Here is a 203,023-nt window from a genome sequence, read left to right on the forward strand (position 1 = left end):
GGAGTATAATTGCTTTATAATGTTGTGTTAGTTTCTGCTGTATAACAAAGTGAATCAGCTGTATGCATACGTATATCCCCACATCCCCTCCCTCTTGCGTCTCCCTCCCACCCTCCCTATCCCACCCCTCTAGGTGGTCGCAAAGCACTGAGCTGATCTCCCTGTGCTATGCAGCTGCTTCCCACTAGCTATCTATTTTACATTTGGTAGTGTATATATGTCAGTGCCACTCTCTCACTTCCTCCCAGCTTACCCTTCCCCCTCCCTGTATCCTCAAGTCCATTTAGAGGTTATCTTTTAAAATTTAATTTTCTGTTTGTAGTTGGTATATAGAAATATAATTGATTTTGTATATTGACTTAGTATTCAGCAAACTTGCAAAACTTTTATTAACTTTAATAATGTGTATATAGAATTTTTTGTAATTTCTATATAAACAATCATGTCATCTATAAACAATGTCATTAATTCGTTTTTTCTAATACTTAAACATTTCATTTTCCTTGTCTCATTGCAATTACTAGAACTTGATTTTTTTTTAATACTGCATAAAAGAATGTCGACTGAAAAAAAAATACACAACCTAAAAGTTGAGAGTTATGTTTTATTCGGCAGACATTCTTAGGACTTCAAGACCAGGAGACAGCATCTCAGATAAAGGCTGAGAAAACTGTTCCAAAGAGGAAAGGGGGAAGCCAGGACAGATAGGAGTTTTTGCAACACCACCAAGGTAGTCGGAACAAAAGGCTACTCTTAGTAAAAGAAAACTAGATATCTCAAGTTAAGGAATTTAGCACTTTCTATGTATGGGAAGATGCAAGAGTCTGGGCTCACTGAAATCATTCCTTTGATATGCACCTCAGCTATCTGGGTGCATATCCTGTGTCTTCTCATCCTGAGATTTCTCAAGCTGCACCGCTGGGAGTGGCTGCAGTCTGATGACTGCTAGATGGCAGGTATTCTTTGTTTCCTTCCTGAGTTCCCTCAGGGCTCACTGTCCTACAGGAGGCTGTAATGTAGTAGCTAGATCCTTTGTTTACTGATATGGCAGGCAGTATTTTATTTCTCAAGAACATACAGTGAAAATGTATTAGCTTACTCCCCCTGCCCCCTGCCGTCTCCCAAATCTCTTTCCAGAGTTCTTGTATGCATATGCCAGCTGTGTATGTATTACCTACCACTCCCCTTTTACCTGTTGTAGTGTTCCAACCACGTGGTGTTGTACATTGCTTATATCACAAAACTTATTCATTCATTCAAGAAATATTTACCAAGCTCTTACTATGTGCCAGGCACTGTTCCCAGTGATGAGAGAACAGCAGGGAACAGCGAAATGCTTGCCCTTAAAAGAGTTTATGCTGTAGTGAAAATGTTAGAGCAGGCAGGTAGCTAGGTATGAGCAGAGAAATAGGGGCAGGGGCCAGGTGGGAGGAAGTCACGCATCTTGTAAACAGCAGGAGTCCATGGTCAGACAGAGAAAAGCAGGAACCTCCAGACTAACAGGAAACCACACATTTTGGGTGATAAATGTCCTGGAAGAAGACAAAGAAAGGTGAGGAAAGGCAGGAATCTCCTGCGTCCGAATGTAACCTGTTGTTCATTATGCTCTCATTACAATAAAATTAGTGTTATTAAGTTAGCAGATTAGAAGTACCCATCATGCACCAACGCCATGACACTTCTGATCTAAACTAAATAAGGACAAAAATCCCTCCTCCCCTCGGGACGATGGAGTTGGGATGAAAATCAGGGAATACGACCCCCAAACTCCTCCTTCCCCAGTGACTATTTCCCCTCTGAGAGTGGATTCTTTTTTTTTTTTTTTTAATGAGGATCTTGAATCAGATGCGTATGTTTGATTGATTGATTGATTGATTGATTGATTTTGGCTGTGTTGGGTCTTCGTTTCTGTGCGAGGGCTTTCTCCAGTTGTGGCAAGCGGGGGCCACTCTTCATCGCGATGCGCGGGCCTCTCACCGTCGCGGCCTCTCTCGTTGCGGAGCACAGGCTCCAGACGCGCAGGCTCAGCAGTTGTGGCTCACGGGCCCAGCCGCTCTGCGGCATGTGGGATCTTCCCAGGCCAGGGCTCGAACCCGTGTCCCCTGCATTAGCAGGCAGATTCTCAACCACTGCGCCACCAGGGAAGCCCTGAGAGTGGATTCTTGCTTAAATAAATTCTCACTTTACTTTCTTAACCTCCCTGCTTTGTCTCCAAATTCTTTCACGACGAGGCAAGAACCTTAAACTCACTGGGAACAAAAAGAGACAGGCAACAAATAAATGTATAAAATTACATCAGATACTGACAAGAACTGCGAAGAAAAATAAAACAGAAGAGAAGAGAGTTGGTGGGGTCTGCTATTTTAAATAGTCAGGGCAGGTCTTTTTGAAGACTTGACATTTGAGCAGAGATTTGAAGGAAGTGAGGAAGTCATGGGGATATCTGGAGGAAGAGTGGTCCCAATGTGGAACAGCAAGAGGAAAGGCCCTGAGATAGAAGTATGCCTAACTTAAAAACCGCAAAGCCAGGGTGGCTGGAGCATGGACAAGAGGGAAAATGGTGAGAGATGGGATTGGACAGCTATCCAGGGAGGTAGTTCACTTGGGGGGGGGGCGGGGTCTGTTGATCATGGTAACTCTAGATTTTGTTCAGCACACTTAAAGGTTTTGAGCAGGGGAAGGATGTGATCATGTTCACATTTTAAAAGGATCGTTTTGGTTGCTGGGTGGAGAAGAGACTGGGGCAGGGTTGGAAGTTAGAATAGAAGCAAAGACAGGGCTAGTTAGGAGACTACCGCTGTGTGAAGTGAAAAATGTTGCCTGCCATATGTCGACTGAAAAAAAAATGCACAACGTGAGAGTTGTGAGTTAAGTTTTATTTGGGGCAAAATGAGGACTATAGCCTGGGAGACAGCATTTCAGATAGCTCTGAGAAACGGCTCCAAAGAGGTAGGGGTTAAGGTCACTATATATGTGATTTTGGTGAAGGGGGAGTACGTGCAATCAAGCACACATTTTTGCAGAAGGTTGCTGCTAGTCACGAGAAGCAGACATCACCATGAAAGATTTTAGTGCTTTTCTAAATAAGAGGAAATGTAAGAACTGGGCTCATAAAATCTTCTCTTAAAAATATCTAACCATCTAAAGACCTGTTCTGCCAGTTTTTCCTAGAGCACAGAGTGCCTCCTTCCTGATCTCCACCCTGAACTTTCACTGGGTGTTGAAGGTCAGCAGCTGCAGCAACTCATAATTTAATCCTTGTAGAGGTAGATGGCAAGTGCCAATTTGTAGGTGACACAAAACAGTAAACAAAGGATGTTGCAGCCATCAAACCACTACACCCACCCCAGATAGCGAGGCCTGAAGGAACTCAGGATGGAGACCAACGGGCTGCCAAACCCTCAGCCACTGCAGTCACCCCCAGCTGTGCACCTTGAGGGGATTCAGGATGGAGAAAAGCAGGATACTGGCCCTAGATAGTTAAGGTGCCTATCAAAGGAATGATTTCAGTGAGCCCAGACTCTTGCATCTTCCTGTACACAGAAAAGTGCTAAATTCCTCAACTTGAGATATGTTTTTCTTTAATTAACAGTAATCTTTGTTGCAAAAACTCAAATATATTCTGACTCCTCCCTCGTTTCTTTGGAGCAGTCTCTCAGAGCTGTCTGAGAGGCTGTGTCCAGCCAAATAAAACATAATTCTCAACTTTTAGGTTGTGCTTTTTTTTTTTTCAGTCAACAGCTATACGCATAGCTTGAAGCTAGGTCTATATGGAAACTGTATCTGTATCTACCTCAGTCCCTCTTAATTCTTTCTCTGGTAATCCATTTTACGGATGTACCATAATTAATCTGTTACTGATGGACGTTTAGACTGGTCTCAGACCTTTTGCTGTTACAAACAATGGAGCAATGAACATTCTTTATGCTCATGTTCCAAGATTATCTGCAGGATTATTCCAGGAAGTATAACTGCTGCTCACAAGTTAAAGTACATTATTTCTCATATTGAAATTAAATCTGGTGATCGCATTCTCACCACGAGCCCAAAGAAACAAGTTTTTTTGTTTCTTGTTCTGTTTTTTTTTAAAAAATTCTTTGTCCCACCACCGTTTTGGAAATTAAAGAGAGAGAGGCATGTGCCACCCTTCCCACATCAATTTTCACATCTTTAAATATTCCCAGTCTAGCAAGCTTCCGCCTGCGGCTCCGTCATCTCCCGGAATAGTCTCCATCTCAGGTGACAGAGAGAGAAACTGAGGCACAGGCAGGATATGAAGCCCAAGTCCTCCCCCGGCCTGGCTGTCCCCCTTTCCCCCAAAGTTTCCTTCCTTCTCCCGTCCCTCCGGGCCAAGTTTGAGGCTGCCAACCCCTACCCGGGTCCCCCTCCGCTCCGGACCCGGACTTCCGCCCGCTTTCCCCTCCTCCGCCCGCTAGGGGGCTGCGGAAGGGGCCGCGAGGCCTCCTGGTCCCCTCCGAGCCGCCGTAGCGCGAGCCGCGGGAGTTCGGCAGCTCCGGTCGCCAAGGCAACGGGCTCCGCTGCGCTCGGCGGGCGCCAGGCAGCCCGGGGGAGGCGCTGCGGGCCAGCGGCCCGGGCTCGGCTGGCGGCGGGACGGCAGGTGAGCAGGGGCCGGGCGGGCAGTCGCGGTCCTAACGCGCGGTTCCCGGCGTCGACTCGTGTCAGCGGGCGAGGGGCTGGGCCGCTGGGGACTCCCGGGAAGGAGACGGGGCCTGACCTTTATCCGCTCCCCCCACCCTTGGCGCCGGGGCTGCGCCCCCTCTTGCCCTTTAATCCCGTCTTGCGCTTTGGTCTGTTTATTATATTTGGGGGCCATTGGCCTGATTCGAAAGTTTTGTTTTTTTTTAAAGCTCTTCTTATTTGGGGTCGAGGAATAACTCAAAATTGCAGAAAATGTGCGTCTGTGCGACCCTTCTGGGGCCAGAGAGGATTAACTTCTTTGTCCATCAGTTTTCCCATCTGCAGAGTGGGGATAATGATAGCACCTATCTTAGAAGCTTATTACAAAGCAAATAATATATTTCAAATCCTTGCAGGTAAACCTTGGGAGCTTTCGTTGTTGTTACTACTACTACTCCAAGGAGGTCCATCATTGAGCATGTGTTGTGTATCAGGGCCTGGGCTAATTGCCAGGGGTAAAAAAGTGAATGAGACATCTTGTCCTCAGGGAACTCCACAGATTTAAGGTATAAATAGGAACTCATTGTGGTTCCAGCTATGATTTTGGACATACAGGGGACTGTGACTGCACAGAGAAGGCAGTTAACCCAGATTTCCGGAGATGAGGTTGGGGAGGGTGGTCAAAGAGAGTTTCCAAAAGAAGATGACTTCCAAAATGAGACATGAAGGCTGCCTCTGTATTGGCCGGAAGATGAAGCTGGTGGAGTGCATAGTGTTCTAGGCAGAGAGAATGGCCAGTGCAAGGTCCTGGGGAGAGAGTGCAGGCTTCTTGGGCATCTGCAGGGATTTCATAGCCTGTTAAGAGACAGATTCCGGGAAGTGGAAGTGATCTGGCTCGGTGTGTTTGAGAGATAAGCAGGTGCTCTTCTTATAGAAGAAAGACTTTACTTGTATCTCCTCCTAAGTTTGGACTTTGTCATGGCGGTTAGTGGGGAGCACCAAAGGATTTAAATCAGGCAGTGAGTGTGTGTTGCGTGATCAGAGGTATGGTTTTCAAAAGATCAGGGATTTTTTTGTTCTCTCTTGGTCTCATCACTTCTCCAGTCAGTTTTTCACATTGCAGCTATTCATTTATGGGGATTCAAAAAAAATATTAACTGAGCACCTGTTATGTGCCAGGCACTGTGTAAGTAGTAAGGAATCAGGTTCCTGCCCTCATGGCATGTATTCCAGACATTAAAGGTACATTCATGGAGATAAAAACAGTCTAGTACAACTGGAACTGAATCAGTATTGGAAGAGACCCATTCAGAGAGTTTTTTCTTTTTTCTTTTAAAGGCCCAGGTCATTCAGGGCCACTATCTTGTACACTCTAGGCAGAACCATTCACTTAGAACTACACCAAGAAGAAATGGCCAGAGAAGTGGGAGGAAAACTAGGAGAGTGTAGTAACGAAAGCCCAAGGAAGAGGTCCACTTTGCTGGATGCTGCTGAGATTTCAAGTAAAAGAAGTTAAACGTTAAAAATGTGCCTTTTGCATAAGTAAATATAGAGGTCACTGAAGACCCAGTTGAGCAGATTTGGTGAAATGTTGGGGGTGGAATCTATAATATCGGCAGCTTCCAAAGGTTCAATGTAATATGTCAGTGGGATGAGGAGAGAGTGGGATGTGAGAAAGTAAAGGCAAAGTGTAGGCAGCTCCAAGAAGTTTGGCTGTGAAGAGAAGCGAGAAAGCTGGAGAGCAATTGGGGAATCAGGTGAAGTCTTTTTAAGCAGGAGAGAGACACAAGCAGATTTAAATGCTGATGGCAAACAGCCAGTGGTGAGGGAGAGACAAAATACAGGAGATGAAGGGAAAAATCAGTGGCACAACTTTCCAGCTAATGTGAGAGTGGATGCGATCCACAGCACAGATCCTTTACAAAGAGTCTGATGACGGCTTTTTTGTTTTGTTTAGTTTAGTTTTGGAGACATGGGAAGCAAGGTAATTGCTGAAAAGGAGCACACCTGTGTAATGCAACCAGAAGAAATAAATAAAAAATGAAAGCATGGAGAGAAAGTTCTATTTTCTTTCTCAACAGACAGGAGACATTTATTGAACTAACATTGTGTTAAGGACTCTCGATGCACTAGTCTCAGTTGAAAACGTGATCTTTACATCAACCCTGGGAGATAGCCTCTAGTGTAATTCCCAGCTGATGGATGAGGAAATGGAGGTAAAAAATGCTTAGCCAAGGTCACACAGGATTTGAATCCAGGCCTGCCTGAGCCAGAGCTTTTGCTCTTAATCGCCATCTAAATGATACAATTGTCTGCCTATGATATGATTATCTGCTGAGAAAATTCAAGAGAATTGAGTTAAAACTAAGCAAGCTACAAGATAGACAAAAAGCAATAGTAAGAAAATGGAATTGTAGGTGAAATGACAATAGCAACATGAAAAATAAATACCTAGGAATAAACTTTAAAATAAATGTGCCTAGCTAGTCAGATAGAATAAGAGTTGGCTGGAGGTTTGGAGGTAGGGGTCAGGATGGGTGCTTGTGTGAAGAGGCGGTATTTTTGCCTTGGGAAAATCAGGGTATGGATACCAGAAAAAAAGGCCTGTAAAAAAACCAGGTGTCTGTTATGGACATGATGAGAAAATATGCAAAGATGCTGACTGCGATGTTTTTATAATATTGAAAAACTGACAACCGACTGGTTAAATCATGATGCAGTTATATGATGGGTACTATCAGCTGTTAAAAAAGGAGGTGGGAGCCATATATATGAGAAAGATGTTTACATCATATGGTTAGGTGTGAAAAACAGATTACAGTATGTTTCTATTTTTGTTTTCGTAAGTGTACACATACATATTTATAGGAAAAATGTCTAGAAAGATGAGTTGTTTAAAACAATTTTTTATTTTTAATTGTGGTAAAATACCCATAAATTTATCATAACCGTTTTTAAGTGTACAGTTTAGTAGTGTTAAGGATATTCACAGTGTTGTGCAGTCAACCTCCAGAACTTTTTCATCTTGCAGAACTGAAACTTTATACCCATTAAAACAACTCCACGTTTTCCCCTCTCCCTGGCTCCTGGCAACCACCATTCTACTTTCTGTTTCTATGGATATGTCTACTCTGGATACTTCATATAAGTGGAATCATACAATATTTGTCTCTTTGCGATTGGCTTTTTTCACTTAACATCATGTCCTCAAGGTTTGTGTATGTTGTAGCATGTGTCAGAATTTCCTTCCTTTTTAAGGCTAAATAATATTCCATTGTGTGGATATACACATTTTGTACATACATTGTATTTATGAACACATTTTGTTTATCCATTCCATAGATGGACATTTGGGTTGCTTCCCCCTTTTGGCTATTTTGAATAATGCTGCTACAAACATGAATGTGCCAGAAAGATAAGTTCTTTATGTCTGTGTCGTGAGATCATGGGGAGACTTTTATTCCTTTCCTTATTGCCTTATTTTTCTTTTTTATGAGCATGAATGGCTTTCATAATTGGAAAAAGCAATAAGGATATATCCTATTTGGGGAGATGGGAGAGTAAAGGTTAAAAAAAAAAAAGGGGGCCTGGTCTAGGGCAGTGGCAGCAGGAATGGAATGGAGTGGGCAGATTTGAGAGATGTTTCAGGAGAATCAACAGGACTTGAGAACTAAGAGGTAAGGCAGAAAGGAGTGGAGGATGAAGACTTGGGGGCCTGTGGGGAGAAGGGGCTTAGACTAGGGGAGGAGGGAGGAAATAAGGCTGGAGAGCCACCTGAGCCTTTTTGTTCAGGAGTTTGGACTCTTTCCTGAAAGCAGAGGGAAACCATTGAAAGGAAGGGAAATGACTTAATCAGATCCGCATTATAGAAAGATCACCCTGGCTCCCGCCAACCCGTTCTGCAAGCTGAAGCCAGATAGTGACAGATTTCCCTTTGTGTTACTTAGACTTGAACCTTTGTTAATTTCCTTTTATTTGAGATGAAGCATTAATGCTGGAAGATGCAAATCTATTCTTCTCAAAGCACCTGGAATATTTTAAACAAAGTCCTGTTTAGATTACCTTGATTCCTAATTGCATTCTGTTTTATCTTAACACAGTCTCCTGAAAATTACTTTCTACCTTTAGCAGGGGAAATATAATTGGGAAAGTAAAAAAGAAATATAAACAACTCAAGTTAGAGACTTTCAATTTTTTTAAAAATAGATTTTATTTATTTATTTATTTTTGGCTGCATTGGGTCTTCGGTGCTGTGCGCAGCCTTTCTCTAGTTGCGGCGAGCGGGGGCTAGTCTTCATTGCAGTGCAAGCGCTTCTCATTGCAATGGCTTCTCTTGTTGCGGAGCACAGGCTCTAGGCGCACAGGCTTCAGTAGTTGTGGCACGCGGGCTTCAGTAATTGTGGCTCGCGGGCTCTAGAGCGCAGGCTCAGTAGTTGTGGCGCCCGGGCTTAGTTGCTCCACGGCATGTGGGATCTTCCCGGACCAGGGCTCAAACCCGTGTCTCCTGCATTGGCAGGTGGATTCTTAACCACTGTGCCACCAGGGAAGCCGCAAGACCTGCAATTGATTGAAATATCTTTGACACTCTCCTTTGGGGAGAAAGGGGCCAGTGAAGTAAACAGTGTCTTATTAAAGGGTCACTACAAAACAAAAATTGTTGAGAGTTCAAATGGATTCAGCTTATTACCTATCTCTATTCCCACAAACCTATAATGTGTCTCTGCTTCCAGAGCATCGCAGAGAGGGAATTAACTATCGTGCTGATGTTTTTAAGCATTTTGCAGTTTATGAGAGGTGCATGTCCAAAAGATGTAAACCCATGATCTCATTTCATTCCTCCCAGTAACTCTTAAATACGGATTACCATTTCTGTTTTCAGATGAGGAAATTGAAGATCAAAGGATTTAAGAAACCTTCCAGCTCCTATATTTAATGAATTCTGGAGTTTGAATCCAGGTTTTCTTATTTTGTTTTTATATTATAGCTTCTTATTATGGAAAGTTTTAAACATATACAAAAGTACAAAAGATGGTATAATACCTTATACTCATACCCCAGCTTCAACAGATACCAACATATGGTCAGTTTTATTTGATCTGTACCCCCGACTCCCTCCCCACCTTAGATTATATTAAAGCAAATCCTAGACATCATATCATTTCATCTATAAATACTTTAATACACATCTAAGAGGTAAGGATTTTTTCACCCCCTTTTTCCCCCTATAATCACACCTAAGAAAATGAACATAATAATTCCTAAATATTACCTAGTATCCGTTTGGTATTCAGTTTCCTCAGTTATCTCATAAATGTCTATTTACAGTTGGTTTGTTTGAATTGGGATCCAAACAAGGACCACCTATTACATCTGGGTGATAGTCTCTTAAGTCTTTGAATCTATAGCAGTTTCGTCTCTTCTTCCCCGCCGCCCTTGCCTTTTATTTGTTGAAAAATCAGGTCATTTGTCCTGTACAACTACTCTGGATTTGGCTGGTTTTATCCCTTTAATGTGTTCCTCTATTCCCTTTATTTTTTTGTCCATTGCACTTTATGGGTGGTGCTGTGTATCATACCAGCAGGCAGTAAAGTCTGGCTCTCACCTTGTGTGATATTAAGATTGATCATTGGGTTCAGGTGTTTGTTGGCAGGATCCCTTCATTGTAAGTTTCTCGTTAGCCTTTCACAGAATGGTTTTAGCAGCTGTTAATTATCATTGCCAAGATCTACTATTTCATTAGGGGTTGCAAAATGAATCCAGGTTTTCTGATGCCAAGTCATGTGCTCTGTTAAATCCCACTGTCTCCTGATTAAAGGAAGCCTTTGCACAACTGTCATGTATTTTCCCTTCTGGTAGGTGGAGAAAATTCCCTCAGTTAATAATTCAGCTTAATATGTATTTTTTAAGAAAACAGAGCCTGTGTGTTCTGTTCAATACTGTTTACTTACAACATTGCTTTCCTGGGTTGGTCTTATGTGCTGGCAAAACCACACTGTGAAGGGCTGCTTGTACCAGTGCTTTTCAAACCGTAGGTTGTTACCTACAGTAGGTTGGGAATTAGTAGGTAGAGGAGTTATTTGGGAGAGGAGTTCCAGCATATTTTTTTTTTAGTGGAAAAAAAAAACCAATAGAAAGAACAGAAAAAAGATTATATCTCATATATTAAGAATAAGCTTTCTTTTGTAAAACTTTTTTTCAGCCCTTTTTATGTATGTGTAAGCCAGTGGTATAAAATGCATTCCATATTGAGGTCATGTTCAAAACCATATTGTTCCAGTGTTCAGATGACCACCCTGAGATGTAGCAAATTTCTCAGCCAAGGATTCAATTATGTTCAAATCTACTACTTACAAAATAGTGCAGTACATTGATCCATTTTAGAATGTCATTTAAAAGATTTTTTGGGTGACCTCCAGTTAACCAAAATTACATTACCCCCAATAGCCTAATCCTCTACTATTCCAGTTGGATTGAATACGTGGAGAAATGTGAACTCTCCAGGGATTTTCATATGTAGATATTTTCGATTCTCTGTTACTCTTGAGGTGGGGTAGATGATTTCATCCAGCACTGACATCATTGAAAGCACGCTGGAGTCTCATCAGTATGAGTTGGTTGGGAAGAGGAGAGAAGTCAGGACTGGGCCGGTGGAGAAACTGACTCAGCCTCTTGGCTGGCTTCTGGGGTGAGGGCAGCCATTCCTCCCAGGCTCACAGTGGTAACAAAAGTAGTCCTAATATTGTTCCTGCCCTGATTAGGATTGGCTAGGACATGAGTGGGTGGGGTATTTAGTGACACCAGCCAGGGAGGCCTAGGAGATGCAGATGTTGCACTACAGCGTGCAGTTAACATTTTAAAGCTATGGAGACTGGAATCCGAGAGTGTCTGTTGCTCAGAATCAACCAGTAAATGCGGGAGCAAAGTTTCAAGGCTTTACCATATTCTGAATATTGTAATATTCTGAATAAGTGTATGGCGTTGAGTAAGTTCTTTAATAATAGTACCTACTGCGTACAGTTGTTCTAAGGATTGACTATGTAGTTAAAGCACTTAACATAGTGCCTGTTCGTGGGAACCCTTCAGTAAATATTAGCTGCTATTATTATTTTTCTTCTTTCTTTTTTGATAATGAACTTAATTATGTATATTTTTAACCTCTCCTTATTGATCAAATGATTAAAACAGTATTAGAAGGATTTTTTAAATATGAGATATAATTGACATATAACATTGTATCAGTTTTAGGTGTGCAACATAACGATTTGATATATGTATATATTATGAAACGATTACCACAAGTTTAGTTAACAAACATCACCGCACATAGTTACAATTTTTTTTTGTTTTTCTTGTAATGAAAACTTTTAAGATTTACTCTCAGCAAATTTCAAATATACAAATACGTTATTTTTACTAGTCACCATGCTATACGTTATATCCCCAGGACTTAATAATCTTATAACTGGAAGTTTGTACCTTTTGATTACCTTCACCCATTTCACCTATCTACCCCTGCCCCGACCCCTGTCACCTGTCTCTGGCAACTGGCAACCACCAGTCTGTTCTCTGTATCTATGAGTTTGGTTTTCTTTTTGGATTCCACATATAAGTGAGATCATACAGTATTTGTCTTCTGTCTGACTTATTTCACTTAGCATAATGCCCTCAAGATTCATCCATGTTTTTTGTTTTGTTTTGTTTTTTTTGTTTTTCTAAAATTTATTTATTTATTTATCTTTGGCTGTGTTGGGTCTTTCATGCTGTGCGCAGGCTTTCTCTAGTTGTGGCGAGCGGGGGCTACTCTTTGTTGTGGTGCGCAGGCTTCTCATTGCGGTGGCTTCTCTTGTTGTGGAGCACGGACTCTAGGTGCGCAGGCTTCAGTAGTTGTGGCACGTGGGCTCAGTAGTTGTGGCTTGCGGGCTCTAGAGCACAGGCTCAGTAGTTGTGGCACACAGGCTTAGTTGCTCTGCGGCATGTGGGATCTTCCTGGGCCAGGGCTTGAACCTGTGTCCCTTGCATTGGCAGGCAGATTCTTAACCACTGCGCCACCAGGGAAGCCCTTGTTTTGTTTTTGTTTTCAGTTTTTGCTTTATAACAAAGTGAATCGGCTATACATATACATATATCCCCATATCTCCTTCCTCTTGCATCTCCCTCCCACCCTCCCTATCCCACCCCTCTAGGTGGTCACAAAGCACCGAGCTGATCTCCCTGTGCTATGCGGCTGCTTCCCACTAGCTATCTATTTTACATTTGGTAGTGTATATATGTCCATGCCACTCTCTCACTTCGTCCCAGCTTACCCTTCCCCCTCCCCATATCCTCAAGTCCATTCTCTACGTCTGCATCTTTATTCCTGTCCTGCCCCTAGGTTTTTCAGAACCTTTTTTTTTTAGAGTCCATATATATGTGTTAGCATACGGTATTTGTTTTTCTCTTTCTTACTTCACACTGTAATCCATGTTGTTTTAAATGACAGTATTGCCTTTTTATGGCTTGCTAGTATTTCATTGTGTGTGTGTATATATATATACACACCATATTTTCTTTATCCGTTCATCTGTCGATGGACACTTAGGTTGTTTCCATGTCTTGGCTATTGTAAATAATGCTGCCATGAACATGGGGATGCAGATCATTTTCCAAAATAGAGATTTCATTTCCTTTGGGCAAATACCCAGAAGTGGAATTGCTGGGTCATATGGTAGTTCTGTTTTTAATTTTTTGAGAAACTTCCACGCTGCTTTCCATAGTGGCTGCACTAATTTACCTTCCCACCAACAATGCCCAAGCGTTCCCATTTTTCCACGTCCTTGTCAGCACTTGTATTCTGTTGTCTTTTTGAGAAAAGCCTCTTAACAAGTGTGAGGTGATATCATTGTGGTTTTGATTTGCATTTCCCTGATGATTAGTGATGTTGAGCACCTTTTCAGGTACCTATTGGCCATTTGTATGCCTTCTTTGGAAAAATGTCTATTCAAGTCCTCTGACTGTTTTTTAGTCAGATTGTTTGTTTTTCTTTGCATTGCATGAGTTCTTTATATATCTTGGAAATTAACCCCTTATCAGGTATTGATTTGCAAATATTTTCTCCCATTCTGTAGGTTGCCTTTTCATTTTTTTGATGGTTTCTGTTGCTGTACAGAAGCTTTTCAGTTTGATGTAGTCCCACATGTTTATTTTTGCTTTTGTTGCCTTTGCATTTGGTGTCAGATCCAGTCTTTGCCAAGACTGATGTCAAGGAGTTTACCCCGCCTTGTTTTCTTCTAGGAGTTTTATGCTTTCAGGTCTTATGTTCAAGTCTTTAATCCATTTTGAGTTGATTTTTGTATATGGTGTAAGAAGTGGTCAAGGTTTATTCTTCTGCATGTGGCTGCCCAGTTTTCCCAACACTATTGAAGTCACGATCTTTTTTCTGTTGTATATTCTTGACTCCTTTGAATAAAATTAATTAACCATATATGTGTGGGTTTATTTCTGGGCAGTTCAACTCAATTCTCTTCCATTGATCTATGTGTCTATTATTTCTGAAATATGTTTCACAGTGTTGATTGGTTAAGCTTCCTGCTACCCCCTGCTCAGTTTCATTTTTCAGCTGCTGCCTTTGCTTCCATATGGACTGGTGGCACACGCCTCTCACTGAAAAAATGATTCCTTTGGTTTGAGACAGCTAATAGCTGCCAGTATTAGAGAGATTAGCACCTAGTTGAGTGGCTCTGAAAATGGTAGGATTTGGGGGAGATATATAGGCAGATGATACCTCGTAAACAAAGAAACAGAGCAAAATGTTTCTTTTTTGTTTTTAATTTAATTTTTACTTGTATCAGAGTAATTCTATGCTGTAACATTCTCTGTTTGGGCATCTCAACTGCCTGGAGAATGACGGTTTCATATACAAATGTCATTTAAAAATATAACTTCTAAGTTTTCATAAACAATTTATTATGAGAATGTTTAGTCGTATATGAGGCAGATTGGGGTGATTTTTTTAAAAAGTGATTCTCTGTAGCCAGTGTACTTCTAGGACTAGACTGTGTTTCTGTTTGAACACTTGTACCAAAGCCTAGCATTCTACTACTTACTGATTGTATTTTGCTGCCTAAGAAAATAAATACTATATATATTATAAGTTAGTTTATCTGAAACATAATACCTGTTTCCTTGTGGTTTTTAAGTTAAAATCTGAGGCATTAGATCTTTTCAGTTTAGGTTCTTTTCTTATGGATAATCTATTCAAGCTGAAGGCACTATGATTGAAAGTAACTGAAACTTAATTAAAATGATATTTCCAGAGAGGCTCCTAAAAATGGTGTAGCTTTCCTATGGCTTCAGAGCCATTGGTCTCTTTCAGCCAATATTTCGAAAATGCTAGAACTTGTAGGAATGCAGAGTTGTATAGCGGGAAGAACAAGACCTTGGATTTCAGGCAGATCAGGGTGACCTCGGGCAAGGTCTTGTAGTCTTGGTTTCCTTATCTGTGAAATATCGCATGAGGTCCTTTGAGAGTTAACCATTATAAAATGAGACCACTACAAGGGGCTTATTAAATGTGAGTTATCTTCTTTTCTTCCATTCCCAATTCCACAAGCCTACCTGCTACGTGCTTCTACTTACCACCCAAAGGAAACTTGAAAAAGAAGAGTTGGTTATCTAATCTGAATTTGCAACATAAATTAAACATATGTAATTATATTGCTTTCTTGTGTGCCTCGGGTTTAACAGTCAATGGTTCTTGATGATCTCTGCTTGTTGTATGTGGTACGTATGTCCATCTTTTCCAAGCCAAAAAGTTGGGACTTGTGTTCTGATGAGTATAGTATACTTAGAGGGTCAAGAGAACAGAATATTTTAAAAATAGTGCAGTCTCATGGAAATCATAGATGTGTTCTTATGTGTCCAAAGGAAACAGTACAAAGGCATGGTAGGAGGCATTGGAGTCCTTTGGACATGAGTTCAAATCTTGGCCCTTTCTACTTTCTTCTACAAGTTACTTAACCTTTCTTTCTTTTTTTTTTTTTAATGCTTGAAAAATGTTTATTTTGCTTGATAACTGTAGAAAAGCCCTTATTGTGATTAGCATGTGAATAGGAGGATCATCTTTTTTTAAATTTTTAACTTTTAATTTTTTTATTGAATGAGTTTCTAAAAATTCTATAGTGCTTTATAATTTTCAAAAGTTTCACAAACATTATTTAATATAATCTCATAATAACCCTTTTTCCCCCTACCCCTGTATTGCCTCTCCCCCTTCCCTCTCCCCACTAGTAACCACTAGTTTGTTCTCTGTATCTGTGAGTCTGCTTCTTTTTTTACTTAACCTTTCTTTCTAAGCTTCAGCATTTCCTCACTTGTAAAATGGATGTAATGAGAGTTCCTCGTCTCTTGTGAGGATTGCATGAGATAAAGGGCTCAGCACAAGGTCTGGCAGGTAGTAAGTACTTGACATTATCTGCCAATTGTTAGGATTATTATAAGACCTTTGAAACATGTACACTTATTCAGTAACCTTTTTTGGAAAAGCCTGTAGAAGAACAAAAAGTTCTCCTAAATAACTCAGTATTTGGTAACTTACTGTATAATAACTTCTTTATCAGGCCTGTATGGAAAAGGCACAGAAATATTAAAGACCCAGTGCCCAACTTTGCATGCCCCTTGGGAAGACCTCATTTATTTGCCTTTCTCACAATATTTGAATAACACTTAGCACCTAGTCCATTGCCTCTAAGATGATCTCTCTATAGTGTGGATATTTTTTGGCTCATGTAACTTGTACTTGCCCCAGAAGTAGGACAGAATTCAACATTAACATAATCCACTGTCTCAGGCTGCTTGCCCTGTGAATCTCTTGGTTGTGTCCTCCCTGGGGTGTTGGCTTCATCCTCAGGCCAGCAGCAAAATATGGGCAGCAGTTCTGGGCCCCAGATCCATGTACGGCACCTGCCAAAGCAGTAGAAAGATTCTTACTTCCTCTGTTCTCCTAAGAATGAGAATTTTCTCAGAACCCCCCCCCCCCATACTAATCCTACAATGTTATTGGCCTGAATTGGGTCATGTGCCCATTCCTGAACCACTTCCTGTCACCAGGGCAGCGCCATGCCTTATTGGCTTCCGCCTGGTTCTTAAACAAGTTATTTACGAGGGGGATGAAATTATCTTTAGGCCAATCAGCAACAAAATTGCGTGTCTGTTAGTTTTTCTGTGACTAGGAGGAATGGACACTGAGTAGATTGGTCAGCTAGGATTTGTGTTGGCTGCTGATAACAAGGCTTTAAATAAAACGAGTTATTTATTTTTCTTTCAAAAAACATTAAGTCCGAAATAGGCAATCTATTGCTGGCATGGCAGTGACACAGTGCCACAGTCTAGCCTTTTCTCTCTTTCTGCTTCACCATCCTTATCACACGGCTGGCACTCTCATGGTCACCTTGTGGTCACAAGTGGGCTTCTGGCTCTCCAACCAAACAGTCCTTCCTTGAAGCAGGAAGAAGTAGGAGAAGGGAGGGCAAAGGACACCCTTTCAAGTACTAGAAGTCCCAGCCAGCACGTACAGTTTACATCTCATTATCCATTTATATCTGTGAAGGAGGCTGGTGAATGTAGTTTCTTAGCTGGACACATCGCTGTTCCCAGCAGCAGAGGAATTCTCTTGCTATGGAAGAGAGGGAAAATGGCTATCGGTCTGGCAACGTGCAGTGCCCACCACGCGGCCAACCGTGTCCTCCATACCCTCCATTTGGAGGAAACCACAGTTTTGTATGTGTTTACTGTCTTTCTGTTCATGTTTTTTTGATCCAATATTGAGACATACTTGATACAGTGTTTTATAATTCATATTTTCCATTTAACCACATCGTGATATATATATATATATCACGATGTGGCCAATATAATTGCAACTAGCCACATGTTACTGTTTAAATTTTAGTTAATTAAAGTTAAATTAAAAATCCAGTTTCTCAATCTCAGTAGCCACATGTGACTGGTGATTACTGAATTCAGCAGCCCAGGTATAAAACATTTCCATCATTGCAGAAAATTCTGTTGGATGGCACTGCTCTAGAGCCCCAGGGCACTGCAGCTCTCTTCTATTTGGTTTTAGGGAGTTTTAGTGGTCCGAGTCGCTAACTTAGAACTGGGCTGCCTGGGTTTGAATTCTCAGTCTGCCATTTACTAGTTGTATGATCTAGAGCAAGTTACTTAACTTCCCCGTGCCTCAGTTTCCTTATTTGTAAAATGATGGTCACAGTAGTACTTAGACTGTTACTGCGTAGTAAAGGACTTAATGTACGTAGAGTACTTAGAACAGTGGCTGGCACATACTAAACACATTATAAGTATTTGCCATGATGATGATGATGAGAATCAACAAGAGCCAGTTGGCTTTGCCCCCAAGCCTGTTTATCCCAGTTTTACTTGTTATTGTAATTACAAAATAATTGTGAGGTAAACTAATGAAAAAAAATGAGGACAAAAAGGAAAAAAAAGACATTGCTTTTGTGAAAAATAAGTTGAATGTTCAAAAGACCTGGTAAAAGTGAATGAGTATAAAAAAGTTCTTGTCAATTTAGAGGTGGAAGAGACCTCTGTAAAGACTGAGAGAAAAAAATTCATCAAAATATAGGATTTTCGCCTTTGGACTACTTCACAAGTGGCTTTCCAGTAAAAACTGGAAATCATTTCCTGGGTGTGGTAATGCAGGAACTTTAATTGCTAGAACTTATTCTCAAAGAAAAAGCCTTGGTCCCTTATCAAGTATTTGGCAAATGAACATACAGTTTCAGTGATTCCTGTGTTCGGCTGTTTTTGTTTTTAATGGATTCTACCATTATTAATCCTGATCCCATCAGGGAGAGAGCTTCTATTTTATTTCTTTTTAAATTGTTACGTAGGGATTACTGTGCATCAGTTGAAATGAATGATATCGCCAAACCCTGTTGGTGGACATTTATATTATTTCTCAGTTTTTTGTGTTAGAGTTGGTGCGCCATTGAGCTTCTTTACAGCAAAACCTTCTCCAATCAGTGTGTTTTTTTTTTTTTTTTAAGCAAATTTTTTTTTTTTTAATTTATTTTATTTATGGCTGTGTTGGGTCTTCGTTTCTGTGCGAGGGCTCTCTCCAGTTGTGGCAAGCGGGGGCCACTCCTCATCGCGGTGCGCGGGCCTCTCGCTATCGCGGCCTCTCTTGTTGCGGAGCACAGGCTCCAGACGCGCATGCTCAGCAATTGTGGCTCACGGGCCCAGCCGCTCCGCGGCATGTGGGATCCTCCCAGACCAGGGCTCGAACCCGTGTCCCCTGCATTGGCAGGCGGACTCTCAACTACTGCGCCACCAGGGAAGCCCCAGTGTGTTTTAATCTAAGGACTTGGGAGGAATGCTAGCCCCTTTTTACTGAGAGGCATGGATTTTGGTCTAGAAATCATTATAATCCCATAAAAGAGGGCATGTGGACATTCCAGTCCTAATTTTGCTTTTGGATTTAGCTCCATTTCTTTTTGTGGGCCACTCGCAGATTTTAGATAATGTTTAGTGTTTAATACACCAAAAAGTTTGGACTGTCCTAGAAAAATCAGTGTAATGCAATTTGTCCTGATGCGACTTCTTTTTCCAATTCACGTAGCACTTTGTTTGAACTTTTATTTTTATAACGTTTATCACAAATAGTCCTCCTTTGTAATTACTTTTGCATTCGTTTTGCATCTGCTACTAAACCCTTAGCTTGTTGAGGACAGCAGTCCTTCATTGGACCTTTGCATGTCCTAACATACGGGCCCTCAATTTATGTTCATGGAATGAGTGAATGAATCTGTCACTTTCTATTATTACATAGCCATCTTTCATAATATTTCCTTTGAATTCATTGTTAGTAGATAGTGTTCTATCCTCTTCGATAGCTTAGATTCCATGTGAGAGCAAAAAAATGGTAAATGTTTATAAGGTGACTTTCAAACATAAAGGTAGAGAGAATAGTGTAAAGAAACCCCCATCACATTGTCATCTAGCTTCAACAATTAACATTTTAGAGCTAATTTTTGATTTGGGTAGAGAGAACATGAAGACTTTGTGGTGCCCATTTTGATTTTGTGGGGAAGGAAGCAGGGCATGTATGATGGGCAGCGTGGAGAAACAGGAGGCTGGTGGCCCAGAGACAAACCTGCCTGCCTCCCTCACAGGGTTGTTGTGAGGGTTTCATGAGCTGACACATGAACAGTGTCAAGAACAATGCCCAGCACATGGTGAGTGCAACTCAGGCGCTGCCCCTGCCGCCGCCATTACTGCCATTGCCATTACTGTCACTGCTGCATAGCTTGAGGGGGCTGAGTTTGGTGGCTGCGGCACTTACTAACTTAGTAACCTTGGACATCAGACTTTCTGAACTGCAGTTTCTTCATCTGAAAAGTAGGAATGCTAATAGCATCCTATGTACCACACAAGACAGTGGAATCATGCATGTAAATGTGTTCTGGATTAATGAACATTAATCACAATTTTCTGGAGTGGTGTTCTGATCTGGAGGAACTGTGCTCTTTGGAGCTTTTTGGGAGTCAAGCCTGTCCCTTGTATGGACACTTGTTTGGAGACTTCCTGATATTAGTGGGCCCCAGAGTCATTTGTCAGCCTAGCAAATAAACATTATAACACAATAAGCTTCATTTCCATTTGCAAAATGTTTGTTTCTAAAGCATGAAAACAATTTCGCTTTATATAGCTTGTCCATATTTGCACTGGAAATGAAATACTTATCAACCAAGTTGATAAAGGGATAAAAATAGTTTTCCTAAGAAACTGTTTGCTGGGGATTAATGTTGGAAAAATTTTGTAGCAGAATCTGTTTCACCATCTTTGAAATATAAACAGTATCTTCATTTGTCTATATTTTTCTTATAAAACTTTGCTCAACTCTTAATTAAAAATAGGGCTTCCCTGGTGGCGCAGTGGTTGAGAATCTGCCTGCTAATGCAGGGGACACGGGTTCGAGCCCTGGCCTGGGAAGATCCCACATGCCGCAGAGCGGCTGGGCCCGTGAGCCACAGCTGCTGAGCCTGCGCGTCTGGAGCCTGTGCTCCGCAACGAGAGAGGCCCGCGCATCGCGATGAAGAGTGGCCCCCGCTTGCCACAACTGGAGAAAGCCCTCGCACAGAAACGAAGACCCAACACAGCCAAAATCAATCAATCAATCAATCAATCAAACATACGCATCTGATTCAAGATCCTCATTAAAAAAAAAAAAAAAAATAGCTTTCCCAAAGCCAGAATTCCTCTAAAAAAACCAGTTTTCTTTTCTTTTAAATGAAGACTACGTTTTAAACACTCGGCTCTCTCCTCAGTACTGCAAAGAATTCGAATTATGCAGAGCATTCATCCAAACCACACACGCACATATCTGTCTGAGATAAGAATTAGTAGATACTGTGGGAAGAGAAATGGAATATCCCTGATGGTTGTAATAAATTTCTGCAGTGTTTGGACAGGGCAATTAACTGTCATGTCTCCTGGGTATGAGAGTTATATAAGTCCAGGTCAGAAAGTCAGTGCCCTAAACTTAAATTCTCAGGAAGACATTCTCTTTTCAAACTACCACTTGCCATTAGGTTTAACTTTTTAAAAGTTTGATTTTTGTTCTTTCAGTTAGTAAAAATTTGGCCTTCTTACCATTTGTAGTTTACAGCGTCTTGAACTTTTATAAACATCTTCATTCAAAGAAACTAACCCCCCATTCTGTATCTCCAAATAACAGAAACAAATAAATACAAAATGCAGTTTTAGCTCAAAAAGAGCAAGATCTTAATTCCACTCTTTGGCCCCAATGACATATGATCTCTTAGCTTTATTTCCCATAGACTGTTCTATTTAAATGTTTTATTACACAGGCTCTTTACTCGATTCTTTTTTCCGGGAATTCCAGTATATTTTGGTGATACTTCTTTTCAAAAGATCCTGCACAAATCACCTCTAGTAGTCATCTAGCCAGTGTTGTATTAGAAGATATGTCACTTCTAATTTAAATTTTAATTTAAATCTAATTGAAACTTCTAGATTGAGAGGGTTGACAGTAAAAACTTAGGATTTTTATAATTGTGGGAATCCTTTACTTCACTGTGATACATGTTTATGTTTCTTTGATTGAAAAGGACGTTAGAAAGGGGTCTGAATGTACTGCTTGGTCCTCCTTGTTAATCACTGAAAAAATGAAGTCGGGAACTAGTTTTAACTTCTGAAGGAACTGGGAGATTTTATCCAGTATCTGAAATGTACCTTAGTTCTTTATGTACTGAAACTTCAGGATTGAATTTTTTTCTTTCATTTTTGACATATATTGAGCATCTACTGTGTGCTTAGCGTTGTGTTGGGTGTCTTACACATATTAGCTCTTTTAATCTTACAGCAGCACTGGTAGGTGGATAGGACTCAAATACCCAGTTGCTTAGGCTACAAACCTTCTTCCTTGATCTCTTCCACTGTCCTGGCCACACCAGGTCCATTTGGTTACATTGCCATAACAGCAAATCACACACTGCTCCGGCTGCAAACTGTGAACTGTGACAGCAGTGGCGGCCTGCTTGCTGGTGTCTCTGATTCCCTTCTTGTCGCACTACAAGAGTTATGGTTGGACACCTAAAACTAATACAGTGTTATATGTCAGTTACATCTCAATAAAACTGGAGGGTGAGGAGCAAGTACAGAGAGAAAGGAGGGTGGAAGTTCAATGCTCATAATCAAAGACCTTCCATAGAACTCTGTAGTTGTGCTGTCTGATATGGTAGCTGTTAGCCATACACGTGGCTATTCACCTGAAATGTGGCTCATCCAACCTGAGATGTATTGTACGTAATGGACTTCAAAGACTTAGTACAAAGATCAAGAATATGTTGTTAATGATTTTTATGTTGATTACATGTTGAAATGATGATACTTTAAGAAATGCTGGGTTAAATAAAACAGATTATTAAAGTTATTGAAAAAGTTTCATGTATGTATACATATTATGTAGGTATGTACACAGTAACTACATAGTTGCCAGGGTGATTTTTTTTCAGCTTTTTGAGATAATTGTAGATTCATACGCTGTTGTAAGAAATAATACAGAGAGATCCCATGTACCCTTTACCCAGTTTCCCTCAATAATAGATCTCAGCTCAAATGTCACCTCCTCAAGGCAGTCTTCCCTGATCCCTTGAATCTAGCCTGCTCTATCCACTTTCATTCACCTGTCCTATTACTCTGTTTAATTTTATTCATAGAATTTGCTTCTGTTTGAAATTATTTTTTTATTTAATTGCCTTTGGTCCAGTAGAAGGTGAGCTAAAGAGAGTGGGAACCTTGTCTGTTCTATTCATTGCTTTATCTCCTGTGCCTAGAATAGGACACAAACGTAGTAGGCACTTGATAAGTACTTCCTGGATGAGGAAGCAGAGTTTCAAAGTAATTGAGTAGCTTGTCTGTGGTCACACAGTAATAAGTAGTAGAACTGTGACTTGAAGCCACAGGAACAAAGGACCTAGAATAGAGTTGAGTTTGTCCTGTTCAGAGAACAGATAGGACCATGATGCTGGAGGATAGGCAATGAGAGGGAGAGTGGTACAGCTTCAGTAGTCAGGGCTCGGGTCACCTCAGGCTTTGCAGACCAAGATGAGTGTGGATCTCATTCTAAGTACAGTGGGAGGTACTGGAAGTTTCTAAGCAAGGGATCCATATGAACAACATGGTCCAGCTTAGCTCACTGGAATTCTGCTCTGGTGCTGGGACCAAAGTCCTGGTCTGCAGTGATGCTTTTTTTCTCCCTTGCTTTGCCACCATGTGTGTGGTCTCTTGGAGACCACAGCAGGAAAAGGACTCTGGTCCTGTCACCTTCACAGCATCACCCATTAATCACATTAGTCCTCCCAATAGAGAATTCAGGCAGAATGATGGGTTTGCTGGGAGGAAAAAGAAGACACAGCTCATGCTAGGCTTTGGATATGTTCTGGGGGGGTACCAAGTGACACCCAATCAGTACTTCCGTGTGCCCTGGCCTCCGAATGCGCAGACATGCAGCTTGGAAGTTTGGGGACCACTCTCTGCTTTATGTGAGCACGAAAGATATTGTCAAGTGAAGTGTTCTGTATGGGGCAAAGCCTTTGGATCATGTTTATATCTGAGGCTGCATTAAAAACAAAGGCAGGTTCTTCAGAGAGCAGATGCAGCAGCCTGGGTCGAAGAAAGATTTCATTGTGCATCCACTGCAAGGGCCTGTGAGAAGCCTAAGAAAATATATAGCAAAGAAAGGTGTAGCCCTTGTTCTCAAGGAGGTTAAAAGTCGTTTAGATTTACAAATTGAAAGGTAGTTGACACTTCAAGGCAGTTTTATGCTAAGTGTCTGGGAGAAGGACCCCAGAGGAGGACAGCCAAGTGATGGCTGAGCCTGGCAAAGCTCACAGAGGAGTTGGTGCCTGGCCTTACATGTACACTGTTTACGGTATGTTTGCAGATATTTACCTTTCAAGTTTTATTCTCCGTGTCTATTCATAGCTGTTCAGAGCTAACTGCCTAAAGGACCACAATCCTGAAGGATGAGTGAGAATTAGGAGAGAGGAAGAAGAAAAGGCATTCAGGTGGGATGGGGAGAGAATAAGGTCAAGAGATGTCAGAAGAAAATGCACTGAGTGTCAGAGGCTAAGTAGTATCTATTTGGCTGGAGCCGATACAGGAATGGGGAGAGAGAGAGAGGATCTGATTGGAAGGAAATAGTGTGAAAATCACTCCTGGTCAAGAATCCCCAACCTTTCTGCTTGTACAGATAATCGGGCTGAAGCGATCAGCAGGTGTGTGGGTGGGTGGCTGTCCACCGTAGTAATAGCTGTAACTTCAGTAGTGCCTGCTCTGTTCCAGGCTCTGGTCTAAGCAGCTTCCATTTAACTTATTTAATCCTTTTTAACACTTCTGTGGGTAAGTACTATTATCATCGTCATGTTACAGATGGGGAAACTGAGGCACGAGAGGGAAAGCTCTAGAATCTGTGCTCCTTGCCTCTATTATGACCTCTCACTTAATGGGGGCTAGACGGATTTCCCCCCAGCTTTTTATTATGAAAAATTTCAAACATACAGAAAAATTTTGAGTACAATGAACATCTGTAGCAAATAACTAGATCAAACAGCGTTAACATTTTGCCGCATATGCTTTATCTGCATATGTGTGTGTTTTTCAATTTTTGCTGAACTATTTGAAAATATGGTGCAGACATGAGAATTCACCCCTGAATACAAAGCAGAGCATCATCTTCCTTTCACGTGGTATTTACATCCTTCCTTCCTGGTGCATTCTTGGAAAATACATTGCCTCCGTGTAAAATTACTTTGTTCCATGTGAAATGCAGTTGAGTTCTAGGCTCAGATAACTATAAACAGTTTTTCCACTTACATGAATATCTTGGTATTTGAAAGGTAGGCAGGGTAAGGGCAATTTGTGTTCCTGTAAGACTGCCTGCCAATTTGCTGGACTTTTAACATCCTGGTCCTCACCTACTAAAATACCCATTTGAGTGAGGAAGCAATCAAATATTGCGACAACCAAACACGCCCTCCCCTCCTCCCCCATTTCCAGAAGGCCCTGCAGTGATTGTGTGAGAGTCATTGACCTAACTAATCCCCTCAGGAAAGAGCTGTAGGTCAAATGAAAAGAAAATGTGCACTCGCAGAACCCGTACTGTAATAATTCAGTGTGGAGGGGATGGAGGCGGTCGAACGTATCTGTAGTGCTCCTTTTGTTATACAAGCATGTGTGTTCTAGATTTGTGTGCATATACTCATTTATTCAGTTCTATCCCCGCTACCACCGCCACCACTTTCTTCCAGAAAGGCTGTATGATAATTCTTGATTTATTTAACCGTTAGGTATGTCTTCTCATGTATTGATCTGAATCAACTAGGAAGTATTTGTAATTCTTGTGCTTGTCCGTAGAAAGGGACTTGGAGCAGACCCAGGGCCCTCTCAGCTTGCCTTGTTTCTCCCTGTTTTGCTGGTGCTGGAGGATATATCGCAACACTGCTGCTCCCCACACTCCATTGATCTCTTTACTTTTCACTGTTGCCTGTCAAAGTCCATTTGTCAGACTTGTCTCAAATGCCATGTTGTTGGTGGATCTTCCTTGGAGCCCTGCATCAAGATGTAGCCTAAACCCCCATAACACGTTCTTTCTCATGACACTAGCCACAGACTGCCTCGTGTTATGTTTGAGTTTGTGTTTCCCTTATCTCCCACATATATTTCAGTCGTAACTACCCGGGCAACTCCTATGTGATAGGCCTTGTTCAAGATTCTGGAAATAGAGATGAATCTTTCCTAGGCAGTCCCACTTTCTTCTTATTTTGCTTTCCTGATAATTGGAGTGACCTCTTGTTTCTTTGTATCCCCTGTGGTACCTGGTACAGCGCCTTGCATACGGTGCTTCGTATATATTTCTGAGTTGGGTCTGGGATCCAGGGAAATAAGCACTTCCAAATGAGATCTGAGCACTGCCAGTATGCAACCCTGGGTAAGTCACTTAACTTCTATAAGCTTCAGGTGCCTTATCTAGAAAACACTGATAATAATACCCACCTTACAGGATGGTTGTAAGTTTAAAGATGAATTTTATGAAGTGCCAGGCACCATTTTCAGCACATAGTAAGTGCTCATTCAGTGGTAGTTATTATAAGGGAAGCTCAGTCCTTCCTTTAGGTCATTTAAATGAGCAGTAGTATTTAGGATCTCAGTTGTCTTAAGGAAAACACTTACTTTGTCTTGGGGCCTCTCCAAGAAGAAACAGGCCCTGGGGAAGGTCTGGCCCATCACTGATTAACTGTTCCTTTTTCAGAGTCAATGATCTGAGTCTCTGTTTTCGAACTACTTATATAATATATACCACCTGTTATTTGTGTATTTTTAGCAGTGGGAGCCGGGTAATCCTAATCCTGTCTGTAAAAGAGCAAACTGTTTACCAGAAGCAGAGTTTTTTTTCTTAACACTGACTCACACTGACTCATCCTTCTCATTTTCCTTCCCACCTCTCATAACAACCTTGCAAGGGAGAGAATTTTTAGGGGATTTAGTCGGCTTACTTTTTTTTTCTTTACTTCCCAAAGTGGAAAGCTTAAAGCTGTCACATCCTTAATACCATCTCAGGAAAGGCTAAAGTCACTGCTGCCCTGGAGTGGCCAGAATGACCAGTGCCGTGTAGCCAAACATCTCGAGTAAAACCTTGTCTAGACAAACCAATTCTGTTGGCTGAGAGATTGGAGAAGTGCCTGAGATGTACACATTAATCTACTAAACACATGTTGTCAACTTAACTTCAATTCTGTTGAACGTAGAAAATGTCTTCTTCTGAGGTAGGAAACCTGAGCAGAATTAGAGCCAGAGCTATGATGCCTTAACAGTCGGATTTGAGATGACGGACACAGAATTCAGGCAGCATGTTAGAGTTAGTAAAATGGGGAAGGAAGGTTCTAGATCAGAATGACTAATACCTTATCCCTTCATTTGACATTCATTACATGAATATTGACTGATCATTTGTGAGTGCCAGGTGCTAGGGCTACAACAGTGAATAATAAAAACACAGTGCCTGCTGTCATGGACCTTTCTTTCTTTCTTTTTTTTTTAATATGTATTTTATTTAATTAATTAATTAATTAATTTGGTTGCGCCAGGTCTTAATTTTGGCAGGCAGGCTCCTCAGTTGCAGCTCGCTGGCTCCTTAGTTGCGGCATGTGTGTGGAATCTAGTTCCCTGACCAGGGATCGAACCCGGGCCCCCTGCCTTGGGAGTGTGGAGTCCCAACCACTGCGCCACCAAGGAAGTCCCCATGGACCTTTCTTTCTGATGTGTGTTTGTAATAAATGCTGTGGTGGTGGAGGTAGAGGATGCTAAGGGAGCAGAAAAGTGCCTTGGCCTGCACATGTGAGCACGTACTAGTACCTGAAGATGAAGGGACCAAGGAAGACTTCTTGGAGGAAAAGGCACCCAAGCTGAGACTGGCTGGATGAGGAGGACTTAACTGGAAGAAAGGCGATAGGACAGGGCAGGATGGCTGCAGAGATTCCAGACAGACAGAGCCACGTCTGTGAAGGCCTTGAGGTGGGAAAGAGTTTGCTCATGGAGGAACTAAAATAAGTTCCAGTGTGACCAAAGGACAGTTGAGCGAGGGGGAAGTTTGGCACGAGCTAAATTTGGATAAGCTGGCAGAGCCAGATCATGCAGAGCATTGTGGATCAATTTATTAATTAAAAACAATTTTTATTAATTGGGGCAAGATTTACATACAGTGAAATGTACATGACAAGTGCATACACCATTGTAACCAACACCCCATTGTGAGTAAGGACTTTTGATACTAAGAGCAATGGGAGGGATGGCCGTTGGGTAGGGCCCAGACTTGATGCTAACTGCTTGCTAGCTTAGAACACTCTGAGGGTGGGGAGGGGCACCAGCAGGACAGGACTGGAATAGGTGGTGGTTTGCAGGTGGGCAGGGAACCCAGATTGGGGATGGTCCAGGATCTCCGTTTTCCTAACATGATTTTAGCAGAGGACAAACCCCTACATGCTTTGTAAGATCTGAAGTGTCTACACAGAGTGCAGAAGACTGGTGTTTCAGGGTCTTCCTGGAAAGACTCTCAGGCCACCTACATTTTGAAGAAAGCCTCCCGAAAGCATGCCTGGCTACCGAGGCATTGTTTCTCCCAACTTCACTGACGAAACACAGGAAAATATTCACCTTACTGATTTTTTTCGTTGTTGTTGTTACCTACAGTACACGTGACATTTTCCTTTTCCTTTTCTAAGAGTAGGGTATTAAAAATATTGTTACAGTTTTGGGTTTTAGGGATTTACTGAGGCTTATATCATTTAAGTGTTCTATTTCAATATCTGGGTTTTTGACATGATGCCAGAAACCATTGAATGTGTTACTATCCTCTGGCTGGGATTTCCAGTACTATGTGAAATAGACATGGCAAGAGTGGGGCACCCTCGTCTCGTTCCTGATCTTAGAGGAAAAGCTTTCAAGTTATCACTGTTGAGTATGATGTTAGCTGTGGGCTTGTCATATACAGCTTTATTATGTTGAGGTACGTTTCTTCTATATCTAATTTTTTTTTTCCAGGTATAAACTCTTCATTCAACAAAAACTTTTCTGTACAGCAATCTAGCAATGATTTTTTCTTTATTTCTGAGATATGCATTTTAAAGTAATAACTAGAATTATGACTTATAACATTATACCAGAACATATAAGATTTTTAGAAATTTTTTGTAATGTCTGAAACATTTATATTAACATATTTCCATACAAATAACCCCGTGAAAGTTTAGTATTAGTTGTTCTGTTTGTTTTTTTTATACCGCAGGTTCTTCTTAGGCATCAATTTTATACACATCAGTGTATACATGTCAATCCAAATCGCCCAATTCAGCACACCACCATCCCCACCCCACCGCAGATTTCCCCCCTTGGTGTCCATATGTCTGTTCTCTACATCTGTGTCTCAACTTCTGCCCTGCAAACCGGCTCATCTGTACCATTTTTCTAGGTTCCACATACATGTGTTAATATACGATATTTGTTTTTCTCTTTCTGGCTTACTTCACTCTGTATGACAGTCTCTAGATCTATCCACGTCTCAGCAAATGACTCAATTTCGTTCCTTTTTATGGCTGAGTAATATTCCATTGTATATATGTACCACAACTTCTTTAACCATTCGTCTGTCGATGGACATTTAGGTTGCTTCCATGACCTGGCTATTGTAAATAGTGCTGCAGTGAACATTGGGGTGCCTGTGTCTTTTTGAATTATGGTTTTCTCTGGGTATACACCCAGTAGTGGGATTGCTGGATCATATGGTAAATCTATTTTTAGTTTTTTAAGGAACCTCCATACTGTTCTCCATAGTGGCTGTATCAATTTACATTCCCACCAACAGTGCAAGAGGGTTCCCTTTTCTCCACACCCTCTCCAGCCTTTGTTGTTTGTAGATTTTCTGATGATGCCCATTCTAACTGGTGTGAGGTGATACCTCACTGTAGTTTTGATTTGCATTTTTCTAATAAATAGTGATGTTGAGCATCTTTTCATGTGCTTCGTGGCCATCTGTATGTCTTCTTTGGAGAAATGTCTATTTAGGTCTTCTGCCCATTTTTGGATTGGGTTGTTTGTTTCTTTAATATTGAGCTGAATGAGCTGTTTATATATTTTGGAGATTAATCCTTTGTCTGTTGCTTCGTTTGCAAATATTTTCTCCCATTCTGAGGGTTGTCGTTTCGTCTTGTTTATGGTTTCCTTTGCTGTGCAAAAGCTTTGAAGTTTCATTAGGTCCCATTTGTTTATTTTTGTTTTTATTTCCATTACTCTAGGAGGTGGAGCAAAAAAGATCTTGCTGTGATTGATGTCAAAGAGTGTTCTTCCTATGTTTTTCACTAAGAGTTTTATAGTGTCTGGTCTTACATTTAGGTCTCGAATCCATTTTGAGTTTATTTTTGTGTATGGTGTTAGGGAGTGTTCTAATTTCATTCTTTTACATGTAGCTGTCCAGTTTTCCCAGCACCACTTATTGAAGAGACTGTCTTTTCTCCATTGTATATCTTTGCCTCCTTTGTCATAGATTAGTTGACCATAGGTGCGTGGGTTTATCTCTGGGCTTTCTATCCTGTTCCACTGATCTATGTTTCTCTTTTTGTGCCAGTACCATATTGTCTTGATTACTGTAGCTTATACTGTAGTATAGTCTGAAGTCAGGGAGTCTGATTCCTCCAGCTCCGTTTTTTTCCCTCAAGACTGCTTTGGCTATTTGGGGTCTTTTGTGTCTCCATACAAATTTTAAGATGATTTGTTCTAGTTCCGTAAAAAATGCCATTGGTAATTTGATAGGGATTGCATTGAATCTGTAGATTGCTTTGGGTAGTATAGTCATTTTCACAATATTGATTCTTCCAATCCAAGAACATGGTATATCTCTCCACCTGTTGGTATCATCTTTAATTTCTTTCATCAGTGTCTTATAGTTTTCTGCATACAGGTCTTTTGTCTCCCTAGGTAGGTTTATTCCTAGGTATTTTATTCTTTTTGTTGCAGTGGTAAATGGGAGTGTTTCCATAATTTCTCTTTCAGATTTTTCATCATTTGTGTATAGGAATGCAAGAGATTTCTGTGCATTAATTTTGTATCCTGCAACTTTACCAAATTCATTGATTAGCTCTAGTAGTTTTCTGGTGACATTTTTAGGATTCTCTATGTATAGTATCATGTCATCTGCAAACAGTGACAGTTTTACTTCTTCTTTTCCAATTTGTATTCCTTTTATTTCTTTTTCTTCTCTGATTGCCGTGGCTAGGACTTCCAAAACTATGTTGAATAATAGTGGTGAGAGTGGACATCCTTGTCTCGTTCCTGATCTTAGAGGAAATGTTTCCAGTTTTTCACCATTGAGAATGATGTTTGCTGTGGGTTTGTCGTATATGGCCTTTATTATGTTGAGGTAGGTTCCCTCTATGCCCACTTTCTGGAGAGTTTTTATCATAAATGGGTGTTGAATTTTGTCCAAAGCTTTTTCTGCATCTATTGAGATGATCATATGGTTTTTATTCTTCAATTTGTTAATATGGTGTATCACATTGATTGATTTGCGCATATTGAAGAATCCTTGCATCCCTGGGATAAATCCCACTTGATCGTGGTGTATGCTCCTTTTAATGTGTTGTTGGATTCTGTTTGCCAGTATTTTGTTGAGGATTTTTGCATCTATATTCATCAGTGATATTGGTTCGTAATTTTCTTTTTTTGTAGTGTCTTTGTCTGGTTTTGGTATCAGGGTGATGGTGGCCTCATAGAATGAGTTTGGGAGTGTTCCTTCCTCTGCAGTTTTTTGGAAGAGTTTGAGAAGGATGGGTGTTAGCTCTTCTCTAAATGTTTGATAGAATTCACCTGTGAAGCCATCTGGTCCTGGACTTTTGTTTGTTGGAAGATTTTTAATCACAGTTTCAATTTCCTTACTTGTGATTGGTCTGTTCATATTTCCTATTTCTTCCTGGTTCAGTCTTGGAAGGTTATACCTTTCTAAGAATTTGTCCATTTCTTCCAGGTTGTCCATTTTATTGGCATAGAGTTGCTTGTAGTAGTCTCTTAGGATGTTTTGTATTTCTGCGGTGTCTGTTGTAACTTTTCCTTTTTCATTTCTAATTTTATTGATTTGAGTCCTCTCCCTCTTTTTCTTGTTGAGTCTGGCTAATGGCTTATCAATTTTGTTTATCTTCTCAAAGAACCAGCTTTTAGTTTTATTGATCTTTGCTATTGTTTTCTTTGTTTCTATTTCATTTATTTCCGCTCTGATCTTTATGATTTCTTTCCTTCTGCTAACTTTGGGTTTTGTTTGTTCTTCTTTCTATAGTTCCTTTAGGTGTAAGGTTAGATTGTTTACTTGAGATTTTTCTTGTTTCTTGAGGTAGGCTTGTATAGCTATAAACTTCCCTCTTAGAACTGCTTTTGCTGCATCCCATAGGTTTTGGATCATCGTGTGTTCATTGTCATTTGTCTCTAGGTATTTTTTTATTTCCTCTTTGATTTCTTCAGTGATCTCTTGGTTATTTAGTAACGTATTGTTTAGCCTCCATGTGTTTGTGTTTTTTATGTTTTTTTCCCTGTAATTGATTTCTAATCTCATAGCGTTGTGGTCAGAAAAGATGCTTGATATGATTTCGATTTTCTTAAATTTACTGAGGCTTGATTTGTGACCCAAGATGTGATCTATCCTGGAGAATGTTCCGTGCGCACTTGAGAAGAAAGTGTAATCTGCTGTTTTTGGATGGAATGTCCTATAAATATCAATTAAATCTATCTGGTCTATTGTGTCATTTAAAGCTTCTGTTTCCTTATTTATTTTCATTTTGGATGATCTGTCCATTGGTGTAAGTGAGGTGTTAAAGTCCCCCACTATTATTGTGTTACTATCGATTTCCTCTTTTATAGCTGTTAGCAGTTGCCTTATGTATTGAGGTGCTCCTATGTTGGGTGCATATATATTTATAATTGTTATATTTTCTTCTTGGATTGATACCTTGATCATTATGTAGTGTCCTTCCTTGTCTCTTGTAACATTCTTTATTTTAAAGTCTATTTTATCTGATACGAGTATAGCTACTCCAGCTTTCTTTTGATTTCCATTTGCATGGAATATCTTTTTCCATCCCCTCACTTTCAGTCTGTATGTGTCCGTAGGTCTGAAGTGGGTCTCTTGTAGACAGCAAATATATATGGGTCTTGTCTTTGTATCCATTCAGCAAGCCTGTGTCTTTTGGTTGGGGCATTTAATCCATTCACGTTTAAGGTAATTATCAATATGTATGTTCCTGTGACCATTTTCTTAATTGTTTTGGGTTTGTTTTTGTAGGTCCTTTTCTTCTCTTGTGTTTCCCACTTAGAGAAGTTCCTTTAGCATTTGTTGTAGAGCTGGTTTTGTGGTGCTGAATTCTCTTAGCTTTTGCTTGTCTGTAAAGCTTTTGATTTCTCCATAAAATCTGAATGAGATCCTTGCCGGGTAGAGTGATCTTGGTTGTAGGTTCTTCCCTTTCATCACTTTAAGTATATCATGCCACTCCCTTCTGGCTTGTAGAGTTTCTGCTGAGAAATCATCTGTTAACCTTATGGGAGTTCCCTTGTATGTTATTTGTCGTTTTTCCCTTGCTGCTTTCAATAATTTTTCTTTGTCTTTAATTTTTGCCAATTTGATTACTATGTGTCTCGGCGTGTTTCTCCTTGGGTTTATCCTATATGAGACTCGCTGCGCTTCCTGGACTTGGGTGGCTATTTCCTTTCCCATGTTAGGGAAGTTTTCAATTATAATCTCTTCAAATATTTTCTCTGGTCCTTTCTCTCTTCTCCTTCTGGGACCCCTATAATGCGAATGTTGTTGCGTTTAATGTTGTCTCAGAGGTCTCTTAGGCTGTCTTCATTTCTTTTCATTCTTTTTTCTTTATCCTGTTCTGCAGCAGTGAATGCCACCATTCTGTCTTCCAGGTCAGTTATCCGTTCTTCTGGCTCAGTTATTCTCCTATTGATTCCTTCTAGTGTATTTTTCATTTCAGTTATTGAATTGTTCATCTCTATTTGTTTGTTCTTTAATTCTTCTAGGTCTTTGTTAAACATTTCTTGCATCTTCTCGATCTTTGCCTCCATTCTTATTCTGAGGTCCTGGATCATCTTCACTATCATTATTCTGAATTCTTTTTCTGGAAGGTTGCCTATCTCTACTTCATTTAGTTGTTTTTCTGGGGTTTTATCTTGTTCCTTCATCTGGTATGTAGCCCTCTGCCTTGTCATCTTGACTATCTTTCTGTGAATGTGGTTTTTGTTCCACAGGCTGCAGGATTATCTATTGTGATCAATGTGGTCAATCTTGTGACATCACTGTTGAGAAATTGGCGAGGGTAAACAGCCGTGGCAGGGCGAGCAGGTTGAGCAGGGCGGGCCTCTATATCTAATTTGTTGAGAGTTTTTATCAGGAAAGGATGTTGATTTTTGTCAAATGCTTTTTCTGTATCTATTAAGATGATCGTATGATTTTTATCCTTCATTTCTGTTAATGTGTATTGCATTTATTGATTTGCATATTGTGAACCATTCTTGCATCCTAGGGATAAATTCAACTTGATCACAGTATATGATCTTTTAAAGTGTTTTGAATTGTTTGCTAGTGTTTTGTTGAAGATTTTTGCATCTGTATTCAGCAAGAATATTGGCATGTAATTTTTCTTTTCTTGTAGTGTTCTTGTCTGGCTTTGGTATGACAGTAATGCTGGCTTGGTAAATGATTTGGAAATTTTCCCTTCTCTTTAGTTTGTTTTTTTTTTAAACAGTTTGAGAAAGATTGGTGTTAATCTTTAAATGTTTGTGGTGGAATTCACCAGTAAAGCCATCAAGTCCTGGGCTTTTCTTTGTTGGGAGGTTTTTGATTACTGATTTAATGTCCTTACTCATTATTGGTCTGTTCAGATTTTCTATTTTTTCATGATTCAGTTGTGGTAAATTGGATGTTTCTAGGAATCTATCCATTTCTTCTAGGTTATCCAAATTGTTGGCATACTGTTGTTCAGAGTAGTCTTTTGTATTTCTATGATATCAGTTGTAATGACTCCTCTTTCATTTCTGATTTTATTTATTTGAATCTTTTCTCTTTTTTTCTTGATTAGTCTAGCTAAAGGTTTGTTAATTTTGTTTTTCTGGTCTCTATTTCATTTATTTATGCTCTGATCTTTGTTATTTCCCTCCTGCTAACTTTGGGCTTAGTTGTTTGTTTGTTTTCTGGTTCCTTGAGGTGTAAAAATAGGTTACTTGAGATTTTTCTTTTTTCTTAATGTAGGCATTTATCACTTTGACTACATCATCCTACTCTTTCCTGACCTGTAAGGTTTCTTCTGAGAAATCCACTGATAGCCTTATGGGGATTCCCTTGTATGTGAAGAATTTTTTTTTTCTTGCTGCTTTTAAAGTTCTTTGTCTCTGATTTTACAGTTTTATTATTATGTAGCTTCAAGAAGATCTTTTTGTGTTAAATCTTTTTGGGGGCCTATGAGCTTCATGAACTTGGATTTCCAAAATCTCTCCCCAGATTTGAGAAGTTCTCAGCCATTATTTCTTCAACTAAGCTTTCTACTACTTTCTCCTTCTCATCTCCTTCTGGGACTTCAGTAATAAGTAGATTTTTTTCTTGATGGTACCCCATAATTCACATAGGTTTTCTTCACTCTTTTTCATTCTTTTTATCTTTCGTTTTCCTCTGAATGGATAGTTGCAAGTGTTCTTTTAATAGATTTTTCTTTTGCTGTATCAAGTCTGCTATAGATGCTTTCTGTATAACTGCATTTTGCATTTCACTCATTGTATCCTTCAGCTCCAGAACTTTTGTTGGGTTCTTTTCATGATTTCTCTCTCTTCATTGACCTTCTCATTTTGTTCATGTATTGTTTTCCTAATTTCATTGAATTGTCTTTCTGTGTTTTATTTTCCTTTTCCCCCCTCTTTTATTAAATTGTGGTAAAATACACATAACGTGAAATGAACCATTTTAACCATTTTCAGGTGTACAGTTAAGTGATATTAAGTACATCCATATTGTTCTGCAGCCATCACCACCATGCATCTCCAGAACTCTTTTATCGTCTGGCAAACTGAAACTCTATACCTATTAAACAATAACTCCTCATTTCTCACTTTCCCTAACCTGTGGCAACCACCTTTCTACTTTCTGTCTCTATGAGTTTACTAAGAACCACATATTAGTGGAATCAAACAGTATTTGTCTTTTTGTAACTGGCTTTTTTTTACCCACCATAATGTTCTCAAGGTTCATCTATATTGTAGGACATGTCAGAATTTCCTCCCTTTTTAAGGCTGAGTAGTATTTCTTTTTTTCTCTCTTCTTTTTTTAAAATTAATTAATTAATTAATTTTTGGCTGCGTTGGGTCTTCATTGCTGTGCATGGGCTTTCTCTAGTTGTGGCAAGCGGGGGCTACTCTTTGTTGCGGTGCCGGCGCGTGGGCTTCTCATTGTGGAGGCTTCTCTTGTTGCTGAGCACGGTCTCTAGGTGTGCGGGCTTCAGTAGTTGTGGCATGTGGGCTCAGTAGCTGTGGCTCGTGGGCTCTAGAGCACAGGCTAAGTAGTTGTGGCGCATGGGCTTAGTTGCTCCACGGCATGTGGGATCTTCCCAGGCCAGGGCTCAAACCCGTGTCCCCTGCATTGGCAAGTGGATTCTTAACCACTGTGCCACCAGGAAAGTCCAATAGTATTTCTTTGTATTTACCCACCACGTTTTGTTTATTTGTTCATTTGTCGTTGGATATATGGGTTGCTTCTGTCTCATGACTGTTGTGAATACTGCTGCTATGAACGTGGATGTCTAAGTATCTCTTTAAGATGTTGTTTTAATTCTTTTTTTTTTTAAAGTAGATCTTTTTTTAAAAAATTTATTTATTTTATTACTATTTTTAAGCTGGTGTTTTTTTTTTTTTTAACTTATTTATTTATTTACTTATTTTTGGCTGTGTTGGGTCTTCGTTTCCATGCAAGGGCTTTCTCGAGTTGCGACGAGTGGGGGCCACTCTTCATCGTGGTGCGCGGGCCTCTCACCGTTGCGGCCTCTCTTGTTGCGGAGCACAAGCACCAGACGCACAGGCTCAGTAGTTGTGGCTCACAGGCCTAGTTGCTCCACGGCATGTGGGATCTTCCCAGACCAGGGCTCGCACCCGTGTCCCCTGCATTGGCAGGCAGATTCTCAACCACTGTGCCACCACGGAAGCCCAAGATGTTGTTTTAACTCTTTTGTACATGTGCCCAGAAGTGAAATTGCTGGATCATAAAGTAACTCTTTAATTTTTTGAGGAAGCTCTATACTGTTTTCCATAGCAGTTACAGCATTTACAATGTCACTAACAGTGTACAAGTGTTCCAATTTCTCTGCATCCTCACCAACACTTTATATTTTCTTTCTTTCTTTCTTTTTTTGATATTAGCCATCCTGATTGATATGAGGTAGTATCTCCCTGTAGTTTCGCTTTGCATTTCTCTGATGATTAATGATTTTGAGCATTTTTTCATATGCTTATTGGCCATTTGTATGTCATATTTAAAGAAGTGTCTATTGAAGTCCCTTGCCCATTTTTCAATTAACTTACTTGATTTTCTGTTGTTGAACTGTAGAAGTTCTTTATATATTATGGATATTAACTGCTTATTAGATACATTATTTGTAAATATCTTCTCCCATTCTGTAGATTGCCTTTGTACTCTGTTAATTGTCTCCTTTGATGCACAGTTTTTAAGTTTGATGTAGTCACATTTGTCTATTTTTGCTTTTTTTTTTCCTGTTCTTTTAGTGCCAGAAATTATTGCCTAGTTCAGTGTCATGAAGATTTCTCCATGTTTTTTCTAAGAGTTTTATAGTTTTAAGTCCTATGTTTAGAGCTTTAATCCATTTTGAGTTAATTTTTTGTGTATGATGTGAGATAAGGGTCCAACTTCATTGTTTTGGATGTGGATATCCATTTTTCCCAGCATCATTCGTTGAAGAAAATGTCCTTCTCCATTGAGTGGTCCTGGCACCCTTGTCTAAGATCATTTGATTATATATTCAAGGGTTTATTTCTAGGCTCTCTATATTTTTCCATTGGTTTATATGTCTGATTATGCCAGCACCATACCATTTTGATTACTGTACCTTTGTAATGTTTTGAAATCAAGAAGTGTGAGTCCTCCAGTTTTGTTCTTCTTTTTCAAAAGTATTTTGGCTATTTGTGGTCCCTTGAGATTCCATATGAATTTTTGGATGAATTTTTCTAGTTCTGCAACAAAAAATGCCATTGGGATTTTGATGGGGATTGGACTAAATGATCTTCAAGGTTCCTTGAGATATTAAAATAATTTAAATATAGTAATATGTGTATCACTGAAGTAGAAGTTTAGCTTTGGGACTATTATTTGATGTTTTACCTCCAGAAGAGGAAAATACACAATTATTCTGCACCTACCACATGCCAGATGTTATTGCAGCAATCCTGGGAGAGACACCTTAGTGTTCTTGTTAGGTTGACTTATCCTGTTCTGCATGGAAAAGCCAGGATTCCAGCAGGGATGTGAGCCCACGTCTGTGTCCTTACAAAGCCTGTGCTTTCCTCACACTATCCTATCCAGCTTCCTCCTCCTCCATCTCCCGGCAGCTTCCTAAGAGTAGACAGAGTTTGTACCCATAACTGATGGATGTTTATCTTTTCATTGGCACCACAGCATTTGTGGGGGTACCACCTCCTATTGTGTTGAGGGGGTTGTCACACAATTTTTAAAAAATTAATTATTTATTTGGCTGTGTTGGGTCTTCATTGCTGCATGCAGGCTTTCTCTAGTTGCAGCGAGCAGGGGCTACTCTTTGTTGCGGTGCATGGGCTCTAGGCACGTGGGGGTCAGTAGTTGTGGCATGCGGGCTTCAGTAGTTGTGGCTTGTGGGCTCTAGAGCGTAGGCTCAGTAATTGTGGCACACAGCCTTAGTTGCTCCGCGGCATGTGGGATCTTCCCAGACCAGGGCTAGAACCTGTGTCGCCTGCATTGGCAGGTGGATTCTTAACCACTGTGCCACCAGGGAAGCCCTGTCACAGAATTTTAAATGAGCTGCTGTATATTTTAATATTTACAGTGTTGAGTGGATGAACATACCTAAGGGAATCATGATGTTTGAGTTTAATTTTATTTTTTAATTGAATAAAGTCCCACCTGGTACTTCTTTCTTATTCCTTTGTACATGATCAATTTTTTTCTTCCAGTTTTATTGAGGTATAATTGACATATAGCACTGTGTAAATTTAAGGTGTACAGCATAATGATTTGACTTGCATACATCATAAAATGATGACCACAGTAAGTTTAGTGAACATTCATCATCTCATGTAGATAGTACATTAATGAAATAGAAAACAATGTTTTTTCACTGTTGTGAGAACTCTTAGGATTTACTCTCAACAATTTTCATATATAACATACAGCAGTGTTGATTATAGTTATACATAGTTGTACATTACACCCCTACTACTTACTTATCTAATTTTTTATTGAGGTATAGTTGATTTATGATATTATATTAGTTTCAGATGTACAACATAGTGATTCAAAATTTTTATAGATTATACTCCATTTATAGTTATTATCAGATATTGACTATATTCCCTGTGCTGTACAACATATCTTTGTAGCTTATTTATTTTATACATAGTAGTTTGCACCTCTTAAATCCCTACCCCTATCTTGCCCCTCCCCTCTTCTTTCTCCCCCTGGTAAGCACTAGTTTGTTCTCTATGAATCTGTTTCTTTTTTGTTATATTCACTCATTTGTTTTACTTTTTAGATTCCACATATAATTGATAATATATAGTATCTGTCTCTCTCTATCTGACTTATTTCACTAAGCATAATAACCTCCAGGTCTATCTATGTTGTTGCCAATGGAAAAATTTTATTCCTTTTTATGGCTGAGTAGTAGCCCTGTGTGTGTGTGTGTGTGTGTGTGTGTGTATCTCACATCTTCTTTATCCATTCATCTGTTTATGGATACTTAGGTTGCTTCCATATCTTGGCTATTTTAAATAAAGCTGCTATGAACATTGAGTGCATGTATCTTTTCATTGGTGCTTTCATTTTCTTTGGCTATATACCCGGGAGTGGAATTGTTGGATAATATGATAGTTCTATTTTTAGTTGAGGAACCTCCATACTGTTTCCCACAGTGGCTGCACCAATTTACATTCCCACCAACAGTGTACAAGCGTTTCCTTTTCTCCACATCCTTGCCAACGTTTGTTATTTGTGGTCTTTTTGGTGATAACCATACTGATAGCTGTGAGGTGATATTTCATGGTGGTTTTGATTTGCATTTCTCTAGTGATTAGCCATGTTGAGCATCTATTCATGTGCCTGATGGCCATCTGTGTGTCTTCTTTGGAAAAATGTCTATTCAGGCCTTCTGCCCATTTTTAAATCAGGTTGTTTGGTTTGTTTGTTTGTTTGTTTTTTAATTTATTTATTTATGGCTGTGTTGGGTCTTCGTTTCTGTGCGAGGGCTTTCTCCAGTTGTGGCAAGCGGGGGCCACTCTTCATCGCGGTGCGTGGGCCTCTCACTACCGCAGCCTCTCTCGTTGCGGAGCACAGGCTCCAGACGCGTAGGCTCAGTAGTTGTGGCTCACGGGCCCAGTTGCTCCGCGGCATGTGGGATCTTCCCAGACCAGGGCTCGAACCCGTGTCCCCTGCATTGGCAGGCAGATTCTCAACCACTGCGCCACCAGGGAAGCCCCAAAAATATATATTTTTTAAGTACAGAATGTTATAAGTAAAATGTCTTCTCCCTCTTCCCCCAAGTCCCCATTCTCATTTCATAGAAGTAACCGTTATAAATAAACATTCCTGGATAATTTTTTTCAGAAATTGTGCATATCTAAGCAGAAATATTAGATCTATTGGTTGCTTTAAAATTATATGAATGAGATCATATTGTACGTATTGTCCTGCCACTAGTGTTCACATAGATCCATTTTATTCTTTTAAATGACTTCATAGTTGCATCAGTTACAAACCTTTATGCTTTGAGTAATAGAAGCAGGGAATGCACTGGAGGGATGTAGGACAAAAGTTTGAGAATGGTCAGGACCAAGGCGGGCCTAGAGGACCATGAAGTAGTAGACTTAGTGAGCCTCTCTTAGCTAAAGTAGCCAGGCCAGTATGTTGCCATCACTGCCTTAGGACACTGTCAGGAAAAAATTCCAACTGTCCCTTTATCTTTGTGTCACTTGCTTAAGATTCAAGTGAAGGAGTACCTCCAAATAGGAGGAGGCAGTTGCATGAGGGACAGCTTTTAAAAAATGATGAATTTCCATCACAGTGGTACTCTGCTATATAAATATGTCATAATTTATTTAACTTACTTCCTCTTGGTGAATATTCAAGTCGTCATATTCAGTTTTTCATTGGCAAAAACTGTTGCAAAGAACATTTTATGTGTATCTTTGTGAGTTTTTGTAAGTAGATCTGTGGAATCAATTACTAGTAGAAGACTGTGCTGTGACAAGGGTATGTACACTTTAAATTTTGTTGAATATTTCCAGTTTCATCCTTAGAAGTTTTCACTAGTTTACACTCTAATCTACAGAGTGAGCTGGCTTTCTTTTAACTTACAAGATAGAGAGTTACTTATAAGCAGATATTCCATGAAAGCCACAAAGTGTCAAACCAGGTGGAAAAGCAAGTTCAAATGGCTGGAGTATAGAATTTCAGCATTTACCAAGGAATAAGTGTATTAAGACATTTTGATTAGCTAATTATATTTTTCCATTAAAACGCTAACATGTCATCAACACCCATGATATTCCTGTAGATATTCTATGAAATTCTGAAAGGTAAATCAGCTTCCTTTTTCTTTTCTCCTTTCGATGTATACGTTTTCCTCAATATTGGATCCTTTCATCACTCTACTTCTTATCTTTTCAAAAATTCATTGTATTTAGTTATTTGAATAGACAATACTATTTTAAGGTGCAAAATTCACAAGTTACTCAAAGATAAATGGTTGGAATTCTACTTCCAGTCGTGGCAGTCTAGGTCATTTGGATCAGCCCTGCTGATGAATTTAGAAAGCTGGACAAAATATAAAGACATTTTCTTGAAAGCTTCAAAAAGTTTACATGATATTGAAGGATTACCATACCAGCATCTGGAAGAATGTAAAAATTAAGACAGGTAAACCTAGCTACCAAAATCATTTTTGCCCTGAAGGCATTTGCTTATCCTGAGAAAGCATCTGTGAGGTTAAGCTGTGCTTTTGGTAGCCTCATCCATGAGGGCAGAATTCATAGCTTATTGACTGTCAGAGACACAAATAAACTACCCCTCCAGTTTGAATGGAACCCCTAAGGACAAAAGGGGGATCTTGAACTAAATCAGCCCTCACATAGTCTTGCAACCAAGCTTTCAGGTCCAGGGAAGCTTTATCTTGATTGTCCTAAGCTAATAGCAACTGACAGAAGCAAGTGAAAATCCTCTCTAGAAGAAGATGTTATCATCCTGAGTATCAGAATCATCCTCTCAATAATTTTTTAATATAATGAGCAGCACATAAGAAGAAAACAGATTCATAAGGAAACAGGACACCCTTGAAAAGAACTAGAACATGAAAACCCCAAAAATATCCTCAGAGACTTCCTGGTGGAGCAGTGGTTAAGAATTTGCCTTCCAATTCTTCCCTGGTCTGGGAAGATCCCACATGCTGCAGAGCAACTAAGCCCATGTGCCACAACTGCTGAGCCCACGTGCTGAAACTACTGAAGCCCACGTGCCTAGAGCCCATGCTCCGCAACAAGAGAAGCCCGTGCACTGCAGTGAAGAGTAGCCCCCACTTGCAACTAGAGAAAGCCCGTGCACAGCAACGAAGACCCAACGCAGCCAAAAATAAATAAATTTTTTTAAAAAAGTATATAGCCTTAAATGCATGTATTATGAAAGAAGAAAGGCTAAAAACTGCGCAAACATTTATATAAAGAAGTCAGAAAAAGCCCAGCAAAACAAAATAAAGGGAAAGAAAGAATGAGAAGAAGAGAAATGAATGAAGTATAAAGCAAATGTATAATACAGAATACCAGTGAAGGCAAGGCTTGGTTCTTGGAAAAGATTAATGAAAATGACATACTGTAGTGAGGTTGATCAAGAAAAGGAAGGAGGTACTTCCCCGGTGGTCCAGTGGGTAAGACTCCGTGCTCCCAATGCAGGGTGCCTGGGTTCGATCCCTGGTCAGGGAACTAGATCCCACATGCATGCCGCAACTAAGAGTTAGCATGCTGCAACTAAGAGCCTGCATGCCACAACTAAGAAGTCCACATGCTGCAACTAAGAAGTCCACGTGTTGCAACTAAGAAGCCTGCATGCTGCAACTAAAGAGCCCGCACGCCGCAACAAAGATCCCGTGTGCCGCAACTAAGACCCAGTGCAGGCTAATGAATGAATGAATGAAAAATAAAAAGTTAAAAAAAAAGAAGAAAAAAGAAAAGGAAGGAAAGGTACAGATAACCACTGTCAAGAGTGAAAAGGGGGATCTTATAGTTATTAACAAGATAATAAGATATAATGAACAACTTTATGCCCAAAATTTTAGAAATTTAGGTGAATGGATACATTTATTAATAATATAACTATTATTAAGTCAGCAATTAAAAACCTTCCCACAAGGAAAACTCCAGCCCTATATGCCTTCACTAGGAAGTTATATCAAACATTTAAGAGAGAAAGAATATTATACAAACTTTTCCTGAGAATAGAAAAAAGGGTTAGCAAAACAAAGAAACCTGACAATAACATTATAAGAAAAGAAAATTCACAGCCCCTTTTACTTATGGATATGAAAAATCCTAAACTAAATATTAGCAAATCAAGTCCAATATTTCACTTACTATAGTGGTGTAAGAAACTAACCAAAATGCTGTGGCTTAAAACAGCCATTTTATTATTATAGGGATTCTGTGAGTCAGGAATTTGGACAGGGCAAAATGGTGACAGCTTGTCTCTGCTGCACATTTTCTGGGCCCCCTGATTGGAAGACTCAAAGAAAATGTTGGAATCATCTGGAGGCATTTTCATTTGCATGTCCTACAGTTGATGCTTGCTATTGTAAAGACCCTCAGCTGGCTGTTGTGTAGAACTTCAGCTCATCTCAACTGGAACGCCTGCATATGATCTCTCCTTGTGGTCTGTCTGAATGGACTAGTTCAAGCTTCCTCACAGCATGGCAGCTGGGTTTCAAGTGCAGAGTCCTAAGAGCAAATTGGAAGTGCTCAGCATTTTTATAATCTAGTCTTGAAATTCACATACCACCATATCCATAGTACTCTCTTGGTTGAGACAAAGGTCCATCCAGATTCCAGGGAAAGGATCATAGACCCCACCACTCAATGGGAGGAGTGTCAAGGTCACATTGTAAGAAAAACATGTGGTGCCGCGGAGCAACTAAGCCCATGCGCCACAACTACTGAGCCGGTGCTGTAGACCCGCAAGCCACAACTGCTGAAGCCTGCACATTCTGTGGTCCCGCGTGCTGCAACTACTGAAGCCTGCGTGCCTAGAGCCCATGCTCCACAACAAGAGAAGCCACTGCAATGAGAAGTCCGTGCACCACAAAGAAGAGTAGCCCCCGCTCGCCACAACTAGAGAAAGCCCGCGCTCAGCAGCAAAGACCCAAGGCAGCCAAAAAAAAAAAGAAAAACGAAAAGCATGTGGGATGGGGTAATATCGTTGAGGCTATCTTTGGAAAATACAATTTGCTCTAACAGTATATGAAAAGGATAATACATCATGACCAAGTTGGGTTTATACCAGAAATGCAAGATTGGTTTAATACCAAAGACTCAATTAGGATAGTTTGCTAACAGATTAAAAGGGAAAAATCATGATTGTATGATAAAATTCAACATCCGTTCCTGATTAAAACAACAACAACTTTTAGCCACCTAGGAATAGAAGGGAGCTTTCTTAATCTGGTAAAGAAGTAACTATAAAACATGTACAGCAAACATAATACTTAATGGTAAATTTTCACTTTCAGGAAATTTCCACTTTGAGGTCAGGAACCAGAGTTGCCCATTTTCATCTTGTCTATTCAACATTTGTTGGAAGTTCTAGTAATTGGAATGAGACAGGAAAAATGAAATGTTTAAGTATTGGAAAGAAAGAATAACTTATTGTTTATAGATGACACTGTTTATATAGAAATTACAAAAAATTCTATATATACATTATTAAAGTTAATAAAAGTTTTGCAAGTTTGCTGAATACTAAATCAATATGCAAAATCAATTATATTTCTATATACCAGCTACAAATAGAAAATTAAATTTTAAAAGATAACCTCTAAATGGACTTGAGGATACAGGGAAGGGGAAGGGTAAGCTGGGAGGAAGTGAGAGAGTAACATTGACATATATACACTACCAAATGTAAAATAGATAGCTAGTGGGAAGCAGCTGCATAGCACAGGGATATCAGCTCAGTGCTTTGCAACCACCTAGAGGGGTGGGATAAGGAGGGTGGGAGGGAGACGCAAGAGGGAATGGATATGGGGATATACGTATGCACATAGCTGATTCACTTTGTTATATGGCAGAAACTAACACAACATTGTAAAGCAATTATACTCCAATAAAGATGTTAAAAATAAAAAAGATAATCTCTGTCACAACATCAAAAATAGCAGGTCCCTATGGAGAAAATCATAAAACTATTGAGAGACATTAAAAAACCCAAATAAAAGTTGAGATAGATCATGTTGCAAATATTAGAATACTCACTACTGTAAAGATATCAGTTCTTTACAAGACATGGGGGCGCTATTCTAGAACAGAAGAGATTCAAGAAATAATAAGTTTCAAAGTGTGGTTCTTGATTGGATCGTGTATCTCTAAGAGAAAAAAGAAAAATCTTCATTTCATTCTTACTTTTTAGCTAGCCTGGGGAAACCTACCACTGTTTCCAGTTTCTCATGTATTTTTCTAGAGATATTTGATGCATATAAAAGTAAATATGGCTTCCCTGGTAGCGCAGTGGTTGGGAATCTGCCTGCCAATGCAGGGAACACGGGTTCGAGCCCTGGTGGGGGAGGATCCCACATGCCGCGGAGCAACTAAGCCCGTGCGCCACAACTGCTGAGCCTGTGCTCTAGAGCCTGCGAGCCACAACTACTGAGACCACGTGTCACAACTACTGAAGCCAGCGTGCCTAGAGCCTGTGCTCCGCAACAAGAGAAGCCACCGCAATGAGAAGCCCGCGCACTGCAATGAAGAGCCGCAACTAGAACAAAGACCCAACACAGCCAAAAATAAATAAAAAATTAAAAAAAAAAAAAAAAAAAAAGTAAATATGTATATTTTTTTCTTTCCTTAACTACAACTTCAGTAGTATACTGTTAATATTGTTCCACATCAGGCTTTTAAAAACATACATATTTTGGAAATATTTTTGTACCACTAAATAACTATCATTGTCTTTCTAAATTGTTATGGTTGCATAGGCTTCTTTTGCTTGAAAGTACCTTACTTTATTTAACCTATCCTTTATTGATGGGTATTTAGATTATTTCTAATCTTTTGCTGCAATGAATACATATTTCACACTTGTGAAAGTATGCTTTTGTGATAAATCCCTAAAAGTGATTTGCCAAGGCAGATGTGTGATTTTTTTTTTAAATTTTATTTATTTATTTATTTTTGGCTGCGTTGGGTCTTCGTTTCTGTGCGAGGGCTTTCTCTAGTTGCGGCGAGCGGGGGCCACTCTTCATCGCGGTGCGCGGGCCTCTCACTATCGCGGCCTCTCTTGTTGCGGAGCACAGGCTCCAGACGCGGAGGCTCAGTAATTCTGGCTCACGGGCCTAGTTGCTCTGCGGCATGTGGGATCTTCCCAGACCAGGGCTCAAACCCGTGTCCCCTGCATTGGCAGGCAGATTCTCAACCACTGCGCCACCAGGGAAGCCCAGATGTGTGAATTTTTTATATTGATTTCCTAAATGATGCTACACCAATGTATGACTGCATCAGCAATGGATGAGAATTCCTGTTTTCTAACACCAGTGTGTTGTCAGACTTTCTGATATTCTCCAATGGTAAGTGAAAAATAGAATAAGGTTGAGTTCTTTTCATATATTCAGAGCCATATGTATTTCCTTTACTGTAAATTCCCTGTTCATATTCTGAGCATATTTTCCCCTTGGGTCGTTGGTCTTTGTCCTTTCAATTCCTAGAAACTCTTTACAGGGTAAAGAGGCTATTCATGACATGAAATACAGTTTTTCCTGGTTTGACATTTGATTTTTACTTTGCTGATCATGATTTTTGCCATGCAGAATATTTTTATTTATATTCATAGTCACATTTATCAGTATTTTCTTTAATGACTTCTGGGTTTTATATCATACTTAGAAAGACCTCCCCCATTGTGAGGTTATAAAATGCTGTGCTGTGTATTTTTCTAGTACTTATATGGTTTGATATTTTGGCATTTAAATCTGTAGATCCACCAGGAGCTATTTTTGGTGTGAGGTATAAGACTCTACTTATGAACCTCACCTTTCTCAGACAGATGGAGAGATTAATTTTGACTGTGGGGTAGACTTGTAAAAAGAATCGTGATCATATTTTAGGGGATGGAATTCCTGTCACTCAAAGGAATTGGAATGAGCTGAGCATCTGAAGTCAAAGCTCCCTCTTCCCCATAGCAGGTAGGAAAAAAAGTCAGTTTTAAAATGAGTCCTTTTTCAATATTTCTGTTCATTTCCCTAAACTTCCTATTATCGCAGTACCATAGGTCTCATGACGTGTTGTGATTTTGATCTCATTTTTGTTCCATTTTGAAGTAACTGTTTTCTGATGTTATGAAAGGACGCAGCTTGATTTCATTTACAAGCAGTCTCTAAATTGTGATGTAGCATGAGTTACAGTGAATTCTAGCCATTATTTTTATGATCATCAGTTTCAGAGGGCTCTCTTTTCTGATTTTGTTTGCCTGATCCGAAGTCCATCTCATCCAGTGATCTTTCCTTAACTTTCTGTTTCCATTTATTACGTTATAAGACATGTTGTGAGCACAGGAGGGAACACATCTTCCTGATCATAATTTCACATTTCTGTCATTGTTCTGGATACAAATGTCCAAACCTTTCAACTGTATAGCACGGGGAACTATATTCAATATCCTGGGATAAACCATAATGTAAAAGAATATAAAAAAGAATGTATATATGTATATAACTGAGTCACTTTGCTGTATAGGAGAAATTTATACAACATTGTAAATCAACGATACTTTAAAAAAAAATGTTCAAACCTTTGAAACTCAGTTCAAACTTACCAATGGAAATAAAGAGAATTAGCAATCATTTTCCTTCATTAGGATTTGTGGTCCCTAATACGAATACTACTGTGCTACTTGGTCTTGAATGAATGACCTAGGCACTAAAGAAAATATATTAAAACATCATTTTAAAATTGCTTATCTCACCACTCTAACTAAAGCAGTAGTTTTCATGTGTTTGTGTTTTTTCTGATCTGTCTATTCATCTATACTAATTTATTAGGTGTCTTCTGTTTGCCAGGCATCGTGCTGGGTGCTGGGGCTACAGTGTTGAGTAAAACACATTCTCCATCTACTAAGGGAGACAGAAATATAACAAATAATCATAATGTACTATGCTGGGAACTCCAGTAGAGGTGCTTATTGGGGGCATGTATTGGTCAGGATTCTTAGTGGCAAACCACAAAATCTACTGTAGCTGTTTTAAGCAGAAGTAGTTTACAGTCTCCAGGAAGTTGATAGATCTGGGCTTAAATGTTACACAGATGGAAATAAAGCAGTCAGGGACAGTGTTTCCATAGAAATGCCCAGCCACACTAACGAGGACTGTTTTAGAGAAAACACTATTGCTGCCTTGACTCACTTCTTCAGCAGAAATGGCATTAGATGCTGGACATCAGAAACTCTGCCCCAGAACAGCCCTATAACCTGAGTTCATAATTTTCTTTAAGGTCTTCAGTGCAGTTAGATGCACTTAGCCCAGTTCATGACTTTTATATTCCTCATGCCTTTCATTGGTGTACAGCAGTGACGACTGAGTTTGAAATAGCTGTTTTCAGTATGGACTTCACTTGAGATGACCGTAGGTGATGACTTTTAAAACTCTTTCAACATTGCATGCCATTGACTACCAGTATCCTGTCCTCTAATGAGAAATCGGCAAACTCTAGCCTGCAGGTCAAATCTGGCCTGCCATTTGTTTTGGTAAATAAAGCCTTATCGTAATACAGCCACGCTCATTTGTTTACACATTCTCAGTGGCTGCTTTTGCACTACGGAGATTTGAGTAGTTGCAACAGGAGTTACTTGCTGTGCAAGTTCTTTAAGATTATTGGTTACTTGTTCAGGGAGATACTGTCTGTGCAAGAGGGTCCTAAGAGACTGAGACAGGCAGTCAGTGCTGCAACATTCATTCTGGGCCTCTTGGAGCTCCCTAAGTAGAGTATGATGTCCTCAACATGGTTCCCTTGGGACATCAGCCCCTTCGGCCAGAAACCTCACCTGGCGTGCCAGCGTTGCTTAGTGCGTTCAGTGTTGCGAGCCTGTCTTGATTGCTAGAGTCCAAAGGAACTATTCGCTCTATTTCTGTAATTGAAATGTGTTTTATTTTATTTTATATTTGCCTTTTGCTCTGTTAAGTGTCCCTTTTAGCTCTCAGCTTCAGATAAAAGTGTCTTCAGTTCATAGAGGATTCTATTGTTAGAAGTCCAGGAAACATATGGATAATCTTGGGATATGGCCAGAAACTAATGGATGCTGAAGAGTCCATAGAAGATCCGTCTTTCCTATCACTTAAGTCAATTAAATCAGAATCATTCTTGCTGATATTTGTAAACATGGAGTTAGTAGTTGGTGCATAAGAATTGTAGGGACCGTGGACTTTGTTCTTCTCTTCTTTGACCACATGTAACATATTCAGTCCACACTGAAGTCTTCTGGTTTTATTCCCCATCTTACAAGGCAGTAGCCTGGTTCTCCTATCATGGGGTCCATGGGATGGAGAAGTCTCAGTGTCATTGTCCCATCTAATTTTCTCAAATTCAAACTGACTGTTAATGGGCTTTTGGGTCAGCTTCCTCTAGTTTCTCACAGAAGCAGCCTGTCTGCTTTTGTTCCCTTTCTAATTTGTTGCCTTTAAATTTATCTTCAAGTGTATCATCTTTCTTTTTGTTTTCCTTATGGGACTTTAAAAAACTTCAACCTAAGTATCTACAGAGTCTTCTTATCTCTCGGCCAACAGCCTTTGTCCTCCCCAAGGATGAGAGGGGGATCCCTTTGATCTTTTGCAAGTCTGCTCTCTTTTAAAGACTGCACTGCTTCAGGCCTGGAATTTTTTCCTGGCTAAGAATTGTTATCTGTGGACACAATAGCCTCTTTGCAGCTCTTAAATAAACAGTCTCTGTTTGTTATAAATCATGGCAGTGGTGCACATTAGTTTGAAGTTACCTTTAGTTCTAAGGACTGATAGCCTTGTCCTTGATCTAATCTTTCATTGTACTAAAATCTACTGGATGTCTGAGCATCATCGAGCTGCCAGGAGCAATACGGTCAGTCGTGGGAAATGGGAAGAAAGCTCCGGGGTCCTTTCTCTGTGGTTGTCTCATCAAAGCTTTCGAATCAGGGCTCTGCCTAAGGATCTCAGAGGCCACTCAGGGCACTTCCATCTTACAGGTCCTGCCTCATACTCTGCCATCTGTCTCACTTTTCTAAAAATCCTCCTTTTTCTTCACCTATTTTATTTTCCTTTCCCAGGACCCGCTTCCCTCCAGTCTTTCTCCTTTTCCTTTCTCTATCCTTAGCGCGTCATGATCATTCCTGTCATCAAGTGACCTGGGTCATGGCTGAGGAACCTGGAAGGAGCTTGGAGACTTTCCCCCCACCTTCTGGTACAGCTTCAGTGCTCCTCTCCCTACTCCTTCTACAGGTCTTGGTCTGGCTTGTGTTTCTTGTGCATCTTCCACACGTGGAAGTGACCCCAGTGCCTGCCCCCTGTGCCAGGCCCAGGTTGGCAACTCACCTTCTGGGCCAGGCCAGGGGGGTAGAGGGCAGGAGAAGGGCCCTGACAGAGCGTGCCTCATGTCTCTCTCCATTATTTTTTAGTGGCCAGTGTGTTTGATATTTTGACTGTTTCCATTTTTTCACTGTTAGAAATAACTATAAATATCTCTTTCACTTATAGTCACAGTGTATGCATATTTGTAGCAGTTGATATGTATTGTCTAAGGAACTTAAAAATAACTTTTTACATTTTTTCTTTTTACAGAAATAATACTGTATTTTTATTACAAAAATAATGCATGGCAGAAAAAATTTTAAATGCCAATAAACTGACAGAAGAAAATAAAAATTACCTGCAGTGTTACTAATAGTTTCATCCATTTTTTATGCAAAATACTGTTTTCCCTTTTACAAACATGAGGCCCTACTATATATACACCTTAACATTAAAGTGAGACTTTTTTTCATGTTTTATTAGATATGCTTCTATAGCATCACTTATCACTGCATAGTATTCCATTCTATAGAATATTCTATACAACATTCTATAGATGTACCAAAGTTTATTTAGCTACTCCCTAATTGTGGACTTTTAGGGTTGTTTTCAGTTTTTCACTGTACTAAGCAGTGCTGCAGCGAACAACCTTGAGTCAGGTCTTTGCACACACCCATAATGCCTCCTCAAAGATAAATTCTCTTTTCTTTAAATTTATTTTTTTAAATTATTTTTGGCTGCGTTGGGTCTTCGTTGCTACGCGCGGGCTTTCTTTAGTTGCAGCGAACGGGGGCTACTCTTCATTGCGGTGTGCGGGCTTCTCATTGCAGTGGCTTCTCTTGTTGCAGAGCAGGGGCTCTAGGCGTGTGGGCTTCAGTAGTCGCAGCATACGGGCTCAGCAGTTGTGGCTCGCAGGCTCTAGAACTCAGGCTCAGTAGCTGTGATGCAAGGGCTTAGTTGCTCCGCGGCATGTGGGATCTTCCCAGACCAGGGCTTGAACCCCTGTCCCCTGCATTGGCAAGCAGATTCTTAACCACTGCGCCACCAGGGAAGTCCTTGAAGATAAATTCTTAGAAATGAAATGACCACCAGGTCAAAGGGCATGTACGTTTTTTTTAAATTAGTAAACATTATTTTTTAGACCAGCTTTAGGTTCAAGCAAAATTGAGCAGAAAGTATAGTTTCCATGTCCACCCCCCAACCCCACCCTGTGCATGTACAATTTTAAGGATTTCAGTACGTGTTGTCAAATTACCTTTTAGGAAAGTTTCCATCCTTACCTATTGATACATGTTCCCATAGCTCCACAACACTGGGTATTATCATTAAAAAGAAATCTTTGATAAGGCACATTTAAAGCAAAATACCTATTCCTGTCATCATAAGATTCAATTTTTTTTCTTCTGAAATTTATATTTATGTTATTTATACATTATTTATTATGGTTGGTAATGGCAGAATTCCACCAACCTTCCTTCCTTTGCCAGTTTAACAAAAATATAAAAGTAATACATGTACACAAAAATAAATACCCAGAAGGGACAGAAAGATACAAGGAAAACAGTTTAAAAACCTCCCTCCACACTTACCCAGGCTTTCTCCTGAAAGCCACTTGTTTTTTACTCTAATGGTTTTTAGTAATTGCGGGGTTACCTCTAAAATTCTCAATAAGATATATACACATACATCTGTATTTTTCTTCATTTGTCTTTTTAGACAGCTAACTTTGATAAGTAGCACTGTATTATTAGAATTGCAGATGTCTTTAAGGCCCTGGTGCTTGCTTGTCTCGCTGGATTTATGCTTCTTTGGCCTCAGAAAACTTCCCATGTTCACTTTTAAGCTCAGCCATGCATTTGACATATTTGCTAGGGTGATGGCACCCATCATTTGAGGTGTTTGGGAGGAAGGTTTCAGGATATTTGGTCCATCTTATTGGCTGAAATGTCTAGTGTCCTAATCCACTCATTCTGTATCCTTTAATTTCCTTCTGTGAAAGATGAAGAAATTATCACGCCTCCACATCACTCTACCTCCTGTTCTTCCTTTCACCTCCCTATATTCAGATGAGATAGACACTATTATTTTCTTTGTTTTACAAATGAGATACCAGAATTCAGAGAGGTTAAGTGATTTGCCTGAGGTCACACAGCTAGTAAGTAGGTGAAGGAGCCAGGATTTTCCCTCAAGTCCATCTGATTTCAACACCCATACTTAAAAGGTGCCACAGTAACATATTCTCTCTACTCTCTATCCCTCAAGGCTGCTGCCTCTCCTGACCTTCCTGTTTCTGTCATTACTGTCATTTCCCCTGAGTTTAGGAAAAGGTAGGTAGGTCTGTATTCTGATTTTGGCTGCAGAACTTAAAAACTATAAATGACCGTAGGCAAGTCACTCTGCCCTTCTTTGCCTCCATTTCTTCTTCTATTAAATGGGAATAACCTGTGACAAGATGTTTTGTAGAAAAAATGAGACAGTCTGTGTGAAAGTACCCATGTAATGCAAATATCAGGCATTATTATTATTATTTCAGAGCCCAAGAAATATTTGCTGATCTAACAAAGCAAACCAGCAATGTGGACCTAGGCTTCTCTTAGCATAGGTGACTTTTTCGGAAGAATCTTTGAATTTGTTAATTCCTTTTTCTTAAAGTAACATTGAAAAAAAAAATCCATGGTTACTGTTTATTAAGGAAAAGAGCTCTGATTTGGCAGGCGGGGGGCGGGGGGGCGGTGGTATTTTTATACAGACACAGAGGGAAATCCCAAGTCCACAGAGGAGCCAGCTGGCCATTTAAATGGCCCCAGTGTCCTGGCCCTGTGCTGCTTTCCTCTGCTTGTCCTCAGTATTCATGTCAGTCATTCTCACCTGTTGTTTCATTTGTAATTAGTAAATCCTGGAGCCAAAAAGGAAGTCGAGGGGGCGAGGTTAGTCTGAAACGTACCTACTGTCTGCCTCACCCCACCCTATTGTAGTGGTCTGTTTTCTTGTTTCCTCCCCTCAGTTGACCATAATTCAGTGAGTACAGGGATCGCATTGCATTTATCTTTATACCGTCAGGACCTGGGGTATTAGGTCTCCAACAAATGTTTATAAGTGAATGAATGTTGGCAGTGTTCTTATGCCTTCTGCAAACTGCAAGGTGGCTTTTGATCCCCATTGTCAACAACAAGCAATGTCCATCCACGTTGTTGTGGTTTCCCTAAAACAAGAATTCTTGAACTTGGTCTGTGGACCTGTCGTGGATCCAGAGAGGGCCTTCAGGGGTTCCCAAAAACCCCTTGAAATCGGATTCGTTTGAAGACAGGCATTTTCTGAAGAGCAGAATCTTAGCTTTCATCGCATTCTCAAAGGAGTATGTGACCAAAAATAAGTAGGAAACTGTGGAAAGCTTTTCAACTCTGTGGCATACTCTACCCTACTTATTTTCCTGCACACACACACATATCAATTTGTACATTGATCTCACTTGATAAATAAACCATGTATAACCTGGGTGTGTTAGCACTTTAAGATCTAGATCAGATTAGTGTGACCCCTTGTTTGATGCCCTGTAGAGGTCCAAAGTTTCCCCAAGATGGTGTAGATGCCTTAGGCGTGAAGGTGTGGCTTATGTTCTCCTGGTTATCTCTGCCTCCTCTTTCTGTTTCTCAACCTGTCAGCTCATAACTGAAACTCAGTCCCTTCCTGGATGCCATCAAGAGCAAAGAATACACCCACAAAGAGCATTTGTAAGCGTTACCATCTTTGCTAATGATCTGAGAGTCCCAGAAAGGGGTCACATGGCAGAAAATGCAGACCTCCGCCATCTTCCTGGCTCCTCCTCCTTCTGTTCCTCACAGACTTCCCTTAGAATTCCAGGTCACCTTTCATTACTGTGCAGAGCTACTTGGCAGCCTTCAGCTTTTATTTCTGTTATTTTTTTTGCATGGCTGAACCCAAAAAGATGATCAGCAGCCAAAGGGCCTTCCATTTGAAAGGAGTCTTTCTCTTTAGAAGGCAGGTGTGGTTATAAAGACTTTTTTTCTTTATATATAGATATATATTTCAACATCTTCTCAAATTTCCTGAGGCCATCTTAATCAATTCTGTAGGTCTGTACTCCTATTAAGGATCTCTTTCACGTCACTGTGAATGTAGGCCCTTGCAATGAGACAGGACCTGTAAGCACATTGAAGATCTTGTTCTTACATAGAACAAAAGAGCAGGAACATTTTTATTTTCAAATCTACTAAATTAGTTTCCCTTTCTGTCCCATAAACTGAGTTTCTTCCTCTGTTTAAGTTCCTCCAACTTTATTTTCTCCATCTTCTTCTTTTTTTTTTTTTTAATAAATTTATTTTTTGGCTGCGTTGGGTCTTCATTGCTGCGCACAGGCTTTCTCTAGTTGTGGCGAGTGGGGGCTTCTCATTGCGGTGGCTTCTCTTTTTGCCGAGCACGGGCTCTAGGTGCGCGGGCTCAGTAGTTGTGGCGCACGGGCTTAGTTGCTCCGCGGCATGTGGGATCTTCGTGGACCAGGGCTCGAACCCGTGTCCCCTGCACTGGCAGGCAGATTCCTAACCACTGTGCCACCAGGGAAGTCCCATCTCCATCTTCTTTTAAGAGGATAGTAATGTATTTATTTTTGAAGAGTATAACACTAATATGCATTTTATAAAAATTAGAACAATGCGGAAGTATACCATTTAGTTAATGAAATCTGTAATCCTGCTGTCCAGAGACAGCCTCTATTATAATATACACTTTGGTATATTGTATATCCTTTTAGAGATTTAAATGCATGTAATAACAACAACAAAACAGTAATTAGGAGCCAGGTACTGTGCATTGGCTCATTAAATCCTCACAGTGTCTCTGAGATGGGGCCCGTTTACCAAAAAGCAAACTTGAGGCTTACAGCTAACTGGTGACTTGCCTAAACTTATTTCCAATTTTTGCTACCATAAGCAATCTGTAATAAATAAAGATACATCTAACTATGTGTTCTTGTATGATTATCTCCACATGATAAATTTCCAAAACCGGAATTGCTTGGTCAAAAATTATGCACATTGAAACTTTGGTTCATTTGGAGAAAGACAGTTTAGAGCTTTGCAGTCAGGCACACCAGTGTTCACATTCCCACTGTGACTTGCTGGCCACTCACTAGACTTAACCTGTGTCTCAGTTTGTTCTTTTTTTTTTTTTATATCTGGCTACGTCAGGTCTTAGTTGCAGCACACGGGATCTTTTGTTGTGGCACGCTGGCTCTTCATTGTGGCTCACGGGCTGCTCTAGTTGTGGCGTTCGGGCTTCTCTCTAGTTGTGGTTCATGGGCTCCAGAGTGCACGGGCTCAGTAGTTGCGTCATGCTGGCTTAGTTGCCCCGCGGCATGTAGGATCTTAGTTCCCCGACCAGGGATCAAACCCACGTCCCCTGCATTAGAAGGCGGATTCTTAACCACTGGACCACTGAGAAAGTGTCTCAATTTGTTCTTATGTTAAGTGAGGCTGATAACAGAAACCTCTGGCTGTGAGCCAGAGGTTTGAATTGAATGAGATGATGCATGGAATGTCCCTGGCTAGTATCCAACACATAGGAAGAGCAGTATTTTAGACAGACTGGTCCCTGCTCTTACAAAGCTGGCATTTTAATGTGGGAGTAGGGGAGGGAACAATGAAAGGCTGGCAGTAAACAAATTAATGAACAGGAAAGAGGACAGTGCTGTGCAGACAGTTAAAAGAAGGTGATATGATAGGTAGGTGGGCGTTTCCTTAGGTTGGTTGGGTTGGGGAAGTCCTCAAGAAGTGACATTTTAGATAAGGTCTGAATGAGGAGGATAGTCTTTAAATTCCTCGGAGCAGAATCTTGGGATCAAAATTACATGCATTAAAATTTGGGGTCATACAAATGAACCTATCTATGAAACAGAAACAGAGTCACAGACATAAAGAACAGACTGGTGGTTTGCCAAGGGGGAGGGGGTTAGGGGAGGAGGGATGGAGTGGGAGGTTGGGGTGAGCCGCTGTAAGCTTTTACGTATAGGATGGATAAACAACAAGGTCCTGCTATATGGCACAGAGAACTACATTCACTATCCTGTGATAAACCATAATGGAAAAGAATATTTTTAAAAAAAGAATGTATTAATACATATATGTGTGTGTAACTGAATCACTTTGCTGTATAGCAGTAATTAACACAACATTGTAAATCAACTATACTTCAATTAAAAAAATTTTTTTAAATTGTGGGTCATATATTGACCAAATACTGACAAATTGGCCTGCAAAAAAATTCTAAAATAATTTACATTCCCTCTGTGTATAGACATGTTTCATTCCTCCACCCTCACCAGTACTTTTCTCCCGACCTTAAAAAGCGGAGTTAATCAAAAGATTATCCTAGAGACCTTTTTGTCAGTCTTCTAATGAGCTTCGTAGGCAGGGGGAAAAGATAAGAAAACAAGTTAGTCCCTTTGAGGAATCCCTTCTGTTCCCTCTCCCTAAATTAATTGTCCAGCATCACCCCATATCCTGTGAAGCTCTCTTCTTACTTCCTGCCCTTTTTCTCTGTGCTACTTCCTGCCTGCATTGTGTGATAGGACTGGAAGCCACCAATGTTTTAGCCAGTATATTTACATGTTGATTAACCTCCACTTTTCCCCTTGGGAATTAGGCAGTGCCTGGCTCAGAGGAGATGGCTGATCAAGCATTGCTTTTGCTATAAAAACAAGGCAGCTTTTAGAGATAAGCTGGTTTTTCCAGATGAATTTGTTGGCAAGGAATTTGTTGAATTTGTTGGAATTTGTTGGTTAACTTACCTTCTGTAAGTTAAAACTATGCAGAGGCCTCTGCACATCTTTCTGTTATAGTCAAACCCTCTCCTCTGTGGCATGCAGTCAGGGGAGGGGGCCTTGAGCTCTAGACCCTACAACTGCTTCTTCCCCAGAATTGGTGGATAATAAGACCTCTTTTGTTTGTTTGGAATGCCTATATGATTACATATTGTTTGTGGATCTGTTCTGTGAAGCCTTTTATCATGCTACGTAACCTGTGTTATAAGAAACGTTCTCTTTGTAGGTCTTGAGCTTAGTGCAGCAACAGTAAGTGATATAGCACCTGTTAAATTACAGACCTCATTCAGGTACTGTTTCTATTTCAGTTGTATTTGTTTATAGCATACACATGTATTAGAATTTAATGCCTGATTCAAGCCTTAAAGAAAATAATATTGTGTAGCTTAAACTCACAGACAAATGGATTAAAAGTCACTAGTTCTTAAAATGTGATTTCTTTTTATAATCTTTTTAAACTCAGCAACTTAAATAAAACATCCTGAGGGCAACATGTGTTAGCGAGGGGGGTCTGGGGGTGGCGTGGGGAGGGAATGTGTTTGGTGAAATTGTCCAGGAGCAAAGCACCGCTCACTTGAAGCCCAGAAATTTGTCATCCAAATATGTGCAGATTGCTGGTGCTATAAATAGTTTGAACTCAAGTAAACAGCTTCTTCCCCCTTGGAAGCTTGGCCATTGTTCAGATGCCAGAGCAGCCCGGGAGCAGCATCTCACACCACATGCTTGCGCCCTACTCTTAGGCTGCTGTCAGCGACCCCGGTCCCCAGGGCTTGAGATGACTGGGGGCCACATCCTCAGGCCCTTCCGTTCCCCACCTTCGGCTCCCACCCCGACCCAGCCCATCCAACAGCTTTACAGACCTGCCTCTGCTCTAGAGGAGCCCAGACCTAAGATCCCTGGCAGCTCTAAAAAGCCGTGGGGCCACCTGGCCATTGACTGAAGTCGATTTAGGAGACACAGACATTCTCTTTACAGGGCAGAAGCACACACAACTCATTCCTTTCTTGTGGAGCCAAGAAGAGCAGCACGGTGATCGGAACGGCCATGCCAAAAGCTGCCCTGTGCCAGCAGCTGCCCTGCTGTATGCCAGGCAGGCAGGCCACTGACGTTTCAAAAGCCCCGTTGAGGACTTGAGCAAAATGCTGACACTATAGCAACTGAGGACATTCCACAGTTTATTACTATATTTCCCTTGGAAAAAATAAGTCTCTTTCTCTGAAAATTCCTCCTTCAGCTGCATTCATCATGTCAAATGCCCGTGTGGAGGCTATGAAGATCTTGACATTTAGCTATTGAGAGGACAGAGGACACGGATGGTAGCAAGTAAAGGATTAGGGTCAGGAAACCTGGATTCTTGGGCAAGTTACCCAACTTTTCTTACCTTTAGTTTCTTCATCTGTCAAGTGAGGATAATCTTGTTTCGTGGAGTTGAAGAGAAAATGGATGTAACAGTACTTTCTGGATTGTACCAAACAGTAGACTGTAAAGGAGAGGTGGGAAAGTGGAAAGGGTCTTCCAAGCCTGGCCTTCTGTACTCTGTGGCCTCAAGCCGATGAGCCAATGCCTCTCAGCCTTAGTCTTTTTATCTGTAAAATGGAAATGTCAATACCTGCCTTGCAGGAGTGTTGTGAAGATTAGTGAAGATTAGAAATAACATATGTAAAGCTCTGGCAGATGGTAGATGATAGATAAACGGCAATAATAGTTATTGTTACATTTCATGTGGAGATACTCACTCTGGGTAGTTTAGGATTCTTCACCTGGAGAAACAGCTTCATTTTGTAGATGTCAGGATGGCCAAAAGGCCCTGCTAAACGCTCATGGCAATAACTGATAAAAACAGATAACATTTTTAAAAATTAAAGTAATCATGAAATCATTAAAAAAAAAAAAATCTACGAGTCCAGAAAGGCATCAGTCTGCTGCTTACCCCCTTACCTGAGGCAACCATTTAATTTTTCTGCTTTTAGCTCTTCTGGTGGTTATCTCCATTTCTCTAAGTAATATTACCTCTATTACTTTTTTTAAATTAAACTTGTTTTTGTTAAAACGGCACATGCACATAGGTTTGCTTTGTTCTTTTAAGGTCAAATATCATTATAAACTGACACTAGAAAACAGCTGTCCCCTGCCTCCACCCCATTTTCCCTTCCCTCCTGTCCTGCTCCCAAGAGCATCCACTTTTGATCCTGTTAGTTTTTTGTTCTAGTGTTTCTCTCTCCATATATCTAAGTAATATGCTTATGCAGCCATCTCTGTCTTTAAAAAATTTTTATTATGGAAATTTTCAAACATACAGTACTAGAGAGAATAGTATAACAGATCGTCATGTACCACCCATTACCCAGCTTCAAGAATCGTGACCAGACTTGTTTCATCTGTGCTTGTGGCCATTTTCCCCCTGCTCATAGATAATTTGGGGATAAATTCTAGACAACATTTCATCAATAATTACTTCAGCATGTATCTCTAAGAGAATAACTCCTTTTTTTAAAAAACGTAACTACACTCCCATTATTACACAATAAAATAATTAATAATCCCTTATTACTAGCAAAGGTCTCCAATTAACTCAAAATATTTATTTTTCAAATGAGATCCAATCAAGGACCACACAGAACCGTACCGCTCTTTATTCATCAGTTTTAAACATTGCCTGTTGACCTCCTAGGATGGCATATGAGGCCTTAGCCTTGTTATAAACACCACAGCCCCGCTCACTCTTTTCTCCCTTACCCTTTTCTCCCAGCACCACAGTTTTTTGGTTAAATTCGTATTCGCTGTTTTTCAGTGTTACGGCACTGTAAATATTATTTACCACTGAGCCAGTAACGTTCTAATTATTTTTCCTTTCTGTCTGATGGTTTTCCTGGACTTAACAATAGCTTCTTCTTTAACGTGCTCAGTTTCCCTTGTTCTGTCGTGCTGAATCTTTCCCGTAGACTTTCAGTACAGTTTTTGGCAGGCTTGTCAGAGTCCCGTCCTATTTTCCTGGAGCTTCCACCCTTCTGCTTGAGTCAGACTGACGCTCCATAGGCTCTCGAGTCAGCCAGGTCCCAAAGCTGCCTTCTTCTTCTCCCCCTCCCCCTCCCCCTCCCCTCCCCCACCCCTCCCCCTCCCCTCCCCCTCCCCCTCTCCCTCCCCCTCCCCCTCTCCCTCCCCCTCCTCCCCCTGTGCCTTTCACTTCTATTATTAGATCCTTGCTTTGCAAAATCTTACTTTTTGGGACTTTCCTGGTGACGCAGTGGTTAAGAATCCACCTGCCAATGCAGGGGACAGGGGTTCAAGCCCTGGTCCAAGAAGATCCCACATGCCGTGGAACAACTAAGCCCGTGCGCCACAACTACTGAGCCTGCACTCTAGAGCCCGTGAGCCACAACTACTGAAGCCTGTGCACCTAGAGCCCGTGCACTGCAACAAGAGAAGCCACCGCAATGAGAAGCCCGTGCACCGCAATGAAGAGTAGCCCCACTCGCTGCAACTAGAGAAAGGCCACCCACAGCAACAAAGATCCAACGCAGCCAAAAATAAATAAATTAATAATAAAAATAAATTAATTACAAAAATAAATTTTTTTTTAAATCTTATTTTTTAGTTTAAACGCTTGTTTAGGTAAACTTCTCCAGAAGTTTACTGAGAAAACAGTACATGAGTGATAAATTGTTCTAAGTCCTTGCAGTTCTGAAAATGTCTTTATATTGCCTTTCTGAGTATAAATTCTAGGCCCCAAATCATTTTCTTTTAGAACTTTTCCCTTGGAAAGCATTGCTCCTTTTCTTCAGGCACCCAGCATTGCTGGCAAGAGGTCTGATACCAGTCTGCTTCGTTTCTCTTGAAATAATCTGTCTCTCTAGAAACTTGTAGCATTTTTTCCTTATGAATTCTGAAAGTTCAGGACACTATGTCTGGGTGTGGTCTTTTCTCATACTCTCTGTGCATTTTAAGCTTTGCAGTTCGAAGATGCAGTCTTCCTTCGGCTCTGGGAATTTTCCTCTTGATTTCTTAGATAACTTCCTGTTGTACTTTCCTTTCTATTCTGTTCTTTTTATGGAATTCCTATTTAGTCTGACATTGAACTTCCTGGATTGTTGTTCTATATCAAGATCCTTTTGTATCCTTTGAATATTTTTTCCCTATATTTTGAAAGATTTCCTTTTCATATTTTCCAGTCCTTCTCCTGAATTGTTAATTTCAGTATTCATATTGTTAATTTCTAAGAGCCCAGTTTTGTCAGCTTATTTTATGCTTTATGGACGCAGTATCTTCAGAATCTCTCTGAAGATGTAAGAATTTTTCTGTAAAGCTTTTCATTTGCCTGAATCTTTTTTCCCATGATGGAGTCTATTTTCTCTTTATTTCAGTTTCTGTCACGCTGTTGGTTTTCCTCACATGCCCTATGATAGTTTTTTCTTTTTGCCATTGGTAATCAATAATAAAAGCCTCCTTTTAGGAGCGAAGCCTGGGGTTTGCCTGGGGTTCTGCAGAGCTTCCTGACCCTCTGTGTGCTGCGAGTGTGTTGTGGGCAGCTGACTGGCACAGGACCTTCAGTGGGTCCCCTAATTTTCAGCCCTCTTCCTAAACCCTCTTGATGCTTGCCGTCCCCAGGCCCAGAGCCTCCCTGGACTTCCACATTTCCAGGGGTGCTTTCCTGCCTCTATGCTCTAGACTTTGTCTTCTATCTGTCATCATGCGTCTATGAACTGTTTCTGCCTTTTAGAAATTATTTGGAATGAAATCTTTTGTTCTCTAATGATCCTACCCAACAAGAGGGAAATCCCGATTTGAAGTTTAGAAGACATGATACTTTTTTTTTTTTTATGGATTTAATTATTTAATTATTTATTTATTTATTTTTGGCTGTGTTGGGTCTTCGTTTCTGTGCGAGGGCTTTCTCTAGTTGTGGCAAGCGGAGGCCACTCTTCATCGCGGTGCGCAGGCCTCTCACTATCGCGGCCTCTCTTGTTGCGGAGCACAGGCTCCAGACGCTCAGGCTCAGTAGCTGTGGCTCACGGGCCTAGTTGCTCCGCGGCATGTGGGATCCTCGAACCCGTGTCCCCTGCATTAGCAGGCAGATTCTCAACCACTGCGCCACCAGGTAAGCCCCAACATGATACTTTTTTTTAAAGCATAAAACAGTTGCTTTAACCCAAGCTTGGACTATCCAGGGTATGTGTGTGTGTTTAGAAAATATTTGTTGAATTTCCTTTTCTGTACATTTGAACGAGGGAGACACGTTGTCGACCTTGTGGACCCTACAGGACATATAACATGTACTTACAATAACGTATGTTAAGGGTTATGAGAGGAGAGATGGAGGGTGCCGTGGGACCCATACACCTGGGGGAGCTCACTTGGCTCAGAGGGAAGGCCTCCAGAAGGAAGTGACGTTTCATCTGGGATCTGATGGCTGAGGAGGAGTTAACCAAAACAAGAGGGTGGGGCCAATCAGATGTGTGTTTCAAGTGCAGGGTCAGAGAGAGAGCCTCAAACCAATAGGCGGGCTTCCTACTGTTCGAGCACCAGGCTGTGCGGCCTCAGGAAATCCCCTGCCTTGTGGGGCCTGGAATTCCCCATCTCAAAAATGAGGAGACCCATGCTCTTTTCAGCTGTAAAGATCAACAAGTTTAAGATTGTTTAAAATTAACTCAAGCGTGGAGCTCCATCTCTCCCATAACTGCCCCAATCTGAAACCTATCTGTTGCTGGTTGGAAGCAGGTATTAAGAAGGCTGAAAAAAGGCAGGGGAGGGGCAGTGTGGTACCCTGCAAACCTCCCCATTTTCAAGGTGCATTCTCACAGGGACCAGGCTTCCCTTCCCCTGCCAGCTCTGCAGCGGGCACACAGCATCAGCAGCAGCCCGGGGGCACCAGGAGGTGGAGCCTCAGAACATCAAACCCTGTAGAGAAGGCAGCCAGATGTACTCCAAAACCAAAAAAATGTATCAAACATTTGTCGTCTTTTGTGGGGTTGACTCCTCCCCCACCCCCAAATGACTTAAGTTTCTGAATTCAAGCATTGTTTTGAGTGTAGGTGCGGTTCTTTCTGGGTCCATACCCCAGGAGGTTAACAGTCTGTTTCTGATGGTAGAATGATGGATGACCTTCCTCCCTTTTTTTCTGCTCTTTTCTATTTTCCTATTTTTTACAATAAGCAAGTATGATTCTAATTGGAAAGAAAACAAAATCTACTTTGATTTATTAAGTCCATATGTTTCTCAATTAGTTTCGTCTGGAAAAAATGGGGACCTTCCAGCAGTGTGGCGTAAGGAATAAGTAAGTGCATTTGAAATGGCATGACAGCTGAAACTCGACTTTGGTAGGGTGAAAAGTTAATTGTATTTTACAGCAGGTGTTTGGACTAGAGGGTGGGTAGTGGTGGCCAGAATTTATTCATTCACATACTCCTTTCAACAGATAGCCATCAGTTACCAGCTGAACAAGTTACTCAGGTGATCTGTGTCTGGAATTTCCTCTTGTGTCAAGTGGAAATAATAAATATACCTACCTCATAGGATCCTTGTCGAGATTAAATGAGGTAATTTATATAGGGCAGTTAGAACATTATCTGGCATGTGATAAACATTCAGTACAAGTTTTTGTTACTTTTGGATTTTCTTATTTTAATAAGTGTCTCATAATATGTACAGAATGCTCATAAATTAGATACGGAGCTTTTGCTTAAGAAGCTCAAATTCTAGCAGCAGAATAAGATCCGTCCAGAAATAAATATGCCTCGAAGGAGAAAAGTTAAGTTTATTAAGAGAAACAGATAAAGTACTAAGGAAATTCAGAGGGAGAGACCCCCTCTGGACTGGGAATGAGGGGGTGGGAATTAGCAGCTTTGGGGCAAAGGGGCTGTCTGAGCCCTTCAGACCAGCCCTGCAAGCTGAAGCTGCCAGAGTTTCCTTTATCCTCGAATGGAGCCAATCTTGCTGGCTGTGAAGATCTGCCAAGTTTCCTGCAGGGAAACATTTAAAAGGCAGTAGAGTAAGGGACTTAAAGGGACAGGCCTGGCCCCAGGCAGCCTGGCTTGGAGCACAGACTCCGTCACTTACTCCAGGGACCCTCTGAGCGGGCCAGTCAGCCTCCGCACGCATCGGTTTCCACAACTGTAGGATGAGACCGTGAATAACACTTCCTGTGGCTACTTCGGGTAAGGATGCCATCCAGTGGGGTTTACAGCACAGAGCGTGGCCCCAGGCCACAGAGTGTATCATCTGCCGTGGTCAGTAGTGGAGAAAGTGAGTGTGCCGGTGTTGTCACAGTTCTCTCTTCGTGGCTTCTGTCACAGATGGACACTTTACTCAGTCTGCAGGGCAAGTGTTACAAAATACATGTCGTCGAGGAAAACGCTATCTTTGTTTTTATGAATGGGCTCCTTACTAGTATTTTTGTTCAAGTAACAAAACGTGCTTCAGAGCACTGAGGGTGATGTCAGTAGGCTGACCTGTCAGGAAACGGGCTTCATTTCCTCACGCCCACTCAGACTTCTGGAATAAAGGCCCAGCCAAGCAATGCCCCACCTCCAGGCCCTCCACGCTGAGTGTCACTGCGAGCACACAAGAACACGCCTGACCGCGCCCCGAGGCTTTGTTCCTTACTCATCCTGACATTCTAGAGAAACACGGGGCCCTTCTCTGGCTTCCCGACATTTTTGACCTTATTCATTGTCACGTCATCCTCCGGGCAGAGGGTGGTGACAGTGAGTCAGAATTAGAAAATAATGTCTTTTCTCTAGGATGTGCCAGCTGAGTTTTACAAGTATTTTTGAACTTGTAGCCTGTGCCAGGCGCTTAAGCCACACAAGAACCTTGAAGAGTGAATGCGGTTGTTATTCTCATTTTACATTGGGAAACCAAGGCACAAAGAAGTTAACTTGCCCAAGGTCCTGCACAGGTAGAAGGTCCAGGGGCAGGTGTCTTCAGGCTGTTGACTGCTGCTCTCCGCGGGTGACCAGACTGGTGTTCTTTTTATTCCACTAGTGTCAGACCAACTTGTGGGAAAGCCTTCAGAATGGCATACTCCCTCCTAATATATAGCCTATTTGCTTGGACCTTTTCTGATTATCATCCGAGTTTTCTGAGAACTAATTAAAATTCTTGTTAAGTTACAAACTACCACAACCTTCCTCCCACCTATAAATAGCTTCTTTCCCAATAGGGCTCTAGTCCCAAGTAGCTTTAAGGCAAATCAGATCTGCACCATTGCGGGGAGGGGCGATTGAAACCCACACTTGTTTCAGGCCACACAGTATTTTGGTAGAAAAGCAGGTAAGCACCCCTCTTACCTAGTAGCCAGAAGTGTTTCCTATTAGCTAACAGATTGACTACCTTTCCCCATCTCAGGCCTGGTTGAACCCAGGAAAACTCTCCTTCCCACTCCTTCCCCACTCGTTTTAAGAAGCTTAGCCTGTTTTTCGAAGTGGAGATGATCCCACGTAGAACTAAGGGCCAGGCTTGGTGGAGTAACCATTTTGGGAAGTAGCACGGGCAGTTGTGGGCACGTGTGCTGGCCTCAGTAGGAGTTAAAAGACTCAGTTTCCAAGTCTGGCCTTTTCATCTTGAGCTGTGTGACCTCGGGCATGTCACTTAACTTCTCTGTGTTTCGTTTTCCTATTCAGGAAAAGGAGATTAATAATGCAGTTCCCTGGGGACCTGATTCTCCTCAAATGAGAATCAAAGGAGATTAGGTACAACAGTAAGAGCCACCATCTATCATCAGTCACGTGCCAAATACTTTCAGTTCCCTTACATGTGTTATTTCATTCTCACTGTCCTAAAATGGAGGCCCTAGTATCCCATTTTGTACTTAAAAAAGAAAGAAAAAGTTCAGAGGAGTTACGTCACATAGGATTCAGATCTACATCCCTGGCTCCCAAATTGATGCTCATAATCACTATACATGTCCCATTGCTTCCCACTATACACCAAAGCAGAGAGGCTGTGTCTTTCCTATCAAGTACTCTACAAATGCAAGAGATTAATTATTATCTCTAGTAACCACTGCTGTTCCATGTTAGTCCCTCAGGACAGTTAAATTCTCTTGCTGCTTTATCTTATCTAGTAGTTTATGCTCCCTCTTCCCATGTCCCCAGGACTTGTTCAGTGAATTCTTGGGGGTTTTCTCCCAGAGAAACAGTTCAGCTTCACCATAAAGGGCGTTGAAGGAGGCTGAGTGGAGCCCGGCATCTTGAGCAGAGGCCTTGGACCCCTCCAGGGTTCCTCCCTCCCTCAAGCGTGTGGTCAGCCAGCTTGTAGTAAACTTCCTTATGTTGCATTTGTTGATAAGCTCCTCCGTCACTGAATTTTAGAAGTGGAAGACACCGAAGCCCTCATTTCATTGATGGGGAAGCTGAGGTCCAGAGAGAGGGATGACTTGCTTGAGGTCATTCATTCAGTTAGGAGTGTGACCAGGACCAGAACCCCGTTCCCCAGGCAACAGACTAGTGCTCTTTCTGAGCCTTTGGAGTGGGCACGTGGCATCTCCCCCACTGAAGGACAGACTCGTGCACTCTGTCCAGCATGCACCTAGGAAACTTTAGGGAGAAATTCAACAACTTGGAAAATTGAGAAGGAAGAAGGAGATGGGGGGAGGGACAGAGTTGGGGTGCAGCTCCCCACCCTAACTAGTGGCTTATACACCAAAGTGAATTAGACCACAGCACAGCAAACTAGGTAAGCCCACGGTCAGCAGTGACTAAGAGGCGAAGGGATTTACACCGGGAGCCCTGGCCCAGGGAGTGGATAGGAAGCCTTTTGTCACTAAGCCTGCAGTGTTGAAAATGGAAGGAAGGATGTTAGGCAAATGTGCCGGCCCGGGATGCAGTTACAGCCCCCGCGGCTCATTGTCCAAAGGAAATGGATCTCTCCTGTGGACGGAGAGGTGGAAACTGAGCAAGGGAGCTGAGTGGTTGACATCATCAGGCTGAGCATTGGGTTACAACAAATGGGGACTTACTTGGCCCGAGACGTGGGAAACACCCACTAAAACCTTGAAGTACATTTCATTTAGGAGACGCGGAGAGAGGGAGAGAGAGAGGGCACGAGAGATCCTGCCTGCACCCCTGGCCCGCTCTGCTAATCTTGCTTACCCTCGGAAGGGAGGCGTTCTGAATGCTGGCTTCTTAAATTTGACCTTCCCTTCTGACTGAGGACCGCTGGACTTTGAAGGAGCTCTCTGCTCTTGTAAGTAGAACTTTCTTCTCTGTCGCCACCCCCAGGGAGAAGCAGCCTTGGAGGTAGGGCTCTCTGGAGAGCTTGCTTTCCAGCCTGTTGGTCACAAAGTGTCTATTTTTATATTATTGCTCTGAAAATTATGGCTTTGTCTGAAACTGCCTAGGGCTAGAGTCTGAGCCTCAAGGCTCGCAGATGGGCTCCAGTCAAATGCTGTTTTACTTTGTTACCCAAAGAACTTTGACAGAGTACCTAGAACTTCGAAAGCAGCTCCTTGCCCCAAATATAGGTGAGGAAATAAATCCTCCCTTAGAAATTGGTGTTTGGAAAATCTTTATTAATTTGTTTTTCTGATTACCAAGGTGGTACAAAAAAATCTTAAAACGTTGTAGAGAGAAATACCTCTGCAAATGAAAATTCCTTATAATCTTCCCCTCTTAAATGTAACATCGGTATTTTAAATTTAAGATACAGATACAATTAGATTTCATGCAGTTACCTCAGCACTTGTGCCCTGATGCCTCAGAGGCTGCATAGGAAACTCCAAGATCGAAATCTTTAACTTTGGCTTTGTGATCTTTTTATTGCTTCCTTTAAAAAATGTGCTGTTTATTCCTAGAAAATAAACAGAACATGTAAGTCTTTGGGCGTTTTATTTGTTGGGTTCTGTCTTCAGGATTTTAAACCGAGGGAGCCACTCTGTGCAGAGAGGAAGGGAGGGGGCGGTACCAGTGGGTGCCGGGCTGAGGGTTCTCAGGTGGCTTGAGATACAAGGCTTGCAGGTGCTGTGCGCTCCACCTAGCCTCCTAGCAGGTAAAAATAGTTGAAAAAAATCACAGTTAAAGAAGAAAGCCTTCAGCTTTAAAAAACAAGAGCCACCACATAATAGAAGGGCCACCCAAGGAAACCGTGGAAGCCTGGGCAAGTGTTCCACTCTCCGGGCCTCAGTTTCCTCATTTGTACCTAAATGAGGGGTGAAACTAGATGATCGCTTTACAGTTGACCCTTGAACAACATGGCTTTAACCTGCGAGGGTCTACTGTTCTGCGGATGTTTTCCAATAAATACGTGCTACGGAACTACATGATCTGCGGTTGGTTAAATCCGTGGATAAATCCATGCATGCGGACCCATGATCCAGGTGGCCGACCGTAAAGGTTATACTCGGATTTTCGACTGCATGGAGGATTGGTGCCCCTCACCCCTGTGTTGTTCAAGGGTCAACTTTGTTCCCAAGTTCAGTTTGAAGTGAACCACTGAAATCTCTTTCCCCTTTGAGGAGACCCCTTAGGGCTTGAGGAGCAAAATGCCCTTAGTTTTCAGTATCCCGGAGTGGGTGAATACTGGTGCCTCTAGGAGAATTAAGAGAGGTCATAAAACAGGCAATATTAAGTTACTTCTGAGTTGAACGTGTTGTCAGGTTTTGTGTTTCTGAAGGAGAAAACCTCAGTGTGGTGTGCACGTACACTGGGGAGGGAGGAGAAAAAAGAATTAACCGTGCTGAGCACGTGCTAAGGGCCAGGCCCCGTGTTACGCTCATCCTTTCACGTAACACCAGGTGGTCAGTATCATCATTCCCTAACTCCACCAACAGGGTAAATCTCCACTATACGTTCCCGTATTATTGCGAACTCCTTCCTAGTGTTCACCTGAGCTGTGAGAACACCGAATCCTAACCACTAGACCACCAGGGAGTGTCATACCTGAGCTGTGCTTACATGGTTATTGGCGTGACATCAGTTCACTGCTTCCACTAGACCACATGCACCGTCTCCTCTGTCACTATACCTCCTTGCCTGGTAGAGAACTTGGCACATAGGTACAGAGAAGACACATCATAGCCAAGTTTAACTTAAAGCCCACTGACCTTCTCCCTAGCTTGGCAAAAGAGAGGGAGAAGAGGAGGCAGAATCTCCTTTTTTGCCTCCCTCCCTCCTCCATCTCACCAAGACACAGCCTGCCCTGCTGCAGGGAAAGGGTGCCAGAGCCAAAGTACAAAGAAAAGCAAAAGAAGTTGTCAAATCTTGGACTCTGAGTTTCCAAGTTTCCAGATCTTGGCAATTTAAGGGATTTTTTTTCTCTTTAAGGCCATCAGAGACCCTAACCCTCAGGAAGATGCAGTATTTAAAACTATTTGTTTGGATTAAGATCGTGGTTAACTGGAGGGTTCGTGAAGCCCCTTGGCATACCTGAGAGCTGAAGCATAACTTCCGCAGCAGCTAAGCCCTTTGAAAGTGGACCATTGCTGCCAGGGCAGCACCCCTGGGCGTGGGCAGCAGGAGGGCCCGGGCCTCCGTCCCGGCCTCACCCAGGATCTTGAGCCCCCAGGATCTCAAGACTTTGGCTGATTAAAAAAGTCGTCCCTCTTCCTAAGGTGGTGGTGAGGAGGTGATATTCTGGAAGGAAGGTACCTGGTTTGGGTTTTTATTTTTGTTAAAATTCGAATGCTTATCCAGTCTGTCGCGCTCTCTAGTTTCCTGCCTGGCCTTTGGCCCCTGTGGGCACTTGCATTTGTGGCCCCCGGGCTGGTTGGTGTCCCCAGTCCCTGTCACTCTAGACAGTCTAGGGTTCGAGGAGAAGTTGAGCCATCTCAGACCAGATTACCCCCCTCACAGAGCGTGCTTCTCTTCTGAAAAGTGGGAGGTCACAATTATACCTACCTCAGATGCCATGAGGACAAAGCAGGATAAGGCTCGTAATGCACTTGGTTGGTCCAAAAATACATGCTCAGGATTAGCTGCGTTATGGTTTCCAGAAAGAGAAAGTTAGTTGACGTCACAGGCACCTGCCCCCTCAGTCACAGCATGGCATTTGCGTGAGGAGCCTGAAGTTATCTCTGAACTCCCCTGTTTCGACCCCCCATCCCCTACTGGGCCCTGGACCTGCCACACTGGCTCTTTAATCCAAGCCTCAGCAGTGTTTCCTGTCACCCACTTAAGTGATGAGGCCAAAAGCTGAAGTGGGCGCTGTTCTCTTGGGACCCAAGGTCCCTGGCCCAGCCACTGAAGGGAAAAGCTGGTGGCAGGTGTTACTTTCTGAGTGTGACAAGCGGCTGAGCTCACCCAGTTCAGTCTGCTGAGTGCTTTCAGGAGGGACCAGAAGTGATTCCTAAGTGGAGACAGACGTGGAAAATCTAAGGTTCTTGGAAACAAGTCATTAATCACGACCCAAGGCTGAGCTCACTGCCTCCTGGAAATCTTTCAGAAATGCCTCATGAAAACTTTGAAAACTGCCCCTTCAAAGAGTGGTTTCTTTGGAAGTTGCAGTCAGCTGCCGTGCTGAGCCATTCCAAATCACAGATGAAAACACATCCACCCTGACCGGAGGAGGCCAGCATTTCCTAACTTCAAAAGAAGTCTCTAATCTTCCAAGAAATTGCTAGTCTTCAACTTGGCTCTTCTGAACTGAATAATGGACCTTCAAGGCACTAAAGAAATGAAGTATTTGGTTGCTAATGCGTTCTTATTATGTCCCAGGGAGCTAGGTCAGTAATTACGTTTAGTACTTTATGGCTGTGGTCTCTGACGTTCAGTAAACCTGCTGAGGGCTGATGGGTACCGAGCATGAGGCTAGAGGAACAGGCTGATTAAGAGACAGCCTCTGGTCTGGTGCAGCTCGCAGGGCATCGCGAGGACAGGTGGGTGAGTGAATAATTACAGTGGGTCAGCAGCAGGTGGGCGGAGGTCGTGGTCTTGAGCTGGGTTGATTACACCCACGCTCCCCTCCATTTCCTGATGCCCAGAGCTTTGCCGGCACTCGCATTAGGGGGAAATGAGAGCCTCTCCTGCCGAAGCATTCACCCCCAGCACCTTCCTATCTCCCTCGGCTTCAGAGGAGAGAAAGGAGCTCATCACAAAATGCAGCAGCCCCACCTTAGAGGACCCGGAATCTGCGATCCTGTGTTCAGTAAGGAATTCTAGGGATGGGTGGTTCTGTCGTCTAAAATCACCACTAAGTTTTCTGTTGGTTTGTTTTTATAACATTTATATTGTGGCTTTTTTTTTTTCAGTTTACAAAATTGGAACATGTTCATGGAAGGGAAAGCGAGACAGTACAGAAAAACATACTTAAATCATCACCCAGTGATTTCACTTCTCTGATTTTCAAATAAGGCATGGCGAGGTCAAGGGGCATGACCGTTTTTAGATCTCTGATACACGTTCCTGGTTTGCCACTGGAAAGTTTCAGCCTGTATAAGCTCCCATGAGCATCCCCTCACCTGCACACTGGCTGCATCTGGAGTTTAGCTCGTTTTAATTTCTCCCTAGGCAGAGTCCCTGTTTGCATATCTCAGAGGTGCTCGTGTTCTGTGTTGTGGTCCCCGCGGGGGAAGAAACCACTATCTGCGCTTGGTTAGGGGCCCTGGCTTTCCTTTGTACTCTCCTGTATGTATGTGTGAATTCACCCATTGTAAAGAGCCCTTTGTGTTTTCGGTGTTATGCAAGGTGCTATGGGCAATACCAAGGTAAGTAAGACTTATAAGTAGCTCGCAGCCTGATAGGTAAAAAAAGACTCGATGACTCTTAACACGTGTGATTATGTGCCCCAAGAGAGGGACAGTGCTGTGGAAGGCCTGAGAGAGTAGCGATTAAGCCGAGGCTTCGGTTCACTTCAGTAAATCTTTCATGTATTCAGCCAGTTTGTTGAGCACCTCGTATCTGCTAGGCACTGGGCAAGGCGGTGGGTGGACACTGCTTCACAGAACACGCATGGTCCTTCCTCACATGAAGCTTCCAGGGACTAGTGGTGGTGTTATGAAATAAACAGGGTGAGTGATGGATGCGGAGGAGAGTGTAGTTGGGGCAGGTTTGCCTGAAGAGGTGGTGTTTAAACCAAGATAAGGAGTCAGTTATGCCTAGGAGTTGGGGGAGAGGGTGCTGGGGGTGGGAAAGAATACTCCAGGTAGGGAGAGGTACACAGGTGAAAGGCCCAAGGCGGGAAAGCCTGTGGAATGTTGGGGAAAGTGAAAGGAGGCAGTGTGGCTAAAGCCTAGAGGGGAAAGGGAGAGAGAAGAGGGTGAAGGTTAGGATCAGGGGAAGGTTAGGAAAATGATGGAGGGGCCTGGTGATGCAGGGGATTTTCCTTCCCTTATTCAGCAGCTGTATACCAGTATATGAGCAAAATTTCTCTCTGAGTTGGCATATAATAGTCCTCCTAGTCTGTAATTTTTTCATAAGGGGCAGGAAAGATCTGTTACTCCCAAGGGCCAATGTTTTTATTCATTGGCTTTCCTATAGTTCCCCTTTCTGATTTCACATGTGAGCTCCCTACTGGACTTGGGTTTGGAGACCTGAGTTTGTACTGCTGCTGTGTTACCAACTTGCTGTGTGACCTTAAAAGACCCTTAATTTCTCTGGGCCTCATTTTCATCCGTCAATGGGAATGATGCTGATCTGATCCCAGGGTCACTGTGAAGATCGAATAAGTATCTTAAACTGCTTTGTAAAATATGAAGTGCTGTAGACATATGAGCTATCATTATTATTTCAATGAAAGATTTCTTATCAGTGAAATAAAATAAGAGTTGAAAGTGAAGCATGCCACCAGGAAAGGGCAGAGTATACCTTCCAGGTAACCCCGAAATGGCAGATTCAGCATAGGTGGCTCTCCTTCAAGAGCTTGTTGTGAATGCTGTTCCTCTTTTCTCTTTCATTTCATCCACTGGGATAAACCATTTCCTTCCTTTCTCCTTCCAACAGAATGGGTTACAAAACAATCCATTTCACTTCTCTGGATTCCAGGACGCATTTGATATAGAAGCCAGAGCATCTGCTTGGAGGCCAAGAGAGCCTTGTGAGCAGAGATGCTGCGGTTTACTGGGCTTTGGTTCCCGGCAAACATAGATGCCCGGGTGTATATTTAATTGGGTTTGGGAAGAAAGGCAATTAAGGGCACAGAGCCACGAAAAACAGTCAACAACGCAGAACCAGCCCACTCAACCACCTAAGCAGGGCAGTTTCAAGCCAAAGCTTTAGGCTTGCTTTTGGATTTTTAAAGGGGAGCATTTTTTTTTAAGTAAAAAAAAAATTTTTCCCTTAAAAAGTGACATAAATGCTTTGGAAATAAAGTGCACTTTTTTTTCCTTTCATGAAGCTTTTTAAAAAATTTGTCTTCCAGCTATTAAAATGATAGGTTGGAAGACCTGTTCTATTTGTCCGAAAGAGAAAGTGACAGTAAGTGCAGTTAACTATCCCATGTAAAGATAAATGGGTAGTGTGTGACACAGTTTACCAGCATTCTTTCTCTGCTCTCATTAGTTTGTTCTTTTTTTTGTTTTCTTCATTAGTTTTCCCTAAAGTGATGCGTATGCTTGCTGTAGCTAGACAATTTGAAGATGTATAAAGAAAAAGTTTGTAATCTCTCCCCTCTCCCTGCTCCCCATTTCCATCCTTCTGAGATAACCACTGTAATCAGTTTGGTGTGTATCTTTCCATACCTTTCTCCAGGCTCCTACGTGAATGGATACTTTGTGTATGTATGTGGTTATTATGTTTTGTCACAAGTGGGATTGTACTTTATTATTTTGCAGTTTATTTTTCCCAGTAAATAATACATCATGGGTAGGTACAAATTTGATTCACTCTTAAATAACTTCAGGGCTGTAGATCTAGAGGTACCACAGTATATTCAACCATTTCTCCTTTGGCAGATACTCGAGTTATTACCATTTTTTTTTACTAAAACTATTGTTGCGTTAAATATCTATATGTACATATCTTTCTTCACTGGTCCTTTTATTTTTATAGATTATATTTTCAAAAAATAGTATTGCTGGGTTAAGGGGTATACGTACTTGACATTTTAATAGATAAAACTATCCTACTTTACAAAGAGTTCTAATAATTTACATTCTCCCCAGCAATATGTGAGTACTTCCATTTCCCTAAGTCTTTACCAGTATTAGATATTCTCTCTTCTTTCCTCCATCTCTCCCTCCTTCCATCTCTATTGTTTTATTTCTGACCAAGCTGATGGGGAAATGGTGTTTTATTTTTGTATATTCTTTACTACTAGTGAAACTGAACATTGTTTCATGTTAATTGACCGTTTCATTTTCCTCTTCTGTGAATTTCCTTTGCGCATTTTTCTTATGAATTATTTACCTTTTTCTCAACAAGTTGTAGGAGCTCTTTATGTGTTTATCTATTAAGGATTCCATACGTGTTGCAAATATTTTTCCTAATCTATTATGTTTATTAATTTGTTTCTGTATTTTTCTTCATAGTGTCTGGATTTCTTGCCTTGTTTAAGAATAACTTCCTCACCTCAAAGTTACATAAATATTTTCCTAAATGTTTTTCTAATACTTTTATGGTTTTAATTAATTTAATCCTGAATGTTTAATCCCTTTGGAATTTATGTTTATACATAGCAAGAGGTAGTGATCAAGCTTTTTTCTAGATGGCCAGCACCATTTATTAAATTAGCCATCTTTTCTATTTTGTGTTGAAACTCATCTTTGTCATAAATAATTTCCTTTATTGTATCTATTTCTGAACTTGCTATTCTAATCCACAACTTATTTGTCTATTCTTATGTTAATACTGTATCTTTTTATTATGATGTCTTTACAGTAAATTTTTCTTGTAAGACAGATCCCCTATTTATTTTTTATAATTATCTTTACTATTTCTTGGCTAATTTTCTTGAATACTGTTATTCCCTGTGAACTCTAAAGTAATTTTTTTAATAAATTTATTTATTTATTTATTTTTGGCTGTGTTGGGTCGTCGTTGCTGCACACAGGCTTTCTCTAGTTGCGGCTCACGGGGGCTACTCTTCGTTGCAATGAGCTGGCTTCTCATGGCGGTGGCTTCTCTTTGTTGCAGAGCACGGGCTCTAGGCGCACGGGCTTCAGTAGTTGTAGCACACCAGCTCAGTAGTTGTGGCTCGCGGGCTCTAGAGCGCAGGCTCAGTAGTTGTGGTGCACAGGCTTTGTTGCTCCGCGGTATGTGGGATCTTCCCGGACCAGGGCTTAAACCCATGTCCCCTGCACTGGTAGGTGGATTCTTAACCACTGCGCCACCAGGGAAGTCCTAAAGTAATTTTTTTTATTCACCCATCCAAAAACAACCTAATGGTATTCCTATTGGAATTTAATTAAAATTATGTAGTCACTTGAGAAGGATGGCATTTTTGGATAATTAGGCTTTTCTACCCAGGAGCACGCTAACTGGTTTGGAACTTATGCATTCTATTTCTGTATTTTGTTGCTTTTACCTTTAGAATTTCTATATGCATCATGGATGTATTATCTAAAATTAAACAGTATTTCTGTGTTTGCCCTGAATAATCAAAAACCTTACCACATTTAACTCTGATTTCTCTTTCATCTTCAATGTTATTATTGTCAAACATGTAATATTGTCAATATTGTCAAATACGTTTTTACCTCCTCATTTAGCTTTGTTTCACTCAATCAGTACTTCTTTAAATTTACCAATATACTTACTAATTTTGCTCACTGTTGATTCTAAAATCTCACTTATTTTCCGTGTTCAGCTTCTCTTCTGTTGGAGAATGTTTTTGGAGTTTGTCAATGGTAAACTTGCTCAGTCAGTTTTTGTCTGAAAATGTCTTTTGCCCGCACTGTTGGTATTTTAGAATTTTAGATAGCATGTATAATGATTATTGAAGTTATGTATGCCTCTGTAAAAGTTTTCAACTCAAACAGAAATAGTTAATGTGAAAAGTGAAGGTCTTTCATTCCTTTTTCTGAGTCCCAAAGAGAGCTGCTGTTCACAGTTTGCTGTTTGCCTTTTTCTATGTGGATACAAAAATTTAGTATGTACACAAATGGTGTACATTTTTCTAAGCATAAACAATCATGGTCGGTTATTTGTATTAACAAGCAATAATATATACAATTTTACACTACTTTTTAACAACAGAGCATGTACATTTTCCCATGTCAGTATGACAAAATCTCCCTCATTCTTTGTAATGGCTGTATAGTTTCTCATCACATTGATATACGATAATTTAACTCTTTTCCTATTAACAGACATTTAAGTTGTTTCCTCTCTTATTTTTTTTTTTTTTACTTTTACACAATATGTTTTACCGAACATTCTTTTACTTATGTGAGCACATTTATAGTATAAAGTCCTAGATATCTGACTGATCCAAAGGATGTGTGCAGTTAATATGTTAATAGATGTTGTTAACTTGTATTCCTAAAAGACCGTTTCAGTTTACAACCCTAGAGTATGTCTGGCTCTAATTTTTGTTTTTCTTCTGGTTCCTTAGAATTTCCATATTGATTAGTCAACAGTGGAAAATCTGAAGAGATGCGAGCTGGAAAAAGAAACTAAACCAGGTGGGTAGTCACATTATTCATACCACTACTGTAGCATCACGAATGTTTACCTAAATACCTTTATTTCCATTTGAAGAGGGAAAAGAAATAGATTCCAAATGAAATTAGAGAGGAATGTGGGCCCCATGAAGAGGCAGGATGGCCCTTTTCAGAAGTTATATAACATCACTCTGCAATTTGAATCATGATTCCATTTACATAGTTTCTCTATAGCAAAAGAAAGACAATTTACTTCTGGTGGCTTAAAAGAGAATGGGTTTCTTCAGCCATCTACTTAAGCAGATGGAATCATTCACAGGAGTTATTAGCAAACCTGGGCATGATGCCAACTTTCCTGTCCACCAATTGTTTGTTGTAAAGGTATTTTCATAAAGACTAGGGCACATTTTGGGAATTTTAATACTGTGACACAGGAGCAAAAGCAGGCAAAACCCAGCCCAAAGAAACAAGTACAGCCCAGTGATCTGATGAGGAGAGATGGTGCAGGTCCGTTCCAGTTGTAAGAAAAATGCAGTTCATACAACATAGAATGGCCTGCCTGGAAGTATGGCCACCTTGGGTTAGTGTTCATATTTTTATGGTATCCAAACATTTTCTAACAGCTTCTGACCCGTGGTCCACCCACCTCCCTTGCCCCCAACTCGCCTACCCCTTTCCAGCTCCATCCTCTTGCATTAGGGCAGAATCTCCAGCCTTTAATTCTCTGTCCAAGTCCTAGTAGTCCTGGGAATTTGGGGGGTTTCCAGCTCATTTGAATTCCCTCTCATGGCCTGGCCTGGCCTGGCCTGCCTCTAACACCTCTCCTAAGATTCCTCTTCTCTGTTGGCAGAGCAAGAATCTTATCTGGCAGGCAGCTGCCCTGGGTCTGGAACTCCCCAGCTGCTTATCAGCAAGGCTTTTGGGCCTTGCCCTACAGTAGCTTCTTGAGCCACCAGGTTTGTGTCCTGTTCTGACTCAGTGCCGCTGGGAATCCCCTGGATGCATGTATTTGCAGTGACTAGGATGCGGCAGTCAGCTCCCAGGACTGTTTATCTGGCCAAGATCAGAGGACCTTCTATTCCAATTGCTGTGGGAGCATTGGGTCCCAGGCACTGAACCTTGAGGGTGCTGGGGTTATATGAAGTTTAGAGCCTGGGTTTTTCAACAGGCTTCTGGGGTTCAAGATTTCCCTGTAAACATGGGTACAGTTTTGTATGCATACACACACACACACACTTTTCTAGGCAAAACGTCTGTAGCTTTCCTCAGATTCTCAAGTGTGTCTGTGACCTCTGAGTTGGAAGAATCATTGGTCTCGAGAGCGCCTCAAGTGATGTGGGGCACTGCGTCCCCTGGGGCAGCAGCCTCCCACGTGCCAGGATATCTTGGGCGACCTCACCAAGCCTCTAGGTTTTTCTGTTTAGGGGTGAACTGGGACAAATTAGCTAATATCACTGAAGCTCAGAGCCATCTGATGGGATGTCCCAAAGTCCAGTCATGGAATTGTACCCCCAGCCCCTGTTTCATCTCACTGAGCACACTCTGCGGGTTTTCTGGTTTCTGAGTCTGCAGCTCGGAAGGGCTGCTCCGGCAGCTACGCTGACGGCAGTGGGAATAGTGTTGATAGCTAAATTTCAGTCCGGCTTACCACTGCCAAGAACAGTGTCAGATACTTTGTACACCTTATCTTATTTGATCCTGACAACTCTCCACGGAGGTTGGAACTGTTATTTTACATATGGAGAAACTGAGGCACAGAGAGACCTTGTAACTCACCAGAGACCACACAGCCAATAAGTCAGTAAGTAATACATGACCCAAGCGCATGAGCTTAACCACCAAGCTTTATGGTGAAAGTAAAGGGCATTTTTAGAAAAATAAAGCAGAAAAAATATGGGGCTGTTTAGTGTAGGGCAAACTGCCCTGTATCTTATAATAATAGTAAGAACATTGCCATGTTATACCAGATATGAAAAACTATGCACACAGCACTGATCTTAAATCATTAAGAAAAGGTTAGTGGATAATACACTAATGCATTAGTGCAATACCTGAGAAGAATTTCTCTCCATTATAATTCAGATAAACGTTTTTTTTGTTTTTTTTTTTACAGCTTTATTGAGATATAATTCACATACCACACAGTTCACCCATTTAAAGTATACAATTCAGTGGCCTTCAGTATATTCACAGAGTTGTGAATCTATCACCATAATCAGTTTTAGAACATTTTCATTGCCCCCAAAAGAAACCCTACACCCTTAACTCATCACCCTCCCAAGCCCCCAACCCTCCCTAGTCCTAGGCAACCACTAATCTGCTTTCTGTCTCCACATAAGGTTTTGATACTTAAAAGAGTAACAGTGTGGGAATCTTGGTGATCTGGAGTGAGTCATTCCCTGAGGAATAATTAGACAAATGAAATTTGACTCTAATGTATTTTATAAATGGCTTTATTAGCTAAGAAGCTACAAGCATGTCTTTGATATGCCCAAATTTAGGGTTGACATAGGCAAGAGACAAGTTTGTTTCTGAGTAATTTCCACTTGTCAACGTCACCTGTCAAACGGGCTCTTCTCAGCGAGTGGCTGTAAAACAATGATGGTTTCGTGGGGCCACATTTCTCCACTGGTGGCAGAACCAGTGGTGGTTCAGCATGGGATCTTTTTTCTGTCATTGGAATCCCTGGCTTGCTTCTCTGTCTGCCTGGCTCTAGTTGTCAAAGTGAAGGGCACTCATGTAGTTGCCCATCACTCTGAAACTCAGGACAGGACCTCATCAGGCACTCAGAGGATGTACAACCACATGCTCTCTTGAACTCTTGTCACTTTAGCAGATCCACTGTGTATCTCTCCTGACTCATTCATTCATTCGTTCTTTTTGAAAACATTTATTAGGCTCTCTGCACCTGGCACTGTGGTGGGTGCTCAGTCAGTCACTCTGAAAGCTCCTCCTCCCCATTAGTACAGTACGTGGCCTTATTTGGCCCACGTGGGCAGAGCCATTTGCACTGAGACAAGCCAGAGGGGCAGGGAGTTTGGTAACAGAACAGTTCTCTGATGGGGATGAGACAGATGCAGTATCATCCACATCGAGATAGAGCCGTCCCCAGAATGCACCCATCCTGAAGAATGTGCGAGGAGTCAGGGATGAGGAAACCCAGGTTCAAGGCCTGATTTGGTCACTAACTGCTTAGAGGACCTTGGGTGATCCACACAACTTCTCTGAGCCATGGGCTGTCCATTATGAGGGTTAAATAATGCAGTGCCTCCCAAAGTACCTTCAGTACCAGTGCTGGGAAGAGTCTGTACTTAGTAAGTGTTGAATGAATGACTGAAGGAGTGAAGGAACATTCTGTGATTCTCAGAGCTGGAGCAGAACCCTAGCAGGTCAGGCGACCAGGTGGAGACAGGTATAAATGAAGACCAAGGAGAACCTCGCTTTCTTCTCCCAGTCAGCCCCTCCTGCCACTTTCGCCCCTTTAAGCTCGCCTTGTCCTCGGCTCCCACATCCTCTGCTTTCCTGAGCCAAAGAGAGCCTCTGCCTTTGAGGCCCTGGGCCTAGGAGCCAGCCAGGCCTGGGTGTGAATCGGGGGCTCCAGTACGTCTTCGCTGTGTGTAAAAGGGATCTAATTGTGCAGGGCTACAGGGAAGCGAAAATAGGATGATATGGAAAGCATTTCTTACCATAGCTGATGCATAGCATATACACCCATAATTGGTAGCCATTTTTATTTGATTATTATCATTGTTATTTGTTTGGTCAGGAGCCAGGGCTCGCATGGTGGTTTTCATCACTGGCTTGAGAGTGCAAATGTTCTTCAGTTCTTATTTTGTTTGTTCATTAACGCATTCATATGGATATATTTATTGTGCATCTTCCACGCATCATGAACTGTGCTGTTTGCTGGGGATACAGTGACAAGAGAGTCAGGGTGCCTGTCCTCCTAGAACCAGTTGGGAAGGCAGATATGGGACAAGTGTATCAGCACCTGTATGGTGGTAAAGCAGGGAGCCCTTATCTTTTTTTTTTTTTGTAATAAATTAATTTATTTATTTTTGGCTGCGTTGGGTCTTCGTTGCTGCGTGGGCTTTCTCTAGTTGCGGTGAGCAGGGGCTACTCTTCGTTGCGGTGCACGGGCTTCTCATTGCAGTGGCTTCTCTTGTTGGGGAGCACGGGCTACAGGCTCGCGGGCTTCAGTAGTTGTGGCACGCGGGCTCTAGAGCGCAGGTTCAGTAGTTGTGGCACACGGGCTTAGTTGCTCTGAGGCATGTGGGATCTTCCCGGACCAGGGCTCGAACCCATGTCCCCTGCATTGGCAGGCAAATTCTTAACCACTGCGCCACCAGGGAAGCCCGGGAGCCCTTATCTTTTCTGCTGGGTCAGGGAAGAGGACACTGGGCCTGGGGGCTGGCCGTCCCCTGAGGACCCAGTGCCTGGAGGTAGGGGGCAGAGGGCTGGAATACTAAATCGAGGGGCTGGAATCTTGTGCAGACTGTGGTTACGTGGGTCGAAGGCACAGGGGAATCTGTACTCTCTGCTCCAGTCGGATGGTTCCCGGCTTGCAGACATGTTGTTCTTCCCGGTTCCAAGGGAGGCTGTTACTTCATTAGTAGTCTTCTATGTTGTGTTGTGTGGATTGTGGGCTCTGCTTCTGTCCGGCGGCAGGAGGAATGGAAGGCGAACTTTGTTTCTCCTTTGGTTTAGGATGGGAGGGCCCCAACCCTGCTGGCCCTGCCTTTGGGCATACAGTGTCTGTGCCTGCCAGGGATGTGTGAAGAGACGCCCTTACTGCCCCCAGGCCTCACTCCCCATGCACTAGACGGAGGCTCTGAGAACTGGCGTGGAGGGAAAGCGTTACAGCATTCATTTGGAAATGCCACAGAAAGGGTAAAGTCAAATCAGAGCAAAACTCCGAGTCAACTCTTGTCCTCCAGGACCCTGGAAGGTCCTGGCCACCCTCAGCCTTATCTTTCCCCACTTGCTGCACCCCAGCCCTGTGGCCTCCTTGTCCTCTTTCTGGACACTAGGCAGGCCCCACCTCTTGCATGCTGTCCCCCCTGCCTGGCCCACTTTCCCAGGTATCTGCCTGCTCTCCTCCCTTCAGGTCCCTGCACCCGTGTCCCTCTCCCAGAGAGGCTCCCTGTTCGCTCCTAGAAAACCTCACTCCCTTTGCCCTTCTTCAGTTTTCTCCATAGCACTGTTGCCCCCTGATGTTTACTCTGTTTGTTCGTTAGTATGGGTCGCTCCAATAGAATTCGAGCTTCATGAGGGCAGAGAGTCTGTTTTATTCGTTGCTGAATCCCCGGTGCCCAGTGAGCAATAAATATGAAGGAGGGGAGGGAGTCATTTCCTTAAAGTTAGTGACTGGACTCCTGAGCCCCGCTCTGCCTTGTACATCTTACTGTTACAGCCCTTAATGACCAAGCTTTTTAAAGATCCTTAAAGTTTTAAAAGATTCATATACAGAAGTGGTCCCTAAACTCTTTTCGCTCTCATCACATGTGTGGGCCATGACAGTCTTCCATCAGTAACAGAGGCTGACAAGGGCAGTGATATTGGCTAGTAAGCACACACCGCATTCCCCGCCTGGCATTATTAGGATCCCTGAGGGAGGCAAGGGGTATAGTTTGAAGCTGTTCCCCAGTGATTCCAGAATTCTGATATGTGCGCCCCCGCCCCCAACGCCTGGTTAAGAATTATGGGTGTTTGGGTCGACCTCCCTAACTAGACCTTGAATGTCCCTCAGGGGCCCCTGCTGTCTCACTGTTTTTGTATCTGTAGCATCTAGTCCCAAGCCTGGTACACACTGAGTGATCAGTAAAAGTTCATTGCATGAATGGATGAATGAATTGATATTATAGAGATGATATCTTGCTTCTTTTCATTCTCCCCAGCGGCTTTGGGGCACGCTTTCTATAGACTTCTAAAGGAACTGTAGAGGGACCCCGAGCTGGAAGTAACGTTAGAGATCACTCTGTTTACCCACTGCTGCGTAACACATCACCCCCAATACTTAGTGGTTTAAAACGACAGCAGTAATGTATTATCTTTCGTGCTTTTTCCTGTGGGTCAGGAATTTGGGGACAGCCCAATTGGACAATTCTGGCTTGGATCTCCCATGCAATTGCAGATAGTGGCATGTGCTGGAACAGCTAGGGACCAGCGCAGCTAGGGGCTGCCTGCCGCATCTCTCTCCATGCCGTCTCAGGACCTTTCCATGTGGTCACTTCATGGGGCTGGTCTGGGCTTTCTCAAAGAATGGCAGCCTCAGGTATCCTACATGCAGCTCACAGCTCCAAGGACAGGTGTCCCGAGGGAGAGCCAGGTAGAAGCTGTGACACCTTTTCTAACTCCATCTTGGAAGTCATGTCTGTTGCAGTCTGTTAGTTAGAAGCAAGTCGCTATGGCCAGCTCATTCAAGAGGATACAAATTACACTTCACCTTTTGATGGGAGGAATGTCAAAGACTTTGCAGATGTGTTTCAAAAACACCACAGAGATGCCCAGCTTACCTCTTCATTCTACACTTGAGACCCCTGAGGTCTGAGGGGGAAGGACCTTGCCCAGAGCCACCTGGCCTGGCATCGACAGAGCTGGAGCTCAGTCCAGACCCTGGACCTTTGGCCAGCCTGCTTGGAAGTGATCTCACTTTCCCTTCCAGCCCTCCTTCCACATTATGACAGGGACTGCCATTCTCTGGGAACCTTGCATTTTATCTGAGCCCTCACCAAGTCTAGGTAATGTTTAAACAACAGAAGACCTGGGGAGACTCAGTAAGCCTGGTCCTCAAGCAGTAATTCTGTTGGAGTATTCTGCCTCTTTCCAGAGACCTCCATAGAAGCACAGACTTTCACAGATTGAAGAGTTTGTATCACTGTCCCAAATGCCCAGCCCCCAGCCCTACGTGAAGTGCTGACACTGCCCAGCCACAGGGGGAGATACAGCGGCTGAGTGGGTGAGGGTTTTAAAATGCGTACCCCCAAATACTTGTTTTTTCCAAGTTAAGAAAAATTAGAATTTGGTGGCAGAGCTCAGAGAATCAACCCAACATCACTGAAGAGATTCTTAAGATTTTAAAATTATAGCTGGAAATTCTAAACAGGATTTTGCTTAAGCTTGGGTAAAATGCATTTGGGTATATGCTTTAGCTAGCATTGTAGAATATTTTCTTAGGACTTTATTGCTTTCTTGTCCTTCCTTCAGAAATGCCTTATTATGAGGTTGGGGATAGAGGAGAAAAAAGGGGAGAAAAGGGAGTGGACAGGTTTTGTTTGTTTGTTTGTTTTGTAAATTTATTTATTTTATTTATTTATTTTTGTCTGTGTTGGGTCTTCATTGCTGTGCGCCAGCTTTCTCTAGTTGTGGTGAGCGGGGGCTACTCTTCATTGCAGTGCGTGGGCTTCTCATTGTGGTGGCTTCTCTTGTTGCGGAGCATGGGCTCTAGGCTCACGGGCTTCAGTAGTTATGGCGTGCGGGCTCAGTAGTTGTGGCTTGTGGGCTCTAGAGCGCAGGCTCAGTAGTTGTGGCGCACGGGCTTAGTTGCTCCACAGCATGTGGGATCTTCCTGGACCAGGGCTCGAACCTGTGTCCCCTGCATTGGCAGGCGGATTCTTAACCCCTGTGCCACCAGGGAGGCCCGAGTGGACAGTTTTTAACAAACCCTTACTGCCTGCTAGGCATGATGGTAATTCATTTCTACACTTCCTGGCCTAATAGTACAGGCTCACTCCTGCCCCATACTCAGTGGATAATATGACCTTGGGCAAGTACTTAGCCTCTCTATACCTCAGCTTCCTCCTCTGTAGGACAGAAATGATTAATGCTTTCTACCTCAGGGAATTGCTGTAAAATTAAATGAGATAAAGCCTGAAAGGTGCTTAGCAGTGGAACTTCCCTGGTGGCACAGTGGTTAAGAATCTGCCTACCAGTGCAGGGGACACAGGTTCGAGCCCTGGCCTGGGAAGATCCCACATGCTGCGGAGCAGTTAAACCTGTGAGCCACAACTACTGACCCCACATGCTGCAACTACTGAAGCCCGCGCAGCCTAGAGCCTATGCTCCGCAACAAGAGAAACCACCGCAATGAGAAGCCCGAACACCACAACGAAGAGTAGGCCCCGCTCGCCGCAACTAGACAAAGCCCTCTCGCAGCAATGAAGACCCAACGCAGCCAAAAAATTATTCAAAAAAGAGATGCTTAGTGTAGCATGCAGTCAGGACTCTGTAAATGCTGGCTCTGATTATTCCCCCAAACCACCTTTCCAGGCAGTTGTCACATCCCCATTTTGTAGACGAGGACTCTGTGGCTAGTGAGGTGCCCAGCTCCAGGGACAGAAGCTGAGCGACCCCAAGCCCTTGCTGTGTCACCGCACCATGCAAGACTCCAGTCGCTCAGTCGACATGCAGTAGCGGTGGGCACAGGGGCTCTGGAGGCCTCGCGACCTGTAGGGCCCCCGTGTCAGTGTCCCAGAGCAGGGCCATTTGAAAAGGCAGGGCCAGGAATCCACTTAAGAGGCTCTATAAAGAGCAGAGTGACAGAGAATGTTCCAGGCAGAATAAACAGTCCCATAAAGGCCCTGAGGTCAGGAAGAGCTGGTTTGAGGAATTAAAGACCAAAATGGGCCAAGAAGAAAATGGAAATGAGACAAAAGGTTCCAGAAGGAGGCAGGGCCAGATCAGTGCAGGATGTCAGGGGCTGGTGTAGAGTTTGGATTTTGCCAGATGTGGAATGGAAAAGCATCAAAGGTTGAATGAAGCAGGGGAACCACATGACCCAGTGTCTGATGTGCAAACATCACACTGGCCCTTGTGGAGAACACAGACTTGGGTCGAGGGCAAGAGGGGAGCAGGGAGGTGGTGAGGAGACGCTACTAGGGGTGCAGCTGAGAAATGATGGCGACCAGGTGGTGCACGTGGAGGGGAGAGGGGGCAAGTTCAGGCTCTCTTCTGCAAGTAGAAACGACAGGACCCGGTGACGGATTGGACGTGAGCGATGGCCCCAGGTTTCCAGCTTGAGCAGCCTGTACAGCGGGTGATGGCCCCAGGTTTCCAGCTTGAGCAGCCTGTACAGCGGGTGCCGGCCCCGAGCTCAGGGAGGCTGGGGGAAGCAGGCTGGTGACTGGACGTGTGAAGTTGGAAACGCGGGGGAGATGTCCAAGGGAAAGGCGAAGTAGGCTGTTAGGCTGCACATCTAGAGCTCTTAAGAGAGGCTTGGGGCTCTGTGGGAATCATCAACACAGACTATTAAGGCAAAGGGTGAGAACCCCCAGGGGGCAGATAGAGAAGAGGACAGCAGGCCTGGCCCTGGTGGGAGGGTGAGGGAGGCGTCACCAGGGTCCCTGACAGAGGTTAGGAAGTGGCCCCACAGGCCGGAGGAGGCGCAGCGGGGGTGGGGCCTGCAGGCCCTGGAGGAGAGTGGTCTGAGAAGAAGGGCGTCCATGGGGACCCTGCCGTTTCCTCCCACCTGGCGGCCTCCCAAAGCAGGACTCCCCGCCGCCTGCCCCCGGGGCCGCATGTCTCTGGCCCTGTGGGTGCAGAGGCCAAGACCCTGCCCGACTGCCTCTGAAGGAAGCCTCACTGGGGGGCCTCTCTCGGACATCAGGTCCTGCCCTGGCAGGAGACGGGTTCCTCTCTGGCGACTTTGCTCTGGGGGTGTCCCTAAGGGACTAGATAGAGCTTGGGCCGGTCCCCAGCAGGCCGCATGTAGCCAGGACCAGCTGCCCTGCCCTTTCCCAGCTTCTGGGAATGTGCTCAGTCCGGGGCCCTGACTTCTTTACCTGCCTCAGTGCCTCTGTGGGTCTGGCTGCCCATCGCAGAGAAAAGCCGCTTCCCTCTGAGTTTGAGGAATGCCAGCTCAGGAGGCCTTGGTATTTCCATCAGGTTTCCACGGCCCTTTCCTCCCTCGGAGAAGCCTTAGAAAGCATTTTCCCCACCCCTCGGGAGGCCTGTCCCAGGGCACCAAGTCCCACTCTGTGCTCTGTGTCCATTGCAAAATGGTCTGCTTTCTTATTTGTATGGTCTCTGCAAATATTTAATTTATAAAAAAGAAAAAAAAAACAACACAGGAAATGACCTTTCTGGTATATTTGGAAAGCAATTTGGTGCTGTCATGGAATCCGCCTGAGCGATGAGGACTAAAAGCTGCAGACTTGGAACAGACCATGTAGCTCTTGGCAGAGGTTGGGGCCTCTTCAGTTTACAGAGCTGGGGGGAGAATAAAAACAGAAGGGAGAAGACCGAGTCCCGTGGGGAAACCCGACAGCGCCCAGGGCAGGCACCTGCGAGAGCGCAGCCTCTGATCCTGGGCCACTGAGGGTCTGGGAAGCGGAACATAAGGGCTCTTCTTTTTCCTCCCAGGCATTCAGGGTCAAATACCTCACCCTGGGAAGGCCCCCAGACCTCCCGAAGATGAGGAAGGGCAAATGAGCGTCACTCTTGAGCATCGCATAGGACCCAAACTGAGATAGGAGGTGGTAGATCACTTAGACCCAGATGGGCTGTTGACTGCCTGGGTCACCCTCTATCCAGCTTTTCTGTAGATCTCAGCCCTAGGTCACATCCTTAAGGAGCCTTCCCTGACCATACAACCTTAACTGAACCGTCCACACACGGAGAAACCTGTTCTCTTCTTCCACAGCACTCATCACAATCCACGATGATAGATTCGTTTACCTGTTCAGTGCCTCTCTCTCGCTCTCTTTTTTTTTTAATTGAAGTATAGTTGAATTACAGTATTGCAGGTGTACAGCAGAGTGATTCAGTCACGTATATATATGTTCTTTTTCAGATTCTTTTCCATTATAGTATATTACAGGATACTGAATATAGTTCCCTGTGCTATACAGTAGGTCCTAGTTGGTTACCTATTTTATGTATAGTAGTGTGTACCTATTAATCCCAAATTCCAAATTTATTAATCCCAAATTCCAAATTTATTCCTCCCCCCCTTTTCCCTTTGGAAACCATAACTTTGTTTTCTATGTCTGTGCGTCTATTTCTGTTTCGTAAATAAGTTCATTTGTATCATTATTTTAGATTCCACATATAAGTGATATCATATGGTATTTTTCTCTGTCTGACTTACTTCTCTTAGTATGATAATCTCTGGGTTCATCCATGTTGCTGCCAGTGGCATTATTTCATTCTTTTTCATGGATGAGTAGTATTCCATTGTATATATGTACCACATCTTCTTTATCCATTCATCTGTCAGTGGACATTTAGGTTGATTCCATGTCTTGGCTATTGTGAATAGTGCTGCTATGAACATAAGGGTGCATGCATCTTTTTGAATTATAGTTTTATCTGGATATATGCCCAGGAGTGGGATTGCTGAATCATATGGTAGTTCTGTTTTTAGTTTTCTGAGGAACCTCCATACTGTTTTCCACAGTGGCTGCACCAACTTACATTCCTAGCAACAGTGTAAGAGGGTTCCCTTTTCTCCACACCGTCTCCAGCATTTATTATTTGTGGGCTTTTTGATGATGGCCATACTGACTAGTGTGAGGTGATACCTCATTGTAGTTTTGATTTCCAGTGCCTTTTTCTGTTATCACATTGTAAATGTCTTTTTAGTCTCCATTGTATACCCCGTACCTGGCATAGTGCCTGGCATATAAAAAGTGCTCAGTAAACAGTGAGCGAATGAATGAATGAATGAAAGAAATGTCAGGACTGGAAGAGATTTAGAGATCATATTTCAACCTTATTATTCCGATGGGGAAAAGGAAGCTGTGGGCTCACCCTGCTGTAAGGAGATTGAGCCAGACCTCTTGGCCACTGTTATAATGCAGGGCTGCACAGCCTTTGCTCTCCCCTGGAATCTAGACCATCTTCTATTATTTAGTCATTCATTAAATATTCATTGGGCTTCAACTCTGTGCTAGGCCTTTCGGATATAGCATTACACATGTCAGCCAGGGCGCCACTTTTGTGGAACTTATATTCACTCAGCACCGTAAAGCACAAAAGAAAGAAGTGTAAGTTTTGGCCTTCTATGCACCACTAAACAGAGTAAAAACAAAGAAGTTGAAAGAAAGTGTCAGTAGGACAGTTTTACTGATAAGTCACCCAGTGAGAATGGACCATAGTAATGACTTATTAATTGCGTGCCTCTTCCCTTCCACACATCTTGTCAGACTCTTTCCGAGCACATTGTCCCATTGCCTTTACAAGAGCCCCCTGAGCAGGAGGTGTTATTGTGAGCCCCACGTTGCTGAGGAGGAAACTGGGATCCAGAAAAATGAAAGCAGTTGTCCAAGGTCTCCAAGCTAGTAAACAGGGACGCCGGGCTGCACGCCGGCACTAGATGCCTCCTTCCAACCGCACACCCCCTGAGAGATTTGTCCTGTTGCTGGGGACTCCCGGGGGTGCAGTAAGGTGTGGGAGGAAGAGCCCTGGACCAGGAGGTCGGACTCCTGGATCAAGAACTTTGGGCAAGTCCCTCTCCCTTTCTGAACCTCACTTTCCCGAGCTATTAATGAGAGGCTTGTCTCCATGAGCTCGGGGAGCCCCTTCAGTTTGATGATTCCACAAATGGTTTTGAGATAAGTGGAAAAAATTAATTAAGGTCGATCTCTAACTCATGCCTCATAACAAATAAATTTCAGATCAATCAAAGTTTTACATATGAAAAATAAAGCCATGAAAGTACAAGAAATAAGCAAGGGAGGATTCTTTACTAATCTCAGAATGGGGAAGACATTTCCAAGTATGATCCAGAACCAGGAAACCAAAAAGTAAAATATGGATCAGTTTGACTACATGAACAGAAAAAATGTGCATGCGGAGAAATGTCAGAAATAAAGTCAGAGAATAAATAACAAGTAAAAAATACTTGTAACGCCTCTTAAGGCAAAAGACTAATTGTCTTAATATTGATATATAAATAACTCCTACAGATCAGTAAGAAAAAGGGCTACAATCTAATAGAAAAATGGGCAAAAGGATTTGGATAAACAATGCACAGAAAAGGAAATACACATGGAAAGCTGCTCGGTTGCACACACAGGAGCAGTACAAGCTGAAACAGCGGGGGACCGTTCTCACCTTTCGGGTTGGGGGGAAAAGACTGTTGATGAGAATGTGGTGCCGCCGAGTGCTCCTCACATACGTCCAATGGGAATTAACCGCTGTGTAGGAAAATTTGGCTCTAGTCAATTCTTTAAATTTACATATCCTTTAATGTGACAATTCTACTTTTTTGGCAACAACCCCAAAGTTTATCACTCAAGAAATCATTAAATTGGTCTACAGCAGTGAGACAGCAGACACCATGCAACCAATTAAAAAAAAAAAAAAGTTATCTTGTAGTATAAGGACTTTGGGTTTGTTTCTAGAGTTTTTATATAATCAGTGCTGCGGTGGCTTCAGGATGATCTGGAATTGTTTCCAGGATGTATTTTTGAATGAAAAAAGCGAGATGGAAAACAACTTTTTGTTTTAAATAAAAGAAGAAGGAAGGAAGGGAGGGCAGGAGGGAATATGTTTGTTGCCTGGATTATCTTGGGAGGACACAAGAAAGTGCTTGCCTGGTGGGGGGAAGGTGTCTGAGTCCAAGGAGGACACTGAGCTCTTACTCTTTTTCCTTTCATACTTTTTTTTTTTTTTTTTTGGCTGCGTTGGGTCTTTGTTGCTGCGCGCAGGCTTTCTCTAGTTGTGGTGAGCGGGGGCTACTCTTCATTGCGGTGCGCAGTCTTCTCATTGCGGTGGCTTCTCTCGTTGCGGAGCACAGGGTCTAGGCGCGCGGGCTTAGTAGTTGTGGCATGCGGGCTCAGTCATTGTGGCTCGCGGGCTCTAGAGCGCAGGCTCAGTAGTTGTGGCACGCGGGCTTAGCTGCTCCGCGGCATGTGGGATCTTCCCGGACCAGGGCTCAAACCCATGTCCTCTGCATTGGCAGGCGGATTCTTAACCACTGTGCCACGAGGGAAGTCCCTCCTTTCATACTTTTTGAGTTTCATACCATGCCCACACATACTCAAAAATGAAATAATTTAAAAATAAAGTGAATGCTTTCACTGAAAAAAAAATACAGAAAATTTAAAAATCATTCATAATTTAATTAAATAATATTGATATGTGATCATATCATTGAGATTCTTCATTTAACAATCTACGTGAACAATCTGTGAGAACAATCTATTTCCCCCTGTCTGTTAAAAACTTCACAAACATTTTAATACCCGAATGGTATTTCATTTGGATACAAATAGTTAAATATGTATATATTTCTCTATTGTCCATTTAGGACATGTGACATGCCCATTTAGGAGCTCATTTTGGTGTCTTTAGTTTTTGACTATTACAGGTAATACTGTGATGAACATCTTTGAACATTTATCCTCATGCACAACATGGATTACGTTCTTAGAAAAAAGTATTGTAAGCTGATTTAGTGGCTCAAGGATATGAAAAAAGGAGAGGTTTCTTGATGTATCATGTTAAGTCACTCAGAGAGGTCCTGGCATTTATACTCTCCTTAACAGAGTCTGAGAATGACCGTTTTCTGATGCAGCTTCCAACTCTGAGGATTCTTTCTTATATTTCCCCATTTGCTGTTGACTTTAAGAGCAGAGAGTGAGGGAAGAATACAAATGTTGAAGAAAAACGAAATCGTGTGCTTGTGCTGTGTGTCAGAGAGCTCCCCAGACGCACCCCACCCCCAGACCTGTCTTTGGAATTGGTCTTCCCTGGGGGGATGGGGATGGCAGCCCGAGCACACTGGCCACAGGTGGTGTTTTGCAGCATTGGCTTTTGAACTTGGTACGCTTCCTTCTCCGAGCCAGGAAAGTCAGCTTCCTACCCTGGGCAGCCTGTAAGGTCAGCCAGGCAAGGGCAGGAGCCAAAGCCCCAGGGTGTCAGTTCCAGCAGGAAGCTGGCCTTTTAGATGGAGCCTGTAACTCCATCCATCCCACAGTGTCAGATGCTAGAGATCCTGGACCAGAACATCAGCACAGCCATCTACAGTGGACAGAGGCCTTTCCCACTGGCCAAAGGAGTGCGTCATTTTATGGTTTCCACAGATAGGGAAAGAGGGATGGAGGGAAGATAGACAGACAGGTAGACAGAGAGATTCAGATTTAATTTGGCGAGTAATTATTTAGTACCTGCTCTTTGCCAGGCCCTGGTTGAGAATCTGAGGATGGAGCAGCCAGAAGCATATGGTTCAGCTGCCAGGATTAGGCCTTTCAGTCTGGCCTGGTGAAAATCCAGACAGGAATACCAGTTCTCATGGAGCCAACGGTCTAGTTGGAGGAAAAGGACTGAGGAGGAGGGGCTCGGGAGCTGGCGTGGCCTGCCCAGTGTCTCCTTCCCACCGGCAGGTATGGGTCCGCCTGAGACCTTCCCAAGTCGTGGTTATAAACTCACCTCGCAGACCTCAGAGGTTGTTGTGGCAATTTAGTAAGCGAGGTATGGAAAACATGATGACTTGATAAGTGTTACCTTTACGATTATTGTTAGAACCGTCATCATAATTTTTATTCTGTGTTACTGCCTGTTATTGCAACAGGCCACTGCCCTGTTCTCAAGCTTTGAGCAGTTTCCCCAGAGGGAGAGTGTAGAAGTGAAACTTCTGTGACCTACAGAAGAGCCACCTCTGGGACTTCAGAGAGTTCAGAGTTTTTTTTTGCTGAGAAAGAGCCAGAAACACAACTAGGGCAACTTCTTTCTCTCAAGGCAGCTTAGAAAAATAGGCTCGGTGTGCCCCCTGCTGGAGCTGGGGGGCTGCCTTAAACAGAATTCTGGGCCCGCCTTTATTCTATTTTACAGATCTGGTAACGGAGGCCCAGAGAGGGGCAGTCTTGCTCAAGGTCTGGTGGCAGAGCCAGGTTCATAGCACAAGGTCACGTCTCTTGTTTTTTTCTCTGTCTACTACAGGACGCCTCCCTGTCTCCCCTGTCTGATCTTTGAGTGCCCCTAATTTATTCTTTAGGTGTCTCTTCTGAGCTAGGTGTTGTGGGGAGATGTGGTCCAGCCCTCCATAGCGGCCAGCCCCTCTTTTCACACAGTGCGCGCGTGCACACACACGCGCACACACACACACACACACACACACACACACACACGCGCGCATGCACGCGCGCGCTAGTTACTGAGCCCCACCCTGGCTGCTTTCCAGCTGCTTCCTGCCAATGTCAGTTACTTTCTGAAAGCGTTGAACAATAACTTGGGCTTATAAAAACTCCTACCATTATAAAAATTTAGTCTTAGAAGTGAAAGTTCCCCTTAGACACAAAGTACCACACTTGGCAAGGTTTTTTTTCTTGTATCTGCTGTCTTTCCCCATAGAAACTGGGTTTTCTTTCTTTCTCTTTTTTTTTTAAATTGAAGTATAGACTTACAATGTTGTGTTAATTTCTGCTGTACAGCAAAGTGATTCAGTTATACGTATATACATTCTTTTTTCATATTCTTTTCCATTATGGTTTATCATAGGTTAATGAATATAGTTCTCTGTGCTATACAGTAGGACCTTGTTGTTTATCCATTCGGTACATAATAGTTTACATGTGCTCACCCCAACCTCCCACTCCATCCCTCCCCCAATTCCCTCCCCCTTGGCAACCACCAGTCTGTTCTCTATGCTTCTGTTTCATAGATAGGTTCATTTGTGTCATATTTTAGATTCTGCATATAAGTGATATCATATCGTATTTGTTCTTCTGACTTATTTCACTTAGTGTGATAATCTCTACTTGTATCCATGTTGCTGCAAATGGCATTATTTCATTCTTTTTTATGGATGAGGAGTATTCCATTGTATAAATGTATCACATCTTCTTTGTCCATTCATCTGTCAGTGGACATTTAGGTTGTTTCCATGTCTTGGCTATTGTGAATAGTGTTGCTATGAACATAAGGGTGCATGCATCTTTTTGAATTATAGTTTTGTCTGGATATATGCACAGGAGAGGGATTGCTGTATCATATGGATCATATTAGTTTTCTGAGGAACCTCCACACTGTTTTCCGTAGTGGCTGTACCAACTTACATTCCCACCAACAGCGTAGGTGGGTTCCCTTTTATCCACATCCTCTCCAGCATTTGTTATTTGTTGACTTTTTAATGATGGCCATTCTGACCGGTGTGAGGTGGTACCTCATTTTAGTTTTGATTTCCATTTCTCTAATAATTAGCAACGTTGAGCATCTTTTCACGTGCCTGTTGGCCATCTGTATGTCTTCTTTGTAGAAATGTCTATTTAGGTCTTCTGCCCGTTTTTCGATTGGGTTGTTTGTTTTTTTTGTTGTTGAGTTGTATGAGTTGAAACTGGGTTTTCTTTAAGGTGTTGTTTTGCAACCTGCATTTTGCAATTAACAGTTTATCTCAGACACTTTGCCATCAGTACAGGTCCATCTGGTGCAGGGTATTTTTTTGTGAATACTTTATAATTCGTTTAATGCCTAGCCTTTTGAGGGACATTTGGCAGCTTCCCTATCACTGACCTAGGATGTGCAGTAAACATCCTCATACTATAAAGAGCATTGGCATTTGCCTACGTGTGTCTAAAACTGGAATTGGCTGGGCCCATCTCACCTAGAGGACTGTGAGCTCCTGGTCAGGCCAGTGGCTTAGACCCCCCCGTCCCTCGCTAACTCAGGGTGTGCCAAGTGGCCAGAGTCCACGGCCTGACTTGTGTGATTTGATTGCCTTCAGGAAATCATAGGTGCTCAAAGAGAGATACTCGTATTCCCCTAGCAGATTAGCCTTTTAAAAATATATATATAATAGCAATACCCATTGTTGACAAGGGTGCAGATAAACGGGCAATCTTACAGGCTGCTGGTGGGAATATAAATAGGAACAGAACTGAATTTATGTTTTATTTCCTCATCTTTTTCTGTTATTATAAATACCATTATGTCATTCAGGAAAGCAACTTGGAAATGTATCAAAAAATGTGTCTTAAATATTATTTCACCCTTCCCTTTAGCTTAGCAATTCTACTTCTAGGAATATACTCTAAGAAAATAATTAGACATAGGCACAAATATTTACATAAAGACCTAGTGCTGTCCATAGTGATGGAAAATGGGAAAGTGCCTCCATGTTCATTTCTAGGGGACTCATCAAATATATCATGGTGCATATACAAAAATCATCTAGAGGGAAACTTCATGACATGTTTTAGGGAGTTTCAAACAGTAAGCTATAAAATACAGTGTACTATAGTATGATCTCACAAATCCTTTTTTACATGTATGTGGCTCTTCTTTATATATGTGGTTCTCTTCTTTTCTCTCTCAGCTGAAAAAATCAGCCAGCAGGGCTATTAACCACCATCTCTGTAGCAGTAACTCCTAATTTCCTGTCTTTCCTCCCAACCCATCCCCCATCTCATGAACCATCCTCCATCCACCTACTTATTCATGTCAGGAAGCTCACTTCCTCATCAGCCAAACACCAAGTCCTGGTGATTCATACTCCAGATTACATCTAGAATGTGTCTGTCCATCACCACCTCCTTCCTTCACCCACCATCTTTGGTTTTTTTTTAAACTTTTCGTTTTATATTGGAGTATAGTTGATTAACAATGTTGTGTTAGTTTTAGGTGTACAACAAAGTGATTCAGTTATACATATACATGTATCTGGTTTTTTTCAAATTCTTTTCCCAGTTAGGTTGTTAGAGAATATTGAGCAGAGTTCCCTGTGCTATACAGTAGGTCCTTGTTGGTTATCCATTTTCAGCACAATTCTTTTTTTTTTTTTTTTTTGGTAAGGTTTTATTTATTTATTAATTATTTATTGTTTAGGCTGCGTTGGGTCTTCGTTGCTGCGCATGGGCTTTTCTCTAGTTGCAGCAAGCCAGGGCTACTCTTTGTTGTGGTGTGCGGCCTTCTTATTGCGGTGGCTTCTTGTTGTGGAGCATGAGCTCTAGGCACGTGGGCTCAGTAGTTGTGGCTCGCAGGCTCTAGAACACAGGCTCAGTAGTTGTGGCGCACGGGCTTAGTTGCTCCGCGGCATGTGGGATCTTCCCGGACCAGGGCTCGAACCCGTGTCCCCTGCATTGGCAGGTGGATTCTTAACCACTGCGCCACCAGGGAAGTCCTATCCGTTTTAAATATAGCAGTGTGTACACATCAATCTCAAACACCCTAACTATCCCTCTTTCCCACCCTTACCCCTGGTAACCATAAGTTCGTTCTCTAAATCTGTGAGTCTGTTTCTGTTTTGTAAATAAGTTCATTTGTATCGTTTTTGATTCGCATGTAAGTGATATCATATGATATTTCTCTTTCTCTGTCTGACTTACTTCACTCAGTATGACAACCTCTAGGTCCATCCATGTTGCTGCAAATGGCATTATTTCATTCTTTTTAAAGGCTAAGTAGTATTCCATTGTATATATGTACCATATCTTCTTTATCCATTCTTCTGTCGATGGGCATTTAGGTTGCTTCCATGTCTTGGCTATCGTCAACAGTGCTGCAGTGAATACTGGGGTGCATGTATCCTTTCAGACCATGTCTTTCTCTGGGTATATGCCCAGGAGTGGGATTGCAGGATCATATGGTAGATCAATTTTTAGTTTCTTAAGGAACCTCCATACTGTTTTCCATAGTGGCTGCACTAATTTACATTCCCACCAACAGTGTAGGAGGGTTCCCTTCTCTCCACACCCTCTCCAGCATTTGCTGTTTGTGGATTTTTTGATGATAGCCGTTCTGACTGGTGTGAGGTGATATCTCATTATAGTTTTGATTTGCATTTCTCTAGTAATTAGCGATGTTGAACATCTTTTCATGTGCCTCTTCATCTGTATGTCTTCTTTGGAGAAATGTCTACTTAGGTCTTCTGCCCATTTTTTGATGAGGTTGTTTGTTTTGATGATATTAAGCCACATGAGCTGTTTGTAAATTTTGGAAACGAATCCCTTGTTGGTGACATCATTTGCAAATATTTTCTCCCATTCTGTGGGTTGTCTTTTCATTTTGTTTATGGTTTCCTTTGCTGTGCAAAAGCTTTTGAGTTTAATTAGGTCCCATTTATTTTTGTTTTTATTTCCATTACTCTGGGAGATGGATCAAAAAGGATCTTGCTGCGATTTATGTCAGAGAGTGTTCTGCCTATGTTTTCCTCTAAGAGTTTTACAGCATCTGGTCTCAAATTTAGGTCTTTAATCCATTTTGAGTTTATTTTTGTGTACAATGTTATAGAATGTTCTAATTTCATGTGTTTACATGTAGCTGTCCAGTTTTCCTAGCACCATTTATTGAAGAGATTGTCTTTCCTCCATTGTATAGTCTTGTCTCCTTTGTCGTAGATTAATTGACCACAGTTGCGTGGGTTTATTTCTGGGCTTTCTATCCTGTTCCATTGATCTGTATTTCTATTTTTTTTTTACCAGAAATTTGTATTTATTAATAAGAAACCCAGGTTTGGTATCTATCAATCTCATTTTTGCATTAAAAACAAACAAAAAACCGTACTGTTTTGATGCCTGTAGCTTTGTAGTATAGTCTGAAGTCAGGGTGCCTGATTTTTCTTTCTCACGATTGCCTTGGCTATTCGGGGTCTTTTGTGTCTCCATACAAATTTTAAGATTTTTTTGCTCTAGTTCTGTGAAAAATGCCATTGGTAATTTGATAGGGATTTCATTGAATCTGTAGATTGCCCTGGGTAGTATAGTCATTTTGATAGTATTGATTCTTCCAATCCAAGAATACGGTATTTCTTTCCATCTGTTTGTGTTGTCTTTGATTTCTTTCATCAGCATCTTATAGTTTTTGGAGTACAGGTCTTTTGTCTCCGTAGGTAGGTTTATATCTAGGTATTTTATTCTTTTTGATGCAGTGGTAAATGGGATTATTTCTTGAATTTCTCTTCCTGATCTTTCATTGTTAGTGTATAGAAATGCAACAGATTTCTGTGTATTAATTTTGTAACCTGCAACTTTACCAAATTCATTGGTGAGCTCTAGTAGTTTTCTGGTAGTGTCTTTAGGATTTTCTATGTATAGTATCATGTCATCTGCAAACAGTGACAGTTTTACCTCCTCTTTTCCAATTTGTATTCCTTTTATTTCTTTTTCTTCTCTGATTGCTGTAGCTTGGACTTCCAAAACTATGTTGAATAAAAGTGGCAAGAGTGGACATCCTTGTCTTGTTCCTGGTCTTAGAGGAAATGCTTTTAGCTTTTCACTGTTGAGTATGATGTTAGCTGTAGGTTTGTCGTATATGGCTTTATTATGTTGAGGTATGTTCCCTCTAAGCCCACTTTCTGTAGAGTTTTTATCATAAATGGGTGTTGAATTTTGTTAAAAGCTTTTTCTGCATCTATTGAGATGATCATATGGTTTTTATTCTTCAGTTTGTTGATGTGGTGTATCACATTGATCAATTTGCTGATATTGAAAAATCCTTGCATCCCTGGGATAAATCCCACTTGATCATGGTGTATGATCCTTTTAATGTATTGTTGGATTCAGATTGCTAGTATTTTGTTGAGGTGGTTGTTTTTTTTTTTGCTGCATTGGGTCTTCGTTGCTGCGTGCGAGCTTTCTCTAGTTGCGGCAAGCAGTGGCTTCTCTTTGTTGCAGAGCACGGGCTGTAGGCTCGTGGCTCATGGGCTTCAGTATTTGTGGCTCGTGGGCTCCAGAGTGAAGGCTCAGTAGTTGTGGCACATGGGCTTAGTTGCTCCGCAGCACGTGGGATCTCCCCGGACCAGGGCTCGAACCCATGTCCCCTGCGTTGGCAGGCGGATTCTTTTTTTTTTAATTTTATTTATTTATTGATTGATTGATTGATGGCTGTGTTGGGTCTTCGTTTCTGCGTGAGGGCTTTCTCCACTTGTGGCAAGTGGGGGCCACTCTTCATCGTGGTGCGCGGGCCTCTCATTATCGCGGCCTCTCCTGTTGCGGAGCACAGGCTCCACATGCGCAGGCTCAGCAATTGTGGCTCACGGGCCTAGTCGCTCCCTGGCATGTGGGATCTTCCCAGACCAGGGCTCGAACCCGTGTTCCCTGCATCGGCAGGCAGACTCTCAACCACTGCGCCACCAGGGAAGCCCGGCAGGTGGATTCTTAACCACTGTGCCACCAGGGAAGTCCCTGTTGAGGATTTTTATGTCTATGTTTTTCAGTGATATTGGCCTGTAATTTTTTTTTTGTGTGTGGTATCTTTGTCTGGTTTTGGTATCAGGCTGATAGTGGCCTCACAGAATGAGTTTGGGAGTTTTCCTTCCTCTGCAGTTTTGTGGAACAGTTTCAGAAGGACAGGTGTTAGCTCTTCTCTAAATGTTTGATAGAATTCATCTGTGAAGCCATTGGGTCCTGGACTTCTGTTTTTTGTAAGTTCTTTAATCACAATTTCAATTTCAGTACTTGTGATGGGTCTGTTCATATTTTCTATTTCTTCCTGGTTCAGTCTTGGGAGATTGTATCTTTCTAAGAATTTGTACATTTCTTGCAGGTTGTCTGTTTTATTGGCACACAGTTGCTTGTAATAGTCCTGTTTTTTTTAGGTTGCACTGGGTCTTAGTTGCAGCATGCGGGATCTTCGTTGTGGCATGTTTAGTTGCGGCATGCGGGCTTCTTTGTTGTGACATGCATGTGAGATCTAGTTCCCTGACCAAGGATAGAACCCGGGCCCCCTGCGTTGGGAACACGGAGTCTTACTCACTGGACCACCAGGGAAGTCCCTGTTAGTAGTCTCTTATGATCCTTTGTATTTCTGTGGTGTCGGTTGTAACTTCTCCTTTTTCATTTCTAATTTTATTGATTTGAGTCCTCTCCCTTTTCTTCTTGATGAGTCTGGCTAAAGGTTTATCAATTTTGTTTATCTTTTCAAAGGACCAGCTTTTAGTTTCATATTGTTTTCTTCGTCTCAGTTTCATTTATTTCTGCTCTGATCTTTATGATTTCTTTCCTTCTACTATAGGTTTTATTTGTTCTTCTTTTTCTAGTTGCTTTAGGTGTAAGGTTAGGTTGTTTATTTGAGATTTTTCTTGTTTCTTGAGGTAGGATTGTATTGCTATAAACTTCCCTCTTAGAACTACTTTTGCTGCATCCCATAGGTTTTGGATCATTGTGCTTTCGTTTTCATTTTTCTCTAGATATTTTTTGATTTCCTGTTTGATTTCTTCAGTGATCCATTGGTTGTTTAGTAGCATATTGTGTAGCCTCCATGTGTTTGTGTTTTTTACAGTTTTTTTCTTGTAGTTTATTTCTAATCTTATAGCATTGTGGTCAGAAAAGATGCTTGATATGATTTCACTTTTCTTAAATTTACCAAGGCTCACATTGTGGCCCAGCATGTGGTCAGTCCTGGAGAATGTTCCATGTGCACTTGAGAAGAATGTATATTCTGCTGCTTTTGGATGGAATGCTCTATAAATATCAATTAAGTCCATCTGGTCTAATGTGTCATTTAAGGCCTGTGTTTCTTTATTGATTTTCTGTCTGGATGATCTGTCCATTGATGGAAGTGGGGTGTTAAAGTCCCCCACTATCATGTTGCTGTTGATTTCTCCCTTTATGATTGTTAGTATTTGCCTTACATATTGAGGTGCTCCTATGTTGGGTGCATATATCTTTACAATTGTTATGTCTTCTTCTTGGACTGACCCCTTGATCATTATGTAATGTCCTTCCTTCTTTGTCTCTTATAACAGCCTTTATTTTAAAGTCTATTTTGTCTCATATGAGTGCTGCTACTCCCACTTTCTTTTGATTTCTATTTGCATGCAATACCTTCTTCCATCCCTGCTTCACCCACCATCTTCTTACACCTGAATTTTTGCAGGAGTCCCCTAGCTGGCCCCCATTCAGGTCTGCTCACCTTAGGTGCCAGAGTCATCTTTGAAAATGCTAATCTGAACATTCATGAGCCTCAACCCCTCAGGGACCAAATTGAAGATGTGATCGGGCCCCTGCCCAGCTCAGCAGCATCCTCGGTGTCTTGGCCCCTTTCCCACAGTTCCCCAGCCCACGGCTCTTACGTTTCTCCCATCCCACCGTGCCTTTGCTCCACAGAGCCTTCATACGTGCTCTTCCCCTCACTCCTTGTCTAGACTCCTTGTCTATCTCTTCCTCCTAGGATCTCGGCTAAAATGTCACTTCCTGACCCCCAAGCCTTGGTCAGGCCCTGGTAGTCACTCTGGTACCCTGCCTTCTCCCTGGAAGTCCGGAGCACTGTGGTAATTACTTAGGTATTAGGTAATTACACTGAATGACCCAGTAGACTCTAAGCTCCCTGAGGACAAGGACCACGGCTGACTTGTTCGTTGCTGCATCTGTGGCCCCTAGCCAGTGCCTGGTGCATGGTGTGGATAAATGTGTAGATCGTCATCGTGAACTCTACTTAGAGAAAACACAAAAGATGTTCTTTAAAACGGTGGTGGTGGCTTTTGGGGTATAAAATGATGCATGACTTATTTTGTTCTTTGTACTTTTCTGTGCTTTCTGTTTTGTTGTCAGCGAGCAAGGCAATAACTGTCAGTTTGTCAAAAGACATCAGTGCCGGGCCCCAAGCTGAGTCTTCTGTGCAGGATGCACCAGGGTTCACCTCTGCCCTCCTGCCCTTGTCCCCACAGGCCTGAAGAGCGATGCGACAGGCATGATGGAGGTCGAGTCCTCCTACTCGGACTTCATCTCCTGTGACCGGACGGGCCGCCGGAACGCAGTCCCTGACATCCAGGGAGACTCCGAGGCCGTAAGCGTACGGAAGCTGGCTGGCGACATGGGCGAGCTGGCCCTCGAGAACGCAGGTCAGAACCCACGGGCACTCTTGTGTTCAAGCACTCCTGGTGGGAGACCCTCTCCTGGGCTCCGGGACTGGCCTCTAAGTCCTAGCCTGCCCCCTCTTTCTCAGAGAAGAAACTGGATTTAAATCAGGCCCCAGGCCCACGGTCAGTGGCAGAGGGCAGCCACTCCCTAGGCTAGGGGGTGCCAACGTCTCAGGCCGTGAGGACCCTCTGGCCAGGCATCCCGGTGCTTCCCTTTCCCCTCAGCCTCCCCATCCACCCACAGGCCCTGTCAGTTCTCCTCCAAGGTCCCTCCCCAGTCCCTCCGCTTCTCTGTGTCCCCACAGCCACCACCTGGCTCAGGCCACTCCCAGCACCACAGCGGCCTCTGCCCGGGCCTCCCTGATCCACCCCCGCCCCAACCCTCCTGCTGGACAGCTGCCAGCAGGGTTCATTTAAACCCCCTGTCCCATCGTGCTTCTGCCCCTACGTCCACCCCCCTTCATCTCACGGTTTCCTCTGCTAGAACATTCCTCACCAGTCCTGGCTGCCCGAGGAACCCCACCCTCCCTCCCCGTGCCGTCCCATCAGCGGTCCGTCAGCCCTCCCTTGTCCTGCGGCCCGAAGTCCTCACCAGCCGTGGAAGCCTCCCCGGATCTGACCCTGCTCCCCTCCAGCCTCTGCTCCCATCTTTCTCCCCTGTGCCTCTGGTCCAGCCTGAGGAAGGGACTTCTGTTTCCTGAAAGTCCCTGATGGGCCTTGCACACTCTCCCTCTGTCTGGTCCTGCCTGCCCTCCCTTTGCTGGGCTGGCTTTTCCTCTTTCTTAGAGGCCCAGACTGCTCTGACCGCCTCCCCCTCTCTGGCAGCGGAGGCGCCTCTTCTCTTGGCCGCCTCCACAGCCCCCTGAGCACAGGGCCTCTCCTCTGGGATCCGCATCCTGGGCCCTCGGTGCCTGGTGGCATTTGGCACCCGGCAGAGGTGCCTGGTCAATGGCTGTTCACTGACCAGCACGCCCAGCTGCCACGCCAGGCCTGCTGCCAGGGCATCTGCGTCTGCTCTGGTGAACGGTTTTCTATCTCCTTCAACTCAGTGTAGCCGCTCATCCACCTGCCCAGGCCCTCTAATGCCGGCTCCCACCCCCGTCCGATTCGAGATCCCTGCGGTACCCGGTGTCCTGGCAGCTGTCTGCCAGGGTGACGGACAGTTGAAAGGGGGACCTGAGGAAGGAGTGGCCCTCAGCGCAAGGCAGTGAAGTGCGCCTGGTGCAGTGCAGGCCAGAGTGGCCGAGGCGCCTTCCAGCAGGCCCTGCAATGGGCAGCTTCCGCTGGCACGTCCGCGAGCCGAGCTCAGTCCAGCGGACTCACCAAGGGAGTGGGAGTACGGAGAACACAGGTTCTGCTCCTGCGGGCCCTGGAACATCTATTTGCCTAAAGCTCCCGGGAAACTGCTGCAGAGGCCGGGCGGGGGAGGAGGAGCCACAGCCTTTGCCGGTCCTGAGGGCTGGCCACCAGGCCTCCCCAGCTCCTGTGTGTTAACGCTCCCCAAGCCCTTTGTGTGCGAACCTTTGTCTTCTCTGATGTTTCCTTACGTGGGGAGCACAAACATTTCCTTACTTGGCCGAATAATGAAACATAAACAACCAGCAGGGCATGAAGGAATATGAACGCACTGCTTGGCAGCATGTGACCAGGAAACCTTCCGAATCATGCTGTGAAACTGCCCTGCGGGAGTCCCAGGGGTGCTGGTTGGAGAGGAAAATGCTTGGGGACCTCTCTGTGGGCCAGAAGAGAGCTGGGGCCTGCACAGAGGAAGCCTTGCCCCTGGCTGAGCTGTCCCATGTGCCAGGTGACCACAGAGGGGCAGGGATGTCACCCTCACTTCATAGAACAGGAAGCAGAGGCTTGGAGAGATTAAATAAATTGCTTGAGGTCCCACAGCGAGGAAATGGCAGAGTGGTAGTTACTGCGGAATTTAACGAAAATATTCTTGCTCGCCAGGGTGGGAGGCTTCGGACCAAATAGGGCATCACAAACTGGGAAATCTGCCTGAAGCGCAGTCTAATTTGTCAGGCTTCCAGTGGGCCAGAAGGACCCTCTGGGACCCGGCCTTTGCTGCCAGGACAACTGCCAGGACACCAGGTACCTCGTGCACAGGCCCTGGCCCATGATAGGAGGTGACCTGAGGCGCAGGTGTCCAAGTTCTCCCTGCACCGCTCACTACCACTAACCCCACCTCTGAAGCCAGCTGCCAGGGCAGAATGAGGCGGTGTCAGTGACGGGTCTTTACAAACCCTGGAGAGCGCTCCTTTAGGCGGCAGCCTCCTAGTTAGTGGAAGGGACACGGCTCCCTCCACTGTTTGGCTCTCAGGCAAGTCGGTTCACCTCTCTGAGCCTTGTTTTTCTCATCCGAGTCTTATCGTGACCCTCATCACACCTCCAGGCTGCTGTGTGACTGCACGGAAAGTACTTGTCAGTCTGCAGCCTCAGGATCTGGGTGCAGGGTAGTTTCTCCCTAGTCACGCGAAGGGCTTAGCCTAAGGATGCAAAGACAGAGGCCAGAGAGGGAGATGGGGGTGGTGTGGCGGGGACACAGCACAGTGAAACAGCCACGGGCTCCACCCCAGCCCCTGCTGCAGGCCACCCCTGGCGCTCCCCTGGGCTGGCATCTTCTGATGTCCTTCTCTGTCTTACAGGAACTACCGTTTGCCGAGCACATGCTGGGACTCTAGACACCCCACGCAAATATCCTGACCCTCACCAGCTACAAGTATCCATCCGTGATCCTGGCCTTTTCTTCACTTTAATTATACTAGTAACAGCGCATGCACATTTTCTTTGTAGAAATTAAAATGTTACAGACTAGGCTAAAGTTCCCTTTAGCTATCCCCCCCCCAATCCAGCTCCTGTCCTGCTCCCCAGGGCTTATCCACTGTTACTGCTGTGGCTGGGCCCCTCTAGACCTCCTTCTATGCATTACGTTTGTGTATATGCTCTTTTCTCTCTCCTCTGCAGAAGGACAGGCGGAGGTGGGCACCCCAGACAAGGAAGGCAGCAATCAGCCCAAGAGCAGCGATGGGACCACCTCATCTTGAACATGACCTTGCCCGAGGAGGCTGGAAGAGAGACGCGCCGTGGACGGAAAGCCCTGGCACTGGCCCGGCAGCCTTTCCGCTGAGCAACGTGTTCCAGGCAAGCCAGGCCAGACTGAAAGGCAGCCCCAGAGGCTCCCATGGCCCCTACCCTGGGAAGGCCCTCTGCCCACACCCCCAGGCTCCACGCTCCCACCACCTCCTCACTCGCCCGGGGTACACTTTCAAGACACTGTAACCACAGGATGTTATTTATTCAGCAGGTGCTGGGACTCGGGGGCTGGGTCCTGCCACCTGGGTGAACAGCCTGGGCAGGGACCGCATTCTAGCTCTGCCCCCTCTTCTCCAACCCAGCCAGCCTTCTGTGTCAGGACCTTCTTACCCCTTTTTTAAGAAGCACTTTTAAACTTTTTAGAAACTTTAAACCTTTTCTCAGCAGAGAGGGAGGGAGCTGACAATTTACCTTTTATTTTGGAAGCCATTGTAAGTTAAACTTTTTGACCATCTATGCAGCTCTGAGGTTCCCCTATGGAGCTTCACAGATCTATTTTTAGGGAAGGGATCTTGTGCTCAAAACTCTCTGATTAACTCTTTGCCCTTTCTACCAAGATAAGTGACACCTAGGACCCAGGAAATAAATGCTGATGATTTGTGTGATAGGTTTAGATGATTATTTCTCCTTTAAACAACAGCAAAAGCAGGGGCTGGGCCTTGTTTCCCCAAGGCCATGATTAGCTGGGACCCATCGCTGCCCCAGGCTTCCACGGAATGAAGTACCTGAGAAGATGCTGGGGCACCGCAGAGGCCAGCACCACTCCTCAGGCCAGTATCTGAAGAATCCTCTTCCATCTCACCCTCTCTCACCCCAGTTCACAGCTTTGGGAACCCAAAAAGAAGGTTTCTCCCCTTAGGACCTAGAGTAGGAGGGGGTTAAGAGTTCAGGGAGCATTTAAGCAGATAAGTCTTCCAAGAGAAGCCTGGTTTCTTCTGGACAGAGAGCAGGCTTTGGGCCCCGGTTTGCCCCCCCTTCCCATTCACAGACCCCACCGGGCTCTCGGGACCCTGCTGCTGGGCAGGCTGCCTGCTTCTGGGGGCCCCAGGGGCTCCTTCCGTTCTCCACAAACCCAAGTTGGCCCGCTCCGACCGCAGCGCCATACACCACATGCTGCACAACCCCAGCCGTTGGTTTCTTTATTAAGCACCAGATTTTCAGCACGAGTCACCATAGGAGGAGGGATTCAGATTCAACCAGCCACAGGCCCTGATCCTGGCCTGGGCACACAATCAGAGGAGAGACACGGCCAGGCGGAGGTGTATGTGTGTACAGAAACAGGCACGTGGGCTTCACGAGCGTCAGTAGCTGACTCTGGAAATCATAGTCTCCCTGGAAGGAGTAAAGGGAAGCCTGTCGATTAACCCCAGAGTTGTGAAGACTCCATCCACAGGGTGAGGACTCTGAGAGGTGGCCACGATGTCTTCAGGGACGCTGCCCTGCTTGCCAAGTAAAGGAAGCAGAAAGATTAGGCAACTTGTAGTACCCAGGACATTAAAAAAAAAAAAAAAATCACAGAACATCAGAGCCAGAGAGGAACCCCTTTCTACAGATGGGGAGACTGAGGCTTGGAACAAGGAAAGGCTCTGTCAAGGCCACACAGGAAGGAAGGAAGCAGAACCTGGCTGCACCCTGGGCTCAACTCCCTGCCCTTGGCTTTGGGCAGCCCTGGAGATGCCCCAAGTTGCCAAGACCTTGGGAGTGGGCTTGAGAAAGTCTCCTCCTCAGACCAGCCTCAAGACAGCATTATGCAGAAAGTGAGCCTGTCCAGTGAGGGAGGACCACCAGCCAGGGAGTCATCACGCATCCCTGGTGCTGCCCAGGAGAGGAAGGGAGGGCATCTTGCTAGAAGTCCCCGGAAAGCCAGGTGGGAGCCAGGGCAGGGCACCAGCCCAGCAGCTCAGTCAGAAACATACCTGCAGAGGCCAAAGGTGGCATCCCATAGGCTTTATAGAGCAGATCAAGAAGCTCCCTCTTCTCATCTTCTGGGAGGAAACTGGACTTCGCCGCATTGATGTTCTGGAAGGGCCAGCACGGCAGACAGCGTGAAGCCAGAGAGCATAGAAGGGAGTCCTTAGCAATCTAGTGACAGTCCGTCCTCTTCATCAAACATGGGCAATTCGTTCAGCTCAGAGTGGGGAGGACTTGTCCAAGGTCACGCGGCAGCAAGTGCCAGAGCAGAGACTATGAGCTTCTGCGTTCTTAAAGTGGCAGGACGTGATACACAGATGTGGGAAGGAGGTTGGAGAAACCTTTGAGAGACAGGGTGGGATGTGTGGCGCCAGAGAGACAGTCCTGCAGGGACAGACTTGGGACATCAGAACCACTGAAATCACGGGCTCATCCTGGGGTCTGTGAGTGGCCTGAAAAGTGTGTGCAGAATGTATAGCCGAGCACACCTTTCTGGGGAGATGGTTGACAGCTTTCAGAGTCTTTCAAGGCACTTGATGGAAGCAGAGGATAAAAAACCCAGTCCTAGGTCAGGATCTCAGCCGAAGATGTCTTCTCTGTGGAAGGCATCGAACTCCAGGTCTGCCTTGGCCTGGCCTGTTGCAGCAGACTCACCCCTCATTCTCCGGGGCTTCCGGGCCCTGGACAGGACCTGCAGGCCTCACACACTCCCAGGGCCCAGAGTCAAGGCACACAGCCACTCACCAGTCTTTTAAACTCCTCTTCAGTGAAGCCCATGTCCTGTTTGGTCATCTGGTAATCAGTGTCCAGGGTGGACTTGAAGATGAGTGGGTCATCCGTGTTGAGGGAGTAGTTAGCCTGGTCTTTTTTGAACCTGGACAATGCAGGGGGGTGGGGCGGGGGAGAAGCACCTCCCGTCACTGCTGTGTAAACAGTCACTGCTGTGTAAACAGTCACTGCACGTGGACGTCCACCCTCCTTTGAACCGCGCGGCACCCTTGGACAGGCCTGGAAGTTCTCATTGTACAGAGGAAGACACAAATTCAGGGAACTCAGGTGACTTGTCCAAGGCCACATTACTAGCAACTCAAGACTTAAAGCCGTCCAGCCAGGCCAGAGCCAGGCAAAGACAGGAGAGGGGCCGGCTTGGCGAGGCCAGAAAAGCAACAGCCCGCTCTAGCTACCCCCCTCTCTGGCCCTCCCCTTCACAGCTGCACTCTGGGAGAGTTGTCTGCCCCCTTCACCAACCGTCCTCAGCACCCCCTGGGATCTGACTCTTCAAATACGCCATGGGGACTGTTCTTAGCGTAATCCCTGACCACCATCTTATTAAATCCAATGGACTTTTCCTAGCTCTAACCTCACCCGACTTGTGGAGCAGAATTTTATACTGGTGACCTTTTCCCTAGATTTCTTGGACACCGCACTTGGGGCTTTCCTTCTGCCTGTGCCTTCAATGTCACTGTCCTTCTGGATTCTCTCCTAGGCCCTCTTTTTTTTGTTGTTGTTATTCAAACAGAAAGTCACAAAAATTATAACCATCCTCATCAGTTCACTCCGTCCCATGTAAGTAATTTTTTTTTATCTTGATCTTTTGTTAGCACTTTTATGAATTCATCAGTTTTCCATTAGAGTTCTGAAAATGCTTATTCATTCAGTTCAGCAGTACAGTCAGTTACCAGAATCCTAGGCCCTCTTGCTCCACCGTCTGCTGAGGCCATCACTTCTCCTTCAACCACCGAATCGCTTTAGGTGACTCTTTCTCCAGCCCACAGGCTGTATGCCCACATGCCTCCAAGGGCCTCCACGTGGGTGTCCTGTAGGTACTGCACACTCCACATTCCTAAAGCAGCTCAGGCCCGCCTTGTAATCAGAGTGTGAGCGAGCCCAAGCTCCTCTCCTTCTCGTAAGCTTGGCGGACAGACCATCAGTGCTGGCCTGACTATGGTCACCCGAGTTCTTAGTGAACTTCTGGGTCAGCTTTTCCCTCCTGAGGCCTCTCCCAGGGCTCAGTCCCAGGGCAACCTGAAGAAGGGCCAAAGCTTCTTAGTTAAGCCTATGGGGCAGGATCGGGGTGGGGTGGGATGGGACAGGCTCTCCTGGGGAAAGCTTCAAGATGTGCTGGGGGAATGCCCAGAGGGGCCAGGAGCAGAGACCACGTGAGCAAGAGAGACTCATCTTCCTAATTCCTAGGAGGTAGAATCTGGAGTGTGGAAGTTTCCCTTGGGGTAGCAGGGCATTCTGCTATAGCTGGATGAGCTACAGGGCCCCCAGCTGTGCTATGCAATAGCTGGGTGACCTCATCATCAAGTTACACCACATCCAAGCTTTGGATTCCTCACTTGTAAGACGAGGACAATAGCGCCTGCTTCCCAAGCATTTGAAGAGCTTTCACACCCAAGAGACCCCGCAGGGACCAGTGCCCCGTCCCTGCATCCCCTTCCCACCCTTGGCTTTCCTAGTACAAAAGTGAACGGACCCCGGGGGCCCAGGCCTCACCGAACGACTGCATGCTCCGTGCCTGGCTTCCAGGCGCCCGTGAGGTAGCTGGACCAGGGGCAGACCTGGAAGAGCAGGCGGGTGGCTGGCACGAACCCCCCGGGGCCACGCTGACCCCCGTCCCCAGGCCAGCTGGAACCACCTCCTCCGGCGCCGTCCTCGCCCTGATCACAGCGGCCCCCTCGCAGCCGAGTCCCAGGAGCCGTCAGTCCTGGTTTTCTCCCCCCACCCAGCAGCTCCAAGGCCTGCGGCCCACGCTCCCCGCGGCGGCTGGACCCTCCGCGCTTTCCACCGCCTCCCTGACCTCCCCCTCCCTGGCCCCTCACCTCGAAGTGCATGTTTTCCTGCCGCAGCCTGTTGTAAAGGACCGGGTCCTCCAGGGTGTGGTAGCCGTGCCCCAGCCTCTCGGTCTTGAGCGTGTCCACGGCCTGTTGACAAGCAGGGTGGAGCCCAGCGCAGGCCGCGGGGCGAGCGGGGAGAAGGGCCCCCGCCGCCAGCCCGGCCACTCACCTCTCTCACCACCTGGGCCGAGCCCACCTCCCCGGCGTGGACCGTGCGGTGGATGCCGCTCTTCATGGCCTCCTTTAAGGGCAAGGGCTTGGTCAGGGGCGGCCTGGGGCTCGGCCCCGCAGGCCCTGCCTTCACTACACTCTGGGGCTGAGTAATCATTTATGTGGTAGCCCTCCTTTATTAGACAGTTATTACGTGTCAGACACTGCAGGAAATGGTTTGGACACCTTACATTACATTCACAGCTGCTCTAATACCTGTCTTACAGGGAGCAGGGAGGGACTGAAACTCAGGAGAAATAGGTATCACGACCAAGGTCAGACCGCTAGGAAGAGATTCCAGAGCTCCTACTCTCGACCCCATGCTTCACCCCTTCCACGGGAAGCACAGCATGAGGCTTTGAGACGTCTGCTCCAACCCACTCATCCCAGCCGATGAAACAGGCCCAGAGAAGAGACAGTCTTGCCCAAGGTCACACAGCGAATCATTAGGCCAAAAGGCTCCAACACAGGACCCTCCAGCACCAAGTGGGTTTTTTTCTTTCATACCAGATTCCCAATTTCTAGAGCCCCTAGACCCAGTCCGACACACTTGGGAGCCCAGGAGGCCTCGTGATCCCCCGTCGGTGTGCCTTCCCCCTACTGGTATAGAGACCAGCTCCCCACGCGGCTCCCCCAGAGCCAGCCTCTCCTCTGCCTCCGTCCCCCAGGACCCACCGCATAGGCCTTCACGTGTTCAGGGAAGAGGCTGCTGCCTTGGATGGTCTCATCTCCGGCCAGGTCGATGGCCACCACGGTCTGCTGCCGGTACTTCTTACACAGCTCCACCACCTCGGGGGACCAGCCTGTGGGCGAGATGCCCGCCGGGCCTCTGGCAGCAGCACGGAGGAGAAAGACCCTCCCAGCCCTCCCACCCAAGGCCAGCACAAGGCAGAGGGCCCAGTGTCCCATCTTCAAGGCCTGACCCTGCGGCCTTCGGGGCCTCGGCATCCTCTCCTCGCAGAGGGGGGCCACGTGCTGCGGCACAAGGTCACAGCGAGGCTTTGCCGAGGCCCCATGTGTGACACACCGAGGTCAGGGCCTGGGCTCAGTAAACGACAAATGGCAATTCTCTCTCTCGATCCCCACACCCACCCTCAACTTAGCAGATGAGATGGAGGTCCACACAGTTTAACATTTAAACCTAAAACAATTCCCACTAGTGTTACTAAACACATTGCTAACGCTGGTCATTGTAAAGTGTTTTAAAAAGAATGACCAACCACAGGCTTTGGAACCAGATGGCCCTGGGTTCTGCTCCGGTTTGTGCCTTCCTGATTGAGCCTCTTTCTACCTCAGTTTCCTCATCTGTCAAACGGGGATAAACGATGGTGGTCCTGTCTCCTAGACCCCTGTGAGGATTAGAGAAAATACCCCAAGCCACTCTGCACAGGGAGGCCCTGCAGGTTGACACTAGCCCCTCGCTGTGGTCTCACTACTCCTTAGAGCAGAGAATGGGGTAAGTACGATCACCTCCTGTGACAAGGCATGTCTGAGATCCAGAGAGGTGATGTGACCTGGAGAGAGTCACACAGCGGGGCTCTGCCTTGGAAGCACAAGCCCTGGAGATGTGACCAGTGTCAGTCACAGGGAGACCCCGCAGGCCCTGGCGCTCAGACCTAGTCCCAGGTTCCGCAGCCCTGACAGGAGGGGGCCCGGCCCACAGGGTCTCAAGGGAGGACCGCGGCCTGACGGGAACCACGCTTAGGCTTTTCTCTATTGTTCAGCCTCCCTTGATTTTAAGCCTCCTGCAGGTCACGTGGCTCCCAGGCTCAGCCTCCCTGGGGAGAAAATTCTGTTGCAGGAAGTTCTGAGCTTGCCCAGGAGGAAGCCCCAAGGTTCAACTGATGGGCTCAAGACAGACCACGGGGACCGGTATGGCCCCTGTGCCCGGCCAGGAGGTTGTGGTGGCATCAGATGGGCAGCCAGGGATGGGGCCAAGGTCACACTCACTGGGCTGGTGGCGCATGCAGCACAGGATGGACCGCACCTTCACCCCGAAGTCTCGCTCTCCGTCTTGCAGGCCCTGGCCCACTAGGTGCACCACCTCATCCGGGGTGAGGTCCCCTCTGTGTGCAGAGAAAAGTAGGGGTGGGCCTGTGACAAAGGCAGACCTAAAGGACAGCCCTGGGACTGGGAGAGAGGAGGGAGGGGAGGCGGGGAGGAGGGGGAGTAAAGAGGGGAAGGAAAGGAGGAGAGAGAAAGGAGGAAGAGGGGTCTTCCAGGAGAATCCCTCACCCCCACTAACCCCACTGCCTCTGAGGAAAGGACGAGCGAGATAGCCCCAAGCCCTAGCGCACCCCCTTCCAGCTTCCTTGGAACTGCCTGGACGCTTCCAGACCTGCGAAGACTGTCCCAGTTCGGGGGGTTGTCAGACACAGCCCTCCTCCCACCCACGATGGAGAGCACTGCTAAGCTAAGCTCACCTGTGGTGATTCCCACTTGTCCACAAGTATCAGAGTCATGGCTAGAAGGGAGCAAGGTGGTTGAGTGGTACCGCTTAGACATCCCTGGGGTCCAGGCAGAGGGGCAGGAGTGGGCCAAACTCACTTTGGTTACAGGGTTAGGATAGGACCCCTAGAAGTCACTGGGTAAGCTGTGGGCCAGGTCAGGGAGCAAGACCAAAGTCTTGCTTGGGCCAGGGCCTCCCAGTCTGCCCCTCGCGGTCTTGGGTCTGGCCACCCTGCCACAGCAGCGGCACAGCCCTCCAGACGGTCACTCACTCAGCCTGGTTCCAGGGGATCGGCTCCACTTTGGAGTTGGCCAGCAGGTGCGGGCTGTAGCGCACCTCCACGTACACCACGCCCTCCTTGGCCTTCGTCTTCACAAACTCGTAGGCAGTCCTTTTGATGGCCTCCCGGCAGCCCCTGGGAAGGGCAGAGAGGGGCTGGGGACAAACTGCCCCAAGTCCCTTGGGAGCTCCAGGAATAACAAAGCTGTCCCCTGCCCATAGCAGATCAAACCCACGTGTGGCCCCCCAGTCTCTCATCACCCAGCCCAAAGCTCTGGGCATCTGCTGGAGAAAATCCTAGAGGCACAGCACATCCTGTCAGCTCTACTTCCAAACTGGATGCCAATTCTCGCCCCCTCCGCCCTGGTTCTAACCACCTCACCTCTCTAACTGGCCTCCTGGTCTCCACGCTTGCCCCTGTAGAGCAGCTAGCTCAATCTTTTCAAAATGGAAATCAAAGAGGGAATTCCCTGGCAGTCCAGTGGTTAGGACTTCACACTCTCACTGCTCAGGGCCCGGGTTCAGTCCCTGGTTGGGGCACTAAAATCCCACAAGCTGTGCAGTGTGGCCAAAAAAAAAAAAAAGAAGGAAATCAAAGAACATCACTCCTCCACTCTGAACCCTAGTGCCTCCCACCTCGTAGAGTAAGTCTCAACCCCACCCCCCAACCCCCCACAAGGCCTGCGTAATCCGGGCCCCTGCCAGTCTCCTGCTCCTTCCATGACTCCTCTGGGGTCTTCTTTCTGTCCAGCGAACAATCAAGCTTGTTCCCAGGTCAGGGCCTTCATGTTTGCAGTGCCCCAGCCTGCAGGCTTTTCACCCAGATCACCCTATGCTCCCTCCTCCCTCCATTCAGAGCCCAGCTCCAGCCTCACCTCCTCGGGGAAGCCTTCCCTGACCACCTTATTTTAAAACATCTCCTCACCCTTTTTCACCTCTTCTCCTGGGCTTCAGTTTTCTCCATGGCCCTTATCACCACTCGACATCACAGATCACATGGTTTCTTTATTAGCTGGTTTTCACCTCCCCAACTAGAATGTAGTCTCCATGAGACAAGGACCCCTCCATCTGTCTCATCGCGGCTACGATCCCTCAGCCAAGGACAGAGCCTAGGACATTGCAGCCACTGAAATATTTGTTGAGTGATAGATGTAGGCCAGCAGGAGGAGAAATAGGAGAAAAGGACACACACAGGCAACAAAAAGCAAAAATAGACAAGGGGGACTGCCCCAAACTAAAGAGCTTCTACACAGCAAAGGAAACCATCAACAGAGTGACAGGCAACCTACCAAATGAGAGAAAATATTTGCAAACCACACATCTGATAAGGGGCTAATACCCAAAATGTGGAAGGAACTCCTATAATTCAGTAGCAAAACAAACAACAAAAACTGATTAAAAAAATAGGCAAAGGACCTGAATAGACATTTCTCAAAAGACATACAAATGGCCAACAGGTCCATGAAATGGTGCCTGACATCACTAATCACCAAGGAAATGCAAATCAAAAGCGGCTTAAGCCTTCAGGAAGCTGGTCCTCTTCTGTCTTGCAGCCGAGAGACAGGAGCCGCCTGGGCAGTGGCGTGGGAGACGTTCCTCGTCCGGGGGAGAGGCAGTATGTATGCCAGAGCATCTGCTGACCCAGGCCAAGGATGGGGGCAGTCAATGCCTTCCAGGCAGAGCCCAAAAGCTTCCAGAAAGCAGCCACCAGCCTTGGCATACATCTTCCTTCCCCAGGACTCCTCATTCCTATCCTGCCACTTACCCAGCCAAAGGCCTCCACCGGCCTCACACATCTTCCTCACTGGTCCTCCAACAACCCATCCTCCAGACCGTTCCTTGGGTCCAGCCCTCTGGACAATATCACAGCCTTTCTCTCCCAAGGCCCAGTCCACACTTCCTCCTCCAGGCAGCCTTCCCTGACTCCCCCAGCCCCCTCTACGTCTTCCCCCTCCTGAGCTCTGGCAGCACTGACTGCCAAGGCTCCATTCTCGCCTGCCTTGGGAAACTCTGCCTCGTGCCAGGAAGCTCAAGGCGACATCAGGATGAGAATCTGGGCTTCACCCCTTGCCAACTGTGTGGTCCTGGGCAAGTTCCTTAACTTTCCTGAGCCTTCATTTCCTCCTCTGCAAATGAGGAGTGTGTCTAGCTTACAGGACTGTGGACAGCTACAAAGAGAATAGTTCTGTGAACTGTACACACATTATATCCTTCTATATCTAAGATATTCTGCTATCAAAAAATGGAATGAAAAGTAACATAAAAACAGCAGTGCCTGGCTATCAATAAAGGTAGCAATTGGGGCTTCCCTGGTGGCGCAGTGGTTGCGAGTCTGCCTGCCGGTGCAGGGGGCACGGGTTCGAGCCCTGGTCTGGGAGGATCCCGCATGCCGCGGAGCGACTGGGCCCGTGAGCCACGATTGCTGAGCCTGCGCATCTGGAGCCTGTGCTCCGCAACGAGAGAGGCCGTGATGGTGGGAGGCCTGCGCACCGCGATGAAGAGTGGCCCCCACTAGCCGCAGCTAGAGAAAGCCCTCGCACAGAAATGAAGACCCAACACAGCCATAAATTAATTAATTAATTAATTAATTTTAAAAAAAAAGAAAAAATAAATAAATAAATAAAGATAGCAATTGTCCTCCTAGTAAGAGGGGGCTTGCTGAGGACAGTGCTGTGTCCATTCCAAATCCCAGCCCTAGGAGGTAGAGAGGGTCATAAGCCCCATTGTCTAGATAAGGGAACTGAGGCCCAGAGGGGGCAAATTTGCCCAGCATCGAAGTTATTTCTTGAAAGAATCTGATACTAGGATCTATGTTCTTAACCCCCACATTCTGTCACTTTTCTATAGAAGTTGAAGGAGTTTCAGCCCATCATACCCATTTTCCAGAAGGAAAAACCGAGGCCCAAAAGCATGGAGAGATTCGCAGGAGTGCACACAATGGTGAGAGGCAGAGCGGGGTTGTACAGCGCCTTCTCCCGCCCCACAGGCTGAGGTGTGCAGGCAGCTTGACGTGGGCACAGGGACCGACGCTGCCCAGGGCCCGGCGGAGGGCGTGGGAAGTCTTACGCGATGGCGGGCATGTAGTAGTCGAACTTGGCCAGGAAGCCCGGGAGGCTGAGTGGCTTGTCCATGCCGATGATGTCCTGCAGCTCCTCTGGTGTGTTGGCAGGGAGGGCGATGCCCCGCTTCCTGGGGACAAAACAATGGGGGTGATAGACAACCCTGGGCAGGACCTTACCAACTCCTTGCGGGGGGCGGAGGTACATCTGACCCCTCTCATTGGACAGATGGGAAAACTGAGGCCCAAGGCATATAGAACCAGGACCTAAATCCTTCTAGGATCTTCTGTCTCCAAGGCCATGACCAGCCAGCAAATCTCAAGGGGGACAACTGGGGTTAAAGTCCATTTAAAGTGCACATGAACACACACACCCCCCCTGGTGCCTGGGGACAGGGAAGGTTCCAGGGCAAGCCCTTGGTAGAGCCGGCTGGTCGTGTGCCAGGTCAGGGGTTATCAGGGGCAGGAACTGCAGCACACAATGCCCGGGACAGGAGCAGGCGCCAGACTTCCCTCCGCCACCCTCCATCTGGCCAGCACATCAGAGAGGCTGGCCTGGCCCATTGTGCTGGGAGAGGGAAGCCAGCCCAGCCATCTACCCTGACCACAGCCTCCCACACACGGCTGGACCATGGCAACCACTCGGTAAGGGCTGGCTGAGAACAGCCCTTCTGGTCGAGGGCCTCCTCCTCTCCAGTGGCATCTCCGCCTCCCCGCAGCCAGGACCAGCAGGGTGCAAGGCTGGGCTGGCTTCCCCACTTCTCAAGCTCCAGCCCCCTCTGCTCCTCCTGGCTCTGCCCCAACTCACGGGTCACCCGTGGCCTCAGTTTTCCCACTTTTAAGATAAAAGGGACAGGCCAAGGACACCAGACATTCAAGAAATGCTTCTACCATGAGGGACAAAAGACCAAAGGCACTCTACAGAAACAGAGAAATGCAGAGAACAGAAAACTTAAAAACCCAAAATGAATAGCCTCAAAGAGAGGAGACGATGTTACATCCTTGAAACAAGAGCATCCCTTTTTAAAAAGAGGACATTCAGAAAGTAAGAAAGAGCTCTTGGAGATTTGGAAGAATATGGCAGTGCCCATCAGGATGTAATAAAAGGAATGGAAAATAAAGTTGAGAAAATCCTCCAGCAGGTAGAACAAAAGACAAGATAAAAAATAGGAGCAAATGATTAAGAAAATTAGGTGATTAAACCAGGAGGTTCAGCCTCCAGTTATCCACAAAGCAAGAACAGAAGATAGAAGGGAGGACATTGCCAAAGAAATGGAAATTCGACCCAAGTGTTGAAGTCCTTTAATAGCTTCTGTTATTAAAATGTTAAAATGTTTCCCTACATAAATACCTGTTCCCTAAACCTCCTAAATATGCCCTCTTCCCCTTCTGCATGACCCCAGGACCTATGAGTGACCAGTGGGTGTCACCAGGGGGTCACCCTGTTGCCCAGTTTGCCAGTCAGACTCCCATCCCTGCGAGATGTCCCCGGGGAAGATGAAGCCCCGGGTGCAGTCCTAGCACCGAGGTCAGGTGCTCAGCGCCCTTGGGCCTTCCCCTGCCGGTCAGTCTGCCCCAAGGTCACCCTCATGAGGCCATCCCCAGTCACCGTAGCCTCTGCAGAGCCCGTACCAGTTGTTAGATGCTATATTTTGGATATCCTTCTGGGAGCTGGTGGGTGGAAGGCAGAGGAGGTGAGGCTAAGGCTCCGACCCCCATATTCCCAAACACAATGGCCACATTTGCCCCAGGCCCCCTGGACCGATCCAGAGATCCAGAGCTTTCAGTCCTCTCCCTCCGCACATCAGCATCTGAGGGCCCACAATGTGCTGGGCACTGGATGGATAGCCGTGACCAAGGCAGACCTGTGTGTCTGATCGTCCCCTTTCCCCTCCCCCCAAACCCCTCCCTCTCCCAGGCTCCACATTTCCTAATACGGCTCCTCCATCCATCCAGCTACCTGAACCAGAGACAGGGGGCTCCCCCAGACTCCATCTCCCTTATCCATCAAGAGCCGGTCCCCAAGTCCTAATTATTTCTTCTTAAATATTTCTCCAACTAGTGTCTTCTCCAGCCTCTCTCCTCAACAGCCACCCAAGAGAGATCTTTTTACCCCACAGATAGAGTGGCCTTTCGGAGGAGGTGACCTTTAAGCAGAAGAGTGAGACTGTCCTTTTCCCCTGAGGGAGCGGGAGGAGAGATCCAGGCAGGCAGGGTCAGAGCCCTGCTGAGAGCCCCAGGCGGAAGCACTGAGGGAATTCCAGGGCAGGGAGGCTACAGTTCAGAGCAGGGTCAGTGGTAGATGAGCCACCTGCCAAATGGGGGCTTCGTAGGAGCTGGGACCTTATCCTGAAAGCACCGGGAAGCCACTGAAGGATTCTAAGCAGGGGAGTGACATGAAAAGATGTACTTTTTAAAGAGCTCCTCCTGGCTGTGGTGTGGGGAACAGACAGAGGGAAACCAGGGCAGAAACCAGAGCTGCCACAGCGGTCCCCTAGGAGACGATCCAGCACCTCACATGGGACTGGGCCTCCGGAAACTACTCAGACTGAGCTGTAAAGATCCTGTCTGGGACCCAAGGTTGAGGCAGGAAGGAGTTGTTCCTAGGTCCCCTGCTACCCCCAGCCACTAACCGCAGCCAAGGCTCCCTCCACCCAGGGCCAAGCTCAGTTCTTAGATGGCCCTGCTTCCCCAGTCAGCCACGGCCATGCCCCGGGTGCTACTCAGTTCTCTGCCCTCCACGGTGGGTGATACACTGAGAGCCCCGTAAGAAGGATGAACATGGGCTTTGGAGTTCAAAGTCCATCCTCCTCCTGTAGGTACCAGATCACCCTGGGCAGGAGCTGTCCCCTTGAGGACCTCCATATCCTTGTCAGTAAAACACAGATGGTACTTTGTTTTCAAGGTACAGGGAGGAACAAATGAGACTATTTGTGTGTCCAGGGAAAGATGGCAGACTCTGAAGCCCAATGGCCTGAGTTTAAATCCCAGCTCTTATTTAAAGGCTGTGTGGGACTCCCCTAGTGGCGCAATGGTTGAGAATCCGCCTGCCAATGCAGGGGACACGGGTTTGATCCCTGGTCCGGGAAGATCCCACATGCCGCGGAGCAACTAAGCCCGTGCGCCACAACTACTGAGCCTGCGCTCTAGAGCCCGCGTGCCACAACTACTGAGCCCACGTGCCTAGAGCCCGTGCTCCGCAACAAGAGAAGCCACCTCGATGAGAAGCCTGTGCACCGCAAGAAAGAGTTGTCCCAGCTCGACGCAACTAGAGAAAGTCCGCGCGCAGCAACGAAGACCCAAGGCAGCCAAAAATAAATAAATAAAATTTAAAATTAAAAAAAAAAAAAGGCTGTGTGACCTTGAGCAAATTACCCAAACTCTCTGTTTACGAGATCTGGCATGTTTGAGAAGCATCTGGCATGCACTAAGCAAGGAGAAGTAGAAGAGGTCAGAGAGGTTAACACAGGCTTTGTAGGACTTCAAGGAACGTGTGCAGGCTTTGGCTTTGACCCTGAGCAAGGCGGGAGGGTTTGAGCAAGGAAGTGATCTGATCACTCTATGTTTTAAGATGATTGTTCTGACTACAGTACTGTGGGGACAGTAGATGGGGGAGGCCAGGGTGGACACCTGGAGACCGGTCAGGAGGCCACTGCAATAGTCCAATGGCTCAGACCAGGGAGGAGACAGTGGCCAGATTCAGAATGTGGTTTGGAGAAGAGCTGGCAGCGTCAGGAAGGAGATTGAGAAAGAAGTTAAAGCCCCCGGAGAGAAGATGGAATAAGAAGAAACAGGTGAGGGAATTCCCTGGTGGTCCAGTGGTTAGGACTCTGTGCTCTCACTGCCGAGGGCCGGGGTTCGATACCTGGTCGGGGAACTAGGGTCCCACAAGCTGCACGGCACAGCCAAAAAAAAAAAAAAACGAAGAAGAAAAAGAAACAGGTGAGAACACATCAACTGAGGCCCAAGTCACAGAGGCAGAAAAGAGGCTACTGGATTTGGCCAGGGTGAGGGAGGGGTCACAGGCCAGATGCTCCCCTCCTTCCCCCTCTCAGGCCCAGCTCACTCACAGCTGGGAGTCCTCCAGCATGTTCTGTCCATATCCCAGTCTGACCAGCTCCCCGGTCCCCCTGCCTGCTGACCTCAAGATCAAACTCCAGCTGGATCAAACCCGCACCCACCTCTCTAGGGCCCACGTAGGTGCCTAGACAGTTCCCGAGATGCCAAGTGGATGTGGGAAACAGAAAATCCGACCAGTTGCCCCACAAGGGCTGCTCTTTTTCCTCCTCCCTCTACCCGGCCCTGGACAGTCTCACCTTCTTGCTCCGCTAATGAGCGCTATGTGACCCTTTAATGAGCACCCGCGATTAGATCCCATCTTGGTGCCCGGTTAACCCACCCTAATGGCCTCATTAAGGTCCCTGCATCAATAACTGGCACTTGACATGGGCAAAGGACAGGCAGAGATAATCCAAGGGGCTTAACCCCAGTTAGTCAGAGCCATAGGTTCCAATTAATAATGTCATCGTTAAGTGACATTTATGGAGCATTTAGTGTGCTCGCCCTCAACTAAGTGTTTTTTGTGCAATACTTTACCTAAACCTCCAGCTGGCAGGGGCAATGGTCAGGGGCACGGACCCAGGGTCACACCTGTGTTTACGAGACAACTTACTTCCCCTATCCTGGCTCAGGATAACCCTCAGGGAACCCTATCGAGTTCCCTCGTCGATAAGACAGGGTCGATAATATACCTATCTCACAAGTTGTCACCGGAGTCCAGTAAGTCAATCCAGGTGCAACATTTAAAGCAGTGCTTGCCGTGCAGTAAAGGCTAATAACTTACATGATAAGTTAAATAAAAATTAAATCAACAGCAGCTTCCTAGGGCAGAAAAAAGTGCAACAAGATGGAGAAGCGTGTTCTTGCCAGAACCCTCTCAGGGAATTGGAAGAGACACTTTTAAGTGTCGGGGCAAACGCCCAAGGATCACCAGTTCTCTCCTAAGGAGTGGGTGTCTGGATAAGTGTCTGGCTTATGAAACAGAGGGTTCAAATTTGGATCCAGAGCTGAACTGCTCAGAGCAGTGAGGAGAGGCAGAATCCTCCCACCTCCAAACAAAATGAGCATAGCACAAACCCATGAGGAACAGGGAGAGGTAGGTGGCGGGAGGGACCCCATCTCCCAGGTGAGCTCTGGAGGAAGGTCCTGTTCTTACTTTCAACCTACAGAGGCTGAGGCCACAGCAAGGAAACAGTGTGTCCAGATTTGAATCCAGATCCACGGGCCCTTGAAATCCTTGCTTTTAAGTGCTAGACCCCAGAGAGGGGATATCATGAGCCCTTGAAATGTGGGGAGGGAGGGCGGACCTCCCTCACTGGGGGTGCTGGGGACACTTCGGCCCACCAGCATCCACGAGAGCAGAGGCAGGAGGTACGTTCTCCTTTGGAAGATGCAGAGATTTGGGTCCAGAGGTGGGGCACCACTTCTCCGCGGCTCCCAGCAGGTTACCATCGTGAGTAGGAAAATCTTGGAGGGTCAGATGGCCCAGGGTCAACTCTTGACTCTACTTGTTCTGTGGCCTTGGGCAACTGCCTTCACTTCCCTGAGCCTGCTCTCTTCTCAGTGACAGGGGGATGGCAATGCTCTCCTCCTCCAAGTGTGGAGGGATTAAATTCGCTGACTCAGGAGAGGGCTCTGCCCAGCCCAGCACTGGCAGATGCTCAGCAAATGGAAGCAGCATTCTACGCGGGCGCACCACCTGCCACAGGCTCTCGGCTGAGTCAAACAGTGACTGGTTCAGCCCTGGGAACTGCCTCCACTCGTGTGTGTGTGTGTGTCTTTTGGTGTCTCTCTGTGTCTGTGTCTATAAAGTGGGATAAGCTTCCCCTGGCTCACCTGGCAACAGGAAGATAAAAGTCAGAGGCACAGAAGGCAGAAGACTTGGGCTGTGGGTCTCTGTGCCCCACAGACCACCTTTTTCTAGGCTGGGGGCTGGCTTGATTCCACAGGGATACAGGAAGAAGCAGCAACCCTGGAATTCTCCAGAGGCGTCTGGGTCAAACTTCCTAGGGAAGAAGGCCTCTTATCTGTGGACTTACCTGCCATAATATAAGATGGTTTCAGGCTTGATGGCTCCATCCAGATGGACGTGCAGTTCTACCTGCAAGGGCGCAGAGGAAAAGGAGAGAAAAACAAACACCCATGAATGCCTGAAGGACCTTACAGAGGGGCAGTGTTAACATTAACTGTGACAACCATTAGTCACCACATACTGGACACTTACCACATACACTTCACTAAACTGTTTACACGCATTATCCTGTTTAATCCTTGTCTGTGGGGTGGGTTTAATTATCATCTCTGCCTCTTTCACAGTGGAGAACACTGAGGTTCAGAGAGGTTAAATAACTTGTCCAAGACCACACAGCTCTAAGTGATGGAAACAGGAACCCAACCCAGTGCCTTTTTTCTTAACCACAGCTGCTAAGTGGCAGAACCGGAATTCCAACCCAAGCTCAATTCTGAAGCTGGTGCTCTTTAACACGAGGCCAGCCATGGGCCCGGAGGAGTGACAGAGCCTCAGCCATCATGCAGGCAGATCCCGCTCTCAGCCAACTCACCAAACAAGATCCAACTCTAACAAAAAGGATTGGCCACAGACCTTCTGGACTAGTGAATACCTACAACATATTTCAAAAATCAGTCTCCATTTTCAAAAGCATGTGTTACTGAAAATGAAACACTGCTTATCAGGAATCAATATTTGACGATAAGATCCTTCCAGGACTCTAGAAAGGGCACCAGATACTTGGCCATCTTGGTGATCCTCTCCTACATGCTCAGCCCCATGGACAATACTCCATACACAAAGGCCAAGAGTTTAAGGACAAGGACTTTGGGGAGAGCTCATCAGGCTGGACTCCCAGCTCTGCCTCTTCTCTGGCTGTGTGATCTTAGACAAGACACTTGATCTCTCTGAGCCTCAGTTTCCTCAACTGAAAACAGCTGCAAAGATTGCCTCCCTGTCCAAGAAGAGTTTAAGGATTTAAAAAGACAGTGTATAATGATGAAAAGTCTGAAAGAGAAATTAAGGAAACACTCCCATTTACCATTGCAACAAAAAGAATAAAATACCTAGGAATAAACCTACCTAAGGAGGCAAAAGACCTGTATGCAGAAAACTATAAGACACTGATGAAAGAAATTAAAGATGATACAAACAGATGGAGAGATATACCATGTTCTTAGATTGGAAGAATCAACATTGTGAAAATGACTATACTACCCAAAGCAATCTACAGATTCAGTGCAATCCCTATCAAACTACAAATGGCATTTTCCACAGAACTAGGACAAAAAATTTCACAATTTGTATGGAAACACAAAAGACCCTGAATAGCCAAAGCAATCTTGAGAAAGAAAAATGGAGCTGGAGGAATCAGGCTCCCTGACTTCAGACTCTACTACAATGCTACAGTAATCAAGACAGTATGGTACTGGCACAAAAACAGAAATATAGATCAATGGAACAGGATAGAAAGCCCAGAGATAAACCCACGCACATATGGCCACCTTATCTTTGATAAAGGAGGCAAGAATATACAATGGAGAAAAGACAGCCTCTTTAATAAGTGGTGCTGGGAAAACTGGACAGCTACATGTAAAAGAATGAAATTAGAACACTCCCTAACACTATACACAAAAATAAACTCAAAATGGATTAAAGACCTAAATGGAAGGCCAGACACTATCAAACTCTCAGAGGAAAACATAGGCAGAACACTCTATGACATAAATCACAGCAAGATCCTTTTTGACCCACCTCCTAGAGAAATGGAAATAAAAACAAAAATAAACAAATGGGACCTAATGAATCTTAAAAGCTTTTGCACAGCAAAGGAAACCATAAACAAGATGAAAAGACAACCCTCAGAATGGGAAAAAATATTTGCAAATGAAGCAACTGACAAAGGATTAATCTCCAAAATATACAAATAGCTCATGCAGCTCAATATCAAGAAAAGAAACAACCCAATCCAAAAATGGGCAGAAGACATAAACAGACATTTCTCCAAGGAAGATATACAGATTGCCAACAAACACATGAAAGGATGCTCAACATCACTAATCATTAGAGAAATGCAAATCAAAAATACAATGAGGTATCACCTCACACCGGTCAGAATGGCCATCATCAAAAAATCTACAAACAATAAATGCTGGAGAGGGTGTGGAGAAAATGGAACCCTCTTGCACTGTTGGTAGGAATGTAAATTGATACAGCCACTATGGAGAACAGTATGGAGGTTCCTTAAAAAACTAAAAATAGAACTATCATATGACCCAGCAATCCCACTACTGGGCATATACCCTGAGAAAACCATAATTCAAAAAGAGTCATGTACCACAATGTTCATTGCAGCACTATTTACGATAGCCAGGACATGGAAGCAACCTAAGTGTCCATCGACAGATGAATGGATAAAGAAGCTGTGGCACATATATACAATGGAATATTACTCAGCCATAAAAAGAAACGAAATGGAGGTATTTATAGTGAGGTGGATGGACCTAGAGTCTGTCATACAGAGTGAAATAAGTCAGAAAGAGAAAACCAAATACCATATGCTAACACATATATATGGAATCTAAAAAAAGGTTCTGAAGAACCTAGAAGCAGGACAGGAATAAAGACACAGACGTAGAGAATGCACTTGAGGACACGGGGAGGGGGAAGGGTAAGCTGGGGCGAAGTGAGAGAGTGGCATGGACATATATACACTACCAAATGTAAAATAGATAGCTAGTGGGAAGCATCTGCATGGCACAGGGAGGTCAGCTCGGTGCTTTGCGACCACCTAGAGGGGTGGGACAAGGAGGGTGGGAGAGAGATGCAAGAGGGAGGGGATATGGGGATGTATGTATGTATACAGCTGATTCACTTTGTTGTACAGCAGAAACTAACACAACGATGTAAAGCAATTATACTCAAATAAAGATGTTAAAAAAGAAAAAGACAGTGTAGGTGGGCGAGTTCGGCCCACAGGAAGACAGCCTCTGCCTCTCAGCCAGAGCCCTTTCCGCAGGCTGTTAAGAGAAGCACAGCAGGTGCTGGGAAACAGTGGGAAAGCAACTGCCGTCTCCCTGTTCCAGGTCATGGAAGAAACTTTTTCCCAGCCAGGGAGAGAGCCAGAAAAATTTTAATTAACATCTCTACCAGGGTGGGGCCTTCTCTGGAACTTGGGAGCCTGGACAAGAAAGTGGCCGCCCTGGCTGGAAAGGGAATAGGCAGGGAGCCAATGACCCAAGGGCATCCACGTGAGCTGCCTCCTGTGGGGGAAATCCAGCCTGGGGCCCATGGGAGGCCAGCAGACACAGGGCCGCCAAGCCCCCCTATCAGCAGGACATCCAAGTAATCAAATCTCTCTGCAAGTCACTCAGCAGCAAAGGACCAACTCTGTCACAGAGTTGACAAACTCTTGAGGGAGTTGTTGGATTCCCTGATGAAATGAATTCAATGCCCACTTAGCCAAAAGTTTACTGGGTTCTCAGAAAGTGCTCTGCATTGGAAACACGGAAGCTTCCAGCGCAGGGAGCTGCCAACCAGCTGTTTGACCTTGGACAGGTGACCTCACCTTTCCGAGCCTCTGTTTTCTTATCTTTAACCTTCACAGGGCTGTGGCGAGGATTCAGCCAGAGAGACAGGGTAGTGCTGTGGTTAGAGCTGCAATTCCAGCTCCTCCACTCACTCCCTGGGTGACCTGGAGAAACTTACTTCGCTTTCAGCGTCTCGGCGCTCTCATCTGTCCAGTGGGGAGGATGACACGCCTTCCTCCCAGGCCTTCGTGAGACTTAACCACGTGAATGCACATAGCGTGCTTAGACCAGGACTTGGCACGTAGCAACAGTATTTAGCGTGATAAGCATAACTAAGAATCCCTCATTCACCAAATAGTTGAGGCCCTGCTGGGTGCACTGGGGATGGAGAGATAAACTAAAGTGACAGAGTCCTGCTCCCGTGAGCAAGGGAGAGAGACATTAACGTCACGTTGGTAAATGTACAATCACAAGCCAAGACAACTCCTGGGAGGCACAAACATTGACCTACCAAAGAGGTAGCACACAAAAGAACTCGCCCAGCTAGAGGGCCAACGATGGCTTCCCAGAGAAAGCAGCGCTTAAGCTAATAGCTGAAGGATGAAGAGGAACCAAGTAGGCAAAGGCAGGGGTGAGCAGGAAGGCTGGAAGAGCATCTAGGCAGAGGGAACAGCATGTGCGAAGGCAATGCATTGGGAGAGGATGTGGTGTACGAGAGGAACTGAAATGGGTTCAGAGAGGGGAGCGGTTGTGGAGCTGGAGAGGCTGCAGGGGCACAAGGAGCATTGGGTTCTAACCTGAGAGCAACAGAGAAGCCATGACAGGGTTTGAAGCTGAAAAGGACAAAGCATAGCAAGACCAGTTAGAAGTGGTCTTGTGAAGTTTATGAGCGATGATGGTGCCTTGGACCAGGGTGGCAAGGCAGATACGGCAAAGCAGGTGGACAGCAAGCCAGGTCAAGGATGATGCTTCGGGTCTGAAGCCTGGGTGGGTAGCGATTCCCACGCTCTGAGACAGAGAGCCCAGGAAGAGGACCAAGTGTGAGGGGGGGAGGACGGGTGGGGCACAGGGAGAGAAGTACGGTTAGTGTGATCTTACTTATGTGAAGTCGGGACATCTCTGAGACCTCCAAATGCACATGGACGGACCCAGTGGCTGTGCAGGTCTGGAGCTCTCAGAGAGATCCAGGCTGGAAATGTGAGTAGGAATATAGATGACTGAGGCTGTGATTTTGAATGAGCTCACCCATGAAGGGAACGTTGAGGAAAGAGCATGGGACAAAGCCTGGACAAGCGCCAGCACCCAGTGGCTTATAGAAGAGGGTGAGCCTGGAGAAGAGCTGCCAGAGAGATGGAAGGGAAACCAGCAGTGTGTGGTGTGCAGAAGGCAAAAGGCGATCAGACTTCAAGAGGGAGGAGTCACCCCCTCACCAGGGTCAGTGCAGAGGGCTGAACGGTAGTCCCCCAGAAGATGTCCACATCCTAATCCCCAGAACATATACTTCCACAGAGGGCAAAAGATGGGATTACAAATCTTGAGAGGAGGAGTTTTTCCTGGATTTATCTGGATGGGCCCTACACCCAGTCCTCTTTCTCCTTATAAGGGAGGCAGAGAGTTTTGAGAGACACACACAAGAGGAAGCAGCCCTGGGACCACAGCAGCAGATGAGAGTGACGTGGCCACAAGCCAACGGACACCTGCAGCCACCAGAAGCCGGAAGAGGCAACAAATGGTTACTGAGAAGGTAGGAGGGGGGGGGGGTCCCTCTGAGAAGAAAATAGAGGAGGAATCAGCCAGGGGGAAGGAACAGGAAGGAGAGCGAACAGGCAGAGGGACATGCAGATGCTAAGTGTCGGAATCAGGTGGTGAGAGATGAGGCCAGAGAGAAAGTTAGGGGGGTGGAGGGCAGGGAGATCTCACAGGTCACAGTAAAGGGCGATCCCCTGAAGGGTTTTGCATGGGGGAGTCACCTTTTAAAAGCTTTCTCTGGCTGCTGTGTGGAAAGCAGGCTGAAGAGAAGTCAGAACAGAGGACAGAGAGCTGACACAGTGGTCCAGGTGGGAGATGAGCCACCACTGGGAAGACTTGCTGCAGCACCAGCGGCAGCACATGCTCAGGGAGCCTGAGCTGAGCAGTGTGAGGGAAGGAGCCCTCAGAGATCCCACGGGCTGCGCGAGACTAGAGTGCCCCGGGGGGAGGGAAAGCAGAGCCTGCCACTTGCCCACTGTGCCCTACAGGTCCCAGCCCTCCTCAGGGCCTCCTGGGAAGCTGCCCAGACACGTTTCAGGGGAGGAACAGAGGCCAGGAGCTGCCTCCACAGGCGGTCCAAGCTCAGGCAGGCCTCCCACTGAACTTTCTGGAAAACTGAGACTACCCATGGAGAAATCTGCCAGCTTAGAGATGGATGGGGACCCTACTCTGTTGGACCCATTCAGGGAAAAGAAACGGCAGCAGTGGCCTCCAACTTACTGAATATCTCCTACGTTCTGGACCATCTACATGCATCATCTTATTTCATTCTTACAACCAGTGAGGTGGGGACTTCACTCCCATTTTACACATGAGGAAACTGAGGCTCAGAAAAGTATCCAAGGACACAGAGGCAGTGATGCAGTTAGGATTTGTACCCAGGTTTGAATCTTGAGCTCCTGCTCTACTTTCTCAGCAGGCCTAGCCTCAGACGTAAATAATCCAGCCATGATAATAGCTTTTTACTGTTATCAGACCCTTTATTTCATTTGGTCTTCACCCCTAGGCAAGGGACACACTAGCTCCATGTTGCAGATGGGGAATTGGACTTGCCAAGCTGAGCTCAGAGGAATTCCGTGACCTGCCCAAGGTTACCCAGACTGACAGTGGCAGAGCTGGGTTAGAAGCCAAGGCCCTCCACCTCTAACCCAAGTCCTGTGCACTGCCACACGACCTCCCTGGCGCTTGCACCAGACCTACACCCGGCCTCCTGACCACTCAGGAGGAGAATCTCAGCACCCCCCTCCCCTGCATTCGCTCTCCATGGGCCTGACTCACAGAGAGCGTCTGACAGAACTGCAGGAAATCCTCCAGGTCTAAACAGGAAGCATCCCCAGTCACCAAAAAAATATTTACTAAGCCCCCTTCAGGTGCCAGGCTCTGTGGGGACGTGGGGAAACATGCCGAGTCCTTGCTCTCAGGAGATGCCTGGCAGGCAGGTAAGGCCCAGGGAGGTATATGCGCTCACCAAGGTCACGCAAGGTGTCAGTGGCAGAGCCAGGATGGGGACCCAGGGTCGTGGACTCCAGGACCAGACACTCCCACGTCTGACTCCCGCTCACAACTGGAGGGGCTGTCTACCTTCAAGGCACACCTGAATCACACTACTTCTCCCCAGACACTCTGCAAACACACCCATTTTGTTTTCATCCCACTGACTTTTTCAGTTTACTTACTTACCATGCCCCTGTCCCCAACTCTTAGTTTCTTTAAAGCGGGGGCTTTGTGCTATCATGCTGTGCCCTCAGGGCCTAGGACAGTGCCCCGCCTAGCAAGAAGTGCTCAGCAGGTGTTGAATGACTAAGTGATTGTTTTCTTCTCTCCCTGTCCCATGTCAGCAGTGCTGTGTCCTCTCCCTGCAGCAAGGAAGGGCTGACCTACCCCCTTGGGCCTGGCAGAGAACCCAGATGGGGCAGAGTAGCCAGGGTTGCTTGACCAGCCCCCAGAACCCGGGCACTGCAGTTAGAACCTGGATGAGCCACAGGTGCCCACTTCCCTTCTTAGCCCTGCTCTTGGCATGGAGCTGGGCAGAACCAGAGGTCAGTGCCCTCATGCCACCACAGCCTCTCAGCTGACTTTTGGGGTGAAGCCAGGAGACAGAGCAGCTCCAGGTCTGACACTGTTTCAGTCACGCCTCCTCCACGCAAGTCCTCTGGGCTCAGCCGCATCTGGGCTCCTATAGCTCCGAGGTACAGAGCAGAAGGGGCCTAGCAGGCCCTCAGTGCCTCCTGCTGACTCAGGGCCCAACCAAGCCCTCTGCTGCCTCTGTGAGCTTCCCCAGGGGCTTCACAGAAGGCAAGGTGTGTCCTCAGCCAGGGGGACATCCTGCTGAACAGCAGCCTAGGAACTTCGCACAGTTACCCCCATTTTATAAGTGAGAAGTCTGAGGCTCAGAGAGATTAAGGAACTTGCCCTAGGGCACAGTCTAATGAGTGCCACACCGGGAAGCTGTGTGACTCTAAAGCGGGAGGTCATAACCACCACGGCACACTCTGTTCATGCTGCATATCGGTGCTGAGTCAGCACTGGTAAAATCTAAACACGATTAATAACCACGACAAGGCTGATCAATAGCAGCTGGCATTGGCCTGCCCCCTGACCCAGGTCTGCACTTGGCATTTTATGTAGGGTGGATACAAATATGATCCCCGTTTTACAGATGGGGAAACTGAGGCACAGAGAAGCCACTCACTCAAGACCCCTAGAGACTGTCTCTTCCCCCACGTTGCTGCTCTGGAGCCTAAGAACGCTAAGGAGTGTGGGTGAGCCTGGTCCCAACACTCTGGGTAAATGTAGGCTGGAACCCCACCTTGGCCGCCCTGGCTTACTCTTCTCCCCTGTCCAAAACCAGGCCACAGTCCTACCCTTCCCTGGCCCAGGGGGCACCCCCTAGGACAACAGGGCAGACGGACAGGCTTCTTCCAGCTCACAGGGCCCCTTCCCACCCAGGCCAAGCCCACCCTGAGGTCAGATGTGGAATCAGGAGGCTGGCTGGCCTGTCCTGCCTCAGTGTGGACCACAGACACTGCACTTTCCTTCTCTGGTCCTTGCTTCTTCCTCTGTCAAACAAAAGGCTTCAGTGAAACCCAATCTCACTCTTCCCCTCCCTCCCAACTGCCACAGCACGCGCTCTTCCCAGCCAGGGGCATTTTTCTTTTAACAGGTGGCTCCGGTAACAGAAAAGCACCAAAAGCCCAAAGCAGTGCTAACACAGTGGACTTTGTGGCTGGAAGACAAGAGGAGAGAGAGAGGGAGGGAGAGAGAGAGGGAGAGAGAGGTGGGGGAGGGAGAGAGTGGGGGGAGAGAGTGGGGGGGAGAGAGTGGGGGGGAGAGAGTGGGGGGGAGAGAGTGGGGGGAGAGAGTGGGGGGGAGAGAGTGGGGGGGAGAGAGTGGGGGGGGAGAGAGTGGGGGGGAGAGAGTGGGGGGGAGAGAGTGGGGGGGAGAGAGTGGGGGGGAGAGAGTGGGGGGGAGAGAGGGAGAGAGAAAGAGAGGGAGAGAGAAAGAGAGGGAGAGAGAAAGAGAGGGAGAGAGAAAGAGAGGGAGAGAGAAAGAGAGGGGGAGGGAGAGAGAAAGAGAGAGGGGGGGGAGGGAGAGAGAGAAGGAGAAAAAGAGAGGGAGAGAGAAAGAGGGAGAGAGGGAGAGAGAGAGGGAGAGGGAGAAAGAGAGAGGGGGAGGGAGAAAGAGAGAGGGGGAGGGAGAAAGAGAGAGGGGGAGGGAGAAAGAGAGAGGGGGAGGGAGAAAGAGAGAGGGGGAGGGAGAAAGAGAGGGGGGAGGGAGAGGGGGAGGGAGAGAGAGAGGGGGAGGGAGAGAGAGAGGGGGAGGGAGAGAGAGAGGGGGAGGGAGAGAGAGAGGGGGAGGGGGAGAGAGGGGGGAGGGGGAGAGAGAGGGGGAGGGGGAGAGAGAGGGGGAGGGGGAGAGAGGGGGGGAGGGGGAGAGAGAGGGGGAGGGAGAGAGGGAGGGAGAGAGGGAGGGGGAGGGAGAGAGAGAGGGGGAGGGAGAGAGAGAGGGGGAGGGAGAGAGAGAGGGGGAGGGAGAGAGAGAGGGGGAGGGAGAGAGAGAGGGGGAGGGAGAGAGAGGGGGAGGGAGAGAGGGGGAGGGAGAGAGAGAGGGGGAGGGAGAGAGAGAGGGGGAGGGAGAGGGGGGGAGGGGGAGAGAGAGGGGGAGGGAGAGAGAGAGGGGGAGGGAGAGAGAGAGGGGGAGGGAGAGAGAGAGGGGGAGGGAGAGAGAGAGAGAGGGAGAGGAAGAGAGAGAGAGAGAAAGAGATGCAGGTGGAGAGAGGCCACTGCAGCCCCCAACGGGGCCCCCAGGGAGGAAATGCACACCCGAGGGCCTGCTGCGCCAGCCAGGTGCTTCACAAGCCCTAACCAGCATCCGTTTCCCCCAAGAACACTGTGACCTTGGCTTTGTCAGCCCATTTTACAGAGAAGGAAGCTGGGGCTCAGGGAATTGTCCACCTGAGCCCTTGTAGCTGATGAGTGGTGAGGCAAGGATCCAAGCTCAGTCTATCCGAATCCCACAGCCACCCCGATTTACAAAGTGGGGTGTAAATCAGCAAAGCAGTCAACAGCACCTGCTTCAGTCTTAGGTAGGTCTGGGTTCAAGTCTAACTCTGCTGCTTTCTGGCTGTGTGACTTTGACAAGTTCCTTCCCCTCTCTGAGCCTCAGTTTCCTTATATGTATATGAAGATAATAGTAGGACTTTAAAGGGCTGTTTTGAGCATTAAATGAGTTACTATATGCAAAGCAGTTAGAACAGTGCCTGAAACGGAGTAAACATTCAAATATGAGAAAGAAAAGTATGTTGGACATTTAGCCTCAATTCTCTGCATTAGGAAGGGACTGGGCTGTTCCAGCCTGGACCAGCTCGCTCTCTAGCCTACAGCTTCAAGGCTGTCAGATTTTGTGTAGCCTTGGACAAGCCACTTCACCTTTCAGGCCTTAATTTCATCATCTGTAAATGGGGACGAAAACATCCGCCTTGTTGAGTTGTCCAGAGGACTCTGTGAGATAAATCACTGAAGGTGCCTGGTACCCACGAACACTCAAATGGCAGCATTGTTACTGTTATTATAATGACAGGCATGTGATCACTGTTGCTCTGCACGACGCTGAACTCCTGAGGGCTATGGGATTTTCCAGCCTTGCCTCGTGTGGAAACAGACTGATAAGGGCCACCCCTCCACCCCCCTTTGTACCTCCTCCAGTGCCCAGCAGGTGTTCAGGGAGCTACTTGTTGGAACAACACAATCAGAGCAGGTAGGCAGCCGCCTAGGATTTTGCTACTCAAAGTGTGGTCCACGGCCCAGCAGCATTAGCATCTCCTGGGAGCTTGTTAGGAGCACAGCATCTCAGGCCCCATCCCAGATCTCTTGATTCAGAGTCTGAACGTTGACAAACGTCAGGTGATGTGACTATACATTAAAGTTTGGAAAACACTGCCTTGCTCTGCCTTCTCAAAGTTGGCCAGTCCTGAGCCTCACCTGGTGGTAGGTATGAGAAGCCAAAGAGCCCAGCAGAGGCTCCTGTCCCAGAGAGGCTCACACCTGGGGCACTGGCACCGCCACCCCCCGAAGGCTTCTGCAGAGGCATTTCAGGAAAGCTGGCTAGGGCATGGGATTTTCGAAGCCAGCCCACCCTGGGCTCAAACCCCAGCTTGGCCACATCCTAGCTGTGTGATCGTAGGCCTAGTTAATCTGTGCCTCTCTGATCATCTATAAAATGCGATGACACCAGCTACCTCCCAGAGTCATTGCTAGGATCAAATGAATTAATGAAGGTTAATGTATTCAGAATGGTGCCTGGCACCGAGCAATAATTCAACTCAATAAGCTCTAGCTGTTAATACTACTGGTTCTCATTACTAGCTACTCCACCCATGGGAAGGCAGGGAACTGGCTCTGGTCACAGGGGCTCTGAGATTCACACTCCTGGCTTCGCTGGCCAGCTCAGGCACGTTCCCTCCTCACAATAATATAAAATGTATGACATCTCACGTACATAATGGGTTACACTCTACCTTCCCTCCCAAGCATTGCCTTTTAACCTTTGGACACCCCCATGGCAGGTGGAGCCCATTTCCCAGGTGTAGAAACTGAGGCCCAGAGAGGGGAAATGACCTGCCAGCTTGAAGCAGAGAGGATTGGGAGAGGCCAAAAAGATGGGCATGATAATAATAGTCCCTCCCTCATAAGCCTGTTGTAAAAGTATTGCAAAGATCGAGTTGGTGCATATAGCAAGTTCTACAGAAGGGTTGCCTATTATTTCTCTCCATAACCCCTATTTCACTCCCAGTCAAGGAGTGTCTACTGCCTTGGGATTCCTATCAGGGTAAGGTGATCCCCCAGCCCAACGGCAGAGGGAATCCCAAAGCATTAAAAAAAGGAAAAAAGGGGATTCCCTGGCCATCCAGTGGTTTGGTCTCCGTGCTTTCACTAAGATCCCGCAAGCCGCGCGGTGTGGCCGGGGTGGGGGGGGGGTGGAAAGCCTTCAAAGGAAAGAAGAACTAATGATGGGGCATGGGGCATCCAGACGAGCTGTGAAGGAGGCATGGGGGATGCAGGAGCTCAGCCCCAGTGCCTGCAACGTCTGGCAGGGAGTAGCGAGCATTTGCCCTCTGGTAGGGGCATCAGAAGTGGGGGCCAGGCCTCACCTCCTCAGAGTCCCCCCTCAACTTCCCCACTTCCCCAAGGATTCTCACCAACGCTTTTCCGATGATATCTGCCGTCATCACTCACACCTGTTTCTCAGAGGTAAATTGAAGCTGATTGCAGCTCACTCCTTCCCCTAACCCACCCCCAGCAGTCTCAACCCTACTAGCTGATTCACCCTGCTGAACAGACTCCTGGACCCCTGCCTTCCTTGGACTGAATCTCAGTGCTCCAAAGCCCACCAAGTGGGCCCAGACCCTCCCTGAACCCACCATTCCCAAGACGCCACAGCTGGTGGGAGGAGGGACAAGGGGTTTATCCCTTGGGGCTAGTGGCCGTGGCTTGGCCCCAAGTGAACCCTACCGGGGCCCAAGGCCTAAGGCCCACCCAGCCCCTCTAGTGTGTAGAGAGGGGTGCCCTGCTCCCCTCCCTCCTGTCTCTGGCATGGCCCACTGCTCTCACAGGCACGTGCACAAACCTAGGCTCCTTGGCACTCAAAAACCGTCTCATAGTGTTGGAGTATAAAGCTGTTTCCATTCACCCAGCACTCAGTATGTGTTGTCCACAACACTAGGTGCCTATGGGTGTAGAAACCGGGCCCCATTTTACAGCTGAGGTTCAGAGAGCTTAAGCCACCTGCCTAGGCTGCTCAGCGCCGGCAGTGCTAGGACGCCCATCTGACAGATAGTGAAACTGAGACCCAGATGGGCCAAATCAGAGGCAGAAGCAAAACTTGGAAGCCAGCCAGGGGTGCCTCCCGATTCAGGACTCTTCCTGTCTCTTTGCCTCTCATTAAACGGCCTGGAGGCGGGCGAGGGCCTGAGCTGAGGGAAGAAACCGCCTGCAGGGGCCCCGTTTGCTCCCCGGCCGTGGAGGCCCCTAAGCCCTCCAGCCAGACAAGGACCCGGACGCTGAACCCCGGACCCCGAGCCCCCGCCCGCGCTCACTTTGGGCTTGTCGAAAGCTGGCGTCTGGGCCATGGTGCCAAGCGTGCACCCCGGCGCTGCTCCCTCCGCCGAAGATCGGTGGTCCCCGCTGGGTCGATGGCCGGTCCGCTTTCCCGGGGGCCTGCAGTGACCGCGGCCCGCCAAGCTCTTCTTAATGGGGCCCGGCTCCACCCCGCCTGCCCCGGGCCCCGCCCCCGCCCCCTTGCCGGAGCCCCCGCCCCGCCCAGCAGACCCGCGCAGTGCATTTCCTGGAACTCCTGCAGGGCGGCGGGGACGTACCCGAGCCACCTCGGGGCCGCGGCCCGCCCCCAATCGCTTGACCGGGACGCCGGGTTGGAGGCACCTGTGGGCTCAGGCTGCAGCCGCCTGGCCGGGCTCAGCCTCCTGCCCGGTCCCTGTGGCACGGTCACGCTACTGCCTGGGCGCCTGCAGTGTGCCAGGCCCGAGCTGGAAGCTGGGAACCGGTGCGCTTCACAAACCGCGTGGGGCTCGCACTCTACCGGGCGAGACACGCGCTCATCGCAGAATCACACAACGTAAATGTATAATCAGGAAGCTTTAATGGGGGCCAGCTGTGGCCTACAGGTGGTGGAAGGCTTCTCTGAGGACACGGAGTTTACCAGGTGAAGGGGGTCGGGGTGGGTGCAGGTGGAGTGGAAGAGGGCAGCCGAGATGGAGAGGGCATTCTATGTGCGAGACCCCAGGGAGCTGGGGAATGAAGAGAGAGGAGGGGGCACACAGCGAATCCCCTCCTAGGCATTTACCCTTGAAAAACCGGCCCATGGTGCAGCCGGAGAAAGCCTACAAGAATGTTCCCACCAGCGCTGTTCCTAATAGCAAAAACACTGGAAACACCCAGATGCCCATCCACAGGCGGGTGGGCAAATAAACTGGAATATTCACACCATGGAATATTATACTGCAGTAAAACTGCATGAACTTCAGCAGACAACAACACAGATCTATCTCACAAACAATGTTGAAAAAAAAATAAGTTGCAGAAAACTACATACTCTATGGTGCAACTTTTAGAATGTATAATAAAAGCAAAACCAAAAATATGCATGTTTAGACAAAAATGCATCAGTAGAAGAAAAATTTAAAGCAAAGGAAAGATAAACAGAAATTTGAGAAGAATGGTTATCTCAAGGGAATGCGGAAGGAGGAGGGGGCAGGGAGGAGCGTACAGGTACATTCAGGTTATTGGTGGTGTTCCAGTACTTGGGTGGGATGATGCTGCTATTTCATTATAGAATAAATACATGAACAATAAATAAGGGGGAAAGAGGGAGTGGGAGAGTGGAGGGCAAGGGGCCAGAGAGTCAGGCAAGAACCAGATCACATGGGGCCTGTGGGATGTGGTGAGGATTTGGTCTTTCCCCTGAGAGCACTGGAAAATCAATGGAGGGTTTTAAGTGGAGGCAAGATGAGGTTAAACTTTTATTTGGAAAAAACATTCTCCAGCAGCTACTCCAAGTGTGGTCCTGAAATCATCAGCATCGTTATCACCTAGGAGCAGATTAGAACCACAGACTCTCAGACCCCATCCCAGCCCTTTTGAACTGGAGTCTGTACTTGAACACCATCCCCCATGTGGTTCGTGTGCAGCTGGAGATGAAGCCTGGGCTCGCTGCTCTGAGGGGAAGGCATTGCCGAGGGGCCAGAGGATGCGTGGGAGAGCAGGAAGGAGGCAACTGCAGGGTCTGGGTGGACATGCCCGTGACAGTGGGGGAGACGGGGAAAATCAGATTCAAGCTACATTTAGGGTGTAAAATCAGCTGGGCTTGTGTTGGGTTGTGTGAGAGTAAGGGCGAGAGCGGGTCAAAAATGATCCTTTGGATACATTGTTGAAGCCAGAGGGGTTTTCTGTAAGATCCTTTCCTGGCTCCCCGTGTCACTCAGGGTACATGATAATGGCTCCTGTTTACTGAGACATACTTGGAACCAGGTATTCTGGGAAGCACTTCATAAGCACCATCCCATTTAATCTCTACAGCGTCCTGTGAAGTAGGAATGGGTCCCACTTGACAGATGAGAACCCTGAGGCTCAGAGAAAGGACAGCCTGCTTGGCACATGTGTTACACATGGCAGAGCTGGGATTTGAATTTGAATCTGACTCCAGAACCTTCACTCTCCACCTTATTACTGTCTCCCCAGCCCCTGTCATGACATTCCAGTCCCTCTCCAACATCAGTCCCATCCCTTCCCAGCACATTCCCCAAACACTAGTCAACCTGGATGACTTGCTGGTTGGTGAAAGGTGACACGGTTCTTTGCTAGTCCTCCCATTGCCCGATGGAGTCTAATTTTCCTCCTTTTGTACCTGGGCTGGACTGAGTGACTTGTTTGATAGAATGTGGTGGAGGCGACATTCCTGGACTTTGAGCCTAGGTCATAAGAAGTCTTGCAGCTGCCACTGGGGCTTCTTGAACATTCTTCCTGGGAACCCTGAGTCACTGTGTAGGAAATCCAAGTACCTTGAGATCATCACACTAGAGAACCCAGGTATAGTCATTTAGTCCACCAGGCTTTCCAGCATCTCCACCAAGAAACCAAACACACTAGTGCAGCCACGTTGGACCCTCCAGACCAGAACAGCTGCCAGCTGAATATGCGACTACAGTTGTGCCATGTGGAAGAGAAGAATTACCCAGCTGACCCCAGCCCGAAGTCCTAACCTACACAATTGCATATATAATCACTGGCTGTTATCTGGAGCCACTAAGTCTTGGGGTGGATTGTTAGGCAGCCGTAGATAACAAATGCTGGCTCCAACACACCCCAGCCCCTCCAGTCTCTGCCCCTTAGTTTACTCCATCCTGACACCTGGAAAAGCCTTCTCCCAGATCCTGGACTATCAAGATTATGCTTTCCAAGCAAGTCAAATGCGAAGGAAAAAAATCAGGCTGTGTGCTGCACGTCTTCTCTTTGACCCTCCAGATGCACTTTCTGCCCTTCTCGCTACTGCTGTGCCAGGCAGCCGGACCACTACGGAAACACCAATAGGCTCGCTTGCTCTCCGACTTCTGGTTGGGTTTGGTCGATAGGGGGCACCAGCAGGAGATCAGAAGGTGGGAGGAGGGAGAAGTCAGGATGTTTATTCCCTCTCTCCCCCGACACAGTCACTGGGTCAACTGTGTCTCTCTACCAAGGTCAAGGCTCCCAACAGGTGGCCCTCTCCACACCATTCCCTCTCCATTCCCTCCTGCCCCTCGGGCTACTGCACTAGCCTTTATTGCTTTCCCTAAACTCTGCTCTCTGGGTTAGGGTGCCCCCAAAAGCAGAGCTTGAGATAAAAGATTTGAGCACAAGTAGTTTATTTGGGAAGAGATCCCAGGAAACATGGGAAGGGGAGGGCAGAAGTGAGACAGGACGTGAGAGAAGCTAATACATCCAGACAGCTTACCAGACGGGACAACTGGAACTCAGTCCCTCAGGGGAACTCGGAGATGACGAAGAATGTGTCCCAGAGCTAATCCAACTGAGGAGCAAGGAGGCTGCCAGCTTTATCCACCCACTGCCCACTGTCATTGTTGGAGGGCTGCTCCAGGATGTTACGTTCCTGGGGTTTTTAGGTTGCTCAACACAGTGGCTAAGCTTACTTGCACAGTTAGAAAACACCTGCAGGAGAGAGAGAGAAAGGGAGAGAGACAGAGATGCTGACTCATGTATTAGTAGGAAGCAGCTGTTGCCACGTAGAGGTGACGCTGAGGACATATGGGCAGTGCGCTGACAGCTACACCTACCTACTTCTTTGTAAATAATTCCTTTGTAAATAAATAATTTGTAAATTATACAAATTTAGTATTTTTTCAGCTTTACCAAGGTATAATTGACAAATAAAATAGTAAGATTAAAGTGTACGATGGGATGATTTGATATACGTATCCATTTTGAAAGGATTTTTCCCCATTAAGTTAATGAATGCATCCATCACCTCACATATTTACCTCTTTTTGCATGTGAGAACATTTAAGTTCTATTCTCTTAGCAAGCGTCAATTATACAATAATGTTATCAACTATAGCCACCATATTATACATTAGATCCTCAGACTTTATTCATTTTATAACTGAATGTAAATAATCCCTTTATTAAACTCTCCTCAATTACTCAGTTTGATTGTGTCGCCTGGTTCCTGCTGGGACCCTCAGTGATACAGGCTGGCCTTGAACTTCTCCACGTCAGTACACAGTGGGCCAATGTCTACAGAGTTGGAGGAGGGATGGAGAGAGATACCCTCCCCCAGATTCATTATCCACAAAGTACATCATTCCTGTGTGAAGAGAAGCGAGATCTATTTTCAAACATGCAGGAATTGTAACTCTCACATACCCTTCCTGAAAAATCTAGTTTAAGATCTAATTCCAGTCAACAACAACAACCAACAAAAAACAAACAAACAAAAAAACCCCACAGAACTAATGAATAAGAATATCCCAATCTGAAACAATCCTGGTCAGGAGTATTATCTCCAGTTAAAGAATTAAGTTGTGACAATAACATTGGTAACTTAGTACTACAGCACTAAATGTAATTGTTAAAGTTGTGAAGGGGAAAAGTTACGTAATGGAAAAAAATCTGACTTTCAAGGCAGATGTATTAGGGTAACGGTAGTTACTGTAACACACAGAATGTTACAAATACCTGGTAAATATGCTAGAAGTAGAGTTCTTGTTCATGTAACGATTCTGGGTGGGCAGAAACTCTCCACTCAGTCCTTCTGAATCTACAACACGTGGGTCTCAAGGTTACCCTGGGGCTCATCTTTATTCCAGCCATTCAGAGGGGAAGAGAGTATTAAGGAGTGTTGAGGCTTTTGAGGGGCCAGGCTCAGAAGCGGCACACAACTCTTCAGTCCACATTCAATCACCACAACTGGGTCATGTGGCCACACTGAATTGCAGGGGAGACTGGGAAATGCAGTAGTCCAGGCTGGGAAGGAGCGGAGATCCCGGATGTGGATGAGCATCTAAGTCTCTGCTGGAGTGGGAATGCATCTTCCTGAAGGTAGCCCTTTTGCTCCCCTTCCCATAAGACTTGTCATCATCTTCCACGTATCAGAGTCATGGGACCTTGTGTAACCTCACCAGCCAGGTGGATAGTCTTCAAAGGCAGGACACGTTCAACTTCTCCTACATCTCCAGCCCTGACCCAGGGCCTGCTGGAGAGTAGGAGCTCGTTATATGTTGGTGGAATGATGGAAGGTGAGTAGACAATTCAGATCATTGTTCACAAGCTCCTGAGATATATGGGAAGCCCTTGCCTGAGCGTGACCTTGTGTCCAGTCCTATGAAGGGCTCAGGCTGCCTTGGGTTAAGGGAGGGCAAGTCAAAGCATAAGGGAAAGGATTTCAAGACATAGGCAAATTAATCCCTCTTAACCCCACACACTCATACAAAATATGTATCACAATAATAGCTCCTATTTATTGAGTATCTATTAGGTGCCGGTTATCGAAAGAAGGTATGTGCGTGATCTCATCAAATTCTCACAGAGGCCCTGTGAGGTAAGTGATTAGCTCTGTTCACTGGTGCAGAAACCGAGGCTCAAAGTGGTGAGAGGTGAAGCTGGAGTTTGAGTGTAAATATGCTAGACCTCAGCCTATGCTCTTGACCTCTGTCAGCATCCCGAAGAAAGCAGGATAGGTTGGGCAGCAACCAGGTCTGGAGGAGCCCTGGGCGGGCAGGCAGGAGCCCTGGGTTTGCATCCCAGCTCCGCATCTGGCTCTGTGTGACTGAGAGTGGGTCACCTCATTTGTTCAGCACATAGTTCCCTAGCTGGCTCTGGACCAGTCACAGGATATGGAGAGAAGAATCCCATTCCCAAGCTGATTTGCTCACAGTGCAGCAGGGGGGCCAGTGCCATTGGGTTGATACAATATGACAAGGGTCATTAAGCATTTCTTCCTCTTTGGCTCTGTTGTCTTCCTCTGAGAAACTGTGAGCAAGGGATTGGGACATCAAGGGTTGCAAACTCAAAGGCTGACAGAGCCAGCATGGAATGCAGACTGGAGTCTCGGCTCCACTGCTTCCAGCTTTGTGACCTATGACCTAGGCAAGTCTTCTCTGAGCCTCAAATTCCTCATCTGTTGAGTGGGGACACACATTTACATACCGAGCTCATAGGGTAGTGCGTATATATATAACATACCTAGCTCATAGGGTAACCCATATACATATCTAGCATATAGGATAACGTGTGTGTGTGTGTGTGTGTGCGTATATATATATATATATAAAACTAGCTCATAGGATTATATATATATATGATTATATATGATTTATATATAATACAGGATTATGTGTATCTATAAAATATTATATATGTAATATATATACCTTACATATGATATATATAATATATGCCTTATAGATATTATATATTATATATATACCTTATAGATATTATAGAAATTTAATATATATATATATTAGCAATAGAAGTGGGGATTGCTCAATGAGGGAGCAGATGCTCCAACTAAATCCTGCCGTGCTGAATGAATTCAGTGTTGCCAGATCCTCCAATTATTCAAGAAAAGCCAAATATTGCCATTTTAATGTTCAAAATGTGTTCAAATAGCTCCTGATTTTAAAAACTTTGTATGAGCTAAAGAAAACATCTGTGGGCCAGATTTTGCCCCTGGCCCTGTGGACTCCATAACAGCTAAGGTCTCTGCTGATTCTCATCTTCTAGGATCTCTGAATAGGAAAGAGGACAACAAGGGAGGGGTTGCCCCCAACTTAAGTTTACAGGATTAGAATCAGATGCACACAACAGAAAGTCCTAAAATAATAGGAGCCAAAACAAGAAAGAAGTCTATTTCTCTGTCATGTGAAAGAAGTCCAAAGGTGGGCAATGCAGGCTGGTATGGCAACTCCATGAAGATGGTTCCTTCCATCTCTCTTTCTGCCATCCCTAGCAAGTGGCCCCCGTTCCTCATTGTCCAGTATAGCTGCTGGAGCACTGGCCATCACATCTGCAGCCCAGAGAGCAGAGTGGAGGAAGACCACTTCTCTTATAAAGATACTTCCTGACTTGCTCACAACACTACTATTTATATGGTCACATGGCCACACCTAATTGCAAAAGAGACTGGAAAATGCCTTGGAGCTAGGGGGAAAGGTAGCTATCTAAAAAGGGAGATTCTGTTACTAAAGAAAAAGAAGGTAGTAGATATTAGAAGGCAAACAGCCTAGTGTGTGAGGAGGGCATGTGGCTAGCTGGAGGGGGTGTTACCAGGCAGCTAGCCTCTGCCGCCCACTTCACCTCTTCTGCCTCATGTCTTTGAGTCTCTTTCTGACCAAAGGAAAATTAGAGAACAAGACAAAAAGAGGCCAGCTGAATAGAATAATGACAGCAGCAACTTACCAAGGACCTGCTAGATTCCCGGCCCTGTGCTGAGCCTTGCGTGAACATTCTCTCAGATCATCACGGTCCAGCCTCTCCCGAGAGGGAGCCTCCTGCTCCGGTGGGGAGGGGTCATGCCCTGCCTGTGCCAGCTGGGGTAGAAGAAATCCAGTTGTCCCACAGATGGTTACCCACCAGCCTTTCTGGTTTTAATTCTGCTCTGCACCTCGGCCTTTGGAGATTCCTGGTCCCTCCAACCCCTGAGACTTTCTGAAGATCTTAAATTGTCTTGTGTCCTGATGGCTCCCCGTAAATTGTCAGGTTTCAACCTCTCGGGTTTCTTAAGTCAGTCCCCACTCACCATCTGCTTTCCAGCTTCCAGAATGTGGTTGACTCCTCTGATCTGCTGTCATCTTCTCACACGGTCTCTTTGTCCCAGCGGACAGGTGTGCATTTTTTTTTTTTAATGCCTTTATGTCCTCATACTGGAACTCCAGAGAACAGTGAAGGTAAATCTATCTGTTCAGTCTGCCATGTTTAACTGGCAGCCTCCAGCCTGCATCCTTCACTCGGGCAGCCCTCAGCAGTAGAAGGATTGTATAGCATTCCCACCCCACCCCCCTTCTTCCTCACCAGCTCCAGGAGCCCGCGGGACCCTCAGCGCATGGGGCTCTCTTTCTCCCCCTCTGAGCCGGGGCATGCTTATCTCCTGCCTCTACAGCCCCAGACCTGCTTCTCAAGGGCGGAGATCTTGCCTCTTTCTTCTTTGCACTTAGGACTGGGCAAGCCCGTGGCAGGTGGCTATGAGTCTCTGGTATGTCTCATTCCTGAGAAGTCAGGGGTGGGCTTTAATGAGTTAAAATTCAAAGCTGGGGATGTGAGCCAGTCATTTCTAAATTGGAACATCAGAGTAAATCTCCCCCCAAGGGTATATCCCCACTGTGTTTACAATGGAATCCAAAGTCAGCACTCAAGGGGAAAACCTGACAGAGTGCCCTCGTTCTTGTAAACCCCTTAGGAAGGTGCTGAGGTGGAGACAGACACACTGCCGCTGGGTGAATCTGACACAGCCGGCACCTCCTCCAGGGTTTTCTCCCCATGCCTTGCTTAAGTGCCCACAGGAGATCCTGGTTTGGGTTCAGAAGCCATGTTGTATGAACAGTATGCATCCCCAGACCCCAGAATCCCCCTCAGTGGGTCCTGACGCTCACAATACTCATAAGAGAAGAGGCACGTGGTCCCCAAGAACTAGGGTGAGCATCCATCCCAGCTGGATGGGCCTGATGAGCTTTCTAGGATGCAGGAGTTCCAGTGCTGAATCCAGGACAGTACCAGGGCAACCTGGATGGCTGGGTTACCATCAACAACACCTGTGGCAGCAGGTTTGCTCCTTGTATGCCCTCCTGGGTGTGTACTTGTTGCACATGAGGCTTAAAATGGTTATTTTTGTTTCCCACCCCACCCCACCCCCACCTTGCCTAGCAAGGCAGATGGTGGAGTGGTTCAGTGAGTGGACTCTAGAACCGGGATGCCTGGGTCCAAACGCCAGCTCCAACACCAGCTGTGAAGCAAGTCACTTTACCTCTCTCTGCCTTGGTTTCCTCATCTATAAAATGGGAAGAAGAATCTTAAGTTCTACCCCATAGGGTTATTACAAGGATTAAGTGGGTTAATGGATGTAAAGCACTTAGAATGTATAAGTGGCCCTATTCCTTATCTAAAACACCAATGTCTCAGGGCCCTCATGCATTTTGGGATTTGGGGAGTTTGGGGGTTTTAAAAAGCACATGCCATATGTTATAGTAAGATGCTAGTGGGGGGGGATTAAATTAGGAGTTTGGGATTAATATATACACACTACTATATATAAAATAGATAACCAACAAGGACCTACTGTATAGCACAGGGATCTCTACTCAGTATTCTGTAATAACCTATATGGGAAAAGAATCTGAAAAAGAATGGACATACGTATATGTATAACTGAACAATTTTGCTGTATACCTGAAACTAACACAACATTGTAAAACAACTATACCCCAATATAAAATTAAAAACTTTAAAAAAAGATACTAGTGGGGGGTCTGGGTTAGCATGCCATAATTAAACTCATTAATATTTCTGCAGAGGATAATGTATGCATATTCATACAACTGATCAGGTTGGGTTTTTGCCACTAAATGAGTTTGGGTGCTAAACTTAAATTATTTTGCTCAGACTTTCCGGCTCCCACCAGAAAGAGATAATTGTGGGTGCCCAGGGGCGGCTGAGAAGCCACAGATCCTTCTTGGGCTCCATGATCTCGCCTACCCAGACCAGACTCCCGCCTGGATCCCACGGCAGCTTTGCCAGAAGCATCGTTTGCTCATACCTTCTCCAAGGCTTATCCTCCCCTCCTCCACTGAGGGCCAGCTGTCTTCCCCAGCTTAGACTGGGAAAGGCTCTTGGAGACTTGAATTTACATCCAACACCCCCTCTCCACTGCCGCCATATTGAAAGGAACAGAGACAAATCACTAAGTTGAGGGCCTGGGTAGAGAAAGAAGAAAAGAGAGTCCCCTCTGTCTTTGAAGTTTGTTCAGAGCTGTTGATGCAGAAAGGCTTTGCTCGAAAACTCCATGAACCCAAAAGAGCCTTGGGCACAAAAGCTCTGAGTTGCCCTCAAGAAGTGATTACACAGCAGTTACACCGGATGTGCATTAAACACTAATAACACAAACCCTTACAGAGGCCTACAATCATCTCCATGGCAGATGCTGCCTCCCTTGCAGGAAAGCGTGGGAAGGGCTGCTGGGAAGTTTCCTCAGGTGAGGTGCGTTTTCTCTGAGCCCTCCAGAAAACGTATGTTTGACAGGTGCTCAAGGTATTAGGGAATTAGAGTGACTGAGAGGGGGAGGCGAAGCCCCAGCCCAGCCCAGCCACTAAGAGTGGGCTCACCTGGATGGCTCTGTCCACACCTCACAGGGTTCCCTCCCAGCCCTCACCACTCGGACATTCCTGGCACAGCTACCTCAACATGGGATGTTAATTTGCAGATTCATTTCTTTCGGGATTTGACTGTCTGGGAGGGAGAATTCGTTCCTGCTTCTTGTCAGTGGAGCTTAGGCAATCAAGGACATGGGCCTTTTCCCTAGAGGGAGAGAGATGGGGACGATTAGAGTCAGGTTTCTGAACCAGACCTGCAGGCCCAGCTCCTCACTCTGCCCGTCGGGCATTTCTAAGCCTTATGCCAACTGGAGTCACAGAGGAGTCAGGCTTTCCCTTCCTCTTGTTACCCCCTCCACCATCTGGGGCGCCCCTCTCCCTCTTGGCCACCTAAATCCCCCTCCACCCCAAAAGGGCACTGGACTTGGAACAGCTCCCTCTTTTTCACTTCCTAAGAAAGATCCCAAGGAAGAAGACTGGAGTAGGAATTAGGAGACTTCAGTCCAAGTTTCAGCTCTACCCCCAACACACTGTGACCTGAAGCTGGCCCCTTGTCCCCTCTGTGCCTCAATTTCCCCATATGTTTGAGGGAGAGATTGAATTTGAGCAGGAGCTGCAAAATCAAATAGCTCTAGAAGCCAGGCAGACTGAGAGCAGGAATCAGGTGAGCTAGAAAATGCCAGCCAGGCTGAAGGGGACAACAGCTACAAAAGTCCAGCTCATCACTGTCACGTAGAAAAGTAAGCCCTGTGTTGCCAGATTTCTGATTTTTCAAGAGAAGATGTATTAGTCAAGATAGGCTGCTGTAACAAAAAATCCCAAAGCACGTGGCCTTAATATTGTAAAGATGTGTTTCCTGTTCCCACCATAGTCCAATGTGGAGGCTCCACACAGCCATGGATGAGCCCCGTTCCTTTCATCTTTGGCTCTGCCATCTTCTAAGGCCTAGGAGTCCCCCCCTGGATCTTCTGCACCCGCCCCACAGACCCAGAAAAGAGTGTGGAGGATTGGGAGGGAGGTTTCAGGAACCGGGCAGGAAGTGGTACATATTACTTCTGCCCACATTCCACTGGCTAGAACGTAATCACATGATCTTCGTAACCGCAAGGGAGGCTGGGAAACAGAGTCTTTCTCTGTGCAGGGAAGAACAGGGTATGGGTTTGGAGAAAGGTAGACATTTGGTGAAAGTCTCTGCCACAAGGTGAAAATCTAGATTTTACGTGAAACCTAATTTTTAAATATTGACAAGTAGTTAAAAAAAATATTAAGATATTATGTGGATTAAACAAAGCCTTTTTTTTTTTTTCCACATTTCAAGCCAGGTCTCTTTTTTTTTTTTTTTTAAACTTATTTATTTATTTATTTATTCATTTATTGATTGATTGATTGCTGTGTTGGGTCTTCGTTTCTGTGCGAGGGCTTTCTCTAGTTGCGGCGAGCGGGGGCCACTCTTCATCACGGTGCGCGGGCCTCTCACTATCGCGGCCTCTCTTATTGCGGAGCACAGGCTCCAGACGCGCAGGCTCAGTAGTTGTGGCTCACGGGCCTAGTTGCTCCGCGGCATGTGGGATCTTCCCAGACCAGGGCTCGAACCCGTGTCCCCTGCATTGGCAGGCAGATTCTCAACCACTGCGCCACCAGGGAAGCCCCACAAAGCCTTCTTATGAACTGTATAGCCCACATGCTATGTCTGTGACCACTAGGTTAGAGGGTCTCATCTTGCCCAAATGAGCTATGATTCTACAGGAATGGGCCATTGATTGGTGAGATGGCTGTTTTCATTTACTCACTCACACGTTCACACAGTCATTCAACAAACGTCTATTGAAATCCTACTTCATGCCAGACCTTGTGATAGGCAGTGAGGATACAAGAACAACAACAACAACAACAAAAAACCCATTCCTTCCCTTGAGGAGTTCACAGTTGTTTCTACCCCTGGGTAGAAAATAGTGTTCAATTTTTAAAATGTAATTTTAGACTCATTTGCCATAGTGCTACATTTTAACAGAGGAGCATTCCTTAACAGGAAAAAATTCTTCCTAGGGGGAATTCTAGGTTAAGGACTAATAGGGAGACCAGTAAGCAGAGCCAGGAGCCCTGATTGGAATATCCCCTCCAAGCTTTACCATTCAGCATATGGGTGGGCTCAAGTAAGTGGTTTGTCCTGGCTGAGCCTCAGTCTCCACCTCTGTGAAATGGGGATGGTAGTACCTATTTTTCAGGGCATCGGGGAAACAAGAGAAGCAGGCAGCAAAGCTGAGCTTGGTGCCTGGCACACAGTAGATACATTACCCCTTGTTCCCCAGTGGCCACTGTGGTGAGCCAGGGGTGACTGCTTTGGGATGGTCAGTGTCCCAGCATCTCCCTTAATTCCCAGCCAGCGTTTACTGGATGTGACCCTGGGCCAGGCCCTGTGCTGGGTGCTGGGGACACTTGGTGAGAAAGGGCTGGCCCACCGAGAGGAATTCATAATCCAGAAGCAGCCGCCTTCTGACCTCTGTGGGTGTGAGGCTCACCCATGACAGAGGTGTACCCTTCATCCCCTCAAATCAAGAGGCAGGTGGGAGGGCAGAATATATGCTCAGTCCAGAGTTACTTTACCATAACAAGCAGGTTGGTCATCTTGGTTGACATCAGCCAAGAAGAAGCATCAGCAGAAGCCTTGGAAGGACCCTCAAGGGACTGGGGTGGGGATGGGGGCTTGAGACAGGCTCAGGCTGGAGAGAGAAAGAAAGGGTTCTGCTTAGGCCCTGGTTCACAAAGAGAGCCCTGCACAGACTTTGAAAACAAACCTATGCTTACCAAAGGGGAAACATGGGGGGGAGGGATAAATCAGGAGTTTGGGATTAACATATACACACTACTATATATAAAATAGATAATCAACAAGGACCTACTGTATAGCACAGGGAACTCTACTCAATATTCTCTAATAATCTATATGAAAAAAGAATCTGAAAAAGAATGGATATATGTATAACTGAATCACTTAGCTGTACCCCTGAAACTAACACAACACTGTAAATCAACTATACTCCAATATAAAATAAAAATTAAACTCAAACACACAAAAACCAAAGAGAGCCCTGTAACTTGGTGCTGTCTCCAGGGCCAGAAAACTTCTTCTAATCTAACGCTGTCTAAGGTCCTCCAGCCAGCCCTGTGGTGGGGAGGGGAGGTCATAAGGCTCATTTTAGAAATGAGGACATGGAACGAAGCATAGAGACATGATTCCAACTTGCCCAAAGCTACACGGCTGCTAAGAAGTGGCCGGGAGATTCAAACCCAGGTTCACACTCTTTTCTATGCTTCACAACCGTGGTGCTGGGGAGAGAGATTTCTGCTCTAGGACTCAGATGACCTCCTCTGGGGGCTTCTGATCAGCCATCCAGGATGGAGGAAGGGAAGCTGGCCAGCTCGGGCTCTGAAGGGGTCTGGCAGGAAACACAGTTCTATGTCCAAGGCCTGCAGGCTGTCTGGGAAGCTGGAGTTCCTCCCTCCCTCTCTCCCTTCCTTCCTTCCTTCCTTCCTGGTTGATTCCCAACTCCGGCAGTTACTGTCTGGGTGAACTTGGCAGGTCACTTCAGCCTTTGGAGTCATTGGTTGTACTATGTACCTGGCTCTGCTCCAAGTATACGGAGAGGACAGGGTAAGCTAGACAGACAGACATGGCCTCCAGCCTCATGGGGCAGCTCACCTATTTTGGAGGCCTCCTGGATGAAGTGATGCTGGAACAGAGATTGACAAGATGAGAAGCTGTAACGCACATGCAACAGCGGTAGGCGGAGCAGAGGCTCCATTCTGGGAAGAGGCAGAAATGGATTTACCAGGCTTACCATGAAGCTACAAAGCTTAAGCTCCAGAGCCCCTCACTTGCCAGACACCTTCCAGTGACCTGGGAGGGGCCCAAGCAAGGCACACTCTGGATCACATGGAGTTGTAGAGTTTGCCAAAGTAAGCTAATCTAACTGCAGCTGAATAAGAATGCTGACTCTTTTCTCTTTGACTTCCCCCTTGGTCATACTTCCCCTCATTTGGGGTGTTGCTGGCACGGCGGTGGTATTTTTGAGGAGCTAGCAGCTAAGGGGAAGTTGTCGTGGAATACCGCATCGATGAAAATAACAAAATTCAAAATACATCATCGCTAAGAGGACATTGGCAACAAACTGATTAATAGGCGGCACCTTATTCAAAGGATTTTTAAGATTAATGATCAAGGAAACATGAAAAGTCCTGAAATCTTACACCTCCTCTATGAAAGAAACTTGATAGATGTTTTTCTAAATTTGACAACAATCCTAAAATTTTATGACCTCACCCATAATGAGTTGTGAAGTTGAAAGAAACTTTTCTAAACTATCAACAATTAAAACAAACAACCAAACAAAAACAACCAAACAAAAAAACCTTTTGGTTAACTGTGCTGGAGAAAAGGCTAAATTATCTTCTTATTTTCTCTAAAGAAAATGACATTGGGACTTCCCTGGCGGCACAGTGGTTAAGAATCCACCTGCCAAGGCAGGGGACACGGGTTCGAGCCCTGGTCCGGGAAGATCCCACATGCCGCGGAGCAACTAAGCCTGTGCGCCACAACTACTGAGCCTGCGCTCTGGAGCCCGCGAGCCACAAGTACTGAAGCCCGCGCGCCTAGAGCCCGTGCTCCACAGCAGGAGAAGCCACTGCAATGAGAAGCCAGCACACTGCAACAAAGAGTAGCCCCGGCTCGCCACAACTAGAGAAAGCCCACGTGTAGCGATGAAGACCCAAACATAGCCAAAAATAAATAAGTAAATAAATTTTTAAAAAAGAAAGGAAAAGAAAATGACATTACAAATCAATGCCATATGAAGAGGTTATCCTAAAAGTATAGAGCCAAAAGGTAGGAATTAAAATGTTATAGAGGTGTATCAGGTGATAAATGTGAATATTATGTTATTTTTCTAGATATTCTCTAGTGTTCATCAGCTTTTAAAAATTCGTTGTGGTTTTTCATCACAAATTTTGCCATATTTAGGTACACTTACGCTATCATCTGCTTATTATTATTTAATTAATTTCATTAAACAAATATTTACCAATTATCTACTTGTCTAGGCACTGTTGAGGTTTGGGAGATAACAGATGTGAACAAATAAGAAAAAACTCCTTGCCCTCAAGGAGCGCATGTCTAAAATTTATTTTAAACAGATACCTGATATCACCTCAATCAACTGAAAAACCAATATCACTTGAAAAAGATGACGATTTATTTATTATTTTTAAAATTTTATCTTATTGACATATGGTTGATTTACAATGTTGTGTTAATTTCTGCTGTACAGCAAAGTGATTCAGTTATACATATATGTACATTCTTTTTCATATTCTTTTCCATTATGGTTTATCATAGGATATTGAATATAGTTAGTTCCCTGTGCTATAGAGTTGGACCTTGTTGTTTATCCACTCTATGTATAATAATTTGCATCTGCTAATCCCAAACTCCCATTCCATCCCTCCCCCACCCCCTCTCACCCTTGGCAACCACAAATCTATTGTAGTCTTTATGTGTGTCTCTATTGTGTGTCTCTATGTCTGTGAGTCTGTTTCTGTTGAAAAAGATTTAAAAAATGAAAATAGTAAAAGCAAAACAATGCTGGCCTCACACACACACACAAAATTCGCTGTGGTTTTGTTTCTGGTTCTAAATACTCACATTCTTATCTGATTTTTTGTTCTCTTTTCCTTAAAGAAGGTCTCCCAGCTTTATAAGTTTCAGGTCCACAAAACCTGGATGCACTTCTTTGGAGTGGATATGGCATGTGCAAAGGCCCAGAGGTAGTGGGGTGGGAGCTTGGCTGTGATCAAGGAATAGAATCACACAGAGGACAGACACAGGAGGAGGGAAGGGTATTGCCCGTAATCCTGAAATGGCCTCTCACTGGCTGTGGCCAAAGAGGGGATGGAACCTTCGGAGCCTTATCCAGAGAGACCAAGGCCAAAGACAGGACCTCATAAGTCATTTCCTCCACCTCCCACCAGTGCAGGAATCCTCTCCCTGATAGCTGCCCACCGAGCCTTAGCTCTGCACACTTCCTGGCTTGGGGAGCTCACTTCCTCCCCCAAATCTGATACTATCATAGGTCAAAACTCTGGTGGTGGGTTCTACCTTCAAGCTGACCACTGTCTGTGGTTCCTTCTTGGGTCATCATCTTCCCTAGGGTCCCCAGAAATAATTGGTTGCTTCTTCCCATCTCATTATAGCTCTGCAGACACGTGAGGCCAGTGCTCATGTTTGTCTCTGCCCAGGATTACCTGGCTTCCTTCAAAGATTCCTCTTATGACTTGCCTTCCAAAGCCTTCCTCATCCATTATGATTTCTATCCACACATACATATGTGATGACAACGATGATGATGATAGCTGACACACCTTGAGTGCTTACTGTGTACTAGGCTCTGGGCTGGGTGCTGTTTATGCTTAATCTTTACGGCAATCCTGGGAAATAGATACAGCTATGAAGTCCATTTTACAGATGAGGAAACTGAGGCTCAAAGAAATTAAATAACCTTTCTAGGCTACACAACAGATAGGTGGCGTAATCGGACTCTCTGACTTTAGAGCTCATGCTTTTAATCACCACATGAAGTGGCTGGAAGTAGGGAATTCCAATCTGTGTATATGAGAATATTGTTTTTTGTCTATAATCAATGTAGGTCATTTCATCAGGAAGTTATGCCAGTTATAATTGTATATGTGTCTAGTATCTAAACTTTAAAATGCACAATTCAAAACTTGACAGAATTGAAGGGAGAAATAGAATCTACAATAACAGTTGAAGATTTAAAAAAAAATTTTTAAATTGTAATGGTAAAATACACATAACATAAAATTTACCCTATTAATCATTTTAAGTGTATAATTTTGCCGTGTTATATATATTTACATTTTGTCCAACTGATCGCCAAAGCTTTTTCATCTTGTAGAACAGAAACACTACCCATCAAACAACTCCCCATTCCCCCTCCCCTCAGACCCTGGCCACCACCCTTCTAATTTCTCTCTTTTTCATTTTTACATATATATATATATATACATACATATATATGCTTGCATATATTTTATTTTATTGAAGTATAGTTGATTTACAATGTTGTGTTAATTTCTGCTGTACAGCAAAATGATTCAATTATACTTATATATACATTATTTTTCATATTCTTTTCCATTATGGTTTATCAAAGGATATTGTATATAGTCCCCTGTGAAATACAGTAGGACCTTGTCATTTATCCATCTTATATGTAACAGTTTGCATCTGCTAATCCCACCCTTCTGCTTTCTATCTCCATGAATCTGACCACTCTAGGGACCTCATATAAGTAGAATCATATAGTTCTCGTCTTTTTGTGACTGGCTTGTTTCACTTAGCATGATGTCTTCAAGATTCATCCATGTTGTAGCATGTGTCAGAATTTCCTTTCTTTTTTTAAAATTAACTTATTTATTTATTTATTTTTAGCTGTGTTGGGTCTTTGTTGCTGCGTGCAGGCTTTCTCTAGTTGCAGCGAGCGGGGGCTACTCTTTGTTGCGGTGCGCAGGCTTCTCATTGCAGTGGCTTCTCTTGTTGCAGAGCACAGGCTCCAGGGTGGGAAGGCTTCAGTAGTTGTGGCACACAGGCTTAGTTGCTCCACGACATGTGGGATCTTCCCGGACCAGGGATCAAACCTGTGTCCCCTGAATTGGCAGGCGGATTCTTAACCACTGTGCCACCAGGGAAGTCCTCCTTTCTTTTTAAGGCTAAATAATATTCCATTGTATGTATATACACATTTTGTTTATTCATTCATGTATCAGTGGACATTTGGGTTGCTTCCACCTTTTGGCTATTGTGAATAATGTCGCTAAGAACGTGTGTGTACAAATGTCAATAGCTGGAGATTTTAATAGCTGTTTCTCAATGAGAAGTCAACTAGTAACAAACCAAATCAGTAAAAACCCAATGATCTAAATAATACCAGCAACCACCTTGAGCTAATTGACATTTATAGTTCATTATACCCAACAACTTCTCTTCAAGTGCATGTGGCACCTTCACCAGGGCAGACTTATGCTCTGCCTTGAGCTAGTCTCTCTATATTTCAAAATACTGAAATCTTACAGTGTCTTCTCTGATCACAGTGGAATGGAATTATATATTAATAACACTATATCTAAATAAACACAGATATTTTGAAATGTATTTATACATTTATAAATAACTCAGGCATCCAAGAAGAAATCGTGAAGAAAATTAGAAAATATTTCAAACTAAGTGAAAATGAAAATACAGTATATCATCATTTGTGGGATGCATCTAAAGCAGTATCTAGGGGAATTTTTAACTTTCAGTGCTTATATTAGGAAAGAAGAAAGGTCTTATACTCTGGCCTTTATGGAGAGTCTCTCAAATGTCTTAGAATAAATCTCTCTTGTTTGAACCAGAGTGGTTTCTTTTGTTTCCAAGTAAGAGTCTCGGTTGATCAAGTAATTAGTACCAGGAGTAGGGTCTGTGATGATTAATTTTATGTGTCCACTTGGCTGGGCTCTGGTGCCCAGTTGTTTGTTCAAGTATAGATGTTTCTCTGAAGGTGTTTTAAAGATGTGACTAACATTTATAACCAGTTGGCTTTAAGAAAAGGATGTTACCCTCCGTAATGTAGATGGGCCTCCTCCAGTGAGCTGAAGGCCTTAAGTGCAAGAACTGAGTTTTCCCAGAGAAGAAGGAATTCTGCTCCAAGACTGCAACATAGATCTCTCTCTCTCTCTCCCTGCCTCCCTCCTTCCGTCTCTCTCTCTCCATATATTATATAGATGTGCATGTGTGTGTTTATGTGTGTCTTAGTGAGCCAGCTAAGATGTGTAATACTTACTGATCACCAAGTCCTATTAGCATGATATCCTCAATAAATTGGACCAGCGTGGTACTTGTGAGATGGTCACGCAGAGCTGGAAGTCTGTCCTCATCTTCTGCCATCAAATGTGAGAAGCAGGAAGTTAAGTGTCCAGTCACAGAGAGTGTGACACACGCCGTGCTGGGGGACCCACAGGGGTGGCGAGAGAACAGAGGGGCCCTGCGCCAGCCCAAATGCCCGAGAGTACTTCCCAGGGGAAGGGACGTTTCCACTGAGACCTGTCGGCTGAACCAGAGTTAGCCAGTTTGAAAGAGCTACAGGAAGAGATGGGAAGTGACATTCCAGGCAGAGGGGACAGTAAGTGCAAATGCCTGAAAAGAGGGAAAGCCTGGGGCTTTCGGGGGACCATAAGAGGTTTAATGTGGCTAGATGGTAGGATGCAAGCAGGGGTTGGCCTGGGTGGTGGTGGGGAGTGGGGATGGCTAGCAGGTGTCTGCTTCTCTCACTTGACGTTGTCATATGAACCTCGTCTTATGTCAGGAAGCATTCTTCTACCGCAGGACTTCTAAGGGCTGCACTGTATTAATCCCTTGTACGTTCTGTTGCATAGTAATCAGTCCCCCAGTGTTGACCATTTAAATTCTTTCTAGTTTTCCCCTATTATAAACAATGCTGTGATGAACATCTTTGTCCATACATCTTAGTGCACATGTATTATTATCTCCATATAGTAAAGATGGAAGTTGTGGGAGCTGCCCAGGGCCCAGGCTTGAATGCTGCCTTGGAGAGGCCTGAGTCACATTTGTTTGCCAAGCCAGTTCTGGGGCCTCTTGGGCAGTCCTTTGTTGGGGGTCTGCTTAAGGGGCCATAAACAGGGAGATGCTGGGAGAAGGCTTCAGGGAATGATAAAAAGCCCTGACCATGATCTCTGGCTGCCCAGGCTAGATAAAGACTAGGGAGGAGACCCAGATCCTGGGCCCTACATGTCCTGTAAGCTGCATATTTGTCCAACCTGCTGGGTGCACCAGCTCCCGGCCCCTTCCAAGAAGACAACACAAGTACTTAAAGTGCAGGTCTGAAAAGTTGGGGTGCTATATGTGGGGTTCAAACCCTTCACTCCTCAGGGAGAAGATCAGGGTTTTGAGTTCCTTTCCACTTGTGGGACACCATGCCAGGGATGGGGTTTATGGTGAGATTGTGTCTCAGCCTCGCCTACCTGCTTCCGTGTGAGTTTTTTCTCATTCTCTCGATGCGTAGGGGTCACTCAGCTAGTTTTGGAGGTTTTTTTTTCAGAGGAAACTCTTCCATATGTATCTGGAGATTCCATGAGTCCGTGGGAGGAGGTGAGTTCAGCAGCCTCCTGCGTTGCCATCTTGAACGGGAACTACAACAAAAGTACTTCAAACTGAGCATGGACCTTCCAGATGAGCCTGGGTTCAAATCACAGCTCTACCACAAAAGAGCTGAGTGACTTTGGGCCACTTACTCAAAACCTCTGACCCTCGTCCTCATCTGTACAGTGGGGAAAATAACCTACCAAGGGTGCTGTGAAAGTTAAATGAGATTACCAAGTACTTGGTCCATAGGCCATGCTCTCAATAAATGATGGTGTATATTTTCATTGTCATCTTGGGTTTCCATCCTTTTAAAAAATATATTATAACAGCTTTATTGAGATAAAATTCACATGCTATACAATTTACCCATTTAAATTATAAATTTATATAATTTATAAATTAAAGTTATAGAATTCAATGGCTTTTACTATATTCATCACAAACAATTTTGGAACTTTTTCATCATTCCCCTCAAAACCCCTGTACCCATTAGTAGTCATTCCCTAGCACCCCCCTCCCCCTGCTAATTTCCTGCCCCTCCCGGCCCAAGGCAACCACCAATTTATTTTCTGTCTCTATGGATTTGCCTATTCTGGACAGTTCATATAAATGGAATCATACAAAATGGAAATCACACAAAGTCTTTTGTGGCTGGCCTATTTCACTGAGCATAATGCTTTCAAGGTCCATCCACAGTGTAGCATACATCAGTACTTGATTCCTTTTTATTGCCAGATAAGAGTCCACTGTGTGAATAGACCATATTTAATATGTCCATGCATCAGTTGATGGGCATTTAGGTTGTTTCCACCTTTTGGCTCTTGTGAATAATGCTGCTATGAACATTTGTGAGTGGACATATGTTTTCATTTCTCTTGGGTACAGACCTAGAAGTGGAATTGCTGGGTCATATGGTAACTCTATTTTTAATCTTTTGAGGAACTGCCAGACTGTTTTACAAAGCAGCTGCACCATTTTACTTTCCCACCAGCAGTGTACAAGTGCTCTCATTTCTCCACACCCTGACTAACACTTGTAATTGTCTGTCTTGTTGATTATAGCCACCCTAGTGGGTGTGTAGAAGTATCTCACTGTAGTTTTGATCTGCATTTTTCTGGCTGGCTATAGTCTCATTTTTTTCAATGGCATCCCCTTCATGTCCAGGGACAGATAAATCCTGGGACACCCCTTTCCTAATATGGAAACACTAACTTGTCCCAAAGAAAGAAAAGAATCTTATATGTCTGTTATTAACCCACAACATTTCTTAAAGTGACTCTTCCATAACTCCATTGACTATTTCCCAGTTTGGGGGCATTGGGAAATTTCTAATTTTCTTCTATTATCTTTAATAATTATAAATTACTGGCTGTCACACAGAAAATGCCCATGATAAGGGAACAAAAGCAGGATAGAAAATACTCAATTTAGACATCTAAGCTGAAAACAAATGTTTGTTAATCCATCCAAATGTGCTTAAAGCACCATCTTAGTGCCAAGCCTTGTGCTAGCTTACTTATGAACAAAGTCTGGAAAGAAATAGCAGAAATAAAAATACTAAATAGGGGTAGGGGATGAAGAGGTACAAACTATCAGGTATAAAATAAGCTACACGGTTATATTGTACAATATGGGGAATATAGCCAATATTTTACAGTAACTATAAATGGAGTATAACCTTCAAAAATTCTGAATCACTATATTGTACACTTGTAACATAAAATATTGTACAGCTACTATTAATTTAAAAAAACTATTGGGCTTCCCTGATGGCGCAGTGGTTAGGAGTCCACCTGCCAATGCAGGGGACACGGGTTCGAGCCCTGGTCTGGGAAGATCCCACGTGCTGCGGAGCGGTTGAGCCCGTGTGCCACAACTACTGAGCCTGCGCTCCAGAGCCCTCGAGCCACAACTCCTGAGACCCGGGCGCCTAGAGCCTGTGCTCTGCAACCAAAGAAGCCACTGCAATGAGAAGCCTGTGCACTGCAACGAAGAGTAGCCCCCGCTCACCGCAACCAGAGAAAGCCCGTGCACAGCAACAAAGACCCAACGCAGCCAAAAATAAATTTAAAAAAAACAACAACTCTTAATTAAAAAGAAAGAAAATACTACTTGTGTTGGGGGTGATGGGGTGCTAGGTGACAGGTGTCCCACCCTTCCCCACCTCTATTTCCAAAACATTGTTATATTACCTTTGCGATGATAAAACCAAGGGAAAGAAGAAAAAGACAACTGATCTAAGGATGATGGGAGAAACACTTCTTGAGCCAGACCCTCAAAGCTATTATTTCGTGGAATCTCCACACAACCCCTGGGAGGTTATTAATAATAATAATAATGATGGCCAATATTATGGTACTTTCTGTGTGTCTGGCACTGTTCCACCAGTGAGGGACCATTACTGTCCCCATTTTACAGATGAGGAAACTGAGACTAGGCAAGGAGCTGCCCTTCCACTTTGGTGCTCTGTCTTTCCACATCACATACATGTGCAAAGCTGCACATAAACTCGGGCTCACACTCAAGTCTACATCTGCACCCTCGGATAGGAGCACACATACCACAGCCAGATACACATATGCACTCACACACAGGACTGCTTATATCCACAGGCACGTGCACGGGAACGCCCTGTACACGTGGGCTCACGTGCATGTATGCCCATGTGCACACAGGCCATACACTTCTGGACATACATCTGTCTAAGAGTGGGGAAAGGAGTGCAGATAAAGGGGCCAAAGTCCAACTCTTGCCTCCTCCCCCCATCCTCAAAGTGCCATCTGCTGCTGGCAGGTGTGTACAGGAGGGGGTGGGGCATGGACAGGTGGCTCTAGGCTCAAAGGGTAGAGATGACCTTGCACTAGAAACCCAGGGCCACCAACTAACTTCTAAATGGGGCAACAGCAGCTAAGGGGCCTCCCCTGATGGACAAACCCCCCAGCCAGAGGGCCTGAACTGAGGGCCTGCAGCATGCCAACACTGTGCCAGGGGCTCCAGGGGCTGTACAAAAGACGGCATGATCCGGGTCCTCCAGGGCTCCCCAGGGCATCGAGAAGATAAGATTCACACCCAGCAGCCCCTCCAAGAGGTAGCATGGCAGAGTGGTCACCTGCAAGTGTTTCAGAGACAGGATGCCTGGTTTAGAATCCTGGTTCTACCATTTACTGGTTGTGTGATCTGGGCAAGTTGGTTAACGGACCAGTGCCTCAGTTTTCCTATCTGTAAAATGGGGGAAATTCTAACACCTACTTCTTGGGATTGTTGCTTAACCACTACTACATAAGTATGTATTTGTAAGATAAGCTGTTTTGAACAAAGGGGTATGAGGATGGAGGGATGAAGAACAGGCAGTGAGCAGAAAGAACTTCCTCAGGATCCTGGCCCTGCATCCCATTAGCTGGGTAACCTCAGACAAGTCACACAACCTCTCTGAACCTCAGCTCCTCCTGTGTAAACTCTGCACAAGTCATTCTTGATCATTAAACACGTGTCTATTGAGACCTTACTATGTACCAGGCATCGTGCTAGGCACAGAGAATACGGCGGTGAGCAAGCCAGGTGGTCCCTGTCTGCATGGAGCCTGCTGTCTTAGAGGAAGGATGACGTGGAAACATCTGGTACATAGTAGGTGCCCAGTCAGTGTCTCTCCCTTTCTTCCTTTTCCATCGTGGTAAAAGCAATGCATCAACATTGTAGAGAGTTTGGAGGATAGAGGGGGGCTGAGGTGGTAGAAATCTATCATCCAGAATCCCACTACCCCTAACAAAAACCCCTAGCTTCATTTTTGTCAATCTCATTAACCAGTAGAGGGCTAGGTTCATGGTAAGGTGCTCAATACAACACTTGGATTAATCAACACATTACATTTGTCATCAGCAGGAAACAGCAAATTACACTGTAGCATATTTACTGGGTGAAAGCGACACAAACAATCATGGCCATACCCTCTCCACAGACAGGCTTTTCCCTTCTTTGGGACCAGTAACATTTCCATTTTATAGGAAAGGACACTGAAGCTCAGAGAGGTCAAGTCACTTGCCCAAGGTCAAGAGACAGAAACGTGAAGAGCCAGCTCCAGAAACAAGAGCTCTTTTACCCACACTGTCCTGGGCTGTGGGCTGCAGCGAGGGATGGACATGAGGGCTTTGGGCATGAGGACCCTTGTGGGCCAGATGCAGCCTGCCTCCACCACTGGCAGCCAGACCTAGGAACACAGGAAACTGTCAGGCTCTTGGCTGGCCTTGGGGGTCTCTTTTGAGCCCGGAAACCCCTCACTCTTACCCCCTTAGGGAGCTCCGGGACACCTGCTTAGCCAGGGTGCAGTGACCGGATGTCGTTTGTGATTTCTGGTGCCCTCTAGTGGGCAAAGAGAGCAAACCTCTGGATCCCTCAAGTTGCTGGGAGCCAGCCTTGCCGAAGTCAGCTGCTCCTGCTGCTGCTAATGATAGTCGCCACACAACGCAGACTTACCACGTGCAGGCACTTTTACACCTAATCTAACGCAATTCCTGCAATAACTCTCACCGGGTAGGAGTCGTTATTACCACTTGATATAAATAATCTGAGACTTGGTAAAATGACTTTCCAAGGGCACATAGCTAACTGGTGACGGAGCCAGGAGTCAAGACCTTGGAGCTCAGAGGCGGAAGAGAGCATTGTCAAGGAAGGCTTCCTGCACCAGGAGACGGCCCCACGTGGCTGGACACAGAGGTGGATTTACATCCCCCCCCTCCAAGACCTTTGGGGGGGCTCTGCAACGCATTTACATGGTCACATGTTTGAGAAAATTTGCAAAATTAAGACATTTTAGTTACAACTGGTTAAGACCACAGTCTCTTTCTACTCCAGGCCTAGTATCATGTCTTTACCTAGTAGGTGACAAAGATGTATCAATAAATAAATTATGTGTTTAATAAATTGTGTTGAATGAATGAATGCACGATAGAGGAATAAATGAATGAAGTGGCATTTAGTTCAATCTTAAAGGAAGGGCAGGATGTTAGTGAGTGCTTCTCATGCAACCTAGGCACGCCCTCCACAGACAGATCGACTTAAGCCATGCATGGCCTTGAACGTCAGGGCGAGGAATCAGGCAATGGAGAGCCATGGGAGGTTTTAGAGCAGAGGAAGGACTTGAGTGTAACTGTCAATTAGGCAAGAGTTGAATGGCAGATACGAAGATAGGGCCCTGTGGCAGGAGGACAACAGATTGGCTCCTATAAAATGGTCCTCACCCAGCGCCACCAAAGAGCTGGTGCTCAGGTGATGTGCTCATAGGGGTACCCTGCACTGGGGTGCTTTTTGGGGGAAAATGTCTCCAGAAGGCCCCTACAGGTCCCTGGGAGGAAGAGTCCAGGCCAGGAGATTCCAAATGCCCTGGTGGGTGTTAAGCCTAGATTTGCTCAACACTCTGTGTGCCTGGCCCAATGTGGAGGGAAGCTGGGGCCCTGCCCAGGTCAGGAATGGGGTCACATGTGTATGAGGGTCCCAGGTATTGCTGCATGTCCCGTCCTTGCTGTGAAGTGAGGTGGCCATTCCACAGAAGAGGAGACTGAGGTCTGGAAGCTGGCGAGGCAGTGGTGGACCCATGAATATCCAGCTCTACCTGCTGCCTCCTTTGCTAAGCTCCAGGCCATCCTTTCTCTCCCCATCTCTGGACTTTCTAAAAGTCAAGAATTCTAGCTACCAACCAAACAAAACAAACCAAAAAAACCCAGGGACTTCCCTGGTGGTCCAGCGGTTAAGACTCCACACTCCCAATACAGGGGGCCCAGGTTCCATCCCTGGTCAGGAAACTAGATCCCGCATGCCGCAACTAAGAGTCTGCATGCCGCAACTAAGAATCCACATGCCACAACTAAAAAGATCCTGTGAGCCGCAACTAAGACCTGGTGCAGACAAATAAATAAAATAAATTCAAACAAACAAAACCCTCCAAAACCCAGCTATTATATACTTAGCCTGTTTTGTGCCACACCCTCTTTTAAGCTCCTTCGTGTCCCATCAACTGATTATTCCTCCAGCAAGCCTGTCAGTGAGAGGAACGGTTATTATTTCCATTTGCAGATAAAGAGTTGGAGAGCCCAGAGAGGTGAAGTTACTTACCCAAAGCCACACAGCAGAAGTGCAATCAAACCCAGGCTCCAGGCGCAGCCCCTGGTTCCCCCCAGAGCTGCCCAGCCTCCTCTTCTGTTCCAAGGTGAGGCCGAGAAACTCAGCTTTGCCAACAGAGGGCGGTGTGCCCTCAAAGATTAAACCCTGCTTCCCAGACTCTGGCCAACAGAATCCTCCCTGCTGGGAACAACCCTGCTACCGCTGTCTTACGATTCAGAAATACTTGACCCTGAGCGCTCACTTAGTACCAGGTTCTGGTGGGGTCTGGGGAGCATGGAGAAATGTGCAGAGAAATAGAAAACACAGGCTTCGAAGGAGGTGAACCAATGGGTCACAGAAAAGGAAACATAATGGTTTTAACATATAACAAGATGCTGATCTTAACCCTTAGTAAGAGAAACCTGTGTTAAACCCACAAGGAGCAGGCACTTTTTAATCTATCAAATTGGCAGTTATACAAGTGAGGGTGTGGAGAAACACACTCGTACATTGCTGGTGGGATTAAAACCTGGTTTAACACCTATGGAAGGGAGTCTGGTAACATCTATCAAAATTAAAAACACACATGCATCCAACAGAAACACAAAATGCATTCATTGAAAGACTTGTACCAGGCCTGCACGATTGAATATGGTAGCCACTAGCCACATGTGGCTATTGAGCACCTGGAATGTGGCTGGTCCGAACTGAGATGTGCTGTAAGTGTAAAATAGACACCGGATTTTGTTAATATGAAAAAAAAAGTAAAATAAGTCCCTAATAACTTTTTTATATTGATGATGTGTTAAAATGATAGTTTTGGTAGGTGGGTTAAATAATTTTTTAAAAACCCCACCTGTTTCTTTTTACTTTTTAAAATACGTCTGCTAGAAAATTTTAAATTCCATACATGATTTGCATTTCTGGCTCATATTTTTACTGTTGTAAAATGTACACAATATCAATATTTTTTTTAATTTTAGAATTTTATTTATTTTTTATACAGCAGGTTCTTATTAGTCATCCATTTTATACACATCAGTGTATACATGTCAATCCCAATCTCCCAATTCATCACACCACCAACCCCACCCCACCACGGCTTTCCCCCCTTGGTGTCCATACATTTGTTCTCTACATCTGTGTCTCTATTTTTGCCCTGCAAACCAGTTCATCTGTACCATTTTTCTAGGTTCCACATATATGTGTTAATATATGATATTTGCTTTTCTCTTTCTGCCTTTCTTCACTCTGTATGACAGTCTCTAGATCCATCCACGTCTCTACAAATGACCCAATTTCGTTCCTTTTTATGGCTGAGTAATATTCCATTGTATATATGTGCCACATCTTCTTTATCCATTCATCTGTCGATGGGCATTTAGGTTGCTTCCATGACCCGGCTATTGTAAACAGTGCTGCAATGAACACTGGAGTGCATGTGTCTTTGAATTATGGTTTTCTCTGGGTATATGCCCAGTAGTGAGATTGCTGGGTCATATGGTAATTCTATTTTTAGTTTTTTTAAGGAACCTCCATACTGTTCTCCATAGTGGCTGCATCAGTTTACATTCCCACCAACAGTGCAAGAGGGTTGCCTTTTCTCCATGCCCTTTCCAGCATTTGTTGTTTGTAGATTTTCTGATGATGGCCATTCTAACTGGTGTGAGGTGATACCTCATTGTAGTTTTGATTTGCATTTCTCTAATAATGAGTGATGTTGAGCAGCTTTTCATGTGCTTCTTGGCCATCTGTATGTCTTCTTTGGAGAAATGTCTATTTAGGTCTTCTGCCTATTTTTTGATTGGGTTGTTTGTTTTTTTAATATTGAGCTGCATGAGCTGTTTATATATTTTGGAGATTAATCCTTTGTCCATTGATTCGTTTGCAAATATTTTCTCTCATTCTGAGGGTTGTCTTTTCGTCGTTTGTAGTTTCCTTTGCTTTGAAAAATCTTTTAAGTTTCATTAGGTCGCATTTGTTTATTTTTGTTTTTATTTCCATTACTCTAGGAGGTGGATAAAAAAAGATCTTGCCGTGATTTATGTCAAAGAGTGTTCTTCCTATGTTTTCCTCTAAGAGTTTTATAGTGTCCGGTCTTACATTTAGGTCTCTAATCCATTTTGAGTTTATTTTTGTGTATGGTGTGAGGGAGTTTTCTAATTTCATTCTTTTACATGTAGCTGTCCAGTTTTCCCAGCACCACTTATTGAAGAGACTGTCTTTTCTCCATTGTATATCCTTGCCTCCTTTGTCATAGATTAGGTGACCATAGGTGTGTGGGTTTATCTCTGGGATTTCTATCCTGTTCCATTAATCTATATTTGTTTTTGTGCCAGTACCATATTGTCTTGATTACTGTAGCTTTGTAGTATAGTCTGAATTCAGGGAGTCTGATTCCTCCAGCTCCGTTTTTTCCCCTCAAGACTGCTTTGGCTATTTGGGGTCTTTAGTGTCTCCATACAAATTTTAAGATTTTTTGTTCTAGTTCTGTAAAAAATGCCATTGGTAATTTGATAGGGGTTGGGTAGTGTAGTCATTTTCACAATATTGATTCTTCCAATCCAAGAACATGGTATATCTCTCCATCTGTTTGTATCATCTTTCATTTCTTTCATCAGTGTCTTATAGTTTTCTGCATACAGGTCTTTCGTCTCCCTAGGTAGGTTTATTCCCAGGTATTTTATTCTTTTTGTTACAGTGGAAAATGGGAGTGTTTCCTTAATTTCTCTTTCAGATTTTTCATCATTAGTGTACAGGAATGCAAGAGATTTCTGTGCATTAATTTTGTATCCTGCAACTTTACCACATGCATTGATTAGTTCTAGTAGTTTTCTGGTGGCATCTTTAGGATTCTCTATGTATAGTATCACGTCATCTGCAAACAGTGACAGTTTTACTTCTTCTTTTCCAATTTGTATTCCTTTTATTTCTTTTTCTCCTCTGATTGCCATGGCTAGGACTTCCAAAACTATGTTAAATAATAGTGGTAAGAGTGGACATCCTTTTCTTGTTCCTGACCTTAGAGGAAATGCTTTCAGGTTTTCACCATTGAGAATGATGTTTGCTGTGGGTTTGTCATATATGGCCTTTATTATGTTGAGAGAGGTTCCCTCTGTGCCCACTTTCTGGAGAGTTTTTATCATAAATGGGTGTTGAATTTTGTCAAAAGCTTTTTCTGCATCTATTGAGATGATCATATGGTTTTTATTCTTCAATTTGTTAATATGGTGTATCACATTGATTGATTTGCGTATATTGAAGAATCCTTGCATCCCTGGGATAAATCCCACTTGATCATGCTGTGTGATACTTTTAATGTGTTGTTGGATTCTGTTTGCTAGTATTTTGTTGAGAATATTTGCATCTATATTCATGAGTGATATTGGTCTGTAATTTTCTTTTTTTGTAGTATCTTTGTCTGGTTTTGGTATCAGGGTGATGGTGGACTCATAGAATGAGTTTGGGAGTGTTCCTTCCTCTGCAATTTTTTGGAAGAGTTTGAGAAGGATGGGTGTTAGCTCTTCTCTAAATGTTTGATAGAATTCACCTGTGAAGCCATCTGGTCCTGGACTTTGTTGGAAGACTTTTAATCACAGTTTCAATTTCATTACTTGTGATTGGTCTGTTCACATTTTCTGTTTCTTCCTGGTTCAGTCTTGGAAGGTTATACCTTTGTAAGAATTTGTCCATTTCTTCCAGGTTGTCCATTTTATTGGCATAGAGTTGCTTGTAGTCATCTCTTAGAATGCTTTGTATTTTTGTGGTGTCTGTTGTAACTTCTCCTTCTTCATTTCTAATTTTATTGATTTGAGTCCTCTCCCTCTTTTTCTTGATGAGTCTGGCTAATGGCTTATCAATTTTGTTTATCTTCTCAAAGAACCAGCTTTTAGTTTTATTGATCTTTGCTATTGTTTTCTTTGTTTCTATTTCATTTATTTCTGCTCTGCTCTTTATGATTTCTTTCCTTATACTAACTTTGGGTTTTGTTTGTTCTTCTTTCTCTAGTTCCTTTAGGTGTAAGGTTAGATTGTTTGAGTTTTTTTTGTTTCTTGAGGCAGGCTTGTATTGCTGTAAACTTCCCTCTTAAAACTGCTTTTGCTGCATCCCATAGGTTTTGGATCATCGTGTTTTCATTGTCATTTGTCTCTAGGTATTTTTTGATTTCCTCTTTGATTTCTTCAGTGATCTCTTGGTTATTTAGTAACGTATTGTTTAGCCTCCATGTGTTTGTGTTTTTTACGTTTTATTCCCTGTAATTCATTTCTAATCTCATAACGTCGTGGTCGGAAAGGATGCTTGATATGATTTCAATTTTCTTAAATTTACTGAGGCTTGATTTGTGACCCAAGATGTGATCTATCCTGGAGAATGTTCTGTGCACACTTGAGAAGAAAGTGTAATCTGCTGTTTTTGGATGGAATGTCCTATAAATATCAATTAAATCTCTCTGGTCTACTGTGTCATTTAAAGCTTGTGTTTCCTTATTAATTTTCTGTTTGGATGATCTGTCCATTGGTGTAAGTGAGGTGTTAAAGTCCCCCACTATTATTGTGTGACTGTCAATTTCCTCTCTTATAGCTGTTAGCAGTTGCCTTATGTATTGAGGTGCTCCTATGTTGGGTGCATATATATTTATAATTGTTATATCTTCTTCTTGGATTGATCCCTTGATCATTATGTAGTGTCCTTCCTTGTCTCTTGTAACATTCTTTATTTTAAAGTCTATTTTATCTGATATGAGTATTGTTACTCCAGCTTTCTTTTGATTTCCATTTGCATGGAATATCTTTTTCCATCCCCTCACTTTCAGTCTGTATGTGTCCGTAGGTCTGAAGTGGGTCTCTTGTAGACAGCATACATATGGGTCTTGTTTTTGTATCCATTCAGCGAGCCTGTGTCTTTTGGTTGGAGCATTTAATCCATTCACGTTTAAGGTAATTATTGATATGTATGTTCCTATTACTATTTTCTTAATTGTTATGGGTTTGTTTTTTGTAGGTCCTTTTCTTCTCTTGTGTTTCCCACTTAGAGAAGTTCCTTTAGCATTTGTTGTAGAGCTGGTTTGGTGGTGCTGAATTCTCTTAGCTTTTGCTTGTCTATAAAGCTTTTGATTTCTTTGTCGAATCTGAATGAGATCCTTGCCGGGTAGAGTAATCTTTGTTGTAGGTTCTTCCCTTTCATCACTTTAAATATATCATGCCACTCCCTTCTGGCTTGTAGAGTTTCTGCTGAGAAATCAGTTGTTAAACTTATGGGAGGTCCCTTTTATGTTATTTGTCATTTTTCCCTTGTTGCTTTCAATAATTTTTCTTTGTCTTTAATTTTTGCCAATTTGATTACTATGTGTCTCGGCGTGTTTCTCCTTGGGTTTATCCTGTATGAGACTCTCTGTGCTTCCTGGACTTGGGTGGCTATTTCCTTTCCCATGTTAGGGAAGTTTTCCACTATAATCTCTTCAAATATTTTCTCGGGTCCTTTCTCTCTCTCTTCTCCTTCTGGGACCCCTATAATGTGAATGTTGTTGTGTTTAATGTTGTCCCAGAGGTCTCTTAGGCTGTCTTCATTTCTTTTCATTCTTTTTTCTTTATTCTGTTCCGTGGCAGTGAATTCCACCATTCTGTCTTCCAGGTCACTTATCCGTTCTTCTGCCTCAGTTATTCTGCTATTGATTCCTTCTAGTGTATTTTTCATTTCAGTTATTGTACTGTTCATCTCTGTTTGTTCTTTAATTCTTCTAGGTCTTTGTTAAATATTTCTTGCATCTTCTCAATCTTTGCCTCCATTCTTTCTCCTAGGTCCTGGATCATCTTCACTATCATTATTCTGAATTCTTTTTCTGGAAGGTTGCCTATCTCCACTTCATTTAGTTGTTTTTCTGGGGTTTTATCTTGTTCCTTCATCTGGTATATAGCTCCCTGCCTTTTCATCTTGTCTATCTTTCTGTGAATGTCTCAACTTTATTCTTTTAACCATTTTTAACTGTACCGCTTTGTGGCCTTAAGTACATTCACATTGCTGTGCAACCATCACCACCATCCATCTCGAGAAATTTTTCATCATCCCAAATGGAAACTCTGCACCCATTGAACAATAACTCCCCATTCCTGCCTCCTCCCAGACCTGGTAACCACCATTCTATCAATACTTTCTATCTCTATGAATTTGACTACTCTAGATATCTCATATAAGCAGGATCATACAATACTTGTCCTTTTGTGACTGGCTAACTTCACTCAACATAATGGCTTCAAGTTTTATCCATGTTGTAGCCTGTAACAGAATTTCATTCCTTTTTAAGGCTGAATGATATACCATTGTATTTATGTGCCATGTTTTGTTTGGATAAACAAACATCAGGTGATGGACACTGGGGTTGTTTCCACCTTTTGGCTGTTATAATGCTGCTATAAACGTTAGTGTACAAAAATCTCTTGATTGAAAGTTCCTGCTTTCAATTCTTTTGTGTGATAAAATATATCACAGTATATTTTAGCGGACAGCATTGTACTAGTAATTTCCATAGCAGCACTATTTGAAATATCCCCAAACTAGGAACTACCTAAATGCCCATCAATGGTAGAATGGATAAATAAATTGTGGTATATTCACAAGGAGCACTAAAGTGAGAAGGAATGAACAGCTACATGCAGCAGCATGGATGAAGCTCAGAAAGAAGCCACACACAAAAAATAGTACATATGGTATGATTCCATTTATACAGATTTCAAAAGAGGCAAAACCAATCTGTGATGTTGGAAGTCAGGATGATGGCTTCTTTCTGTGGGCTATTCTTCGGTTGGTCTGGCACTGGTTTCAAGAGTGTGATCACTCTATGAAAATTCACCAAGCTAAACACTTAGGATTTGTGCTTAGCTTTGTATAGATGTTAAACCATAAGAAGTTCCCCTGAAATGCATACACCCTTTGATCCAGCAATTCCACTTCTGGGTAAACACCCCAAAGAATTGAAAGCAGCGTCTTGAACAGATATTTGTACACCCACATTCATAGCAGCATTATTCACAGTAGCCAAAAGATGGAAACAAACCAAATGTCCAAGGATGTATGAATGGATACACAAAATGTTGTATATACATAGAACGGAATATTATTCAGCCCTAAAAAGGAAGGAAATTCTGACACATGCTACAACATGGATAAACTTTGAGGACATTATGTTAAGTGAAGTAAGCCAGTCGCAAAAGGACAAATACTCTATGATTCACTTAAAAGAGGTACCTAGGGCTTCCCTGGTGGCGCAGTGGTTAAGAATCCGCCTGCCAATGCAGGGGACACGGGTTCAAGCCCTGGTCCGGGAAGATCCCACATGCCGCGGAGCAACTAAGCCCGTGCGCCACAACTACTGAGCCTGCACTCTAGAGCCTGCAAGCCACAACTACTGAGCCTGCATGCCACAACTACTGAAGCCCGCACGCCTAGAGCCCATGCTCCGCAACAAGAAAAGCCACTGCAATGAGAAGCCTGTGCACTGCAACAAAGAGTAGCCCCCGCTCACTGCAACTAGAGAAAGCCCGCACGCAGCAACGAAGACCCAACACAGCCAAAAATAAATTAATTAATTAATTAAAAAAAAAAAAAAAAAAGAGGTACCTAGAGGAGTCAAATTCATAGAGATAGAAAGCGGAAGGGTGGTTGCCAGGGGCTGGGAGGAGCGGGGGATGGAGAGTTGCTGATTAATGGGGACAGGTTTCAGTTCTGGAATATGGAAAGCATTCGAAGATGGATGGTGGTGATGTTTGTACAACCACGTGGATGTACTTAATACCACTGAACCGTACACTTAAAAATGGTTAAAAAGGTAAAGTTGATATTATGTACATTTTACCACAACTTGAAAAGTGAGGTGTCTATAAGGAAAGGTGAGAAAGAATATTCAAGATATAATGGGTAATAAAAACCAAGGGGAGAACAGGGTAGAAGTGATGTTCCCGTATGTTTAAATATATCAAAATGTTAAGCAGAGGACACAGAGATAGGAAAGAAATGACACGTACAAAGGACTTACAAAGGAAGTGGACCAGGACCCATCCCCGGCCTCGTGTCTTTAGCCATTATGGACTCGGAGAAGATGAAGGGAGCGGGGGTGGAGGTGGTGCTTGCTGAGTTGCTGTGTAGGAGGGGTTGCAGCTCCCAGCCGAGGGGCTCTGACCTGCGACAGTGAAACAGAGGTGGCACTTCTGGCGAGGGGACCTGGGAGGGTTTCTAGATCAAATGGGGGCTCTGTGTGTGTATGGGGGGGGCGGGGTTGGCTGGCAGGGGGTCATCTTGGGTCCTGTCCTGTAGGGCTTCCCAGAGGGGCAAGAGGCTGGCATTGAATGCTGGATTCCCAGGGCTGAGCAAGGAGCGACAGGGACCCTCAAGAGGAGAGGGGCAGCCCCGCAGAGATGACTGTCTCCATGGAGCCCACAACAGTGCTGCCATCTCCACCGAGCCCCCTTGCCCCTCCTGTGGGGGAGGGGAGGAGAAAGGGAGAAAGACCCACACCCCTACCCCGCCTCAACTTCCGTCCATCTTCTCCACTGTCGGGAAAAACGAGGGGAGAAGGTCTAAAACCAAATCAAGTTAGTAGTTGCCTTGAGTATCTTGACTGGACATTTAAAATTTGAGTGGAGACCATGTTTGTGACTTAAAGCAGTAGATGACAGACAGTAGACCTGTCTGTCATCTAAAAGCTGGCTGTGACAACGTAGCTCCACTCCACGTGCCCTCCTGTTCTCCTGAGGCTGGCAGAGGAAGCAGAGAGAAACAGACACAGGCACGGAGAGAAGCTGCAGGGCTTCTAGAAGCCGCACCCAGAACTAGCACAAGGTTGCTTCCACCACATTCTATTGACTAGAGAGAGACCCAAGGCCAAACCTTAGGTGAGGGAAACAGAATCCACCTCTTGAACGGGGGAGCCAGAACAAAGTCGCATTGCAAATGTAACAGGGAAGAGCTAAATCAGACTCCCTGTTGGATCTGTTTCTTTGACTCTGACCTTTGCTTTTCATTGCTTTTGTTATTATAATCATACATAATGGCCTGCCTCAGGGAACCCTGTGCACCTGTGAATGGCTGCAAGAAAAAAGAAACTAACACATCCCCTCACCTCGGCTGGTCATTTGGGGGGGGGGGGGGGGAAGTTTTGCAAGACTGATGGCCCTTTTACTTTACTTCCTCACCACCTCTCCCTCTCTGATTCTGTAAAAGAAACTGGCCTCCAGACCCAGATAAGATGGTTTATCAGAGACACTAGTCTGCCATCTTCTTGGTCTGCCGGCTTTCCGAATAAAGTCGTATTCCCTGACTCGACACCTTGTTTCTGATTCATTGGCCTGACGTGAGGCGAGCAGAGTGAGCTTGGACTCGGTGACACAAAGAGGCATGGAAAGTCTACCAAAAAGGCCTTGTTTCCCTTGCAAGGGAGGCTGGGAGATGTAGACCAGCTCTGTGTCCAGGAAGAGGAGGAAACAGTTCAGAGAAGAGCTTGCAGGCCACTGCCACACTCACCCACTCCCTGCTGATGCAGGTTAAGCCTCCAGCAGGGAGGCTTAGTGAAGGTAGGGACCTAGGGGAGAGGGGTCCCGATTCCCCAACGGTGTGACCACTCACCTTTGCTCGCAGGACCTCCATTTTCTCATCTGTAAAATGGGGATAATCATCATCATCATCTCCCACTGATATGGTGGTCATGAAGGCTCTCTGATTCATGAAAGCCTCAGACTTGGCAGAGAAGTGGATGACACTGTCCCTGCCCTCAAAGAGGATAAATAAGAAGAGGAAACAAGAATTCAAAATGTGTCCAGACCTGGGGAAATTGTAGGGGTCCTGTGAACACGGGAGAGACAGAGAGCAGAGGGGCTGCTGCAGGAGAGGGCCCTGCAGCCGAGCCTTGAGAGATGGTGAACAGGCTCAGAATAGACCCAGGGCACAGGGTACCAAGTGGCAGGGAGGAGAACCAGCCCGTGCAAAGGTGTGGAGGTTGAAACGCATGTGGTTTATTGAAGGGTCCCGCACCCCTGCATTTAAAGCAGAAATTCCCAAAGGGTGATATGTTGACTGGGCTGGGAGCTGACGCACACTTACATGCTTGTTTTTTGGCAGGATGAGTTTTAAAAAGGAGAAAAAAAAAAAAGAAATGAGAGATTGAAAACAGATTATTGGGGAGAAAAGTATTTCAGGCTCGAGACAACTGTCTCTACAGCCTCTGGCTCCCATCCCACCCATTCCCTGCCCCTGACGCAAGGTTGGCAGGAAGAAGGTGTTTCTCATGGGATTGTTGAACTTGAGGGTCAAACTCTGCCTGAGGCTTAAATATCCCCACAGGCTGACAGCATGCCTGAGGCCATGGTAAATGCTTTCCATGCTTCTTGAATTCTCCCCTTGAGGTTCTGTTATTGCCCCATTTCCCAGATGAGTAAATTGAGGCTCAGAGAGGTTAGCTGGCTTGCCCACAGCCACACAGCCAGTCAAGGGTGAATCTGACTGATTCCATTGCCTTATCCTGGGCCTGCGGTGCAGACAGAGGAGGGAGAGGTTTACGACAGCAAGGAAGAAGGTTCCAGGGGCTACAGGGTTTGGTGTGAGAGGCAGTAATGGAGCAGTGGTTAAGTGCTTGACTCAGTAGTCAGATTTGAGGGTTCTTTGTTACAGCAGCATGACCTAGACTATCTGACTGATACAAATCATGGTAAACTAAGTGACATGTCCTTCAAAATGTTAGGACTTACCATCTTCCTCTTAGAAGCAGCAAATTTTTTTTATTTTAAAATTTCGGCACAATATGTATAACATAAATTTGCCATCTTGACCATTTTTAAGTGTACAGTTTAGTGGCATTAAGTACATTCACATTGTTGTGCTATCGTCACCACCATCCATCTCTGTAACTTTCATCTTGTGAAACTGAAACTCTGTACCCATTAAACACTAACTCCCCATCCCCTTTCCCCCGGCCCCTGGCAACCACCTTGCTACCTTCTGTCTCTATGAATTTGACTGCTCTAGGGACCTCATATGAGTGGAATCATACAATATTGGTCCTTCTGTGACTGGCTTATTTTGCGCAGCATAATGTCCTATAATCTTTTCCTTGCTGTAGCCTGTGTTAGAATGTCCTTTTTAAAGGCTGAATGATATTCTATTGCAAGTATAAACCACATTTTGCTGATCCATTCATCTGTCAATAGATGCTTAAGTTTGCTCACACCTTTTGGCTGTCATGAATGGTTCTGCTGTGAACATGGCTGCACAAAGGTCAGGGGCGGCATTTTTAAAGAAAGTTGTTTGAAAGGGAAACAGCACTGACGAAGAAGCCAGGAGACAGGATGCCAGACTCGACCACTAACTTGCTGTGTAGCTCTGGGTGCCTCGCTTTCTGCCCCTGATCCTCACTTTCACTGCCTACATCACAGCAGCGTGCTGAGATAAACTGAGACCCAGGAGTATCAGCAAAGAAAAGCCACGAGGGACTGTTATTGTTATTACACAGCGGGTTGAGGTCACTGATTTCCCAAAGGCATGAGTCATGAATGGTGGAATTCCAGGCATCAGGAGAGGCAGTTCTGGAAGGCAGAGCCCAGATTCCACACAGAGCAGTGACCCTGACCCTGAACCCGAGAGAGAGCCACACCCTCCCTCCTTGGCCACTGGCTGTTGTGAGGAAGGAGTCAGTGAATGTCATAGGCCGATGGGTCCTTAGGGTAGGGCCTGCATGCATTTGCCTAGGGTCACACAGCCAGAGAGCCATGGAAGCTGAACTGGAACTCAGAATTCCAGACTCCCAGCCCCTCACCATGCTGCCTCCCTCGTGGCTCCAATTCTCAGAAGAGGGTAGCAGAAGTGAGCTCCGGAAGAGCCATCTGAGGCAGGGGGCATCGGGGGACTCAGAGGGCCTCCAGGTGAGGGTGGAACTTTCCTCTTATGTATCTCATGGAGACTGAGCTAAGAACCTTTTGATTTATAGCCCTCTCCATACTTTCCAAAATCTTGAGACCAGAGGCGATAATAATAATTGCTATTCTTAACTGAGCCCTTCCAATTCCCTGGCATAGAGCTGAGCACTTTATATCCTTGGTCCCATTTTATCCCTCCTCTGAGGTAGGAGCCAGTGTTAACCCATTCGAATGCCCCCAAGCCTTAGATCAGTGACATCTTCAAGGTCACAAAATGAGAGGAGGTCAGAGCTGGGATTCGAACACAGGGCTGGGCATCTGTGGAGTCTGGCTACTGAAGCCCAACGATCGACTGCCTCCGTTGAGCTCTGTTACAATCTGTGTGATGGAGGTAGTGGGGGCGGACTGTGCTCGTCTTCCAGGTGAAGAAACTGAAGCTTGGCAAACTGAGATTGGTGACATCCTGGCAAGAGGACGAGTCAGGGCTAGGACCAGCCCTGCCAGGGCTGCTTCCATCCAGTACATCTGCTCCGGGGAAGAGAAAGCTCTTCTGGGAGTGCTGTGGCCCCTGTCAACCCTAGCCTTGGAGATGCAGGATGGGGAGGGGGCAGTGACAGAATCCGGAGGTGGACACCTCCCTCCCGCGAAGATGAGGGCAGCCAGCACTTAAGGAGCACTGACTGGCTTCAAGGTCTTCGGCTTAACACTTTATATCGGTGATTTCATTTCCTCTTCACCCATGTGGAAGGAGCTAATTTTATTCCCCCATTCTGCAGATGCAAACACTGAGGTTCAGAGAGGTGGGCTCACTTGTCCAGGGGACCAGCCCAGGAAGTTGTGGAATTGAGATGCCCAAGTCTGGTCTCTTATGACCATGCAAATTCCCCTCCCCAGGGAGAGGAGGGAGAAGCAGCCTGAACAACTCCACCCAGCCCGCCAGGCCCAGCCTGCCAGGCCCCTTCGTGCCTGACACTCTGTAGGCTAAGAGTCCCCGAGCAAGGGGTTCTAAGACACTCAAATTCCTCAGGCGGAGCCACCATATGTTATGAATCTACAGTTGCCCCATTCTCTGCCTGCCATCTGCAGGATGATCCATGGGGTGTGGTCCAGAGAGCTAAGCCAACAAGGGCCCTGGGGTGGCCAGAGGGGCTGGTGACCCCACTGAGAGCAGGTCTGACAGGCCAGCTCTGGCTATTTGCAGAAGCCCTCCCTTCCTTGTATGCAATCCTCTTAGCACCAGTGCATGAGGAAGGCGGCTCTCCCCCAAGCCCCATCTTCCTTCGACCTTAGATCCAGCTCAAGTCTAGAACCCATTGCTCACTCCCCTTCCTGCTTCCATCTTTCTCTCTAGAGCCTTGTCTTTGTTCAGAAGTGGGCAGTGTGCTCTAGAAGAAATCTCTTTCCCAGCCCCAGGAGCTAAGCCTTCAAGGTTCCGCAGTCCCCAGGTTTTAGGAATGGGTATGTGTATTGGCTGGTTAGGTCACGCTAGCTGTTGTAACAAATAACCTGTAATTAGCTTTCAGTGGCTTTCCGTCACCAGTCTTTGGTTTTTCCTCACATCACTGCACAAGAAGTCTTGGCAAGAGGGCTCTGCCCTGGGTAGCCATTTAAGGACTGAGACTCTTCCTGTCTTGTGACTCTGCTTTCCTTGTCCTCAGAGTCCTTTTCAAAGCAGAAAGATGAGGAAGGAAAGCAAAGATTGTGGGGAGGAGGTTTCTATAAGCCAGACCTGAAAACGGTGCAGTTATTTTTACTCACATCCCATTGGCCAGAACTCAGTCACATGACCACATCTAACCACACAGGGGGCTGCGAAATGTGGTCCAACTGTGTGCCCAGAAAGAATATGGTGATTGGTGCGCACTAGCAGACTTCCACAAGAATGTAACCCAGTTTTGGCCAAGGAGAAATAAAATCGGCTGGGGGCGTTTCTGAGAAGAGATTGCTTCAATTATAAAAAGCTGTGGGGAGGGCTTCCCTGGTGGCGCAGTGGTTGAGAATCTGCCTGCCAATGCAGGGCACACGGGTTCGAGCCCTGGTCTGGGAAAATCCCACATGCCGCGGAGCAACTGGGCCCGTGAGCCACAGCTATTGAGCCTGCGCGTCTGGAGCCTGTGCTCCGCAACAAGAGTGGCCGCGATGGTGAGAGGCCCGCGCACCGCGATGAAGAGTGGCCCCCGCTTGCCGCAACTAGAGAAAGCCCTCACACAGAAACGAAGACCCAACACAGCCATGAATAAATAAATAAATTAATAAATTAAAAAAAAAAAAAAAGCTGTGGGGAGAAGGTCCCCTATTCTTCCCCCATAAGTAGCTGTGTGAGGATATGATGTCTGAAACCTTGGCAGCCATGTTGAGACCATGCAGGGCCAAGGGCTGTAAGGGCTGAAGCCACCACACTGAGGATGCTGGAGCTATAATATGGGTCCTGGCTGACATCATTGAGCCCCTGCATCAACCAGTCGGGAACCACGCAACCTCCAGGTGTTTTGAGCACAAAAGTCCATCTTAAGTCAGGAATATCAAGGTGTTCTGTTAGTTGCAGCCTGAAACCTCCTAAGTGACTGGCACCAGCACCATGACCTTGGACAAGTCACTCAACCTCTCTGTGCCACAGTTTCTCCATTACTAACATTGGGAGCTTATAAATATTCTACCTAATAAGTAGAGGACTAAATGTGCAACCCAGATAAAGAGCTTAGCACATTATATCAGTAAATATGAACTTAAAAATTCCTGATCAGACCCTGTGGGGTGTGAATAATATTAACTCCACCTGACAGATGGGGAATCTGAGGTTCAAGGAAGTGAAGCCCCAGGACATACAAATAATAAGAGGCCTGGATTTGAACCCAGGTCAAGCTGAGTACCTACTGTGTACCAGACATTGTGTCAGGTGTTTAGATACATTATCCCATTGGATTCACAAAGCAGTCCTGCCTAGGAGGTACTATTATTGTTGCTGTTGTTATTATCCTTATGGGACAGATGGGAAAACCATGGCTCAGAGAGGTGATGAGACTTACCTACCGGTAGCATCAAAATGTCAGCATTTGAACCTAGGTCTGAGTCCAAGCCTTTATTCTTTCTACTATTTATAAGCCTCCTTAATAGAGATCCACAGACCATTATGGTAGTGTTTCAGGCATCAGAGGAATCATTGATTTGGCTCTCAGGGCTGTTCAGGGTTTCATGAAATATTCAATGACTTCAGGCTAGCTGCTACTTCAGCCTGTCTCCAAGGCTGTGCTGGTGATGGCCTCACCCTTACTCTCCCAGTAAAAGAACAAGGACTTGGACTGGAAGGTCTCGAGAGAAAGTTTGGCTCACTTTATAAAGCAGAACGTTTGAATGTTTTGAGCTGATCCATAACGGAGTAGGCTGCCTTGGGATGTGATGAGCTCCCTGGCCCTGAGAGGGTACAAGCGAAGGCTGGCAGCTACCTGTGAAGGTGAGAGAGGCAACTCCCGCACGAGAAGTGATATTGGATTCAAAGACCTTTCAGTTTTGAAAGTCTGTGATGGTAATATTCTCAGATCCCATTTCCTTAGATTGCAATCTAAGACTGCACGATACTCAAAATCTAGGAATTTAAGACTGGCTGCGTTTTTCCCTTTTGTGTTTTCTAGTCCCGACTCAGGCAGGTAGACCGTGGAGCGTCCACTGACTCAGGGAGTGGACATGTCAGTAAAAGTAGAGAACAAGTTTTTAGGTTTCAAAAGTACCCCTTTCTCCCCAAAAAGACCATTCCCGAAGGGACCTGAGGCACAGTGAAACCTCGTGGATCAGAGAAGGGTGGGACTTGATGCCTTTCCGTCCCTCTGCTCTACAATATTTGGGGGTGGTGGCTATTCCATCAGCCTGGATTTTGGAGGGAGGAGGCACAGCGTGGGGCTGTAGCAGACACGCAGCATGAGTGGCTAAGGAGCAAGATTGGAGGTGGTTTTTACTGCACCCTAACCTGGCTGACCCTGACTGATGCACAGCCCTCCCCTCCCCTCTCTCCTTTTTTCCAAATAAGAAATCAGGAAGAGAGCCAGACAAAAAGCTATGAGTGAGCATGTTTTGAATCTCGTGGGTCAGCGTGACCCCAGAGAGCTTTGAAGAGTCCAAAAGTAGAGAGTGGGGAAGGGCTTGAATGGTGAAATGGTCATGTGGTGTGTTGAAGCCAAAAAGGGCCTGAAACAACCTCTCAGCAAGATGCAATCACAGGGGAAGTGTGTGTGTGGGCACGCAAATGATGGAATGGGCGGAGTAAACCAAATGGATTAAGACTAATTTTCTGTCCACATAGGAAATAGGGTATGGTCATAAAAATTTAGATTAACTTTCCTGCTCATCGGAATTTTGAATTGAGACACAATTCTAAAATTTCACCATCCCAAGAGTCTTGGATTCTGGGCTTTTACCGTGATTGTTTCACTGGGTAGAAGCTGGACGGGGACACTGGGAGGACCCAGGCCTGGAAACCAGGAGAACTGAGCTCTACTCTCAGATGTCACCTTCCCAGGGAGGCCTTCCCTGACCATGTGGTTTAAAATGGAACCCCCGGCCCCTGCGAATGCCTGATCCCTCTTCTTTCTTTTTCTCCAAATTACTAACTGATGCTGCCTATTATACTTATATATTTATTGTCTATTTCCCCCACTTGATTTTAAGTTTCAAAAGGGCAATGATTTCTCCCTCCCTCCTCCCTCTCTTGTTTCTTTCTACCTTTCATTCTCTTACTTCTTCTTTTTTCCTTTCTTTCCTTGTATTTATAAAAAAAACTTCAAACATTCACAAAAGCATAGAATACAGATGATGAACACCCATTTGCCATTTGCCCATCACCTAGATTTAACAACTGTTCACATTTTATCATATTTGCTATATTTTTTTGGTGCCAGCATTTTCTAAAGAAAATAATATTCGTCATGCTACTTCCTCTTTAAAAACTTGAAGGTAGGGAGTTTTGTCTCTTTTACTTGTTGCCATATTACTCACTGCCCGGAAGCTGGTAGATCTCCAATAAACAGTTGTTGAATGAATGAATCTCATTTAATCCTCATACCAACCCTACGCAGTAGGTATTATTATTATCCCTGTTTTACAGCAGAGGAAACTGAGGCACAGAGAGGTAAAGTAACTTGCCTAAGGCCACACAGCTAGGAGGGAGTGAAAGGAAATTTGAGCTCAGACAGGCTGAGTCCAGAGTCCACACATTCTTATCTCTCTCTCTAGGGGCTGCTTCAAATGGGATGTTCATTCATCCTCTCTGTCCACCTGTCCCATCCAGACACCATCCACAGATGAGACCCAGAGGGGTTCACAGGCCAGCCAGAAGCAGGGCATCCCCACTGGGAACCCAGGTGGTCTCCATAAAGGCTGGGGCCCTCTCTCCCTCCCTGGGGAGGAGATAGAAGGCTCCTTCCCAGACAAATGACCTTTGGGGTTTGTTATGAATAGAGATTCCTTCTGGGGAACGTGATGGCTGATGCCGGGAGCCTGGGTCCCCAGACTTAACCCCTAGGAATGTGTAGAGAAATATCCAAGCCTCCACCCTGCAGGCCAGCGTTCCCAGCGGCCCTGGCCAGCAGAGGAGGCCGATTCTAGGCTTCTCTTCAGGTTGCTGGGCCTTCTGGGGAGATGGACTGAGTCCCTCCATCCTAGGCTGGGAGGCAGGTCCTCAGGGTAAATGGAGCCCTAGACTTCAAAAGCAAAGAGACCGGGGTCTGCCTCTTCCTCCCCAGTTGTGTGACATTGGACAGGTGCCCAATCTGGGGAAACCTCAGTTTTCACATCTATCAAATGGGGATAACTACTATCCCAACCTCACACAGATCCGGGGCTAGGGTGAGGCAAGCCAGGTGCCCAGAGCATAGCATTTAAGGAGGTGCTGGCTCTCAGGTGCTGACCCTGCACTTGCAGTAGCCTGAGGGTGAGAGCCTCGTTAAATTACACACACACCAAGATGATCTAATCCCACAACTCACGTGATGGAGCAAATAGATGGCTCCAGGCAGGGGCCCCAAAGGCCACTGGGGGAGACTGACCCCCCTGAGCTAAGTCAGGTCCCTGGTACCTGGGACAGAGGGATGTCCCAGATGCCCTCTGGGCATTATCAAGCCACAACAGGCAGTTTCTGAGTTCTTCCCAGGCCAGGGAGTGGCTTCTGCCTCCAGGCTGTGATAATAATGACATTGATCTCATATTTATCCAGCATTCACTCTGGACCAGTGCTGTGCTACTCGCCTCACATTGAGATCTTGGTCAATCCTCACAACAGCCCTCTCATGTATTATTGTCTGTATGTTATGAATGAGGAAGACCTCAAGGCACCAAGTCAGGTAGGTCCAAGTATATGGTAGGTCCAAGATCTGAACACTTATTTGTCTGCATCCTAGGTGGGCTGGGGGCTGAGGCTTGGCTGCTAAGGGTCTTGTGGGCACTTGACCCCAATCACCTTTATCTTCTGTGCCTCCTCCCTCTGCTAGCAGCCATTGTGGCCAAAATGGGATTAACCCAAAAGGAAGTCATTGCAGGGGCTGGATGGGTGGGGAGGAACGCATGCTTCTGGCCTCCAAGGACCCTAAGCCTGGTTGCTCTATGCCCAGGCCCTGGGCCCCCAAGGCACGCACACACTGCTCTGGATAAGGTGGAACACAGGGCAGGTAAGTTTCAACGTGGGGGAGACAGCTCAGGAATGATGCTGAGTTTTATTTGTACAAATTCATTTTCTCCCTGCCTCTGACCCCCTTCCTTGGTAATTCATCTTCCATCCTGGCCACCAGAGCGCTTGTGCATCTGGCCTTGTACAAGCTTTGCTCAGGACGTTTTGGGAACTCCCTCGCCACAGGATCATCTAAATATTTTCCTGGCATTCAAGGCTATTTGCGGAGACTAGTGCAGAGGGCTGGTCCTGCCTTTTTGCCTTTCCACAGGTGGGTCCCTCTGCCTAGAATGTCCTCCTTCCCCCAAGATCCTTCTGGATCTTCTCGGGCAGGAATGAGGTGTGTAAATGGCACAACTCTGAACTCCCAGGCCTGAGGGGGACTGTGCAATTTGATGCCACGCTGGCATCTGGGGAAGACAAGAGGTAGCTTAGTGTTTTAAAAGGCAGGTTTTGGGCTTCCCTGGTGGTGTAGTGGTTAAGAATCCGCCTGCCAATGCAGGGGACAAGGGTTCGAGCCCTGGTCCCAGAAGATCCCACATGCGGCGGAGCAACTAAGCCCGTGCACCACAACTACTGAGCCTGCGCTCTAGAGCTCGCGAGCCACAACTACTGAGCCCACGTGCCACAACTACTGAAGTCTGTGCGCCTAGAGCCTGTGCTCCGCAACAAGAGAAGCCACCACAGTGATAGGCTTGAGCACCGCAACGAAGAGTAGCCCCCGCTCACCGCAACGAAGACCCAATGCAGCCAAAAATAAATAAAATAAAATAAATTAATTTTTTAAAAATTAAAAGGCAGGTTTTAAACTTAGACGTGAGTTCAGTCCCAGCTCTGCCACCTACCAGCGGGGCTTCAGTTTGCTTCTCTGAACACAGAAAGAATGATCCGACTTTCTCCACTGGGGCACTGTGGGACAGGAAGGGGGCCGTGCACGTAATGCTCTGGGCTCAGTGCCAGTACCACGGTCAGGGCTCAAAAAGCATCAGGTGTTCACCCACGCATTCCACATCAGGTTTAAGTACACACCTGGTGCCAGTCTCTGTGCTGGTCACTGGGATAGAGCCGTGAATGGACTCATGTGGCCCCAGTTCTTCAAAACAGAGGCTGGGGAGGCAGATATTCACCCATTAGTTACCATCGTGACTGTCATCAGGGAAATCACCCCCCTCCCAACCTCCTAATCCTCCAACCTCCATCCCTCACCTTGACCTTGAAGCACCCTGGGCAGGATCCAAATCTGATGTACCTCCATAACTTTAGCTCCTCAATCATGGCCTGGAGGCTCAACAAATAATATTTAAATTGAAACGATTTCTGTAGCAAACACTTATGGCACTGAGTGTGTGATAGCCACTGCTCTAAGCACTTTACAAATATGAAATCATGTCATTATCCTTGGAAAGTATGTACTATTATCACATCCCCATTTTACAGATAGGCAAACTGAGGCTCAGAAAAGTTAAGCAAACTACCCTGAGTTATATAGCCAGAGAGGGGTGCAGCCAGGATTTGAACCCAGGCAGCCCAGCTCCAGAGGCCACTTGCTCCACACCTCTCCCGAGTTGATGCCGCTTTCCAGCAGGGTCCAGAAAGGGCGTGATCTGAAGACCTTGCCCGTCTCCACCACTTACTGACTGCCGGGCTCCTCAACTTTCCACTCCCCAGGTGGGCTGTGGAGGAAAACAAGGCCTCAGCTGCGGCCTTTGATGTCCCCTGCCAAGCTGGCACTCTGAGGCCTGGGGGTGACTCAGGGGATCCCAGGCCAGCAGCTAGGCCGGCCTCAGGGCCAGCGTTTCCGTAAACACCCCAGTGAGCCAAACCCGCATGGTCAGTCCACGGGCTGCTGGCTTCGAGGGCTGAGGCCTGGCTGGCCCTGCACGGTTTCCTGCCACATGGCCACTTCCACCCCCTCTGCCTGGCTGGGCTTCCAGTAATGAAGTGTTTTGTTCGGGGGCTGGTGGCGCTGATGGGATGGAGTATCAGGGCCTCTCTGTCCCACTTGCACCCACTTAGGTTCTTGGGAGCTGGTTAGACACCCCTCACCATAGCCTGGGCAGCTCATATGCCCACCTGGGTGTCGGAGGAGGAATTGGCCTCTAAGGGGACAGGTCTTGGGCTCTGAGCCAAGAGGGAGGGTGTAGCTGGAACCAACCCTGTTGGTCCTTTCTGAGGGGTTGGGAGGTTAGGGAAACAACTTCTCCTGGAGACCCAGCCAGGCAGCTTGGAGATGGAAGGGGAAGTCTCAACTATGGCCACTGCCTCTCCCCACCGAGACAGTGGCTACAAGGAAGGGGCCGTGGGTGAAGACTGAAGGACCATCAGTCCCAGTGAGTGTGCCATCCCTGAAGGCAATGCTACCCCAGCCCTTCAATTCTCACAGCATCCCTGCTTGGAAACAGAGGCCCAGAGAGGTGAAGTGACTCACCCAAAGTCACACAGCAAGCGACAGAGCCAGGATGTGACTGAGTTTCTCCCTTCCCTCTGAACCACTTCTAGCTCACTGCCTGAATCCCAGACAGTAGGGACCGGAAGATGCTTCCAAGCCATCTTTCAAGAGGCGGTACAGCACAGTGGATAAGAGCCAGGACTCAGGGGCCAGCTACCTGGGTTCAGATCCCAGCTCTGCCTCCTACCTGTTACGTGAACGTGGGCAAGCTATTTAACTTCTTGGTGCCTCAGTTTCCCCATCTGTGAAACGAGGATAATAATGATGCATCCTTTAGAGGGTTGCTGTGAGGATTAAATTCATGCCTGGTACACAGTAAGCCTTCCATCAATGCTAGTTGTTTCTAATCTCTCACCGGCCTTCCCACTGTAGAGCTGGGGAGACACAGGCCCAGAGATGAAGGCAAAACCTGCTGGGGTCCTGTCCGGGGCAGAGCACACCTCTAGCCCACGTTCCCTGTGGTGCCACCGAGAAGCTGTGATGTTTGCGCTGAGGTGCTTGTTCTAGTCCGCGTCCTCCAGGGCTGGGGAAGCGCGGTCAGAGCCCAGGGAGGAGAGGAGCAAGGCAACATGATGCGTGACCCCAGCGTCAGCCCCTTCCCCCTCTGGGTCCCAATCTCCCCTCCTGAGGATGTTTGGACCCTTGAACTCAAAGGGGCTCCTTGGTTAGGGCCTCAGGGGCTGCCGAGGAGTGGGAGAGGGTCCAGAGCCCCAGACAAGGGCTCCCACCCTCTGATTTATCCCAAACAACTTTCTTTGGGCCTGTTTTAATTATTAGAGTTTCAAATGGGATTTTCTTCTGAACAAGGGTCTGCTGGCTTGAGAAGGGGGCTCTGGGCAGCGAGGAGCAGGGGATGGGGCCCCCTTCCCGCACCTGGGAACCCTGGGGCCCCAGCTGATGGTTGGTTGGTGCCTCACTCCCTGCTCGGCACATCCTGTCATCCCAGGACGGGGAGCCCCACAGGGGCCACCCCTCACCAGGGCCCCCCTAACCAAGGCGCTCCCCCCCTCGACATGCACAGGGGCTGGGAACAATTAACTTGCTCCTCAGGCCAGGCCAGATGTTCATGCGGTTACTGGTTTTGCTGACCGCATGTAACTCAAGGACGTCGTCAGAGCTGGAAGGGTCCCAAGAGGCCACAAAGGGCAACCCTGTCACAGGGTTGTCACAGCAGGGGGACCGAGGCCCAGAGAGGTGAGGTAACTTGCCTGAGGTCACTCAGGGGAGAGGGAGGAAGGAAGCTGGCATTCTGATGCCTGACCCAGAGCTTTTCTACACCTCCAGATGGTCCCTGGATACCCCAAGTTCTCGGCCCCTATTCCCACCCCAGTCACAAGTGTCCTCCCCAACCAACACAGGCCAGGCCTCACCAGCCTCATCTCCCTCACCTCCCACCAGGCCTCCAGGCTTCATCCGGACTCAGCTACTCACAGCGCCCCAGACACCCCTGCTCTCACATTGCTTTCAGGCCTCTGTTCTCTCTGTCTCCCTGTGTTGCCTTTTTGCCTAGACTCCTACTCTCGCTTCAAGATTCATCTCGGATGTCACCTCCTCCAATAAGACTTCCAAAGCCTCCTCTCCCACCTCACAGGCTGGGTCCTCTTCTCATTGCCCTCAGTACCTGGTACTCCCCACTTACTCTGCTGTCAGCATCTCTTTGCTTGTCTCTATCTTCCCCTGTAGTCTGTGAATTCATTGTGGGCAGAGACCTTGCTTTTTATTATTTATTTCATATTAGGGCATGGCCCACTACATTCAGTGTTTGTTGAATGAATGCATGGATGTATGAATGTACAGATGGATGGATGGATGGATGGACGGACAAATGGATGGATAGGTGGATAAACAGATGAATGGATGAATGGATAGGTAAACAAATGAATCAGTGGATGGGCAGATGGATTGATAGACAAATGGATGGATGGATGGATTAGACAGATAATGGCACCTGTAGGGGCTCAGACAGTGAGAAGTAAGTTCCTGGAGACTGGATATCCTGAATGATGAAGGGGCTCTTGGATGGGGAAGCAGTAACCTAACCTGTTATCTGCCTCCTCCAAGGGATGTCTGGCCAAAAGCAAAGCCACTTCTGCCCTGGTGCCTGGTTCCTCCTGACCAACTAGTTCCAACTCAATGGGATCTCCTGAACTTTGGTAATTATTCAGACATCAGAGAATCTATAGGACCCACCTCTGCTTCTGACATTTCAGAACTCTGCATTCTTGAGGGCCCAGCCTGCACACTTCCATCCAGGTCAGAGCTGCCACTCCAGAAATGTTCCCAGGCATAGAAACAGAAATCCCTAGAGAAAGAGGCACTATAAAATATGGAATTCATCCCTCTCCCATTTTACAGATGAGGAAATTGAGGCCAAGAAAGGCCGAGGAACTTACCCAAGAATGTATAGCAACAGGGCTGGGATTAAAGCAGAACTTCCCCAAGAATGTACAGCAACAGAACTGGGATTAAAGCTTGGGTCCCCCAATTCACTCATTCATGTATTCATTTATGCAACAAATATATATATCTAGCATCTAACATGTGCCAGGTTCAGTGCCTTTTCCCTGGCATTGGATGTCTGTAAATAAACCTTCATGCCAATTTGGAAAGCCCATGTCCCATCGTGACCTCCTCCGACTCCCCAGCTGGCTTATCTTTGCCTCACCAGCTGCATCCTCGGCATAGCTCCTGCCCCAACCCCTTCACCCAGCAAATGAGGACCACTTCCTTGCCAGGAACCCCAGCTCACAGTGGTGTATGCAGAGACAGTCACATGCGTGTGCTGAGAGCACACGTCCCACCCCTCCTTGGGGGGACCACATCAGTCCCTGCATGCAGAACCCCGCCAGCTCAGACTGAAGCCAAGTGTTAAACAGTTCAAGCCCCGCAGCTGTCCTGGGGATGCGGGAGGGGAAGCTCATCGTGACACCTGGGATCTCAGGGCCAGGAGCAGACCTCTGAATTCCTGCCCAGACTGAGGAATGTGTGGAAGAAGAGGCCATAGAGGGGCGCCTGGGGGCTGGCTATTTACAGGACAGAAGAGCAGGTGGCAGCAGCAATTCTCCCATGAGCCCCTCCCAACATGCCCAGAGGCAGGGGCAGTGTGAGGGCTGCCAGTCTGGAAGAGATGGAGCCTCGCATTCTGGGGCAGGAACCCAGACTTGGGCAAGTCATGGCCATTGGCTGGACCCCCTCTCTGGACCTTCCTGATGGAGGAGACCTCGCTGAAGATGTCGAATGACTCAGTACTGCAAGGACAAAAATAAGGTTCAGCTGCACATAACAGAACACCTTCCGGGAGCGAATCAATGAACTAGAGAACAAAAGAAGAATATGGAAGAACAGCAGGACCCAAAGCTGCTTCTGGGATGAAATTAATACGAGACAGAGTCCTGATAAGATTGATCATGACAAAAGAGATAAGATGCAAATAAATAAAGTAAAAATATAGAGTGAAAAAGGAGAATAATATTGACTTAAGGATTAAAAGTAACTTTAAAACTATTGTTATATAGTTATATAGCAGTTATATAGTCATGAATTTGAAAGCTTAGGGAAAATGGATACACTTCTAGAGAGTTATAGGATGCCAAAAGATTGGCCCAAGAAGAAAGAGAGAATTTAAAGAAGTCAATCAGTATTATAGAAACTGAATTGGTAGTCAGAGCCCTCATACTCTCCCAAATCAGACCCAGACATTTTTACAGGTGAGTTCTGCTGAATTTTTAAGAAACAGTTAATGTCTAGCTTATACAAGTAGCTCCTCCACAAGCCCCCAAAAGCCAACCGAGCTTACTTCATGAGACAAGCGTCATCTTGGTTGCCAAAACCAGATAAGACAATACAATAAAAGAAAATTGTAAGTCCATTTCACTTATGAATACAGGATGGAAAATACTAACTAAAATATTAGTGGACTAAATTCAGCAATGTGTTAAAATAATGATAATACCTCACCATCAGGAAGAATTTATCCCAGAAATGCATCAACATCAGAAAATCCACCAGTGTGGTTCACTGCATCATTTGATCAAGGAAAAAAAAATCCAATGATTATGTCAATTGATGCAGAAAAAGCTTTTGATAAGATCCTTAGGTATTTATGATTTTTTAAAAATCTTAGCAGACTGGGAACATATAAGAGAAGTTCCTTCCTTTGGTAGAGATAGTAATATCAAAAACCTCCAGAAAATATGATTCCTAGTGGAGAAACTTCATGTGCATGTCAGGATCAGGAACAAGCCAAAAATGTGCATTATCACCGTTACTGCTTAACACAAAGTGCCAAAGTCAGGCTACAGCTAAAAGGAGAGAAGATAAGAGGTGTAGGATTGGAAGAGAAGAGATAAAACTGTTCATTGTAGAGGGTGTGATCCTTTACCTTGAAAAACTAACTAAATAAGCTGACAACGTATCAGAACAAGTAAGAGAGTTTGGCAAGTTTGCTAGATGCATGATCAATAACAAAATTCAATAACACTTTTATACCAGCAATACTCAAAACAATGGTGGCTTAAACAAGGGGGCATAAACATGCATAGGTTATTGAGTTGGCCAAAAATTACAGAAGATGTTTCGGAAAATCCCAAACGAACTTTTTGGCCAACCCAATATATGCGTACAGAATAACATATATAATATTATTATTATGTTAATATTCTAAGAGTATTCTTATATATAATACGTATGCTATTTTTTTAATCATGTGAATGGAATCTATAGGTGGAGTCCAGGGTGCGTGTGGCACAGCTCTGATGTCATCAGAATCCAGGCTTTCTCTATTTCTCCTCTTCTTTTCTCTGCACCTAAGGTCCATCTTCAAGATACCCTCATGGTCCAAGATGGCTGTCAAGCTTCACCATCACATCTGACGACTGACTGGAGCAGGAGGAAGTGAGGAGTGGTGGTGTTGGGACAAAAGGGATGCCCTTCCCTTGCAGGAGCCTTCCCAGAATTTGCACACAGCACTTCTGCTTATATCTTACTGCTGGGACCTGGTCACATGGCCATGCCTAGCCGCAAAGCTGAGTGCACTGCCACCCCAAATAAAATCAGGGTTCAATTATGAAGGAAGGAGGGGAGAAAGGATATTGAAATGGGCATCCCTCAGGCTCTGCCATAGATCTCAATTTCCAAAAAGGGGAAACAGAGGCCCAGAGAGATGAGGGCACTTACACACAGCCACGAAGCAAGTGTCAGAGCTGGGATTTTCAAGTGACTGATTCTTGATCTTCCCAGAGTACAGGGATCCCCTCTCACGCGGGTATGTCCAGCCACGGGAGCACTGACCCTGCTCACTCCCAGCCCTGTTTGGGTCAGGGTCTGTTTTGGGTTTCTCTGTCACCACTACTTAGTGTAACAACAGTGAGGTCCCAGTGTTGGGCATTTATTCACATCCCTCCCTCCCCAACCTCTACAGCTTCTTGCACAGGACTTGGCATGTAGATGTGCAATGAACACGAAGGAGGAAGGCATGGAGGGAGCTGACAAGCTGTGAATGGCTGAAACTGGCTTCATCCTTGCAACTGCAGACATTTTTTCCTGCCTCCCATATGCTGTGCCCTGATCTAGATGTGTTTCCCGAGTTTCACTTTTCAGATGCATTTCCTAGACCCTAAAATGTTAGGCCTGACCCAGGTATGAAAGAGCAAGAAAGCTGCCTTGAAACAAACGAACAAAAAATGCAGAAACCGAAGGCCAGAGAAGCAATGTCATATGACATGTCATATATCTCTCACTCGGATTCCTCTTCATGGACACACAGAGAAAGATCGGTTTCCCAGCCTCCCTTGCAGTCAAGTTTGGGGGTCATGCGACTAGTTCTGGCCAATAAAATATGAGCAGAAGAGATGGGCATCATCACTTCCAGTTTGAGGCAGTGAAGGGCCAGTGTGACTTCGCCACCCCTCTTCTCTAAGATGACCTTGGAGACCACTGGTCGAGAAAGGTGATTCACAAACGGTTATGTGCATACACATCACCTGGGGGTCTCATTAAAATGCAGATCCTGATTCTGGGTGGGGGGTCTGAAATTCTTGACTTCAAACAAGCAACTGAATTATGCTGATGCATCAGGGCACACGTTTGAGTAGGGAAGGATGATTTGAGAAGATGCAGCTTAAAGATGGAGAAGACCTGCCCAGCTCCACTGGACCATTTGCAACCAAAAATAAACCTTTGTTGGGTTAAGTCACTGAGATTTGGGAGTTTATTTGTGACCTCAGCATAGCTTAATGTACCCCAATTAATACACTGGGATAGGACATTGTCATTTAGCTAGTCAACCCATATTTATTGAGTTCCTACCATAATCTCATTTTGTGCCCTGGATACCTCACTCTTAAGGAGGCACTCACTCTCCAGGTCCTACAAGTGCAAGGTCAGCAGCTGACAGTGAGAGCTCCTTAAAGTTTGTTCCCTTAGCACCTTTGTTTCTGCATCCTAGTCCCAGGGCTGTAAGTCACTGAGGGAGCCAGGATTTGAAGTGGGAACTTTTTGGCTTACGAGCCTGAAATTTGCTTCCAGTAGTGCAAAGAGCAACAGTGCTCATTCTAGGGTCTTACGGGGGGGCGGGAGGTGGGGGTGGGTGGGGGCCGCGCTATAGCAGCAGCCAAAAGACTTATGAGTTCCCTGGACTATCTCATCCCTCTAGCGCCAAACTTGGCAGTCTGAGGGCCTGAACCACAGTAATCAGTCAGCACAGTGGCAGCTCCTGCCGCGGACTTTCAATCCTTTGAACACGTACGGATGGTTCATCACTCACACTCATCACCCGACGCCCTGCTTGCCAACCCGCGGGCTTCCTGAACTGGCCAGGTCCCAGGGCCGCCCGCTGTCCACACTCACCCATCTTCAGTTATTTAGAGAGAACAAGTTCCAAGCAAAAACACATGCTCTGAATCCGAGGGGCCCCTCCCGGCAGGAGGCAACACTTCCACTGGCGTCTTGTTGCCTCTCTGGGAAGCACTGTCCGAGTTTCCTTCTCTCCCCTTGGAAAGCACGCCCGGCCTCACCCCCTCACTGGTGGGGGAGGGACTCCTCCTCTGATACGATATCGCTGTGAGCAATGTGCCTCTCTCCACCTCCTCCTCGCCTCCTAGTTTCTCTGGTCTTCCTTCTTGTCTTAGAGGAAGAAGTGGTTCAAAACTGTTCCTCCCAGGAATACTAATCAGTGGTAACAGAGGTCAGAATAGTGAGTACCTTGGGAGGCAGAGAGTATAGTCTTGGAAGAGGCATGAGGAACTTTCTGGAAATGTATCATGACCTGGGTGGTGGTTACAGGGGTGTGTACATATGTGAAGAGTTGTTGAGATGTACACTTAAGACTACTGCACTGTAGGCATTTCTGCTTATGTTACCCCTCAATTTAAAAAAATTTGTGCCACAGAGACGTCTCTGAGCAGTAGCAAAAACAAATAACCACAACATAGGTTTTGGAGTCATATGAACCTTCACTGAAAATCTGCCTCTGTTTTCTAGCTGTGTGACCTTAGGCAACTTATTTAACCTCTCTGAACTTCATTTCTTTTTTTTTTTTTTTTAAAGGTATGGACTGTGAGGATTAGAAACACCACTTTTTATAAAATGTACTTAGCACAGGGTTAGCTCCCACTGGGTGCTCAATACACAGTCACTTTCATTGTTATTAAAACCAGTGACCCTAGCAAGGATAGGATGGGTGAGTGGTTTTCCCTGAGTACAGACAATAAAAGGGGTACATTGTCCATAGAGAATTTAAAGATAAAATTGATGATTAAAAAAGTCTGCTTTTTGTTATCACCATGCACTGGCAAATCTAAATAACGTCAGTTGGAAAATGCTACATCCTGAAAATATCTTTTATTGGTGTACATTCTAAACAATTGTTGTGGTGACTGCTGAATTTTAATACTATGCAGGTAAGCTTCAAATGAGCACATTTTAATTTCTTATCCTTTAATAAACCTCTTCTACATGGAAGTTAATCTGGAGAATTTCTAGGAATACAGTTACCGCGAGCACAGGTGGAGACAGGAACACATGTTCACAAAGAGCGTCAGTTCCTAACAGTTCGAAATCTTTCGCGCTTGCTCCAAGTACAGTTCCTGTCTCCAACCCTACGGTATTACATATTTCTGCATCTCACTAGTAGATTCAAAGAAACAATGACTGTAGAGTGATGGTGAAGACGAAACATACTTAGTTCAAGTCTGCCATTCTAGGCAACTCCTTGGAATTTTGATTTGTGTCTAAAATTTAGAAAAGTGAAACAGTGTGAACTGCAAAGGGTAATGTTTTTGCCTGGTAAGTGCAAATTCTAGTTCATACATGAAACATATGTGTTTCATCTCAATGATTACTGATCATACTTTGTTGTGTGAAGGAGATGGGTGCTCCAAAATGATCCACTGTGGGTGTAAAATACCCTAGGCATGTCTCTGACTCAAACAAAAGCATTAATAAAGAACACTGTATCTCCTTCTCTCCAAGTCTGTAGACGCACAACCCTCACCCTCAGTCACTTCCTCCAGCCATAAATGATAAAATCCCACATTTTCATCTTCAACTTCCATCCGCATCAACTCCTTCTCCTGGAATTGCACCCCATACCAAATCACTCTTCTTCCTTGCCAAGTGCTCATTCCGGACCTTTCTGCTGTCCAGCTCCATCGCGTTGAGATTCGGCGTACTGGGGGAGATGATGGGGGCCAAAGCCTTCTCCAGCCACCACGTGACACCACCTCTAGTATTATCTTTGCCAAATTCTACAGTCAAAGCTCATGTCTTGGGCTTCCCTGGTGGCGCAGTGGTTGAGAATCTGCCTGCCAATGCAGGGGACACGGGTTCGAGCCCTGGTCTGGGAAGATCCCACATGCCACGGAGCAACTGGGCCCGTGAGCCACAATTACTGAGCCTGCGTGTCTGGAGCCTGTGCTCCGCAACAAGAGAGGCCGCGATAGTGAGAGGCCCGCACACCGCGATGAAGAGTGGTCCCCGCTTGCCACAACTAGAGAAAGCCCTCGCACAGAAACGAAGACCCAACACAGCCATAAATAAATAAATAAATAAATAAATAATTAATTAATTAAAAAAAAAAAAGCTCATGTCTTTATACCTCCCCCCTCCCAGTGGCTGGGATGTTGTAGACACCGCTCAAACGCTGGTGGTGTGACTATCACGTGTCTTACTTCCCCATGTGCAGCACCGCGCCCCACCTCACTGTCAGCTCCAGACACACCAGGCACCTTTGTCTCCCAGAATAGGCACTGCTATCATGCTCTCCTCCACCTCTAGGCATCTGTACATGCTGTTCCCTCTGTCTGGAATGTTCTGCCCTCTCTAACTCCCTTTTGCCTTGGCTCCTCCTCCAGAGATCTGTCCCTTACCCTCGGTCTGAACAGGACCCCTCCTCGACATTCCCAGAAATTCCACCTGCTCTCCCACTGTCCTTTCCCCCTCTGGGTTTGCCCCCTCTGCAGGGGCTGGAGACGCAACAGAGGGGGCCTCAGAGTTGGTTGAATTCAGCAAAATGGATCTGGTTCTTCCGGAGCACCTAGCAGGGCCCAGCAAGAACGGGCACACACTAGGTCCAGCCTGCACGGGCTCATCCACCGCGGGCCACCTTCCAGAGCCTCGCAAGCAGGCCATGGGGAGGCCCCTTGTCGCCAGAAGCAAACAGGCCTACCAGGGAAGTTTTGCTCTGGGTCACACCCGCCTCTGGATGGCTGCCAGTCTTCCTGCCAGAAACCGCAGGCCCGCCGAAGCTGCCCGGAGTCCAGGCCACGGGGCTTGGAAGGACTCGGGTCAGCTTTGCAAAGGGGGTGTCTGCTGAGCACTTCCTGGATCAACAGCCCCCCGTCCCTGGGGTTGGGCAGGGGGGCTGGGGCTGGGCTGTAGCTAGAGAGGCCCCTCTTGGGCTGGGAGGAGCTAGAGAGGCCCCTGCCAGCCTGTCACAGGCTCTTGGCACTGGCACTGGCTCTGGCTTTCACACACACACACACACACACACACACACACACACACACACGCTGGCAAGCACCCCCCAGGTGGCCTCCACAGTCTCACCTTCAGGTAAATGGGCTCATCAGTGGGAAGATGAGAATGGGAGAGAAACAAGGGCTACAAAGGCCAGCATGTGTGTGTGCAAGTGTGTGCGTATGTGTGTGTGTGCCTGGGAGTGACCTCACAGCTGCTGGAACATAAAGACTTACAGGTCCTGCCTCCCAGGCTCAAAGCTGGCTCCGTGGGGACACAGTGACATGAGAGGCACACCACAGACCCACCTCCTGGCCTTCTCCCTCCTCTGCCTCTTCTCCAAGGTAAGGGGGCCCCAGGCCCCAAAATGCTGGCTTCCTTGGTGTGGTGGGGAAGGTGTTAAATCACAGCCAGAGACCCCCTGGGGGAATTCCTGCAGGCCTCCTGTGTGGGGCTCAGCTCAGCTTCCCTCCCTGATGTCCAGACAGCTGCCTCTGGCCAGCTCTGCTGTGTGACCCCAGGCAAATCTCTTTCCCTCTCTGAGCCTCAGCTGCTTCCTCAGTTGAATGGGTATAATGTTCATGGGGCCTTTGTGAAGATCACTTATCATAGTTCATCTACAGTGCTTAGCACAGGACCTGGAATATGGCAAATGTTTAAGAGAGGACTTTTATGATTATTACCAATCCCCAGAGCTCCTCTACAGACAGAAGTGGGTCTCCTCATTATAAATGGGGAGACTCAAGACATGGCCTGCTTTGCCTGTGAGCCAGGATTTGAATGGATGTTGGTGCATAGCTGATTGGAATGTTCACACCACAGGGGCATTAATGCTGCTGGGCCCTCAGGCAGTGAGTGGCCTGCTGACCCTAGCTGGAGGGGGATAAGGAGACAGCTCCACGAAATAATGACCTTCTCTTCTGGGATATTTTCAAAGGGCTTGTGGAACATGCACCTTGCCTAACATGACCAACAACCCCATAAGGAATTATTATTCCCTGTTTTCAGTCAAGCGAGGCTCCGAGAGGGTAAGCAACTTGCTCCAAACCACACAGCAACAGAGCAATAGAGGAGGTAGAACCCAGGATAGGCCTGGGTGTGAGGCGGGGGGGACTGCAGTCTGTGTCTCTCCACCCCCAACCTGGACCAAGGCCACAGTTGCTGAGCCTGCCATCACCTTAGCAAATGTCAGGTTCCTGGTGTCATGGGTACTGGCCCCCCACAAGCCACGATCTCACTGTATTTTCATGCTCCTTTGAGGATCACAGGCAGGAACTTTTCTCTATCCTGGGTCCAAGCAGTGGTTGGGGGAAGGCTGAGAACCCTGCTGGCATCCTAATCCTGCTGTTTGTTCTTCCAAAGGGGGTGAGCAGGACATGATGCCAGGGAGGGTAGCCTGGGTAGCTGGAGCAGGGGACTTGGGGTTCTGGGCTTAGGGTTAAAGGAAAGGCCAAAATGAAGCTGTCCTAGACTCACTGTTCACCTCCCTCAGCCCTCCATTCTTCCCAGGCTCCAGGAAGCCAGGCAGCATCCCACACAGAACACAGGGACTTAGTCATCACACACATGAAAGCCGCAACAATGCGCAGAGAGAGAATTCCAAGTCCTGCAGGCAGGGCTCAGGCCTGTGGACAGGGGCAGGCGGTAGAGACCTGGAAACAACCCAAGTCACACTGACCTAGAGCTGGCGGTGACCTCATTAAATCCTTGTCACGACTCCAGGACAGGTGGTCTCCACCCCATTTTACTGAGGAGGAAACAGCTCCCTCCCCACGGAACAGTTCAGTGAAGTGTCCAAGGTCACACAGCAAGTCAGTGGTAGAACCTGGAGTTCAACTCTTGCCCGGATGATTCCCTGTCCAGGGCTCTTGCCTCCTGGGGACCACAGCAAGGGTCTGGGGAAACCAAGTGTGTGATGGGGCCACTTGGACATCGGGATGGGGTGGTTAGAAAGGGCATGGAGATAGAGGGATACCAGAGAGGACCTATCTCTTCTTGGCTATGCTGAAACACCCTCCCTGATATCCCTCTTGAACAGATGGGTAAATTGAGGCAGAGGCTAAGTGGCATCAGAGCCACTAGGGGACAAGAGGTAGGTGTGGCAATTAAGAGACTGGGCCTTGGATTCACATGAACCTGGATTCTGATCCTGGCTCTACCACTTACTGGTGATATCACTACACTGCTTTAAGCTTCAGTTTCCTCATGTTTAAAATGGGCATAATGCTTGACTTCCCTGGCGGTCCAGTGGTCAAGACTCCATGCTTCCACTGCAGGGGGCGCAGGTTCGATCCATGGTCGGGGAACTAAGATGCTGCATGCCTCACGGTGCAGCCAAAAAAAAAAAAAAAAGAATTAAAATGGGCATAATGCTGGTACCTCACACTGGAGGGTTAAATTAGCACATTAAAGTGCTCGGCACTCGGTGTGCCCATGGTAAATGTCAGCCATAATCATCGGTGTTATCAGTGGCCCCTCCTGGGCACGTCAGGACCTGCAGATCCGGCCCCTGTCAAGCTCGCCCGGTAGAGAGAGCCCAAAGTGAGAACCCAGGTGCAAAGCAGAAGGCTTATCTCCTGGCATCCCTGCTTTCAGTAGGGAGGGACCCAAGAGTCAGTTCTGGTCAAAGGCTCCCCCACTTCCTACCAACCAAGAGAGCTCAACCTCTGGTTTGGAAGGGACCCCCAAAGTCCAGCCGATTTCTTCTCAGCTCAATTCCGTGTGAATCACCTCTGAATTTATTAAAATGCAGATTTAGATTCATAAAGAAGGGCCCTCGATGCTGCACTTGTAACAAGCTTCCAGGTGATGGGGCTGCTGCTGGTCCAGACCACACTCTGAGGGGTGAGGCTAGACCATCTTCTCCAGAATCGGGCATCACCTAGTCTCCTGCTTGAAATGCCTGTGGAAGTGGAAACTCACTCTTCGTGAGGTTCCAGGCACAGAGCTGTACACTTGCATCTATTATGACCAGTGCCATCTTAGACGGGGCCCTGGGAGTGCCCCCTGGTCTGCGACCCCCCACCGGAGGCTGGTCTGCCAATTTGGGGCAGCCCCTAGTGGCCAGCATGGGAACCGCAGAGGTTTGCAGGATAGGGAGGTTTGCAGGATAGGGGTGGGAAAGGTGAGGATTGGGGCAAAGGGGTCACTGCCTGCTTTGGGGCCACACAGGACATAGGAGGTCATTCACATCATCTTCCTAAACTGCAAGTCTTCCGTCTTCTGCATAAAACCCTGCAGTCCTCCAAGGATCCATAGATGGGGCCACTGGTAACATCTTGAATTATGCATGGCCCTTGGTCCCTACCTTCCAATGGACATATGGGGAGCCCAGGGCATCTGGTTTCTGGTTTGGTTGTTTCACTGTCCTGAGTGACGAGAGGCAGTCAGGACACCTGGATTGATACCTTCAGCCTGCCCCTGGGGGTGGGTTCCTAAGGCTTTTCCCTATTACAGGAAATATCTATCCCAACTCTGGGTTCCTGGGTCCTCAATGAGGAAGCAGTCTCCCAGCCCTGCAGCTAACCCACTGGGACTTTGTCCCTTCCTCTATCTGGAGCTCAGTTCCCCCATCTGTACATGGCAGGGGGAGGGATTTAGACTGGAGCAGAGGTGCCAGTAACCTAGCTGGGCATCAGAAGCCCCTGTTAAGAACATAGATTTGAGGGCTCAGCCTCTGGAAGTTCTGATTTGGTAAGTCCCAGAGGAGGCCTAGGGGTCGGTATTTTACCAGGTTTCCTGGCTGATTGGATGTTCATCCAGAAACATATTCTAGATTGTTCCAAAGATCAAAGAACATCCATGATACTGTTTGATTTATTCAGCCCTCAAGATAAATAGCCACTGTCCACCTGCTAAAAAATGAATAGTACCCTGTCATTTTAATCCTTCCTTTTGTTGCTTTTGCCCTCCTGTAAGTTCCTAGAAGGCAGACCCTAAGCCCTTTATTGTAATTCACAATAAAGATCATTATAGCCAGATGCATGGAGTATCCACTGCACGCCAGGCCATGTGCTAAAGGTTTAACATGCATCATTTCATGTACTCCTCAAAACAATCCTCCGAGTTAAACATTATTGCCCCCTTTTCACAGATGAGGAAATTGAAGCTCAGAGAGCATAAGTAACTTCCCCAAGATTGCTCAGCTATTCAGGGGCAGAGCTAGTTCCGGAACTCTAGTCCAGAGCCCTTGCTCATGACCACAACGCCATGCTGTCTCTTAGGGAGTGCCGTGGGGCTGCCGGGGTCCAAGGCCAGGTCTATGTGACTCCAGGGCCAAGGTGTGAACCCTACACTGGCAGAGAAGGAGTCAGTTGTGAGGGGCTCACTGTCCACCTTGAACGACCATGGCTGAGTGAGGTCCCTGTCTCTGCAGGTGTGTGCCCAGCTGTGCCCAACACCGTGTACCTGTCCCTGGCCACCACCCCAATGCCCACAGGGGGTGCCCCTGGTGTTGGACGGTTGCAACTGCTGCCGGGTATGTGCACGGCGGCTGGGGGAGCCCTGCGACCATCTCCACGTCTGCGACCCCAGCCAGGGGCTGGTCTGCCAGCTCGGGGCGGGCCCTGGCGGCCGGGGGTCCATGTGCCTCTGTAAGCAGGTTTGCGGGACTGATGGAGGGGGTGTTCGGGGGGGAAGTCAAGGCCTTGAGGTCCTGAGTCCGAGAGAAGCCCTTCTCTCTCCCAGCCAAACCTGGTGACACAGGGTTCCCTAAGCTCACTCCCCTCTTCTTTTCTTTTGTCTTTGCTCAGATCATGCCCACTGGCCAAACAACGTACCCTCCTTCTTCCTGTCTGTCCAGATCATAGCCGACTTTCAAAGCCAAGCTCAAACACCTCCTCCCCTGAGCAGCCCTCCCAGATTTCTCAAACCAGAAGTCATCATCCCTTCCCAGGACCCTCATAACACTCTTGGGAAAAATGAAAGGGCAACTCCCTATCTAGGGCATAACCTGTGTCAGGCACTGTGTTAAGCATTTATCTCCTAAATCACATAATCCTCACAATAATCCTATGAGGTAAGTACTTTCAGACCCATTTTATAGATGAGGAAACTGAGGCTCAGCGATACTAATGGACATGCTTAATGTTACACAGCTGGGGACTGAGTCAAGCAGGCTCTAAAGCAACATTCCGTTCTGTCCTCTTCTGGGATTGGGAGCCCTTGGACAGTCTGAATCCCGAGTTTGCTATTTGCTAGCGACCTTGGGCATGTTACATCTTCTACTACCCTAGGCCTTGTGCCTTCTGGGGATTTAAATCAGGGGTTCTCAACTTTACTCTAGGAACGTTTGGGACTGGATAATTCTCTGTGTGGGGCTGCTGTTCTGTGCAGGACTTTTAGCAGCATCCCTGGTCTCTACCCACGAGATGCCGGGGAACAAAGTCATCCCCAGTTGAGCACCACTGCTTTACAGAACTATAAAGAGGTGAGGACTGTTCCGTTCCCTTTTTTTCTTTTTAAATAATAAGACTTGTAGAGCAATTTACCACTCTCATCTACACGGCTGTAACACTTAAAAAAAGAAAAAAGAATGAGAGATAGAGAAAGAGAGGAAGAAAGGCCCATGAATCATTGACAATAAGTCTATCTACAGGAAAAGCCTTGTTAAAAAACAAAACTTATAGACATAAAGCTATCAACAGTAAATCCCTGTGAAATACTTTTTTTGATAAGGGGAGTATACTAATGAGAAAGGGGCGATGTGTTTTATAAACTTACAGATGATTGCTAATAAAAATGTATCTAAAGAAAAAATTAGACAAGTAACACTTAGCTTACAAGGCTGTTATCTAGCTAAGCCATGACACATGTAAAGCACTTGGCAGAATTTATTTATTGAGCACCTGCCTAGCATTTACCATATGCCAGGCACTAAGAGTTTCACAAATATCACCTCATTTAATCTCTCAACAACCATATGAGGTAGGTCCTAATGTCATCCCCATTTTGTAAATGGAGAAAAAGCGGCACAGAGAGGTTAAGTAACTTGCCCAAGGTCACACAGCTCATAAGTGGCTGAGCTGGGATTTGAACTCAGGGAGCTGGCTCCACAATCTTTGTTTCTATCACTCTACTGCCTGACGCTCAGTATATGCTTAGTACATAGTGGCTGTTACTGTCACTAACTTTATTAAGGAGCTTTTTGTATTCCGCCTTGATTCAAATTTCAAATACCTGGAGGCCAAGAATTTACCTCGTCCTTGCTCCTTCCTGCCACTTCCAGCCCTGGTCAGGCGACACAGTGGTGCTCATGAATGTTTAACGACTGGAACCAAATTTGGAGGCTGGGAGCTAGTGAAGCCATGGATGAGCCAGAGCCAGCTAAGACCTCACAGAGGCTGAGTCTAGGTCTTGGCTCTGGAGGGAACACGTTTCCCCAAATCTCTCCTCTCACTCACTAGTTGGACAGCTCTTCACTGAGGACCAACTCCGAGCTGCGTGTGTGTCCAGCACGAGCTCCCGATCTCCCTGGCATTAAACGCGCAGCTTCCCCAGCTCAGCCAAGTGCGTCTACATCCTTCCTGTGGCTCGGCCTCAAACTTTGGAGTCATTCTTGACTTCTCTCTTTTTTTTCACATCCCACTCACTACCCACCAGCAAATTCTTTACAATATTTTCAGAATCCAACATTTCTCAGTCCCTCAACTGCTACCACCGGGTCTGAGCCCCATCATTACTCATCTGGATTTTGCAGAAGCCCCATAACTGTCTCCCTGCTTCTGTCCTTGGCCCCTAGTCTGTTCTCAATACAGCAGCCTGAGGGCTCCTTTAAATACATAAATCAGGTCACAGATCACTTCCCTCCTCTGCGTAAAAGCCTCCAATAGCTTCTCATCTTCTCAGAGTAAGAGCCAAAGCCCTCTCAGTGGGGGACAAGACCCTGTAGGATCCTGCTCCTGTTTTCTCTCCAACCACATCTAACTCCCTCTCTCCCTCCTGCTCTCTGATCCAGCCACAATGGCCTCCCCGCTGCTCCTTAAATACCCCAGGCACGCTCCCACCTCAGGGCCTTTGCACTGGCTTTTCCTGCTACCAGCACTTTTTCCCCCAGATATCTGCATGGCAAGTTCCCTCACCTCCTTCACATCTTTACCCAAATATTGCCTTTACAGTGAGGCCTTTTCCGATCACCACATTTAAAAACTACAACCCTGCCCTACTCGTTAACCCTGCCCTCCTTTATTTTTCTAGCACTAAGCGCCATCTGACATCACAAACACCACCTTGTTTCTTGTGTTTATTTCCACTGGAGCGAAAGCTCCAGTGAGGGGAGGATTTTGGCTGGTCTCAGTCATTGCTGTATCACAAGATACCTAGAACAATGTCTGGCACATAGTAGGCACTCAATAAATAATTGTTGAATGCATGAATAATAACAACAGTTCTGGTGGGGCTAGCAGTAACAGGCACTGTTTATGGAGCACGTACTGTGAACAAATTCTTTATATACATGATTTCATTTTAACCCTAATAATGAGGGAGGTCCCATTATTATCCCTATTTTGCAGATGAGGGAACTGGGGCTCAGAGAGGTTAAGTCACCTGCCTAAGGTCACACAGTGTGCAAGTGGCTGCAGGTAAAACAAACAAACAAACAAAAAACAAAAAACAAAAAGACCCTGTTGTTCCTTCTGCAAGGGACTCTCAGAGGGAAAGAAGGATGCAGAAATGACCAGATGACAAGGTTGTGTCCTGAAGTTATTTGGGGGAAGTTTCTGGACAAGGGGGCCGTTGGAGAGGGTCCAGAAGGAGAAGTAGGGTTTTGGCAGCAGTATGTGTGTATGGGTGGGGGGATCCCAAATCCAGTACATTTGAAGGTGCCTCATGGTGTCTGGGACCATGCACATGGATTCACACAGATCCCGGGGTGGGGAGTGGCTCCCTAGGGATCATTACCTACCTCCCAATCAGCTCTGAGCTGAAGGACCCAGGAGAGGTGCCAGGAAATCTTACTAAAATTATCACTCCCTCCAGCTGACTTTCCTAAATAATCCCTCTGTTTACCAGGTCATCCCAGCGACCAGGAGGCCCCAGGGCTGCAGCCCCAGAAGTCTGGCTGGGAGACCCAGGCTGGGGGTTATGGATTAAGGTGCAGCTACCCCTCTGGTTTCTTGGAAACCAGTGGCCACATGGTCCAGGCCAAAAGGTCAGGGATTTGGAACCAAAGGGCTGTGGCCTGGAAGGAGCAAGGAGAGGGGGGTGACACTGGCCCCGTCCTGCCCAGAGGAATAGCATCACCTATTCCCATTTAGTGAGCATCTACTAGGTCCCAGGCTTGTGGCAAAATGCTTTAAGTGCACTAGCTCATTTGATCCTCCAGTGGCTTTTTGAGCAGGGTACTGAGGCTCAAAGAGGTGAAGTAACTTGTCCCAGGTCCCACAGCTAGCAAGCAGGGAACTGGGATTTGAACCCAGGTCTGTGTGGTTCCAAAATTCCTGCATGTGTATGGATCTATTCGAGGTTTTTCTCAGAAGACCTGGGAAAACCAGCTTCCCGTGAGTCCTTTCCCCCACACCCAGGTGAAGTGCCACCCACATCTCCAGGAAACCCTCCTAATTGTCCCTTTCTCTGCACTTCCTGAGCGGCTCACATACACCTCTCCAGTGCTCTTACTTTATTCTGTCTTGGAGATGGCGACATTCACACCTGTCCCCCACACTGGCCCTTGAATCCCTCTTAGTAAGGACTGGGTCTTAGTCCTGTCTAGGAACACAGTGGTTGGCACACAGGAGGGGCACGATATATATCTCTGAAATGATAAGGAGTCAGAACTATTTTATCATTGTCTCTCATGTGCTGAGTCTTGTGCCAGGCATTCATTCGAGGGGCATTTCCTGCGGTTCTGTGATGCCAGAATGAACCCTCTTGGCCCCAGCCCTTAAGGGGTTCATGTCCAGTGGAGGAAGAGGCCATAATACCCATATTGGAGGGCTTCATCCAAAGAGTGTTTCTTAAATACCTACTCTATGCCTAGCCGTGTGCTAGATGCTGTGTACACATTATCTCATCTCACTGAAAGTACGAATTACTGTTCTCATCATTGATATTGTTAAGGCGACTCAGAGAAGTTAAGTCACTTACTCAAAGTCACACAGCCAGCAAGTTGAGCCCTGACCTGACAGTAATGACTATAATACAGCAGATGGACAAGGAAAGTTTGTGGCATGAAATCTCAGTGTGTATATAATAGTGGTAATATTTTATATATTTTTAAAACATATTATTATTAATATATAATAATTATGCTAATAATAACAACAGAGCAGCGAGGATCTATTGAAGATCTCCTTCACGTTGTATTCATTCCAAATATCATTTCATTTAGTCTATACCACACCCTGTGAAATAAGTACCATTATAACCCATTTTGCAGGTGAGGAAACTAAAAGAAGTGACATCACTTGGGCGAGGTCCATAGCTAATAAAAGAGCTGAAACCAGGCCGGTCTTCCCACAAAGCCTGTTCCAGGATGCAGCAGGCTGTCTTCCTGCAGGCGACAGGGCAGTATGGCAATGGGGCGGGGGTGCATATCTCGGGGCTGGAGCCCCCTGCGGCGCTCAGATTCTGTAAGGGCACTGCGTCCCCAGCGGGATCCAGACCAGCTCTGCAGAGAGGACCCCGTGGAGGATGTGGGCAGTGCAGCCCTCCAGGGAAAAGTTGGGAGGTCACCGATGGAGATCCAGTTTCTCCTCTGCAGGGGGAGAGGCTGAGGGCAGCTGTGAGGTGAACGGCCGCCTCTACCGGGATGGGGAGATCTTCCAGCCCCACTGCAGGATCCGCTGCCGCTGTGAGGATGGCGGCTTCACCTGTGTGCCCCTGTGCAGCGAGGACGTGCGGCTGCCCAGCTGGGACTGTCCCTACCCCAAGAAGGTGGAGGTCCCAGGAAAATGCTGCCCTGAGTGGGTGTGCGACCAGGGAAGGGGGCTGGGGGTCCAGCTCCTCCCAGCCCATGGTGAGTACAGGGCTGGTCCAGGGCGCCTGGAGGTGGGGTAGGGGGAGGGCGGGGAGGGCTGGGGGGGGGAATGGGCGGGGCCTCTTAGGTGCCAGGACACCTGGACACATCAAAGCCAAGGTTATACTGACAAAATCTGGGAGGGGACGGTGGCTACGGGGACATATAGGAAAGTGGAGTGGAGGGTCACAAGACCTCTTTAAAACTGACCAAACAGGAGGCAGTGGTGCAAATATATAAGTTTAAATCATGCACAATTAAAAATAAAAATTGGTGGCAGAGGGGGGAGGGGAAAGGAGGGTTAGAACACTTGAAACGAATTCTCACATTTCATAGCAGAGGTATAACATAGACCTATATTATTATAATATATATATGATTATACTCATAATATATTGATACATATTAATAACATTTATATAATACAATTTAAATATTATATAATATTACTAATACATTATTATTGGGGTTTATCAAAAGAGGAACTCAGAACGGAGCGAAGCCAAGGTGCTTGCCTCTGGGATGTGGGCCTAGGGGTAGGCAGGAAAGACAGTGACCTCATGCTATAAGCTCTTCAGTTTTAGGATTACGTTATTGCTATGTTACTGGGTTTTAAAAAAATTATTATTATTATATGAATTTAATTTTTGAAGGCAAGCGAAAAGAGGGCATTGGTTCCATGGAAGATAGCGCTGCACGAGAGGTGATAGAGCGTGGTGGGTGAAGCAGGGAGTCTGCCTGTGTTCTACGCCCAGTTCCGCTACTTCCTAGCTGTGTGAGAAGTCGCTTAACTTCTCTGTGTCTCAGTTCCTCCAACTGTAAAATGAGAATGCGAGCATCCACCTCATAGAGCTGTTGTGAGGTCTGGATGAGTAAATACAAGCAAAGCAGTTATGACGTGCCTGGCACACGGCACTCAGTGTATGCTGTTATTATCCC

General features: G+C 45.7%; 3 protein-coding genes and 1 long non-coding RNA gene across 15 annotated transcripts; 3 read left to right on the forward strand and 1 right to left on the reverse strand.

Moving 5' to 3' along the window:
- The first annotated feature begins 4,462 nt into the window (after positions 1–4,462).
- On the forward strand, positions 4,463–105,514 carry PKIG (cAMP-dependent protein kinase inhibitor gamma). 6 transcript variants are annotated; one of them, XM_057528893.1, is made up of 6 exons: positions 4,516–4,618; positions 67,619–67,791; positions 77,029–77,098; positions 101,619–101,792; positions 104,462–104,535; positions 104,781–105,514. In XM_057528893.1, the coding sequence occupies exons 4-6, from the start codon at positions 101,642–101,644 to the stop codon at positions 105,093–105,095; spliced, it is 540 nt and encodes a 179-aa protein (XP_057384876.1). In that variant the 5' UTR covers positions 4,516–4,618; positions 67,619–67,791; positions 77,029–77,098; positions 101,619–101,641; the 3' UTR covers positions 105,096–105,514. The 6 variants fall into 6 exon arrangements, with proteins under 6 accessions (XP_057384875.1, XP_057384878.1, XP_057384876.1 ...); XM_057528892.1 differs by lacking the exon at positions 67,619–67,791 and having other exon boundaries at positions 4,463–4,618; XM_057528894.1 differs by lacking the exons at positions 4,516–4,618; positions 67,619–67,791 and adding an exon at positions 47,411–47,429.
- A 509-nt stretch (positions 105,515–106,023) lies between these two features.
- On the reverse strand, positions 106,024–134,755 carry ADA (adenosine deaminase). 7 transcript variants are annotated; one of them, XM_057528890.1, is made up of 12 exons: positions 134,597–134,755; positions 121,755–121,816; positions 115,665–115,787; positions 112,591–112,734; positions 111,821–111,936; positions 110,546–110,673; positions 109,830–109,901; positions 109,646–109,747; positions 109,320–109,384; positions 107,565–107,694; positions 106,826–106,928; positions 106,024–106,348 (listed from the first exon to the last, which is right to left on the reverse strand). In XM_057528890.1, exons 1-12 carry the CDS (start codon positions 134,627–134,629, stop codon positions 106,335–106,337), a joined length of 1,092 nt encoding a protein of 363 aa, XP_057384873.1. In that variant the 5' UTR covers positions 134,630–134,755; the 3' UTR covers positions 106,024–106,334. The 7 variants fall into 7 exon arrangements, 3 of the variants coding, with proteins under 3 accessions (XP_057384873.1, XP_057384872.1, XP_057384874.1); XR_009005359.1 differs by having other exon boundaries at positions 106,304–106,348; positions 106,826–107,416; XM_057528889.1 differs by lacking the exon at positions 106,024–106,348 and having other exon boundaries at positions 106,491–106,928.
- A 38,159-nt stretch (positions 134,756–172,914) lies between these two features.
- LOC130704858 (uncharacterized) lies at positions 172,915–188,304 on the forward strand. The gene is made up of 4 exons (XR_009005362.1): positions 172,915–173,080; positions 179,277–179,403; positions 186,986–187,068; positions 187,595–188,304. It is a non-coding gene; the product is annotated as an uncharacterized LOC130704858 (long non-coding RNA).
- A 3,613-nt stretch (positions 188,305–191,917) lies between these two features.
- CCN5 (cellular communication network factor 5) lies at positions 191,918–202,125 on the forward strand. Its single transcript, XM_057529721.1, has 4 exons — positions 191,918–192,225; positions 192,382–192,473; positions 196,505–196,721; positions 201,830–202,125. The coding sequence occupies exons 2-4, from the start codon at positions 192,414–192,416 to the stop codon at positions 202,123–202,125; spliced, it is 573 nt and encodes a 190-aa protein (XP_057385704.1). The 5' UTR covers positions 191,918–192,225; positions 192,382–192,413.
- The last annotated feature ends 898 nt before the right edge of the window (positions 202,126–203,023 follow it).

This window comes from Balaenoptera acutorostrata, chromosome 15 (genome assembly GCF_949987535.1).
Source record: "Balaenoptera acutorostrata chromosome 15, mBalAcu1.1, whole genome shotgun sequence".
NCBI classification, from domain to species: Eukaryota; Metazoa; Chordata; class Mammalia; order Artiodactyla; family Balaenopteridae; genus Balaenoptera; species Balaenoptera acutorostrata.

Coding starts and splice junctions, on each gene's coding strand:
- PKIG (XM_057528892.1), top strand. CDS start 101,642: ATGATGGAGGTCGAGTCCTCCTACTCGGACTTCATCTCCTGTGACCGG. Junction 101,793..104,461: donor GCTGGCCCTCGAGAACGCAG/GTCAGAACCCAC, acceptor TCTGTCTTACAG/GAACTACCGTTTGCCGAGCA. Junction 104,536..104,780: donor CTGACCCTCACCAGCTACAA/GTATCCATCCGT, acceptor TCTCCTCTGCAG/AAGGACAGGCGGAGGTGGGC.
- ADA (XM_057528889.1), bottom strand. CDS start 134,629: ATGGCCCAGACGCCAGCTTTCGACAAGCCCAAA. Junction 115,788..121,754: donor ACCATCTTATATTATGGCAG/GTAAGTCCACAG, acceptor TTTTGTCCCCAG/GAAGCGGGGCATCGCCCTCC. Junction 106,929..107,564: donor AAGAGGAGTTTAAAAGACTG/GTGAGTGGCTGT, acceptor TGGCCCTTCCAG/AACATCAATGCGGCGAAGTC.
- CCN5 (XM_057529721.1), top strand. CDS start 192,414: ATGAGAGGCACACCACAGACCCACCTCCTGGCCTTCTCCCTCCTCTGC. Junction 192,474..196,504: donor TCCTCTGCCTCTTCTCCAAG/GTAAGGGGGCCC, acceptor CTGTCTCTGCAG/GTGTGTGCCCAGCTGTGCCC. Junction 196,722..201,829: donor CCGGGGGTCCATGTGCCTCT/GTAAGCAGGTTT, acceptor TCTCCTCTGCAG/GGGGAGAGGCTGAGGGCAGC.